This window comes from Calonectris borealis, chromosome 24, assembly GCF_964195595.1.
Source record: "Calonectris borealis chromosome 24, bCalBor7.hap1.2, whole genome shotgun sequence".
Classification (NCBI taxonomy): Eukaryota; Metazoa; Chordata; class Aves; order Procellariiformes; family Procellariidae; genus Calonectris; species Calonectris borealis.
In genome coordinates this window covers 2,148,497-2,397,809 of record NC_134335.1, presented here as the reverse complement: position 1 = coordinate 2,397,809, position 249,313 = coordinate 2,148,497, and the positions used below count along the sequence as shown (strand labels likewise).

Genomic DNA, 249,313 nt, shown 5'->3' with positions numbered 1-249,313 from the left:
CGGGGCCTGCGCGGGGCCGCCCCGTCCCGCCCCCGTCCCCATGGCAAGCAGCGACGCGTCGGGCCCGGGCCCGGGCCGGGCCTGCACTCTCCCGCCCGCGCCGGGCGCAGGTAGGGCCGCAGGGCGCGGGGCCCTGGCGGGGCGGGCCCGGCACCCCACCCCACGGGGACCCTGGTTTTCCCTGTGCTACCCCGTCCCCAGGGCCTCCTCAGCCCCCGGGACCGCCCTGCTCCTGGGGATCGCGGCCCATTCCCGATACCCCAGTCCCCCACCCCACTCCTGCCGTTCCCCATAGCCTGGTATCCCCCAGCCAGCTCTGCTCCTGGGGATCCCCATGCTCCTATGCCCCCGGGCTGACCCGCTTCCAGAGACACCTGGGGCCACACAGCCCCTCCGAGGCCTCAGATCCTTGTCCCACACATCATGGCTCACTTGCTGTCAGCCCCGCTTTGCAGAACGGGCCCCAAAATACCTCCACCCTGAGCAGATTCAGCAATCCGCCTTGGCTCTGCCTCTGTTACCCACCCTGTCCTACCCCTGACCTTTGGTCCCTAGAGATGTACCAGGATGACACAACCAAGATAATAGTGACCATCTGTTACACTCCTGCCCACCTTTAAATGATTCTTAAAAACAGTGATTCCTACTCCTGATTCCAAACTCCCCCACCTTTCCTTTCACCAGACTTCACTCCAGACTTCTAAAGGAAGACTAAGCAAAGAAAATATAGGTTACCAGAAAATTCCTAAATATAAATGTCAGTGTGTGGAATTGTTTCCTAAAATTATTTATGAATCTTTGCTGTCTGGGCTAAATGCACTGAATCAAGTAGAATCATAGAATAGTTTGGGTTGGAAGGGACCTTTCAAGGTCATCTAGTCCAACCCCCCCCTGCAATAAGCAGGGACATTTTCAACTAGTTCAGGTTGTTCAGAGCCCCGACCAACCTGACCTTGAATGTTTCCAGGGATGGGGCATCTACCACCTCTCTGGGCAACCTGTTCCAGTGTTTCACCACCACCCTCATTGTAAAAAATTTCTTCCTTATATCTAGTCTAAAGCTGCCCTCTTTTAGTTTACCATTATTCCTTGTCTGGTCGCAACAGGCCCTGCTAAAAATGAGTAACACCCTCAATATTTGACACTAGGGACCACTACACCTTTGGCTAGAGTATTTGACTTCTGTTGAATTTGGATTCCCCCTCCACAAATGGGAAGAGATAATTAGATCCTATGTGTAGGAATCTTTTTTACATGTGTATCAGGGGAATTCTGTCCACCATACATACTTTACATGTGGAAGAAAATACAAAAATATGTAAATTTTCCTAAGACTGTAGCCCTTAAATGTATTTTCTGCAGACAATGAAAGAAGGTGGCAACTTTCCTCCTTTGTTTTGGTTATATTCAAACATTTTGTTGGTAAGTCTGTTCTTCCTCTAAGAAAATCCTCTCCTTTGTATTTAATACATTTGCTTCTCCCCCTCAGGCTTCAAGAGGGAAGGAGTGCTGATACCTTCCCCTTGGCACTGAGCTGAGCTGTGGCATCCAGCATGGGAACACTGGTGGACATGGTGCCCCGACACACATCACAGCCTGCTGTATCCTCCGTGAGTTTTCAGGAGTCCTTTTGGTGTCTGACCTCTGTTTTGGATACTTGATGGGGAGGTTGGGAGGAGACACTCAGTGACACGAAGGCATTAGTTGCATTAGGCATCTCGTTTTGCTGTTACTGCAGCCATGGCCTCACAAGCCCCACAGCCTTTGTATTCCCCTAACCAAAATTTTATTAGCAAGAGCTGAACGGTGGCCATTGATCTTTCTCTCTTTCTCAAGAGCTGATAAGTGAAACAGTCTGAGAATGTTGATCGAGTGCCTTACAATCCTGGATGGAAGGCTTGAAGGAGGGCTTATGTGTTGATACTGGTGGTGCTTTGACACGACAACAGTCTTATCACAACAACATGAAATGGAGCAGTAACGGGGCTTTGTCATGCACCTTGCCCGGAATTCAACAGGGGCAAGTACAAGGCTTAGGGTTATGCTGAAACTGGCCAGGAGAGGGCAATGCCACCAACGAAACTGCCATCCTACATGTTTGTCTTGAAGGTCACTCACACCAGGAACAGTTGATGCGGAGATCCTTTTAATATCATTGCCCCGTGACCTTCATTTTGGAATCATCTTCAGGGAGAATTATAAAGCATTAGTTTTAGTGAGAGGTTGTTTTGTTTGCTTCTTGCAAAAATAACATTCAAATGCATCTATTATGATGTTATAAAACTGAAAGAAAAATGATTGCTGCTACAAGAAGCTTGAAATTTAAGTGAAACACAATTTAATTTTTTAAATTTAGTGCTTAATTTTTGAAAGGTATTTTCAGCACACACATACAGCCAAGATGCACTTGTGTTACCACAATAAGCAGAAGAATGGCTCAGCATGCTCTACCTCTCTGTCTAACCATCAGAAGTGGCCTAGTTTCTATTCTCTGACATTCATATTGTCAAAGCGAGGCAGTTCTGTTTCAAAGATAAGAAACCCCATGTAGAAGTAAATCTTTCACGACAAAATCTCTGATGGAAAACATACCACGAGAAAGCCTGTACCTGAACCTGGCATGTATAATGAGAACACTTCGCCTTTCACTGTGTTGGTGTTCTAGTAGGTAGAAGCACTGTAACAGGGATATGGGGCCGCCTGAATTTCAGACTTCAGTCCCAGCTTTTCTTGGTTGATCCAAAAAGGCAGGCAGGGTAGGGCTTCTGGCTTGAATAGTCTGTCTGATCCAAACCAACTTCTTCACAGTTCCCCCAATATGTTCAACTGAGATAGTATTTCTGCATTTCTCAGGGATGGCACTACTGTACTATGGGTGACACATCTGGCTTTAGGTCCTCTATTCGTGCAAGGAAATAGCGGTATAGGGAGTAGGGGTGAGAGAAATGCTTCTCGGTACTAGTCACTACATGGGGGTTTTTTGTCATTTGCTGTATTTGGTTGGCCTAGGAGAAATTGCCCTTCTCTAGACCACATTTGACTATTTTATCTGGTATACATATATAGATCTGTCCTGGTTCCGGCTGGGACAGAGTTAACTTTCTTCCCAGTAGCTGGGGGGTGCGCTGTGTTTTGGGTTTGGTATGAGAGGAGCGTTGATGGCCCATTGATGCTTTGGTTGTTGCTGGGTGGTGCTTGCACCGAGGACTTTTTGTTTCTCTTTTCGGCCTCCCATGCCCTGCCAAGTGCAGGGGAAGCTGTTGGGGTGGGAGGGGGTGGGGGGGAGCATAGCGGGGGTGGTTGACCCAGCTGGCCAATGGGGTTATTCTATACCATGTGACATCATGCTCAGTATAAAAACCGGGGGGGGGGGGGGAGGGTGTCACCCCCCGTTCATGACACGCGGTCAGCGGTCAGTGAGCAGTTGCATTGTGCATTGCCTGCTTTGTATATTCTGCTATTGTTGTTGTTATCGTTGTTATGATTACTATTCTACTTCGTTTTATTTCAATTATTAAACTGTTTTTATCTCAACCTGCGAGTTTTCCTACTTGTGCCCTTCCGATTCTCTCCCGCATTCCACTGGGGGGGAGGGGTGGTGAGCGAGCGGCTGCGTGGGGTTTAGCTGCTGGCTGGGGTTAAACCGTGACAAGATCCATCACTATGTTTCTGGAAGGAAGTCCAGGACACTTTCTGTGGTTTATATGTAAAGCCAGCTGCTCAATCCATGTGGCTGACAGCTCCCTCACCATCACGCTGTGTAATGTGTCCTGCTATGCAATGGCATGGGGAGCACACTGTGATTGAAGGATGTGTTATGTATCTTATATGACCGCTAAGCTGTAATTGGGGGTGGTGCCACAGAGAGCTTGTACAGGGACCTTGGAATTGGTTTGAGTTTAGATGATCAAATAGCCATGTCCCACTTCTGAACAAAGCCAGTCTGCATCCCTGACAAACTAGAGATGCCTGCCAAGACTTAACATACTGGCTCCATGGACAAATGCAGGTTGCACTGCAAGCAGTGACTTAATGGCAGTCTCTATATCCTGCTGTTACCCAAACGTGTGGTAGTTCTTAGAGGGTGGACCACAAGTGTTAAAAGTGCTTCATCGTTGCCTACCACTAATGCAATAGGACTCCTACTAAATGCCACTGAGGTGGACTGTGATAAACGTTCTCAGTGTGTCATCTTATCATTATTTAAACAGTACATTTTACATTTAAATCCTGTTTGTGCTTTGCACTTCTATGCTGTTTGAACAGGTTATCTCTTTATTCTTTTTTTTTTTCTTTTTTTAAATCCTGTACGTTTGGGTTCTGTCTCCAGTGTAAAGTCTGTGGCTAGGGACTGCCTGCCTTTGGCTTCTCTGCTCCACAAAGGACAAGGGTAAATATCTAGAGGATATTGTGGGGGTTATGAGTATAAAATATTTAATCTGCTACCAAATTCATAAAACAAATTATCAAAACAATCAGAGAACACTTAACAGCCATCTGCAACCTCGCTGTGCATTCAGAGTGCATTTGATTTTACATCAGTCATCTGGAGTTAATTTTTTTGTTCCAGAAATTGAAGTGATATAAGGAAGGGATGACCTCAGCATCCTTACCTGTTAACATTAGAAGTCTTCTATGAATGTATGTTTACTATGTAGCACTGAAAAACAGATAATAAAGATAACTTTTTATTTGAGATTATTAGTCAAGAACAGCATTGTAAAGTCCACAGAAAAGGCTCAGAGTGTGTTTTGTGGTTGTTGGTTTTTGGTTTTTGGTTTTTGGTTTTTAAATCAGGTCAGTTTCTGTCTGATGGGGAAACCACTTACTCAGTTTTTCTATGAATTTTTATTGAAATTGCAAAGGCATAAGCTACTTGATTGCATCACAAAAAATGGGGATAAATATTTATTGCTGTCTTTTTAATGGCATTTTGAGTCTCAAAAGTAAACTGGATCAAGGTACTAACCACCAGTATTGCCAGCTTACAAGACTTCATGCAAAGCCTCGCAGTAATCTGTTGTTTTGCTTAACAGATGTTACAGATATTACAATCAATGAAAACATAAAAATCTCAATTCCCACTGAATTATGAAAAGTAGGGAAGGCAAACATGAATAAGTAATTTAAAACTTATGTCACGGAGGCATGAGGTCTGACTCCTTTTTGAATTACTTGGGTTGGTTACAGAGGGAAACTACCTGTTGGTTGTCTTTCTGTATTTGAGCTGCATCTCCATATGTGACAGGGTAAAATTGGTAAAATTATGCAATTGCTTTTTCCTCCAGATGCTTCAATACTTAGGCAGAAAAGCATGATTGTTTTTAAATGTGTCTCTCACTTGGAAGTGCTTGGCCAGATATTTTGAAATCTGAAGGCACAGTCTGATATCACTGGGCAGCACTTGCAGTGTTGCTCCGTGGACTGGCAGCCAGAGCCCCTGGCAGAAGGTGTCTTCTTCCATTCTGAGAGGTTTTTCTTTTTTTTTTTCCTGGGCATTTCCTGTAAGGTGAGATGAAGTTTGAGAGATTGCCTGGAGATATTTGATACTTGTTTCTGGAATGAATGCAGTTGTTATTAATTTAGAAAATTTGCTGGGGATTGTATTTAATTCTAGTTTGAAAGTTTTCTGTCTTTTTTCTTCTTTCGACTTCATTGCCAGGGCAGCTAGAGCAGGGCCAAGTACTGTGCAAATGTTACTAGCTGTGTTGTGGCCTGGTTTGCAGCTTCCTCTCTCTACCAGGTTGCTGACAACGCTGGTGTTTCTTCAGGGCTGCAGAATGATTGCTGAGAGTTAAAGCTGGCAGCTCTTAAAATCTTTCCTTTTGCTTTTCTAGCTAAGCAAGGCATCTGCTGTTTGCTGTTCTTTGACTCCCTCCCTACCCCCACGCCATATAGGGCTTGCTGTATTTGAAAATCTCTTTTACGCAGCAGGTTTTGTGTGAGTACGACTGCTGGAAATGGGTTTCAGATGTTCCTCCAACGCAGTCCTAGGCCTGCATCTTGTAAGCTGAAGCGTTTCTATAGGAACCGTATGACATCTCTCCCGCCACTCCCCCAGCAGCTCCCTCTTGAGCATGCCCAGTGCAAGCCTTGACTTTGGCTCAACTATCTGTGTGCAGTAACGGGCTGCACATATGGGACTATGAATGCGGTTCCTGATGAGCTCCAACTCTTTGTCTTTGGGAGAAGGAGAAAGAGGTCGTGCCCAGAGCTGGAGGATCTGCCCTGTGTCCTCTGAGACCCTTGCCCGTCGGTGGGCTCATGAAGAATGCTTGCTCGTTTGGCCAGGGGGAATTTACTCGATATTCTTCAGGAGGGCTTCACGGAGGTAAATGCATGTCCCAAGTCTCACAGAGATCTTTCTGGGGCAAGGCAGCATGCTTTTGTGCAGCATCTCTCAGGAATTGTTATGTCTCCCAGTGCTTTGAGTGCTTTGAGGAACAGAGAAGGAGAAAAATGAGCAAGATTTCAGGGCGGGAGAACTGCTTACTAACAGAATGGCATACTGGGCAGCTCAGCCAAGGGTCTGCAAATCAGCAATAGTTTTTTGAAGAGTTTGTGGCTGTTTTACAGCTGGTGTTTTTAGCTCGAATTTTTATTCTCTTCCCAGTGCTCTACCTTTGTACCAGTAAATAATATAAACTGCAGCAAGGTTATGGAGCACAGTTTATTTTATAGAATTGACTCCTCTCCTGAGTATATGAAGTCTCTATGTCTGAAGGCTATTGGAAAGCCTGTAAATCTGCTTTGTGGACACATGTTTCTTGGGAGAGGCTGACAAAGAGCAGGCTGGCTGGTTTCTTTCCCCCATCTTGTTCTGTAGGTTGAATCTTTAGGGGGCTGAAATTCATCTTGGTCAGAAAAATATAATTTTGAAAGTGTTCTTTGTTTGCTTATTCTGCTGTTAGGGAGACTAATAAATCATAAAATAAGGAGTGAGAAGTACCAAGAAATTCCAGAAATGGGAATCCTGTAACTGCATGGGGAGTGCAGATTGCTGTCGGCTTCCCTCTTTAAGGTGCACAAAAAATTAGTTCCGTTGGACTCTCCGTGGACTCAGTACAAAATGCCAGGGCAGCCACTGGCTGTACGTTGTGCAGACCATGCTGGAACATGATTTCCTGTCTGTAAGCTGAAAAGGAAAGAAAATTGTGGGGGCTTGTGTTGAAACCAAACAGTGGCTGCTATTTGCTTTCTCACCTGGTGGCAGGGATAGTCTCTTGGTGTGTTTTATTCTTTCTTAGAGCGCACAGCTTATTTTTGTTTGTGTTTAGTGGTTCCTCATCCTTGCAAAGCTCAGCCCCCACCTGACTGTTCTGCCCCCATACTCCATTCTTCACAAAAAATGAACATCCCTCCTGGGCTTAACAGCACCAGTCATCACAGGGAAAACAAACTGGGTATGAAACTTGAGCCTCACAGCTTCATGCCACAGGTCTCCTTTGATTGCTCTGCGTAACTGTGTAAATACTCCATCCCCTCCTCCACAGAGTATCTCAGTCTCATTTTTAGCAAGCAAAGGTATTGCTTTAGCTCAAGCTTACGCTTCCTGTGCTCGAGGGCAGCAGATCCTTCTCTGACATAAGCTAATAGTGACCTGTATATTAATAATATGAATAATAATGGGAGCAAAGAACAGTTTTACATTCAGTGCTAGCCCCACCCTGGTTTTACCCACAGACTGCTCAGCTGTGGAAAAAAAATCCCTTTCTCACCATAAAAACAGATTCACTCTCATGTCTTCCACTTGGGATCTCTCTGCCACATCACACACTTCACATTATAACAAAAGTAAAATTAAAATCAATTTTGTAAGTAAGTGCAGAACCTATGGTACAGAGAGGTTAAGTGACTTGCCAAGAACATGCATCACATCACAGACATAGTTGGAAATGAGCGAGAAACCCTGTAATGCCATGCCTTCTGTTTTGATCCACCAACTGTACTTCTTCACTTACCTCTTTGTACTTTAGGTGCTTATTTATAGAAGTCCCTGAATATGAAAGAGTGTCCCAAGGTGTCTGATCCCAACACAGCACTCTGATGGTGGAAGGCTGGAAGTAAGCAGCTACTGAACCTAATGTTTGAGTATAAAAACAGATTCAAGATAAAAAGTCAGACTTAAGTTCACACAATCAGTGAATTGAGGTATTGCAGGAATTGCCTTGCTGATTCAGTGTTTGTTCTTTTGATAGAACATCTTTTCTGGCCAGATGGCTCTTTTGGTGACTAGATACCTTGAACTACGAGGATGTACTTTCCAAATCTGTGCATTAACACACACAAGTAAGTAAGTTGCTAGCAAGCTCCTAGGTGTATGTGCAGAGTTTAGGTGCAACCCTACATGCTTGGGATCTAGAGGCCAGGTATAGTTCCAGTTTCTCGAGGGATATTGATTGTGTGTCTCTATCTTGCACCTTTGGTCAATAATCCATGCCTGGAAAGTTCCGCAACACAGCCAAGATGCTACAGGCAAGTTTCTTTTGTTCCTTTGCATTCTTTTCCCTTTCTGTCCATCCTGCTGGCTAAGAGCCACCCCATCAGCCTCATTATCTCATAAGCAGGGATGGAGGATGCAGCATAGTTGTCCCTTCTGCAGCTAATGCCTGTTCTGCTTCACAGATCATCTGTTAAATTGATGCTTTCTCCTTGATGAACATAATCACAGATTGCTAAAGGGGCCCTGTAAATTGCAAGTTCAGGCCAGTGTATTTCCCTTCCCTTTCAGAGTTCCTGGCCAAAATACGCTGTGGACAGTGTCACCTGCAGACATCTAAAGCAGGATGACTTTTGTTTAATGTTGAAATGCAGCGAACTCCCCTGTGGGCATCACGCAGCTCCTGTCCCTCTCTCGTTAATGGACTATCCTGCCTTGAAGGTGTTTCCCTGCTGTTTATTGAGACTTACCCTGCTCTGAGGCAGCTAAATAATTCAATCCCACAGCTAGATGGTGGCATGGAAATGTATGGCTGCTAAAAGCAGTAGTTTATAATGCAAGGAGACCATAGAGGGCACGGTCTCCTCTGTGGTGACTCTGTCCATGTGGCCTCAGCTTGTTGTCTCTCTTTGAGGAAATGCAGTTTATTTGAGATATGCGCTCACACTTCTGTCAGTTCTTTAAAACAGGTGGGGCACACAGAAATATGTCAGACGTGGGCCTGACAGCTCCAAGACATTAATGTGTCTGTATTTTAACAATAATATATCTTCTCTTTTTCAAGTTGGAAGATCATTTCCTTTGGCAATCTTAATTATGTAGTTGCTTGTGTGCAATGAATCATTTGAAATAGCTATTTTTCCCCTCTGAGATTACGTTGAACAACAGGCCTGGGATTGGCTCCTCTCCAGAGAGCGAAATGGCAGTGAATTTTTAAGAGCCCAAGCAGAGGTTGTTTTGAAATCAGGGTCTCCCAACAGCACCAAAGTGAAATGCAAGGTTACCACATAAGGCTCTGTCTACATGGGGAAATACCTGTACATTTTGCTGTGTGAGAAATGCTCATCCCCAGCAGTATCCTCGCAGGAAGTGGTGCAGTGCAGGTAGGGCTCTGTGTTCTCTCCCTAGTAGGCTGCTCATTGCCTGCCCCCTCACCAAGTGCTTCCAGTATTATTTTCCCCGAGTAGTGGGTTCTTAACTGACTGGCATCTGCAGCAGGTATTTCCTGGATTTCCCACACATACAGTCTCTCTCCCTCACTTTTCAAGGTTTGCTGCATCTGTTGGTGGACTTGAGGTGATTAGATGGTATCCTATCTGTGAGATCTGAATCCTCGCTGTGGGAAATGACCTGGGTTTGATTTTGGTTTGCTTTTCTGGTTGAAGTAATTTTCTGGCAGTATAGACTTGCTACTGTCTTGTTTTGACAGCCGTTCTGTGCCCTTTATGTAACATGCATGATCTGTGATAAAAATGTCTCTGCTACTGTGATCTTAGCAGAAGAAACTTGCATTCACCCTCTCCTCGCAATGAGTGCTATTTATAGCTAATAGGATTCACTATGAAGAGAGCTGTTTTGACTCCTGTCTCCCTCGTCCAGTTCAGCCCATTAAGACCAGCCCATAACTAAATGCAACCTGTAGCACTGAATCCTTCAGAGCCTGGGTTTCGCTATGTACATTAAGCTCTTTAGAGGTGCTGCTGTTTTTCACATAGTAGGGCCAAGTGTCATTTCACATCAGCTTTGTTTTGGTATGAGACAGCTAGTATTTTACATCCGCTCTACACTGTTAAAGCCATGGGATGGTCAGGCACACTTGTTTAAGGCTTGGCCAGAGCGAGAAGGGCTGGGATCTGAAGAACCACCTGAACCTTGCCAGGTGGCCTGTCTGGTCTGCAAGAGACTAGGCAGCTGCTGCATTGTAATTCTGCTAAGCCTCAAGTCCAGACATCAGAAAACACAGCTGGGGCTTCCCACACCTGGGTTTACACGGAGATGTACTTTAGCAGACAATTGCTTGCTTTAGCAGGCATTCTCATTTATTTTTCCCAAAGCCCTTGTGCCTGGCCAGCAATAGGACTATCAGCAAAGGAAGGATGTATTTGCTGTTATATAGGATTAGGGGTTGAGCCGTTAGAATTCAATCCCTGCCTGAGGTTTACTGTATGTCTAAGCCAGATATTACTCGGTTGCATAGCAGTGGCTGTCCTTTGGCAGGGTGTATGACAGTGCATTTGCACAGTAACAGTCAAAGATTTATTGTTATCAAAGCATTTTACAAGGAACATAAAAATTAGTACAGCTGCTTTGTAGCTAGAAACCGAGGCACACAGAGGTAAAGTGAGCTGCCAAATTCATGGCAAGTCATTGGCAGAGTGAGGAACAGAGTCTGTGTCCTAAATGTGCCTTGAGTGCCCTTCATCCTGGACCAGGCAACCTCACTGGGTGTCACTTCCCCTTTTCTTCAAATGAAAGGTTCTTGCCTGCAAAAAGCACTGTTCAGTCATACTCTGTGCTCAGTCTCTTCACAAAGCTTCTTTTCCCTGTCTGTACAGGGCTAGTGATTGCATTCTGCTAAATAAGGAACAATGCTCCTTTTCTTTTCTGAAGCATCAGAGAATGTCTCAGTGCAACTTGTTTTGACAGACCTTAGACCTTGTGTGTAGTGGAACCATTTGATAATTCAGGATGAATCATGTGCTCCAAAGTACTGGCAGTTTACAATAAAAGACCTCTTGTGGCTCAGCTTTTTGCCTGTATGCTTGCATAGAAACGCTGCCTGTGTGAGAAAAGGGCCTCAAAATACCAGATGGGGGAAAAAACATCTTGCAAAAGTGCCAGAAATTATCCCTAAAGGAGCAACCTGGCTTCAAACAGCAGTGACATTTTGGGGCATGGATGTCCGACTGTTGATTCAAAGGAATACATCCTAGCAAGATTCATTTTACATGACTTTCTATCTAGTGGATTTCTGGAGTAGTTGCTGCCTGCAATGATAGTGAATTTGTTTAAGGAACGGATACTATCTTCAGATTTGTGAACATAAAAAGGGTGCACAGAACTGCCACTGTAGGTATGCAAGGTATAGTGAGTAATCCCAGGATTTTTACAAACAGGAGATTGGAGTTAAAGGAGATATAGGTAGAAAACAGATTAATTGCAGGGAGAATGCTTGCGTGGTGTTATGAAAGTGACAGGCAAAATTACTGTTTGAAGAAAACACACTTAGATGCCACTCACAAAAATACCCCTATCTGGCAGATGGGTAGCACAAGTGAAATCACTGTCTATCAGCAAGGATATGTCTTGGCAAAAGATCAACAGAAGGAAAAGGTTTCTCATATTAAAAGGAAAAATGGAATCATCAGGCTTTTGTTCTGCACAAATTAAATAACTCTTTGGTTCTACAGAGATAAAAAGCATGCATTTCTTGCCATTTGCCCACCTAGGCCCAATTTCTTGGGAAGAGACTCAAGGTTAGTTATTATTAGGTTGCAACAAACTACTGAGCATAACTGTCTTTTAGATGTGAGTGGTGCTGCTGGCTTCATGAGTTGTTTAAAGAGATCTTACATTTGCATCTACTAAGTTCTTCCAAATGGATTTTAAAATGCAACACTAAATGAATGAAATACCAGTATATATAGGCACAGGTAAGAATTATTTCATCCTGGATTGAAAGTTGTACATCTCTGGAATGGAGCATGACACCTATTGGCTGTGCAACAAGAAAATCAAAATGGTAGGAAGAATTTAGGGAATTTGAATGGAATTGGGCCTTGCTGTTTAACATTTAAACTCTTCCTGTTAATGGGTAAAGGACTGTGAAAGATGTGGAAAACTTTGCAGTCAAAAATTACGTGTCCTGCTGGATAGCTAGGCACTCTGGAAACTCTTGCTACTGTTTGCATTCAGGCAACATGTGAAATACAGCTTCAGCTCTAAATTTCATCCTTCACAGACCTTCCAGCACTTGAGCTGGCATCTGAAAGTCTGCCAGTGAGCTGCTCTCTTAGTAGACCAGACACTTGTTCTCCTCCCAGTAACAAGTGGTAGTTTAGCCAGGATGTCACAGGCAGCTGTCATTTCAACCCAGCAGCACTGCCAGGATTTGAGCAAAAACTGCTGCTCTTCTACCTCTGGAGATGAAGACAGCGTTCTCCCCATCCTGACATTCTGAATGAAGGGCAGAATCAGTTCCTGTGCGAGATCTGTGTTTAGGAAGCTGTGTACAGAGAAGATGATTTAATTCTTTATATTTGTTCTGAACACCCAGGATGACAGGAATGTCTCTAAATTCTTTCTAAAGACCTGGCCAAAGCCTTCTAAAGTTGCAGGCACTTGCTTTCTAAAATCTTTGCACAAACCTGAACAGTCGATGAATGGTAGTCAGTGGTTTCAAAAATGTTGTCTGGACGAAAAGATCACAAAGCGGAAGACTGGGCTTTATATTCTTGAATCTGGCTAGACAAACTGTAGGTGGCTACTGCTTGAGGTGAATTCACTGAACCGAATAAACAGTTTATATTAAGATGAGGAAAATCCAACGAAGTGTGACTAGAACATAGCACGGGTTAAGGGCATCGCTGGGCTGCTCCTCCCAAAGGTTTGTGCTGCTTGAGTCTTCGAAATTGACCTTAGAAGTTACAGAAAACATGTGCTGGCTAGAATTTTGAGACTTCAGGATAAACCTTTTTGGGTCTCAGCAAATCAGTGAAAAATCCTTGTCCAGACATGTTAGAGTGTTGGAAATGTCCATGTTTTCGCTCAGATATGGGTGAAGGGTTAAGGAGCTCCTGGTCTTTTGCAGCTCACACACTATTTGTGTCTCCTGGTGTGCACCACATTGCATGTGTGCCTCCTTTTCCAAAGTGTGTCGCTGTACTGAGGCATCTTCTGTGCTTGAGACAGGCTGTTTATAGAAGATTTGGAAAATACACATCAGACCAAAAGTTATTTTGAATGAAATTACACCTCCTGCTTTAAAGTAAGAGTTTTATGAAAGAGGAGTCCTGTGGGTGCATGTGGTTGTTCTGGCATCACTCTGGTCATAATTGGGTGGTTTTCACTGTTGGATGCATCAGGAGCTATCTCAATACATTAAACAGCCTGAATCACATTTAAGCAGCAATTTTGAGAAAAAAAATCTTCTGCTGGCTTTGAGAATAGAAAGAAACATTTTCTTTGCTTGTGAATTTTTATTTTCTGCTTCTACAAAGGCCTTCTCAAACAAAACAAAAAAAAAATCAAACTGGAGGAACACTGCATGGAAAATTACAGTTCCCATCTAATTAAGGTGATGTCAGAAAGCTTAGAAATCATACAAAGCCTTAAACATTACATCCTGATGCAATTAAGCTAGCCTTTGAGCTTTGCTGTTGCAGACATTTGGTTCAGTGCTCTGAACAGACAGGGCACTAAATGCCTTTCCTGCTGGGACCAATAGCATGAGGGCTATTATTATTGACCTTGTTAGACCTGGTGCTTGGGCAGTGTCCATAGGGTATAAAGGAAAAGCAGAGTAAAGATTATGAGAAACATTATTCTTGCAGGCTGATTCCCTAAATTCAACAGTAAGGATGGATTCAAATTCATCAAATGAATGCAGAAAAGTTGTCTATTCCTAGAAGCAGACAGTGTCATGGGAGTCTACTGTAACGTGATAGCAAGGAGGTCAGGCCCTCTGAAGGGATCTGCCTGCTAAAGAATGATTTTGTCCAAGAACAAAGATTTGGCCAACTTCAAAATGTGCAATACCCTAATCTCAGAGGAGGTGAAAATTAACCTTATACAGTGTAATGTAGATGGCACTGATAATAAAGGACAGAGTAGCGTATCAAGACATTTTGTTCTACCTATATTTGTTGTCAGGCAGGCTGGACTGATTGATGGTTGAGAGGGGAGAAGCATGAGCCGTAAGCAGCAAGTGGTGAATTGCACTGATTAATAGCAAGGGCACCTACAACTGGCAGGAGATTTGCAATAGAGCTGCTGCTTTTCTTCCACCTGTGGAAAATACTAGATAGTGACACTTAATTGTAATTATCAGTAAGGGATTACAGCTGCTGAGAAAAATGTGCTGACCCTGGAAGGGCGTTTTCCTCCTGTGTATCATTGGCTGTCAACTCAAAGCACAAAGATATATGCTCCTGACTTCTCTAGCTGTTTTCCTATAACCGGTAGGTTTGAGGCACTTCCTCAGGGTATGCGCTGAATAAGTAACCCAAAGTAAAATCCTGCTCTGAGATGGTTTGTGCTTAGTGAAGTGCTAACCTGTAATTTGCCAGTAGAAGTGCCTGCAAGTTGGGAAATTCCTTACAAATGCAGTTGGCCCCTAGTACCTTGCTTTAAAAATCTTCTGCTACCCTGCAAAGTCTTTTAAGGCTTCCAGGCTGACTTTGATATAAGCCCTCTGCAATGATCTGCCTAGGAGCTGAAGCAATCTGGGCTCCAACTTCCTTCAGGTAAAGGACCTACCCTTCCCATTGCAAGGTACAGGTAAACCTGGCCTTTTTTTGGAACACAAAGCTGTGTTAACATAAATAGGATTAAGCTTAACTCCAGCATAATCCTCATAACATGTGCACTGCATAGTAAATCTTAGACTACGCTGATATGTTTTTCCTCTGAAAATCCTGGTTTTGAAAGAAATATTGGTGCAGGAGTAAAGCAGTGTGAGCCCTATGAAGTCGAGGATTTGGCTGAACAGAACCTCAAACCAAAATGCAGGGAGAAGCAGAAAACTCCTGAGTGGGCAGTGGTTGAAGGAAGAATTATTCAGCTAATTATTCAATTAGTATGAAGGAAGAGGATGAGCTCGATAGAACAATAGCTGTTCCCTCTCTGATTGCTCTTGGCTATAGGTGTCAGCCGTACCAGGTTATAAACCAACAAGGGGAAGCTCTAGGGATTTGTTCAATCTTGTGGAGTTTGAAGCTTCTGTGGGAAGCTGTAGTAGCATAGCTACAGCATCACGGGAATTGGTGTAATAGGTCCCACAGGATCTTTCCGCTCAACTGGAAAGGCAAAAGTTAAACAAGAGAAGTGCTAAGAATTTGAGCAGCTGTCAGGGCAGGGGACCTAAGCAGGTTTGGGAGACTACTGGGTCCAGCCTCCTATGCACAAAGGCTCACTCTGCGTCCTTTACTCAAACTCAGGATTGTGTTCTCCGGTTTGCTCTGCCTCTTTGTGCTAGTTATTTAGAAGGCACAAAATGTAATGTCCTACTCTGTTGTCAGGGAGCAGTGTAAAAGCACAGGGGGGACAGCCTTGGAAAAGGAAAGAAGGAGTACTTTTGAGATGTGTCATCCACCTCGTTGTTTATTCCCAACCTCCTTTCTCTCCTCCTTGGAGTCTCGTTGACAAAGTGGAGCTCCAATCTATGTGAGACTGGATGGGACACATGTATTGTTGGAGCTGGGATGCCTGCAGCCACAAATGGTGATGGAGCATGTGTTCTTGGTGTGAGTATTTCTGTGGACAAGTGACAAGCACAGGCTAGGGAGTATTTTTGTGGGGTAGAATAGGCTGTGTAGAGCTGCTGTTCTCATGGCAGAATACATCCTAGCAAATCTTTGTTTCTTTGTGCTGGAAGATGATACCTGGAGTACTTTCCAGAATAAATGCCATGAATGATGTCCACCCAAGTAGCAAATCATATTGCTGTGGTAGTACTTCGGGCTGTTCTGTTGTGAACTGAGATAGCTGTCTTGGGTTTTGAAACAAATGGAATTCTGAGGGAGTGAAACAAATGTTTTACTTTTTTTATGGGTCTGATTCATTAAACTGAATCTGTGGCTGTGGATCAAGGCTTTGTGCTTGTGTTGGAGGTATAGGGCTTTAAGGCATGGCCCACAATGTCCTTGTTATTGCCCAGTTCATGCCAGCTGATGGGGAAGCCACAGAGAGTGGTGAAACAAAGCATTTTTGACTCACTAGCTTAAAAATTGCTATTGGGATTTCTGCTGAGCAGCTTGGGGGCTTTGTCCCTTCATGCATTTAACACCACTTTGCCATTTTTAGGTCACTAAACTTTTATATCTGTTATTTTCTTGGTAAGTTCAGTCACGCACTCACCTCAGCTGCCAGAAGTGACAGCTTACTCCATGGGGTTTTAGCTTTGCAGCAATCCAAGTCTCTTGCTGAAGTCATTAGATCCCCTAGTTTTTGGATACAAAATCAGGAAATGCTGACCAGTCTAACTGTCTGAACTTCTGCAGGAAAATCTTATGCTTTAGTGGGGACAAAAAAGCAAAAACGACCAACCAAACAACAAAGTAAGTCTGCTAATGAAGTCTGCAGTATTACAGCAGCTACTGGTATGAAATTACTTTGTAATGGTAACATCCATATTCCATTGCCTGAAAGTCATCCTTTTAATAATCAGTCGTCCTTTTAATAGTAATTGTTTAAAATGTAAATGCACTGGGATTTAGGAGTTACTGTTTTTTCCCTAATAATAACAATGTCAACCTTCTCATGCTTTTAAGAGAGAGAGACTAAAAGTTTGCCAACTTCTTATGAATGCATGAAGAATGTTCAGAGAAAAGAAATAGAAAACAAACTGCTTAGTGAAAAAGTCTATTTTTCCTTTGAGTGAAAAAGTCTATTTTTCCTTTGAGTGAAAAAGTCTATTTTTCCTTTCAGTGAAAAGAAAACAGAGTGCTGAGTAGAAGAACCATATAGACTCCTATTAAAAATTGCAAATTTTCTGAAGGCTGGAAGGGGCTGTGCCCTTGTGGAATTAGTACAATATAACAGTTTAGAACTTTGTAAAATGATTTGAAAAATGACAACAAAATAGTAAACACAACTGTGATAAGATTATTTCCCTAAATTGCATAGACTTCAGATGCAATTTTCATGCTGCAACCCTGTTTGGTACATCTTTACTTATGAATCTAGATATTTCTATAATGATGCTGTATTACTATAAACCTACCTCTTTTCTCTGGTACTTGTTTGAATAAATTAAAGCTTTATTGAATCTGTGTAATAGAAGGCTTGTGGTCTCCCTGGCTCTGGCATTAGACTGTTGTGAGACTGAACCTCAGTGTCCACATGATCGGTTAAAATACAATTGCAAGAGGTGCGGGTGCTTTTTGCAGCTGGGAAGAGTTACCACTGCCGTCCTGAAAAACAGCACAGGATCGTCGTGTGCAAGGGAGAGAGAAAGTCAAGGCTTGTTGATTCTCCACAGTGCCCAGTCGCATTAAGTAGAAAATAAAGAGCTCTGAAATTGGGCAGGCAAAACTGACATGCATCATTGCCATTACAGCCAAAGAAGAGCATGCAGATCCAATCCACGTGACAGGCCAAGTCTGCTCCAGCAAGCATGCGTCAGATCTGCCACTTCTGCTTCCTTTTTTCAAAAGCCATCGGGCATTCCCCCAAGCTCATCTCCTCTGTTCTGCTCTCCAGCTCTCTGCTGAGTGAGCGGAACTGATTGAATACAGGTCCAGTCACCTTTCTGAACCAGCAGACCGAACCATGGTGTGACTAAAGTTGGATTTCCTATGTCAGGATAATTAAGAGTGAAGCTGTGATCAGATTGTGACTTTGATGAGCTGTAAAAGCATAAACTGTGACTGACATTGCTGAGATAATAAAACCTGCTGCACTGGCAGAATAATGGGAAGCTTAGTGAAAAGGGAGGTAATCCCATAAATGGATCAGTTTGTTTACCCTCCATGTACCACATCAGCCTTGCCCAAAGGGATTTCAGTGTTACCAGCGCTTCTACTAGCCATGAAGTGCTACTGAGAGGGGGATGGAAAGGGAAAGATCATCTGAATCTGCTCTTTGCCTTTCAGTTGCTTACGCCAGATGGGTCCTCACACTGACCAGAAGCCTGAGTTTTAGTTTCCCTGGTCTTCCCCTTTTGGCAACATGCACAGCTATATGAAGCAGCATCCAGTATGATCTGCTGGAAAGGCAGTGCTTCTTGCTCTCAGGTCTTGCAGGTGTTGAGTGCTATGGCAAGCCAGCTTCCACATGTACAGAAATAGAAATTGGGCCATTAAAAATGCTGATGCAGCTCCAAGGAAGTGGAGGAAGGGGACTGTACAACAGGGTGTCTCTTCCCTGTTGCATGAACTGTTAGAAATGAGCCACACTGGGAGTGTTAGGGAGGGAGGCTGTTGTCTCTTCCAGGAAATCTGTCCTGGTTGTTTCTTTTGGTAGGTGGCATAGCTTAATGGGAAATAACACAGGGTTTCTTGCTTCTGCATTGTGGGTTTTCTACTTTCTTGGTATGTGGAAGAAAATAGTGTGGATGGGACACTAAATGCTGTGAGTGAACTAATTCTGGCACCAAAAATGAGGGGATGACAGCATTGGTTTGGCACCAACCTAGATTAAATGTAATGTAAAGCTCTCTTCTCAGCTGTGCTTAGATCATGAGTCCTGTCCTGCTGCCTTCTTCCTGTTGTGGTGTGGAGTGAGCTGCACCACAGTGTGCAGTGATGTCAGTTAGTGCTCAGCAGGCTTTGGGACAAGATCATTGGTGTTTATTTTCAAGGGCAAAAGACAATGAGACCTGTGAAGATGAAAGAGAAACATGAGAGCTATGCAACTTCCCCCTGAAATGGCAATGACGTGCAAATGTTTTGTTTTCTATTTTCAGCAACAACTACAGGCATATGTGGCCTGGGTGAATTCCCAGCTGAAGAAGAAGCCAACAATAAAGCCAGTACAAGACCTGAGACAAGATCTCAGAGATGGAGTCATTCTTGCTTTGCTTATTGAGATTGTAGGTCAGTAATGCCATATGACACTATTTTTCATCTTGCAGTTTTAGATCTTGTGTAGAAGAGGCTGGCCTTGGCTCTGACATCTGTCAGACATACTGGCAGATGTTAATGACTGTGTCAGAGCTTGCGGGGGGGGGGGAGGTGAAGGAGTGACTTTAAAAGAAAACAATCATAAAGCAAATCATAAATGCAATTCTACTAAAGTCCTTATGTTTTAGCAGACAGTTACAATAGATGTGCTAAAACCTGTCAGGGACCATATTAACTTCCACGAGGCTGGAATGGAATTACAAAAGGATTCACCTTCTAGAGGAATGGTATTAGTGTGTGGCATTTTTGGAAGAGTGACCTGCTTGCCAAGAATTCTCTACCTCCTCCCACCAAGCAGTGCAGGGGGACAGGGAATGGGGGTTGCGGTCAGTTCATTATGTGTTGTCTCTGCTGTTCCTTCCTCCTCACACTCTTCCCCTGCTCCACTGTGGGGTCCCATGCTCGGGACACAGTCCTCCACAAAGTTCTCCAACGTGGATCCTTCCTATGGGCTGCAGTTCTTCATGAACTGCTCCAGCATGGGCCCTTTCCATGGGGTGCATTCCTTCAGGAACAGACTGCTCCAGTGTAGGTCCCCCGTGGGGTCACAGGTCCTGCCAGAAGCCTGCTCCAGCACAGGGTCTCCATGGGGCCACAGCCTCCTGCTCTGGTGTGGGGTCCTCCACAGGCTGCAGGGTGGATATCTGTTCCACCGTGGACCTCTGTGGGCTGCAGGGGGACAGCCTGCTTTACCACAGTCTTTACACCGGGCTGCAGGGGAATCTCTGCTCTGGCGCCTGGAGCACCTTCTTCCTCTCCTTCACTGACCTTGGTGTCTGCATAGTTGTTTCTCACAGTCTCACTCCTCTCTCCTGGCTGCTGTTGTGCAGCAGTTTTTACCTTTCTTAAATATGTTATCCCAGAGGCGCTACCAATGTTGCTCATGGGCTCAGCCTTGGCCAGCAGTGGGTCTGTCTTGGAGCCAGCTGGAACTGGCTCTGTTGGACATGGGGGAAGCTTCTGGCATCTTCTCACAGAAGCCACCCCTGTAGCCCCCCCTCCCCCACTACCAAAACCTTGCCACATAAACCCAATACAGTCTCCAACCTAGTTATTGTTCAATATGTTTATCAACGATCTGGACGAGGGGATCGAGTGCTCCCTCACTAAGCTTGCAGACGACACCAAGCTGGGCGGGAGTGTTGATCTGCTGGAGGGTAGGAAGGCTCTGCAGAGGGACCTGGTTAGGCTGGATCAATGGGCTGTGCCAGGTCCTGCACTTTGGCCACAACAACCCCATGCAACGCTACAGGCTTGGGGAAGAGTGGCTGGAAAGCTGCCCAGAGGAAAAGGACCTGGGGGTGCTGGCTGACAGCCGGCTGAACATGAGCCGGCAGTGTGCCCAGGTGGTCAAGAAGGCCAAGAGCATCCTGGCCTGATTCAGAACTAGTGTGGCCAGCAGGAGCAGGGAGGCGATCGTGCCCCTGTACTCGGCACTGGTGAGGCCGCACCTCGAATCCTGTGTTCAGTTTTGGGCCCCTCACTACAAGAAGGACATGGAGGTGCTGGAGCGTGTCCAGAGAAGGGCAACGAAGCTGGTGATAGGTCTGGAGCACAAGTCTTATGAGGAGCAGCTGAGGGAACTGGGACTGTTTAGCCTGGAGAAGAGGACCTTATCGCTCTCTACAGGTACCTGGAAGGAGGTTGTAGCGAAGTGGGTGTCGGTCTCTTCTCCCAAGTAACTAGCGATAGGACAAGAGGAAATGGCCTCAAGTTACGCCAAGGGAGGTTTAGATTGGACGTTAGGAAAAATTTCTTTACTGAAAGAGTGGTCAGGCCTTGGAACAGGCTGCCCAGGGAAGTGGTTGAGTCCCCATCCCTGGAAGTATTTAAAAGACGTGTAGATGAGGCGCTTGGGGACATGGTGTAGTGGGCATGGTGGTGTTGGGTTGACGGTTGGACTTGATGATCTTAGAGGTCTTTTCCAACCTTAATGATTCTATGATTCTATTCCTGGTACTGGATACCTTATAAGCAGGACAAGAAACCATGCATGCCTCTTGCAGTACCCAGACAAGAGATAAGATCAGGCCCTACACCTATAGCAATTCCTGTGACAGCACCAAGCGGTTCAGTTCTCTAATAAATTTTTTTCACTCCTTTAGCTGGTGAGAAGTTAAACGGCATTCAGGTCAACCCCACCAGCCAGCAGGAGATGAGGGAAAATGTGGAGAAAGTCTTACAGTTCGTGGCATCAAAAAAGATCCGCATGCATCAGACATCAGCAAAAGGTATGTGCCCCTGGCGGTCGCCATGGGTGATTCTATTTGTTGAAGGTTTATTTCTTTCTTTGTTTCATATCAAACAGACAATGTATTGGTTTGTGGGGGAGGTTTTTTCCCCTTTTGTGGTTTAGTAACAGGTTTTGGGTTGAATGATACTGTGTTCTTGACTGCTTTTGGTAGCAGCACAGTGCACAGAACCGAAAGTGCCTTTTCTCCTGCTACTGATCTGTCAGAAGATCACGTAATGATGTAATGAGGAATACAGACTCAGAATCTTTCACTAAAAGGACATATAAACCTGCTACTGTGAAATGAGACATGGGAAAAATATTTCTGGTCCACTGGAAGCCTGTGATACTGTTTTGCATGGCCTGTAAATAGGGAGGAAACCCAATATGCAAAATCACATGTCTATGGCATGGTTTAGTCAGATATCACAAGGATTGCTGGTGTGTGTGTAGATCTATGGGATAGAAGACAGGCCCTGATCCATACTGTTTGCTGACTGTACTTGGAGGGGATACAGTTCTGATTGTCTGTGGCCCTTCAGATGAGAAAGAGGGGAAAAATGCTGAGATGGACTACATGGAGTGCATGACCCTTGTTAGCAGAAGAGTACAAGCTGTTGTTTTATAGGCCTTGGTGAGAGGCTTAGAATTTAAATATAGAGTAATGCATACTGTTCCCACAGTACTGCTACTGGCAGATTGGAGGCTGTACTGTTTCTTTCGGTATTGTTGCAAGTTGTCTTATGAGCTTATGACTATAGAAATGATAGCGATATTGGTAAAAATCTTACATAAGCAAAGGTATCAACCTGGATATGCAATGAAATGATGTCATGTGGTCATAGGATAGGATACAGGCACAAGACTCTGGGACACACGCTCCAGAGCTCCTGTCATAGTTCTGACGTTGACTCATTCTAGGACTTCAAATAATTCACACAAACTTTTGGCTTCATGTTCTCCATCAATGACATGGAGGTGACAGTCACTGTGACTTATTTTGGCTATTTCTAATTTTGCAGATACTAAAGCAAGTAATAACCAGCCTTCATCCCTCCAGCACTTATGATTTTTTTTTTTTAGGCTGCCTCTTATATTTGGAAACCCTATTCCTATTATTTTAATGGACTTTGAGTATCTCAGTAGACTAAATTGTTTTGAGAAATCCTAGTCTGAAAGAATGACTGATCTTTGCAGTGAACTTGAGATCAACATGTTTGAGCTGATTTGTATGCTGGGGGAAATGCCTAGTGTGATATTATTAAAACTGACTAGTTAACATTTGCAAGGTGCTACAGTTTATGGTACAGGATGCTATTGCTGAAGAAATACATTGCTGTTCTCCGGTCTTTAATATTAAAAAAAAAAAGCAAATTCCATGTGCTAATTGAAGTGACTGCTAGTACAGTGGTAGTCTTCAGTAACTGCTCTACTTTTCCAGTGAGCATTCAGTAATTATCATGTGCTGTCATGTAACCTACTGGATTGTTAGCTGGAAAAGGCCATAGAGGGAAGGCTCAGGTCTGTTCAAAGCATTTAAACTTGTGATCTGTAGGTGGCAGTCAGTTTGCTGCTCTGTACAAAACAAGCAGGGCTAAGCATCAGCACTGTAATGCAGTCCTTCTTGCATAGTCCTCATTTACTGTCATGGTCCCATTGGGTCTAATTATGTCATGCTTGTTGGTCAGATACAGCTCTGGTGGGACTTCACATTAATGGCATTGTCCTTGGCTTTATTTGCATTTTGCAGATATTGTTGATGGGAACTTGAAATCTATCATGAGGTTGATCTTGGCCTTAGCTGCTCATTTCAAACCAGGCTCCGGGAGAGCGATGAATCATAGCCCTGCTGGTGTGGTGGGGAAGAGCTTGTCAGCATCGTCCGCCGGTCACAGGCCTCGCTCCGCTGCTGCAGTGGCCCAAGGGGCGATGACTGCTCTAGCAGATGTTCGTCAAGATGTCTTGCAATCCGGCCGGGATGTTTTCCGGCACAGGCAGAGGTAATGAGTTTTCCCTGGTTAAGTGAGCTCAGGTCATGTTAGCAGATGGACACAATTTCTTTTAAAATAGATGCCTCTTTATCCTGATAATTCCTGGTGTAAGGTAGCTAACAAATAGAGACAAACCACTGCTGTCTCTCTGAAACCTAAATAAGTAAAAGGGGAGTACTGACTTAGCCTGGCTGCCTCATGATGAAGACTGTAGGTATTCCAGGTTCTTTTCAGATTTTACATCAAAATAGCTGCTGAATCTCTGTTATCTCACTGGAAAAGAACAGTTCTTTATGGCCAAGCCAGAGGGAACTTTGCTGCCTCATTTTCCCCATTTCTTGCTAGGCACAGCACCCTTTCTTCATGCTGTCTACTTGGAGACATTCTAATTTCAAGTAAAACAAAAGTAAGGTCTTAACTAGAGGTACTGGTTGTAGATCTGGGAGCAGTTACTTCCAGAATTGAGGCATTGAGCCTGTTGTACAAGTCCATTCTGTCTTCTGCGTTGCTGTTCACCCCAATGTTACACTTGCTGCTATATAGGCAGATGCAGTGTTGTGTGCTGTTAATCAACTCATGCAACCTACCATGTAAGTGTAGGAGTTCTGGTGATAATGAAGGAAGATGATCCACGTACAGAAGGAATGTGTAATTCTGAAAAGCACATTTAAGACTTGCAAAAGGTGCTATGTGGATTATAATAATAATAGTAATGACATTTAAATGGAAGCCAGATGGTGGTCTATTGAGGGTTTAACTTACACAGCTGAAGGTCATTTGCCCATATTATATTGGCTCAAGGGAGTACCCATGAAGCAGTTTGGAAATGAGGTTGAAATGGTGTATTTTGTTGAAAAAATGAATGTTAAAGGTTTCTCTTGCAAAGGCCTTGGGCCAGAAGTTCTTCAGAAAAGCCAGTCATTCTGCTATTTGCGAATTCTGTTCTTTTCCTTGCCTTCCCAGAGCATTTGTAGTTGTCTAGTCACAGAATTAGGGATGACTTTAAAAGGGGAGGGCCTGTTTGCCTGTGTTTCCCTCACACCAAGAAGATGGGATGGAGCTCCCTGATAGGAGAATTTTCTTAATTGGCAGTTTTCTAGCTGTCCCCTCCTTCTTACCTTCCTTTCATTAGCTTTCCTACACTCTTTCCTGGAGACAAGAAGAATTTCGGCTCCTATCAGGTGGGGCTTCCCTCATTCTATGATTATTATCTCCAGAAATAGCAGCATGGATGAGGAGATTGAAAACCCCTACTGGAGTGTCCGAGCACTGGTGCAGCAGTATGAAGGGCAGCAGAACATGCCATTGGAATCCCACTCTTCCAGGTAAGGAACTTTATTTTCAAGATGTGTCCCCTCGTGGTCCTTTGTCTGACATTCCCTAAAGGGCCCTTTCTTATGACTGTGATCTGGTTAGCTCCAATAGAAAAGAGGATTCCCAGCATGTAGTCTCCTGCCTGATCTGGAGAATGAAGCCTCAGGAACCAACATGAAGCAATGGTTTATTTCTCTGCCATTTCTCCCACAGATAAAATTGATCTCATTCCTGATGTGATCGCATAGATAAGAGCTAGGAACTTCTGAGTTACAATTGTCTAAAGCTCTGGAGTGTCCCTCAGTGAAACCAGGGGAATAGGATTAGGAAGGTCACAGCTAAAGATTTTACTGGGAACCTGAATGTACAGGTGGAGCCTTTTGAGGGAGTGCTGACATGAGGGATGCTGAAATGGAGTTTGTGTCCTGCTTCACAGAAAGGAAGGGGCGGAATAGCTAGGATGCAAGGGATGAATATTTCAGAGCTGATGGAAAAGATGTGGAGGAAAGGAACTTAAACCAACAAACCTCATGCCCTGCAGAGAGATGGAGATGAGGGTGCATGAGGATTTGAACAGCAGTTACAGGAACACACCAGTCTTTAATCCAGATATATGGTCCCGGGGGGATCTGCAGCTGTGTCTTCATTACCATTGTGCCCTCATCCATCACCTTTAACTGTCTCTAGATTTACAGTTATCTAATTTACCCTTCCATCTCCCAGACTTTCACCTTCAATCTAAAGTGCAGCACTTAATTATTTTACTGGACAATCTCCTGCATAGGAGCCTGAAGCCTGTGAAGCCTGAAAGACAGAGTTCAGTATGGTTTCCGTTGGAGGTGACTTTCCCCTTTGAAGTAGGACTTGGATCCTGAGAGAAGTATATGCTCTGTGTTATAAACAACCTGCAGCCTTGACTGGGTGGGGTTCTTGACTGCACAAGTTAGGCAAGATCAAGCTGGTGCAAGTGGAGGCTTTCTAAGGAAATGGAACCTGTAGAAGACAGGATTGGTTAGAATGGCAACATATAATACATTTCCAATAGGAGGTGCTGCAACTTGCGGCTGTGAACCTGAGCAGCATGTGCCAGTCACAACGCATTACACTGGTGCTTTACAAGCTCTTCTTACTACCCTTTGCTTTGGGGCAGAAGTCAAAACTCTTGCGCCAATTTACTTGAGCAATGGAGGGGAGAAGGAAGACACGTGGCTGTGTTGTTTGTTTTCATGGATATAGGAGAGACAGTGTAGCTGAAGGAGCTTTTGAAGAAAAGCTGTACTACAGTGGGGGAGCTGATCCAGCATGGATAGCTTCATAGTAAAGCACAGCCTTTTCCTTTTTCCCCAGAAAACAAGAAACTAGCTTGAAGACAAAGGACTGTGTAACTGAACATATAAGATCTCCCTCTGGATATGATGCTTTGCTCCATTTAATCTCTTCTGGAACGGACTAAGAGGACAGAGCTGCGTGGGCATAGCTGCACCTCTCTTTGATTCAGTTTCCCGTCCCCAGTGTAAGCCCCAGCTCTGCTTTGTTGTCTCCTTGTCCTGCCTGGGCTGCTCCCTGAGAGTGCCTCAACTAGCCCCCCCTGCAATTTGTGCAGAGTGAGGAGGTTCATTTTCCTAGGACAGATTGCTACTGACAGTTTCTCAGCAGGCAGGATGTCTCCACAGGATTTCTCAGGCCACTTTTGATGCTCCATAGTACAAAGAGGCCTCCATGTACCTGAGAACTAAGGTTGCTTGGCCCAACAGAGGAGAAAAAAATACAATAGTTTGTATTTATCCCCAAAATTTGCTGTGTATCATTGTGAGGTCGTGTTCATAAATACAGACATACACATTTGGAAGTGTGGGAACTCCATGTGAGCCAGTATTGGACTGCTGCCTCCACATGATGTCAGTAGAGAGTGTACTTTTGAAGCTGTCATTCCAGGGGAAATGTAAAAATTCTGGTCTTGGCAACAGGATTTCATTGCTAACGTCACAGGACTTTGGTGTTGACTCTTGAAGTGTGATCTCAGTAGGACAGCGAATGAAACACGCTGCTCCCTCCACTCATTCTTCAGTTTAAGGTAGCTGTACTATTTTGTGTACTCTTCTACCCTATAATGGATTGTCAGACAACTGCTGTTTGCTCATATGTGGCTGTATTTTGGTGGTGAGTGAAAATTTCTCTGCACATCCTAAATCACTTTGTATTGTGTTTTTTGTTTTTCCCAATAATGTCATGAGTTCTCTTACCACATGGTAATGGTGATATTATTGCTGATAGGACATAATATGGTGAGAATCTTTGCATAAGTGATCAGTGATCTACCCAAAGAAATTGGGAGCAGTCTGACCTCCAGCTCCTGGGGGTGTCTTCTGCTGACACCAGGCTTCATGATGAAAACAAGATGTTTGTTTCTCTTTCTTTCCAGAGAGAAATGTACTAGCTTAGTTATGAGAACTGGTGGGGAGAAACAAGCCACTTTTTTTATTAGTGAGAGATGTGGTTATTAACTGCAGCCACCCCCCTCCATCTAATTGTGCTGCTGTTGTCTGTCACAGGATAGCATCCCCTGCCTAGCATCAGCTCATTTCTGCATTAACTCTTCAGTATTCATAGCCTGAATAACAGAATTCCCAGAGAGATCTCTAATAAGTAAAGGCAATTGAAATGATTTATGGAAAACTTGCCAAAATCGGATGGATTCCCAGGCCACTGAGCCCCTCATCCATTCATCTCCCTTTCCCCTCCCCTTCCACCAGCCTTCCCTCCCCCACTCGGAGAAAAGGCTCTGCCTTGTACAGCCTGTGTGACAGCAGGAGAGAGGGAGCTGGAGATAGCGAGGAAGAGGAAGCCGTGCTGGGCTTGGGAAGTGCTGCATGCCATCTTCCGAGACCGCATCCAAGCCTGGAAGAGCAGGGAACCTACTGCTTGCAGGAGCACCTTCTCTTGGCTGTTCATGGGCATCTGCAACAGGTGCTTGGAGTCTAAAGAGGGCAGAATGGGATGAGAAACACCACTGGCAATCCAGATTGCAGTCCTTGTGATGAAAACAACTGGGTGTGCAGCTGACCAAAATGCAGCAGCAAGAGACAAACAACCTGAGAGGAAAACCAGCAAAAGCAAAATCCAGGCTGCGGAATTCCCTGACTCGGAAAATAAATACGTGGGGGGGGCTGCTGATCTGCCATCCGACAGTTTCTTGCAAAGACCCTGAGGGTTTTTTTGTTTCTGCTGTGAAATCTTCTAGCTAATGTGAAGTGGTCTGGCTTGCAAATATTTCTCCAGTAGTTTGCCAGGAGCTGGTGTCTTCTGTACTGAATTCTGAGCATGTGAAGAGACAAGGCATGTCTGTAGCCAGAATCCTGAGGCTCCCTGGGAAACAGATTCTGTGAGGCAAAAGGTTAAAGTGGGATCATGGGAGGGAAGCAGGTCAAATGGTGAGCAATTGTTGCCATTGTAATTTGAAACAGCAGGGATGGGGTGTTTATTAAAATTATGAGAATTCAGACTTACCACTGGGGCTGTTGCCCTAAAGCCTTGACTATGCAGGCACTGGCAACTCTGGGACTCAGTGGAGAAAGGATATGGGTTAAGAAACCACTGGTAAAAGGAATAAAGTGGGACAGTTTGCATCATAAATCTGTCTTAAATAGCTTTAATTTCCCAGCACTTATTTCTGCATGCTTTAATCACAAATTGTTATGTACTTTAAAGAACAAATTACATCAGTGGATATTTCATACTTTAACAGGTTTGGTGACTGATACAAAAACTGTAGAAACGTTTCCAGCATTAACTTGATGGCATAATGTATGAGGCAACCTGACCTGTGCTACTGCTTCATCTGAGTGCATCTCAGTGGCTCTTTCACTGTTTGGCATGGTTTTAGAGGTTGTCACTGATACCATGTGAACCCACTGGCCTTTTAAAATAGGGAAACTGCCTGGAAAGAGGACTGTGGACATAGGAATGCCTAAACAATTATCCATAAAACTGGCTATGTTGTGGAGACCTGTAGTGAACACTTAATCCCACCCCCCTGCCCCAGCTGGGATGCTTTGTATTTGCTTTGGGCTGTGGATCCAGTGCTGAGAGGAGCAGATTTTTGGAAGAGGGGAATGTTATTTCCAGGCTCTGTATCCCTGTAGTTTTTGTCCTGCTTATTCTTTCAAGTTCCCTGCTCTTGCCCATCCCTCAGTTTCACCACCTTCTCACCCAACAGTTGCTAATATTGTTCTTCTAGGACAGCTCTCATTCTTTCATCTTTTGCATGGATGAGAACCAGCAATGCACTTCTCACAAAGAGAACCAAGATGATGGCACATTCAGAGTATTAGCTGAGAATATGCAGGGGGAATATCGAGATCTGTTCCTAGAAGGAAGTAAAATCCCTCTCAGAGTTACTGGACATGTTAGATCAGCTGGGCTCCCTGTTTGTACCTGTGCTGTTTGAAAGCTTCATCCTTTCCTCTGACCCTTATTATATAATGCAAACCCAATAGTACTCTCTGGGCTCCCAAACAATTATTTTAATTTTATGCTGTGCACCCATTCAGTGACAAGCAGGAGCAGGGGGCTGGTTACAAATGTTGTATACAAAATGTGCCTAATCAGGGACTGCTGTAATGGAGTTAGCCTTCCTGAAGGTAAATCCTTGAGCAAACCCAGGTGGCCTGGACCCCTTTAACAATCATGCACACCTTGTTTGAGCAGGAAAGAACAGGTACTGGTTATTCTTTCACTTAGTAAGTTGCGTTTATCTTTTCCTTTAACATGGTGAAAGTCCATTCAGTCTGGACCATTAAAACTAGACTGCTTGAAGGTCTGTAGTATAAATGAGAAGTAGGCCAGCAATGGCTGTGGGAGTAGACCAGACAGGAGCTGCTAGCAAGTCATTTTCATCTCTATTGCAAGGCTTTTCTGATTCTGTGAGAGAGCTGTGGAATACGTAGCAGCAGTGCTGGGAAGATGTGGAAGTCGAGCTGTCGAAGCCTCTTGTTTTTCTAAACCTATTATATTATTTCCACACTGTTTTCTTTTTGTTCCCTCTCCTTTGTTTCTATGTTGGGGAGAATGAAAAATTAACTCCTGCTCACACTTGCAAGGATTAGTTCCTGCAACTTTAGAGGTACATTGAATGGGTCAGTGAGCTTCAGCCACCTTTTGATGTTGTCTGGGTGATGGATTTAGGAAGAATTTCTGAAAAAAGATTGCTTGAACCTCACAGTCAGTTGAGATGGCTCCAGTGAAAATATGTGGGTACTTTCAAGAAGTTTTAACGTAATAACATGAGTGAGTGGAATTTCAAGTTGAAGTGGTGCTTTTGGAAACCAGAGCAAGAGATGAAGCAAGCCAGGGTGTTCTTTTGTTCAGCTTGTAGTATAAACATAAGGTTCGCTCAGTAAACATACTGAGCAGACCTTCAGTAGAGTGCGGTCTTACCCCTGTGTGAATGTATGTGAATTCTGTGGTGGCAGTCTCAAACTTGCATTCTGTTAGGGAAAATAGAGACACGTTGTGCTACTTATCAGTTAGCCTGCTATGACACTGCTATGAAAACATGCACAGTTTGGTTTGTTAATGGCTTCTCTAGTATGCAGATAATTCTTAGTTTCAACAAGCCTGCCTGCATATTACTTTTATCTTAGATGAAGATGATGTTGATCAGCACTAGAAGTAACTGTTTCTCCTTTCCTCTGCAGTCTTGCATCGCCCAGTCCTATCCACAGTGTGAAGAGTGAGTCTACTGTAGCCCCATCAGAGGAGAAGGAAAGACTTGTGATCATCCACACTGAAGAAACAGAAACTAAAATAGGTACCTTGCAGATAATGCTTTACAGCTCACACTTTCATTGGGATTTGTTTGTATCATAAACTTCCTGGAAAGTTCCCCAGTGACTGAAACGAATGTAGAGAATGTGATGCTGAGTATCTGTTCACATAAAACTAAATCCCAAAACTTTTAACACTACAATAATGCCGTAATATGGCAATGTCTATGAGGCTTGCAGAATAATGCTTGGGAAATAAAAAGCTCTGGAGAAGGATTAAGGTCATATATAATTTTCACTGTAGAGTGAATACTTTCATCACAGCCTCATTAGGCCACGTTGAAAAAAACATTTAAAATTCCCTTAAAGAAAGAGTCCATGTGAGCTTGTCAAGCCCATGATGCATAACTTGACTTTGTGTAGGGATCTCTGTTTACAGCACATCTGTACATAGGTCGAGTGGCTCTTTGCAAGGAATTGAACAGTTGTAGTATTGTTGTGGTGTTTGCATTGAGAAGTCATTGCTGTATTGCCACAAATGCCCTGTGATATGGTCAGTTTACACTTAAAATTTTCATGCAGATTGAAGGAAAGGTTTTCAAAGAAGTTCCTGAAGTGATCTTCTTTGTTTGTTTCTTTTCCTTCTCAGGAATGCAGCCTAATAATAACTCTTTCTGGTTAGCATCCATCCCAAGAGCAAATGACAGAGAAGCTCTCCTAGGAAATGCTTTGCTGCTTCAGCCACTGTAGTCCTGCTTCAGTGCTCCTTCAAAAGTATTTGACAGACTATCTCAGCGGATGAAGTAGCTGGCAGGCTGTGGCTCTTCCTTAAATTCTTAGCAGTACTGTGTCTGCTTGCTGCCCATACAGTAGGATATTGCAGATGCATGTCTACAGATGCACAGCAACTTGCCAGTTTCACTTGGTCAACAAGCTAATAAGCACTGCTATGATTATTCCTCATCAAACCTCATCCCTTCTTAGGGAAGGAGGAAGAAAAAAAAAAATCTACATTCCTGGGCCAGCCAGTGGATTATAGTTAACCAGTGATACAGCTTATGCTGTGGGGATCAGAAAAGGCATGCAAAGCTATTAAACTTGCTATTAAGAGAAAAGTCTTTTTCAGAATTAGGTGTGTTGTCCACCTTGAGAAAGCTATGTTATTTGACAAGTAGAAATACTGCTTAATGTTGCCTTTGGTGGGTCCTTAGTGCACTCTCTAACACTAAGACATGCCCTTCAAATCCCACAGTTGCTTTTCTCCCCTCAGGTGTTTTCTGCCACACAATGCAGTGCATTGCCCCCTGTGATGTGCTTTGAAATCTCCAGTACTGAGAAATCAGATGCAGTGAAGTTAAAGAAGGGGAAGGATGATTATCTTTGATATATGTGTATGCAGGAAAGCTTTCTTTGCATAAAGAATGAGTCATAAATCCTTGAGATTAGACAAGATGTCACGCCTGTAGCAACTTCTGTGATACTGGCTAGAAGACATGCTGGTTTGTTAGTGATAGCTAGTGTGGACAGCAGGCAATTATTGTGTGGTGCAAGTCTTTTCCAGACTCTTCTGTCATGACCACATTCAGCTGCTCTCTCTTCCAGAAGAGACAGAATCTCATTTCCAGCCTGAGTGGCAAGCACGGAACTCTGGGTCATATTTGGAGAATTCATGGGAGGAGCAGCTTTTGGAACAACAGGACCATTTGGAAAAGGAAATGGAGGAAGCAAAGAAGATGATTTCAGGTTTGCAGGTAATAGATTTTCTTCTGAGCCAGCGTTCCCTTCCACATGCATTTCTTTTCCCACTAGCTGTAGCTGGAAGACAGCTTATCTTGCAGCTGAGACACTGGCCTGGTACTCGAGAGAGTTGAATAAGAGTCCTGGTCCACTGAGGTCTCCTGGGGTGATTGTGCAAGAAGTCAATTGGTCTCTTGGGTCACCTCGATTAAACAGGGACACTGGCTCTTCCTGTGTCTAACCCCGTGGGATGAGTCCCTTCAGGGAAGAGTTCCTTAGGAATGAGGGATTATTTCTGATAGTGTGGATAGTGTATATTGGCTGCAGCCAGCAGAGACCTTATCCAGCAACAGAATGCTACTGACTAACCACTCTGACATCTTCCTTTCTTGCAATATTTAAGCTCTCATGGCTTATGCAATTGTGATTTGGTGCTGGTCACCTTTTCCAGAATGGAGAGTGCCAAAACCATCCTTTCCAATGTCCCAGATGCAATTTAGAAGACAGCTGGATCCAGCCACAGTCTTGCTTGGGTCAGGGTATGCCCATCCCCCATCATTGTGTAGCATGCTTAACCAAGAGAGCTCAGGGGAAGGAGGAAAGATGGCTACACTTCCCCAGCCCCAGTATATTTACCAGGGTTTCAGAGAAAGGATTTTAACATTAGTCTGTGCAATTCAGACACAACCTTTTCTTTTTCTTAGCTCAGGCTTCTTCAAAAGCGTTGACATGATTTGAGGCTCTTACTCAGTAGGGAGGGAGAGAGAAGGATGTGGAGAGGGAGAAAGATTATATTGCTATGAAAACTGAAGGTCAGTGATATTCACTAATAGTAATTTAGGTGTACTGTGAGAGGGCAAAGGGCACACTGAATGCAGGTAAGAACAGAACCACTGTAGAGCATCTAAAACAAAGCCTATGTTTAGAAGGTGATTATGTCTGTGTTGTCTTTTGATTAGAGTGCAGATCCTAGCTGGATTCATTGGCTTGGTGCCCTGTCTTGTGATGCTCTGCTAACTCCTGTATGTGCTGTCACTGTGCAAAGCCTGTATGTTACTGTGCAAAATGCTAAAGATGCAGCAGTGTTTTTTCCCACGTGCTGGGGTTGGGACTCCCCTTCTTCACCAGGGCATTTAGAAGTCTGCAGGCTTTGTTAGCAGCCTGAGAGAACAGAGTAGCCTTTCTGTGATTTGTGATCAGAAGTAATGCAGAGAGACAAGGAATGTCAGGAAATCAATCAAGATTCACAGAGCTGATCAGGGGTCACACAGGCTTGCATCAGTCTTTCAGTGAGCTAGGCTGAACTATAATATTTGCACATTCTCTATGCAACTATTTATTTGCGGGACCTTATCCTTGCTGCCCTGTTGCAGTCCCTCCCTGAGCAAATGACCCTCAGCCCAATGTGTTTGACTCTGCATGGGGAGTAGGGCCCCTGATCCATATGGGAAAGACCCTGAACTGTCTCAGGAATATTCCTTTCTATTTGTGCTGGGAACCATACTGGCTTTGAATTGTAAATATTTATGTGCCAGTAAACAAAGAGATTGTGTGAGAAGCATAGGCAGCCAGGGCAGAGGGTGGGGTGTGGGCGGGTGGGCATTTTCCCTGTGGACAATGGGCAGGAAACAAAAGAGTCAAAAAAAAAAAAAAAATTGCTTGGTTCACTGGTAAAATCCGGTTGCATTATGTGCCCACGGGGAGGAGGGAGAGGTGGCGTTGGAGGGACTAGCATGTCCTGTTCCTCCAACCCTGGCCCCATGTTTCAGGAGTGAGGGTGAGCAGCTGGCATTGCTGCCCCCTCATCCCCTGGGAGTAGGAAGATGCAGCTGATGTTGCCAGCCAAGAAATTGGATTTGCTTAATTGATTTTCCCCCTCTTGCTCAATACTTAAGAGCCTCCAGTTCATGAGGGTCTGATTGAAATATCAGGGACCTGATGTACATCCCCATAAGGCACTAAAATCATGGCAGCTTTTTATATTCCTGTGCGATTCCTTGATGCTTGAGCGTCCTGCTGGGAAGACTTTGGGATGCACTCAGAAAACAGTTTTCCAAAGACCTTGTGCATTAACTGAATACAGATTGTTATTTGCTATTCGGCAGCAGCTGCAGCTCTTCGGTGGAAGATTCTGTCAGCAGGCAGAACCTGACCTGTCAGCCTGGAAGTCTTTTGGGGCTGAACTGGAGTATTACTGCAAATGGGATGTTTTGTTTTTAGCCATGGAGTTCAAACAGAAATAAACTAGAAAGCTAACTGAAAGAAAGAGACATGACTCCTTCCAATGTGTTGAGTTGTATGCAACATCCTGGCACATACCAAGTGCCCTGAGTCCTGGAAGTTAGAGACAGAAAGGTCAATGTAAAAACCATCAGCTAGAGAAAACCAGAATGGTATACCCTGCTGGAGATCTGGCCTGGTCCTGCTTCCTACAGTGCATGCTTTTCCCTCCTTCAGGCTGGATTCAGTCTACTGTGGGAATTCTGGCATCTTCCTGCAGACATCTGGGCTACCTTGGAGCTGCTGAAGGAGTTAATACTGTGCTTCTAGTAGCCTTCCCCAAGCACAGGGCATAGCTTAAGATTTTCACTGTCTGTGTGGGTAAGGGCTCTTCCCTCACTTGGACAACAGTTCTGAATGTGTCTTGGTCTTGTCTAGTGTAGAACAGAATTAGGCTTCCCTGAACATCCTGTTTCTAAAGCCTTTTGTAGATGTGTGGTTAGGAGAATGGCTTCTTTCAGCAGTGGACACTTCAGCCTCATTCCAGAAGAGAAGCCTTGCGGTGTAAACCTGGTTCAGGCTCTGCTTTAGACTTCAAATCTGTTATTGTAGTAAAGCCTACCCTGAAGGCTGAGACAGACTTCACTCCCTGAAAATCTGAGCAGTTGTCCTTTTTTGGTGTCTTTCTGTGGGGAAGAGTATTGGCTGACAGATATCTCTGGGAGAGCTTTTTCAGGGGATAAATCTTCTTGTTCATTCCTGAAAAATTCTACTTATTTTTGAGGGGAATAAGTCAACAGAAATGGAAAATGAAACTGTTTCGACACTGTTGATATGAATGACTGTTAGCCAGAGCTGCAGCTAGCCTATTTCCTTTGAAACCCCTGAAGAGGAGATTTGTTCCTTCATCTTCCCAGGCTTTGTTGCTCAATGGGTCTTTACCTGAGGATGAGCAGGAAGGGTCCTTTGAACTTTGTGAACATGGAGCCTGCCCCGAAGAGCAGCTGGTGAGCACATTGCTGTACCTACATTTCTCCAATCAAGCTGCCCTTTGCACTGTTCTGCCACAGGCATGTGTCTTGCACAATAATAACCATGGTATTTTACATTCAGATCATAATCCGAAGTCGCCTGGACCAGGCTGTGGAAGAAAATCAAGACCTAAAGGTTAGACAGGGACAGATGAAGGGGAAAGAGAGGTTTTGGGTCAAGATATCTTTGCAGACTCTGTCCTACTTGATTTTTTTGGGGGGGGATGGAGCAAGGATGGCGGGGGGGGGTGGACAACACAATGGATGACATGGGGGATATATTGTGTTAGGGCTCCAACTCTGTTCCCATAGTCTGCTGTGTGGGATCTCCATCCCTCCAGGAGCGTAGATATCTGCTTCCCTGAGACCATAATTCATTGACCTGGAGAGCACTCAAATACTTGGCTGGGAAGTGTTTATTGTATCCGTATTAGTAGTTAATAAAAGTTTGTGGGATAGCACCGGAAAAATACATGCTGTCTCCCCACTTTGCCTCAAGCCAATGCTGGTAAAGTCAGTTGCTGGTAATCTAAGTGTTACTGGAATTTAAATGAGCCCTGAAATAGATTTTTCCTGCATGCTCTTGAAGCTGGAGAGATCCAGGTTGTACTAGCTTCTCAAAACTTTATCCAGGACAGCTGTTAAGTTTCTAGCCATGTTGGAATGTAAACAATCTTTCAGGTAGGAAATAAATACAGCTAAGAAGAACCTGCCCTGACAAGTCTGCTTTAGTTCAGCTTTCTGCTGATGCTGGCTCTGGGACCAGTTCTGATGCTGGGAGAGAAGCATTTGATGTTGCCCTGAAGGACAGATTTGGGGGACTAGGCAACCATTTTCTCTCATGGCTTTAATAGCGGGGGCTTAGGGAGCTGTAACTCATTAAAATGGCTCAGGGCCTGACTTGCTCTTTGATCTGTGGGAAAAGGTGGGATGTGCTTTCCTCTGAAGCAGGTGTCTGTCTGGGGACAGAAAACACTGACTTTAGTTGATTCTGAAGGGGTGACAAGATGCCATTTAATCAAACTGTGTTGCATTTACAGAAGGAGCTATTGAAATACAAACAAGAAGCTCGAAACCTACAGGGAATAAAGGTGAGGAAAGGGGCACTTCATCAAATATAAATAGTAAAGCTTTAGAGTTGCAGCCTATGAGTGGGGCCAGCAGCAACCATACACCTCTGAGGAATCTCAGATTGTGGAGGGAGTTGTATTAGGGGACTTGGAGGTGGGGGATCCTATGGTCTGTTTCTGTCTCTGGGGAGAGACTGCAGTTAAGGCAGGCACAACGAGTTAAGTCTCCTGGGTTCTGTTTCTATCTGTAGGACTGTGGTCAAATGTCCCCTCTTTTGTCTGTTTCCTCTACACAAAATATGAGGTGTAGGATGCCTGCTTGGTTCTTGTGACTCTTCTTTTTTTGCCCCCCTCTGTCTTGGGGTACGCACAGTAGGATTGGCCCAGTGAACTCATTCTTGACAGCAGAGGAAAAAGAGCACAGGGGTATCCTTGTGCTCTTCAGCTGCAGCATTTTTCACAACTTTGGCTCCTGTTTGCTCAGTTTCTCCCTCTGGAGTTCTGAACACTAATAATCTACTCCTGAGCAGAGGTATTTTTAGAGCTGCCTGTTAGGTTCTTGTGAAGGAAGCAAACAGCAGTAGCTGTACAAAGTAGAGCTCTCGGCTTCTGGGTAACACTGAGTGAAAAGTGCAGAATTAGTCCTGACTTTGGCCCCTTCAGAGAGGATTTCATTGCATAACTGGTCACATTGAGAGCTTAAATTTCCTTGTGTCCTTGGCTGACGTTGGCCTCTTTCTGCCCTCTGGATGCTGCAGATGCATGGCTGGAGGCACTAGCTGTAGGCTACTGAAAAGACTCACCAAAGACACTGCTGTTTTCTTCTGTAAGAGCAAATTGTCAGGCCACTTCTGGAGCAGGAAGTTCAGGCAGAAGCACAGAAATCCCTCTGTCCCAGATGGTTGGAATGTTGGCAGGGAAATCACTTTTGGGTAAGAGAAAGGCAGAAGGGCTGAGAGCCCACTGGGCAGATGTCTATATACCTCCTGCTCTCTTGGGCCCTTGGCAACACTTCAGGCCCGTGAGTGGCCCCACTGTGCTATGGCCACTGGTTTAGGTCATTCACTTCCCAGGGAAGGGTCTTTGCCTCTGTCTTGCACCTTCCCACAGATAACATCTTTTCCTAGGATGCTTTACAGCAAAGGCTGATTCAACAGGATGCTTCAGTTCTTCAGCTAAAGCAGGAACTGCTGAGAGCAAACATGGACAAGGAGGAATTGCACAACCAGAATGTGAGTCACTGTGCTGCTGAGGGTTAGATGATTTTAGAAGGAGGTTGGTGGCCCTGAGGGCTCCAGCAGCCACAGGGTGGAGTTGGTGGTTGCAGCAGAGTTCTTGGGATTGTGGGATAGTGAACGACCAGTCAAAGGTCTCTGCATAGTAAAAACTGCACACGGTCTACTAGCCAGCTGTGAGACTCGTTGGAGTTTCCTGTTCTTCACTCCTAATTCCTGTCCTCCAAGACCTTCAGCTGAAACAGGAAGGGTCTTCCCATGATGATTTCAGTAGAGTTGCATTCTTCCTTCCTCATTGTGCTCCCTGGGTTAGCAAGGGGCACAGGTGGAGCTGTCATGTACAGTATCTTTCTGGAGAGAGAAGGGCAAGGAAGGAACTGTTCTGTCCAAAAAGTTGCTATTCTTAGATACCAGCTCCCTGTTCAACTCTGCAGATATTTGGTCTCAGGTCACCCTTTAGCACAAGGGGCAAAGAGGTTGTCATTAGCTCTCCAGGAATTACCTACCTTACACCTATGTGTTATTTCTGCAGGTTGACCTTCAGAGGAAGGTTGAAGAGAGAAACCGGCTACTGACAGAATACAAAGTAATGGAACATCTCTTCACTGGAAGCTTTGCTGGGGGCAGCATCTGGTTGTTCTTCAGTTTTGTGAATGTGACTGCTGTTTCCCTGGCACTCAGTCACCTCTAGGAATGGCACTGTGGATAGTGAATAAGTTGCAATAGCCATGGATGTTTGTAATGAGATGGAGGGATCAGATGTTTTTTGTGTTCTGCCCACAGCTTTTTATAGTAGATCTTTTATTGTCATGGTTTTTCTGTGATGGCTTTCTAAGTATCTAACACTTGTGCAGAAGTCTGTCAGATTAGGTTGGATCACCTGGTTGTCCACTGATCCCTCAGGAATCTGTTAAAAGCTTTGATACTCAGTTCTAACATCTAGCTAGAAGTACACACATTGTGTAAGTCAGCCCGTGGAGGAACCTGATCCTGGCAGGTGACATAACTTTTTCTGCCTTGGGAAGATGATTGTGAGCCTTACTCACTCTCCTGTTGATTCTCTTGATTACTGCGTTGCAGAAAGAACTGGGCCAGAAGGATTGGCATTTACAGCAGCATCAGACCAAACTGGATGAAATACTTAGGCAGCTTTCTGAGGCCAGCTACCAACAGGTATGGAGCAGGTGGGATGCACGGATGCCCTGAGAGCTGGCACTTACCTTGGTGGCTTAGTTTGTGCTGACTCTACTCCCCTCACAGGTGGATTTGGAGTGGGAGCTGGAGCACAAAGAGGCCCTGCTAGCTCACTGCATGAAGAGAGAAGCTGAAGAGGTATGGGAAGCCTTGGTTTACACATCAGACTGTTGGAGTGATGTTTCTGTCCAGCACCCTCTAGCTACACATCTCCAGAAATCATCCACTTCATCCCAGAGAGACCTGGCTCTGCAATCTCCAGCCCCAATATCTGTCCCTGCACAGTGCCACTTGAACACTGATTCTGCTCACTAGAGTTTGCAGAGCCCTCTGTGATGTAGCAGCAAGCCCCTTCCTGTCTCTGCCTCTTTCTCCACCTGTATGTGAGGAATCATGTTTGTGCTCTGACCTATAGGACTGCCTGCACAGTCCTTAGTGAGTGCATTTACTTGGTAGAAGATGGGACTTATATCACTGATGTGGAAAGTTTTCATGCGCTCTCATCATTTTGAAGCTTGCAAATTGGGATCTTTGGGGAGGTCCTAACACTTACATTCCTACTGGCACATGCATCTTCCCCTGAACAGGTGATGGCTTACAGCAGTCATCATGCTCAGAGCAATGGCTTTCTACAGGCAGCAGGAAAAGGAGCTGCTCCCACAGCCCACCAAGGGGTAAGTGCACCTAAGGGATATTTTCCCAGCCAGATGCAGATGAGGGCTCCAGGTATCCTGAAAGCTATTATCTTATTAAGAGGTTTCCCCTTTCTAAGATCTGTGGCTTTAGAGTTAGTCTGACTGACTTGTGGTCTCTTGGGCAGACAAATGACTTGCAGCTGGTTCGTGATGCCCTTCGCAGCCTCAGGAACAGTTTCAGTGGCCACGATCCACAGCACCACACCATTGACAGCCTGGAGCAGGGGATCTCCAGCCTGATGGAACGGCTGTACCGCAGGGAAACACAGAAGAGGCAAGAGAGAAGGGTAAAGGCTTCCTAGGGCATTTGGCTCTCAACTTCTGCCCCTTACACACAACCCAGAGCTAAGCAGCAATGAGAGCTCCAACTGGGAAGTGACACTTTGTTCTCACTCTTTTGGCTTTGCACCCTAGATCCAGGGAAAATCACCAGCAAGCAGAGCAACAAATGAATGTAGAGACTCCTGGCCTCCCAAATCCAGTAAGTGCCTTTCAGCTCCTGCCCTCCCACTGCCAAATTCATTGCTCGGGCTTCCTGGCCAGAGGCCAGGGCATGGCATCCCCTTGGGAATCTGCCATCTCCAGCTTCTCACTCCCTTTACCAGAGCTCACTTTCCTACCTTTAGTCATTTGCTGAACAGATTAGACTTCACTGCAAAGGAAAGGGGGCAGAGACGATCTATGGCTGCTTGTTTGTAAAGCACTATCACAGTGGGATTCTGTCTGTGCCACTTTGGTAGTACTGCAGTATAAATAACTATGACAAACAATTACCCCTGGGATGAATGGGAAATGTGATGTTATTTCAGCTTTCCTGCTGGTTTGCACCATCTAGTGGACACAGATAACGTACAGTTACCTCTTCCTCTGTTCCCCCCTCAAGTGTCTAGCTTCTTTCATATATGCATATCAGCACAGCCCTTTCTGACACCACGTTTTCTGGCTCCAGCTCCACGTTTGCTTTTTATCATGAAGGCTGTTTTTTCCAATGTTGGTTGTAAACGTCACCTAGAAAGTCTATGGGGTTGTAGGAGACTATAGGTACTGGGGAAAGACAGAGGCCCCCACCTTTCAGCTGCATTGTAGTGTCCAGCAGCAAGGTAGCCTGGAGGTACAACATGCAGAGGAAGGTAGGAGAGGAACTCGGAAGCCTGAAGTGGGTTGTGGGGAGGATTTGCTGGGTTCTCCTTCCTCTCCCATAAACTGCAGTTTTTAGAACACATGACTGTGGCTGCTCTCTGTGTGCAAACTGTACTTCTCCCTTTTCGCAGACTCCATCCCCTTCCACTGCAGCAGGAAAATTGAATCTTGCAGTCACAGACGTAGAATGCCTTGGGTGTAAAGAGCTCTAAGAGGTGGCTCCAAAGACTTGTTAAATTAGAAAGCCTTTGAATGGGTGTCCATAACGCTTTCTGCATGCTAGGAATCTTAAAACTGTAGAGTCACTCTGCTTCAGCTTTTGGCACAGCACATTGCAGGGAAGCAGGAAACAAGGCAGTAGCCAGAGAGAAAGAAACATATATGAGCAAAGAAAAATCCATGCACAAACACCTATCCTGGCCAACTAGAATGGGAAGCTGGGGAGGAGACATATAATCTTTTGCTTTGATGATGATCAGTCACTTCATCCTGCTCTACCTATCTGCAAGTGAAGGCAAGTGATAATGTAGGTGTACTGGATGGGGTACTGTTCAGTCATTTTCTCTTCCAGAAAGGATCTCCTGTCACTGCTGAGGTAGTGAATAGAGTGTCTGTGGAGTAGATGGTGGCAGCAAGCCCCCCCTGCGGATGGGACAGTAATCCTGGAGGACAGTGCTAGGCAAATCTTCCATGCTAACAACACAGTTGGATGGTGACCCTACCTTAAAATGCAAAACTTTCCAGTAAGCAGGAGAATAACTGGCCCTTCCCAACAGGGGTGATTAGCCACCCTCTAAGAATCTCTTCCTATCACCAGGTTCTCTGCTGTGAAAGCAATTTTGCTGAGACCACCCTTTTTGTCTCCTGTTGTGGCAGGAGACAGGCTGTTTCCCCCAATGATTGTGCTCTTTTCTTTGCAGAACTGCCTCATTCTCACAGCACATCCACGATGAGCACCAGTGCCTGCACCAAAGTGTTGTACTTCACTGACCGCTCCCTCACACCTTTCATGCTCAACATACCGAAGAGGTGAGGTCTGGCTTTGCCTTGCTGACACTGATGTAGGAGGTGCTTGTTTCCCTTAATGCATTAGTCTGATTTCTTCTGGGTATGGGTCACCACTAGCACAGGTTTGCTGTGCATTAACTTGGGCATTGGCTTTCATACCATTGTCCAGGGAAAATTGCCTAAAGCAGTCTCCTAGCTGATGCGTTTGTTCTAGAGCCCTAAGAGATTCACCTGTTTTTTTATTAACTTCCAAGAGCAAGAGAAAGCAGCCAAGCAGTTCTATTGTGGTATGTAGTACAGAACGCTCCTGTTAAAACAGCTATGGTTGTCAATGCAAAAGGGAAAGTGGAAAAAGGCTATTTTGAGGTGGTTCTTAGTATATCAGAAGGCAATTCTTCCTCTGAAGAGGACCTTGGGGTTGACAGGTGTGTTCCTGGAGGGGCATGCTCTTCACATCCTGTGGCCAGAGTGCCACATGCCTAGCTAGACTTTTGCTGTGGCTCTGCATGCCACGTAGTAACACTTAAGCTAAATCTGGTAATGGTGTACCATGGGATAGTGCCAAACTCTTTCCTTGCAGGTTGGGGGAAGTGACTCTGAAGGATTTTAAGGTAGCTATTGATCGTGAAGGAATTCACCGGTACCACTTCAAAGCCCTGGATCCAGAGTTTGGCACAGTCAAGGAGGAAGTAAGTGTGGAATTTAGCTATCAGCCACTTTGGGTTCAGTGTTACCACACAACCCTGGAGACTGTGGCCACCTCACTTCTAAATTAATGAAATCTTTGAACTTGCCCCTGAACAGACTGACTGTTTTCTCAACTGTAGATTAAGCTCTTCTTGTAAGGTGCTAAAATGGAATGTTTTCATCCCCAGCCAGAGCAATTACATGAATGTGATTGCAGTTGCCTGCAGGTTGCAGAGCGCCTTGGGCAAAGAGCTGGTTATGGGCAAAGACAGTCTGTGATTACAGCATTGCTCAGGTGACACTGGGGAAAAAACCCAGACTATACTTCTAGCCCTTCAAGTGGCTTTATAAAACCTGTTGCAATGAGAGACACTTCAGGCAAACGTGGTTTATTCAAAAAACATTCTCCTACTTTCCTTTAAAGGTTTTTCAGAGATAACTGGTTTTGTGGCATCTTTTCCTTTTGTGTACTGCATTACAGCCCTGTTTATGCTGAGGCTAGTGTTGGTGTGGATTGGATTCATTAAAGATTACTGGGATAGTTCCTGTTTCACAAATTGATTAAGAGAAGTGCACAGGGTTACCCTCTCTGGGAACAGTCAGCTGACTAGGTAGCCATTCTGCAGAAACAGCTGGAGACTGTAGTCTGGATCAGAAAAGGCCTGTTTCCTGTCTTTATTTTACCTTTCCTGTCAAAAACGTGCCAATAATAATCTTGATGGTTACTAGTTAAAAAAGGGGCCTAATCTGGTTTGGTTTTTTTTTTTGCCTAAAACCTGAAATGTTCTCTAGGCTATGTAATGAAATCTGAGCTAGGATTCTCTGACTTGATACCTGCCTCTTATGCTACTCGCACTGTAGAAGAGCGGTGTCCAGACTCCAGACATAGAATCATAGAATTCATGGACTGGACTCCCTTTTTTTGTAGGTATTCCATGATGATGACATCATTCCTGGTTGGGAGGGGAAAATTGTGGCCTGGGTGGAAGAAGACCATGGGGAGAATTAATCAAGATTTTACGTCTTGTCACTATGGAAACCTGTAACTGGCTGCTGAGCTCAAAGAATGACCAAAAAGCATGTGTGCTGGAAGGAGTCCAATTCAAGCTGCCAAAAAAAGAGGGCTTCTCTGCAAACAACGGGTAATGCATGTTGTGTGCATGGACACCTGGCATCTGACTTTCCATGGGCCAATGCAGACAGTGTTCTGAGACTAAAATGACAGGTGTGTGGGAAAGAAACACCTTGTTTTGTCCTGTCAACTAAACCCTGAAGGCCTTAATGATGTATTGCTCCATTCCCCTGCTTCTCCATTCCTGCAATATGTGCTGCAGACTATGATCTGGGCATTTCAAGTCTGGTTTCTTGTACATGGTATTACATAAATCTGCACTGATGGCAAAAATGTGAAGCTTTGCCTTCATGAGTCAGAAGAAGCTGCTAGACTGTTTTGGTCCTGAACTTGCACGTGCTGCAGGAGCAGAGTGAACTTTCTGGATATTCCAGAATGACAGTATAGAAATCTGACCTGGGGAGGGAAGACAGTCTTCTGGAAGTTTTACGCATGGTCTAAAGCAAAGATCACCAGCTTGGTGAAGCTCCCTCTCTCCCAAACTCAAGCTTCCATTTCCTAGCCCTGCTTTTCCCACTTGCTCTCCAAAGCTGTACTCACTTCCGAGGCCCTCTGGGTTTGCCATGGGGACTGTGGGATCTTGGTGCTTGCGTATTTGCTGAAGGATTTCATTTGTGGGGGAGCTGGAATCAGCTGCTAAGTACCTCCCTGAGGTACTTATAACCCCTCTCCTTGTTGAGCCTCTTTCCCTGCACTCCTGCCCTCTCCTCTTTCAGGAAGGCAGTTTGTCACGTCCTGTGCACAGGCATCACTGTGTGCTGCTGTCCACTCAGTGCCAGGGCCACCAAACACTTATCCACACCAGTAGGATAAACCCCATCAGTTACACCACCAGTTCCCTGGTATGGCTGCTCCTGGGGTGCCTGAAGGATCAGGAAATAAATGACTGCTTGTGAAAAAACAAGCCCTAAAATCCCTGAGGGTTGTTTTTTCTTTTTGGTTTTGTGGGGGTTTTTTGTTTGTTTCTGCATTGCCTGTCTCTGCCCTTCTGCTGCCAGTCAGCTGTACTCCCAGAGTGCTGGCTGTGATGTGCAGCAGGCACTGTTGACTCAGAAGGTCAAATGGCATGTCAAGGTTCTGCTCATTCTTGGTACGTGTGGCCCTTCTGTGGACTACCTGTGTGTCTGTGCTGTGCATGAGGCTGGGAGAGGGTGAACCTGGTTTTACTGTTTTATATTAACATGTCCCTTTGTAAACACGTTCCTGTTCTTGGAATTATTTTGTACCAATTTCCAGTTGTCTGAGGACTGTGGATATTTTTATACTAGTGCAAGTGCTTCCTGTATATTTCTGCATGCATTATACTGTATTTTACTCATTTTCTAGTGGATGCTGAGATGTTTTGTGTCGTCTCCTGTTAACACAAGGCTGGGCTTATAACTTTATTTTACTATGGAAATCCAACTAGTTCCTAGTTCTGGGTTTTATATTTTTGCCAGCTTTAATTTTGGCAGCAACAATACTATTTATTTTCTCACTGCTTCACTGTCCCTGAAGTAGCTCAAGGCTCTTATGTGGCTCTGTGCCACACTGGCACAACAAAACATGCCTCCTGTTCAGGACAATTTGTTATGGTGACTTTCTCCTTACACACAGCAGTAGCAAAGTTCATCAATGAACAAGTTCATCAGTTCCTCCCTACAAGGAGAGGAATACATCTCTTTTGGAAAAGAAACAAAGATTTTCTTCCTCCCTGGAAATAGTTTCTGTTGCATGATCTCTAGTGGGTTGGTAAAGAGAGCATGGGGTTGTTATACTGTAATTAATTGTATTTGAATTGCAAATTTTTCTCAAGTGTTTCTTTCTTCAGGTTTTACTTATCAATTTTATTTTAGCAAGAGCCATGCACCCAGGCTAGAATTTTATGGAGCAAATTAAGACAAATTTCAAGGTCTCTAATTGGCAGTTCCATATCCCTCTCTGCTACTCAAAGATGAGCAGTTTGGTTTTGGAGCACTGAAGACACAGGAGGCTGTTAATATGATCAGAGCTTCTACTGGATAAGGCTTCAATCCAGTCTTGCCCATAACTATCCAGTTTTCTCATGAAGAAAATAGTTGTTAGCTGATACAGGAGACAGCCTGTTCTTGTTCTTAGATTGGTTCAGATAACTAACCATGGTCACATTTAATATGTTTACTGCCACCAGAGAGCCAAGGACTGAACCCTATAAGGAATCACATGCTCTCCAGAGCAACAATGGGCTATATTTGCGAAGGAGCAAGACTGGACTTGGGGCTGGTAGTCATGTACCTTTCATCCATGCTAACATCACACGAAAGCTAGGACAAAAGACATCCCCTGAGACAGAACTGATAGCAATGCTCTGTTCTTGGGTTCCTATATGCAGCTCCCTCTGTGATAGCGAAGGTAGAATTGCTGGAATTGCTGTCACTGAAGCTGAAGGACTGCTGCTCTGATAAGCTGTATCTCATGCACAGCTTGGGTTCAGCTTTATTTCTGTATTGACACTGCAGCTTTCTGCAGACTTTTTACCTTTGCATGACTGACAAAAAGGGGTCTTGAGGACGTAAGGAATATTAGGCATGGGGATAAGAGGTATCAGGTGGAAAAGCTGTTGGCGAGATCCTTCTCTCTGATAAAAGCAAAAGATGTTGCTTTTAAATCAGTTTGGACTGCTGTAACACTGACTTTAGTGGATTTATTTGAGGGATGCACTCTTAATATCATACCCAGGACTTGTATTTTTCACTGTTTTGAATCTGTTGATTTCTGTCCAGCTTTCTTCAAAGTTACTTTCCTATTCCTATACTTGTAACTTGCTTATGTAACATACATGCTATGTGTAAAATTCTATTTTCATAGAAACTGATGTTTGCATTCATCACTTAGAAAGGGCAGTTATTCATTCTAAAGCCTGTTCTCTAGGAAAGCGAAGCTTTATTTGTACATCTAAACCAGACATACCTGACTGGATAAGCCTTGGATTAGTGGACCAAACGGTTCTCTCAATAAAATGGAGTTTGCAAACTGAGTCTGTTCGGTGCTTGTGAAGGGGAAGACGGCTTTGAAATGAGAAGGCACAGATAGGGATACAGTGCATAAATCACTTTGAGTGCTTAAGGTTAGCCTCCCATTGGTCCTGGAGAAAGCCTTTTCTGTTACTTTTCCACAATGTTTTAGGGAAGCATGTATTTTCTGAGACTTGTGAGACTAGCAGATTTGAATCACATGCCTTGAAGAGCAGGCTCAGAGTGTTAGTAAAATTTACATTTACTTTTAAAATTGGTATGAACAATACAAAATCAAAATACAGCATCTGTTCAGCTGCCTTGGCCATAGCACATTTCACTACTTCCACCCCCAAGGTTGTGTAAACTGCTGCAACTGGCTGGCTCAGTCAAGGCAAGTCAGGAGCAGCCACTCCTAAATTATTTAGCATGGCTGCAATAGCAGCAATGCATGTGATGGGATTTTATTGCATACGGTGCTAGCCAGCTAAGCCCTTTGCCCTTGTGCTTTCCAACCCCTTGACAAAACACCATTGCTTTTAAAGCTTAGGGGAAGTCTTTGATTGGGGGAACCTGTGTTGCTGAATCCTGGGCAGAAGCCCTCATCACAACCACTGCACAGAATAGCTTCTGGATTCATGTGTCCCCCATACAGAGCTGGGATCTTGCTAAAATCTAGGCTATGTGATAGTGACAAGGAGAATCCAAGAAGGCCTGTTGCAATTTTGGGGGCTATTGCACGAAGGTATGATGTACACGTTTGGCTACAGCCCATTTTTCTCACTGCTGGACAAGCTCCTGTCGCTGACGTGAACAACGAGGCTGCACCCTCCGCCAACCAGGCTTCTCTACCCGCTTCTGGTGCCGCGAGGCTGCGGAAGCGCTGGGCCGTGCCAGCGTGCAGCATTACGAGTGGGCAGGAACCCGCGTGACTCCCGAGTGCCCTAAAGAGCCTCCGGCAGCTCTGCCCTCCACGGGGGCATACCGGGCCCGGTATGCGCTGCAGCCTTGGGGCAGACAGTAGGAGCCGCCAGGGACAGCTCCTAGATAGCCTCCCCCGCCTGGGCTGGGCTCCCACGGCTGCTGCAGCCCCGGCGTAACCGCTCCCCCCTCCACACCGCGCATCCCCAGGCCATCCTGCCGCTGCGCAGTGCGGCCTCACAGCCCCGCGACGCCATTACACGGCGATCCCGCCCCGTCGTCCGTCCGCCGCGCTTTACGGCAGCGCGGCAGCGTCGCGCGGAGCTGTGCGGCGCCGTGCCCGGACGGAGGAGGTCACCGAGCGGCGGCGGCGGGGCCGCGGCTCCGGCTCCAGCATGTGGCGGGTGTTGGCGCGACGCGTAGCCCGGGGCGCGGCGGGAGCTCCTGGTCTGGTGCGGGGCTGCCGAGCGCTCAGTACCGCTGGGGCCGGCCGCGGCGCGGCGGTGGGGCTCGGGGCTGTGCCGCTGGGCCGCGGCCCAGCGTGGGCCGGCCCTGTGCACCGGCCTGGCGGGCTCCTGCTGTCTCCTGCCTGGCCCCGGCTCGCCCCGTGCCGCTGCTGCAGTCTCCCGGCACACCAGAAGGTGAGAGGCTCCCCCATTCCCCCCATCCCAGACGGTCTGGGTGCCCCCCATACCCCCTGGTGTGCGTGCCCCTATAGCCACTGGGATCCCTCAGAGAACAGACTCGTGTCCCCGCCCTGCCTCGGGGGCAGCCCCTTCACGTTCTCTCTTCGAGTCTTGCTTCCCCTCACTAGGCAGCTCAGTTTGCCCCGGGGAACTGCAGTTCTCCTCTCCCCACTCCCGCGGTTCTCACACCCTTGCCACCACCCTGCCCCAAGTCCCTGTACCGTCATCGGATACCACTCCTTCACCACTAGTCCTTTTTCCCTGTACCTCTCTTGGTCCCCTGGCATAGCTTCTCTCTTTCTTGGTCAGCCCCATCTCAGCACCCCAGTATTGGTTTGCCCTGGGGTCTTACCAGTAGGTTGGAGGCAGTCCTGACCTGCTGGGGGTTTGCAGACAAAGGCTCTCCTTTGTGCCCCCCTGTTCCAGCCTGTGCTGAGGATCCGTCTCTGCGCTATGTGTGGGGTTCCTACTGTCAGGACTGTCTGGGTTGTAACACTGCCCTATTCCTCACAGGTGGCCTTGCCAGCTCTGTCCCCCACGATGCAGATGGGCACCATTGCGCGCTGGGAAAAGAAGGAGGGTGACAAGATCGGTGAAGGGGAGCTCATAGCAGAGGTATCCTGGGGGCACAGGCTGTGCTGCATTTCTGATGAGCTGTATGTGCATCCTGGGTTCTGTCCCTGGTTGCTCTCACTTGAACAGAGATCTTGGGTTCAAGATCACAGATCCCAACAGATGCTGTTGGGAACGAGTGGCTAACAGCCTTTCAAACCTAGTTGCTGCTTTTCCTCTTTCTGAGCAGGAGCAGCACTTAACCTGTTTGAGAGCATACTTTCCTAGAGCTGGTGCCACAGGGTGATTTTTCCAGAACTGTGTGTGTTGTGACCCTACACTATCAGACTGGAAGGCTGTGAGCTCACTGGTCTTTTCCGTTGCCATAATGATACCCTGTTTTCTCTCAAAGGTGGAGACAGACAAAGCAACAGTTGGCTTTGAGAGCCTGGAGGAATGCTATTTGGCCAAGATCCTGGTGCCAGAAGGAACAAGAGATGTTCCTATTGGGGCCATAATATGTATTACAGTAGAAAAGTATGTATTTTGCTAACCCTTGAGTTGAATTTTCTCTCTTGGGGCTTCTTGGGTGCCTTGTGTGAAAGGCTTAGAGACAGTCATCTGACTGGTTTTGCGGTTCTCTGTTTTCTTCTAGGCCTGAATATGTTGATGCCTTTAAAAATTATACCCTGGATTCTGCAGCGTCTGCCCCCCCTGCAGCCTCAGTGCCTCCCCCTCAAGCTACAGCTCCCTCACCACCAACTCAGCCTTCTCCTCAGGCTCCTGGCAGCTCTTATCCTCCTCATATGCAGGTAAGAGAGCATTGCTGGTGATTTAAGGCTTGTTACACTCTTTTTCTGTCTTTGGCATTGCTAGCTCCAGGGCAGTTTGTCATAAATACTATCTGGAGTGGGAAGTTATTGGCTATAATTGCAGGAGTGTGTGCCACGTGAATTGTTGCACGCTTAAAGGAGGTGGTTGGGGAGGTCCCAGAAAGCTTTTTTCAGAAAATTATTTTAGCATCCCAGCTGCTAGTAGAGGGGAGACTTGTATCTTCAGGATTATTATGCAGTCTAGAAAAACCTGCTACATTTGCATTATCTGGACAGTTCTGGTATGAAAAGACCTTGTGCCAAGTGTGAATAAGCTCTGAAGGCCCTGCTTACATCTCAGAGCATAACTCAAGTCTGTGATACTCTGATGAACACACCAGATGTGTTTGTGGATAACTAATAATAAGTTGTATTTGTGGATAATCTTTTTACCTTGCTTAGATACTGAAGTGTACATCCACTGTTGTTGTATTTGAGCACTTAGTGGGGTATTTCTGTGACATTCCTTTGAAACAGAAAATTTGAAATACTAAACCTATTTCCACAGGTGATATATGTGGGAACTGATTTGTCTGAGATGTTATGAAAAGTAATTGAACAAAGAATTAATTAATTAAAGGCTTCTTAATCTGACTTGTGTTTTAGCTACTAAATTTGCTTACTTCCCACTGCTTGCCTTATCTGTCCAGTTTTGCTCCGAAACTGTACTCACATGTGCTCTATTTGTTGCACAGCAATATGCACATGCAAACCTACAGCATCTTTGAGTGCTTACTGGAAGACAAGTCTGTATAGCTTTTAAAGGGGCCAAACCTGTTTGTCACAGACAAAGTGACTTGCTTTAGTCTTCCTTTTAGCCTTGCAGATAGCAGTTGCAAGACACTCCCAATGTGATGGTGGTAATAATTATTTTGATACATAGATTTCTTGTTCTTTGCTTTTGCTTGCTTTCTTGCTTAGGTCTTGAGAAAAGAAGCCAAACTAGCCATATGGGACAGCACTGTGCTTTGCTGTAATGGAGCCAGATGTAGGAGTGCATTAAAGGCTGGCTACTTCTTTAGGTTGGCATCATTTAGTCAGGAGTTAAAACTGTGTTCCTGTTCCTTTTGGATTACCAGCATCTGAATCTCTTGTATTCTCTGGCTTCACAGATCACTCTCCCTGCCCTGTCACCTACCATGACAATGGGCACAGTGCAGAGATGGGAGAAGAAGGTCGGGGAGAAACTGAATGAGGGAGACTTACTGGCAGAAATTGAGACAGATAAAGCCACAATAGGTGAGTCAACTCCAAAGTCAAGAATGGATGAGGTCCCCTTAAAAGTGGAGAATCCAGAGTAGCCTCTGTGCCAACTGTTCTAGCTGCTCAGGGCGTGAAGCTGTGGGGCAACTAAGACAAGTTTTGTTAATTTCTCATTCCATTGGAGAGCAAATCATTGGAGCTCCTAAAAACACTTCTATTTCTTCATCGACCCTTCTTAGTAATGTTCAGTGCATGGAGATATTTCCCTACTAGTTGCACTGAAAAGGATTCTCTAGCCTAGATATAGGACAGAGCTTTAGCTACCAAAGTCTTTAGAAGCAGTATTTAGAGGAACTCTTCAGCTGCATCGAGCACCAAACCAGTTTTGTTTCTTTCCCTTGCAGGCTTTGAAGTTCAGGAGGAAGGCTACTTGGCAAAAATCTTGGTGCCTGAAGGAACAAGAGATGTGCCATTAGGAACAGCTCTCTGCATCATTGTGGAGAAAGAGTCTGATATTCCAGCTTTTGCTGACTACCAAGACACTGCGGTAACAGACGTGAAGGCACAAGCTGCTCCTCCTCCTCCTCCTCCACTAGTAAGGACCATTCTTAGCATATGAGAGAAGTTATGGGGACCATTAACAGGCCTGATCTGAACTGTTCTGCTGATTTGACAGTGTGAAGCCCTGGCTCCAACAATAATGTTTATGATTCTGTGAATGCGAGGCTAACACATGTGTTGGTGATAGGTGACCTAAGAAGTGATCGCTAGTTTGCTCTCCAAAAACTGGAGCAGGTAGTAATTCGTTACGATCTCTTCTCCAGCCCGTTGCTTGTGCCAGTGTTAATGCCTCATCCTTGAAAATTGGGAGCATAAGTTATTTATTTCACCCTTTTTTTTGGTGTATAGTTCAGCAGCTTAGTTGGCCTCCTTCCCAGGAAGTTTCTGATTTAATTTCTGGCACTGGGAAACTTCTCTGAATCTGAAAATTCTTTCAGATTAGTGACTATTTTTGCTCTTCTCGTGACTGGTAATTAGATGGTCCTGTTCTCTTGCTGTACCTTCAAAGCTTTTGCTGAATGATCCTGAAGCTAATGGCTTTGATTCTTCTGTTAAGGTGGTGGCAACTCCTGCTGCTGCTCCTCCTCCCCAGCCTGCTCTTCCTTCCACTCCAGCAGTCCCAATAGCTGGGTCACCTCCCCGGAAAGGAAGGATCCTGGTTAGTCCGTTGGCAAAGAAAATGGCAGCAGAAAAAGGAATTGACCTTGCCCAAGTGAAAGGTAGGTTTTCCTTCTGCTTCCTTGCTCTCACTATCAAGTGTCTGTCCCTCTAGGTACATACTTGGCTATTCTTTTCTTTCCTCCCTGTCAGGAACATCCTGACTATGCAGCTGTCCTCACCAGGAGTGTTAAGTGACTTCTCTCTGTTGAATGAAACCGGTGTCTTTAGAAGCAATGCCCTGTTGCAAACAACTGAAATCTTCTTACGTTTTTCTTTGACCCTTTTAGGTACTGGACCAGACGGCAGAATCACAAAGAAAGATGTGGAGTCATTTGTGCCAGCAAAGGTTGCCCCAGTGAGTAGGCTCGAGATCTGTAAGAATGGGTATTTCATTATAGTGATGGAAATGCTCTGTAGAAATGCAATTACTATATGGAACTGTTGTTGCTGGACTGGTTGGGTTATGACGCTGTGTGGGCTATGGTAACTGTTAGGTTGTAAAGCTTAACCTGTCAGAAACATGGACAAAGTTTTCTTCCTTTATTTGTCCCTTTGGTATTTCACCGAGGAAAAAAAAATTGTGTGCTCCCAACCCTTCATTTGGTTGCTACATTGTTACAGATTGAGGTAAGCCCAGTCCCAACTGATCTAACATTGCTGAAAAGAGGCAATTAGAATGAAAGCCAGACTTACGAACCAATAGCCTGCTGTCATTGTTGCCACAAATCTGTTCTTATACCATAACTTGTCTTTTGTATGAGATGACGGAAGTGTTGCTTTGTGTACTGCTGGAAGGGATGTGGCTGAGTGCAATTTGAGAGTGCCCTCTAGCATGCCTCTCTGCTGTATGTAAAACCATCTAGCAGGACTTACTATTCTGGGGGCTTCATAGCAGTGTATATGTGTGTTGCATTTCTAAATCATTCAAGTACTACATTTAATAATCGAATATAGGACTTATAAAGAACCTAATGGGTACTGGAGAGGTGAGGCTAGAGAGTAGAAATATCTGCTGCTCTTAAGCAAGAGGCAACTTTGCCTTAGCACTTGTCCCACATACTGAATTACTCTGTACAACTGATATTTGGATAGTACTGTGAATTATGCTGTCTTTCTCTAATTGCAGGCTCCAGCACTAGAGGCAGTTCCTGCAGCTGCTGCAGTTGCAGCATCACCAGTGGGGACTTTCACAGATATCCCTATCAGCAACATTCGGAGGGTAAGAAGATTTTATTCCTTTCCGAGATCATTATTTGCAGTCATAAATTTTCCAAACTGATTTATTTTCATCGCTCCTATTGTATACCCACAGGTCATTGCTCAGCGGTTGATGCAGTCCAAACAAACAATACCTCACTACTACCTTTCTGTTGATATAAACATGGGAGAAGTACTGGTGCTAAGGAAAGAACTCAATCAGGTAAAGCATTTGGGCATGGTGAGAGTGTGCGTGTGGAGAAAGCTGCATTCTGTCACAGAGCCCACCCTGCTTTTTGGTGATATACCATTTTGGCTTGGAAAAAATAGTCTTTTTAGTGCCTTTTCTGCCTGTTGGGGATTGGTTCTGGACTGTCTGTGACAGAATGAGATTTTTTTTACCAAGGTACTGTGACTTCCCTAAGAGGGCCGCTTTGTACTCTGCTTGGTGGTGTTCAATTCTTCCAGCTGAAAAGTAGGGCAAAAGCATAAAAAAGGTTTTTAAGAGTAAAAAGGGTAGAAAATTTAAGCAAAATAATAATTCTAAGCCAAGTTTGGGGAAAAACAGACATTAAAAAAGATTGTACCTTCGTAAATTATTAAGGAGATGTATTCACCTCCTAAATTATCTTGGCACTTCAAATATTAATGATTACAAGCAGTGTGATTGTTTTCTAACATTTTCTCTAAACAAGGCTGCATGGCTGTGACTATCCAAGTTAATTGAGGTAATGTGTAAGAGACAAACTGATGCCTCAAATCTCTTTATTTACAGGAGGTCTCGGATAACGTTAAGCTTTCTGTCAATGACTTCATAATTAAAGCTTCGGCTCTGGCATGCTTGAAGGTGCCTGAAGCAAATTCTTCATGGATGGACACAGTTATTAGGCAGTAAGTTTATGGTACGGTCGAAGCCAGAAACTTTCTTTGTTCAGTAGGGAGTTCATGGCAAAATAGCAGACCTTCTGCTGGGATTTTGAGGAGGGAGGGGAACAGGTATAATGGAAAGGTTGAGGGGCTTTTATTAAAGTGCTAAGAACCTTTTATCTAAGGCTAGTGTGCAAGGTGAAATAATTATGGCAAAATTAGTATTAGTTTAGAGTTGTCTGAACAGCTTTGAAAACTTTTTTTCTTTGTTATCTTGCTAGAGTAACTGGCATCTCCTTTGTGTCTTGCAGAAATCACGTAGTTGATGTTAGCGTTGCAGTTAGTACTCCTGCAGGGCTTATAACCCCTATTGTGTTTAATGCACATATAAAAGGCCTGGCTTCCATTAGTAAGGATGTGGTTTCTTTGGCAACTAAAGCCCGAGAAGGTAAACTTCAGCCTCATGAATTCCAGGTGAGAAACTCAGATTGCTGTTAAACATTGCTGCCCTTGACTTCTGTTCAGAATGAGCAAAGCCTATTTTGTGATGTTTCAGCCATGTTCATTAATATTCCACATGAAACAGCTTTTGTGAATTTGACTATGAATGTGTTTTTCTTGTAGGGTGGTACTTTCACAATTTCCAATTTAGGAATGTATGGGATTAAGAATTTCTCTGCCATAATCAATCCACCTCAAGCCTGCATCCTTGCAGTTGGTTCCTCAGAGAAAAGGCTAGTGCCAGCTGATAATGAGAAAGGGTAAGTATTCATCTGATTCTGCATATACCGAGCTTCTGAATTCAAACTTTGAAATAATGGCTAGTTTTCTAACACTTTCATTACATTATCTTTAAAAAAAAAAAAATTCTTGACATACTGCTTTCAGTACTTCTCAAGAAGTACAGTGAGATCTTGTATAAAAGGGTCACACAGGCATTAAAGAGAAATACAGTGACGGATGAATGATCTGCCATACATTTATTCTTGCACCTTCTTTGCAAGTTAAGGAGAGGCTGTTTCTTTCTTAGAGGGGTATGGTCAAGCTGTGGAAAAGAGTCTGGGATCCACAAGTTTAGGCACCTGTTCCTCTTTAACAACTTGCTTAAATTTGCATTTAAGGAAGACCTAAGGGATGGATTATAATTCATGTGTTCTGTATATAATATCGCCTTGCTTGGAGCTTGAATTAGCATAGACCCAGGAGAACGTTTAGGATTATTTAAACTTGTTAACAGTCCTAGGTATCTATCACTGACACATGGGGAAATTGGAGGTTTCTGGGTAAGATGGCTTTTTTTCTTTGATCATCTGGGGCTGTTCTTGTGATACAAAGAAAGATGAGCTTCCTGTCCTAAAGTGAACATACAGATGTGTTTCTTAATTGTAGAAAAGGAATGAATAGGATCTGCTCTCCAATGTAAACTTTTTTAGAAGTCCACAGGAAGAAACATCTGTTACCAAGCACCAACTGCTATTGCTGGTTCTCTGATAAAAACTTTTTTGCTTTGTTAGTGGCACTGACTTGCAGAAGATTGTGTTAAACGTTTTTTTTTCTTTTTTTTTTTTTCCTTTCAGATTTGATGTGGCCAGTGTGATGTCCGTTACACTTAGCTGTGACCATCGTGTTGTAGATGGAGCAGTTGGAGCACAGTGGCTTGCTGAATTCAAGAATTTCCTTGAAAAGCCAGTAACCATGCTGCTATAATTTAACCATGCAAGCAAAATTTTCCTGGGTCACAGTTTTGTTTTAAACAAGCTATTTAGACTTTAGTGTTCAGACTTATTAATAGAGTTCCTTTTTTATTTTAAATATGTATTATATTATCTGGTAATGTTATTACCAGTCTGTACAGAAAAAGTTTGCAGAAGTGCTTTTCAGAGCAATATTACAGCTATACTGTATTTTTATACAGTTATTTAACTTGCAAACTTTCCAAAACAGAGTGAAGCATCCCAGATTTAAAAATGATCCAGGCAGTATGCATACTGCCATTTGCTTCTAAACTAGGGTGAACAGGGGGGTGCATGTCAAGCAATTTCACGACCTCAGTGTTCTCAGAAATTTGAATTATAAACATCTCTTCACAGGAGTTCAGGTGAGATGGTAACTGAAACGCACAAGTTACTAGAAGGTGAATCCCCTTATTATCCTGTTCTCCTGCTGGGGTGGGCGAGTATGACAGATGCACTAAGGGCCTGGGAATAGTTTCTCAAAGGCCAAGTGCTAACATTCCAAATCTCTCTTGGAATTTGGCACTGGTCTGGACCTTCTCAACTATGTGATCTCTTTTCAGCACTTTAAAGTAAGGTGAAAGAGCACTGATATCTGTGGGGTCACAGCTCTCAGATACCACAGGGAATGTGCTGTCTTCTTGTGGACTTTCACTTACATGTGCTTTTTGTATGAAAACTTTAATTGCTATTCCTCTTGCTAACTTAATATCAGACTATGATGCCATGGAAGTAACTGTTTTGCAGAATGTTCAAGAGAATCTGTGTGTTGGAACCCAATATAGGCAAATCACACATGTTAATAATCCCATCAGTAGATATTAATCATGTGATGAATCGAATGTTTGGAACTTTTTTTTTTCAGGCATTCTAACATAGGAAGCTCTGCGTTAGTCATTGGTACTGCGGTTCTTCCCTGAATTGTCTATGTTGTCCCAGCCTTGATAAGCTGCAGAATGTGCTATCCATGTATATATTGTATGTAAATGCTTCAATAGTTTGTTGGGCTTGTGTCCAGTTACTCCAGTCATTGTATCCTGAAAGGGGTGCAGTGCTGAACATTCTTAAATTCCACTTTCCACATGGAAATGTTAATGTAAAAAAGACAACTGTGTAGTAATTACAAAGTGACCAGGAGAATTAAATAGGAGGGAAGTTTAAAAAGAAAGAAAGAAAAAGTTAAAGCTGATCTGTTAGTGTGTATATTGCATTAAGTACTGTCTCCTGTAAAGTTCTACAAAATTCACTAAAGATACTGAAAGAAAATACTGTGGAAATTAAATATTTTTGTGGGAACTATTTAATGTCTGGTTGCTGTGATACCTGGTTTTCATGCCTGGCTTAAGCAAAAAAGTGCATTAAGGTTTTGGTCTTTCTTTAATGACCTAAAATACCTTGGTTCCAGACTTGCTCTAGTGAACCTACATTCTATTAAATGTTTGAAATTGACAACTACTAAAACATGTTCCAGTGCTTTTCTATTCAGTCATGTGTGGCTTACTGTACTGCTATAGCACAATCAGAGCTGTTTAGCCTTTCAGTCCGATAGTGAAACTCACCCTATTAATCTTAAATTGTAATCACAAATGTTCCAAAATAATACATGCTTTATTACTGTCATGCAGCAGTGAACTTTAATCTTCCTGGCTGCCTTGCTGCAGTGTTCACCAGAACCTCAAATTCTGGCTACAGAGGCCTTTCACTTTCTTCCTGCAGTAATAACACTAAATAGTTTATCCTATGGAAACGCTCTCTGAATGAGTGTCAAACTCTGGAATACTTGCAACTCAAAAAATCCTATCCAGTGTGTGTGCTTGGAGTGCTGATAGTGACTTCTGGTACTGCTTGCATTCTGCAACAGACCAGCTCAGCTCATGCAGTGATAGAATTTCAGCTTGAACTTGCAACTATAACCACTGAGCAGTATTTCAATGCAGCCTTCTAAGTTGCTTTGAAACAAAGAAGGGGGAAAGCTAGGGGTTACTGCTCTTTTGTAAGCCTGTATTTTAAAGTTGCAGTGCAAAACCAATTTGTCTGTTTCAATTTCTGATCTGATGAATATCGGTACAGAAACGTGGTTGCAGTGCAGATGTGTCATAGAAGCTGTAAGAATGACATACTACCAAATCAATCATGAAACTAAGATCACTTGAACTTTTGTTTGTCCCTTTTCCAATTAGTTCTAGTAATACTTGGTAATCCTTGAAGTTGTTTTGTGTTGCTTTGTATTACTTTGTATTTTGTGTGTTAGTGTAAACTAATGAAGATAGTTTTCCTAGTTGAAGTGCTCCAAGATTGTTTTTGGTGGCTAGCTTCACCCTAAGCGTTCCTGAGCTTTGAACCTCTATATGCTGTTTTGAATAGTACAGAATAGGTCTGTTGTTTTATGGTCTCATTCAGAGATTACCAAGCCGGTAAGAATCAGTGACTGAAAAAATTACAAAGCCTATTCCCGTTAAGATCAGCAGGGATTGTCCTAAGGAGAACAGTGACAGCATGCAGGGCTTGGTAGAACTGTGTGACATACGTCTGCTGGTTGTTCAGCATTAAATACATGTGAGAGCTGCTCTAACCATGTAATTCCAGTAATCAGTTTATTTAGCAAAAGGACTTCACAACTGTTATTGCTGTACCTTAAGGCAAAATGAATGATGTAGTAAAGCATGTGTGCATTTATGGTTCTTTACTAGGTACTCCTTGAATATTTACAATCTTTATTTATTTTTTTCTTAAGTTTACTGGTGCTAGTATTCCTCCAGACTTCCTTTTCTACATGCATCTTCTAAAGGCATTTGAGGTATTCATCCCTGAAGATTAGAAGGTCAGTTAAAAAAAACCAAACACATCACCATGTAAAAGTTAGGATTCTCATTCTGTGCTTTTGTTTTGTTCTGTCACCTGTGAACATGAACTGGACAGAATGCAGTCTTTAAGGATCTGGCTTGGCAACTGGCACTGTGATAAACAATAGCCGTTTTCCTTTGTTAAATACTGCTGTAGTTGTTTCTTCATCCACCAATTCTGGCAGATGTAGTTGTAATTTGTATTTTTCAGGGACTTCAATGATTACGTCATCCTAAACCGAGAAAATTGAAATACTTGATTAACTATTTGACAAGAATTAGCAGTGAGCATTTCTAGGAATTAGATACTATTCAGAAAACACAAGGTTATTCTTTCTGTTATCTTACCTTTGAAATTCTCAGATCACACTCGGAAACAGAGCTAACCTTAGGCAATTCAATTTTGAGTTCAATTTTGCGTGGTTTCTTGTTTGCATCCTTCACGGTGATAATTTCATAGACAGGGGTACTTAGTTTCTCTGGCATTTCAGTACTGGTAATTTCCTCTATCAGATGCACTTCAGACTGTGTCACACTTCCTTCCTTCAGCAGCACAGGAGTATTGCTGCAGTCCTCAGCTTCTGTAGTGTGTAGCAGCTGATCAAGTGTCAGTTCTTTCAAGAAAAATAAGTTTTTCAGACATATCACTCAAATACTAAAAACTGTAATGTTATGCCACTTGACAAATATATTGAGAAACTTTTAACTGTAATTAATTATCATTAGCAATTTTGTCAGATGAAGACTGTTACTGGCAGTTTCTCCTTTGCCCATAATTTGGTTTTATTGCCAATGGGTTAAAAGTTGTTGTTTTCAGACTACTAGATACAGCAGCAACCCCTTTTACTCAGGTTAGAGCAAAAGAAACTTAGCACCTCAAAGGATCAAACCCTAGCAGAGCTCCCACGTCTAGTGGATATAGGAAAAAAGGAATTTGCTGTTCCAGTGTCACTACAGTTTCTCAATTGTAAAATACCAGAGATGAATGCAGATAGGCCAGCAGGGTTAAAGTTAAACTGATGTCTGGTATGAATACTACTGCCTTACTCTGAATTCGTAGAGAGAAGCATTTGGTTTATGCTTATGGCAAGAATTGGGGTTAGAGAGATAAGGCTTGAGTAAATTTGTTGGAGAATCTGATAGGTCCTCAAAGAAAAGTGACAGCAGATCTCTACATACCCTTCTTTGTGTTCTGACTGAGATGTGGAGTTGGCATCTGCATGCCTTTCAGACGTTGCTGCATCGCTTCCAGGCTTCCTTTCACTTTGAATGATTCAATAGTGTACAAATAAGAAAGAATAAGGTTGCATCGTTCCTCAATGAATTTAAGTGTTAAATGGATCAAGTGTTCCATTTCTTCTGGGTTTTCTTCTCCCCTCTGAAGAACATCTGGGTTATATGCAATATCTATAATGCTGTAAAGATCTATAAAAATAAGTTATGTATCAGAATTCTTGCTATGGAATCATGTGCCAGTGTTCTTTATAATCACTTGATTTAAAACCAAAGGGAATAAATTTGTGGCTTCTGGGCAGAGAGCTAATTCTATCAACCTCATCTGGAGATGACACCCATCCATGGGCTGATCCTGCAGTGTGTGTGTTCAAGGAGAAGCATGAGAACATGAGTATAGGTAGTCAAAGAGATTCCTAGTGCCTAAGCACTTTTCAGGATTTAGATGCGTGCAATTTTTGTGTTTCTTCATTTTTTTTCAAAAAGTAAGGACTCATTTAGGGTCCCTGTTGAGATATGCCTGTTGCATCCTTGCCTTGCCGTCACCACCCCGAGCTAAGAGCTGGCCACGGCACAGCACCACCCTCTGTTGCAGCGAGAATCTGCGTGTGATTGCCATGCAATGCACTACTGCAGGAAGAAATGCATTCGGGCCGAGGCGCAACTCTTTTTGGACGTACCTCCTTCGCCAGATACTTCTTCTAGCGGCCCCGCACTGACAGGTGTGGGGTCCGTGGGGGCCTTAGGCGCCGGGACCTTTTTCCAGCTGCAGACGTTGATGAACAGCGGCCCCCCAACAACGCCCTGCAAGGGACCGAGCCGCGGCTTAGCGCCCCGCCCGCGCTGTCCCCCTCCGGCCCCGCAGTCGCCCTCGTACCCGCTCCCAGTACCCGGGCAGGAAGCCGAGCCCCAAACCCCGCGCACCCACCGCAGGACGGGCCCGCAGGCATAGGTGAGGCTCCGGCGGGGCGCAGAGCCGCTCGGCCTCGGCGCGCTGCTGCCGCAGGAGCCGGCGGTAGGCCCGGGGCTCATTCTCCGCCATCTCGTCCAGCAGCGACCAGAGCTGCGCGGCCCGCGCCAGCGCCGCGCCCGCCATGGGTACCGCCGTCGCGTAGCGATGGCAACCGGAAGGGCCGCACTCTGCGGGTCCGCCCGCCTTCTCCGTTCTCCTCCCGCTTCCGCGCGTTCCGGCACCCCCATCACCCTCGCCCCGCGTCCGCGGCCCCCGTCCCCCCGCCGGCCCCGCGGCGGAGCTGGAGGCTGCCCGCCTGCCCTCGGAGCCGTCGCCGGGCCGTTCCGCCCCGTGGTGGCCGCGGCTCGAGGCCGGCGGCCGTTCAGCGGCCCCGGCGTGTGCTGCCAGGAGGAGGCACTTCGCGGGGACCACGTCCGGTGGGGAGCCGAGAGGAGGCCGGGCCTCTCTCGTCCCTTCCTGCCCGCGGCTGCGGGGGCGCCCTGGTGAGCGGCCCCCGCCCGGCCCCGGCGTGGCGGGCCCGGGAGTGCCGGTGGGGCTGGCGTCCGCGGAGCTCTGTAGGGCGAGAGGATGTCCCGGGTGCCGGTGGGGAAGGTGCTGCTGCGGAACGTCATCCGGCACACGGGCGCGCACAACAAGGTACGGCCGGGGCCCGTGGGGGCTGACGGCCTCGGCGGCCCCTTGTGCTCCCTCTCTGCGGAGGCTTTGCCCCGTACCCGCTTCTGCAGACGGCTTTTGTCCGCGGGTCCGAGTGGAGACGCCCTGGGCATCACCTGGGCGTTGCCGTGTGGCTTGTGCGAGGCCCGGGACTGCTGGTACCTCCCCGGTGGTGCGGGGCCGCCGGCGGAGCGGGGAGTGGGACGGGCGGAATGCCCGAATTGTGATCTGTGGGGAGAGCAGGTGCGTTTTTCGGGGAAGAAAGGCGCTTGTTGAGATCATCTACGTAAACATCGTTAGTCTCACTTTCAGTTTAACCCTCTTTTTCTTGAGTTCTCATCTTGGCGAGGGAATGTGTATATGTATTTACCTATGAAAAACCTATTCTCTCTGGACTTTCATGAAAGTTATGGTTTGCCTTCCTAAAAGTAGCAAACCTTTAATTTTTTTTTTCCTTGCCGTACTGTGTATGTACTTTTAATTGCATCAAAGAATTTGAACTTTGTGTTAATGTGCACAGGCAATATTTTAGTGCAAGATTAAGAAACTCCGTTAACTTTATCAAACTATTTAATTAATTTCTGACATAATTCAGCAGGTCCAACTCATTTATTTCATATGTTTATAAAATCACTCATTTACAGTCAATGTCCATAAATATAAATCTGTGCCAAACCACTCAGTATTTGCATGCTGTGTTTTTTCAGCCTGTAATGTAACTTCTCATTTTGGCTTGGTCCTTCCAGATGATATTTATATACTGAATTCTCTAATAGTACGTATGTTTGGGATGGTAATGAATGACAAGGCAAGGTAGCCAGAACAGCTGAGATAGCAAAATCAGGCAAACCCACCATTTCTGATGGTGTTATCCGTATGTGCTTTGTAAGGGTATTACCATTAAGAGATTCTCCTTTTGGTTACCTTGGTTATAGCTAGAAATAATAATCTGTTTCAGTATGGTAGAAAAGCTTGCTGTGAATTTTGTTAGCAGGAGTGTTGAGCTAGGAGCTGATGTTACCTGCTACATGTCTATAAAGTTTGCCTAATGTTACACTTGTTTCCTTTCTGTGACTTTCAGATTCAGGAAGAGACAGAAATGTGGAAAATAAGGGAATGGGAGAAGCAGACAGAAAAGGCTTACTGCAAAAGGCAAAGCAGAATGCTGTCAGATACCTCCAGGTGGGTTTTAGTTGTGTGAAGGAGATAATTGTCTTAGTTGCTGAACCCTTTTGTGTTGTAACACTTTAAGAGCATTCTGTGATGACTATATGTTTACAATATATGAAGACTACATAGACTACAGATATATTTATTTCCTCCTTAATGAGTCCCTGAAAAGAGGTCAGACCTGTGCTTAAGTCCGACCTTTTATCTCTTTGTCTAGATGTATAGTCTTCAAAATACAACATTAAGTAGACTGGGCTCTCTGAAGCAGTGGGGGCTAGGAAGTGCTTAAGTAATATGTCTAATGTATTGCCATTTAGGTTAGCAGTAAACAAAACTGTTGTGGTGTGGAGTCCTGCACTATTATAACACACCAGTATTGACCGCTACTTGTGTGGTATCCATTAAATCATTCTGAGATGCCTGAGGATCTCACAAGCTACATAAAAACAAGCTGGGTTTGGGGGGAGGGTTGGGGTTTTGCGGGGGGAGGGAGGGCGGGGCTTACTAATGTGAAGACTTTTCAGAAGTGTGAATGTTGCAGGAAGTGGTTTTAGTGTCTCAGGGAACACCTTTCAGACTTACGCTAAGTCCACGGCTGCTGCTTGGCTCAGGAAGTGCGGCATTTCAAGTGAGAAACAAAACTAGAGCCACGGGCATGTAAGGTCACTCAAAACTGTGGTGCTTTCTGTGAATTTGGGGTCTTAGTCCTGGTACCTGATCAAATTGCAATTCTAGTAAGTCAGTCCTACTTCTTCAGTTTCCCCTTTGCTGCTTTTACTAGCGTATGTCTCGCTGCATATTGTTAGTCTGCTCCTGCAGCATATTCTAGAGGAAGAGAACTGCATTTGTTGTGATAGGCAAGATAACCCCTTCCTCTAATTTTATATTGTGAGCATCTCTGTCAAGAATTTTGCTGTGCACAGAGTGCCGTAGTAAGTTTTGAAAACCAGTGTTAGCTACTGAACTGGTTTTGTGAGAGCTGTTAATGGTGACTGTTAAAATGATAGCTGGTCTTCTTGCATAGATGGACATCCAAGACTTGCTGGATTTTTGCTCCTCTCGCTGGACTAACCCCTTGCTCAGAAAGTTTCTCCATCAGAGCTGACAGCTGAAGGACAACTGTTCTCTTTCTGCAGCAGTCGGATGCGCAGTGACGGCTTTGATGAAGAGGGCCACAGGGCTGACTGGAAAACAAAGAACTCACAATTTCTTGACCCAGTCGAAGATGATCTCCTTAGGGCCCGATCCTGGAATAAAAAGCTGTATGAATGTGAAGCCAACATGCCAGACAGGTCTGTGGGGGAATTAATGGTCTGTGATTATAACTGTAATTAAAACACCTTTCTGGAGTCCTGTGCCAAAAAGTTAGTATATTTCTCTTTTCAGTACGTACCTCTATAAAATAATGCTTGATCTCATTTTGAGAATGAATAAGTAACATGCACGAACTTTTGCAGTGTCACAGAATACCTAATTTGAGTTCATCTATAGAGTTCCTATGTCACAGTAAGCAGCAAAAGCTCAGTCCTAAGCTTAGCAACTAAGATTAGTATTTATTACTTTGCTCAAGGAACTTAAAAAATCTTGAGAAATGCAAGTTAGTGCTTAGGTTTATTTTAAAGAAATTTGAGTTGTAGTTTTCCCTAATGAGAAATGGAAAAGAGACTGAGAACATAAAGTGTATTTAAATAGTACCAACCAAATCAGTCGTATTTCCTTCCTTCTTTGTTGGGAAGGTTCTGATAGCCCTTCTTCTTTGCTCTCTAAACTCATGTTTATTCTGTGGCTCTGTCTCTTCAGAATTGTATTTTTTCCTTAAACCTTGTCTGTTTCTAATAGATGGTTCTGCTTTCTTACAGATGGGGTCACAGTGGCTATAAAGAGTTGTACCCTGAAGAATTTGATACAGATAGGTAAGGCAAGCAGGCCTTACTTCTTACTTCTGTCAGATTATGCAAGGAATTTTACAAACTGAGTTTTAAGTTTTGAATATAGATCAGCCTTGAATGTAAAGCAGCACTGTTTAGTTACAGACACCCACTGAAAAAAATCTAGCCCATTAATGTGGTTCCCCCTTGTCTGAGTCTTAGGAGGGCATTGCATCTTTTATAGTAATTACACATTCAACTTTAGCCTGAGTTACTAAAATACTATGAATCTGGAAGGTCTGTTTGGGCCAACAGAGAGCCAGAGTAGTAGGCTGAATACAAATCAGCTCACACACCCTCTCAAATATCAGCTCCAGGTTCTCCTTTCCATTATAGTGTACCTGAATTTCTGTGTCTCTACTTATTTGGAGAATATAAATTCTTGCAGTATCCTGGAGAGTGGAGACTTAACTGTAAAATAAGATCTTAGACAGAATTAATTATTTTTAAAGTACACCTAACGGAATCATCAAGTACAATATTTGTCAGGCTTACAGATTTGAAGCAACCTGCTATAAATGAGTTTTCATCACTCAGTGGCTTTCAGTACACATTCTCCCTGGTTCTGGCTTAAATATCTTAAACAGGGGTATTAGCAAGGTGTGGACCCAAGCTGTTAATAAGCACTTGAAACAAAAATGCAGCTACCACATCTGTCAAAGCATCTGCTTCCCTGCTCTAGCCAAATGAATTGATGAGCTTGCTTAAAACTTTGAGACAGAAAAGGCTCAACTGCTATGTGCCTGCCTGTCTGCTTCCTTTTGGTCATCCTTTGTTCTTTTTACAGTGACCAGCAAGAAGGAAATGAACAAAATGCTATCAATGGGAAGAAGAAATCTCATCTGGGAAAGCAAACTGCCCGTGAGTCGCACAAACGGAAAAAAACAAAGAAATCACACAACAAGAAGCAAAAAAAGCGATCACACAAAAAGCGAAAGAAAAAGAAAAAGGAGCAGGGGAGAACATCTTCAGATTCCTCCTGGGAGACCGAGTGCTCAGAAGAGGAGACTTCAAGCACTCGGAAAGGGAAACACAAACGCAAGAAAAAGACCAGGAAAGTGCCTGCCAGGGAACCTACCTCTTCTTCTGGGCAGGAAAGTGACTTTTCTCATGCAAGCAGCTCAACCACCAGCAGCTCTGAGGACAGTGAATCTGAGGAGAAAAAAGAGAAACGGCCCCCGAAAAAGAGAAAGAAATGTCACAATTCGGTGTCAGAGGGGCACAGTGAAGTACCAGAGAAGAGGAGCAAGAGGAAGAACTGGAAAGTGGCCGCTGATGAAAAATCAGAGGATAGCTCAGATGAGGACTGATGAGTCTAGGCTGCAGCTCAAACAATAAGGTAGAGGACAGAGGCAGGTATTTATCTTTCAGCACTGGCCCATGGTACAACTTGTTTCAACACTGTGGTTTATATACACCCTGCCAACCCACAGTGGAGAAACTGAGTCTTGGCAGCCTGCAGTAGGTGCCCCCTTGCTTTTCATTGATTCGACATTCAGAAAACCAGGGGAGCAGTTGCCTGTCTCACAGGTTGGCTAGTCCTGCCAACTTCAGATTCTTTTTCTGTGACCAGGTTGACCTCTGATGCACGGAAATGTTATAGGCTATCTGCAGGGGGAAAACAGGCATGTTTGCACCATTTTTTTTTTTAATTAAGTTTTAACAAATGACTTTTTTGGGTTACCAAATCAATGACCAAGACTTGCATTAGGAGAAGGGAGAGACAGAAAGTCTGGTAACAGAGGAAATGTCACTGGATTTAACCCTACGGTAGCTTTGTCTTCCCATCCTCCAACAAAAGCAGACCTGTGTGGCACATGCACACGGTCAGCTGGACACAGAAAGGAGCATGAGGGAATACTCTCATTCCAGCTGAAGGTGCAGTGACTCCTTCCATAATGATGAAGAAAGGATACCAGTGCGTTTGCTTGTTTTAGACTTCTCTCCAAATCCTGGCATGGGCTGGCCATTGTGTCTACCTTTCCTTCATTCTCTCTAGGGGGATGCTGAAACCATCTTTGACAGAGAAGCCTTGGTGGGTGTTGTGTTCTGTCTCTGGTCTGCCCAATGTATTACTGGAGAAATTGGTACTGGGCCGTTCTCCCTGCAGTTGAACAGCCAAGCCTTTTAACAAAATAAATAAATCCAGACATGTTCGATGCTTTTGTCATTGTTTTGGAGTAAAGCCCAGGGACAGAGCACAGGCCTGAGAAGCCTAGGTGGTCCTTGTGTTCTCCCTGTGCCATGTGTTTCTGCCTGATCAGACAGGTGGCTGTGGAGGGCTTAGAGGAGATGAAGTAAGGGAGGCTGGAGCGGAAAGTAGCCATCGGGGAAATGTGCTGCACTGGTGTGAATGTTGTGTGTCAGTGACCGAGCACAGCTCCAGCTTTAGTCTACGCCTGAACAAGTACAAAACAGTGTCAGTGCCCCCAGATTCTCATTCCAAGTCCTGCTTACAGTCCCTCTTCACTTCAAGTGAAAAGACATTCTCTGTATGCCCTTGTCTGCTGGCTAATACAGAAGACTTGGAGAAAGCAGTGCTGCAGACTCAGCTTGCTTTCAGCTGCTCGCTTTTTTATTGCAGCCACTTCTCTGCTGGTCAGTCATGCAATAACAATGCAACTGCTTTACGTACATCATAGGAAATGTTCAAGAATGTGTTTAGTTTGTATAGCGTCCCCCGTACAAAGATTTTTCATTAGCAAACATGCAGGTGAGGAGCGCCTGGATCCGCTGTGGCCATTGTTGTGGATTTTAAGATATTGTCCTCTAAACAAGCATGTTTAGAAAGGAGATGTTGCTTTATTCTGCGCAGGGTGCAGGGTGGATATTTTCCACAAATCAACCACACCGCCACAAACACTGTGAGTGCCCCCTCTGCATTTTGAAGCAAAGTTCAGTTTTCGGGGACAGGTTTGCTGCTTTATCAGGGACAACCCTGGCAACTATTCAAGTCTTATTAAAACAGTCTTTGAAATACAGCCTTTTCTATATGTTCAGGTCATCTTGACACTGCTTATCTCAGGGACTAAGGATGATGTAACTCCAGGAAGGTTTGGGAGGAACAGAAGAGCTATATCCTTGATAAGAGAATGGCAATTAATCGTTAAGCTTGTAGCTGTCTTACATTATTTACATAATTTGCAACTGTCCAAGGCTTCAATATGACCAACCATCTCCGAAGCAGCGCTCCCGCTGTCCCGAGAAGCTTTTGCGCAGCCACTGCTGGGTTGGGGGCGGGCCCGCAGGTCGTAGGCGTGACTCGTCTCGCCGCGCTTTCCCTCCTCTCCCCCTGCCCTGCTACCTGCACCGCAGCAGCGCCGGGCGGGCCGTGCCGCTGTTACCACCGCCCCCCAGCCCGGAAGCGGAAGGCCTGCGGCCGCAGCAGCTTCCGGCTCCGGTGCGCGGTGCCCTTGGGCTGGATGGGGACGATGGCGGCACTGGTGCTGCTGCGGGCGGGACTGGCACGGCCCCGCGGCGCTCAGATGGGTGAGTGCCCGCCGGCCCCGCGCCCTGCTGCCCCGGCGCCCTGCCCTGCCCTGCCCTGCCCTGCCCTGCCCTGACACCTCGTCCCCCTTCTCTCCGCAGCTCTCCTCGGGAGGACCCTTCGCTGCCGCCCCGCGGTCCTGGCGGCCGTCGCTGATCGGAGCGCTCCGGCTCGGCAAAACCACAGCCCCCCCCAGCAGGGCCACGGTACGTCCCGCGCCCGGGGCAGCCCCCGCCGTGTGTGTGGGTGCGTGCGTGTGTGTGTGTGTGTGCGCGGGGGGTCTCGTCTTCCCCGTGGCCGGCACTGGGCACCGGGTTTGTCAGCCGGCGCTGAGCTGTTATTCCCCCGTCCTCGAAACGATTTCTCCAGTTCAGCCAAACGGCGTGTTCTTCATGTGCCCGTTACACCCACGTCTGGTCAGGGTTGCCGATTTTTTGAGCCAGGTAGGAGGTTTTAAGTGGCAGGTGTGAGTAACCAAGGGCAGAAAAAATTGACGCATGGCACAGTGGTTTTGGGCTCTTTTTGGGTGCGGTAGGGTTCCTGATCATAGAATCATTAAGGTTGGAAAAGACCTCTAAGATCATCGAGTCCAACGGTCAACCCAACACCACCATGCCCACTACACCATGTCCCCAAGCGCCTCATCTACACATCTTTTAAATACTTCCAGGGATGGGGACTCAACCACTTCCCTGGGCAGCCTGTTCCAAGGTCTGACCACTCCTTCAGTAAAGAAATTTTTCCTAATGTCCAATCTAAACCTCCCTTGGCGCAACTTGAGGCCATTTCCTCTTGTCCTATCGCCAGTTACTTGGCAGAAGAGACCAACCCCCACCTCACTACAACCTCCTTTCAGGTAGTTGTAGAGCGCGATGAGGTCTCCCCTCAGCCTCCTCTTCTCCAGGCTAAACAGTCCCAGTTCCCTCAGCCGCTCCCCATCAGACTTGTGCTCCAGGCCCTTCACCAGCCTCGTTGCCCTTCTCCGGACAAGCTCCAGCATCTCAATGTCCTTCTTGTAGTGAGGGGCCCAAAACTGAACACAGGATTCGAGGTGCGGCCTCACCAGTGCCGAGTACAGGGGCACCATCACCTCCCTGCTCCTGCTGGCCACACTATTTCTGATACAGGTCAGGATGCCATTGGCCTTCTTGGCCATCTGATATTACCACAATGTGTTACCACCACCTGTGACAGTACTATTTTCAGTTGGTAGCATGGCTGTTTATTTGCACTCCACCCGGGTGTGATTTAAAACAAGGTATATGTGACTTTACGCTGCTTGAACTTGAAACTGATATTTGCAATGTTGGTATCAAGCTTGTGAATACTGCAAGTCTTTAAATAGGAGATATTAACTGAATGTCAGAAAAGTAAATCTCTGCCTATCACAAAGGTGGTAGTTTTTTCGAGTGTGGAAAAAAGGCTGAAAGATCTAAAAAAAAAAATCAGAAGGTTTAGCATTTCTTATGGTTCAGTAGCACTGCAATTGTGACTTCTACCTTGAAGAGTAGAGCTTCTGATTCACTGAAGTTAATCTGAGAAGTCTGATCTGCAGGCAGAGACTATTTCTTAGATTGTTTTTTTCTGTCTCCATGTGGTAAGACTACACAGAGGTTTTTAAAGATAACCATGCCAAGACCAAGTTCTGGTCTGTCAGTTGTGCAATTAAATATGAGAAATGTTGTGACCAGAGATTAAAGATGTTTTGTAGCCATTACAATTCAACTTAGAAGTGGAAACGCTTGTAAAAGAAATTGGCTTAAACATAGCTAAGCCGTTTCCTTCCTTTCTATTCTGGACTTCATATTAACAACAGACTTCATGCATGTGCTGTGAAGTGTTCTTGGCCGTGGAGTCCTACAGGGACAGCTTATTAGTCCATAGCCTAGGCCCCTTTCATGTTTTACTTCAGGTCCTTTGCTTTCCTTATCTTGTCACTTTTCTAAATGTATTTCTCCGTGCAAAAACAAAGAAAAACATTTGCATTTTGGTTTAGATGGATGGATGATATCTGTGTGTTAGGTAAACACTTTGGGGGTATTGTATTATAAAGGTAATTTCACAGAGTCAATACTTGATGTTTTTAGCCTGGGCTGATGCTGACATTCTGGTTCAAAGTATTGCTTATGGTGTTAGGGTTTTGGTTCGTTCCAGAACCTACTAGATGTTTTTTGGGTTTTTTCCTCCCTAATAGTATTTGCACACTTCTAAAAAGTAAGAGTTGGTTACAGAGCTCCCTAACTAGTATTTCTATTTCTAGAGTCAGCTGTTACATGGTTCAAATTGTACCCAGCTGAGCTTCAATGGAGAACTGAAATCCTTTGGCCTTCAGGCTGCTTCTAGACCATATATCATTGTGATGGTCCCAGAAGTTTAATCTGCTGTTTACAATTAAGAATAGCAATGTTGTTTCCTGGGCAAAACCGTGCACAGAGTTATCATGATGTGCCATTCACTGGAACTTGTAGTTGTGTCCATCCAGATCTCAAAGCCATTTCTCAAAAGGTGGGAGTAGTAAATAGTATGTAGCAGTCAGGAAATTCACTAGACTAAAAGGCTTTGCCTTCGGAGACACTTCTATCCTGTGATGGTTGACTTGGATCTTAGTCTTGAACCGCAAGTTTGAAAGTAGGACTGGTGTTTGTTTTGACTTTACCTGTTGAGCTTCTGTTCTTTTGTAGTAAAAGAAGCTTCTCTTTCTTAGCAGCAGCAAAGAGAGGAGTATTTAAAATTAACCTTTTAGACATTGTAAAATAGATATTTATCCTGAAGAAGTAATTCAAAGGCATTTAGGTTTTGCTTGGCTAAAAGCTTAGTAATCAGGTCAGAGAAAACACATAATTGTGTGGTGCTGATCAGGATGAGGTATCTGTTTTTAAGGTTACAGCACTTCGAACAGGAACTTTGCACTGAAAAATACTTCTCCTTACAGGCAGTTCCAAGGCTGCGTCTTTGCACTGGACAGGTGAGAGAGCTGTCAGTGTCCTCTTGCTGGGTCTCCTTCCTGCAGCCTACCTGTATCCTGGACCAGCCATGGACTATTCACTGGCTGCAGCCCTCACTCTCCATGGCCACTGGTAAGCACAGTAGGTCCCTCAGAATTAAGAGTAAAGTCTGGTAGTCAGGATGGCTCCAAGCCTTAGGTCTTAAATCTGTTTACGGCAGTAAGTCTACTGATTTATTTCCTGATCTAGTATAAATCACCTGGAAAGAGATGCAAACAAAGTCCTTACAGTTCAAATTCTATGACAGTCGTGATCTTTGACAAGACTAGTTATACCTTGGTCTTCCTTTGTCACACTGTTCTCTCAGTCAGAAGGCAGGATATATATTACTATTAAGGAATCCATAAACATTCTCTAGTGTTGTTCTACACAGTATCTTACCGTAGGAGGACTTTCTTGCCACTGGCTGTGTAGAATCTTGGACGTTTTTATCTTGTAGAAGAATCAATGTTGTATGAACAGAGGGAACAGAAACAGGACAGGTCTCTATAAAACAAGTTGTTCTTCTAAGGTTCTGTGCTGTGGGCTGGCTCAATGGTGATGAGATTCTGCATAATAAAGAGTTCATAGCAAATATTCCACTAAAGAAGGTGAGACCTTGATCATTATTTTCTTGATTCCTGGGAAATGGATGCTTGCTCATGTTGTTGTTCTTAGGTGTACTTCTGCTGTGATCTTTAATGTGAGTAGGCTAGACGAGTCTAATTAGGAGTGGATCCAGCTGCATGGTTGGCCTAACTGACAGCATTTACATTCTTGAAGTGATACTGGTCTGTAGTTCCTTGTCACAGGGATAAAGCAGACAAGCAACTTCATGGTACTTTGGGATGCCAGGTTTTCTTAAATCTCAGTTTTGCCCTTACCAGGGATTCTTGCACTTTCCTCACTGTGACTGGGAGCTTCTTGCCAAAGTGCTCAAATCTAGTACAGAATTAATCTGAAATGTGGCTATGCTTGAACGTATTTGGCAGAGCTCTTTCAAATATAAAATACATAAAGCTAAGCTTGCCTGCCTTTGGAGCATTTCTTCACTTGTTTGGTGTGTGCGTATTGGTGCCATACTGGATGTGACCGTGTGGGGAAATTCCAGGCAATGGAACAGGTTGTTGCAGGTTGATGTGTTGAAAAGAGTTCTCTGGACGACATTTTGTGTCAATGCACACACATTTGATTCTTTAATGAATGTCTCTTGTTGACAAAGGTGTCAGGATTGTTCATACTAGAAATCCTTTTTCCATAAACAGTGTGGGGACTTTCCCCATGAGAAGAATGCCTTGCTGCTTGTTTGCAGCTCTGCTGGTAACTTTCATCAGAGTGAATTCCTCCCCCACTTGTTTGGGTTTTTTGTTCTCTTTTTAAGCTGGAAAGTTTCTCCAGTATTAAACTCTTATCTTGCAAAACATTGTCTTAAAAACCTAAAGGTGTTGCTATGTAGGAAAATTCTCCTGTACTTTCATAGGTGTTCAGTGCTAGAATATCTTTAAAAGAAAAAAGATCGTTTGCTTGCCATAAACGTTAATTTGATTGCCATAACAGATCAGATAATCCCTCTAGTAGCTGATCAGAAACTGCAGAGGAGTATTGCATATATTTTTGAGGGGTTTTCTTTCATCTTTTGCTATGTTTTTCCTTGGGAAATCTTGTCCTAAAATATGTTGGAAATAGTGCTTCAGATATTTAGGTGGTTATCAGTCCAAACACTAACCTATCAATAGACTTACTCAAGATACCTGAAGCCATGTTTATCTTGTACTGTTTTTGCTGGCATGTAATAAAGATTTCTCTGCCCAGTGAAGCTGCTGTGTTGTGAGCTAGATTGTGTGTCTACCACACATCAGCTATTTTTCACTAATTCCCTTCCTTGTTCTCAGGGCCACTGGTCTTTTCCCATGAGGACTTTGTGTGAATTAATTAGTGTGCTGTAAAGTCACACACCAGTTTTTCTGAGAAGTCTTTGCATGGCTTAGTCTTATTGTGCCATGCAAAGAAAAGATCTTATGAAAATCCCTTATCAATACTACAGTTGAAGGGCAGCCTGTGAATACCGAGTTGAGTGTGCCTTATTTATCTGCACTTTGGAAGGCTCAAAGTGTGGGTAAGTGCTGCCTGCACTCCTGACCTGATTCCACTGTCCAGTTGTAAAAAATAGTTTGAGAGTAGTTGCCTTTCAGACTGCTCCCACTTTCTGCTTCTCTTCTGTGTACCCGGGGGTTCCTTGCACCCCTTCTCTCGCTTTTGACATCTTTATGGTATTAGAACCCCATCTAAGTGAAACTGAGCTCAGTGTTCACTTGCAGTGGCATCTGCTGCAGGACTTTGAACCTTGCTAGGTCACTAGTTGTCTTAATTTGTGGGACACAGGTCCTTCAGCTTCAGGCTAGACCAAGGGAGAATCCTAGCAAGAAAACTGTTGCATTAAATACAGTTCTCTTTTTTTACCAAGTTGACATCTGTCGTTGCAGAAAGCAAATATAATTGTACTTTCGTGAAGAGAACTAACACATTAGTTTAATAGCATCTTCTGTATTCCTGGTGCTGGATAGCTGAAATCTGGACAAGAGTTCACTTCCAGTCTGACAGATGTAGAAAAAAAACGGAGTATGCTAATTTTTTGGTTGCCACTATTTTCTAATCTAAATACACGTCCTGGAGTCTTCTGTGCTGTTTGTGACAATGGCTGGTCCCAGAGCCACACCTTGCTGTGTCAAGCAAGAACAATATTTCCTTTTTTACTTTTCTTCAGTCCTTGGAAGTCAGATAAGCTGCCCACTGTTTCTTGGAGGCAGATTCTACAGATTCTGTTGTTTGAAAGAGCTGTACTCAACACCTTGTTTCCTCAGTACCATTGAGAAAACTCTGAACCAATATATATGGTTTTTTTAATAGAATATGTGGAATGTTGTGTTGTTTTGTTTTGTTTATTTGTTTGTTTTAAATAGATGCATCTTCTTTTTGAGTGGGAACTGGGCATTCTTTAGGAAAGGTTGATGATAGCAGGTGAAAAAAATGATGTGTTTGAGCCATCTTAGTAGAATGCTCACATAAACTGGGTGGATTTCAGTGAGGAATGTTCTTTCCTGATTTCAGCTTTTTTCTCCCTCTTATTCTGTAGGGGTCTTGGGCAGGTTATAACTGACTACGTCCATGGAGATATACCCATTAAACTGGCCAATACAGGTCTGTATGTACTATCGGCCGTTACCTTCGCTGGTCTCTGCTACTTCAACTATTATGATGTTGGTATCTGCAAGGCTGTTGCCATGCTGTGGAGCCTCTAAGATGCAACGGAGCCCCTGACAAACACAATTGTTCACTGCTGCCTCTGCTTCATCATATTTTTACCAACATGTTTAATGCGAAACAAATGGATAACCAAGAGTCCATAGTTTGTACATACTGCAGCGAGTTCAGAGCTAGTCTTTTAAAAATTAATATCCAACAGCAGTAAAAATGTTAGAAAAGAAAAAGTAAATTTGAAGTGGATAGTGTCCAGGTGAGAGTGAGTTGATTTAAGCTGCATTGTAAATTGGGAGGAATTAATTACATCAGTGACAGACTTATATAGCTGAAGGTAACTTTCCTTGTAATGGCAGCTCTAATGAGTGTTTTTCTAAAACAACTGTTATTTCGTTTCCCATTTTGCACAACAAACTTGACTTGTGGGAAATTGAACTGTTATTTCTGACATCACAACAACTGTATGTAAGGCACACCCTGTAACTCTTTGGACCCTGAGAGTTGATGTAGAAAAAGGAATACTTTTTTCTTAATCCATACAATAAAGAATTTACGGAAACTGTGCGTGTGTGCTTCTGAACAATTTTTACTACTTTTGGGTCACTTAAAATGTTTTCTCTGCAGATAGGTTTTTTCCCTCCCCCTAAAATCAAGTTCAAATATTAATTCATACTGTTATGTTACTGTTCATACTGTTCCTCTGCATTACTCTGCATTACTATTTAGATGTTATGAAACAAAAGATAATTTTATTAATAGGTATTGTCCTTAATACTTAAAGAGGTGGCTTAGGCTTGACTTATACACGAGTAATGTCCATTAGAAAATATAGCAAAATTGACTTAGAAAAAAAAGACTTTTGCAGATTAATTTTAAGAGCCATAAATAGCATATGGTTTTCATAGTTTCCCTGGAACCTGTATGTTCATCTGCAACATTTTTGGGGGGTTGTTTTCTAAGTAAACACTGGTACACATTTTCCTGTGTGACTGAAAAGACAACAAACGTACCCTTTCTGTCATAGCTTGACGTGAGACTGAGGCAGTGTTCTTTTCTATGTTTTCAGGTTTTAAAGTATTTTAGGGGGGGAAATGAGATTCTGTTTTTTAACGTTCTTCTCTCCTTTATCTTTTCTGACTTTCATAGTAGTAAGGAGTGGTTAACTGTTTCCACATACTAATGGTACTTCTGTGGTACTATTAATAGTAAGAGGAAAAGAATTGTGTGTTACCATCAGACTGATTATGCAATAAACAGAATGAATAAGTTGCTGTTTGAATTCTACAAGACATTCTGATTTGATTTCATTTTTTTTAAACCTGGATTGGAATTTTTATTTATTCATTTATTTATTCATGTAACCATGGGAAATACCATGTAGCTGGCCACTTTTGTTTTTTGCATCTTGTGATCAGAATTGAGATGGTTACTTCTGTCTGATGTGGTCTGATTTAGATATCAATGTAACATTCATTCTTTTGTCATAGTGAGGAAGATGCATATGTATGAGTCATTGGTAAGTATCTCTCTACAATCTCAGCATGTATCATAGAAAGTGTTTGACGTTTCCTCTTTTGAGACCAAACACAAGATGGATCATAGAATCATTGAATAATTTGGGTTGGAAGGGATCTTTAAAGGTCATCTAGTCCAACCCCCCTGCCATGGGCAGGGACATCTTCAACTAGATCAGGTTGCTCAGAACTCCATCCAATCTGATCTTGAATGTTTACAGGGATGGGGCATCTGCCACCTCTCTGGGCAAACTGCCAGTGTTTCACCACCCTCCTTGTAAAAAGTTTCTTCCTTATATCTAGTCTAAATCTACCCTCTTTTAGTTTAAAACCATTCCCCCTTGTCCTGTCTCAATAGGCCCTGCTGAAAAGTTTGTCCCCATCTTTCCCATAGGCCCTCTTTAAGTACTGAAAGGCTGCAATAAGGTCTCCCCGAAGCCGCCTCTTCTCCAGGCTGAATAACCCCAACTCTCTCAGCCTTTCTTCATCGGAGAGGTGTTCCATCCCCCTGATCATTTTTGTGGCCCTCCTCTGGACCCGCTCCAACAGGTCCATGCCTTTCTTGTGCTGAGGGCTCCAGAGCTGGATGCAGCACTGCAGGTGGGGTCTCACCAGAGCAGAGTAGAGGGGCTGAATCACCTCCCTCGCCTACTGGCCACGCTTCTTTTGATGCAGCCCAGGATACGGTTGGCCTTCTGAGCTGCGAGCGCACATTGTCGGCTCATGTCCAGCTTTTCATCCACCAGTACCCCCAAGTCCTTCTCGGCAGGGCTGCTCTCACTCCCTTCATCCCCCAGCCTGTATTGATACCGGGGATTGCCCTGACCCAGGTGCAGGGCCCTGCACTTGGCCTTGTTGAACCTCATGAGGTTCACACGGGCCCACTTCTCGAGCTTGTCCAGGTCCCTCTGGATGGCATCCCGTCCCTCAGGCGTGTCGACCGCACCACTCAGCTTGGTGTCGTCTGCAAACTTGCTGAGGGTGCACTCGATCCCATTGTCTATGTCATTGATGAAGATATTAAACAGTACCTGTCCCAATACGGACCCCTGCGGGACACCACTCGTCACCAATGTCCATCTGGACATTGAGCCGTTGACCACTACCCTCTGGATGCAACCATCCAACCAATTCCTCATCCGCTGTAGGGTCCACCCATCAAATCCATACTCTCCAGTTTGGAGAGAAGGATGTGGAGGGGGACCATGTCAAAGGTCATCTGTATGTGGTATTTAAGATACCCTGTGTGAGAAATGAGTTATGTAAGAGCACAGGGAATGTAGTAGTCCAGACCTACAACGTTAGGGACTAGCAACTCTGAGACCAGTTCATCATGTTTTTGAGGCACAAATTAAAAGGTAATGGCCACAGCTTTATGAATTGCCTGTGTTCCTCAGTCCTGTTGAAATTGAATCAGTTCCTTGTAATTACCGTTTAACTTTTGTTCTTAATTATTGTGATGGCTGTAACCATTTGGTCTAATCCCATTTTTGAACATTCATCAGGCATATAAAACTGGGACTCAGTCCTATTGGGTATCCAGATGTGTTAAATGCATTCTTGAGTTTAAGCCCCTCCAGTGAATTCTTCCCTAGCGATAGTGCACTCAGTGGTGGCTGTACCGGATTCTAAATAATCGGTTTCTTACTGCCTCTAGGTGCTCCTGTAGCAGCTATATAGGTGAAATGGCAGGGGCAGCATAACATGAAATGCTGAGACAGTCAGGACTATCACAGAAATTTTGTGTCTCTGTGCTTTTTTAAAGCCCCCAACATTATAGTTTTGGTTTGGTTTGTTTTTTACCAAAACAAGTCTTGAGACTTGTCTTATCTCTTTTGCAAGTTTGAGGATTTTCCTCCATTTCATGACAGATAGAGGCCTTCCTGTTTTCTCTGATTACTTCTGCCTGTATGGGGTATGACAATTGTACCAGTTCTTCTGCATGGCAAGCTGAAGACCTGGGACCCCAGCTGCAACCAATTTTCATGTTATCACTACCTAGAGTTGGAACAGAAGAGGAAGACCAACACTTGTATGTTGAAGAAAAGAATAATATATGCCATATCAATTTCCTCAATATTAAATACTCAGAATGCATTACATTAGTTTCAGTTTTGGTGAAATCTAGTGCTTGCTCAGCTCCGAATGTGAAATAGAGTTCACAGCTTGACCCTAATGTATGCTGCACTGTCACATACACAGAATAAGATAGGGTCCTTATAGGAGCCAGCCATATCTGCATTTATTCCAAATTGTTAGAAGGACAAATGTCTGTTTCATTTAATCACTAACCTACAATTTACTGTTAACTTTTAAAAACGTTGACATAAAAGCATAATTCTTTTTTCTTGGGCCCTCTGAGGACAAACAGCTTTATTAGAACTTTAATTGTTCAGGTAAGTTAGCAGTTTTCTAAGCAAAGATTCCCAGTAAGTTAAAAATTGTCTGTTGTTTCTACTTCAGTGGAAGGTAAGAATATCATTGTCTAACTGAGATTGATGAAGACACTCAGGAAATAATTTTGATGCAAAAAAGTAATCTCACAGTGTTTATTGGCCAAGTGCATGGTCTGCTTATGAAATCTGTTATTTTAAGCTGTTTTCTCTCCCTCCCCAAAATAGGTCTACTTCATCTATGAGACACCTAATTCAAAAGCCGTTTGATCAATAGGCAGTAAAGATTTTGGGGATCAAACTATACAGGACTATATAGGCATGCACATTCTTGTTTCTTCATTGTGTAATTCTCTCTCCTTCTATGTGACTGGAAAACATTCTTCTGCTTCTTTTTGCCAAGAATTTGAATTTATTTTCTTTTGTAAGATGTTCATTTTTGTACTGACTTATGGTAGTTAAAAACATAAAACTGGCTTGCCTTGGATGAAGAAAGAGCAAGATTTATTTTACAAAAAGCCAAAATATATTTTAAGGCTGTTGAAGTATATCATAGATTGTGACTTTCATTCTGACTGAAGTTAGAAACTTATCTTAGTGGTTTCATCCACTTCATCTTCTCTTGACAGTTTCTTTAGAATTAATTTTCTTAGGCCGCCTTCTTCCTCAAAGGCTAAGAACATTCCTTGTTCTAGTGAGTATTCAAACTTAAATGCTCTGGAGCTACAAGATGTAAATGTCTTTTTGAAAAAGATTACATTACTTTCACCAGGAATTTCTTTGGGAACTTCTCCTTCCTGAGGAAGAAAAAGGGAATGGGTTAGTCCCAGCACAAGACCTGAGCAGTTGTGTTTCAGCTCACACATTTGAATTCTTAATTTTGCCTACTCCTTATATATACATAAGGTATGGAAAGCAGATACTTACCCTAAATCGAACTATCATTTTTCCACATTCTTTCTCACAACACATGTAATAACTTCTATCTTCTACCTGGACACTGAATGCAACAGGCATCCCTGCTGAAGGTGTGGTAGTTTTGTAATAGTGAATGTTGAAGTGCATTCCACTGCCTAAATATAAATTGTTTGTTATTAATAGTCTGCTCAGGAGAGAGCTGCAACAACTTAACTGTATTATGTCTTACCATTCCACTGGCAACTGCTGTCTTCCCAGGATTCTTTTCCTGACAGGAGAGCCAGGACTCAAATTTTTACGACTGCTGGTGCATATATTTGACTTTCTGCAATCATTCAATAACCAAGATTTTGAATTTGCAAGAAAGCATGTGAAGTTACCAGTTAGTATGGCTAGGATGTTCAAATCCTTTTACGTGCATGCATAAAGTGAGAATTGGATTTGTAAATAGTCATCTGTAAATCAGATTATATCTGTATATATGTGATCTGTAAATAAATATGTTCAACAAATACAGTTTTGAATGAATTGCTGAGGCCCCCCCAAAAAAAATCAAAGCCAAAACCGTAAGTACATTGTTAACTACTGCTGTTAGAAGAAAGTAAGAGCTTTTAGTGCTAAATACACTGTTTAAACCTAAAAATGATTTTTTGTAATCAAAAAAAAAAACCAAACAAAAAAGAGATTAAGACTTCATTTGTGATCAGAGCTAACCAAAAATCTTAGCAGCCCTTTCCTACATGGGTCGTCCTGCAGGCCTCAGTCTAATCCATTACCAATGCACAAGACACAAAATTTCAGCTCTCTTAGTTTAGTTTATTCTTCTTTATTCTTAAAGAAGTTTATTTATTCTTTATTTTATTTATTCTTTAGTTTATTCTTACAAATGAAGTTTTAAGTCTTTACTCATCATTTAGAGTCAGTGATTACAAAGAACAAAAGCACATCTAGAATAAAGAAACCGTGTAATGGTTATAGTATATATTGAAAAAATGGTGTACCGGATTTTATCTCCTGATCTGTCACATCTTCAAAAGCTGCCATGTTTAAATCTGGTCGAACCACAAGCAACTGGCTATTTACATTGCGAAGGACTCGGTGGAGAATTTTTTCCTTACAAAAGGCATCGCATTCCAGTCCTGTGGACATATTAAGCAAAGAGGGTCAAATATTTTAGCTGTAATCTCCTCAGATCTTAACAGTTCGCTACAGGCTTAATCTTGTCATTAAGGATACCAGGTGAAATAAGTTCTTAGAATGGCAGTCTCAAACAAAATGGAGGCCATGTCATTCTTTCCATCTGTGGCTTGTAGCAACCCAGGCAAGACAGAAGGATTTCCCAGAATACAGCAGTCTGTATATATAAGCAAGAGAAGCTACTGTATCTGTTAATGAGAGTTCAGAAGCAACAGTTCTCTCTTTTGCCCAACAATTAGAATTGCATTAAAAGGTCCTTCTGTTAAGGAAGCCACTACCCTGCACCTTAGGAGGAAATAAAGCAACATCAGCTTCAGAAGGAGAAGGTGAGCTGTAGCTCTCTTCTTTACAGTAGCCATTATCAGTTTGAAAACTTGTTCTCTAAGGCACACAAAACATTTGGGGGTTAGTAAGTGTGAGCAGGTTAGTTCAGGTAAAATTGATAATGAAGTTAATAAACGATGAGCTTTCAGCTTACCATCATCATCTTGGTTCCAAGTGAACAATGAAAAAAAAAGAAAGAAAAAACAACATTAAGCTCTGCTCCCACAAAAGAAACCACTTTCTACCCAGTTTTGTTCTTTAAGGTTGGAAGCCAGCCAGCTACCTACGCATTTCCAGTTGTACTCCCCAGTATCACTGATTCACCAAGCTGAGTTATTCTAACTACAGAGTGTGTTTTGTGAGCATAACAAACTTAACAGAATGATGAAACCACCAGTCATTTGAGAACCAGAGTTATCACCAAACCAAGAGGCATGCAAGATGTTTTAGGGTTACTTAAGGGTGAGCAGCTCACATCAATTTAAGCCTATAACCAAGGAATAAACAGCATGCAAATTTTTGTTTTCATCAGCACCTTTATTCTAAGTGAGCAAAAGGACAAGAAACAGTCATTACAAATGGCTTCTAAAGAAGAGACTGTTTTCTAACTAACTTTATCCTATAAGATTGGAAATTACAAGTCCACCCCACAGCATTCCAACCCTTCTGACTCTCCTTTACAGGAACGTATTGTATGAAGCAACAAATATTCCACTGGCTCGGATACTTGGCTAACAATACTTCAAACTGAAGCTTATGGGAAAATGAGGTGGAATCAGACTGATAAAGGAATTGTTTTTAATCAGTATTCAAAACAGAAAAAGTTATTAAATGCTTAAGGTGTTCAGCAATAATATGGTACTGACCTGTTAACACACTGGGACAGCTGTCTCAAAATGAGGTTCTTTTTGCAGTGAACAGCCTGGCTCCAAAATCTAAGAACTATCTTTCTTCTAAGTGGGTGCGGATTGTAACTGCTTTGAGGATTGCCCAGGTAACATGGGGGGAAAAAACAGGATTCCACAAAACCAGGGATGCCAGCCCAAGGAAAGGATTGAATTGTATATCAACTTTTGATTTTCTATGCAGAAAGAAGACACAGTGTGTCTTTTTCAGCAGTGGGTAGTAATTACCTGCAAAATAGAGGCAGAAATTTTCTCCAAGTTGTACTGCGCATACAAGAATTTCTTCACCACTCATCTTCACGCTGCCAAAAACACACGGAGAGGATGCAGAGTTAAGAACAATGCTTCTTACTCTATAAGGCAAGGCAGTTCTCGGGCTAGTTCTCTTCTAGTGCACAATACTGTAATAGGGCTGGCATGTTTCATTACCTGTTGAAAAATTGCTTTTTTCAATAATTGGTCTCCTCCTCTGTTGCCTTTTATGATTATTTAGAATAACATAGAGCATCGTTCAAGTTCTGTTATTTTACAAAACTTTTCATTGACTTACGCAATGTTACACAGGAATAAATAATAACTCATTACCATTTTCTCTTTCTATGAGAATACTAATAAGTAACTCCATGAACATACCTCATCAAATTAGTTCTCTTCTCTTGGGCCTGCAAAAATTATCTTACTGTCACATGGTCATTTCATTTTCTGTTTCAAATTTTGGAATAGGAAAGTGACTAAGACTGGATTAAGCACCCTGTTACTGGCCATTAAGCCATAAAAGTTATATTAAGTCTACACAGACTGATCTTTCCAGGTTCCCTCTATAAAAGACAGAGCTTCCAAAACACCCAAAACTTAGTCCACCTTTGACTGCCCCCTGGAAAGGCCTGTATCTTTTGCATCTTGAGCTGGAATTGTGTAGGTTCCTAGAGAAGTTGGGATGTAGTTTATTTTGCAGTAGCAGTGATTTGTTTATGGTGTTTTAACTTTATTTTAACTCAGGTTGAATTATGAGCTTGATTTCAAAGCTATTCTCTTTCAAGAGTGACACAGAGAAAAGTGAAGAAGAAAAGATGTATTTCCCTTGGGAATAACAACAGTCATTTTATCAAAAAAAACCCTGAACTAATCATTAAAGACCAGCCAGCTTCTGCACCTGAGAGGTTCCAGCCCCTGTTCTACACACTTCAGGGTTAATTTAGCACTAGCGCAGGGCTGCACTCTGCCTCTAATGTCAATACACAACCTCCTCCAAGAACTCCAGAAGAATAATTGGTTTTAGCTTTGTTCATATCCTCAACCTCATACAGTTAACAGCCAGACAGGTAGACTTTATATTCTTTAGCTTTCTGACATAGTAACTGAGAGTATGTCACACTCTTGGACTGTTTAATGGATAAAACAATGTATATGTTTAACATATAAAACAAAAGAACAGTGATGGTCATAAATTTGCTATACCCATTCCCTTTACCTATAAGTGCACCCATCCCTTCTATTGTAAAGTTTCTGTTTATGCTGGCAGAAAAGAGATACATCTGAATGGATTGTATTGCTTTGCAGGCCACAAATGTCTCCGTATCTTCAGTTCTAGCAGTGCACCAGGGGAAAAAATTACAAAATAAAACAGAAGTTATGCGGAGTCACCTGTATTGACTAGGACTTAAACTGTAAAGTCTAGTATTTCAATAATTCTACTGCTGTTGGGATGGTTGCCATTGGAAGGAATAATTCTAAGAAATAAGCACTAAAATATTTTTATTTTAAAACTGATGATGATATCCTCTTCAAAACTAAAATAGCATCTCCTACCTTTAAAGAAAAGTGAGAATAAGAATAAAGGGAATTATAATATGACAGAGGAAGATGTGGCAAAGAATTTCATTCTTTCTCTTCTCTGGCAGTAAACGGTTTTAAAACGTCCTCTTCTATGCCACTAATTTTGTGAAATGCAGGTTGTCACTTTCCTTCCTGTTTCATTTTGGTCTGTATCTTAGCAAATTTTTTGTTCATTTTCCTAAAATGCTTTCTGTGTATGAATGTGCTTACCTGTTTTATCTACATTTTTAGAAATAAAGGCGTTTTACTTTCCGAAAATAACAACTAGCTACTTTACTATCTGAATGATCTGATTTACTTGGCTTTGTGACTGGTGTAAAATTTTTGGCCAGATGCACAAAGTAACATGCACACTGACATTCACCATCACTGCATCTAACCTTTAGGAGCCCAGCATCTGTATGAAGCCTTCAGCCTGGAGCTATGTGCTTAGCCTCTGTATACAATACACGTGAGGAGAGAGTCACAGCAGAATGCTCAAAAACTTGTCCATCAGACAGCATCAAATAAACAAAGCCAACAACAGTGATTGTAAAAACACTGAAGTCACTTTTTCTAAGTAGCCTAGTACATGAAGGTTTTCATTCAAACCTACCAACTTCTGTCAAGGCATTCTTTCCCCTTGCATTAGCCACAGACATAATAAATCTAATAAATGTGTTAAAGCTAGGTAAACAATGGGAAGAACTGGCTCTTGCACTGGGATTTTATTGTGCAGTCAAAGCATTTGGCTTATTTCCAAGGCTCTTTTTCACCACTTGGAAAAGACTTACTATACAAAACAACTGAGCAATGCCAATTTAAGTAAATAAGCACAGACATCAACCTTAGGGATTAGAGTGGGGGAATCACAGTGACTTCCTTGTCCCTCTACTAAAGCACTTTGAGGAATGTATTTGAGAGTGGTTTTTTTGTCCTCCTATTTTTTATATGGTCTATAGTTGCAGCTGGTCTGTGCAGAAGAGACACCCAGGTTCATAGCAGAGGACTGAATCTTTGTTAAAACACATGCATACCCAAGCTTTTGAAATGAAATACGACACCACCAAACAGTGCATGCCTCATATATAGTGAAGTAAACCAAGTCGTCCAGGACTACTCTGTTATTCTAAAGCAGAGGGGAAGGCATAGGCTGGACTTATTGATAAAGGATTAAAGGAAAAGGTGGCCCTTGGTTTAATGGGTAAAACGCATAAAACAACTACAGTTCTTCCCCTGACGCGTAGTACAAGAGTTAGATCTTTTACCAAGCACGTTTGAAAGGAACGGTAGAAGCTAAAAGGAGTTTTTAGCCGACCGTTCGAGGTAGCGTGTAGTGATCTGCCTCGCGGAGAAACAGGGATGCAGGGAAGGAGAAGGGCGGGGCCGCTCCCCGGCGGGTCGTGCCCCACTCGGCGCCTATGCTAGAGCGGAGCCCGGGGCAGCGGGGGTACCACGAGGGCGCGGCGCGGAGCTGCCAGCGGACGGGCCACTGCCCACAAGCTGCCTGCAGTGCGGCTCAGGGATGCCCTTCGTCGCCAACCCCGCCGGAGGGCAAGGCTCTGCCGCTTGCTGCAACCGCGAGAAAGGGATAGCTCCCGGTCCCACAGCGGGATGTCCCGCCCGCGTCGCAAACGCGCTAAGAGCGAGCATCTCCGCCCCTGGCGGGGAACGGCGTACCCCCGTGCCGACTGGGCTCCTCTGCTCTGCCCCAGCCCCTCCCGCGCGCCGGGAGGCAGCGGTGCAAGGCCCTCCGCCTAATGCAGTCAATCCCGGGTGCAGCGTGCTCCCCCGGCCGGGCTGCTCTCGGAGTTTCGAGCTGAGTGGTTGGGGCGGGCGGGCAGCCGGCTCCCGGCCAGGGCCGCCCTGCCGCTGCTGCCCCGGGGCGAGGGCAGCGCGGCGGCGGTGACTCCACCTCGCTCCTCGGCGAGCTGCAGCGGAACAATGCGAGACGGAAGGGCGAGCGCAGCCGGCGGAGGGGCGGGGACCGGCGACGCCTGCTCCCGCAGCCGGAGCCCACCCGTTCGGCCCCCCGGGACGCGACCCCGGCCCGCTGCGCACGTGTACCTCTGGCGAGGGAGCCGAAAGCCGTGCGGCTGCAGAGTCCCGTCTGGCAGGGGTGCTACGACTTTCCCGGGGCGTCACTGCCGTGTCACCTTCGTGCGTTCCTCTGAACTGGGAGGAGAGCGGTCTCTGTGCCGTGGGTGGCGGCTGCTAGAGCGATCTGGGGAGAGGGATTTTACAGCGGCGCTATACGACAAAATAAGCCGGCTGACAAACTGTAGAAGAAATTAGGACTCTTTCCCAAGATATCTGTCGACGTCTGCATTTATTCTGCGGCACTTCCCCTCCTCGGTGGAGTAAGTCAGTCATGCAAATCAGAGGTTACAAAGGAGGCTTTTTGCGACTCCCTTTACCTCACGCAGATGTCGTCAGAGGACGCGTCTTTTTTCTACACCAGCGTGTTGCAGTCCGTTTGCTTGGTCCATAAAGTCTCAAGTAGTAGTTTTGAAACAGGTACTAGCCGTCAGCACGTAGACTTCCCCTTTTCTACACACTTGCAAGTTGCCCGTAAACATTGCGTCTGCCTTGGGGGAAGCCAGTTTAGGATTGGAAATACATTGCATGTGTCTAGTTCTTTATAACACCACCACCAAGGAATATATCGCTGGTGTCTGGTGGGAAATCTTCAAATTATCTTCCATCCCTTTGTACACAAATAGCTTCAGGGGAGGAATTTAGGCTCCTCTCAGGGAAACTGTGGCTAGTAGTCGAAGTCAGATTAATAGATAGCTCCTAGTTTACCAGCTGTAAGTTGTTTCCCAGGTATGTATTAATTGCAAATAAATAAAAGGGCGATAACCATTACTCATACCTAACTGCTGCAGCTCCCAAGCATGATGCTTTTCAGAATGTAAGTGCTGCTTTTGGTGGTTGTGGAGTGCTTAATCCGACAAATGTTGCTGTAACAGCAATGGCAAACACTGTGTAGTGATGGGACAACTAAGGCCATAAAAAACAGAAAAGCAAACTTGGGAATGAATAATGAACCAATATTTTGTATAGTTTGTAGAACTTGGCAGTGTTAACTGGAATCTCCATGCCTTGATTTTCTGTTTGTAATGCTGATTAGCAAGACATTAGGGCATTCAGCTGTGTAGCTCAGTGGGTAAATTGAAGAGGCTCAAGTTTTACCACTGGAGTGGGGGAGAAACCCACACCAAAATGCCAAAAAAACCCAATCCTCCAAAAAACCCCAACCAAACCAAACCTAAGACGTTCTGTCGCCTGTCTGCATGCCTGTTACTGCTCTTGGAGGAAAACAAAACCAAAAGCGCAATACATGTCTGTAGGGAATGCTTTAATGTCTCTATCATACAACCAGGGAGATTAATCTGAGGTCAAAGGCGCATCTTTCAACCTCATCTGAAATAATAATCCTAAAAATGAAAATATTGTCCATTTTACTAATAACCATGGATTTCAACTGTTCTACCCACAGGGAGCAGTGTATTTCACTGACATGTTAAGACAAACAAAAACGATGTGTGCTACAGAAATTTATGTTCTTTCCTTAAAGTTGTTGAAAGAAAGTAATGAAATTGATTCAGAAGAATTTAAAAAAGCGGAAGAATTCAGCAACAGAGTAAAACCTCCTGTTTCCAACAGACAAACAAAGAAAAATACATTTTTGGCAGCTACTGCTTTCAGATAAGAAGTGTATATCCCTATTTGCAGACACTGAATCACACTGACTGAGTTCCAACCAGACAGTAATATTGTATCATCCCTTTTCAACTTCCTGTTTTGTTACATGGCATTCAGTACGCGTGTGGAGTTGTGTTTACCTAAACCTGTATACCAGAGAGTTATCCAAATTTTATTTAAACACCTAGATCTAGCTGATTTCCATATACACCAACTGTAATTCTCCCATTCCTCTTGGTACTTTATTTGAATGGTTGGTTCTTACAGGGAAAAAAAAATCTTTCTAAATTTAATTGGCTTCTGGTTCTGGTCACCCATTTCTGTACATTTTCCTGATAGCCATTTTGTAACAAATAGTTCCTTCGTGTGAAGTATGATCAAATTGCTTCTTGGTCTTTTTCAACTAAAGTAAACAGCTTCATCCCTTTAAGTTTCTACCTCTGAATAATTTTCTTCAGCTTCAGAATAATATTCATGTCTCTTTTCTTCACTCCAATTGACTTTTAACATTTTTTGAAAATTTGGGCACCTGAGTTTTATTCAGGAGAGTTCCCCATTTGGGCGCTACTGCTTGTATTTCTTGTTCCCTGATACCTAATTTTTCATTTCACTGCCAAAAAAAAAAATTCTTTTAAAAAAAATTAATGCTGTAATAATTATTTATCATTTAGCCATTTTTTCTCATTAAGTTTAAATTTACATGCAGATCACTAGTGAAACATTAAATAATACTGTATTTGGTACCAAAATTTGTGCGAAAGCACCAAAACCAATACCAATCAGCCAACATCGTTAATTTTGTATTAGCTGCTGGCACTAATATTTTTGGCCTATTGACATTGTATAGAAATATCAAGAAGGAGGACTTTGTCTTTCTTGTCAACCTTTGAGATCCTAAAAATTCAGTTAGGTCATTTAGCACATTGAATAAAGGGAGCGTTCTTCTCTTAGTCTGTACATATTTGCATTTATAAGGACCAGGGTCTAACTCATACCAATAACTTCTATTTTAAGTTTTAAACTTTCATTTTTCCTGACATTTTAATATCTCCAATCTTAAAGCAATTGGAACTACTTTTAGTGTAATGGTTTAGATAATTTTTTTTTTTTTTTTAGTCTGAGCTTTCTCCGTAGACTATCACATCTATAAGGTACTGAAAGTGGTAAAACAATTCAGATGTTTCATTTATTTTAATTCAGGTGGTCTGTTAATAAAAATGTCTTAACATAGCAATGGTAACTAATTAGGTAAACACTTTAAGAATATTTTCCTAGCATATTCTTTCATATCTGTTTCTTAATGTTTAGATAGTATTGCTAATAACATAAAAATCTCTAATATTTTTTGAGAATTTAATGAAGTGGGCCATGGCAGCATATTGAATATTGTTTCTACTTTGGGGAAGTATTTTGTTCTTGTTCTTTCAGCGGTTTCATTTCTTGTCCTGAGTTTTGAGTTTCAGAGCCTATTTGGATAACATATGTAAGGTTAAGATCCTTTCTTCTCTTAAAAACAGAAATTAAAGATGCAAAAAAAAACCCCAGAGGAAAAATTCCCTTTACTCCAGCATAACTTCAAATCTTGCAATGATTTTCTTCACTGTAGCTAATGAAGCCAGGATTTAGGAAAGTAGTAACTTGATACAGCATTTAATATTTTTGGCTAACAACATGAAGTGTAATACTGAAAGAGCTCTCCTGAATCATTGTGTCCAGTTTCTTTCTGTTTTAAGCACGCCACCTCGTCATGTAATCTGACTCAGTCATTTCTTGATAAAACCAAATATAGCGTACCTACAGAAGTGAAGCACAACATAAGAAAAACGCAATCTTATTTTCCATTGTTTAGGAAAAAAAGTTGGTCTCTGCAGTTGTCTAATTTTAGTGGCGTTACTCGTTTTAATGACACTAATCTCTCAGATTTTACTAATTCACGGCTTGTCTTTCGGAATGGATCCATCTAGCCTCATCTGGCATTTCACTGTTATCCCAAAACGTTCCAGTGATTCAAACCGTGACTAGACCCATCACAGATGATGAAATGTGACCGGAATTGAGTGGACAGCGCAACACTGTAAATAGCTACAGGTAGTCTCATCATGCTTTGACTTAAACATGTAATTGGGATGAAACGCTTCTGCCTAGGGTCGCTGAAAGAGGAGAGGGTTTAGCGGTAAGCCTGGCAGACGTTCTCCTTAGCTAGCCTTCCAGAGGTGGGCCCGGCTGTCAAAGCCTCTGCAGGAGCGGGCTGGGCGGCCCACCTCCCACCCTTCCCAGGAGCCGGCCCTCTTACAGCCGCCGCGCGCCGGCAACGCGAGGGCCGCAAGCGGCCGGGGCAGGGCTCCAGGGCGGGCTCCAGCCGGCCTTAGCTGCCGGCCGGGGCGGCGCTGCCGGGCGTGAGGAGCGGGGATCGCCCCTCTCCCCGGCAGCTCCCCCGCCGCGGCCGCCCTCTCGCGCGCCGGCCGTTAACGGCTGCCAACGGCCGTGAGAACCGTTAAACGTCCTGGGCCAGCGCTGCCTGAGGAGAGAGATCCGGGCAGGGGGGACCTCCTGGGCGGAGGGGGTGCCCCGATGTCCTTAAAGGTGAGGGGTACTGGGGAAGCATAGGTAGAGCTGGGGAGGGACAGATCCCTTTTGGACAAGGCAGAATCGGCCTCAGCAGCCCGAGGCCGACCTTACGGGCCCTTCGGCACCTCTGGAAGCGCCTGGGCTGTAAGCTCTAGCCCTGCCCAGGCTGGCTCGGGACGGCCCGGGACTTGGACCTGCTGTCTCCAGCCCCGATCTGTGCCCTCGCCGTGCTCTCTCCAGTGAGGAGGAGAGCTCCTTTGCAGAGGAGCTTACAGAGGTACTGGTTACAGATATTACACATTTTTATATAGTTATATTTTCCAGTCGCGCAGGATAACCACTTACCATATATGACGTTGTACTTTTTATCAGGCAACGATGACAAGCAACACACAAAAATCTGATGAAAATAGAAGTAAACGTAAAAAAGAGATGGAGGTGAGCAGTACTGTATGAGGAAGGGAGGGAGGACCTAGACCCTTCTTCTGGCCTCAGGGGAACGACGCAATCCCCAATCCCCATGTCCTTCTCTGGCATTGCTATGGGTTCCTGTCATGGAGAAAAGGCAGAGAGCTCCATGTCGGTTTATGTAGGTTAGGGGAAACATGTATGACTTTTTTGCATGAGGAGACTAAAATTTCTCTTAGTGTTTGAAGTCCAGCAAAATTGGGTATGCACTGCAACACCGTTATGCAGGACTTCTTGAGAGTGAGCTTCTGAAGTACACCAGCTTTTACTGATATAAGCAAAGATCTCAAACTGGTACTTCTCACCCACTCCCCTAGTACTGAGATGCTGTGCCTGTTCCCGATGGATGGTGTTGATGCTGTGAAGCCAACAACACTTGCACTTCCTCTGAAAAGAGTCTCTCAAGATCTTTTTAAAACTCTTCTTTTTTTCAGTTAAACTCTATCTGTGCTAAGCTTGTTTTAAGTCCTAGAACCTGTATTTTTTTATGTACTCTGTTATTAGAACGAAGCTTCAGAAAATCCTCAGTTGTCGTCCCTTGACAAAACAGATTTGGCTTTTTCTGAGGGCTCGCAGTCCCTTTACAAACCTGAACCACTGGAAGAAGTTTTAAATGGTGATGTATTAAATATACTGAAAGTAACTATCTAATTACCCAATTGGATGTTGAGATGAAAATTCATTCAAATGTTTAAATAAAATTACTTTTTTCTTTTAACAGAGATGAACAAAGAAATTAAGAACTTGTTATCAAAATACGCCCACATTTTAAGGCAAGTTAACATTGTCCTATTTGTACAGCACTTTTCTAGCTTCTCTAGATAAGATGGATTACTGTGGGAAAGTTTAGAGAAATTAGTGCTGAAAACTATCGAACACAGATCTTGAAATATAAATACTGTTTTCTGTTACAAGAGAGAACTAATTTGGTCAGAAACTGAGTATTGATAGACAACATGTTTTTCAGTAAAGCATAAAAGCAGTTCTAAGTAGTGAGAAAGTTAATGGCGCTAGTATTGATTTTAACTACAGATTTTTTCAATTAAGTGAGAGAGCAGCGATGGATGCTTCTTATGTCCAAGAACTTGATGGAATCTTAAAAGAAGCGAGGACCATAGAAAACCACTTAAAACAGAAAAGGGAGAGTCTGAAACAGAGATTCACTGTGATCGCAAATACTCTACAAAGCTAAATGGAGTTTGTTAGGTTGCAGAAATGCAGAGCAAAACTTGTGCTATATTTTATGTATTAAAATATAAACTATGATGAGTGCTATGATGAATGTTTCATAAATATGTAAGTATTTCTAGCAGTTCAGGAAGCTTTAAAAAACTTACGCAGCAACTTATTTTTTAAATAATTAGATACAATATATAGGGTAGTGGTAGTTAGTAAAAAACTATTAAATATCCATTTTAAATCCTATGACTCCAAGGGATTCTACACATCAAAACATCTTTTTTACTTGTTGACCCATTGCTTAGGCTGTCCCTGTGCTTCCATCCCTAGAAAATATTGGAAGCATTTGAAAAAGAAAGTAGAATGAATTTTGCATTGCTTGGCTTTAAGGCTATAGAAGTTCAACACAACTGAATTCAGAAGCAGCCATGGTATTTCTAATGTCACTGCTAAGGATGTTTTTTTCTTTTATTGTCACAACCAATCTTTCGCTCTAGAACATAGTATAGAAACATTTCTATGAAACATAGAATTTTGCAATGTAAGTGGAAAAGGACCTCAGATTATTTAATCTTAGCCATTTTCTGTTTTTTTCTTTCTACTTTAGAAAATATTTTGGTGCTAAAATCTCAGTAGAATGTACTTGCAATCTTATTTCCATTTTGTCTCAGAATAATAGATAAAAACGATCAGCTTAGAAATAGGAAATGTATAAAGAGGTATAAAGTCTTAATTTGAAAATATACTTTAATGCTTCTACAGCTTTTCAAATTAAACCAAGGCCATTTTGATATAAACATAAAAGCACATTATCAAAACTTTGCCAGTAATGTCAATAAATAACTAGATAATGTTAACATAATCTATAATTACACTGCTCTCTTATTTTGTTATTTAGATACATCAGTATTGTTTGCTGTATATCCAGTTTATTTAAGGATGCTTATGGAGTTTTTTGAGCACTTTTTCTTTCTTGTCATTTGACTCTGTTAAAAAAGATGAAACATAAAATATACAAAGCATCATTTGTACAAATTGTGAGGCTAATGTAATAAAGAAAAGTGCTAGATAGTCCTGTTGGTAGCATAAAATGCATTTATATCTTTACCCTGGTACTGTGCATTAATTTTCTCTTTAAATCCTTTCAGACTTAATCAATCCTCCTTTCCCCCTTTTATTAGATAAAAGTAACAAGCAAATGAGCTACCTGTCAAACTGATACTATTTAAAACAAATAATAAGAGAAACTGGACATCTAGGGTGACATTTTTCAAGGTATTTAGATACCTAAAGATGTAGATATGTACTTAGTAGGATTTTCAAAGTGCCTAAGCATGTAAGCGCCTTACATGCTTAGGAATTTTTTAAAATCCCATAAGGTGCCTATCTGCATCTTTAGCATCTAAAGACTTTCAAAAATCTCACTAGTCTGCATCATATTTTACCAGTCTCTTACTTTTTCCTAGCAATCGCATCTTGTTTTGTAATCAGTCTTGGTAATGCTGTTTAAACAGAAGAAAGTGGGAGAAAAAGAGAAGATGATTTTGGAAGTTAAATTTTCTAGAATATTGTGCTAAGTGTTTCTAAAATCTACGATCATCTATAATGATGACAAAAAGCAGAGTTTTAAATTGTCATCTATGAAGTGTCTGAATTTAGAAATTTACCTATAGTTATTTATGTAAGCCTTTAAAGAAAAATTACACAACTTTCGTTACTGTTAAATATCTGCCTGTTATCAAAGTCAGAAGCTTGCTGCGTTTTATCTGTTTGCGCTTAGGAAAATTATGCAACCTTTTTAGATCACCTGGATTTAGATCATCCTGATTTAGTTTATGTGGCTAATATATCCATGTTGCAAACCTTTGGCTCTAGTATTAAGTATTTTTAAGAAGCAGAACTTAGAAGACTATTGGATAATCTAAGTTTCTTCCCTTAGGGGATCAAGAGGGCACAGACCCATAGTGTTCCTGTTGCAGCAGTTTGCTCCATTTAAAAAGTTCATAAAATCCAATAAAAATTAGTAAAACTATACTTCTTAGAAGAATGAGGAACTGCTTAGTCTGGCATTCAAGTGCAGTTAAATTCAAGACATACCTCTCTAAATGATGACTCTTGTTTTTCTACAGTGATTTCTTATGCACTTGGTTGTCATTGCATGTTATAATTTAGAGTGGGATCTCTGTATTTTAGAATGTGAAGAGACATTGAAAGTAAAGTCAGTAAGTATGGCCGTAGTAACCTAGCTGAGATCATGAACAGTGTGGTTATGCTTATTAAAGGGAAGTAATTCAAAGCTTTGTCAGATTTTGAAATAGGCGTTTTAAAAAATTGTTTTTAAATTGCTAAGAGCCACAAAGCTTCTGTTTTTGCTGCACAAATCTATGTGAGGATAACTATAAAAATAAACACTGACCAAGTAAAACGAATAAAATATGTAGTTTTATAAAGTTCCAGCTTGAAATGATAAGTTCAGAAAGTTGAAAATATCCATTGAAAATAAACCAGTCTCTTCTCTTTTGAAGTTAAAAAATCCTTCAGCAATGGAAATACCCACTTACTGGTTGCTTTCATACATAAATTTCTTCCTGTTTAACAGGGAGACCTCCATAATTGCTTTGCTGTCTAAAAATATAGAGCGTTCTTCTGTTGGCTGCCCTTCAGTGTTCCACTCAATATCTATATATATGGGAATACTCATTACACACTGTTTTTCTTCTAAACCATTAGAAAATAAAATTTTACTGTGTTCCTATTTGTCTACTATTTGTCTATCCTTCTAATGATGTTTCCGCACTGATTGCCTCTCTCATGTATTTCGGTATTTATTGGGAAAAACAAACCAAATTTTTTACTCTCTTCTTCAGATGTGAAACTAAAAGCTCATTCATTCCGTCTCTGAGGAATGAGCTACACGTGAAATCCAACTGGCACCCATCCCATCACTATCCGCTTTCCAGTTTTACTGAAGGAGGTTTGAACAGAAAATTAATTGGCTTTAAAGCTGCCAAATCTGATCAGCAAAGCTCAGCTGGTAACTACATTTTCTTTAAGCTTCTCCTCCTGTTGTTTAAGCTGCAGTGCCTTAGTAAATTAACAAGAACATCTAAGATGACAGATCAGTAACAATATAAATGGATTTTTTTAAAAAATGTGGAAACATCTTAGACAAAGTTCCAACCCTCTTGAAGTCAAGGGGATTTTTGACAGTAAGTCTTTTGCATTTCTGAGCTTGCTCTGAGTACCTCCACAGTCTGGAAAGCGTAAGCGATGAAAAACTCAGTTCCTCTCAGTTCCTCTCATTGCTCTTCTATTATCTAAAAGCTGAAAATGAAAAATAACAGATAATGCAGGGACAGCTTAGGTATTCAGTGAAGAGAATTCTTCCCCGAGAAAAGGCTAATTGTGACTCTTTACTTAAAATGAAACTGCCTTTTAGCATAGATGTAAGAATGTAGATGATAATAGAAAAAGACCAAATCGAGTAGGTAATAGATGTGTTCAAGGCTTATGACGTTCTGTCTAGGACCATCAGAATTCAATTTTGCTAATCATAGAATCTTTATGTTTTGTCTTTGAATTGTCTTTGTAAACCTGATGATGAAGGCAGCATTGGAAAAGAGCAGAGTGGGTGTTCTACATCATCAAGGTGAATAGCCAGAAAAAAGGACGGCAAAGAATCATAGATCAATCAGCCTATCTCACATCCTGTAGAGAGTCTGAAGTAAATTTCTTAACAATGACTTTATAAGCACCTGGGGAACAATAAATTAAAAAAAAAAAAAGAAATTCCTTTATCAGAGTAGCTGACTTAATACGGAAAAATGATAGATGGGGTATAGCTTGATGTAAGATAATTGACACTGTCCTGTATGATATTATATAAAAATGAGAGCAATCAGGAAGTAGATGCTACATGAATGAGTTAAAAAGTCAATGAAAGGAATACTCGTTTTTTCTGGAAGGTCAGCCTAGATGGCATCCTATAGTGATCTGCTTCAAGCCTCACTTATTCCATATTATTCTGAATGATTTAAAAGACGGACATTAGAGAATACAGTTCATTTTTTCAAATGGCAGCAAGCTAGGAGGGGTCGCAAATGCTATCAATTACATACATTGAAAATTCACTATAATCTTGATAAGATGAAGGGCTGATCTGAAATCAAGATAAAATTCAAAGAAGACAAGGGAAAAGCACTATGCTTAGCAAGGGAAATCTGTTACTCACAAACCAGAACAATAGCTAGCATCGGTATGTTGTTACTGGGTGGTGAAAAAAACCAGACCTGAGATGTGCTAGCTATAGGATAGCAGAGAAGACATGGAAACATAGTTGTTCTCCTTTACTCTGTGCTACTTTGGTCTTAGCTGGAGAATGGGTCTGCTTATTAAAAACAAAGTGAGCAGAGTGGGAAACAGGAGTAATAAAGGGCGAAGAAAACATGATCTGTGAGGAAAGGCTGAAGCTCTTGAGTTTGTTTAATTTAGAGAAAGCACAAATCAAGGGAAGGCATGATAACAGATAAGTTATAGAAAAGACAGTAGTCAGGTGTTCACTGTGTCTTGTAGAAAGGACAGGAAGAAATCAGCTTAATTTGCAGCAGAAGACTTAGGATGTCCCATCTTAAGCACAGTGGAATGGGCTACCTAGAGTACTGTGTATGCTGCCTTGCTCTCTTTCAAGGGATAGGGCAGCTTTTAAGAGCTGCTTAATAACATGAAACAAACATAGCCATCACAGTGCATTTGCAAAGTGCTAGCAGCTTCCTCTTGGCATCCTGAAGGAAAGGGTCCATCGAAGGTCCATCTTAGTTTGAAACAGCAGAGCATGGCCTGTCACTGGTCCTTCCCTGTCTGATTTGATGTTCTAATCTGGTGTGGCAACCAATATCCCTAAAGCCTTGAGATTCTTTGAGGTGCAAAATGGTTACTCAGGTTTTGAAACAAAACAAAGTATTTTTGACAGGTGAAAAAGACAAGACAAGGTGACAAGAATTTTTAAAAGAATTGCCTTGAAGCCTGGGTACCTCAGTACATGGATACATCTCCTTTTCTCTCCTTTCTTCCAGTTTCTCCAGCTACAACTGCCAAATAGTGATAAAGCACTTTTTCCACCAGTGATAATGTATGCTTTAACTGCCTTGGCACTTCAGCAACTCACCTGGCCCAGCTGCCGAGAGGGTCTAAGGGCTGCTGAGCTGCTCGGGCTGGAGGCAGGGCCCCCCCACGCCCCGCGACTGCCTGGCCCGGCTGTAGCAGTGGAGTGCAATGCAGTGCAGTGCAGTGCAGGCAGGCAGGCTGGCTCGTTCATCCTGCCCTGCTAGGGCAGACATTCCTGGCTTTTATTCTGAAATGATGATGTCAGGCAGCTCTCTCCAACCATCCATCAGTGCTGGCTGCACACTATCATCCTGGCACCGGTACTTTTGCCTGACCATCTCCGATCTGATGCCTTCTTCCGAGCGGAATATGTTTTCCAAAAACCTTTTGTCTGCCATCAGCTTCCTGCTTGCTAATTTGCGGCATTTCTTCTGCTCTTTGATGCAATTCATTCCAGGTAAAATGCTTCTATCCCATCATCTTGGAAAGCGGTTTTCTGTTGCTGTTAAGAGCTGCTGCTGACACAGGTCGGTAGAGCAATTTTATTTCTATTGATCAGAAATTAGGAACTAAGCAATTTCAAGTGTTTGTTAGAAGCCAGAAATTCTCTGTTCTTTATTGAAAAGATCAACAGGAGAGGTAAGTATATTGCACAGATTCCCTCGGATTACTAGCAGATACTGATGGTTTAGAGCTAGAAAACCCGTAGGCAGCAGATTCTCTCTGCAAGGGAGCCTGCTGTGAGTCGTGTAAGCGGGCTGTGAAAGGGAGAGGATTGTTTAGAGCAGTGACATTACTGAAGCTTTGATCTGAACATACAAGCGGGAAATACCCCAAGGGATTTTGTATCAGCACCGAACTCGGCAATTTGTGCCATCATTGCACAACTTGAGCTATCTTTTTTTTTTTTTCTAAGAGAGTGAGATCTGTTATCACAAAATAGGAACCAATAAAGATCATGACTTAATTCACCAGAATCTCTGCTTTTTGATGGTGGTGGTGGTGGTGGTGGTTTCCTCCCCTTTACAATCAAAGGATTGCTTCTGGGGTATCCAAAGATCTGAAAGGTTCTCAAACCTGCCTTATTGTGCCACCAGAACACATCCATGGGTACAATTTTAGGAACAGTCCAGAAGGTTTCTTTTTCACTGCACATGTTACTAAGTTGGTGTAAGGCATGTGTCATCAACTACATCTGTGAGATGGAAGACACAAAATTCCGAGGCACAGTAATTAATGCAAACTAAATGACCAAATATTAAGCCTAGCATTAGGAATGTCATATAAAACAACCTATGATATTAGCATTTCAGAGTGTGGTAAAGTACTTACCTGCTGGGAAAAAATCCTATATGCATAAATTTATGATGTTCTTTTGATCTGCCAGCAGATTGCAACAACTCTTAACCTTGTTTAAACTAGGGCTCTCTGCTAGATTTAAATTCTCTTGCACTCTACCTCTATCATTATGCTTTGAAGCTGAACTGCATAGGAACATAAAGAGCTGTGTTTGTTGTCTTGATTACCCGAGTGACATGGAAAGCCTGCAAATTTCCTTGCCTCATTTTCTGTATGTTTGAAAACTACAAATTTTCCCTGACTTTCAAGGTCGTCTTGAAAAAGCTTGCTGATATAGAATTGGCTCAATTTAGCTAAAAGGTGAGAATGTTGAATCATGAAAAAGAAACCCCTCTATTGTTTGTTCAGGCATTTGAGTGAAACAGTGATAATAAAAGAAAACAGCGTGAATAAAATTTATTCCATCTGATATGTTTCCTGTGACACCGGCAAAATTTTCCTAGCTCACCAGTTGTTCATAGTGCCTTTCTAGGATAAGTGTTCCAAGGACTTGGTGTGTAAAACAATATGTAACAAAGAAATTACACTTTCTTCATGTCAGCAAAAAAATACCCCCAAAGTGTAGAATCTATTTCTACAGGTGTCTTTGGGAAATCAACAGATATTTCATATGCAAGAATATGCACAGTTCACAGTTGCTTTTCTCTCTTACCTCCCTTTGACAAGCCTTTCTCCACTTTTTTCCTCCATTTCTTTTTCCCTGTGTTTTCTGTCACTTCTTTTATGTTCTTCTTTGCCTGTTAGCAAGGAAGTGGGTGGCTGACCCCCTGACAATGGGAAATCAACAAGCTAGATGGAACAAGGAGTCAAGTACGGGGACTTCCCAGCAGACACAAGGCAAGTGCAACAACTTCAGTTTAGGAGTCAGTGTGAGACACTCAGGTGAGCTAAGGGGTTCAACCCTGTGAAGGCAGAGGGTGAAGGCTAGAGTCTGGATGGCAGAAATCGATAGCTACAGCAACTTCAGTTCGGGGTGGGGGGATGGGGAAAGCTGGTTTGCTTGCCTTGTGTTCAGTCTGTGATTTACAGGGACCATAATGCGGCCTGTATCTTGTGCCAGAGGATTTCCAAATTAGCTGTATGGTTATTCTGAATTTGCATGTATCCTCAGGGAAAATGGAATTCTTGCTTCACTCTCCCTGCTTGAAGAGTACCAAATGTGAGCATTCTATTTACTAAAGTCTGCCTTTAAGTCTGGTCCTGGATGTCCTTCTGAGTCAAGCAATTAGATTAGACTGTGCAGTTGCATGTGGAGACAAATGGTGGTGGTCCCTGTGCCTTGGACTTGAATATGTAGGTTAAAATCAAAGTGGATTTGCTATATCCAATGTGATTTCAATTTCAAGGCTAGCAAATGACTTCTGTGTTTCCTCCATCCACTGTTAAGATTTTCTGTCCCACCCATTGCTGTTTACGTACAATTTAATGTCTGACTCATTGCTACACCACCCAAAGTAGGTGGGATAGCTTCTTTGGTACAGAAACTTTTTGAAGATCCTTGTCCTTGGTTCCACTGTTTCTGGATATAAATAATCAATGCTAGGATGTCAGTTTGTGACAGGCAGAGAAATCATGGCACACTGCTCTTTGAATGGAAACCAAACCAAACCAAAACTATAATGTTGGGGGCTTTAAAAAAGCACAGAGACACAAAATTTCTGTGATAGTCCTGACTGTCTCAGCATTTCATGTTATGCTGCCCCTGCCATTTCACCTATATAGCTGCTACAGGAGCACCTAGAGGCAGTAAGAAACCGATTATTTAGAATCCGGTACAGCCACCACTGAGTGCACTATCGCTAGGGAAGAATTCACTGGAGGGGCTTAAACTCAAGAATGCATTTAACACATCTGGATACCCAATAGGACTGAGTCCCAGTTTTATATGCCTGATGAATGTTCAAAAATGGGATTAGACCAAATGGTTACAGCCATCACAATAATTAAGAACAAAAGTTAAACGGTAATTACAAGGAACTGATTCAATTTCAACAGGACTGAGGAACACAGGCAATTCATAAAGCTGTGGCCATTACCTTTTAATTTGTGCCTCAAAAACATGATGAACTGGTCTCAGAGTTGCTAGTCCCTAACGTTGTAGGTCTGGACTACTACATTCCCTGTGCTCTTACATAACTCATTTCTCACACAGGGTATCTTAAATACCACATACAGATGACCTTTGACATGGTCCCCCTCCACATCCTTCTCTCCAAACTGGAGAGTATGGATTTGATGGGTGGACCCTACAGCGGATGAGGAATTGGTTGGATGGTTGCATCCAGAGGGTAGTGGTCAACGGCTCAATGTCCAGATGGACATTGGTGACGAGTGGTGTCCCGCAGGGGTCCGTATTGGGACAGGTACTGTTTAATATCTTCATCAATGACATAGACAATGGGATCGAGTGCACCCTCAGCAAGTTTGCAGACGACACCAAGCTGAGTGGTGCGGTCGACACGCCTGAGGGACGGGATGCCATCCAGAGGGACCTGGACAAGCTCGAGAAGTGGGCCCGTGTGAACCTCATGAGGTTCAACAAGGCCAAGTGCAGGGCCCTGCACCTGGGTCAGGGCAATCCCCGGTATCAATACAGGCTGGGGGATGAAGGGAGTGAGAGCAGCCCTGCCGAGAAGGACTTGGGGGTACTGGTGGATGAAAAGCTGGACATGAGCCGACAATGTGCGCTCGCAGCTCAGAAGGCCAACCGTATCCTGGGCTGCATCAAAAGAAGCGTGGCCAGTAGGCGAGGGAGGTGATTCAGCCCCTCTACTCTGCTCTGGTGAGACCCCACCTGCAGTGCTGCATCCAGCTCTGGAGCCCTCAGCACAAGAAAGGCATGGACCTGTTGGAGCGGGTCCAGAGGAGGGCCACAAAAATGATCAGGGGGATGGAACACCTCTCCGATGAAGAAAGGCTGAGAGAGTTGGGGTTATTCAGCCTGGAGAAGAGGCGGCTTCGGGGAGACCTTATCGCAGCCTTTCAGTACTTAAAGAGGGCCTATGGGAAAGATGGGGACAAACTTTTCAGCAGGGCCTATTGAGACAGGACAAGGGGGAATGGTTTTAAACTAAAAGAGGGTAGATTTAGACTAGATATAAGGAAGAAATTTTTTACAAGGAGGGTGGTGAAACACTGGAACAGGTTGCCCAGAGAGGTGGTAGATGCCCCATCCCTGTAAACATTCAAGGTCAGATTGGATGGAGTTCTGAGCAACCTGATCTAGTTGAAGATGTCCCTGCCCATGGCAGGGGGGTTGGACTAGATGACTTTGAAAGGTCCCTTCCAACCCAAACTATTCTGTGATTCTATGATTCTATAAACCTGCTTTTTTTTTTTTTTCCTTGCACCCCTCCCCTCCTCCTGACTTTTCAAAATTGTCCTAGATTGACTTGTCATGTTTCTGAAAACTGCTGTTTTGACTCATCTGGGTATCATGATTTGATTACATTTTGCATGCATTACTATCAGGATCTTCAGCTCATTTGAATGGTTCCCAGAAGGAAAGATAGTACATTACCTTGCTATGCTTGTTTCTTTCTCTCTGGTTGGATAGGATAGGGTATTAACTTACACATTCTTGTTGATTATAGCCTGTTCTCAGACACTATCTAGACTATGTCTTGAAATGAATTCTAACTAGGTCAGATTTCAGGGAGGATTACTAAGATGATCATGTGAATGGCAAGGTTATCACAGGAGAAGGAAAATGAAAAGAACTTGGCTTGCTTAGCTTAGGAAGTGATATGATTGCTCACTCTAAATACAATGCGTGATAAACACAAGAGAGAGAGAACTACAAAAGCCACATAACAGTGCTGACAGAAGAACAAGGGGGACAAACGGTCCTATGAACAAAGTCCTTATGTAAATTCAAATGATTTTTCTAATCATCTGGGCAATGAGCAGTCTTCCAAAGAAGGGATAAGTGCCAGGAAACACAGTAACTTTTAAGATAGAGTTAATATATATGACTTTCTGGGACAGCAGTTGGGAGGAGATGACCCATGAGGTCTTTTCCAGTCCTGTTCAGGTTCTTTTGTGAAGTTTATCTTTCAAAATTCCTGTATGTAATTACGCTGCCCTCCAGGAAGTTTCTATGTAGTGCCATCCTTGGTCATGCCATCTTTGTTTCTGCTTGCATGCAAAAATGTCTCATTAGGGACACGTTGCTCTCACTTTTTCTGCATATTTTACATCTTCACAATTTTTAGCTTGGCCTACTAAAGCTGCATTTCTGCAAATACTGATGGCAGTCAATAAACCTGCCTGGTGGTGGTTAATATGAAAAGCCTCTACTTCCTTATGTCTAAGGAAATACTCTGAAGCACTAGTGTTGGAATCAGATTGAGTGCTTCATATAGGATTTAATCAGAACTTAATTGAATTTTAAGAGGATGTTGGTGGTTTGAGGTTAATTGCTTTAGCCCTGCAGCCTGAATTCTTTAGCTAGCTGACTTACCATATTAGAGATCTAAAGAAGGATTTGAGGATTGGCAAGCCAGAGAACTACATTGAAGGGATCTTGCAATTTTCCTTCCTGCATGCCTAACGCCCATTCTGTCTGTGGCTGTTCTAAACAAGCCAGCTTAGAAAAATGCTGTCTGACAACTCAGTTCTTTTGCAGACACTCTCCTGTCTGAAATAACAAATTTATTCTGTAGGTATGAACACATGGTTTCAGAGGCTCACAGGTAAATTGTGCAGCAGCTTCACTTAATCACCTGGATTAAAGAACGTAGGCTAGAAGAAGCAGTGGTGAAAGTGACTAGTATAACCAGAACAAATTGCTACATCAACAAATCAGAATGAAGTTCAGTATCAGTCTGGACTCTGTTTAGTGTGTGGTCTTGTCTGTACTAGACCTGGTTCAGGAATAGATTTCTGTATACCACGCTGTCCTTTTTTATCAGTGTTCCACTTACACCTAAATCTTCATCAGTTCCAGTTTAGTTCAGGGCTCAATGGTCTGACGGTGAGGATGGAGCTGTGTAGCAAAGCAACTCCACTGACCTGTGGTCATGAAGCCTGTGATAGATGATGAGGTGATAGCATTGGGAGGGAAGGCAATAGCCTGTGTAGTTTCTAGGTAAATCCACCTCTGCAGCTAAATGGGTTGCTAAAACAATCCTTGTGTTGATGAGGCTTTGCCAGCCAGGCTACTGGAGCCAATAACTAACTGTGTGCTGTTAGCACACAGCATTCCAATCAATTCATGCTTTCTTGATGCTTTTGTCCTATAACTATGCCTAATAAGGGGGATATTGCATTCAAACAAGAAGCTCCATCAGAAATGATCCTTTTCTGCTATTGCTTATTTACTTACCAGGTAAATCTATTGTGTCCTGTCCTGTAAATGTATTTCAGCTCAGTTTCATTTGTGTTCTTCCTGACTTCCTTTTGGGGGGGGGGAAGGGTGCGGTTATTTTGGGCTTGTGTTGTGGGGTTTTTTTGTGCAAGCGGAAAAGCCAGAGATTGCCTTTTTGAGCTTCTGAAATCAGATAGTACTGGTGAGTTTGAGAACTGACCTGTACACCTTTCAATAGCCTATGAGCTTCTGGTCTCCTGCATTTCAAATAACGCAATTATCGGAGTCCTCCATGTGCAGTGTAGAGAAAAAACCACAACCTATATTCCAAGACTTTGGGTTCTTTAACATCATGTTCGTAACATTTGTAGTGTAACAAGATATGGCTTGCCTGGATTCAGAGTAGTCCACTCCTCTGGGTTGTTCTGTGGGTTGTTCTTCTTAGTGAGCTGCTTTTTTTTTTGTTTTTCTAGAAGAGGCTGTGTACTATGGGCAGAAAATTTTTTTTTTTTTTTTAAATTCAGTAGAGGAGGATGTACAGTTCTGTTAAAAATAGCACATTGTTCTGAAGGAACCTAATGCCACAATACAGCCCCTCCCCTAAACTCCCAAACTGGGAGATCTTGAATTTTGGCTGACTATTCAAGTTGAAAGGAATACTGGTAGCATAAAATTGCTTCACTGTGAAATGATCAGCATTAGCAAAACCATGCATTAGCTTTAGCTGCAAAAAGTGCTGCTTCTTACTGTGAGCAACCTTATGGCACAATTTTTCAACTGTTTCAAAAACTCTTGGTTAAACCCAGCTCAGATTGATTCCTAGCCAGAGGTGTCTGAGGCAGCACTGACCGTGATTTGACCTGGATACCACTTCTTGTTAAATTGTATGTTGCTGCATTGGTGACTTCATCCATAAGCAGCAGAGAGCGTAAGCACAGTGAGGGTTGTGATAGCATAATGCAGGCTAGAGGCTATACACAGCAATCCTTGCATCCAATCTGATAGTATGGAGTTGCAATGAACCATATCTCTAATTGCAATGCTCCAAACTTCAAAGCAATGGACAGTGCTTGTCCCTGTCCTCTGTGTTCAGCTTGCTCTATGCTGTATTCATAGAATCATAGAATCATAGAATCATACAGGTTGGAAAAGACCTCTAAGATCATCGTGTCCAACCGTCAACCCAACACACCATGTCCACTAAACCATGTCCCTAAGCGCCTCATCTACACATCTTTTAAATACTTCCAGGGATGGGGACTCCACCACTTCCCTGGGCAGCCTGTTCCAAGGCCTGATCACTCTTTCAGTAAAGAAATTTCTCCTCATGTCCAATCTAAACCTCCCCTGGCGCAACTTGAGGCCATTTCCTCTCGTCCTATCGCTGTTACTTGGGAGAAGAGACCAACCCCCAGCTCACTACAACCTCCTTTCAGGTAGTTGTAGAGCGCGATGAGGTCTCCCCTCAGCCTCCTCTTCTCCAGACTAAACAACCCCAGTTCCCTCAGCCGCTCCTCATCAGACTTGTGCTCCAGGCCCTTCACCAGCTTCGTTGCCCTCCTCTGGACACGCTCCAGCACCTCCATGTCCTTCTTGTAGTGAGGGGCCCAAAACTGAACACAGGATTCGAGGTGCGGCCTCACCAGTGCCGAGTACAGGGGCACGATCACATCCCTACTCCTGCTGGCCACACTATTCCTAATACAGGCCAGGATGCCGTTGGCCTTCTTGGCCACCTGGGCACACTGCCGGCTCATGTTCAGCCGGCTGTCCACCAGCACCCCCAGGTCCTTTTCCTCCGGGCAGCTTGCCAGCCACTCTTCCCCAAGCCTGTAGCGTTGCCTGGGGTTGTTGTGGCCCAAGTGCAGGACCCGGCACTTGGCCTTGTTGAACCTCATACAGTTGGCCTCGGCCCATCGATCCAGCCTGTCCAGGTCCCTCTGCAGAGCCTTCCTACCCTCCAGCAGATCAAAACTCCCGCCCAACTTGGTGTCGTCTGCAAACTGACTGAGGGAGCACTCGATCCCCTCGTCCAGATCATTGATAAAGATATTGAACAGGACCGGCCCCAGTACTGAGCCCTGGGGAACACCGCTCGTGACCGGCTGCCAACTGGATTTAACTCCCTTCACCACAACTCTCTGGGCTCGGCCGTCCAGCCAGTTTTTTACCCAGCGAAGAGTGTACCTGTCTAAGCCGTGAGCCGCCAGCTTCTCTAGGAGAATGCTGTGGGAGACAGTGTCAAAGGCTTTACTGAAGTCCAGGTAGACCACATCCACAGCCTTTCCCTCATCCACTAGCGGGTCACCTGGTCATAGAAGGAGATCAGGTTGGTCAAGCAGGACCTTGCCTTCCATGAACCCGTGCTGGCTGGGCCTGATCCCCTGGTTGTCCCGGACATGGCTCGTGAGCACCCTCAAAACCAACCGCTCCATGATCTTCCCTGGCACCGAGGTCAGGCTGACTGGCCTGTAGTTCCCCAGATCCTCCTTCTGGCCCTTCTTATAGATCGGCGTCACATTGGCGAGCCTCCAGTCGTCCGGGACTTCCCCAGTTAACCAGGACTGCTGGTAAATGATGGAGAGCGGCTCGGCAAGTTCCTCCGCCAGCTCCCTCAGTACCCTTGGGTGGATCCCATCCGGCCCCATAGACTTGTGAGCATCCAGGTGGCGTAGCAGGTCATTAACTTCATCCTCTTGAATTATGGAGGGTTTATCCTGCTCGTCGTCCTTGTCTTCCAATTGATTTTTCTTTCCTGTGTATGCTTTACTGCAAAAGCTTTTGCAGTCAAGGACTTCACAAAAACTTTTCTTACTTTGCAAACAAAAAGGGAGAAAATCTGGGTCTACAGAAGAATCAATAATGAATATGACTATAAAGATTAAAGACCAAACACTAGGGACTGAACAGTAGAAAGACCTTAGGAAGATTTCAAATGCAGCAAAAGTAAAAAAGCCAGCAGCATATCCTGCTTACATATCATGATCTCTTTCTGATGTGTTCTATGTTGTTCTTCTGCACTCTGCTTTATGTTTGTAAACACCTTGGGTGATGGCTGATTAGATTACAAGTCCTGGGAAAATGTCCCAGTATGTACAGTCTCTTCTGTCTCTTTAACTCACCCATGATTGTGATACCAAGGTGGAGTTAGAAGGTGTTTTAGAATGCAGTTTTTCTATCTGGAAAAGGCCCAGCTCTGCCTTGCTTTTGGCAACATTGACCTATAAAGGCAACATGCCCTACTTTACAAGGTGTCTAATTACATCTTTCTGCTTCGGTCTGCAACAGTCAGACTAGCTCCTTTCTGTCACTTTCTTCAGCAGACTGCTTGTCAGAAATCACTGGGAGATTATTTTTAGGGCTCCCCCTCAACATTACTCTGTGTATCATCCCAACTTGGAACATACTTCTTTTTGCAACCTTATAGGTTCTTATAATAAATATCCATATGTTACTTGGTCTCAGTTACTTATTGAAATAAATTCCAAATATAAGCTTCCTTAATTAAAAGTTCTCTTCTTTCCTATCATCACGTATTTTATTACCTCCTTTGGACTGCAGAACAGGTGTCTCTAATGGATTAACTACAGTAGAGTTAAATCCACTGGATTTTCAGCTCCCTGTGGATGTGTGAGGTATTATGGGAATACAGCTTTAATTTGAATATCCACTACAGCTTGGCTGCTTGCAGAATGCTAAACGCTATTCTCCTAGACATCCAAACTCAAGCTCTAGCAATTGTCTGTCTATTCAAGTGAAAATCTTAGTTACTTGCTTTTTGTTCTCACTGCTTTCTTTGCAGGTTTAAAGAATTTCCTGCCCAGCTCATCAAAAGAGCAAATCACCTTCCACAGCCCCAAGGGTTTGCAATGCATCTCGCCCTTAATGCAGACGGTAGAGGAGACCCCTCAGCCCATCCCAGTGAAGATCAAAGGACATATTCCCAAATGGATTAACGGCAGTCTTCTGAGGAATGGTCCTGGGAAGTTTGAGTTTGGCGAGGAGAAGTAAGTCCAGGTTTGGTGAGTTTGTCAAATGACTCTGGCCTGAGTTCTGCCTAAACCTAAAGGGGACCCCCACAAATGTCTCATCACTGTTTGGAGCACCTTGTAGTTTCTTTTTAAGTAAGGCAAGGAAGAAATGCTTATGTTATCATTCTTTTAAGAACAGTTTCTCCCTCATCTGGAAACTCCCAGTGGGCTCTCTGGGCGTTGGAGAAGCTGAGTCACAGAGAGGCTGTGACCTACTCAGAATGATGTCATGCGGGAACAGAGCCGGGGATTAAAACATCCACACTCCTAGTCCTTTGTCATTAACAAAAGTCCGTCCCACGAGCACTCTGAAATCTGGGGCAGGATTCGTAAAGTTGATTGCACTAAATTGAGTGAGTTCCTTTAGAAGCAAATCCATCTCATTCTGAAAATAATATATTAAAATATTTCAAGAAGTCAACTACTGCCTTTGGCTTGGAATCTGCCATTCTAGCTAATTGACAAACCTAGCTCTTCCTCCAACAAAGCTGATGGCAGCAACTGGCCAAAGGTGATCATCTTATATTTCCAGAGATAGACATAAGGATTTCTCAAAGTCTCAGAGACTTCTCATTTTGGAGATAACAGCATCCTGCAAACAGCTGAGAGCTAAAGGCTCCTTCTTGTGCAGTTGGGCTTTCAGTAATAATTTCTATTCTTGTTGTGCAGTAAAGCACAATTTATATTCCCTATGCAGAAGTCTGCAGAGTGATTGGTTTACCAGTAAAGATTATTTCCCCCAAAAGCGTATACATAGCATTTTCAGAAGTCCCTGAGGTCCACTTTCAAAAGTAATATAGGGAGCCCAAATCTCACTGAAAGTCAGCATCTAACTTCAGGTCCCACAGCTGCAAATACACTTGATTTGCTTCACTCAATAAAAATATTTTCCCAGACTCATCACAAGGCTATGCATGTTTAAGTGTTCATGGGATCTGGGCATTAGCTTTTTGCAAACAATAATAAACCCAAAGGCAAGAGGGAACAGTATAGGAGAACATCATACAGTGCCCAACTTTTGTTCTCTTATTTATCTCTTCCTGAAGATTTAACCATTGGTTTGATGGCATGGCCCTGTTGCATCAATTCCGGTTGGAGAATGGCACAGTGACATACCGGAGCAAGTTTCTGCAAAGCAGTTCCTACCTGACTAACAGCCAGCACAACCGCATCGTGGTCTCAGAATTTGGGACGCTGGCAATGCCAGACCCATGCAAGAGTGTCTTTGGGCGCTTCATGTCACGCTTTGAGATGCCACGTAAGAGGGTTTCTAAGAAACAAGAAATGTTCTGAGATTTTCTTGGGGAACTTGTGGTTAGGTTTAACGGGAGATGTGAGGAAGTCTGGTAGGCCTATTCCAAGCCCATGTTTTTCTTAGAAGATGACCCCTTGGAACAACAACAACAACAAAAAATGCAAGTTGGTGTCAGACTTAGCTGGGAGAGGCACATTCAGTTCAATGTTTTAGTGCCACTTCAGCTCACTCGATTCCAGAGTTTGTTGCAAATTTCCAACAGAAATCTTTCCCCAAAGAACACCCTGTGCAGTCCCGATAATGAGCATTACAATCTGCCAGTCTACCTGAGACACAGCTTTGCCCTTAAAACACCTTGCTTTGATAAGCTTGTAGGGTAAGTGGGCTAATCCTTCCCTTCCTGTACTAAGGTGCAGGAGATGATATGAGTAGGGTGAGAGATGGTGTTGCACAGAAACCTATAGGATTCTATGTGTGTCAGGAAAGAAATTGGCTTAAATGCAAGCAAAGTACTTTCCACTAAAACAAGAACAGACCTAAAGTTTGCAACTTGTTGCTCATGTGTGTGACCATCTTCTGCTTCTTATCTTCCCTGAGGAGAGGGATCCTGTCCTGCTATGTCATCTGTTCTCTTCAAAGGTGCTCGTACCTTCACCCATTGGTCTGCCTAGCTCCCCAACTCCCCACCTCACCCCAGCGCTCTCAATAAATCTCAGAACTATTTACATCCCCGATCTTTTCCAAGCTCCAGCAGGTTGTTCCTGCACACCCTTGCCTATTTGACTCTTTACATACCTGTAGGCTATTCCTTACTACAAGAAGGCCTGTCCTCTGGGCTTTTCCTGTACCAACTTCAGGGTCTGTGTTCACCACACACACAATGTTCAATTGGGGGAATCACTTTTTCCTCAGCTCTTCTCAGCCACCTGGCTAGTGAGTCTCAGCTCTCAGTGAGGAGTAGCAAGAACAGCTCTGGCTGTTGTACACGTGTAGCTCTCAAAAGGCATCTCCCTGACTCAGTTTTAAAGTGAAAGAGAATAAGGAAGAAGAAGCATTCCCTGTCCAAGCCCTGTCACACAAGTAGTGTCCCTGCCCACCCCTCAGCCCAAGTTGTAGCTTCAAGTCTTGCCTCTCTTGTTTCCAATGCTGTAAATCAAACATGGCACTCTTCATATGGCTGTCAGAGGACAGGACTTTGGCTAGGGAGGAAAGGGAGAAGGATATGAAGAAATAAAAGGTCAGAAACAAAGGGCATATGAAGTATGATGATTATCTTGACTTCACTGCAGTGATTTCTACAAGAACCCGTCCCTGTCCTTTTATCCTGAACTCACCTGTGCAGACAGTTTCCTGAGTGCCTTTGTAGATTAGTGAGATATTTCTAATCAATCACAGAGGGATTAGTGTCATTGCAAATGGGTTTACTTGTTTAAACATGTCTAACTTGCTATAATGTGACGTGAGCTTAAACATGTCTAACTTGCTATAATGTGACGTGAGCTTAAACAGATCTGTGTACAACTCCGTGATTTCGTTTCAGAACCAAGTGACAATGCCAGCGTGAACTACGTTGTGTATAAAGGAGACTATTATGTCAGCAATGAGAACATCTTCATGTACAAAGTGGACCCGGAAACGCTTGAAACGAAGGAAAAGGTGAGGGCCGATGGGATAAGGGGGTTAACTTATGGTACAGGAGAATCAATCCTTGCTGTTTCTAAGAGCAATAAGGGGGAACCCAGATTCCAAAAGAAATGATCAGTGCAGCTCTGGGCCATAGCCATAAGCAGCTTCATGGTGTGCTGAAGTCCCTGAAAAATCTACTTAGCAATAAGGCAGCTCTCATGAGTGAAGATTCAGTCACTGCCCACTGTAGCAAGCAAGGGGAGAGACAGATACAGACTCGTTTCCGTTTGGGTACAGCTGGCATTCTTCCAGTGCACTCACTACTTGTCTGGACTTGTCTGAACCTACCAGTATGTGAAGAATAAAAGCGCATACAGGAAGAAGTTAACATCACTGATCTCAGATCTGTATTCTTACCCATCTCTTCATTCTTCCTATCTGTTCCCTTTATCTCCTTTTTACACCAGGAATCCCTCCCTCCCTACAGGATCAGTTGTAAGTCATGAAGAAACTGTTTATGAACTATAGCGTGCTACTTGCATATTGAAATGGAGAGTTTGATGATTTGCTGTTTTATCTGTTTTGTAAACCATAATGCAGTGATGAAAAGATGCATGGGTGTTTTTAGTTTGAACGTTCAGCTCTGTTGAGCCATCTTGTCATTAAAAAAAAAATCCCCTTAAGCTGCTTTGTAGATGCAGACTGGTATTTTTTGGCTAAGTGAAGAAATGGAAGGGATGATTTCACATTTAAACTCTCCAATTTGAAATGCCTTAAAAGGATATGGTTTTCTAAGCTTCCAGCGGTATGGCGCTCTTTTCTACTGGGGCCTTCCAAAGGGTCTCAGGTTGGATACCTGAAAGCCATTTTTTTAAACTTTTGGAAACGAAGCATATCTTCCATGCTTTAATGTTTCAATGCATGGTTTGATCTTCCTCCAACTTTTTTCTTCAGACTTTCTTCCCAACACCTCCCCTCCACTGTCTGAGCCCAAACCACTCCTTAACCCAGGAATAGGAATACATGTTAACAGTGCTCACAACTGTACCTTTGCCCTTACTGTTCCTTCTAGCTGTAGACAGTGAAGCTAAACTGTTTTCTCTGTGGGGAGAGTAAACACGGACTGTCAATTAGCTATGGGTGCTTTCAAAAAACTTTGTGATTTTTGGGGAGTGACTGTCTCTTCACGCATGTCTGTCTGTGGATATTACATGGGGTCCTAGCTAAAATGCTCATATGGGCAACATTCCCACTGTGTCAGCACTTCCTGCCATTAGTAATATTCATGTCTCCCAGAGAAATGGCTAGTGCTATTAGTCCCATTTTACTGGTAGGACTAACACAGAGAGAAACATTGTTAATTTTTCAAGGATTTCGGGCAGATTGCCGGCAAAATGAAGGCTTAAGTCCAGATCCCATGTTAGGGCCCTAATCATCAAGCTATTCTTCCTCAGACTTTCACAAAATCAACATTTAGAAAGACTGTGGCTTGCTACAGAGCAACAGGAAACTTCTACACTGACTGAAAATCTTTGGCACTTGCAGGTAGACTGGAGCAAATTTGTTGCAGTGAATGGGGCCACTGCTCATCCTCATTATGAGTCTGATGGGACAACATACAACATGGGCAATTCCTATGGGAGACATGGTAAGACTGGGTATAACTAGGCCTGGCTTGTGGGCAGGGTGTACAGGCTGCTTCTTGCTGCTGCTTCAAGGAGCAGTTATTGAAAAAACTTCAGTGAGACCTTGAAAATGCTGTTTCTCTTTGTATCAAAATGATGGCAAACCAGATTAGTTCTTAATTCAGGGTGTCAGTCTGTCCCATAAAAATGGTTTCTCTCAGCATTTAGTTTCAGATGCTTTTGACTTTGTCCTGTGAATATCCAACAGATTCCCCTCTTCCTCTCCCAACCTTTGATGGAAAACAGGAGAATGATTTTTAAAGTCCCATCCAGCATTGAAGCCTCATCTGAAGAATTTTGACAATTAGCCGCACATTTTCCACTTACAATAATTGGCTTTTGTTAAGGACCATAAGGGTTTATACAGGAGAGAAGGTGGAATTTATTATAGTGACCTGGCTATCTTACAGCAAAGCTGAATTTTCTGGGATATTTTTCTTCTTCCCAAAACTATGAGCGTTACATCTAGTTGGGATCTAGTTACATCGACATGGCTGCTCAGAGCTAGCATTCACCATTAGTTACATGAAGGCCGCCTTCTTCAAGTGCCCAAGGCCCGTGAAAACAGCCACTGCCCTTTATTATGATACCTCAGGCTGGTTCCAGTTCACTGAACAGTTGCCCAGTTTTGATCATTTTTCATTCTTGCTGTTTTCATTTCCTTTTGGCTTTAGCAATATCTAGCTTTGCAGCACATGCTGTTTTCAGCTGGAGAGATCAAACTGTAGATTATTATTCAAATGTGCCATTCTTTCCTGCCTGTGTGCTCAGATTTATGAAATAAGCATCAGTCATCACCAAGGCTCAAAGTTTTCATTTCCTTTGATACACAAGCTATGAACTTGTTTTTCTTCCTGATCCTGTTATTATAGGATACCCTAAGTTAACATAAGGAATGCATTGCAGACAGTAAAATTAGATGGCAGTCCACCAGACTGAGAAGATCCTTCTTCTTCCTTTCAAGCTTCTTTTTTTGCTATGTAATCCTCTGTTGATTGTTTTATTGACTTGATAACTGCCTTTTTGTTTTCTGCTCAGTTTAGCTATGACTGTGGTTCTTCCTAGTATTCTAGGAAAACAGAAAGGAACAGAGCCTGACTTTGGTTTTATGAATATGGACAGTCTCACATCTCAGTGGCGTTGAACACCCTTTCTCTTTTCCAGGGTCTAGGTATAATATCATTCAGGTCCCTCCACAAAAGTCAAATTGTAATGACACGTTAGAGGGAGCAAAAGTGCTGTGCTCCATTGCTCCAATGGATAAGATGAAACCCTCCTACTATCACAGCTTTGGTAAGAATGCTCTCTATTTCAAACTCTGTGGATTTAGCCTACTGTGAGGCAGAAAGGGCTGTTCACTGCCCTCTGCCCCTGAGATTTTTTATCATCTCATTTGCCTAATACTCGGATGATATCTCTTTCCTTCTCTTTTCAGGAATGAGTGAAAACTACATAATTTTCATTGAGCAACCCATCAAGCTGAATCTGTTGCAAATTATCACTTCCAAACTCCGTGGGAAAGCCATTTCTGAAGGGATAAGCTGGGAGCCTCAGTACAATACTTGCTTCCATGTGGTGAATAAGCACACTGGGGAGGTAGGTGGATCTTTGGCCTTTCCAGCAGCTGTGCAGCTGCAGCTGGCATCTTAGATCCCAAGAGAAGAGTGCTGGGTAGCAGCCACAGATAGCTGTATGAATCAATCCAGAAATTACTGCAATATAGGCTTTATAAGCATGGCTATAAGTTTATTAGAAATGGGATTACTTCATGTATTTTCCTCTCTATTTATTCATTTATTTGCCAGCCCTAAAAGAACAGGCATAAATAAGCAGTTTGGGGTTCCTGGGACTGCAGCACAGGGACTGAAATGCAGTTCCCAAGTACTACGGAATATAAAAAGGTCAGTCATAGCCTGGGAATGATGGTGTAGGGATGGAGTCACGACAGCAAGGGGCCTATCCTGGGCTGCTTTACATTTTGGCTTTTCTTTATCTGGTTTTGCCTACTTACTGGCTTAAAGCAGCCATTCTGTAGTAACACAAGGGCACAAGACAAATACCAAGGAATGAGTGGGGAATGAAATGGGGGAGAGAAGAGAAAACTCTTTGAGGTGTGGCTAGGATCTTTAAAGAGGAAATTTAGCCTCTCTTATGGTCACCATAGGTGCTGCCAGGGCAGTGGTACAGTAAGCCCTTTGCTACTTTCCATCAAATCAATGCGTTTGAAGATCATGGCTGTGTGGTCCTTGATCTGTGCTGCCAGGATGATGGAACAACTCTGGCTACTTACAAACTTCAGAATCTGCGGAGGAGTGGGGAAGGTCTAGATCAGGTAAGATCTGTGCATTTGTGTTGCATAGGATCTGATGGGGCCCCATGCTGGTTGAGTTACTTTTCTGAAGCAATGTTCAGGTTAATAGAATGGAGAACACTATGGGGGACCACAAGGCGGAGGATGTGAACTGGGGAAAGGAACCATGACTATATTGAAAAACTAAAATTATGATCTATTGATATGTTGGTATTTGTCTTTCCTTTTAAATCTCTTAGCAGATAATCTCCATGGAGCCTTTCCTTGAAACTTTTAAAACTGGTGTGTGACACAGATCTCCATCAGCCTGGCAGAATGTACTTCTGTTTTAAAATGTCATTTTTAATGAGACTCATTTTCCATATCCCTGTGTAATAAAATTTTCCCCTAAGAAAGTGTGCAAAATAAGTTTTTGCATGACTTTTAAAAGGCAAAAGAAAAAGAAACCCTGTTGTTTAAAGGCATTGCTTCAGAAATCCAGCCTTTATTATGTAAATCACAGAAACACAAACATCACAGAAACCCCTACATTGTTTCTCACATTCACCTCACAACAGCATGTACTCATAAATCACTTACTATGTCCAACTCTGTCAAAAGCACCATTTAAAGCTATTTAAAAGGCATTATTTTGCATGGGTCATACACTGGAAAAGTGGGGCTGCTTTCAGTTTCTTGTACTGCAGATGTGTTTATTGGAAACCCACCATACTGTGGGTGAAGGGCAAGCATTTCTACAACATGTTCAGACAAATCTGAACTTCCTCTGTCTATGTTCTGATCTGTCTAGAAGCAAGTCAGTTCTGATCTGAAAAGTGTATAGTTGTGTCCCTGTAGGGTCATTTTGTTCTGCTTTCCTTTGTTGTTTTTTTGCAAAGATGTGGTGAACATTAATTCAAGTACAGCATAGTGTTAATTTGCAAACTGGTTCCAGCTTTTGTTCAGTCTTCTCTGAGCACAAAAGAGATATAATTTGATCTGTCTGAAGGTGTCCTTATGTCAACATTAGGCCTGTGTTTCCAACACCTGCATTCTTTAACTGACAAGTAGCATAGCCATTAAACTGTATACACACACGAGTGCAAGTCATTTCAGAACAGAATCTTAAATTTACGCTGCACCGAAAGAGTAAGGCATGCCTGAGCATGATTTGTCTGTTTTCCCTGAATCGTGCTTAGTGCTTTTGCTTGCTAACTAAACCGTATTTTGCCTGGCAGAGTTCCTCAACCAATCAGTTTACTGTGGTTACATAAAATATAAAAGCTTTGAAAATAGGGTTTCAAGATTAACACATATGATTGAAGTGAAGTTTCACATTGAACTGGTGAGTTACAGATTGAAGTAACTGAAAAACACCAGAACAGGGTCCTTGCCACCTATTTTATTTAGAAGGCTTGATATTTGGAAGTATTATGGGTTCTAAACTTGGCTTGAACAGAACTTTAGTGGCAATGGTGGAATTATTCCTCTCATGCAACTCGCTGAATGTGTGCCACACTGGGGGCTGCTAGTTTGCTCTCCCCTTTGCTCCCCAAATAAATCCACCACTTCCCAAACTTCCCACACTTCCCAAACATGAAGTCCATGTGTACCTGAGAACGGAAGAGGAAAATCATGCAGGCTAACTTCAGGCATCGAACTGAGGTACAGTAGTCTCCTTCTGCTTGCCTTATCATCCAGGGGAGAAGGAGGCTCCTTCAGAGGCTGACGTAGAGCATTTAGGCAGATATTTCCAGGCATCCTCTAGACAAGCCCCTCCTTCCATTAATGTCACAGAGAGCTGACATTTACACTCCAAGATCAACAGCAAGCAGTATGGTCGGTGTCCGTATCGTGCTGTCATCCCACAAAGATCTGAGACAGTCTACAATCAAGCAGTTTTTCTTCTGAATCTTTGTAACCGCATGCAGCTTATATACTTACAAAGTTCTTCTTCCATGCATGGTTCATATTATTTAAAATAACGTGGAAGTTTCTCAGCGCTTTGTTCAGCCTCAGGCTTCCAAAGTGGGACTGCCACTAATCACCAATAGGGCTGTAGAGGGTGGGTTTCCAGCAGGGGTATCCCCTCTGCTTGCTCAGTGCTACGGAGGTCCGATTTTCTGTAATCCCCCAATTAGCTCATGATCTTGGTTGGGCAAGAAGGACCTAAGTCACACAGTCAGTGGGTCATATGTGGACAGGCTGTAAAAAGGATCAAAAAGTGAGTCTGTTCTAACTGAATAAAATATAGTGCAGCATATGTCCCAATGCTGGATTTGGAGGATAACGGAGTGATTTGCATACCCAACTCAGCATTGAAAGCAATGCTGACCCATTTAACTGATTGTCATTTTGTTTTCTACTGTAAAGAACTGGAACAAGAAGAGCCCTTACCAGAACTTGGTAAAACAAATAATAGAAAGAAGAAGATTTCAGGGGTAGGAGGAATGTCTAAAACTTCAGAATTGTTCCCGAAAAAGGCACTTAGCCCGAAACGCCACTCTCCTTTCTCCATCAGCATAACTTTCTGTCTCTGCAATAGATCTATGACTCAATATCCCGAGCCTTCCCTCGTCGCTTTGTTCTCCCATTGAATGTGAATTCAGATACACCTGTGGGGAAGAATCTGAACCCACTGTCTTATACATTGGCAAGGGCTGTGAAAGATGCAGATGGCAAGGTATGTATTAAAGACTTACATAACTGCATTTATGGCTGTGGTGAGATTGCCTGCAACAGTTATCATCCTGTGCTATTATCTTCTCAGATCTTGTCCATCAAGCAAGCAAGCAAGGTTTGGTGATTACTAAGATGGGACTTAGTGTTTTAGTACAAAGACTACCACATTGCCTTAAACGAGAGAGCAAAGACAGATTGTGACTTACCAAAAATGCCCAAGTGGATTATGAGCCTTTACAATAATTGGCCAAACTTCAGCTTCTTCATTGACAAAATCCTCCATGCTTTCACCTGGATAGAGAACTGTTCTTTGTTTCCAGCTCTGAACAATCCTACAGAGTGGCATTCGGTGGTATAGAACACGTGTTGTCCACTGTGAGTGGAGTCATCTCTGTGTGTGCTTTGTACATCAGATTGCTAAGTGCTGGACCTGGGATTTTCTGAGCTAGGAGTGCAGGAATACATGGGCTTGCTCCTGTTTTTCACATTAGACTGATCCTTGAAGTTTCCAAGGTCTGCGATGATGAGTCAGTTCTTTGGGTGAAACAGATAAGGGAGATGGAATTGGTGCTTCCAATTCCTGCCTCAGTGCAACGTCAGGCTCATCTTTAAACATTTCTTCTCCACAATGCTTGTGCAGTGGGTTGTTGGGACCATTCAGGTCTTCTGCCCAGTCGAAGCTAAACTGACACTTCTGTAATGCATACCTCTTCTAGGTCTGGTGCACACATGAAAATCTCCACCCTGAAGGCTTTGAAAAGGTTGGGGGCTTGGAGTTCCCCCAGATTAACTACTCTCAGTACAATGGTAGGAGGTACCGCTACTTCTATGGATGTGGTTTTCGGCATTTGGTTGGAGATTCCTTGATCAAGGTTGATGTGGAGACCAAGAATTTCAAGGTGAGGTGAAGTGAGATTATATTTTTTCAGCAATGGGAGTCATTCCACTGAACTGGCCTTGAAGATATGTCATTTTCTAGGCACTTCACTCTTTTGGGGTCTTTGTTCAAATGGGTCTGAGATGAGATTCCTAATTTCATCTCTCACCTAGCACCTATGAATGCTTACCAAACAGGAGAGGATATCCAGGTTCCTAGATAGATGATGGAACAGAAAGGGTTGGATAAAGTATGCATGTGTCTTCCAGGCCAAAGAAGAGTCATCTCTTACCAGACAGTACAGAAAATACCCAAGTAGCATAGGCAGTTGGAGATAAACTGCCGAAGTATTTATGACTGGGGCAAGAAACAAGGTTTAGGATATTTCCAACTGCAAACACAAGGGCTGCATCAAAAGAAGTGTGGCCAGTAGGCAAGGGAGGTGATTCTGCCCTCTACTCTGCTCTGCTGAGACCCCACCTGCAGTACTGCGTCCAGCTCTGGAGCCCTCAGCACAAGAAAAACAGACCTGTTGGAGCGGGTCCAGAGGAGGGCCACGAAAATGATCAGGGGGATGGAACTCCTCTCCTTGAAGAAAGGCTGCGAGAGTTGGGGTTATTCAGCCTGGAGAAGAGAAGGCTTCGGGGAGACCTTATTGCAGCCTTTCAGTACTTAAAGGGGGCTTATGGGAAAGATGGGGACAGACATTTTAGCAGGACCTGTTGCAACAGGACAAGGGGGAATGGTTTTAAACTAAAAGAGGGTAGATTTAGACTAGATATAAGGAAGAAATTTTTTACCAGGAGGCTGGTGAAACACTGGCACAGGTTGCTCAGAGAGGTGGTAGATGCCCCGTCTCTGGAAACATTCAAGGTCAGGTTGAGCAACCTGATCTAGTTGAAGATGTCCCTGCCCACGGCAGGGAGGCTGGACTAGATGACCTTTAAAGGTCCCTTCCAACCCAAACTATTCTATGATTCTATTCTATGAAACACAAGCTGGGATTTTCCCTGTGTCTCCCTTAAGCAGGGAATAATGATCTCCAAAGCCTTAAATTCTTATTAATCAGAGACTTTCCTGGAGGGTAGATAGAGTTAGGAATCCTCAGAAAAAGATACCCATTTTAATTGTTCTGCTCCGGATACTCATTTTGCAGTAAGAGTGCCCTCCTTCAGCACAGCTTTGGGTTGCTATGGCTCTGCCTGCAGTAGGAGCAGCAGCTATGCCCTCAGGTGGTGATGGTGATAGATCTCCTCTCTGCTGGCATGGCACCTCTCTCTCCACACTGCCTGGGCACAACATGATCTGCACTAGAATGGTGTGAAGGTGGCTTTGCCGGCTAGGACGGTGGTGTTTTCTGAGCTTGTAGCTTATACCTGTGCCAGTGCAAACTATTGGATGAAATAAGTAACAGGAATCCTTTTCACTGCCTGTTTTCATGATGCCTGGCACAATGGGCATGCTGTCACAACATCGTACTACTAGAATCAAAAGAATTAATTAAAAGGTTGAACTATAGGTTTCTTGGAGCACAGAGCATGCCTGGTATCTTTGTGGAGAGCACTCCAACTTGCTAACTGTAGTAGACAAGTATTAATGAAATGAAACACATCCATATGTTACTGTGCTTGCTAGATTTGGCAGGAGGATGGATCCTACCCATCAGAGCCTGTGTTTGTGCCAGTGCCTAATGCCACGGCAGAAGACAGTGGAGTCATCTTGTCTGTTGTGGTCTCCCCCACTGAGGTAACTTATTGCTACTAGTTTGTCAAAGTCATATAGTATTAGGTATACTTTCTAAACCACAAAACTGAATTTGAGGCTCTCTGGCAGATAGTTCTAGCACCATGCTCCCCACAGTGTGTGCCTCTGCAACCGCCAAGCACAGCCAGGTAAACTTCAAACTTGGAATGTCAGTGTTTCTTGAGTGGCATCTGTGACTATCAGTGCTCCTGGCCAACTGTCTTACAGGTTTAGTCTGTATGGTCTGGTTGTGCCTGACCGTATGGCCTGGTTGTACATTTGGACTCCCTTGTGGGTGACAGATGTAGTGGGTTGAACAGTGGAATGAAGTTCAGCCTGGGCATTCATTCTGGCTTCTTTTCATCCTGCAGAACCAAAGTGCTTTCCTGCTTGTCTTGGATGCAGAGACCTTCAGAGAATTGGGGCGAGCAGAAGTCGCAGTGCAAATGCCTTATGGATTCCACGGCATTTTTACTTCCCACTGACGGAAGACTTTGTCACCTCCTGTAACTCAGGGCCAGGTCAGGCTCAGAAAAAAACCTCTGCTTTCTTTTACCTCCCATCTTTGCATTATGCCCTGGATGAAGGAACTGCTTTTTCTCTATCATAACCACTGTAACTGCTGTATTGCTAACAATATACAGCAAAGGGTCTGAGGAAGGCAGAAGCCCCTTCACTCAAACAGCCCACTGCTTTATCTTAATTTTCTGACTATCTTGATAGACCAGTTAGCAGCAGTTCACAAAGACTGCCATGCATAAGGCTTGCAAGGGAGAAAATGGAAACTAAGATGACCATTACCTTCCCTTGGTAGCAATGTGCTCTGAAGGGAAGAGAGTATCGGTGCTTAGGGCAGTGACTTTGGCTGAAATGTGTTAAGCGGAAGAGGGGAGTAAAACCAACTAGTAACATGTAGGCCCAATGACGGGACGTAATTCCACTCCCATTGCATAAAGATTGCCTTCAGTGAACCCCAGAAAGTAGATGCAAACACTCACAGAGGCTGTACTTGTAGTGCTTTTCTCTGTACACTAATGGTGCCCTCAAATAAAACCTTGTGAAGTTTCGTCCTTTGTTTCCCTGCCCTCACCAGACCCATGGCCAACTTTGTGCTGTGCCACAAGAGGCAACAGCTGCAACCCTGACACACACCTTGTTATGTTACATGGTCTTGTAGACATGCATGACATATCTCCACCATGAACCTGCTTAAACAGCATAGCTGGATACAGCTCTGATGGCTAACATTTCCTGCCTTCCTCCTAATTCAATTGGTATGAAACATGTAGAACTCCACTGTGGCCTTGATATCCCTTTGCTCTTAAGTTGAGCAGATCAGACTCAAACACTTTCTCATAGGCTTGCTTTCTCATCCAGACTCCTACAGTTCTTGAACTCTGAGGTGTAGGTGAATAGGCATGTTGAGGGAAGCCCTCTATAGCAGTTCACTTGCAGGCTCTGCCTTTCAGGACTCTGTGAAAAGTGAAGGCTTCCAGAAGAATGGATTCCCCTCCTGGCTTAAGGACTTTTTATATTGCTTCATTATGAGATGCCTGCAGAATGTTTTGAACCACTTCCTTGAGCAAAAATGAGCCCTTGTGCCCTAGGGTTTGAAGGAAAGCCCTTGCTTCCTATTTGCAAACTTGCTTTGCTTTTTTTTTTTGACTCCTGATGTTCTGGAGGCCAGCCCAGACAGAACAGAACCAAATCAGAGCTGACTCACTCTACCCAAATAACCCAGCTTTATCACTGCTCTGACCTTTCTTCACCTTCCTTACAGGTCTTGGGAAAAGACAAGGGAGAGAAACAAGGATTGTACGGCTGGGCTGCAGCACTGTGAGAAGGCAGAGGGAGAGGCTTATGCCAGAGCTGATCTCACAAAGCCACTAGATGGCAAACACGTCCCGTTGCTGGTGCTCCAGCCCTGCCAACCGGCTGCCTCCTCCTCTACTGCAGCCGCCCCCTCTCTGTAACTTGCCGTGTCAGCCAGTGGAATTGCCCTCCTGTAGCCTGCCACCCACAAGGGGAGGGAACAACCCCCAGCGAGGTCACATCCCCAGAACTGGAAGCTCAATGATGATAAGGAAGTGCTTAATGACGGCGGGTAGAGTTCTGTCACCATTGCTGCACTTTTTTAAACCTTTTTTTCTTGGTGTGGTGCGAAGGGGAAAGGCAGTGTCAGCGGTTCATGTGCAACCCTGTGTTAATTGCAACCAGCCAGAGTATCCAAGGCAGGGCTGCAGATCAATAGTGCAGGGGAAGAAAGATGTCCTGCAGTGCAAAGTCCGTGCTGTGTTTATAAAGCTGTACTTCAACAGCATGCAACCCTAGCACCTGCCTGTGTTGTGTGCACACAGGCAGTACGTCACTACCTTAAGAGCTGTTTTTTCTCCTGTTCCTGTTATACAGAACTCGGAGATCCTGCCCTGAGGCTTGGAGTTTTCCCACTCTGACAAAATGGCAGATACACTGTTATCCCTGGGGGACCAAGACTTTCCAGGAATTAAGGGAATATGCTGATGCAGTTACCTCCATTCAAACCTTTGCAGCACTGAGAAACCCAGGTTCCACCGCCTCTCCCAAAGCTTTCTGAAAATCGCCACACTTTATGATTCCTCTGCTTGAACTCCATGAATGTTATTACCAGAGTGCACTCCTTCAAGTCTGTCAGGTTCAAAACCATCCCAGAGGTCAAACTAGTTTGCCAGGATAGAAAGGGAATCAACAGGCCTAGCAGCCCCTTCCTGTGACTGGTACAATGAGGGACTGCTGTGTACCCTTACTTTATCTAAACCATCTCAAATCAGGCACATTGATCAGGGAGCAGGGCATTCTCAAAGGTTTAACAATAGGTCCTCAGATACCACAGTGCTGTGGAGTGGACAGAGCTCAGTTATTTTAGGTGGGTAGGAATTAGATCCACGAAATTTTCTCAGTCCCTTTGGGTAAGTATTGCTTTGTGAACTGTTTCTCTTTGGATTGCTGCGTAAACACCTTACAAATGTATTCAGAGCCTGCCAGCTTTCCTATGGCAGACCCACCCTTGTGCACTGATGCATTCATAAACACACTTCTTGCCATTGTCATAATATAAAAAACAAAACGTCAATGAAAAGACAAAAGGCAGGATGCACAAATTTCAGGTCTCTGATCTGGTTCTGCACAAACCCCAGTCCCATCCTGTAGAAAGCTCCTCTGCTGTTTGAGCTTGTGTTGTTTCACTGATGCACTTTTTTCGATGCACATCTCAACTCATTCTGTTCCTGGGCCTCACATCCACCAGCCCAGCAGCCTAGATAATGCAAATGAGGAACTTTGATGTAGTCCAAGATAGTTTTTGTGTATGTTCTCTACAGCAGAATTTGAACTAAGCTGAAAGGTTAGCTCATTGCTACTCAACAGCATCACTTCTCCCTGTACCGTCGTACCAAGTCCACTTGGACGCAGATGAACAACAGCAATTTGAACTGGAAAATGCAATGCATGTTTTTCAGTCTCACATTCCATCCTTCAGAGCTGATCCCTCTCTCTCCTGGAAGCCCATGTAAAAATGTTTTAACAGCTGCTTCTTATCCTCATGGTGATTCCCATGATTTTGATCGCTGTTCTCAGAGAGCTTCCAGTTTTCTGCATCACTCAGTGATTTAGTGAAAAGTGAGATAGTAAACAGCTGGTGTAGGAAAGCATTTGCTACAGCAGATCACACCAATTGGAGCTGTTGTCATACCTCTGCATTTGGTAGGGCTGGCACAGTGGCTTTAACAGCCTTTTTTATTTTCTCTCTGTATCACTGGCTCATACAAGATCACAGTATGCGTGCAGGAGTTCAAGAAGGCCAAGTGCAAGGTCCTGCACATGGGTCAGGGCAATCCCACGCGCAAATACAGGCTGGGTGGAGAATGGATTGCAGCCCTGTGAAGAAGGGCTTGGGGGTGTTGGTCGATAAGAAGCTCAACATGACCTGGCAATGTGAGCTTGCAGCTCAAAAGGCTAACCATATCCTGGGCTGCATAAAAGAAGTGTGACCAACAGGTCGAGGGAGGTGATTCTCCCCCTCTACTCCGCTCTCGTGAGACCCCACCTGGAGTACTGCGTCCAGCTCTGGGGCCCCCAACGTAAGAAGGACATGGACCTGTTGGAGTGAGTCCAGAGGAGGGCCACAAAGATGATCAGAGGGCTGGAGCACCTCTCCTATGAAGACAGGCTGAGAGAGTTGGGGCTGTTCAGCCTGGAGAAGGTTCTGAGGAGACCTTCTAGCAGCCTTCCAGTACCTGAACGGGGCCTCCAAGAAAGGTGGAGAGGGACTTTTGACAAGTGGTAGGATAAGGGGTAATGGCTTTAAACTGAAAGAGGGTAGATTTAGATTAGAGAGAAGGAAGAAATTCTTCACTATGAGGGTTGTGAGGCACTGGAGCAGGTTGCCCGGAGAAGCTGTGGATGCCCCATCCCTGGAAGTGTTCAAGGCCACGTTGGATGGGGCTTTGAGCAGCCTGGTCGAGTGGAAGGTGTCCCTGCCCGTGGCAGGGGGGTTGGAACTAGATGGTCTTTAAGGTCCCTTCCAACCCAAACCACTCTATGAGTCTAGGATTCTATGAGACGTTAGCTGGGGACAAGGAGAGGCAGCCGAGCTGTGGCAATGAACGAAGCAGGCATTCTGCCCACTTGCGCGCCAGGGCAAGGCAAGGACAGGCTCCTGCGCCCACTGCCGCAGCGGGCCGAAAGGAGACCCCCCGGTAGTGTCCAAGGGGAACTGTCTGAGGAGCTAAGCCCGGCGCCCGAGGGAACAGGCTGGCGCCTCGGCTGGCACAGCGCGGACAGGGCACCCGCTGAGGCTCAGGCACCGCCGCGGCGGGCTGGCGCGCACCGCCGGCGCCTCGGCGTGCGGCTTCCGCGGGCGGCGCTGCCGAGCCGCCGCTCTGCCCTGGGGCCCGGATGGAGAAGGCCACGCCAGCGCGCAAGCACCGCCCGCCGCGGCCTTGCTATGGCACCGCCCGCAGCCCGGCTGGCGCGGCTCTCCCGCGCCGTCTCTTTCAGCGCCTGCCACCGGCTGCACAGGTGAGCGGCCCCGGCACGCCCGGCCCCGCCGCCCCGGGACACGCGCACACCCGCGGGGCGGCCGCGGCAGCCCGGCTTCCCCGCCGCCTGGCGCTGGGAGCCGTCCTCGGTGGAAAGGCACAAAGGCCTCGCCGGGCTGCGGGGCGTTTGCGTTAGCGCATTGCAGGTGACCTCTCCGGAGCCGGGCGCCCGGCGGCGGGGGCCCACCTCAGCCGGTGTGCGTGTATGCGTGCCTGCTGTCGAGTGCTTCCCGGTTCTCTTTGTTTTAGTCCATTTTGTGTAGCCTGTAGTAGCCAATCCTGATTTTAGACATTAGTGCTTAACTAGGTTTAACGAGAACTGAAGTTTTGTTTTTAAACGGGACGAATTATGCTTGCAGTTTGTAAGCAACTCACTGTGCCCCTAATCTGTTGCCTTTTCCTCAAAACTTACATATTCCTAAAGAGTGCCTTGACCTGAAATATTCCTCTGCTTGAATTTCTTCAAAGGAGAGCTTCAGAGAGGGAAATCGTCCTTTATACTTATTGGAGAAGCTCCCTAAGCTTTGTTAGTTAATAATAAATAATAATATGCATAGTTTGCTCCGGGCACTTCCTCCTAAGAGCCCAAGTGATTTTGCCATATTCATATGTGAATAGCTGTTAGTGTTTATACAGCAGTGGTATTAGGCAGTTGTTATGAAACCTGCATATATAAATACAAAACCACAGCAAAAAAAGCCTGTTGTCAACAACATCTTTTCATGGGCCAAATACTCCTGTTCTGTTTGTGCCTTCTGAGTAGGAAAAGCTAGTGGGTTGAATTTGGGAGAGTGAATAGATGGAAGAGCTAGAAAGCAATCACAGTTGAAGTGAAGCCATGAACACCTGTAATGGATCCTGAAATGCCATGTCTGTATTTCTCACAGTAAATCACTGAGTGATGAAGAAAACCTGAAGCTGTTTGGGAAATGCAACAATCCAAATGGACATGGACACAACTATAAAGGTAAGGAGCTGACTTCCATGGTTACACATGTAGTCGTGGGCAGAGGCTGCTCTCAGGCAGGCTGGTTTGAATGCAGAATAACCCATGGGAGAGCTGGGCCAGTCATGTGTCTCAGCAGTCTGGTATGGCTTTTAGTGGCTGGTTTTGGGAGTTTTTAGAATTAGAAGGAATCCTCAGCAGCAGGGGGGTTGTACCATTGCATGGATTTGCAAGCCATTAAGTGAAATAGATAATAAAAATTTATCTCAAAATGTCACTTCATGAATCAAATCTACTTGTTTATCATCTGCAAAATCATTGTTTTGAATGAAGATTTTTCTAAGCAAAAGACATGCAATTTAAACAGTCCATAAACTTTATTTGAATGTTGTTTTCACAAGTTCTTCGACCATCTATACCTTATGCATGTAGAATCAGATCTCTCCAGTTATTAGCTGGCTCCCTGTTTAGCACTGTGTGTTGTAGGTACCCTGAAACCTTGATACAGAGCTATTAGCTTTACCAGGGAAGACAGATTGACAGATTGCTGGACTGAAGATCTGTCCCTCATTTTAAAGCTGACTTACAGGCACAACAGTTCTTGCTTTCTTATATAAGAAGGGTGTTCCCACTGTAAAAAAAAATGCTGGAAAACTAGGGAGATGCCTCTAAAACTGTTCCTTGGGGGGTGTGTGGGAAGAGAGAGAGTGAGAAAAAGAGCATGAAGGGGCTTTTCCACCCCAGAGGAAATCACTGACTCAAATCACCCCAGGCTCAAATCACTGTTTTTCTATTTTTGTGAGTTCCCCAGTAAGCTCTGATTCTGTTCTCAGCTCCTGGGGTTAATGGGAAGGAATGCTGAGCTTCTAAGGATGATGTTTCCGAGTATTTGTCTCTTGTTGAAAGGACTTCTGGGTTGAAATGACACCTTGCAGTAATTCTAGTTCTTGGAGAGCTGGCGGCCACTTCATCCCTTACTTTCCTTCTCTGGTATTCCGTGATGTCAGAAGACATATAAGCTGACCCACATCTTATGATCTCGGGCATCTGGTGATTTTATGAACACCTAGGGTGTCTGCGTTGTCCAGAAGACTTTGCTGATCAAGAGACTCTGATCTTGAGTGTGCAGGACGCAGGCTGTCATAGGGAGTAGGTACTTGAGAAGTCATCTGGTCTTATCTCTGCCTGCAAGGGGCACTTCAGTGGTGTGTCTCTGGGCATCAGACCTTGGAGAATGACTTCTTCGACGAGCTGGATGACTCTGAGTCATTATTCCTTACGGAATGGATACCCATTTTATAAAAACAGACCCACTTTTAAGTGCTGGGAAGCCTGCACCAGTCCTTGTGGATTAGCGATGAATGGGTTGTCTGTCCCAATCAGTAGTGTACTTTGTTGTTGGGTTCATGGTGCCATCGTGACCTGATGTTTTCTTTTTTTCAGTTATAGTCACTGTGCGTGGAGAGGTAAGTGTGATCAACATTTTTTTTCCATTCCTTAGGTTGACAGGGTAGATGGGTCCCCGACTTCCACAGTACTGAAGTTCTGGCTCATTTGCTAGGTTTCTCAGGGTGTGTGTGGAAACTCTGTACACATCACTATAGAAGAAGGTTTTCCATAATCACTGTCCTATTCACCTTGCCTCTAACAAGGATTTGCTGGTGACCATATTTAACCCAAGGTTTGTAATCATCCTCTGGGCACATAACTTAGTCTGCCAGAGCCTTACTGCAGAATGTATAGGCTCGGGTCAGATCTGTGGTGCACCTTTGGATGATTACTGAGCCACAGGGACGCTTAGCGCTTCCAGTAACTGATTGTCTCTGCTGTTTTATCAGCAGGTATTTTGCAGCACATGCTGCTTTTGCAGTTGTTTTGCACCCTTCATCCTGTCATTGTTCTGTGTATTCTGCAAAGTGAGTTGTTTAGATAGCACTTTGTTTTTGATGTTTTCCAAACAACTTCGAAGATTTCCAGTTCACAGGAAAGGGAGTTTCTATTCAGATCTGAAACTAAACTTAAAGCCTTTTCCTTCTACATTCCCCAAATATGCTGTGAACTACACAACCTGATTTTGTTCCTGGAGCTGTGCCTTCTTTAGATGGGAGGATGCCCTGAGCTCACGCTGGTCTCTGTTTTGTCCCTGGTTGTTCAACCCAGCAGTTTAATGCCTGTTTTCATGCTTATAGTCATGCTAGATTGTTGCTTGAAGACTGAATGTTTCAGTGAGTTTTTCCTCCCTGGAGTCAGCTTTTATGAGAGAGTGGGTCCACTGTAGTGGTTTGTATGCTGTATCTAGCCTTTGGGAACATCACAGGAGTAGAGTTGGAACTCAGTGTGTGAAGGTGGAAAGATATTTTTCTTGTGGCTCAGGTGTCCTGAGTGCACAGATACTCACAGTTTGATTTGTACAGGCTCACGGCAACCTTGGTAATAACGACGTGTAGCTAGGCTACTAATCTCCCTTTTGTTTTCCCTGCAGATTGACCCAGTCTCAGGAATGGTTATAAACCTGACAGACCTGAAAGAATATATGCAGGTAATAGCACTATTTTCCTACACATACCCTGGGAGAATTGGTTAGAGCTTAGCAATTTGTCTAGTACTAGGGTGGAGACATGGCGAGTTGATGATGGTACGAAATAGAGAACTTAAGGAATGATTTAAGACTAAAATGTTTTAGCACTCTGATGTGAGGCAGTACCGTGTCTCTAGCTAGGAAGTTAACAGGTGGATGTAGGACTCTTGCCCTTTTTTTACATACTGTTGCCTTGCTCCAGTCCATTTGCATGGTAATTTGCACCCCAACTCCACTGACCAACCAGGAGAAGATTGTCACTGTTTTCTTTCTGCAGGAGGCAATCATGGAACCGCTTGACCACAAAAACCTGGATAAGGATGTGCCATACTTTGCTGAGGTTGTGAGGTGGGTGATGGGGACTCCTTGTGGCATTGGTTGTAGGGTCAAGGAACAGTCTTTAAGGCTTAGTCCTAACATCTGAAAGAGCAGCCTTGATACCTGTGACACGCACTTGTGCATGTCAGGAGCTGGGTGCCCTGCCTGCCTTCTAGCCCTGCTGCCATGCAGCCTGCCTCACTGTGCCAGGCTGGGTGCAGGCCTGCTGGGGCAGCTACCGTCCCACATAGCCAGGAAGGGACCACTTGCTCACACCTGAGGAGCCCTTTGCAGACTGGCACTTGTCACATGAGCCTGCTCTGTGGACAGCTTGGGGAGACAGATACAACCTGTTAATTAGACCTCGTTTCATCCATGTTTGCTGGCAATGGTTCAAGCCCTACTTACATTCAGGGTGTCATCATGTGAAAGCTGCCTGCATGGTTCCCTGTGGCCTTTAGCATTCCCCTGGCCCATTCTGCATACAGTTTCAAATACAATTGCTGTTGGTTCTGAATCTGCTCGTGTTTCACTCCTAGCACCACAGAGAATGTTGCAGTATTCATCTGGGAAAACCTCAAGAAGCTCCTGCCTATGGGAATGCTTTATAAAGTCAAAGTGTATGAAACGGACCAGAACATTGTTGTTTATAAAGGAGAAGAAACAATCTCTGAGAAGTGAAATGAGCTTAAGCTCAATTGGTCAGAAACTCTGCTGCAGAATCAGATCAGTGGATTACTTCAACCCTGCTCACTGTGTTCCCCACACCTAGACATTGGTTATGTATTAGGTAAGGACAAATACAGATGTTTCACAAGAATTCTTGCAGCGATCTAGCGATTCAGGTTCTCAGAATTTGTTGATTTGTCTGCTTTTTCTCAAGACATTCCTGTTTTGCAAACCCAAACCACCAAGCTGATGTGAAATTTACAATTGTGCCATGTTAAATAAAGTAGCTTTCTAGGGAGGAGAGGGCCTGACAAAATGTATGTCCTGTCCGGTCACAAAAGGCTTTGATTTTTCTCTAATTAAACATTGGATTGATTTATGATTTTTAATAACCTGCGCTTTGGTGTTGTTTTGGTTCTTGATCAAGTAGAGAAACATTCTTGAGAATGAGAACTACATGAATCTGTTTTTTCATTTTTCTTCTTTTTTTTTTTTTTCCTGTGCTGCAGACTCATTTCTTCTTGTGGCTAGCAGGTCTTTCTCTGTATAAAGAACTGGTATAGTGAGCAATATAGTTGTTTACAAAGCAATTCCCAATCCAAACTGCAGAGCTAAAGAGAACAGTATGTTGTTGAGAATCAGCATGGGAAGCTGAGGAAACTGCGAAGTTGGAACATTGCAGACCCAGTGGTGTCAGAGTGCCCTGATGCACGGGTGAAAGTAGGCAAGAACAAACCTTTAAATACTGGTTATCCAGCTGGTGTCCGAAAGATGCCACTCTTGTGAAGTCTTGCTGAGAGAATGCTTCTCACCTTAGAAAATTCTGGCTGATTTTGTCTCATTGTAATGCAAGTACTCACTTCTTAGATACCCTGTGGTGCTATGTCAGCTAGGGCCAGTACAGACATATAGACATAATTCTCACCTTGCTGAGGAGTCATCCCTGCTACAGGAGACTTTCCATTCTGTATCTGATCAGGGACAGCTGAAATAGTAGGGGAGGATCTGTGATACCTTGAGTCCATACCCACTGAAGCCCCCTGAAAGCTTCTTGGCACAAGCAGCCAGATCAAGCATGTTTTTCTTAGGGAAGTTTTTATGAGTTCTGTAGGTACAGGATCAAACTCTCTCCTTTCCTCTTTCTGGAGAAAGCAGTCAGCTCGTGTTCCTGCTGCGATGATCAACAATTACTTGGTATTTTCATTATCAGAATCCCATGTCAGGAAGGCCTTGTAGACGAAAGAAGCACTTGGTATGCATCAGTCATCAGGGCTGCAGGTTCCTGTGGTCACTTGTAGATCAGGAGATGCAACACTATTCAGCATAGGTTGTTACAAAAGGATGAGGCTGAGAGATGAGTTTAAATGAACACTAACCAAATTATTCTGAAGATTCCTGAAATTGTAGGCATACTGTGAAAGCTAAGTGCTGGAGGAGGAATGCATGTAAAACCAGTTAGGGAACAGTTATTGTACAATTCCTGTGGTTAAGAGCCATGTCTGTCCAGAAGCAGAAGTGATAGTACTGTACGTGATTCTCTTTATCACATGAGCAATGTCCTGAAGAGTTATTAGGTACGGCCATGAAGAATAACTTAATGCATATAATTAAAAAAGTGATATCCAGGGTAATAATTCCCTTGCTTTACAAGGAAATTATGCATCGGAATAATGGTAGCAAACAGCACCATTTAGAAAGGTTTAATGAAGCTTGCCTAATAGTTAACCTTGGCTGCACTCTACTACAGGCTGAAGGTAAAGAATCCTTCTGTAGCAACCAGTTCTGCTAGAAAGTAGTTCTTACAGTTCCAAAAAATACTTTGACTGCTTTCTTTTGAACTGTGACTGCTTTAGATGAGGACAATTCTGTGCTGTTTCCTGCCTTGATCCATCTTTGCTCAAACTTTCTGGATGAGCTTCTAAAAGGGAATAGTAAGCAAAGGCTGGAGATGAGGGATATTCCAACCTTCCCACTTTGGCAGAGCAAAACCTCTGCCATGGGACCTCCAATGTTGGGGTTTTTTTCCCTCTTGAAGGTAGTGCTTTGGCAAATAATTGGCTGAAGGTTCATTCCATATGTCACTCAAGTAGAGAGTGCTCAGTGCATCAGATGAAGGGAATGCGCTGTTGTCACACTGTTGCCCCTTCTCCTCCTTTTTTTCCCCCAGATGTGAAACCAGTCAGCTTTTTTCAGTGTGGGCTCTGGCCAGGGAGGTTTTGCGGCTTACCCGAATGCTCCTGCTGGTCTGTAGTTCACTAGTGTGATAGGTCATTCTGGTTTGCTAAAATGATGTAAATCATACTGGATGATAGCTGCCGATGATGATTCACAAAGCATTTGGTGTCTTCAGTGACTCATGGAGACCAAAACATGTCATGTGGTGTCTTTATTGGAAGAGTAATTTAGCTGTTGACATTGTTGACAAAAAACAAGCAAACAAATGATTACATCTATATAGCACAGCCCATTGCTATTATTAGAACGAAGTCAGGTGCTAGGCCAGAAAAACCTAGCCCAAATTCCTGATCTTTTACTGCAACGCAACATAGCCCTGACAAAGTCCCACAATAGCTTGGGCATTTATATTTATTGCTGTGTTGCATGTTGGACATGTATTCATATCCTTTATTCTGATTTCTCCAGTTTAAATGGCAGCAGATGTGGGGAGATGGAAATAAATTGGTTGACTGGGTAGTGGCTTGGGTGAAGGGGGTTGGCAACATCAGAGCTGGAATTGTAATTGCCTATGTCCCAAGAAATTACAGTGTATTCTGTCCCTTCTCCTGCTTAGAGGGGTCTTGATCTTTGCAGGTGCGTGTGAGCTCCATGTAGGGAAGTGTCTGTAGGAATCAGCCTCCACATTCACAGGGTAGGGAGAGAGGGTTATATAAGGAGAGAATTAACTCACATAATTAAACATTAAGATCTCTGTGCTGTAACGTAGTTACTGAGTGATGAAATTGTTTGAAGGAGAACTGTTCAGGTGATGGTGGGGTCCAAGACAGCAATTAAAAGGTCAAAGCTGATCCCAGGAGAGCTACTGTAGGAGCAGGACTTCCAGCTTTAGTGCACGTAAATGTAAATAGCAGTATAATGACACCAAGACCAGAAAAGTGCTGTGTTGTGTTTAGTAGGGACTGAGGGGGAAGACCCAGTTCTGCCTTCCTGTCACATGGAAAGATAAATCATCAGGTTATATAGAAGAGGAGTAGTGCCAGGGCAGGGACTGAGTGAATGGGGAGCCTGTGCAAGAAGCTGGCGATGTTGGTTGCTTGCGCTGCACTTATGCTCACGTTGTGCTTCATCTACCATGACCATTTGGTTCTGCTAATGAGAAGCAAAGCAAAGTTTGAGGCTGCCCAGTTTCCAAGGAAAGCTGTTTAGCAGCAGTTCTTTTTTATTGTTTCTAGGGAACATTTTCCCATTCTGCCTCACTGCAAGGAGAAAAAGTCTTTTTCTCTTTTCTATGTTTGAAATACAGTGGCCATAGGAGGACTGTGTGTTCAGCCCCAGCTTTTGTGGTGTGGGGAGTGGGAATTGATCATTTGAAATGAAATAGCGCAGAGCAAAAGGGACACCATTACAAAAGGATCCTCAAAGCAAAAAACAGCAGCTAGGACTGAGCCAAGTTCTGCTACTGAGTCTTACGTGCCACTCCCTAGGCTGTTATTTATAGTTCATTGTAGCCCCAACAATGACTGAGTTAATAAATAATCCAGGCATCGCTTCTGATGAGGGACTGTGTGTGGGACATGGAGCCCCCAACAGGAGCTGTTCCTCCGAGTTAAGACGACTGGCAGTATCTTACGATTCCTGAATTGAAGTTTGCCCCCGTAACATGGCTTCTTTGTATATGTGTACAGTGCCTGGGAAGGCAATGAAGGCTGCGGGGGAGTTCACAGGACCTCTGCCTGCTTCGGTGCCCAAGACTGGCAGTGCCTTGGGAGGGAACGAGAGGTTGAATGAAGCAACACGGAGCCTCCAGCTTTGTTCTGCTAAATAGTTGGGAAGGTCACTGTGAACAGAGCCGTGGCCTGTCAGGAGAGAAGGAGCTGCTGTTGGTAAGAGCTGCTGAGCCGCCAAGAGAGAGGGCCCATCCTGTCTCTGCCCCAGAGTTCCCAGCTGAGAGCCGGAGGGCTGACTTGCTGGCTAACATTTTCCTAGCTGCTCACTGCACGTTCCTCATTTTCCAGGGGCCGTGCCTGGGGTGGGCGTCTGCAGAGACACAGGCCAGAGATGGGAGGAAGCCTAGGGGCCCTCAAACGCAGTTCCCTCCTCCTGCAGGCGGTCATTATTTAGGATGTCCAGTAATGTATCAAACTCTACTTTAAAGCTCATTAGGATGTTTGCTCCATCCCTGGCTCTAATTACCAGCAGTATCCATGTGTGTAATGGGGAGGCCAATTGGAAGTAGGGCATAAGGCCACAGGGAAAGTGGTGCTAGTGAAAAGAACACGTGAGGGGGTTAAGGGGCATTTTGTGGCTCTCCCCCTGCGATGAACATTATTTGTCCTGTGTACTCAGTGAGGCCAGGGCCTGGGGAAAGAGGGTGTGGTCTTCCCGCATATGTACAAGGGGACCTGTTTTATGGCAAAGCCATGGTTTGGGCATTTTCAGATGTTTGCGTGCTTTGCTCACTCCAATGTTCTTTTTATTGGTGTGGGCGTGGGTATCTGTAAATACAATAGAGTTATTAGGATGGGAGGGAAAGCAGGCTTTTACTGTACCAGGGGTAGGATTTATTTATTCAGACACTGCTGAAGCACTGATCTGGAAAACTCAATGGCTGCTCTAAAAGTTACGTGGAAGTGTCTGTGGATGTGGCAAAGGACTAAACAATGCTGTCCCAAAACAAGGCACCTCTGAGCCAAATGTTTCTGCTTCAGATTTGTAGTATCACCTGACTCTCTCCTGTTATTCCTGTCCCTCCCCAGTGGGCAGCTGAGAGAGTGAGCGTTGCATATTTCCACCAGAAAGGGATGGGTGCAGCCAACAAGAGACCCAAGGCTAAAACTACATCTTGTTCTGCAGCAGTGGGATTTTGGAGTACTGTAAGTTAAGAAAATAATGTTTAATCCTGATTGTTGGGTTACTCCCAGAATGAGTGATGCACTTCCTCCTGCTATATCTATGATAAGACTTATTAATGAGAAGTGAAATCTGTAGTCCAAGAAGTTGGGGTTGTTCTGCTGATTTTTTTGAGGCAGTATGTATTACCTGGGATAGCACAACGGCTATTGAAAGTTCAGGAACTATAGGAAGTCAGTCAAAGGGTGGGAAAATTTTTAACGGAGCTTTATCCATTTGCTGTAATCACTCTGTTAATTATTAATTAATGTTTTAAAGCTAAATCCTTCCAGTAGCAGATTCCTACTCATGGTTAACTCAAGATTTCATAGATGCGTCCTGAAGAATTGGGCTCAGGGCTCATCTGATACACCCTCAGAGCCACTTCTCTGCCCCTGTAAACAATCAAGTCCCTGTCAGCTGCCATGTCGTTGACTTTGTACCACCCTCCATCTGGCAGGCACTCCCAGAGGTTGTTCCAACTGCGCAGAGCAAGACTCTATGCTGTGCTGCAAACAGAACCGAGTGGTTTACAACACAAAAGAAAAGAAGAAATGTATTTGTCCTAGGCTTGTTTCAGGCCATGGATCAGACTGTCAGTTAATATTTGCTGCCAGCTATGGAGTCTTTCAAACAAGGACCCAAAGTTTCCCCAGCGTGCGATCCAGAGACTGTCACAGGAGCAAAGGTTGAACTAAGTCACCAGATTTTGGGTCCTAGATGAATTAGAGCCAGCAGAAGGGAGCCCAGGACTGAGACAGATCCAGCAGATCTGGCTGACTGCACCAATGAGTCCTGACCTCCCAGCACCACAGCAGTGCGCTTTAACACTGGGTGCTCTTTATGGGCAGCTCTCTGGTGAGTGTTGGAAATGGGCCAGGGAGACAAACTGTCTCATTTCCATGGACTTTCTTCCTATCAGCCTACCTGGCCATGCATGAAAGCATTGTGGCTTTCTCAGAAGTGAAGACAGGCTAGAGAGCTGGAGACAGAGCTGCCAAGGGGGCATTTTCTAGGAGAAAGGGTTGTCTTGTGTGTGATGACTCATTTGTCCTCTACATGCATCCACACAGCTGTAGGACCTCCTTGGTCTCTGCCATATGTTTCTGCTGCAGAACTCGCAAGTTCAGCAAAATACTTGACATCCTGATCCAGATTCTGTGGTGGAGTGGCTCCATGATTGCCTTTGGGGCAAAAAAGGAAGACACGGGCAGCTGTCCTGGTGGCAGGGCCAGATAATGTGGCATGTTCTTATCTCTTGGGACATTTAACTCTGAATCAAAGGAGGGTCTTGTTTTGCTTGCACTTCAGGGTTGGTAACTGAGGTGATGCTAGTTCTTTTCTCAGTGTTATTGACAGCTACTATGTTTGGCTTTTTTTTATTATTTTTATCTACAGCAGTTTCACATGTTTTAGTCTCAGCAATGTCTTTTACGCACTGATGTGAGCTTCTTGGGTGTTGCAGGCCTTGCCCTTATTTCCCTTCTTGTTAAAACAAGGGAATTTCCATATGTTGGGTTCAATGTTCAGTTACAATGCAGTACCCTTTGCACTCCTTTTCCTGGTTATGTTTGTGACATAAGTTTTATCAGGGAAATTAGACAGGCATGTAAAAGGAAATGCTAGTTTTTGCTGCTGAATAGTGTAGAAGTTAATGAGAATGCCACTGATGGGGCTTATCAATGGGACAAAGCCAGCAGGATTTCACCTCTCTGGAGGTGAACTGCATTGCTTTGAATGCCCAGCACTCATAGATAATATGGTAAATGGGAGTTGCCACAAGGATATTTAAAAGGAATTTCATATGTATTATCCAAGGCAAAGAGCTGTAATCTTACGAGATAGATGTTATCAACAGTGAGATTAAAATTGAACAGTAGTTTACAGCACTAATTAGAATTTTATTGTGTGTTGTGCATTGCAATAGCAGAAGATACAACATACTCAGATCTCTACTAATTAGCCTGCCTGCAAAACAGATGCCAATTTTAATAGCTGGACCCTAAAAATTTATTTCTACTAAATTCTGCGGAAACATTCCATTAGTGCATCACTTCAGGCACTAGGTGGTTAAAATTTCATCTGAAATTGTGCTTGGTACTTCTGACTTCACTCTACAACCCACCAGGAAACAGGAAAATCAGTGGAGATCAGTATGAAACAAGTGAAAGTTTACACTTGCATTGACAAGCCTATAGGTATGAGAGGGAGGAATATCTTTTCTTTGATGCAAACCATGGCTTTTTGAGATAGATAAAATTTGAACAAGCAACAGAGTTGCATAAGGTGCTCCCATTTTAAAGCAAAACCAGCCTTAGCAGGGAGAAAAAGGGCATGGCTCAGGGGGAGAAGGGGATTGATCTCTGGAGTCAGCAGTCACAGACCACTGTCGAGTCCCCTTGTGTTGGGTCCAAGGATAGGTGTAGGCAAATTCACCACTGCATACTTCTCCCTTCTTGAAACTGAGCTGAGCACAGCTATTGCAGATTGCGCCTGTCTTGGTTTGCACCCGTGCCTCTGAGTTGCCAAACTGGCAAGTGCCAACCAACTCGGGCTGATGGATAGCATCAGCTCTGAACAGCTGCAGAAACCAAAACGGTCTAGAGAAGATGACTGGAGTGAAGACAGGGCTATCTGATACCATGCCTGCCTTTTGGGAGAGCAGACCTCTGAAGAGAGGAGGCCCAGAGGGCAGACCAGGGCACCCACTGCCTCCACGTAGGGCTGAGTACAGGCAGCCAGTCCCTGTCCCGGCAGCTGCCCTGGCAGCTGCAAAGCACTGGGAAAATGGGACAGCGCTGAAGAAAGGATCAGATGCCCAAACCAGGTGGAGAAATTAGGTAATGCAGTGGTTGTATTTAGTATTTCCAAATAAACTGCACCTCTCAGTTTATTATTTTCCTTCCTGGCTGAGAGGGTGCAGAGGTTCAGGAATAGAGAGCAAGAGAGAGGCCGTGTGTATGTGTATCTGTGTCTGTGTGTCTGATGCTGGGACCAGAGTCTGGAGGGGCAGCCTGACCCTGAAGCTGTGCAGTGGAGCTGCACCTCAGATGTTGTTCTGAGTTGGCCTTACACCAATACCTAATGGGAAGGACAGAGCCCGTTCCAGTGTCTGAAGGAATTAATGACTCTTCTTATAAGCACGAAAGGTAACAGAGCTTTGAGTCCTTTCTCCTTCCTACCCTTTGAATTGTATGTGGGCAAATGCTCTTTGGAGGAGAAGGACTCTGAATGCAAACCCTGCAAGCTTGTTTATATGCTGGGTTGGTCCCTGACATCCTTGCTGGGTACATATGCTTAACTGGGCCCAGAGAGTCTGGACATGGTGATAAAGCAGGAGCTTTCCTTTTAAAGCTTCCTGTCATTCCCATAAACTTTAAAGGGTAGATAATCCCTTGGCATGGAGCTGAGACCCCGGAAAGGCTTTGGCAGGACCACCACTGGCCTTCTTTTGCCCTTATTACTGTCTGCTATGGTCAAGGGCTGCCCAGCCAAAGCACAGCCCAGAGCAGGGCATACAGGCACGTAGCACCTGCTCACCCTGTGGCCCTGGAGCACCAAGGGTGAGGTCAAAGTCAGCAGCCATCCTGCATGTTTAACTTGCCCACTTAAACAGCAGAGAGTTTCACTTAAACCTGTGATATTATCAGAGAAAGGCAGGAGTGAGAGGAGAGATCCTTTTATCCAAATCTCCAGCACTATTTGGAGAGGACGGGATGCCAAAAGAGCAGAGAAATGAAAAGGGCAAAGGATTGACACAGGGGAGCCACCCTTGCGCTGGTGGCCCTGGGCGGGTCTGATGCTGGCAGGGGAGGAAAATGGAGCATCTGTTGAAAAATTTGGGCAACAACAGCAGATCTGTGAAGCAAGACAGGCTTATTGGCATTATTTGTAACAAATAAGAGCCAGATGTTAATCACAACTGTCCAGTTTTAGCTATTAATTTCTCAGACAATTCTGTAGCAAGAAAAAAAATATCTCTTAAACCACACCTGATATCTAAAGGCCTGAGAAATACAGATGGTCAGGGACAATTTCTTCCTGTTGTGCCCAGCTCCTGTGCTAAGTTCTCAGGAATACGAAGGCTCCTCTACTGTCAGGTTCTTAGCGCTCTGGAGTGAACCTTTCATCACTTGGTAGTTAGAATTTATTCAACAGAAATAAGGGCTAATTGTAGGGACATCACAAACTCCGGGCTAGTAAGGCCAGCTTAAAGCTAGATCTCATCCATGACCATCGAAATACTGTTACGATCTGGAGCTCAGTCTTCTGAAGAGGAAATAGCAAGAGGATTAGTGGGGCAGGGATGCCTTTCTGACTCTACCCTCCAAAAAGCCTTCTGGCTCACCCTGTACAGGATTGCAGTGTACAGGCCTCACTTTTATTTGTGTCTTTATGTGCTCATCTGTGGGGTCAAAGCCAAATATTTCACAGTATTCAGAATCGTTTCAACCCCCCCGCCACATCACAGTGAAGCCAGGAAATAATGTTATGTGCAAGAGCCAACTTTCATTCCTTAATTTATTTAGATTAGTTTAAGAAAAAATGTCTTTCAAGAAGTTTGAAAATTCCTAAATAAACACTATCCATATAAAAATACAAACAATAGTAATAAAATCAAGAAATTCAGTGGCCCATACAATCTTGCCCTGCAGCAAAATCAGCTGTTGATTAAAAACCGAGAATAAAAAATACCCACCCTGCCATTCCAGAAAGCCAGAAGAAAACCAGAGAAACTTTATAAGGCATCTACTGAAATAACAAAATTTAGGGGATGCTGCACCAAATAAAACAATATGGAGCGTAAATTCCCAAGGCCTGGGCCTTTATGGAGGATACCCTGCCAGCAGGATCTCTTGTCCTGGTGAAGGGGTCTCCTCCCCAGGTGGAGGGTTGGTGGGCACACTTATTTTCTCTGTGCTTGCACTGGAGGTTTTAAACTGGCTGAGGCATGTGAATCCTAAACCCGTAATTTCCTCTCCCAGTCTCAATTCTGCTTCCAACAGTTTTGGTGAATATACTGGGGGGGACTGTGCCAGACTGTCACTGAGGCACATATGTACACACGCACACATGTAAATGCATCCTGTGAATGCAGGTCCCAGGCTACACAGCCAAAAGCAGACCTTTCCTTGAGCTACCCAGCAGATCCTGGTACCCTGATGAGAAGAGGGCCTTTTCCCTCTCAAGCATTTTCATGCTTTTCTGTGCTTCACAGAATCCCAGGTGATGAGTAAGGAATTAATTCATGCAGTGTTCCTTTGTTAAAAGGGATCTGCTTTTCACCATGTTATGCTTTTCTAGCTGAAAAGCTAAAACAGTGATCTCTGACTTACTATGAAACATTTCATCTTGCTGAGATTGCTGGCCCTGGGCGAGGGGAGTAAGGGGAGGATCAGCCCTGTGGTCGAATAGACCTTTATTATTTAATATAAGTGCAGTTACCATCCTAATACACAGAAGAAGTGAGTAGTTTTCCTGAGTAGATCAGCTGCCTGCCCTCCCATGCATACTGCAAGCAAGGAGGTAAGTGCAGCACAGCTGGGTCATCTTCTCTTCCTGACTCTTAGGAGAGCAGTTTGCTTGTGACAATGAGCAGCAGCAACTGAATGACAGCTATGAAGAAGGAGCTGCTCTGAACCATGGAGACGGAGTTGTGGGTGGTGGTTGGTGGTGCTGTGGTTTTTTCTGATTCTGAAATGGAAGAAAAGCCCCAGGGTTGATTAGAAGTTCAGAGGACGAGCTGAGCTGCAACCTACTCCAAGAGGCTACATTTAACTTATTTCTCAGAAATGAGGGGTCAAACCCACGGTAGGGGAATGGGATGTCTGAATATATCCACTGACATCAGTGGAGCATCATTAGTATAGGCTCGAGGCTCCTGTGTGGTAGGGGATTCTCTGGAATTCCAGAAACATTATCTGTGATGGCAAAGCCACAATTTCCACTTCGTATCTGCATGACAGAGTGAATAGGGGGATGAAGCCTGTGCCAATACCTGCAGAAATAAATAAGCCTGTCCACTTGTTTGTAGCTGTTTAATGTCCCTTAAAGCAAAAATGAAGCTTGAAAAGGTTTTAAGTTCAACATTATAACCTGAAAAACCTCTAGCTAGCTCTAGCACTCTAGTGTCTTTGCCTTGTCTCCTGGCTATTGGAGAGAAGACATATTTTTCGGCTGGAGGTACACTGAGTCCATCTTTCCCCTTTCCCAAAACACCAGAGTGCAAATGAAACCCTTGCTTGGTGTGTCATTCACCCTGCTGTTTGGACTGCCCAACTGAAGCTTATTTACCTTTGTTCAGAGTCACAGTCTTGAACTCAGGGGATTCATCAGCGAAGATGATATATGCCCTGTGGAAGGGTGGGAGAGAGAGGATATAAAGGGGACATTAAGAGCAGATGAAGAGACAGGAACTATGAAGTTATCCTGAGCTCACTTATATTGCCCTCCAGGCATATTGCGCAGCTTTTTTTTTTTTTTAACATCTGAAACACTGTTTCTTCATTATACTTTGGCTGCTTTACAGCCCTACTCTGGACATAGGGATAGGAATGCCTTGTAACAGGGTGGCAATTTACTGTCACGATCTGCTCCTTGTAATTAGAATCACTATTGTCATGAACTATTGCATTCTTCCTTCCCGCAGATAAGGCCAATCAGGCTAATGGCTATGGTTTCCTTTGACAAATATTTCCCACTGATGCAATTCCATTAGCGTTAATGGAAACAAGGGGGGTGTTTAATCCATTCATTTCTGTAGAACCTACACCCCTACTAATGTGAGCAAGTCTTTAAACTACAAGACCGTCTCTGGGGTGACCTCTAGATATGGCTTTTTAGAAGGTGTTTCCTTGGTATTTTCAAGGAAAATCTGGACAAGGCTCAAGAGGTTTGTTTCAACCCCTGCTCTAGAGGTGGGCTCTTGATTCTGGGCATCGTCAAGAGTTTACATAGACAAATACTGTCCCAACTATATACTCCCACCCAATACTTAAAGGTGGAGTATAGTTTTACCTTATTTCCACGGAAGATATGTTACTGTCTGGAGATGTCCAGTTTGCCACTTTCTGAGTGGCATTTAATATTGCTGTGTCAGAACTGCAGTTGTCCCTGTCTACCGTCTTCCATTCTCCAATGGAGACATTTTGTGGGGATAAGGCTTGCAGTACATACTTGATCACATTCCTGTGGTCAGTGAGGTTTCTGTTGTCACTTATTGTAACTGGAAAAAGAGCAAGTTAGACAAAGTAAGTTGGCTATTTTGTGAGACAGCCATGTCCAGACTCCATGCCTTTGGGGTTTTCAGCCAAGGAAGTATTTGCTTGCATGGTGCTGTCTATGTGACACGAGTGCACCAGAAGCCTGCAAAGAGAGGGGTTGTACTGTAGTCCTCCCCCAACCACAGGAAGAAGAACCCCCTTATCTGCCCCCTCCCCAGCTAGGGAATAGACTAGGAGGAACTCCTCAGTCACCAAATTCAGCCTCTGCTATTGTGGGTACCATATCTGTAAGCCAAACCAGAGCTCCTTGCGAGTAAATCTCTTCTGGACCCCATGCAAATGGCAGGGGTGGAAAAGCTAAAAGGGACAAGCTTTTGGGCAGTCAGTTCCTCCCTTCAGCCCATAGCTGAATGTGCCAGACCCCACCCTTCCTTCTTCACGTCTCTGCTCCGGGTTGCTCTTTCACAGCTGTGACTAGTCTGCACAGCGTTGCTGTGTATCATGCTTTTGTTGCAAGCAGAAATTGGACAATAAGCAAATGACACAAGAAGATCTGCGTGCCAGGAACAAGCGACTCTCCAGCTGTGCCTGCCAGCCCAGGTTGCTGTGCATGCTGTACTGCCGTGGCCCTTAGCACCCTTCAGGTCAGGACTGTTTCAAATGAAAGCTGCCGAGACTGTCAGAAGCTAGAGGAGCTGATGTGAGACAGTAGCTAGCATCAAACTTGAATTCTGTGCTCAAAAAATGAAATAACAGCAGTGAACGAAACACCCCTCTATTAAAAAAACAACCAGCTGCAGTGGATGCTCCTTGGGTGAGATCTGAAGGAATCTATGCCAATTTACACCAGCAGACTACCTCCTCTCTTGCAGGAAGGGATCAGGATGTCTCTCCTCCACTACTTTCTCAGCATTTAGGTTTTGCTGAACCTCAAGGCAAAGGGAAATTTGTTGTCAGGTCTGGGAAACAGGGTCAGGCTGACATTTACTCTGTGGCTACGTTCTTTGTAGTATAAAAGCCATTTTCTATGATTGATGCTGAATACCTGTCAGCATCAAAGTAAGCTCTTCACCTTTGTCTTTACAGCCATTACCATTGAGAAGGGCAAATTCTCAGGAAGAAGGAAAGAGAACAAAACCACAAAACAATTTCCCCCCAAATTCCGTGTTTTCAAGAGCTTTCAAATCCTTCTATGCAAGTTTAGGCAAAAAGATTAAGGGAGAAAAGAGCACCCTAAGGAAGGAAGGAGAATTTGGGACTGACCCTGTAGACATGAACATGAAACAGGAACAAAGGGGTAACAACTAGAGCCATTTACCTATCTCCTGCCTGAAATTAAAAAAAAAGAAAAAGAGTGTTAGACCTCGCATGTTTTAAACACATCTAAGAACACCAGAGGACTTAAGAAAACAGCTGGGTTAAGGGCAGAGGAGACGCATTTCTGTGCAGTGTGAAAACTCTGAGATCTAGACAGAGATGGCTTACCTAGGTAGATTGTGTTTGCCTTGTATGCCTCAGGTGCCACGATTACAGTGAAATTGCCTGCAGTTGCATTCAGGAGCAAATTACATCTTTGTGTATATGCTGGGATGATTAGTGTCCCAATGAAGAGGAGTTGCACCAAGAAGAGGAAAATTGCCATGATCCACTTTGATGTCTCTGCTTCATGCACCTGCACCTGGGAACTGAGAAAGCCTCACACTTTCCAACCTATTTATACTCCATTTTTGATGAGGTAAATGCAAATACTTCCTCCTCCCCATCCAGCTCACATGTACACACCCCTGATGGGAGGTTTCACTCACGCTTTTAGAGATTACTTCCTTCTACCTGCTTAGCCTCTGAGTGAACTGATTAAAATAAAGGGGTGACCAGCTGAGAGGGATTAAAATGGACAGTGTGCATGTCACTCAGGAACCCACAGGCTGGAAATCAAGTCTTTGCATGCCTATATCCCTTGAGCTGCCTTTGCGTGGTGAACACTGTGTTGTGTGTCTGTAACCTCTTGCAGAAGCCTGCGTTCTGGAAATGTGGAGGAGCATCTGCAGTCCTGTTTCCAGCCCTGGTGCAGGCTTTTCTTAAAGGCCAAACAATTCCAGAAAGTGTGGAAAAGCCAGCAGGGGTACATCCTTGTAGACATGTTCAAATATAGCCTCTACTCCTGCTTGGAGAAAGCTGGGTAGTGAAGGGCCAAGAGCCTGTGGAAGGATGGTCTCTCTGACCCTGGACCATAACCCCTTTCACAACACTTCACTGATGAACACAGCATGTATTTGTTAGGGGACAGATCACCTATGTGATTCTTCTCGACCAGTACCATGACAAGTCATTTTAACTGTACCCCTCAAATAATACTATATGAAAAAAAGATCGAGTTTCTCTTTTCACTCCTTCCTCTTGCCTGAATTTCCCCATTCTGCCTTACAGGCCATTGGCTGGGGATCTCAGAAGTTGATTTTGCAAGTGCTCTTTGAGCCATTGGGGTGGTGCTGATGCAGGGTGAGTTATATCAGCACTGCTGAGAAAGGGAGCACTGCCCCATTTCTGCGAGCAGGAAGGGTTCCTCCTGCACGCCTTCCACCTTGTTGATAAAGGAGCAGCGGGTACCATCCAGAATGAAACCCAGAGTGTGTGACACCAGTAATTAGAGATGGTGATGATCCTGAATCAGTTCCCCTGAAATAGAGATCACTCCAGAACCTGTTCCCAGTGCTAATTCCACTGAGGGCAGTTATTCCCAGCAGTCAAAATGAGCAATACGCTGAATGCATAGGTACTCCAGATGAGCTGAATCCTCAAAAAGGAGAAGAGTATGCCCTTTCTTTCCCCCCATCTGCCTTACACTTGCAGGCATATCATTGGCAGCCCACAGGAAGCTCCTGAAGGCATTTTTGATGCCCTCATGCTGTAGTTTTGTCAAGCCCACCTCCTCCGCTTCGTCCCAGGCTCTGCTGAGTCACCCGTGTGGGTGGGTGAGTGGGAGGTCTGGATTTCCCTCCCTGTGCTCAGCTTCCCTTTTTCCAGCCCCAAAGCACTTTGCCCAGGCAGGCCTTACCACCCTGCCAGTGGCCCACAGGTTTAGAAAGAAGCTGTTGTGTTAAATGTTTCAAACAAAAGTTGAACAGAAGTGGGAGAAAAAGGGCAAGTGCAAGAAAAAGAATAGGTGAGTTCAGGACAAGCAGAGTAAAAGGAGAGCAGCAGAAAACAGGCCAGAGAAAGAGAGGATGTGTTGGAAGAGCTGACACATGTTCAGTGATGCTAACGTTGGTCAGAGGTAAACTTGACCCTAATGCAGAGAGTGTGGAGAAAATGAGAAACTGAGCTTTTCTGGCTTGTTAAGTTCACAGAATCAAATCCTCCTGCAGGGCCTCATTCCCTTGTGGTTTTCTTCCTTGCCCTCTGCCCTACTGGGAGATTCTCTGGGCAGTGTCTGCCGCTCCACTGATGCCCAGCGTCAGTGGGCAGCACAGTGCTGCATTCAGAAACGCTCTGCATGTTCCCCCCAATGCAGAGAAGCAGGAGAGAATGCTCCAAAGGGAACATAGGGCTGCAAGTCCCCTGGAAACAGGAACTGTTCTCCCCCACTTGTTGCACAACCTTTTCTGCAAGCACCTTGAGGAACACGGAAAGTAAGTCAGCACAATGAGAGCAAATGGAATGGGGAAAAAGCAAATAAAAACAGAAGCAGAGGGCTTTGCAAACACTACCTCACTTCTGACACTATTTGCCCTTGGCAGTTTCATCTGAAGTCTCCTTGCAAAATCTCAGTGGCATCTTTTAGTCGGTGAGGATGACTCAATATCACGTCACTGGAACAAAGAGAGTTGAAAATAAATATGTTTGCCTCTCAGAGAGAATTCATTTTGGAAAAGAAAAGGCAGGATGGGATCGTGTCACATATATAACAAGGAAGACTCTGCTACAGAAATTTCAGGGCAAAAGAGTTCTTTGTAAGTGATGGAAGTGACAATGTTTATTACGCTCAGTGATGTATGCTCAATGGGGCTTTTCAGTTTTGTTCCTCATCGGTTCTTGAAGAGGCTGAACTGGCCATGGGAAAGCAGGAGCTGAGGCCTGCCTTTGGGAGGGGCTATTGCCAGAAAGCTCTGTCAGGAGATGATCTCTGGGAAGCAATGGAATTAATATTTTTTAGCCCAAAAGGTGACTTCATAGGCATTAATTTAGCCAGGGATAAGCCCATGTAATGAAGCAAATCAAAAGTGTGTGAAGTCCAGTGGAGGAAGGGCGAGGAGTAGAAATTACTCTGGGAGACTCACATCTGTGTTACAAAGAGGCATTTGAATCACAGGACGCATAAGGAGTCTGAGCGTCCAAAGTACCCAAAATATTTGGACCGAGCAGTAGGGTGGATGGAGCAGTAGCTGGCAGGGCCTAGACTGCTCAGCTGTGCTCAGAGCAGCATCAAAAAATGCCCCCAAGGAGCTGCAGGAGCCTAGCACGCCCCATGGCTCCCCTGGCTGTGACAGGAACAGACCCAGGGCAGGGAAAGCAGCAGCTGGCCACTTCCGGGCTGGCAGATCAAAAGTCTGGTTTTCAGATGCCAAGATAAATACAGCCTCTGGGTAACAAGCAACCACTGGGCTCCCCAGCCACAGTTCTAATCCGCGATTCCTGAGTAAACACAAGAATGGTATGGAGATGATTTAGGGGTGTTTCCCTGTCTCCCATCCACACTACAGGTGTTACGCCGTATGGAATGACTTGGGGTTTATTCCCTCTTCGCAAGCACACGGAAGTTACTCTCTTGTCTGTCTTTCTCTTTGCTAGCACAAGTGTGTGGTTCCTTCCCTATCCTGTCTTTTTGTGTATTTGTGGGCAAAACTTAAGCTAGAGCTATAATTTCCATAAGCTTCTTTCAAGGTCAAGTCATGGCCATTTCCGAGAAAACTTGTGCCGTTCTCTGCTTCCTTGCAAGAGGTGGTTTCTGCCTCCCAGTACTGGCAGGGACAGCCATTTGGAGCAGGCCCTTTGCCTTGTTTCTGTGGGGAGGCTCCACTCTGCCCTGCATGTTCCTGTTGATGACATGCAGGGGGAGGTGGAGGTGGACAGCAGCAGCAAGGAGAGCTAGGGCTACAGTACTCCCCACCACCACTCATGTGCTGAGGGAGCAAGTATGAGCACACGAGACTCAGACTCCGGATTGCATTTCTCGGTATTCCCCAGGGGCGTGACCCAGGGAGTAACTCAGAAGCTGCAGCCCCCATGGCTCATGTCTTCCAGGGGCTTCCTGAAAGCCTGAGATGGCAATCTGGCTCCTAGGAGTTGGAAGGGAGGTGTCTCAGCAGCTCTCTTGCTGTGTACAACCAGACTTCTGGGTCTGCTGGTCCCTGGGGGATGTCCACACAGCTCTTTGAGCTTCTCAAGGCTCCATCTCTACAGACCAGGAGCTCCTGGAAGCCTGATGCTATCTCATTCAAACAGTGGGGCCTCATGTCGCAGAGCATCACTGGGCATAGGAGTGGAGGCACTGCAGCTTGGCTCAGCTCAGAGCCTTCTGTATTGGCTGGTGCAGAGGGCGTCTGGTCTCTGCTCCTTTTCCCTGCAGCAAATCCACTCCTTTTTGTCTTCCCCAGAGTTAAGTGAATCATCCTTTTTGTGGGTAGAAGACTGGAGGCCCCAGGCAAACAGCAGTGCTTTGAATTCAGGGCTCTGCTTCAGGAATGAAGGTGAAACCCTTCAGTGTATTGGCTGAGAGTTAACGGTCTGGGGAAGACCAGAAGCCAGGAAAGTGAAACCTTCACCTCGCCGTGCAACCCAGTAGGAGGAGAGGGCAAGTGAGAGGGTGTCTTTTTGGCAAAACTGCAGCAGTCTTGCAGAGAATAAACAATTGCATGCAACCACCTGCTTTGGAGCATGGAATCGTGAGTCACAGCTAAACTGGATCAGGCTGTCTCTCTGGCACTGGGGTTGCCACAGTGGAGTCACACTGGGATTGCCACACTTTGGGTCAAGCAGAGGCTAAGCTAGGGCCAGGGCAGGATGCTGAGGAAAGAAAGGAACAGAGGCAGCAAACACAGAGAGTCCTGTATATTCCCTGTCCTAGTGCTGGATGGGACAGTCAGGTCTGTGCTGCAATTATCTGTACAACAGGGCGGCACAGCCTTGTCCCCAGCACAACACTCCCTCCCATGACTCAGGCATCCTCTCCACCTGGCTGCTGGCCCAGCATGGCAGAAGGGGACTGCCCAGCTCAGGGCAAGGAGAGGTATGTTTGCTCTGAGCTCCTCTACATGGGTTTATTGGACTATTTGCTCTGGGCAAAGGAGTCAAGGCAGTTGGGATTTACTGGCCTGTTTTGCAAACAGTGTGTTTTGTAAATGTAGGACATTTTTTACTGCTTGGGCTGCTGAGCTGGCTTTAAAAGATTCCTTGTCCTGCTTGTGGTGTGGGGTGACTTACCACTGCTGCGATGGACTCTGCACCTCTGGTCTGTCCAGGGGCTTTGGAGCCATCAGTGTCACAGCAGTTCTCTGCAGCTTCCAGGAAGCAGACGGAGGGCCCTGCCACACACCACCTCCTGCCTCCATACAGGGGAGGAGAGAAAAACAGAGAGGGAGGGAGTAAGGCAGGCAAGGCCTTGTGACTTGCTGGAGTTGCAGATTGGATGAGGAATGCACTTTGCATCAGGAGTGAGCTGGGAGGCTGCCAGTTCCCTCCCCCCCCCCCCCCCCAGGTTTGCTGCAGGGAAACACCTAGGTCCTGATCCTCTGCCAGCTAGGCTCTCAGGGTGTCCCTGGCATGGAATTTCCCACAGACAAACAGCAGAAGGAACCTTCAGTTTTAAGGCACTTTATCCTAGTCTGTTAGCCCTGCAGGGGCTTTATCCAGGCTTGAATAAGAAAAGATGGATTGTTCTCTGCATTTGCCTCTGAGGGATAAGGTCCTAAAAGCCTCCTTGTTATCTACATCAGAAGGGCAGTTGGCTGCACAGAGAGGGAGGGCAGGTTTGCTCTGGCAGTTTGCAAGGGAGAAATCTGGTTTGAAGGACAAACATTTTGCAAAAGGGCACTTCCCTAAAGTGAGCAGTTTAACAAGGGAGTTTTCCTGCTTGGCCTCCATTGCTTCTTTGTACTTCCTCATGTAAACTTCTAGCCATTTATCCCCTCCTCCAGTGGGTTTTACAGGTACAGCTTCCCACCATGTTGACCTTCTGTCAGCCTGGCCACCTTCTCAGACAGCTCCCCCTGCTCCTGCCCTGAACCCGCACGATGCTTCCTTTGAAAGGCTGGGAGGTGATGCAAGGTGGGATTGCCTGGGGAGGCAGGGAAAGGTAGGCAGACCTTAGTATGCCTTGACCTATGAGACAAAACATGCATGAAGTTACATCCCATTGTGCTGGAAGGCAGGGCCTGTTGCTGAAGGGTATGTATTGCACTTGGGTAAATGGAGCCTGGTCATTCTGGAGCAATAGGCTTGTCACAGGCTTATGCAAATGGGCACTGTTTGCTCATGCAAACCTGCCTAAGGCAGAAAGGTGAGACAGCCCAGGTGCAGGAGCTTTCCTGGTAGGTATGCAGAGGTCATTGCAAATCTCTTGTTTTGCACTGTGGACAACCCAAGAAGATTGGTCCCCAAACGGTCCTTGATCACAAGAGATAGGAGAAATAGCAGCCAGGAGTTTGCATTCTCTGGGAATTGAAGGTCTACAGAACAGTGACTGGGTTTACTTGCCTCCTCTACCTCCTCTCTCCCCAAAATGGAGACAAGGTCTCTGCTGTTGCCTGCAGCCCCCCCCGGCCATAGTCATTCCTGTCCTCTTTTTATGTCTGCTGAGCCTTTCTGGAAAGAAAGCCTTGTTGGCTGTCCCGGTGCCAGTACTGCAGTCCTTCCTGTTTCAGCATTTGGATGGTTTCCTGGGCTTTCCACTACAGTCCCTTCCGCCCCCAAACCTGGCCATGGGAAAGGGAGTGAAATCTGTCCAGAGCAGTGCAGGTATTTCACTGCCATCTCTAGCAGGTCTGGTGCGAGGACAGACATCAGCACTGGGGTGCAAGTACTTGTGACACCTTCTTGTGGAACGGAGTTTGCCTTGGTGGGATCTGAGCTCTGCACATCCATACAGTGCATAGCAGGAGCTCAGCTGGCACCCTGTCACCGTGTCACATGGTTTATTTGCCTTTGGAAGGAAGTGTGTTTGTACAGAAGCGTTAGTTATCATGCAATGCAGAGGGTACACCCCTGTTTGCAGGAGTGATGGCTTCTGCCTCGGTGCCAGAGGCACAGGCAGCTGTCAGAGGCTCCCGTGCTGCGGGCGGGGCTGCAGGAGAAGGCAGGTAGCCCCAGGAGAAGGGATTTGGGACAGGAGGAAGCAATAGCCCTTGGGAAAAGCAGCTGATGGGAAAAGGGTGCCAGACGGAGACAGGCTGCCCCGGAGATGGCAGCAGCTTTCCAACAGCTGTGCCTGGGTTTGCTGTCCTGGTTCTGGTGTGTGCTGGCACAGGGCCAAGAAGAGGGGCCAGTAAAAACCTGCCTTCTCTCTGCCTGCCCCACTGCAGAGGAGCTCAGCCACCCCAGCTAGGCCCAGCACACCTGGGAATGTGACTGTCTTGTGGGGAATCATGTGGGTGCTGTCCCTAGAAACTATCTTCCTTTCCTTGGTGGCTGTGTGGGAACCCACGCAATTTGTTAAGTCAAATGCTAACCCCAACAGTGAGTCTCTGATGCAGCTCAGTGAGAGGAGGTGTGGGGAAACCCTACCAGCCCCCAGGTTTCCCCATACACACTGGCTGCTCTCTTTCTGTCCTGTGGCAGGGGGAGTTGGGGTGCTGGCAGGGAGTGGGGAGCAGGGCAAGCTGCAGGGAACCTGGATGCCAGGTTGCACCATGGCTTTGATCCAGCCCCACTGCCTCCCACCTCCTGGAAAGCCATTTTGATCTGTGGCCTGATTTACATTTTACATACACCCTGTCACGCAGTGGCAGGAGCAGGCAGCATTGGGCTGGAGGAGGCAGGGATTCTGACGAGCCATGACTGCACACAAACAACCCTCAGGAAGGAGCAAAGGAGAAAGAGAGGATGTCTCTTCAGCCAGCTCTGCTTCTCGTGCACTCTCCTCCTCAAGTGCGCAGTCCACAGCCCTCATGTCATCCATATCCACATTTCCAACAATGGCCAAATGCCTGGGGTGCTGAGTGACGTGCAGGGTGTAGTTGGGAAGGGAGATTTCTATTTCATATTCATTGCAGACTCTGAAGGGTGCTGTGGTTGGGTGAGGGGCTGAAAGGGTTAAGAGGGCTGAGGCTGAACTTCTCAGGTGTGAATGCTGCTGAGAGTATAAGTGGGGCTGGGGCGGAGCTGTGCTGTTTCTACCCCTGTGGCAGTGGGAGAGCTAGAAGTACTGTTTCCTGCGTTGTTCATGATAAAGGTATGAGGGAAATCTGGTCTCAAGGGGGGCTTTAAATGAGAAGATGGGGCTGTGGTGGTCTGGGGACTGCAGTCTTGGGCTGGATTTTGCCTGGCTTGCTCCCCCATTCCTGCCATAATCAGCTTTGCCTTTAAGGGCTGGGAAGGAGAGTATCTCTGCTAGTCACTGTCGTCCCCTCCTGCCTCCCAAGGCTGCATCCCCAAGTTTATTAGCTTCCCTGATACTCGAATGTCAGGGAGACATCCCTGTCAGAATGTAGGGAGAAAAGAAGGGTATGCACAGGGAGGCAGGATGGTGTGGGATGCTGTGTTCATCTGGCATTTTTCTGTTGAAAGAGGCTATTTCTGGAGGTGGTAAGGAAGTGTGAGAATGTACTAGAGATGGCTTAGGTCACAGTGGCCAGTTGTGGAGATGTTATAGGTCCCAGGAGTTGGCAGGACCGAAGATTGGTCCAAGGGCTTGCAAGCTCTGCCTGGGAGGCTGCTTTGAGTCTTGGGCTTAGCAGCACGGTTGCACTGACGACTTTAACTCGACAGCAGCGACCTCTTGTGAGAGCTGTGAGGATTATAAACCACCCTGGCAGCTTCCTAGACTTGCTTTTTCTAGCCTGGGAGACGGTGGCTGGATGGAGAGCCTTCCTCCAGTGGCTGGTGCTCCTTGGCTGCCAGCTGGCAAAGGCTTTGCCAGGCTGGGCAGCAGGCTGCAGCCTGTGGAAATGCCACGATTGCTAGCACGGGGAGATGGGGAGGACTGCAGGAGTCTGGGGGGAGTGTCTGGACCTGAGGAAGCTCTACTGCAGAGAGCATTGCTCAACCTTGTGTATTTGGGTATAAAACACATGCTGAGGTCCTGAATATCTACTTAGGAAGGGAGCAAGTTAAATAACTCCAGTACAAACCACTGATCCTTCTTGTATCTGCCTTTAGGAAGAGCTGTGTGAGAAAGCACAAGTCCCTGACTTCGTTGTGCTTCTGCCTTCCCCTCTAACAGTGAGCTCTCAGGGCAGGAATTGTCCTCCCAAACATGAGCCTTAACTCTGAGCCTGTTCACAGCTCCAGATTTGCCCTCTGTGGGCACAGATGTTTTAAGAACCTGTGAGGTTTTTCTGCTGTGTTACCTTTCCTGGCAGCACTTGATAGGGCAGATGGGACATATCAAAAGCTGATATCTGAGATGGGAGACAGCACCTGGAAGAATGCCTGATGCTACTGATACAGCTGCCAAATTGAACATGGGCAATGAGCAATTTCCTGGCTTCAGATCAACTCCAGCTGGTATGTGGGGTCCTGGATAAGGTATCAGCAACTTTATCCCAGGAAGGTGGTCTCTAGCTCTCTGGTGAGACTATATTTATTTACCGCTGCTGCCTCCTATTATACATTTGTCCTTCTGAATTTTATCAACAGGAAGGTGACTTACAGTGAGACTGGAAGGAAGAGAGGATGTGTCCAATCAGTGGTACATGTTTAATCATCACTTTCTAATGGTATTTGGGGATTTCCTATTTAATCAGTAATTAATGTGCCTGGCAATTAATTCTGCAGGACTCTTGGTGCCCTGAGCACTGCGGAGTGGGTTCCGAGCAGACCTTTCTTTCTTTGGGGAAATTTTGAGGAGTAATAAAGTTGCGGTAATGAATCGCAGAAGATACCAATTTCTTTTCTGGTTCCCTCTGACAGGTATGAATCTTCATTTTTTTTAAACCAGGACATGTGCATTTCACCTTTTTGGTGGGCAAGCTGTAAAAGGCCAGGCACTGCAAAGGAAGGAAAGGAAAGAGAAAGCTCTTGCATTAAGAAAAGCTGCTATGAGTAGATTTTGCCTTGCGTCTCTCAGCCATGACATTCCCACATCCCTGAGGCACTTCAGAAGGAGATCTTTCCCCTGTTTTCCCACCCTAAGCCCTTGTAAGTAATGCGTTGTGTGGCCTGTGCCTGGCTACATGAGGTTCGTCACCTGGGCCATGCTCTGACCTTGCAAGTGCTGAGGTGAGCATGTTCCTGGATAGTGACTAATGAGCAATCTGATCTGCAGTTTTAGCTGCTAGGAACCTTTAATAGTAAGTAAGTAGGTTAACAGGCACTGAGGAAAGGGCTTGTGGAAGAGAGAGGGGGCTGTGTAATGTCTACTGAGAAAAGTGCACATGTGCAAAAAAGCACACTGCAAAACTTGGCTGTTTTATTCATGCTTCCCTCTGTCTCAGAGCACCTTGACCTGAGTCATTTGTGTTTGTGGCTGGTAACTTTGCACTGATTGGGGAGAAGAAAAAATAGAGGAGGAAAAATATTAAAAATGCTTCACTTGAGTTGGAGATTCAACACTGTCTTGGCTTACTGCCGGCTTCAAACACAACAGCAGAACCTCTTGTGTTTAGCCCCAAAGGAGTCCCTAATTAGTGGAGAAACTGCAAAGCTCTGAACATGTTTGGGAATGCTTTAGTGCAGTGGCCCCCTGAGGTTCGTTAAACAAATGAATTCAAAGCAGTCAAATAGCTAGGATCTTCAAAGTGACAAGGACCTCAGTCCCAGAAAAGGCAGCACAGCTGTGAAAGCAAGCTGGCATTGCAAATAAAACATTTTCTAAACTGGGTGGAATAAAGGCACCCAGATCTCTGCAGCACACCAGGGGCTCCTGGACTCCCAGGCTTACCATGCTGCTCAACATGAGAATATACATCAAAAGCCCACTTAAGATCATTATTCAATTTTTGCTTCTCTTTCTCCTCCAACCCTCCTCCTCACAGTCCTGCAGACTGCTGTTTGTGTTTAGGTACAAATATGCTCCAGCAACAGAGCTGATCCAGAGGTGGGTGAGGGCATATTTGGATGCATATTATGCTTATACCTGTGTATTGATACACAGATCTGCCCAGACACTGAAGAACTGCAAGGTCAGGGCTGGCTGTAAGGGGAAGCACAATCAATCTATTTTAGCATGAGTGGCAAAACACTTATGTCAGCAGGAGCCGCGGTCTGTGCAGACTGGCACAAGCAGCCTGATTCTCCCGGTGTGGAGTGGGATGGGCTTTGGTGGGTCTCAAGGACCCTCCCTTGTTTGAGAAATCACCTATCCCCCAGGGGTGCCCTGATCTTGAGACTCCCAAAGATGATGAGGAGCTGGGGCTCAGTGAGGTGGATGTCTCAGCTGACCCCAGGATGGGCAATCAAGCTGAAGGAACAGAAATGTGGGGATGCTGCTTCAGTTGCAAAGGATGCAGCACTCACCTCAGTGCTGGTCTTTGTTAGGAACACTTAAATAAGCTTAATCCTAATTTAATTTGCTTAATTGGTGTAATAATATTGTCGAGCACTGCAGTGATACTTTTAATCTGTAGAGCTTGAGGTGCTTTACAAAGCAGTGAGCATGAGTCTTCCCTTTTTACAGCTGGTGAAGCAGAGGCAGAGACACGCAGCACGTGAGACAGCAGAAATTCCTACGAGGCATGTGTTGTTCACTGGTCCACATGATCATATAGACATTGGTGATTTATTCCAATGTAACCAGATGGATTTTTAAATGACTGAGACTCATCAATTCATAGACAGGCCTGGGCTCAGAGTCTTGCCTGTGTTTATATTCAAAAAGATGTAAGAAGAAAAGAGGCCACGATGAGGATTTACAGATGCATAGATACAGAAGTCCAAGACGAGACCTGAGGTCTGTGCAAGTCTGGGTCTAGTAACACCTGACAGGTATTAATGAAAATGTCACTAAACCTAAAGTCAAACCAGATAAGGAATTGCTCACACTGACATACAAATAGAAAACAGGAATGATGAAGCTATAGACAAAACAGATTTCCTGGGGTACTCTTTTGCTCACAGGGAAGGGGCATCATCATTTACAGACCTACCTACTTCCTATGCCAGGTGCTTTGAATGTCCCTGAGGCCAGCTGAGGCAGTGGGAGACAAGGAACAGCCAAGTCAGGGAAATGAAGGGTTACAGGCAATTTGCTAGCGTGACCCCGGTGGCATTGGTGTAGGCTGAACTGGACAGATGCGTGGGAAGCAGGAGCCTCGTAGGAAAAGGGCAGTGCTCTGGGACTAGTCAGAAGGCTGCTCAAAGATCAAAGACTTTGTGGGAAACCTTACACCCTGCTCTCTTCAATAGTTCTGAACAAACACCTTGCACGTGACCTAATTATTTAGAAAATGGAGCCTGTTTCATAGCAAGTGCCCATTCACAAATGGTCTCATGAAGATGAGGCTTGAACAGCCAGTGGCAGTGACATTTCTAAGGCAAGGTTGCAGCATTATGTTTGCATGGTGCAATATGAAGTGTTAGCCAAATACCTCCAGTGCCTCAAAGGCACAATTACTCTTTCAGTCCCTAGCCCCTACATGAGCTGGGGCTTCCATCAGTTGTGATTAAGTATCATTCAGATGGAGTTTAAACTGTGTTAGGATGGAGAAGAGTGGCGGGAGAAAAAAAGAAAGCAGAGAACAAGGAACTGATCTTACTAGATCAAACTTGAGTCAAGAGGGTGCTAGATTATTTGCCTTGTGCCAGGTTTGGATGCAGGACTTCTCATCCACTCTGCTACCTGCAGAGTTTAAAGGGTATTTTCACGGTCTGTGGGGATGGAAAAACACGAATACGGGGATTGGAGTGCGGTCCCTATCCGTCAATGACTGCCTTGTCCAACAATAGCATGGAAAAATTCAGAAGGCTGCAGGAGCTGCAGTGAGATGTAGCACAGGGCATTTCACAGGGGTGCTGTGCTTATGGCTGTATCTGCAAGAAGGCTGAGGTGGGTTGACCGCATGCAGCCTGGTCAGCCTTTCCTATCTCAGCCTGTCTGATCGCACTAAGGTCTGGGGTAGGCTCTCCCTCACCAGGGTCCAAGTGCCTGGAGCGTGCACAAATGACGTGGATGACTGTGGAATGGGCTAACGGTATGGGCAGGTCTGCTGACCTGTTAGTGATGGATGCAGGCCTAGAGTGGGAGAGACACCATGGGAAGAAATCCCTTAGCAGGGGGAAATCAGTGAGCTGCTCTTGTCTTCAGTAAATCTCTGTCGATCAACACCGGGCTGTTCAATATGAGACGTCTCCCCCCAAGGATGTGTCTGTTCCCACAGCTGCTGTCCGAGTAATCTTTTGGGCCCTGATTTAAAGAGATGTTTACTGTCTTCAGAAAAAATGCAGCAAGTTCATATCCTTGCTTGCTTCCGCCCCCACTCTTTGACACAGGATTTCCCAGCATCTCTGACTGTGTGAAAACACATTCCTTCAGATTAAAAAAAAGGCAATTTTCTACTAGGGCAGCAGGAAGCAAAGTGCAGATTACAATACCTGATGGTGTTTTGGAGGAATGCTAGCATGTTCCTCTCACCATGTGACAAGGCCATTATTGGTGCAGGGAAAGGATGAGTAATTGGATTTCTGCAGGGAGTAGGCACATGGGCAAGCTTGACCCTCCAGGGCTGCCTATCTGCTGCCGGGCAACCTGGAGAGGTGCTGGCACTGGGGGGAGCTGGCTCATCACAAAAATATCCTCGGTGGTACCACAGAGGAAAAACCTCTGCTGCCAGCACCAGGAGCTCTGAGGTGCGCAGAGGGTTGAGAGGAGCCACGGGTCAGATTTGGGGCCAGGGAGGAAAGGCAGGACATAGTCCATGCAGCATTTACCTTTGCTCAGTTGGCGATCTACTCCATCTCTGCTCCTGTTTGGCCTCCTAAGGTGGCTCTGGTACAGGGCTAGAGCGTCCTAAATCAACCATAGTAATTACTCAAAATATATTAAAAGAGCACCCAAATTATAAAGATGGATGGGGTTCACTTTTTCATAGTATACAACAGCATAAACCCCTCAGGATACACAAGAGCTAGCTTTAACCTGATTAGCCCAATCCCTGGCAGTGTTAGCAAGGCCTAGTTTACCTTCCTGAAAAGCCATTGCCTGTCTGTGGGTTGAATGCAGTGCAAGAGGGAATGTGAGTTGCAACGATGTATCTTCTTTTCTGGTTTGGCTAAACACATTTCAGCTGATGAAAGCACAGTCCTTTCTTTAAATTGTAGTTTAACCATGAGTAGCAAATCAATCTTCAATAATGGAAAGTCCAGTGTGCGGGACCATATCACTGCAGTATTTCTCAACTCTCCTGTCTTCCGCAAGTCTCTTCTGTTTTCTGCTCGGGCACTGCAGCACCTTTGACGATATTGATTGAGTAAATTGTTGGAGCAGAACGCGTGCTCCCTTTTCCAACCAGAGAACACCTCTGCTCGTTGTTGATAAATTACATGTAAATTACCTGCTATTTCTTAAGTGCTAACATTAAAGAAGATACAAAAGTACTTTACCACCCTGTGAATATCAATAAGATGCTCTGTTTTCACTGGCTTTAAACAATGATGTTTGATGAAGGCTCATTTGAGAGAGATGCTGTGTTCCAGTGATACTTTAAGTTACACAAACGCAGTGAGGGCAGACTAAAACACTTTCTGTCCCTCTCCTATTATTTCACTTGCTGTGTTTACTTAAATTAGGGGTGAGGAGCAGTTTTGTTGGCTATTAGTACAGTACAAAGCTCCTGTCAGTACTAATCCCTGTGCTCTGTGTCTGGGCCAGCTGCATTCATTTATTCATTTTCATTTATTCATTCTCTCTCCTCTTTCCCTCTCTTCATCTATCTGTCTGATGCTGTTGAAAAGAAGCGGCATGGGAAACGGAGAATTAATCCAAAAGCCTTTCTTGATACTCAATTATGAGCAGCGAGAGGCAGATGATGTGCTACAGCAGGCAAACCCCTGGTCTCAGAGCTCCCTCAGAGCCAGCATGTACAGCAGGTATAGAGGAGGTTTAGATCCACAGAGCAGTAATTATGCCCACTGTTTTGCTATCTTCAGAGAGGAAGCCAGGGCTCTTGAGAAGCATGAAGCCTGTCAAGCCTCCGATGGAGGACAACTCCAGGCACAAAAGACTGAGCTGGACAAATCCAGGCATAAATTGTAGTGATGAGATTTACTGGAGTGGAGGATGTAAAGAGGGGGGAGGCATAGAGCTTCCTTTTCACCACATGACAGGAGAGCAAAGTGGACATCTTGCTCAATTCACATTTCAGCTTCCTACCATGAACAAGAATTTTATCTGCGTATTTCTTTTGGGGTTGACCTGATTAACAGTGAGGACAGGATCCTAGACCTTTGTGGAGATCAGAACTCCTAAAATTTCCTGGCTCTGTTAGCAACCAATGCACAGCAGGAAACTGACCCTTATTAGGCAAACCACTCGTGAGACATTTTGCAGTGTTGTACTTCAAGAGTACAGCGCTTCAGAAGAGCCTAACATGTGATTTAGGTTTAACTCCTAAATTTAATGTTCCTTAAAATGGCATGTACTCTGATAAGCAGGCTTTGTGGATTCTGTCATGGAGAAACTTTTTCTTTAATGTTTTTATTCAAGAACCCCCACCAGATCAATGTATTCTGCTCCGTGAGCTCTGCAAATGCCTGGAGTTGTGCCAGTGCCAGCATACAAATTGAGGAAATAATCAGATCATAGCTGCATTTTCCCGATGAAGTTACTTGGTTTGCCCTTACTTGGTTTGCCCCTACTTATATTATTATGGTAAACATGAAAAGTCTCTTTTGAAGTCATTTTGTTAGTGGCTGTCCTGAGAGAAATAAGGCTTGTCTTTTCCTTTAAGTGCTTCCATCTGTATATGAGAGATATAAAGGAGGAGAAAATTCCTATTCTCACCTTCTTTTGTAGAGGTGGAAGCATGGGGCAGATGGATTAAGTGATGTGCCATGGCTATAAAAAGTGTCTGTAGCAGAGCCAAAAATTGCTTCCAGATTTCCAGTCCTGTACTTTAACTGCACAGCCAACTTTCAGCTAAGCTCTGAGCAAATTTAAGGACACCAAAGGCAGCTGGCTGTTAACCTCAATGCTAACAATCATGAATAAAAGGGAGATCTGGCTCGGGAATAACAACAGGGAGCATAAAGCTAATAAACAAATCCCTCCACATTTTGCACAAGAGGAGGACCTGAGCTGACCTCACATGAGAAAGACACTTTTGACACTTTGAAACCTGGTGAATAATTAGGGGAGGGACTCCTGCCTTTCACTGATTTTGGGGGGCTGTCAGATTCCCCAGCTTAGAGACTTCACCTGGTTTCTCTCTTGCTGTTTGCCTGGCACAGTGTGATCAGTTTTTTTGCTCCAGTTCAGCAGCTTTGGCCAGTCGGAGCTGGCTGTGGCTGATCCTTCTGCCTGTGGGTAAGATTTAGCATCTCCTCTGAAACAGCAGCATCCAAGAATGACAAACTAATGAATGGTGCTATTCCGAGAGCACATGTTGGCACCAGTGCTCAATTTATCAAAGGTGAGGAGGGACCAGAGTTAATTATATACCAAGAATTATATTAATATAACATGAAGGGTTTTAGTTAAGACTCTCACAGCCAGGTTGTTCAGTGCACAGGCGCTGGATCCTGTTAGTTCCCTGGGATGCAAATCTTTCTGACTTGCTGTCACGTCCTAGAGGAAAGTAAAGAGCTTGCCTTGTCCCAGGTTTTCTTTCCTGTTTGCTTTGGCCCAGGGATTTGCAGGTAAATCAGTTCTTTCTTACTAGACATGCTTATTTAAACTTTAGCTTTTGCTATTTCTTCATGTTTCAGTGATCATTACTAAGCTGCTGCTAGATGCAAGCCTGTTTCTTGGAAGTTTTAAGTGCAACTTCTGTGCTGAATGCCCTGTGACTTTGTTTTCTCTGTCCTTACAGGCAACTTGCCTCTACCTCCTGGCCTGGCCTACCATGGCACTTGCACTGACTCTTTTCTGAGGATAGTGAGTTTGTCTGAGCATCGAGACTTTTCAGTGCTGTCTGCTGGAGCTTATCACCCCATGGGCTGACAGTGAAGTCACACCCTAGGGTTAGCTCTCTGACAAAATACTAATTTACTGTGCCTGGCTGTTTCTGTACAGCTCTAATAAGGGCTACTGTAAGATTTCTGCTGGAGGATTTAGGGAGGAAGGTTTTGTTTCCTTCAGAGGGCAATGATTTCCCCAGATGAGAATCCTTCAGAGGCAAGGCTAGGGGACAGAGCCAGAGCTGTCCAGCTGAGTGAGTGGAAACCAAGGTGGCATCCTGAATAAATCACTCTCATATTCTTACTCTAAATATACACAGTACTTAAATATTGCAAATCCCTGACAATCTTTCAATTTTATAAACTCTGTGGATTGATTTTTCCAATGAAATCCTCCCACTGCAAGATCCAGGTTCATTTATATAAATTATACAATGATTTATTTAATGACCTACTTTGAGTGCTATAAATTCCACGATGTCCATGCAATTTATTATTTAAATGCCATATAAATCATGCAGGACAGAGAAAGTGGAGAATGTGTGTGGAAGGGAATAGCTGATGTGATGTCTGACCGGGAGGAAAACAAGGCATGGAGTCAAAGTGGCACGTGTGTGGTGAAGTGCTCTGGGATTTGTACAAACATGGCTAGTCCCACTCAAAGATTTATCAGTTGGCCATCTGGGCTGAAATGGAGATGATACTCATCACACGTAACCCAACTCTAGGTGACTTGCTCCTCCTTCTGTAGGGGTTTTCGGTTTAGTCTCTGTGTTGTATTTGTGTGCCTTTCTCTTTCTAGAAAAAACTCTTAATTTTCAAGCCACTCAATTTGCTCATCACTCTCATTTCTCCTGCCACGCTCCCTCATCTATTGTCCATATAGCTCTCCTTACTATGCAGATGATTTCTTTTATACTATATACTATACTTTTTTCCTATATACTGTCCCAGACTATCTGCTAAGCTATACAGGCATAGCTCCTGTTATTTGCAATGGTTGGAAGACTTATCCTATTGCTGTTTGGCAAGAACGGATGCTAAATTTGCCTGGATTATATCTAAAGTTTCTAAGGCAAACTTCTTCCTCTCAAGTCCTTGGCAAATCCAGTGACTCCTTCCTCCTCTCTTTTTGCACATCCAGGGAAGCTGAAAACAGAGGTAGGCTCCTGCCAGGTGCTCTGGCTATGAGATGCCACTGCAGATTCAATGCCAAGCTGGGTATTCTCAGGAGCTACCAGAGGAGAGAAGTGTGGCTTTTCCCATGTGCAGAAGGCCATGAGGAAAGCATAAAACTGTTGATAGCCTCTTTGTGGTAAGTGTAGAAGAGGAGGAGTATGAGGACAGCTTGTGCGTGGAGGGCTTGTACACAGAGGAAGATGCCGCTTGAATGTAAACACTTTTTTTGATTGGCTCAAGACTCTTTCCTAATGCAGGAAAGGGCTGAAATCAGCATGTTTCTGCACTTGTACTGAGATGTGAGTCAACCCCCGTTCCCATAAAACAGCCTGGCTTAGCTCCTGTTTCTTGGAACAGCTTCAAGAGGAATTGTTTGGGAGATTTCTTCAGCTAAATATGTTGCAAAGGCATTGATTTACTCTAAAAGAACCTTAATGGTTAGTCAGTGAGCGTGGAGCACTGAGAGGAGCCCACAGAAAAACATTCAAAGGTAGTGTATGGTCTCATCTTAGCTGTATCTCAACCTGTTTGCCACCTTTCTTCTTTCTCTCTCTTCCAAAATGAGAAGAAGCTGGGAATACATGCACATGCATATAGATCAAACGAAAGACCTGCTTTCAGAGACATCTCATGTTAGCAGTTATGTGCTGGAGCAATGATCTCCATCTAAAGATGCTCTAAATTAAAGAAAGGTTTCAACGGTGTTAATTAGTTAATGGTTGCAAAGAGCTCTGAAAATGCAAAGACCCCTATAAATGATAATTATTATTGTTGTTATTATCAGGTCTACAGCAGTGAAGCACATATAATTGGTGGTTAAGCTCCCCAGACACAGACTAATCCTACCACTAAGTGGTATAATCAGGATCAGTTCAGCTCAGCTTGTGGGAACAGTGGGAAGGTTGAAGCATGGGGATGTCAAAACACTGATCGCCATTAGGTCCCTTTGGTCCCTGGGGCCAGACCTCATGCTCCTGCGTGGCACCACCTTCTTTCTTCAGGAACATTAACTTTACTGTTATTAGTTGATATACCTCCTTTTATGTACCAGGTCAAGAAAGGCATCAGCTTGATTTTTTTAATTCATGCATAAACTCATCATAGGAGCAATTTTATGCCCTGGAGACCTTGCAGTCTCAGTGGAAAAGATGAGTGGAAAAGGACTCAAATCCAATAATGAACAGCCTAAACATAGCCCCCACATGACAAAACCAGGAGCAAACATCCTCTGTGAGTCCAGTGGACACGTTTGGACTGTCCAAAAACTCCATCTTGAGTTAGCTGTCCATGCGTCTATTAACAAGCCTATCTGCCTTTTTTGCCTGGGCTGCTGTGATGAATGCCAGTTGACTGCTAGTGCCCCAGTGCAGGGGTGCTTGGCTGCTTCTGTTGTGGGGGATGGTGCAACGTGCTTCAGCTGCTGGAAATTATCAGGCATTTGTCTTGGAAATAAATTAGATCATTTAAAAATGAGTACATTGCTGGTAACCACTGTCCCTTCAAGCTGTGCAGCCCCATTCATCTGCCCAGATGCAGCTTGAAGCAGTGTATATCTGAATGAGAACCTGAGGGAGTGGGTGTTGGCAAAAGCCCATTTCATTAGAGACCTCATATTTGGTCCTGTCTCAACAAGCTTTTGTGTTGCTCCTTGGCATGCATTTCTTTCTTATCAGCTCACAGAGGACTTAATGGCATGGGGAACAATCTTTGGCTGTGCTGACTAATTGTGTGCCTTGTAATCCTGCCAAACAAGGCACAGTCTGCATGTTCACATATTACTGTGATGTGAAGAAACATTTACCCTGTTCTCAGGTAAGTAGGTTGCTGATAAATGTTTTCATCACACCTGTCAAACGTACCTTTTTTGTTCTAAAGACAAACAAACATCTCCTCTTCAACCAAGTCTTCTCTGTGGTAACTTTATATGGTAACTTCATCATGAGATTAGGGAGGCAGGAAAACCTGTGCTTAAAAATACCAGAGAGGAGCCAGAAGTGTTTGGGGATTTTTCAGCCCTAATTGGCTTTTTTTTGGTAAATATCAATTTGATGTGCTAGAAGATTTTCCTGGAAATATGTCTATTGTAATAACTTCCATCAAGAGGGTTTCTCAAGTCCCCTAAGGAAAATGAGCAAATGGTTGTGTATACGCACTCAAATTCAGGATTTGGGCTGTGTCGTGCTCCATTCATGTTGGGCCAGTGGCTTACTCTCGAGTATATGCATTGCAGTGCCTTCTACCCTGGACCAGCAGCTTTATGAGTGATTGCATCTTGTGGGACGCTGCTCTTCACTGACAGGGTATTGTCCCTGCCACGTTCCCAAAACCTAGCTAAATGTACAAAGATAAGATATCCTTAGCCTGGGCGTGCTGTGGGAATGTGAAAGGGGATCTGTGTGCTGCTGAAACCTGGAGGTTAATTCCCTGCCTGAAAGAGAGGCCAATAAATACAAGAGGGTGCTCACAGCTGTGCTACTGGTAATCTGTGAGCATAACCTGAGGGATGGGCATGAGCCTCCTTTCCTTGGGCCTTTACTTAGGAGAAGTAATCATTGATTTCTATCAGCGAGTTCTTCAAATATGAAACTAAGCTCTGAAGTGTTCCCCTGCAGCCATTCAGTTTGGGGAATGGACTGGTGGGGTGATGTGAAGGAAAGGTTTGTTTTCTTAATGCCAGCATGGCCCAAAGGCAGACTGATGCTTTTCCATCAGCAATGTGGCCCTCTATGCAACAGGTGCTGCCTCCCCCAGTCACCTTCCTCCTGCCTTGGCATGAGAGGTCTTTAAGCAATTACTGAACTTTAACCTCTTCCACCTTGCTATGAGCAAAAACACCTGCACAAAATGGGCAGCAGGAGGTAATTTCACAGTTGGACAGCCATGACTCAGAAGACCCCCTACCTCCTCCAGCTGAAGTCAGGATGATAACAGCCTTCCTTTCGCTGAGGGAAGTGAGAAAGCCTCAGTGCTCTCTTTATTTTAAAATTTGCTCTTTTTTCCTTTCTCCATTTTAAAAAGAACTGCTGTGTGGAATCAGATTATTCTTCATAGCTTTTCCCTAAAGCAGGCTGATGTCTGTATCAGAAGCAGCAGAGGTCTGTATCTTCCTCTCTGCCCCCTCCACTCCTGCTTGCGCCCGTGTCTGATTTTGACATAAGAGAGAGTAAAGGTTCACTCTAGGCAAGAGCATGTTCAGACCTGGAAGACTAAATCGGGGTATTTTTCTCCTTAGTAGCACATAATGGAGCTAGCTGGTTTCTTGCAGCATTTAGCCTAGCTTTACAGGAGATAAAGCCCTTAAATTAACATCTATATCATTTTACACCTTAGCTAGTTCCATTCTGTCTATCCAGACCTTTTCAGGCAACATAACACAGAGTCTGTTTCCCCTTCTTTGTAGATAGAGTAGTGTTGTTGGGTGGTGTATGATAGCTTGGCACAGACTGGGAATCGGAGCACATGAAGCTGAAATGACAAGCCAGCAAAGCTGAGGCTGGCATGCCAGTTAGTGTATTGCAGCAGAGACCCAGGATGTTGATGTCACCTCTTTGGTAGCTAATAATTTAGGTCTGTGCTGGGGGAAAGCCAGTGGAGATGCACACTTGGAAGCTGCTTGCACCAGTTGAAGTGCTGGCCCAGCTCATCACCGATGTTATGAGTTTCACTAACCACTTTGATTCTTAAAGCTGGAATAAATTGTCTGAAAATGTGATAGTGAATGGTAAGGATTTTTGGTCTGGCATGAAGCACAGAAGGTTGCATTTCTACCAGGGTAAATATATATTTAAGCCCACCCACTAATGTCTCTTTCAGACAGCACAGACAGTTGGTGCCAGAAGGGACCACTCTGCTGCTGAAGATGACCTGCTACAGAAACAGATGGGAGAATCCCTGCTGTGGGGTCTGCCTGCCACTTGCCAGGTGAGTTCTCCAGCTTTTGCATCAGCCTGATTTAACAATCATAGCTTTGCTTGTTCCTAATTATGGTATGTCATGTAACAGTCGGCTTGCCTGCATTTAATCACAATACACCTAACTGCCTTGCTCCTTCTGCAAAGGGGAAAGAAAATACAAAACAAGTACAAGTGAGCAAATGTCCAATTACGTTGTCAGAGGGTCAGGGGTGAAGGGATGCAGGTTTTCTGCCTCCATAATAATTTGCATTGTGTGGAGCTGACCTCCTGCTGCAGAGCTGGATGCAGTGTCAGAGCCAAGACGGGGAGAAGGTGCTGAGGAGACTGCCTGGCTTCTGCAGTGAGTGGCTGTAAGCACAAACCAGCTCAGCAAAAGGACCGTTACCCCACAAAGGTGATTTCCCATTGCTAGGTTGCCTATTTTGTACACGAGTTCCTTGTCACTATCTGTGGCTAAGCAGATAATTCTGCAGATAAGAGTCTGTCTTTTCAGCCCTTTATCCACTTGCATATATTTAATTACATAATAAAATGGTGCCTCTTTATTTGAGGTACCTTTCCCAGAGAGGAAGGGGTAACCCTGCTTTGCTGGCTGTCGTCATTCCAGCTAGTTGCAGTGGCAGAGGCTGCTGATATACTTCAGCCAGGCACTGGGAACGAGCCACTGCATGGCTTCTGGGTTGCTCCTCTGGGCAGTATGAAGCCCTGAGCAAGACAAGAGACATTTCTGTTCCCCTGCAGGGTTACCGGTGTCGGTAATCTCCTGGGATAGGTGTTATCTGCCTGCCTTAGTGGTGTCTGATCCCCCAATTCTCAATGAGGAGAAAAGAAATGCAAAATCATTTGGCCATTTTCAGTAAAATCCCAGATAATAATTTGGAAAAGTCTTAGGTTACTGTCTGGTGGAGAGATGTCCCTTTCTTTTTCAAACGTGGGAAAGGTGTACACATGGATCTTCGCTGTTGTCAGAGCTGTTTCAGTATTCTACACACAGGCAGATAGCTTACCAACACCTCATGATTTTCTTTCAGGCCTTACAATATTTGTGTGTTGTATCTCTTGCTTCCCAAGTAAAATCATTACTGAAAATACAGGTTTCTAACCCTTATGACAATAGAGAAGAGCAGAGAATGAATTTTGAATGCAACTTACAGGATCGGAAACCAAACCACAAATACAATTAACTTAAACTCATCAAGTTTGTTTGTTTTTTAAATCTCCTGATGTGACTGATGATGTTTGAACTCCTAGGATTAGTGATGTTTCCAAGAACAAACAGAAATTTTCAGGCCGATGATGTTTACCTTTGGTTAAGGGAATACCACAGTAAGGAAGGAAAAAAAAAGGTACAGAAAACATGTAAGACAGGCTGTCTTTCTCCTTCCTGGTTGATGGCAGCTCTGAGAACAAAACACCTGGTGAAATTAAGAGGTGAACTTAGTGCTTCAAAGGAATAATGTTGAGATCCCCTGATTATATGGAGCACAAGTTTGGCTATTCAGCAGTTGTTTCAGACAAAGTATGTATTGGAGATATGCAAAATCCTAGTGTGATAATGAAGTCTATCACATTTCAGTAGTAAAAATATAACCTGGCTTTACCGTGATTGTTAAACACTCTTATTTGGCCATTTGTTGTTTGCCTAAGGCTGTTACTGAGGTTAAAGGCATGCTGTATTAGTTGCTGTCCCAACAGTGTGCACACATGATGTACAGGAATAGAGCGTGGTTGCTGCTGTTTTACTCTGAAGGAACAACAGAAAGGCTTTGAGCTCCTCTAGTCATCAAAGGGTTTAACAAACAGCTCAGGCTCCTACCTAGGCACTAAAATCCTTGTGCAGCTTTAAGAAAAATCTGGGCATGTCTGAATATCTGGCTCTAAGGAAGCTCTGGGCACTGGACCATTTCTGAAGCCTGACTTGAAAAAGGACAGGTAAATTGCAGAGGACATGGGCAGCAGTGCCGTAACCAGTCTCTTCTTCCCTGTGCCTGTTTGGTGTGTGAACATTGGCAACTTTCATTCATCTTTTATGGGTGCTCCACCAGGATTAGGAGATTTCTGACCTCCCTTCATGTCTTCACCAATGACCTTTTACAGATTTTTCTCACAGCTCAGAAAGGTACTTCCCCCCCATCCCCCTCCGCATACTCCCCTCAGGCAGTTCAGCCCTGCTCAAAACTTCCTTGCAGTGAGGTTTGTCCTGTTTATGTATTCAGCTGGAGGAATATTGTTCTTCTGTACAACACCGCAAATGCATCATTGAGTTTAACACCTTAAGGATTGTGGTTACTTCAGTATCTCTGTCCTTTGTTCCTTATCTTGTTAATTTGTCTCTTAGCTCCCTCTTCTGCTTCCCTGTTTACCCCTGAATCCAGCAATGGTCTTAGGCTAATGATTGTGGTCACAAGTTGCCTTAGAAGTTGGGGCCTGGAAACAAAGATGGTGCTGAAGGAACATGCTAAATCAAAACCTGGAAAGGAGATGTTTTTATCTTCATTTTACAAAGAGGAAACTGAGGCCCTTCTCATCCCTCTTCACTCCCCTAAAGAGCACTGTTGTTTTGTACTCCATATTTAATCAATGGAGAGAGATGATTTTTTGGATCTTCAGTGAAGTTGGTTACCTCCATGGAAACATATATTTCTAGCATTGACCAGGCTTACCCTGTTTGCCTGAGTTAAGAGTCTAAAGTTAGCAAGAGAAACAGGAATATAAAGGATTGGGTAACATGACCAAGGTAATCCCTGAGAGCCTTTAGCAGAAATGAAACAGGTCCCTCCCGTCCCTCTTAATGGTCTATCCTCAAAGGTCACAAGGATTTTTTTTTTTTTCCCTCTGCTGGTGTCATATTTTTCAGTTGTATTTCTGCACTTCTGAAGACTGTTAATTATCTCCTTTTAAAGCTTTGCTCATCACACATGGATTTCCCCATTTTAGCACACTGATTATTATTTCAGGCTGGAATAATGAGCAGAGGGAAGAAGATGTCATTCTAATGTAGGCTAAGTATTACAATGTCAATAGTGTGGTGTTTTTTTTGTAATTACAGAATATAAAGAGGACAAATGGCTAATTGCAGAACATTAAGAGGACAAATGAGTCAAAATAGCTGAAGTTTCCGATGATGACCTATGTGAACCTTAATTTATTTTTTTTAATAGAATGTTACTTTCCTGAGGAAGCTTTTGGCACAAAGAATGTTCTGTGACTACTGTACCAGTGGGCAGAGTCAGTGCAGCAGCCACAGATTTGGTTACTCCACATCTGTTTTTCTCCTGCAATGAATGGAGGAATTAAGCCCCAATGAGCAGGAAACTACAGTCTGGAGTGAGTGAGGTGAAGGATACAGGTAATATGCTGACCATACTGAAGAAAAAACAATAGATGAGATCAAATTAAAACTGGAGGAAGGATTCAATGCAAATGTAGACCCCAGTTCCAAAGACTTTACACATCACCACGAAAAACCTGCAATCAACTGACCCGGATTTCAAGCATCACAAAACTCCTGGGGGATGGGAATAGATACATACTTAGTGAAATCAAGGAAATAAAGGAAGAAAAAACCCAGAGCTTTTTCTACAGCAAGGGTTTGTGGTTTTTTGGTGGTGTTTTGTTTTGGTTTTTTTACCTTAAAGCAATTAAAGTCTTGCCAGAGATAATTGTATTTTCGGGAAAATGGTTAATGAACTGGATAAACAACAACAGCGGGAAGTGCAAAGCCAATATCTGTCCAACTGTGATATACAGCTCTGTGTCTAATAGTAAACCCAAGGACTTTTATGAGGTCATATTGTGTTGCAGTCCGCAGGATGCTAGAGGGTCTTCACCTGCAGCTGATTGACCTGAGAGACTGACACTGAGACACATGTCCTGGCCTGTACCAACTGGGATGAATTAGATTTTTAAGACACCGGGCAGGGTTTCCTTAAGGGCAGCTTCATGTCCACCTCATGAAAAGCATGTTTGCTGCAGAGACAGGGAAAGGGGAAATATAAGGAGAAGACCATACAAATGAGAGGATACATCTGCACCGGCTTCCCTGTACAGATGCAGAAAAGCATGTGCTTCAGAAATGATTGATGGGTAAGCGTCACATATGAACTTGTCTTTCAAGCCCTCTCTGTGCAAGAGGTGGCAGGCACCGTGCGTGGCTTGGATGGCAGGCAATTATTTTTGATAATGGAGGGGAAATCGCTTTCCTAAATGGAGCATGGTAAGAAGTTCTTCTGTGATTCTCTTTTCCATCTGCATAGTCTCATAATGGAGCAGCAAAGTCTACTGCAGCTCGGGGTCAGTTCTTGCTGAACAAAATGCCTCTGGATGCCTGTTTGCTGTGATGAGGAGCCATGTGGGCAGACAGCAGAGATATGACTGATGTAGACAGATGAGATGATATTGCATGGAACTTTCCCTCAGGATCTTCCAGCCAAAGGGAGTTTTCTTTTACTTCTCTTAAGCTGTGGAGGAGAAGGAATTGTGGTGTGGAGATTGACAGACTTCAGGGATTGTCTGTGGGGGGAGCTACCAGCAAAACTGTGACCTGCAGAGTCCCAAGCTGATGGAAAGCTGCTGGGCTGATCTCTTCTCCAGACCCACTGAGTGTCCACTCTGAACATCCCAATTAGTTCTTCCCACTGTGCTCTCCTTGGCTTCATGGCCAGAAGGAGGAGAGGACAAAGCTCCTTACTCTTCCCTGCCTGAGTATGTCAACTTTTATCGTTAAAGGAAATGACCAACACAAAATCCAGGCTGTTTGAAAAAAGGGAGGTAATTTTTAAGCAGAGGTCTTAAAGGAATTTTTCTTCCCTGTATTTATCTGGTATGTCTGTGATGGATGGATGAGAGTGGGTCTGGTCTGTCTTGTGCTCCAGTCACAGGTTGGCAGGCTCAACTCCTCTGCTGCACCTGGCTCAGCTTTTTTTTTTTTTCTTCTTTTTAGCTCTGGAAGTGCCTGGCTCAGCCTGAGGTTTGTTTTCTGGGAGGTCAGCCATCACAGTGGCAGTCTTTTCCTGACGTCACCCATGCTGATGCACCTTCCTCTTGGTTCAAGCTGTTTTCTGATGGAAATTATACAACACAGAGAAAGCTTTTGACAAAGTTAGGTTTCCTCAGAACTGTGTGGTAAACACCCTGATGGTTTTATTGGTGTTCATTCCTGGAGACAGGACCTGGATTGTCAGCTCCGGTCTGATGTAAATTTTCAAGAGAGCCCTCAACTACAGGAGTCAGGGTTTCATCTTGGAAAAGGAGAGAGATGTTTTTAACTCTGTGGCTGCTCCTGCCTGCAATCTGGAAGAGACAGACAGCCTTACATAAACCCTATGTGATTAAACCTTCCATCTCCTGACTCCCCAACTCTTTCCAGAGTGACTGAGAGAGATCACTGAGGGATGGACATGGCCACATGTATTTTCTCTTTTTCTTGCTGCTCATCTCTTGCACAAAACACATTAAGTTGCAGGCTCTAGGTGTAATAAATGATCCAGAAGTTTTGGAAGCTAAACTGTCAGACTATCTATCACTAGGGCAGTGCTCTGAAGTTTCGCTTCACTATACTCAATAAACAGGCTTAACTTTAAGCAATCATTTCAACTCTGAGATTAGAAGCTGCTCAGAATCAGTATTCTGTGTGTAGCTGGTATTACCTTTCCATAGACACAGTAACAAATAGAGTCGCTGTGTCTCCTGGCATGGCCCACATCTAGATTAATAGGATTATAAACAGTCTTGCCAATGACAATGGGAACAAGCCACCTGATAAATCCAGGGTAGGGGCTGCCTGCAATCTGGGCCTCAGTCGAGACTCTGAAAGAAGGGGGTATTTCGGTAGAGGTGGAGGAAGGGGTAAGGAATGGTTTTAAGAAAATAAAAGCAAAGCAGACATTAGCTTCCCGCCCCCCCTCTCCCCCAACTAACTGTATGCCTCTTGCCAGAAGAATTTTATTTTTGTGACTTATCTTTCTGCTGTAAAGAAAGGGGAGATTCTGGTTTTCAGAAATAACACCCAAATCTCAGGATATTTCTTTCTACTTCCCAATGGATGTTTTCACCCCTCAAGTTCCCCTGAGAAACTGCCCTCCCCTTTTTTGGTAGAACTAATTTAGAATTTTTCCATCTGCTTCATTTGGGACAAGACAGCCACTGCCAACAGGCTTCTGGTGCCCTGTGACTTATGGCTCGCTCATATGATACCAATCAATCGGAAACATAGCTCCTTGGCCTCTTGCTAGTCTCAAGGTGTTTCATCTCCATTAACCACATTAGCACAGCCCTGCTTTACATCCTGCAGTGAATGCTGCTACTGAAATATTATTTGGCTGTTGGAGACAGGCACAGGCAACGCCAGTCCTCATTTTTTCATGCTTTTCACTAATTTAATCTTCTCCTCACAGCTCCCTCCACAGCTATCTCCGTTTTTGGTAATGTCTTTGGAGTGAGGAGAAGGAACTAGTCCTGCTTTAAATGGAAGAAAACTCCACCCCCTCTGGTAAAGCCGCACCTATCTTCCTTCAGGAGAAAATATTGACCAAACGGAAGTGTGCAGCTATGAATCCCAAGGGAGGTGCATCACTAGCATCTCATTTTTTTAAAAGCACTTGACAGTCAATGCAGGACTAGGACTAGTTCATGCCTCTGTAATGCTATGGGCTGATCAAACATCACAGAAAAAATAGTATCTGCCTCAAATATACGGGAAAGCTGAATGCTGGAACCTGAAAGCTGGCTAGAAATTGCTGCCTTCTTCCTGTACAGCTATGCCTAGATATTTCTAGTTATTTATACCAGCCCTCTGAAAGGCCAGCCTCTGAAGCCTATATTCATTATGGATAGTGCTCCACAAAGGCTGTACTGAGATCAACAGAACTGGTTTTGGACAGAGCTATATATGCTGCAGGACAAGGTTATGGGAACTAGGCTGAAATTCTGGCTCATTGGAGTCGATGGGACTTTTGCCATTGATTTAATTGGAGCCAGAATTTCCTGTCACTAACAGTGTTAAAAGCAGGCACTAATCCAAGGGCATGAATGCAGGGGTTTGCTAAAGCATTTATTTTAGCAGCATGGCCCAGGTTTGCTGCTGCAGGAGTGCGCTTGGTGTTGGTGTAACTTCCCAGGGATTGATGGGATGGCAGTGGCACGAGCCAGTGTTCCCTGCCCACAGAGGACAATTGGCAGCTCTGTTTGTGAAGTTCTCTTTGGACTTGGATTTTCAGCTAGAGGCTCTGTTTGTTTGTGGTGGAGCTTTCTGCCATGTCTGGGGAGAGAAACAGCAGCATGCATAGTGTGCTCCTGACACCCTTTACAGAGAAATCATAACATATTAGCTACAAATCTGCCCGCACTATGTTTGTTCAAGTTAATAAATTATGCTGGAGAATAAATAGATGCTAAATTACATCCTGGCCTCACCAGAACTTTCATCTTGCCTGCCAGGACTGTTCCAATATTAATTATAGCCTGCCTCAGATGCCCTCAGGGAGAGCTGGCAAATGGCTGCAGCAGTCATCTGTGACTCTCCTAGCTCCTATTTGATTTTTCATTCAATGAATGCCCAATACATTTGTAATCTCCTGAATCTGGACATCTGTGTTTATTGTATCCAGGGTGTGACCTAATTAAATTCCAGTTTACACCATCCCATGATGGGACTGGACACTTGGATTTCTGCTTTTGCGGCATCATAGTAGTGGGGAAATATCCCCATGCTTGTCAGTGACGGTTGTGAAACCCAGGGAGGCCCGAAGAAGAGGATTTGGGGAATAAAGCAGGACAAATCTTTTCAAAAGTATTGCAGAGGTTGTTTCCTGCCTGCTGTACACTCAAGGCCCTTTGCTTGCTAAGCACAGCTGCAAAAACATGTCCACTGGAAAGTGCTCCAAAGATGAGCTGCTATTCAGCTAAGCACATCCTATACTGCAGTGTAAAGTACAGCCCTTTCCTGCAAAATGTCTATCCCTCTGGCTCGTCAGGGGCTGTTGATTTTATAGCCGCCCCATTTGTGTAGTGCAATGAAGATGAGCCATTCCAGCTCTGGTTTTGGGTTGGAGTGTTGTGTTGGGTTTGATTGTCATGTAATGATCCCTGCAGAGCACGTCTGCCTGCTGGACCTTCTCTTTGCACAGATCAATAGCATGTTTAAGCAGGAGCCATTCCAAGTGCTTGCAGCGTGAGGAGGCTGTTAATCTCTTCGAGGTGACCCACTAAAAGTGAGCATTACACACACTTCATTATCACAGCTTGTGCAAAGAAATGATGCTGTTAAACCCAGCATAAAGACAGGGAGATGGATAGCTGATGCTTAGAGTTACTGTACTGCGTCTCACATCCTGGTTTTGGCAATAGCAGTAGTGAATATTTAGAGATGGATGCAAAAGCATAGAGTATATGTAGTGCTGCTGTCAGACTGTTAGTGTCTTAAGGACTTCCTGTGCTGGAGGGCACCTCTAGACCATCGCCTTTAATAGTAACTGATAGAATGACAGATAGATTTCCTGCTCTTCAGTGATGCTTTATCGATCTGACCACAGTGATCTTTGTTTATGGCCATGAACCAAGGCATTTTATCTGCAACTAACTTACTCCTCTCAACCTCTTAATCTTCAGAAATGCTTGTTCTGGATGGAATGGATTAACAGGCCATAGTTTTCATTTCAGAGGAACAGGCGAAAAATTGTTATGCTGAGGAATGGGAATTGTTGTTTTTATATGGTTGGTAATACAGTTTAACCTTCCTGTGGACTATTTTCTCCACTGAGCATTATCTGCATTAGAAAGAACATATTTCATTATTTTATGGGTTAAGAATCTGATTTGTTTGCTTTGTGCTTCTTTCAATAAACTTCGTTTAATAAACGCTAATTGTTCTTAATGCCTTAAATTAATTACAGTCATTTTCACTGCCCCTCTGTATCTATGCCGCATTGCCAAAGGATCACCATGGCAACTTGCTCACCAGGGTGAACATGCACATTCAGTGTTTCCTTGGGCCTGATGGTTCACAGACAGCTCTGGGCCTGGAGACAGCACAGGCTGTTCCCTGCCCTCTTGGCTGATGGTTTGCAGGGTGAGGAGCCCAGAGAGGGTCAGAGCAGTTGGGGATGACGGAGTCTTGGTGTTACGATATGAGCTGGGAGCAGTCCCGAGGTCCACCCCGACGGCCAGCTGAGCAATGTGCCTCACTCGGGGCCTCAGCTTCCCCTTTTGTAAAATAGAGATGAACCCAGCTCCCTCAGACATCTCAAATGCTTTGGGATCCACTGATGGAAAGGAAAATTGGTTTACATCTCTCCCTCTACTTTTGTGGATGGGATTGATTCTGTACGAGCTCAGGGCCCTCCAATTTCTCCTAATGAAGGAAGCACAGACATCCCAGGTCCTAAGAGTTTGCTTATATCAGCAAAGACTCTCATGCGCAGAGGCCTTGGGCTTCTGGTTGGCACTGTGTGGCCATGAAAGTGCAGCAATATTGCTGGAGGGAGGAAAGCAAGAGGAAGTTGCTAAAGCAAAGGAGAGAGAAGTTTGTGTGCCTGGACTCTCTTGAAGCTTGAGGGAGGAGTGGGGAGCTGCAATGTGCGGGCTGGGGACAAAGCCTCTCGAGGGGAAGGAGCTGCACAGATCTCAGTTGAAGACAAAGCATCCCACCTGACCCAGGGGAAAGTGATGAACAGCTACAGCATTTACATTTCTTAGGCACACTGCATCAAAGAAACCACAGAAACCTAAACCTGGACTGTGGCTGAAAGGCTTTGCAGTGCACGTTTCCTCCTTGACTTGCAATCTGCTCTGTTTCCGCTTAAATCACAGCTGCACTTGGTCAGCTCTTTGATCTTTCTTCTTCGGAGTGTGCATTATAATTACTGCCTGCACCAATTGTCCAAGGGAGACCTGGCAAATGGCCAGCATCAGGTAAATAAAAAAATAATAGCAACAGGCCAGGTGCCAGGATGCGAGGGGAGGCTTGCTGCGGGCACCCGGTGGGGTGCCTGGGAGTGCTGCCTGAGGGCTGGTGGAGCCTGGAGAGCTGGAGCTCACTCTGCCATCCCAGCACTTTGCTGAGGCCTCCTCCGCCTTTGGAGGTTGGACTGGATGATCTTTGAAAGCCATTTCCAACTCAAACCATTCGATGATTCTATGATCTCTCCCTGTCCACAGCTCTGCTTCCAGGGCAGGGTGTCTTCTCCTGCCGGCACAAGCAGAGGGCCGTGGCAGGGTTACAGGCTTTCCCCTCAGTGCCAGCAGAGGGCAATCCTTGACCAAGCAGTGCGTGGCCACGCTCGGAGCGGGGGGAGGAAGCTTGGCCCCGAGGCTGCCTGCGCCGCCGGGCGGCAGCCCCTCCAGACCGGGCCCCGGGGCCGTGCACCGTGTGCTTGCGGAGGGGCAGAGAGCCAGCAGCTCCCCGGCGTGCGGGGAAGGTGGAGGGAGTGCGGCTTCGTGGCAGCCAAAATCGGGACACTGCTCAGACTTGCTGGATCTAGATCAGCGCAGGAAACGGCGCGTTTTGCTAGCTGCTGGGCCGGGAGTTCGGGCATCCTCACAGTCACAGCAGGAGCAAACCCCGTTCTTGCTCCATTTCGGGTATTGGTCAGAGGAAAGCCTCCACCTCACTTTCTTAACTCTGTCAAGGGGAACGCAGCCCTTCTTCTCCCTTCAACCCTCTCCCCTGTCTACACAGCTGTGGAGCTCATGAGGATGAGAGGTGTTCCTCGCAGTGCATCTGTAAATCCGTTCCCGCCCCACACCCCCAACACCCCGCATGTGACAACCCAGATCCAACAGCTGGAGCTTCTAGTGGCTCCTAAGCAACGGATTTGGTGGGTCCCAAGTAGTGAGAAGGAAATTGGAAAGAGGGGGCCCTGAGAGAGGCAGGGGATAGTTTTTTGTGTGACTGTACCTTGCAGGAGCAAGCCTGCAGGCAGGACTACTGAATAGCAGTGGCAAAGCCATACTCCCCCACCTCCTCCTGCTCTGATCAGGGTGGGCTGCAAGGGTTGTCTGTCATGCATAATTTACAGCTTTGCTGCAGTGATTCTGAGTTAGTTGGCTTTGAACCATTAATATGAAGAGAAGAAATGCTGTTGTTTTTTGCTCTTCTCATATGCTTTGGGCAGGAGTCTTAAAGGGACAGAGTTGAGATTAATAAATTGGAAAGAAGGAAAATAAAGTGACAGGTCATCTGCAGATGTTTGAGCAAACTTTCAGCGTATAATTCACCATGGGGGAAAGGAACAGCCTCGGTATAGGCAGTCAAGAAAGAGGGGATGGCTAGTATGACGGGGAATGTGCTAATTTGGGACCATTACTTCAGTTCCTTGCTCTGACAGAGACTTCCTGAACTTGGTCGAATCCCTTAGCCTTTGCCTGCCTCCATTTTCTGACTGCAGGGCAGAGGCACAGCCCCTGCTCGCTTGGAGGGCACTGTGCTAAGGAGTGATGTCTGAGCCTGCTGTGGGTTCCATATGAACAGCAACTGTGGTCAAAAGCAGGAGTGCTTTTGAAATGGGCATTTTAGGTGGAATACGAAGAGACAAGGATGGGGCTGCTCAGTGACGTTAATGATTAGACCATATCCGTTGTTACACTGTTCCTCATTTACCTTCCACAGCATGGGTTCCTCAGTTCAGTAGCTCCACTAGCTGGGGGAATATATTCTGCTTCTCTTCCTTACTATTTGGTATTTCTTCATGGGCCAGTGACTCTGATATTCAGTGCTGCCATTGTTGGGAAAACTAAATGAAAACATAGGGCAACAAATCAAGGAGCAATTGCTTTAGTGGCTTTTGATGAATTTTTCCAATGACTAGAGTGCACATGCATTTTCCCATGACATTTGTTGCAAGAGGTACAAAGTCCTATGTCTTGCAATTATTTTGTCTCTGAAAATCTTACTTGAAGCAGAGTGGGTCTTCCTTCTCCTGACAGCCACTCTTGGGCCTGGGAGCCCAACTATCCACACGTACAGCTTTGGTATTTCAGGGCTATACAGAAAATGGCCAGGGCATTGCCTCCGCCATTGCTCCTCATGAATGTATCAGCAAAGGCAGACTCTGCAGCTTTTCTGCCAGGGAAACTCACTCACCAAAAGCCCTGATGCTCTTTCAGGGGTACACAGGAGACTCCAGTTTCTTAAAAAAATTTTGTATTGGTGGTGTGTTCTTGTGCACTCAGCAGGAGTTTGAGATCACTGGAGGTTACCCTTCAGGTACAAGAGAAGCAGCACTAACTGCTTTTTTAAGCAGCATTTGTATGGATGGGAACATGGCCTAGAAATCTAATTGAGTGTTTTGTGTCTTCTTTGCTTCAGAAGAGGGATGAATTGTGCCCTTTTCTTATATGAGCGTTTTCAGTTCTGGCTTATCTGGGTTTCTACAGTCCTGTTTAAAATGACCTCCATCAGAGTGAGTCTTCGCTGCAGATTCCATGCCAGGAACTCTTTTCTTGCTATGAAAAGCAGTATATTTTTAAATTGACTGAAAAGCCATTGGACTCTTTTATTTTTGCTCAGCCTGTGCCTCAAAAATACTCATGAATTTTATACTAACATCTTGAAACATTTCTTGTCTCGTTACATTAAAAACATTTTCCGGAGAATGTACAGGATGTAGATCAATGATTTCTGGTACCATTATAATTTAAAAGCAAGGAGATATTGTATAATTGCAGATGTCTTGGATAACTTCCTTCGGACAAGAATCCTCTAAAGGCTTGTCTGTCCAGGTTTGGACTAGTGGGATGGGATTTTTCTTTTGCCAAATTTCTCTTACAGAACATTTTCAGTAGCATTTTGCATCTTGGTCCTCCTGGTTTTAGTACTGTGGATAAAATCTCCTGGGGTATTATTATGACTTGTGTGCCAGACATTTGAGTCAGACTTTGATCACTCTGCACGGAAGAGTTGAAGAAGTGGGATCTTTTTAAACAGGTGGCAAAAGAATAGCAAAGGCACTAAGCTCTCATTCAAGTACTCTAGAAGACGACGGTGCAGGCACGTGTCTGCAGAAGGTACCAGTAGTAGCAAAAAGGGAAAAGTAGGATATCTACAGTGCTGTCAGTGATTCTGCAACAAATATGACTTTAGATCCTTAGGAGTAAACACACATCTCAGCAGTTGGGAGGAAAGTCAACTCTAGCAAGTCACCTGCTCCCAGCATTGGATGTGCATTTCTCCAGCTCAGTAGCATGCAAAGCTCTCTTGTCAATACATCCACATTTCAAAATACGTGTATAGCTTGGCCTCCTGAGAGCTCACTTAGCATGACGTCTAAAAACACCCCAAACCTTCCTTTATTTTCTTCCTGGTGAAACAAGCATGGGAAGGTTTTGCTTTTTTTTTTTTTCTTCCTTTTAAAGTAGTGTCTAAGACTGACCTCAAAACAGCTGAAATCCTTCATCATCAAAAGCAACCCTTGCCTCAGCTGAAAGTGATTAGCATCTGTATTTATTGCTAGGGAGCTACTACCCTGGCTTTGCTTGGGAAACCTGACTGTTGGATTTAGGAGTGTCTGGGTCATCCCTTGTATGCAGCATAGACATGGGTGGTGAGTGGATGGTTTCGGGTTTTTATGCTATCTGTAAGGCTTCACTCATCAGTCAGGACATCAAATAGGTTAGTACTATTTATCAGCATATAATTCTATCTAAAGAATAGGCAAACAAATAAAATCACAGAATCAAAAAGCTCAAAAATGGGGACATCTAAGGGATAAAAAGTATTTGATTGCATCCCTGTAAAGCTACTTCTGCCTTGCTGTTTCAGGCATGTTTGACAGAGCTTTTCAGAGCTACGTGTCCTTTAAATCAGCTCAGGAAGAAACTGATGCCAAGACTGACCTGTGCTTTGGGGAGACTTCACTGTCAGTCCCACAGACCCCATCTCCGTACCTTTTCTTCTCTGTCAATAGTTGAGATGGACTTCTGCCATTAATGCATGTGCCCTGGTGATGTTGGTCATCCTTCATTAAAATTTGCCTACAATAACAGCCCGTGAGTTTGATTATGTAAATTTCTTGTAAGTAACCAGTGCAATTAAAACAGCAAAGTGCATCAGAATTTGCATTAAAAATATCCTAGTCATTAAAGTTGCTTGCAATTTCCTCCATGATCCACAGCTTTAGAAAGCTTTTTTTACCCCCTCAGTCCTACCAGTTAAAAGACAGCATTTTCTGTCTTAGCGCCTGAGAAATGATCAGCAGAAGGAAATCCTTACTCTTAAGAGCCTTATTGCTTATTAATGGAGGTAATTAAATGGATCTAACTAAGCTGAGGATAGCATGAAGCCTGAGAGTGCATGTATACATATTCACTGGTCTGAATACTACACTCAAATTAATAAAAGAATTAATGTAGTCAATGGCTAATGTCTGGGAATTGCTCTTGAGACTGTAATGAAGACAGTTGCCTCCTTTAAGCTTTCTTTCACTATAGTATAGCTAAAAATAGCCCAGGTTGACACTTGCAATAGAGCAGCTGTTGTGCAACAGCATTAGATGCCACAGAAACACCCAAAATAGATTAAGAGGTGGAAGACCCAGGCTGTTATCCTGCTCCAAACTTAGCCAAAGGAAAGTGGAAGGAAAGAAAATAGCCAGAGCAGAGCAAGGACATGAACTCTGCAATGGTGCAAAAGAAAAGTTAACTGCATGGGGGAGTTAGCACTGTAGGACATTGTATCCATAGCACCTTGGATGGTGAGCTGCTCTGGGATGCTGCAGTCTCCAAGTGGGGTTTTGGGAATTCTGGAATGAAATATCTCCCTTGCCATCCTGTCTGTCTAATGTGGGTGCTTGTTGGGCTTGGGAATGTGAGGCTGGGAACATAAGACAGGACCAAATCAAGCAAACAGTGAGTGGTGTTTTCTCTCGTCCCTGTTAAACCTGGATGAAGCTCAGCTCCCCTAGGTCTCAGGAGCAGGAAAGGATTTGAAACAGAAATATGAGAGAGTTTGCTTGAGTGATATCTCTGTGTAAATAACAAGAATATGAAGCATAAATGTCATATTAGTGCCATTTCTAATGAAAGTTTCCAGGGTTTCCAACTTGTTATAGAACAAAAGGTCTTGGTGTTTGCACAGCAGTCCCAGGATGCAGCCCAGGCCTGCCTCCCTCCTGCAGTGTGCGCAGCAGAGCCATGCCCCTTCTGCAGCAGCTGCATCTTGGAAAATGGACCAATCTGGCCTGGCTCCCCAAGATGATCTCCAGAGGTAGGTGTGGAGGGGTAACAGAGGTATGGCAGATTAACACTCAGTCAGTAAAAGCTAAGCTGGCCCAAAAACCTGATTTCTTTCTGCATTGCTGAACTTCTGTAAGGGGAAGATGGGGACCATCTTAATAGTGTGGTGAATTACAAATTCATTTGAGTCAATCAGTACTGAATAAAAAACCTGAAAGAACTAGGCCCTTATTATAGCTGCTTGTTCTTAAAAGCCCAGTTCACTGAAGTCACCAACTTGATTGTTAGTGGCATTGCAGGTATACCCTAAGCCATGTCTGAGATGATCAGGAGTTCATTTGTGGAGTTATTGTATGGACATCTAATGAAGAGCAATCCCTGTTCAGTGGAGGGTATATACTAAATGCACTAGATGTGCAAAGACTGGGAGAAGGGAATAGTGTTATGATCTCTGAGAAACTGTGTAGAGAGAAATTAAGAAAGCCTGTAGCAAAAGCTAGAAATTAAGCAAGATCTCTTGAGTACCACTGTGTTATTTTTGTGGATTAATCACAAGACAATCATTTCTCCTTTAAAGTGTACCCTGTGTTAGCCTAGTGTCAGGCTGAAGTAGAAAATGCAGCCACTGCTGCATTGTAAGGTGTTTAACAGCTACACAGCAATGCTTCTTTATTGGCACTCTACAGTGGCAAGTGAAGGGTGAAAGAAAATGAAACGGGTTTTACACCGCACATTCTTTATGCTGAGAAGCTGCTGTGCTGCTTAATGCTATGTGCTGATGTATTAATATTTAACTCTTATACAATCACAGGAGAGAAAGGCCTGCTTGAAATGTAACCTGCAAAATACAACTGTGAATCAGAGTTGCAATGTTTTGTGCCTGTGCTAATCTCATCAAAGTTGCAACAGTCCTAAGACTAACTAGGGTAGAAGAAAACCAGAACCAAATGAACAATTGCTTTTCTGAATAGCATGCGCTCTGCTCTGGGATACAGTGCTAGGTCTTTAAGCTTACTGAGCTGTTGGAACACTTCACTTAAAATGAGATAAGACATAAGCAGGAACTTAGTAGTAAAAAGTGGATAGATACATACAGAATATTTTGGCTTTCTGCTGTTAGTGGAATATAAATTTTGTATTCTGTATATGTGCATTGAATATGCTCCAAATTTTGCTGTACCTCAATAGTACAAGTATTTGTTATGTTGACTTGAGTCTGCTGACTAGTAATGCTCATAGCAATGAGAAATCAATGATCTACTGAGCTTGCACAGCTTTACCTTCTGGGGTTTTGTGCCTACTAGACACAAAGAAGAGTTAACAAAATCCATTGATGTTGATGGAGGACGAGTAAGTACATGGGAAAGGCATGCAATGAGATGGAGTATTAAAGAGTGTTTCCATGAGGCTAAACCCCTCTAAGAGCTTTTGAAGGGAAGAGAAACTGCTGTTGATAAAAATGAAAGAATTAGCCAAGTAATCTCTAATATATTTTTGTAGCAATAATTTGTCTTACTCCGATAACCTGATTAATCAGTTTTCTCATGTTGTAATGTTGCCCGGTGGTGGAACTTGTCACTGGATATACTTTATTGCTTTGCTATTCACCACCAGTAATCAACAATGGAAATTAACCAACCAAAAACTTGCACAATGTCCTAATAATGTGACAAAGTAAGGAGCTGTAAGAATTAAAATGTTTTTGGCAGTGTTAAACAGCATTCAGTGACAGCTTGTTACTAGAAGGTACTACACGCAGGCTAAGAAATAAGGCCAAGCTTTTCTTTGTCAGCAATTATGTAGCTTCCCTGAAGAAGTCCTGCTTTGCTCCAGAATAAGGTTCATTACAAAGTGTAAAGGTTTTTCCAGTCAGGCACATACTGGCTGGCAAAAAATAGAACCTCTGCTCTTAGCTGATCCTTCCTTGTAGCTGCATTAGATCTTGCTGCCTTAGGTTGAAGATGGTAATAGAAAAGTTTCTCTTTAAAAGCCTGAATGCAGCAACATTTGAGCTAAAGGAGCCAACCCTATTTTAACCAGAGGCTCCCAGGATTGTTTGTAATCTTGTCCTGCTTTGCTGAAATCAAGGAGACCTTTGCAGGTGATTAATAATAGGAACAAGGCCAAAGCATGCTAGAGCTGTGCATTATAAAGCTCCTTCATTTGGAAATACTTCTTAGTAAATATATATGAATGTTTACAATAAATGTTTTATCATTCACTCTTTGTGCAAAGACTGGATGGGAGGGAGATCAGAACAATAATCCTATTTATTGCTGGATTTATTGCTGCTTTCCAATAATTTATGAAAGGCAAATGCTCGGTCCTGCTGCTTGGATGTATGCTTTAAGGCACATGCTAAGTAATGCACTGAGGTCAGGAACAGTGCCAGATAAAACACCTTGCGGTAACAGCCAACAGGTCAATGGACAATCTTCTGAGTAAAGTTTCTGATTTCCAAAAGAGGGAGAGGTGAGAGTTGCAGGAAACAGAGCTTTTATCGCTACTTAGTGTGAAATGGCCTTATATGTCCTGTCTTGAAGGATGCTGTACCTGCAAGCAGACCAGTATGAGCTGCAGAGGAAGTTGTGTGCTGCCACTGGTCCTACCTGCCATCACGAAAACTGGAGCAAATCATCCCAACTGAAAGGCAATGTGCTAGTGTGGTACCGGAGACCTGGGATTCTGCCCTACATATCTGATGGGGAGGTAGTGGAGAGATGACTGTAGGCATGTGTCACATCTCAATCTAATTTCATCTTTTTCTGCAGAGCAGTGTAAGTATATGTGTCAGAGCTGGGTGCTCTCTCTGATAGGAGGAGGCTGAGAAAAGCTGTCTTTAATTTACCCCAGAGGAAGAAGGAAGAGAGACTAAAAATAGAAAAGAGAAACCAACCAGGACAATGATGGTAGGGGGGGAGAGGAATCCCTGGGTATGAGCACGCGTCACTGGTGTGTGCATTTGTTCAGTTCATCGCAGAAATGAATTAATTATCTGAATTCAAGTAACGACAGACCCTTTTCTCTCCCAGAGGACCCACTGGCTCATCAGACCTAGGAGGACCATTATCCAGGCTTATTTGGCTTGTGTTTTGATGTCACGTTCTCCATTTGTTGATATGGTGATGCAGGAGAAAGACACCGCTGAGGCAGGCTGCTGATACCCAGACATGCAGTTACACTCTATCAGATGTGCCTCTTGGTGGGTAGCCTTACGTTTATTAAAATGCTGATCTCCACTATGTGGAAGGAAGTGGAAAATCCAGCCATAATGACTATTTTGTAGCACTGAGCATGAAGTAGTGATTAAGGGTCTGACTTTTGTTTTGTTTTGTTTCTCCATTGCTTAATCCAGAGACAGTAGTGCCAGGCCAGGTAAGCTGATCTGAAACCTGTTCTGGGTACTCCTGGCATGAACGGGGGAGTGGCTGGCTCAGAGGGACAAGGTACAAAATATCTCATCCCTTGGGGCTCAGCTTGGACACACACAGGTACATATGCGTACCTTAAAGGTAGATATATGAGCCTGCTCAGGAGTTAATTTTGTCAGCTAGGGGCTGTCCTGCATTTTGCATTTTAGGCAAGGTGGATATGAGGAAGAGGAGCAGGGAGACAGATTCCTGGGAAAGAAAGGTGTTCAAAACCAGCCTTCCACAGAGGTGTGGGTAGGATGGTGGTATGGAAAAAGTTTTGCAAAAGGCATTAGGGGCTGGATACACGGAAACATGGAGATCAGGGCAAGGAAACTTGCTCTGGTTTGACTATGTGTTCTGTATTGATAAAAAAGAAGAAATTTAAGAAAATTAAGAAATCTGACCTTTCTGTCAATTCCTTCTCCTCCCTGGAATACCATGAGAGACTCCAAATTTAGGCTAGTCACTTGGGTGACTTAAATTTGAATTTAATTGGTATCAGTACACAATGGTGATATTCTCCTCTTCCCTTCTAGATTTTTCTGACCTTGAAGAATGTCAGAAGGTGCCTTGTGCTCCCTCTGCCTTCTCCTTTGGACTCTCAGGAAATTGGAGATAAAATTCAAGTTGAATTTGATAAAAAAAATTTTCATTTAAAAAACCCAAACAAACAAAAAACCTTAAACACCCCAAGCAGTTTCTCTGCAAAAGTCTATCCTGATTGAAGTAAACTCCCTCAGTAAGTTTGTAGATGACACCAAGTTGGGCAGGAGTGTTGATCTGCTCGAGGGTAGGAAGGCTCTGCAGAGGGACCTGGACAGGCTGGATCGATGGGCTGAGGCCAAACTGCATGAGGTTCAACAAGGCCAAGTGCCGGGTCCTGCACTTTGGCCACAACAACCCCAGGCAACGCTACAGGCTTGGGGAAGAGTGGCTGGCAAGCTGCCCAGAGGCAAAGGACCTGGGGGTGCTGGTGAACAGCCGGCTGAACATGAGCCGGCAGTGTGCCCAGGTGGCCAAGAAGGCCAACGGCATCCTGGCCTGTATCAGAAATAGTGTGGCCAGCAGGAGCAGGGAGGTGATGGTGCCCCTGTACTCGGCACTGGTGAGGCCGCACCTCGAATCCTGTGTTCAGTTTTGGGCCCCTCACTACAAGAAGGACATGGAGGTGCTGGAGCATGTCCAGAGAAGGGCAGCGAAGCTGGTGAAGGGCCTGGAGCACAAGTCTGATGGGGAGCGGCTGAGGGAACTGGGGTTGTTTAGCCTGGAGACGAGGAGGCTGAGGGGAGACCTCATCGCGCTCTACAACTACCTGAAAGGAGGTTGTAGTGAGGTGGGGGTCGGTCTCTTCTCCCAAGTAACTAGCGATAGGACAAGAAGAAATGGCCTCAAGTTGCGCCAAGGGAGGTTTAGATTGGACATTAGGAGAAATTTCTTTACTGAAAGAGTGGTCAGGCCTTGGAACAGGCTGCCCAGGGAAGTGGTTGAGTCACCATCCCTGGAAGTATTTAAAAGACGTGTAGATGAGGCACTTAGGGACATGGTGTAGTGGGCATGGTGGTGTTGGGTTGACGGTTGGACTTAATGTTCTTAGAGGTCTTTTCCAACCTTAATGACTCTATGATTCTATAAATAACCAAGAATTATGTGGGGAATGAAAGACAGTTCCTGGCTCCTTTATATGTTTCTGATTTAACTGGATATTAGACTCCTGATATTTTCCACCCCCCCCTCCAAAGCCCCTAATGCTCCTGAAGCTGTGAGGTGGGGATACATCTTAATACCAGAGCCACATGTGTGCCAGAAATTGGACAGATCAAACTACTTCCTTGCCCTGGCCCCTAGAGACGATTGCTGCCCATATGCTCTGCTATTGGGAGAAGGCTGCTGTGAATTCATTTTTTTTAAACCAGGACAGTATTGCTCAGAAACCATGGCTGAGATGTGCGTCATCCCTGTGTGAGGCAATGTAAATATGCATATGAACGTGTGAACTCAGTGGAGTAAGTGCTGGCTGAGCCCACTAGAGCAGGGCTGGAAGGGGCAGTGGGCTGGGGGTGTTAGGATGTACATGGCTTTCTTTAGGTCACGTGGGAGGCCCAGGGCAGAGGTAGGAAGTGAATCCAATGCTCTTCACTTGGGCATCAGGTCTCTGTGTGGTGGGCATAAGTGTTTGGCCCCACTTGAGCATTGTTGCACCTACTGTAGTCTGAGTGCTTGTGTGAAGCTGCCCTCACCCTCGCTCCAAGAGCAGAGGCAGAGGAAAGAAGCTGAATTTCAGTCTGCAGGAAGAGAAGAGAAGCTGAGATGTAGGAGTAGCTGAAACGGGGGAAGTCTGGGTTCGTCTGCGGGGCGGTGGTACTGGTTGGAACTGCCAAGTACACTCCTGGGAAGGTCTGCAAGACAGGAGTCCTCCAGGACTCCCCACGGAGATGGGGAAATCATAAAGCAAAAGACACTCCAGTTTATGAGAAAATTGTTTAGGGAGGATTTACTAATAGCTCACTCTCATGTATCAGTTATTGTTAGTTTGTTCTAGTGTGTTAATTAAAGATATACTTTGTGTGCGGCTGTGGTACATTATTAAGGAGCTGGAGCATGTGAATTTGCAAGAAAATGTCAATGCATCTTGGCTCTCGGCTCCTAAGTGAATGCTTTGTCACTTGCTACCTGTATCAGTCCCTCCTTGTGGCACAGTGGGAGCCGAGTGATGATGTGAACAAGGCCAGGAGAGCATGGTCTCCAGCATGTTTGCTGAAGACAAACACCTCTCTCCTTTCTCTGAGCCCTGGGGCTGGTTCTCTGAGCTCTAACTTAGCCAAGCCTTTGTCTAAAGTGTTTATAGTCCAATACACAAGGCTGTGAAGACTGTGCCAATCCCTTTCTGGATAAGCACTGTCTATTAACATGTGGAACAGAACAGAAACATTGCTCTTATTGAGATGGAACACTCGCATCTCTCTCTTCTCATAATTTTGTACCGTAATCCAGGAATGATTTTTGAGCCTCTCAGAATGCTGTAGTCTCTGGCACAGTAACTGATGAGACATCTGCTCTATGACATGTTCTATAACAAACAATTCATTACTGCAAAATGGACTTGCAATCATTGGCCCAGGAGCTTTGAGTTTAATGTGGCATTCTGCAGTCTCACAAATCCCGCTCGGCTCTGGGGATTATGCATCATGTTTTATATCAGTTGTGAAACCTGAACTTAAAAAGACAATGGATATTTAACATGTTTAGCCATTTAGTTGACATATTTACTTTTCCTGAATTAGTCCATTTTGGAGACAAACACCAAAGCACACAGGCTTATTTATTAGAGATCAATGTAGAGAGCTGCACTGCCCAAAGAAATAGTCTTCATGGATGCCTCTGCCCTCACATTCTTATTTGAAATGTCAACACCACTATGTGGGGCTTGGAGAGGGGATATGTTTGACCTCTTGGCACCAGGTCTGCCACCTTTGATCGGACCATAGATCTTATCAAAAGAGAAGGTTGCCAGTATTTGGAGGGAAAGTGGTTGTCTCTGGACAGGACTCACTGGGGAGGAGGTGAGTAGATAAGGATGATTCTTGCTTTCTCCTCCCTCTCCCTCCTTCCCCAGCCCCTTCTTTTCAGGAAGGTGACATGACAGCTCCCAAACTGAGACTCATTTCCACCACTTCCCTAGGGAAGGCTCACTCTGCGAGTGGCATATCTCACACTTCAAGCTAGAGATGTGCTCCCCTGCTGTAAGCATCCAAGCCAGTCCCTTAAAAATTAACTCTCTGAACTCTCCCCAAAGTCCCACTAATTGTGACTTAAGCAATGATTGTGCTGGGCTACTCAGACTGGAGTTTTACCACAGCCCTCAGAAAAAGACAGCTTGGTTTTTGCTCTTTTTTGCTTGCCCTTTGCTGCTCCTTGTGCAATCTCCTATAACTGAATTGCATGGTGGTTTTTTTGCTTTGCTTAAGTGGCTCTGCTTGGCTGGAGCTTCATGATAGCCCACTGAATCCAAGCACATCCAAGGGTTCTACTATAATCACAGAGCTTTGTGCATTGCTCAAAATCTCAACCACTCTGTGTCATCGTGAGAGATAGGCACTACTGATTTCTAGAGGCTGTGATTTAAAGTGAAGATGGGGGACTGGAAGCACTAAATAATAGCTGTAGTTCAGTCTTAATGCAGCTCACTCCCTGTAAGGATAGAAAATTACAGATAAACTTCTCGTATTGGCAAGAATAGCCCTAATCCCAGGAGATTTATTAGTTACAAATAAGTATTTAACGCAAGCTGTTTCCTTGCCACCTGTTTGTTGGATTGTAACAATTTGTCTTGTTGGTTTTTTTTAAATATGGAAAATGATCTGTCAGAGGAAGCACAATGAAAACACTGTTGTCTCAGGTGCTAATTTATGGCTTGAAGTTCAGGGTGGTTCTATCTGCAATGGAGGTGCCATTGGCATAGCAAAGAGGTTGGTGCTTTGGGTGATTCTTGCACAGAGCCCCAGGGCTGCCAGAAGCAACTGAATTCCCTCACTAAGAAGGCAATTTAGGTTATCAAAGACTCGCCTGCCAGGGGGAGGGTCAGCTCTAAGTACTTTTGTCCATGTTGTTTTGAACATGTTAGAATTGCTATCACTGGTCTGTCTTTGCTATTGTTTAAATGAACCTCCAAGCAAGACCACTGCTCACTAAATGTTCAGGTGTTTTCCTTCCACCCTTGATTAGTTCCTACATCCTTTCACTGCTTAAAAATGAAAAGCATAATTCAAAACCTGGTAACACCTCCACTGCGAGGAGATGAGGCACTGACACAGCTGGGGGCTCACATGCTGGAGCAAGGCTTTCTTTGTGAAATTCTCCTGAGCCTTGTTTTTCTGGTTTGGACCTGTCCCTGTACTTCATCAGGTATATAGTTGAGATCAGATTTTTGGAGATGATACAGATGAGCCTGCTTTGTCCAGGTGTGTGTCCCAGTTATCCACCAAGGTTTCTGACCCAGTCTACTCTTAACAGAAATAGGCCAGTCTGAGAGATTTTGTGATCACTTGTAATGGGGCTTCATCCTGGCTTGGTGTAAGAACAGGTCCCCTTCTGAGAGGTGCCTGTTCTTAGCCTGTGCGCCAAAACGCAGTGGTACTTGAGGTACCATGCGGCCTGCTCTCTGAAATGAGCTCTGGGCTTGGGATGGGGCAGTTGGGAGTCACATAGCCCAGTCCTTGCTCAAACAGATTTGTGTTGCCAAAACAGAGGCTCTTTGGAAATTCTCAGCTCCAGCAATAGGAAACACACTAGTTTTTAGCCTCAGTGGTCACAGCTTCTCAGCTAGTATAATAGGGGATTTCCTGGAGTCTTCATCCAGCTTCAGCAATGAAAAAGTCAAGGAAAGGAGTATGCAAGGGGATGGTATGACACAGGTATGACACGCTTCTCTGCCCATCTCATGGCAAAGAGCCTGATCCTGTGCCAGCCATCCAGCCATCAGGGCCACAAAAAATCCATTGGGTTTCTCAAGTCCTAGGGGCTAGCAGGTAGCTGGCCTTACTTTCGAGAGGCAAGTTAAGTGACAACTCTATTACAACAGCTCCCAGGTGGTGACAAAAAGATCTCCAAGCCTCTGATGGTGGAACAACTTGCGTGGCAGCTGCAGACATGGGAAGTGCACAGATATAGCTGACATTGATGCATCCCTATGCTATTAAACTCCCCTGACATGCTCCTTTTCTCTATGGAAAGCATTCAAACATGCTAGTGACACTGCACTAAAACAGAGGGGGGAGCACATGCTGCGACTGGCGCTGACTCACCACCTAACAGAGTCAAACCCCAGTGAGTGGATTCATTAAGCTGTTCTTCCTGCCAACTTCCAGCGAGATGCGATTCCTTTCCTGTCTGCTAGGTCAGTGCAACAAAAACCAGATCTGTCAGGAGCTGTCACACAACAAAGGCAAGCATGGTGAATACATATTAAAAATAACATCAGAAGCAATGAATGTTGGGTCCAATACAGCCATGTCTGCTGCATTAGCACAGCTCATATTGTAATAATTGTATCCACTGCTCAGACAGCAGGTTATGCTGCCAAGTATTCCCTTAGGCTTTGCAAAGAAAATCAGGCTGGATTTTCCAAATTGCCTATTCTCCCATTGCAAAAAAGCTAGTGAAATACATACACAGGCTTGCAGTCACAGCTTATTCTGCTGTTTGTAATTGCTTTAGTGTCACCTCGGATGCCCTTACTCTGCTTATCCCTTCCACAGGGATTGTTGTTTGGCTGTGGGTTTGTACAGCATCTCGCACAGAGATTCAGATCTCTGAGGCACACTGTAGTCGCAGCAGCGGAGTAATAATGAGAAATAACCCAACTCATTTGAGTATTTGAATAATTCTGGTGACAGAGAAACTGATGATAGCAGCTGTCACTGGCGTTTGAGGGCTTATGAGCAGCCTGCCTGGGTTTGCAGTAGTGGATGGAGTGGTGCTTGGTGTGTTATCCTACGTTTGGTTGTGAAGTTGGGGTGTCCTGCCTGAGGGTGAGTGAAAGACCTGATCTCACACAAGACCCAAATCTTTCACTTCTAAAGCCATGAGTGCTTATCAAAAACAAACATCTAAATTTCACCCACTCTCAGTGGGATCCCTCAGAGGCTCCAGCCTCTTTTACCATATTCCCTTTTGATGCTTTCCCTCTCTCAAAACCTCATTTGTCATTTTCAATCAACTGAACCCAAGGTCTTATGCAGCAGCCTTTCTGGTGTTTGTCTTTGCAGCACGGACCAGGAGTCTTGGCCCAGTGTGCTGAGTGCCCTGAGAACTCAAGTCTTAATATACGAACTTCCTTTGGAGATCCAAAAAGGAGTGTGAGCTATCCAAAGTTCACAAGCTCCTTTAGGGACTTCTAGCCAGGCTGTTTTCTGCCTTAGTTCTGTGTTTGATAAGAAAGTGGAAAAAAAGTTTCTGCTCCGCAGCTGAAGGTAAATCTGCAAGGGGACTTTTCCTTCTTGAATGACTTTGTGGTTTTTTTTTTTTGTTGGTCTTTTTCGCATGCCTGGCGGTTCAGGGACCTTGTAAGGTCAGGCAGATTTGTGTTGACAGTCTTTCAGTATGCACAGCCAGTATGCCTGAACAGATGCCTGCCGCCATGTGCCTCCCTGGGAGGGTGTAGTTAACTATCTGGACATGAATCATGTAAAGAACAGGAGCACAGAACTTCATCCCCTACATGGCCCCTTCACACCAACAGCACATGAAGAAAAACAGCTGATTCTCCATGTCAGGCTTTCAGAAGAAAGCCTTATCCTCCTTTTTTTTGCAGAGAACAGAAAACAGAAGGAAAGAGTCAATACAGTAAACAGACAATATGGGGAAACTGCAGCATAATGCTAGCTGAGGGTAGAGGGCTGGAGGTTAACGGAGGTGAGTTCTTGGATGGGAAAGGAAATAATCTCTGTAAATGCTAGGCTCTGCATTATTCTTGAGTTATATCTGATTAGACAGCCCCTCACAGAAGCAGTAATAACGGGAGAATGGAATAAAGATCCCTCCCGCAGTAGCTTCTTGACTAAGGTAACAAGTAGCTGAGCTGGGATGTGCCTCTATAGCATGCTTCCAAAGCATTTATGTCATCCTGGGAATGGCAGGGAGCTGTAGTTGACAGCAGCCTTGCAGTGAAAGGCTACTGGTGGTATGTACACAGATGAATAAATGCAGGCAGGAATGCATGTGCTTGTGTGTATGATTGCAGGAGTGCAAATGTGCATACCGTTACACCGATGGATGTATCGGGAGTGTTTGAGGACACATGAAGTAGCAAGAAGCATGGGACTGGGTAGCACATAGGTAGCAGGGGTTTTGAACATGTGTAGCTAGCTGTGTGGATGTGTACGGGTGTCAGAGCAAGCAATAGTGTGGGCACAAGCCTTAGTGAGAAAACACATTTCTCCCCTGGCACAGTGAAGTCTGAACCTGAACGTAACTTGCCAGTTACCTCCTGGACCAGAAGGAGAATGGATGTTCCCTTTGCCAGAAATAGTAATGCTGAAAAGCTCTGCAGCCTGAAAGGCAAAAGGAAAAATTTTCTGGGTGTGAAGGAAAGTGCTTTGAAGGTGTTGGATGCCTTTTTGTGCTGGGGCTATTAGCATTGCCTCCCTGGCTCTGCACAGGGTGCCCCCTCCACGGCCCCTGGTGTCAGCGGACTGCTGAAGTTCAGCAAGCCCCAGAGCCCTGCCTCAGGGAGTGCAGCAAGAACTGACTCCTAAATATTTGCTTGGAGGTGTAAATGTGGTTCTTCAGCTGGGACCTGGCTCTGTTACAGCCCAGTGTTGCACGCAGGATCTCCAATCTGTATTTGCGTGGCCATCCCCATGAAATTACCCTGAGGCTGTGCCAGCTTCTCCCACCTGCCCGTGTGTCCGTACCTAGGCAGAGGCAGGGGGGCAGCCCCAGTGCTTTTCCTGGCGCCTGGAGCACGCACCTCATTCTGTCACACTACTCACAGAGATGGTCTTACTACAAAATCAATAGGTAGTTTTTCCCTGCTGTGTGTTTATGCTGGGGCTGGAGATAAATCTAACTCATTTGGATGAATACACAAGGGGAAGGAATTTAGAAAGGAAAAATGCCTTGGTGATGTTCAGCTTAGCTTGTTGCTATGCAACATCGTGCTGTAACCATAGCAACTCCCAGAGAAGCACCTTGTACAGACCTTTTCTTCTGATACGGACTGGAAAGAAAATGCAATAGAAATGCTGGGTGCTTCTCCACACTGGGGCAAGTATGGGCTCAGTAGCCCAAATCTGTTCCAGTATCCTGTGAGTTCACTTTTGCAGCTTGTGTTCCTAAGACTGGTTATTTTCTGCAGTTATTGCTTCACAAATGGGTTGGGTTTCACTGCTTTTCAGACTGGAAGCCTTTGCATTAAGGGACGCTGGACAGAACAGCAATAAACTGCTGGGAACCCAATCTGGCAGTAGCTACATGGAGCTATGTTGTCCTGTAAGCAAAATAGCAAATTTGTTCTGTGTTACTATTCCTGGTAAAGGAAAGAGAAGCATGTCCTTGCCTGAGGCTGTAGCTGTTCCTGCAGGGTCAGAGCAATTGAAACTGTCAGAAATAAATACCCCCTAGTCTTACCAATATCAGATTCTTATCGCTTCTCCTGGGGAAATGGCCCCAAAGGCAAACTCCAAATGAAAGCAAATAAAATAGTGGAAAATCAGAGATGGGAATGAGGTCAAAATGAGGTCTTCCTGAACCAGCACAAAATGTGAAGCCCTGGGTGGCTGTCCCAGCAGATCTTCCTTTTCCTGGTCTCCAGTCTGCAGACTTGGCTGGGGTGGAAGGTGGGTTGCTAAGTCAGCGCTTTACATGATTCCTTACATACTTGGAATAGAGAAGTTTCCTTTGCATCTTTTGAAACGTAGTACCTGCCAGAATTCAGCTTGAGGCACATTGTGTTTTAAAGGATGTCATAATTATCCTTTCTCACTGCACCAGGAAGGGGAGAGTTCTTGCTCCAGAGGTCTAATGCTTTTACTTGGAGGAATGCACAATCCACGGGATAACATAGCAGAAGGTATCAGCTGGAGACACTACTGCAGAAGAGATAATTAAAGAGATTTGGAAGAAAAAGCAGCTTTCAGGAAGAATGAACATGCACAGAAGTAGGAGACTTGGAGTAGAATATGATAAATGTTTGGGATTCAGCATTAAACGCAGAAGGGGAGAGTAATCTGGATCATTCCTGAGGAGTAGGAGTGAGTGACTATCCATCTGGAGTGTTTCATGGGTATGTGGGTGAAGTGAGCATGTTTCTGTCGGTAGGGCAGATGTGCTGACAGCATGCTGAAATAAGGATGCGCATCCTCCAGCCATAGCCTCTAAGGGGATCCCGAAACCTGTTGAAAGATAGGACAGTGGTTGACAGGGCTAGTTTAACCTGCCAGATTTGCTGGCTAGGTTTATAGTAGCTCATAGATTTTATTCTGCTTTGCTTTAAAAGTCATTGTGGGAAGATAGGTCTGTAGCTGAGAGCAGTAATTGCCCTCCAGGGAAAAGAAAAAGCCTGAAGCGGTTCTCCAGATGTGGAGCTGAACTGGAGGCAGTGGCAAACAGCCTTGGCTGCTGTCTAGTCGTAAGGGCATGGTGCTTTGCTTCTGCGTAAGCCCAGATTTGGGCAGTGGAGCTGTATGCTGGTCCCTGTGCTGCTTCACCTCTGACTGTGGAGTCTGAAGCTGATGGGGTAGAGCTGGTGCCTGAGCAGGACCACTGTATGGTCTCTCCCTGCCGGTAGAAGCCCTTTCAAGCTCAGCCTCATCAGAGGCTCAGATACATCCTAATTAAATGAACTGCAGGTGCAGAGGTTGCTAAGCAACACCATTATCATGCAGCAGCCATCCCATGCTCTCACCTGCTGGAGTTGCCTTCCCTCTCTCCCCAGGCAAAGTCGCTCCCGTGCCTTGGTTGGCACAGGGAGATTTGCAGGGGCAGGTTTGAAGCAGGAGCTGTTGCTTGCTGAACCCTGTTAGCTTCTGTCTCCTTGAGAAACCCCAAGCAGGGAAACTGCTCTGGGGCTGGGGTAGTTTGTAGGTGCTTAAGAACTAAGCAGGCAAGCACAGTGTTGGGCTGGGAAATAAGCAAAAGCTGCTGAGGTAGAACAGGGCAGTCGCTGTGAATGTGAGCTTGGGTGCAAGATGCTGGCCAGAGGTGAGCCTGGGAAATGCACCCGTTGATTTTCCTGGGCAAAGGCTAGAACAAATTCAGACAGCATCTGGAAAGCAGTCCCCTTTGTCTTTCTCAATGAACTGCACTCATAGTTCATTAAATGTCTTCTAATCCATAAAACCTGTTGGTAGGACACTTGCAGTTCATCACTAGGCATTACAGGGCAGCCCTGGCTGAGAAGCAGGCTCCCTGAGGGGCCACCAGGGTGGGGCCAACAGTGAGGTGTGTGCCCCAACTGCACTGCGCGGCAGCATCAGCCAGGTATCATCCTCCTATGGCATCCTTCATTTTATCACCTGGAACGGTTGAGTCAGCAGCAAATTACTTCCATTCAGTAGCTTTCTGTTCAGTGAAAGCCACAGTACTGACAGTCCTGGGAATAAAGCTTCCCAACCCCTGAGCAGGAACAGTTAGATGCATTGCTGTTGTGAGCACTCATGCAGTTCCCACTAAGCCGGCCCTGAAGGTGGAGGTGGGGGAGGCATTATCCTCTGCCCACCATGCCCCAAAGTTGTAAAGGATGGACTTCAGCAAAAAATCCAACTCCTTGTATGTCACAAGAATGGAGTTCAAGAGAAAAGGCAGCTTAGGACAGCTGTGAAGTTATGTGGCAGGACTGAGAGACAGAGTACCGCTGTTCCTCCTGGTTCTGCTACCTGCCTGCAAGCAAATTCTTTCCCTCTTCTCCGCCCCTCCCTCCCCCCCTTTTCTGCCAGCTTATTTGCTCAGGAGTGGCTCCAAATAGGAGGGTTATTCACAGTTAACCCCATATTCTCTCAAAGTTGAGGAATTTAAGCAGCTAAAGTCTCAGCATTTGCCTCAGACTGTCCGCTGAAGTCCTAGGCCATGGATTGATTCTGACCAAAGATTGTACTTTAGGTCAAACTTGTAACAGGGAGGGCTAATATTTATCTGCTGTTGAGGCTAAGTAGGGGACAGGCTCCCACTCTCCTTTCTTCCGCAAAAATGGTGAGGTTCATGTCCTGTGCCCCACGTGTGAGGAGAAGCTGTGCTGCTGAGCAGGTAGGTCCTGCAAATGTGGATGCTTTCACCCCCACCCAGGCCCTATGTTTCACCTGTTAAGCAACCTCTGATAAGATGCTTAGTCTTTCCATGCCTTATTCCTCCATCTGAAGACTCAGGGTAGAAATGCCAACCAAAACAAAAAAGTGCTTGGGGACACCCAGGTTCAAGAACTCAGTGTGCTGCTGATACATGACAAAATGTTCTCTCTCCTTTGAAGTGCTGTTGTGGTAGATGTGAGTTTTGAGTTTCCTTCCCCAAACCAGAGTTTCCCACCACTACTTCTGCCATTTTTTATGGCAAATTATATTTAGTCATTAACTTTTATTACAATAATAATTTTTTTATTAACTTTGAGGGAAAACTGTTTCCCAGGTGATCATTCTTCCATAGAGTTCCAGACCAGCAGCCCACAGACTCACTCACTAAATTGAACTTCCTTCTGCCAGTAAATCCATCCACGCTGCCTTGCCCTGCTTTTAAAAAGCCATGAAATTCCCATGCATTGTCAGTGAAATAACCACAGTAAAGAGACGTATTAAACAGAGATTGAAATTCAGTCTAAGACATTTGTGTTGCTTGGATCAAGATCATCAGTTATTGATACCAGAGGAATAAGAGATTTGCAACATTCAGTGAACAGCTGCTAGCTTAACTCTACAGAGAACAAGTTAGAAAAGAAGCAGGGTTTTTTCCTTTGGTATTTGCCCGCTACCTATAACATTCCTGAGTTTCTTCCAAGCTCAGGGAGAGTGGCAGAAGATAATCTCTTCTTCACCAGTGCTCCAGACTTAGCCGTGGAGGATAGCAGCACCCAGGGACTTTGCTTGTGGCCTAATCTGCTGAATGTTGCAAACTGCCGCACTGACCGGCAGGCTCTACCGCATCTAAGGCTCTACTTGAGACCTACTAGCAGAATATCTGAATGCCCACCAGCACAGTGGTGTTCTGCATTGAACAACAGAATAATTGTCCCTTCCTCCTATCTTCTGTTCCCACAGGGGAGAAGACTGCAGCATGTTTGCTCAACTGTTCCATTCACTGTTGCTTATTAGTAAAGCTGAGGTCAGGAGCTGTATCCTTTCTGCTCTTGCTGAAGGTTGTTGGTGTGTCTTGGGCGTTATAATTGGTTAGCGATGAGAAACAGTGCATGTCCTCCAAATACAGGTGAGTTTAGGTTTTTGTGTGGCAGGGTGATATCCTTAAAAGAAAATTCTCAAAGGAAAGCAGACACAGAAATTATTCTATGCAGTCAGAAACCCATTTTCTCAGTTTAAGCACAACAATAATAAAAGCGAGTTAATAATAAAGTAGTTTAGCTGCCCTTGTTATTTGCATTATGGAATTATTTGTATTAGTGGAGAGTGCCATGCTGCGGAGTGATGCATGTTAGCATGAAAAGATCCAGTCAGTGCACCCAAGATTCTACAGTCCCAACAGGCAGAGGAGGGGAGGGAAAACAGTGTTGCAGACAGATACCAGTCTCTCCACCAGGCCAACAGCAGAGCTGAGCACTGATTCTAGCTTTACCACTGTTTGAGGCTGGCAGCAGCTCTCAACATCCATGTTTTTTCTCTGTTTTGTTTTGAATGCAAATTTGTGAAGAGATTTGTGGGCTCTCGTTCATTGCCAGGTTATAATTGGGTCCTTCCCTATATGTTTGTGCCTTACCACAACTCCCTGTTAATTTGGGGTTTTGTGCTTAATTAATAGTGCCTAGGTATTTGATTCTGGTTTGTTTTTTTTTTTCTTTTAAACACATTTGTGATGACAATAAATTAAATTGCTTTGTGATGTTTGACAAATGCAATTTTTCAGGTTTTTTTTTTACACACAGAGAAAGATGGCAAACTAAAAAAAAAAAAAACAAACCAGCCATCAACTCCAGAATGCAAGAAAGTACTTGACAAAGTGCATTTTATCAACAGAATGAAATTAGATACCTGTCAAAATACATTTGTCCTCAAAATAACTATTCATACATTTCATTTTCCTGCATAAATAGATATTCATCTGCTCTCTTCTGTCTGTCATTTGCTACTCACAATCCAACACTGACTGTGGAAGGGAAATATTTAAAGACATTTCCAAAGCAATAGGCAGGCTGGGTTTATATCATTTCCTCTGGTTTTCTTAGCACCATTCACTTTATTACAAATGAGAAGGGAAACATCTATTTAAAATCAATCCAATAATACTGTGTTCCAAAACATTAATTCCAAACTGCAAAACCCTGTTTGGATTCAAGCAAGCTCTCTGTCAAATGAACAGCTCTTGTGATTTTTGCTTTCCCAGGCAGGGCAGAGCTCCTTTGGTGGTTAGGGAGGCAGGGAGACCCAGGGATGTTTTAGCTACGGCCTCAGGGGAAAAGACTGTTGAATGGGAGCAAGAGAACGTTTGAAGACCCTTTTCCAAAGGCTGGGTGCTGCCAGGTCTGTTACACTTGATTTGTTTGGAGGGCTGAGTGCCTTTTGGTGAAAGACAGACCGGGAGTGCTGGTAACACGCACAGAGCTGGAAAATTAATTGGCCCCAGGGAGGAAGGCAGTCCTTGCTGTTCCATGGCTGAGTGTAGACCTGAGCAACCCCTGTGTGCTGGGAACTCGGCAATCTTATCTTTGCACAGGCTGAGGGGAGGCACAGTTGCTCAGCAGCAAGAGGCATGCTCAGAGCTTGTCCCTTGTATCAGTGCCAAACGGGGAATTGAGTCTCAGGGTGCAGCCTCTTAATGGATCATCCATCCTCCCTCTGTGAGTATCGTACTTCCTTAAAACACTTGAGCAGTTTATAGGTTAAAATTTCCACTGGAAACAATTTGGAAGGTATCTGCACCAGTGCAGCTGGATATTGTGAGCTCTTTGATGAGATGGTAGGAAAATATCAAAAGCAAAGCTTCTGGCTTCTAGTGGTGTTTCTAGCTAGATCAAAACTATAAAGATCCTGGATATCACATGAAAAAACACGTTGCAGCACAATCTTAGGGCCAGTGGGATTTTGAATTCAATGATGTGTTTTGGATCCAGCCTTTATAAAGCAATGTTTTAGATAAAAAATGGTTAAACTTCCATACTCTGCTTCTGAGATTTGGTAGCTTTGCCCTCTCCCCTACTTTGTATGACATAGGCAGCTACTCTCAGGCAATCCTTAGAGGGAAAGGAGCAGATCACTTACAAGTTTTTCTGAAGTATACTGACTGCTTTTTAATTTGGCAGTTGCAGCCCATTGTGAGGGGCTGCTAATAAAATTTCATATCTTGTTAAATCTTCCAGTATAAGTAAAGTGCATCTGAAAATCTTGCAGATAAAAGAACCTTTAGACCAAAAGGAAAAGCATGTATTTGAAATGCTGCAGAACCAACAACACTCATTAGCATATGCTTTTCTTCTATAATGGTTCTCAAGAGTAATGCAAACAGATTCAACACTGTGAATATCAAAGAAAATCACTAGCAGTTCAAGAAAAACATCACTCGTGACAAAATCATGGTGTCACAAAACACCTTTCCTGGAAAGGTGTTAAGAGCATGTGTGTATGTGAGGCACAGCTACAGTGCTGTCAATCCAGACCTTGCTTTGTTACATTTGGCTAGACAGGAGTACAAGTGAGGCTGCAAAGCAGGTCTGGGGAGCTGGACCCTTGGAGCACCCAAATTACTGTGGTTTTTTTTCACCTCCTAATAGGTAGGTCTAGGAGGCAAATCAGCTTGGTGTAGCTGCTTCTCTGCTGCTTGGCACCACATGCGAGTGTATGTCCACATGGGCAGAGTGTAAAATTGCTACAGGACTTCGGATGCCTGTGCTGGAGGGGTCTCAGGCTAGAGAAGGAAAGCACCAACATGACACAGATGCCAAAACGGTGCAGCTCTCAGCAGCAGGGAGCTGAGCTCTGTTCTCTGGTAAAACCCTCCAAACTCTGCCCTGGGCTCCTTGCCTAAGAGAGGGGCTCTATGCCAGATGGCCCTCTGCACTGACAAACAAGGAACAATCCATCATTTTTAACAACTTCTATCCTTAGAAATATTTAGTTCAGGACCTTTAAAGGGTAAATTCTTTTCTTAAGGTCCGCAGAGGCCTTAATGAGTTTAGAAATTGAGGAATTAATGAACTAATGTGGATAATGATTGCTGCCGATTAAAAAACCTCACGTTCCCAGGCATTTCATGTCCAAACTGAGGAATATACCGAGCAATAGACTTTAACCTGGAATTTTTAAAAAACAGTTTACCTGGGTTTGGGGTTTTTCCTGTGTTTTTCGTTAGGGGGGCCTCCAGGCCTGACAGTCTTGCAGTCTCTGGTGCAGCTTTTCTGGCACTTGAGAAATTTGCTCTTCAAGACAGAGACAGTCAGCAACAAGGCAACATTTACTAAACTCACTCCGGACTTCACCTTTGACAATGGCTGTTCATATGCAAACAAAAACCTGTCTGAAGATGACAGGGAAATGTGGCAACTTTGTTTTCATAGGGAGGCTGCTCTGCTGCCCCATGCAGCACAGACTAATTAAAAATTAAAGTACAAGAAGCATGGATCTGAATCAAACCCACATGCTTCTAATTCTGAAAGTAAAAGAATTTGTATCAAGGCACTTGGGCAACTCTGAAGATGAAAAACCCTGGATCGATTTGTTCATAGACTTTCCTTTGTTCCTCACTACTGCAATATCTGAGCGTATAGGTAATGATTATTATGGTTATTTTATTTTTATCTATTTTTATTAGAAGCTTGACTACAAGCTTTGATTCCCATGTTCCACTGCTACAAAATGCAAGACAGGTAATGATGGTGACGAGTAAAAAGAAAACCAGCCTGTTAAATCACTTGGGACACTCTCCAGTGCATATAGCCAGCCTTTTTAAAGATGGTCAGGCAATAACGATGATGTAGTAGTGGTGGAGGCAGTATACTCTGGAAAATCTAGGTATTTCATTTCCATACCTAAGTATCAACTGTTGGAAAATCAAAAGCCAGCTGTAGATGCTGAGCTATTTGGCAGGTTTAATCATTGGGAGAACATGGTCAATGAATTTAAAGGCTGTTCTACATACAGGGGTTGCAGCTGTTTAAGCTGTTCTTGACCTGCATAGCATAGACACAGTTATAGCAGTAGAAATTCAATTGTCTAAAGATAGCTACACCTTTATGAAAGGATACATAAGATATACTATACCTATGCTTATATATATAGATGCCTATATGTAGGACATCTTCATATTATTGTAGTGGTGACCACATGGTGGCATGTTCTGCTAAAGGTAAAATATTTTATGCCTAAACTACACAGTGGCAGGCTTACAAACCTGGGAAAGGTTGAAACCTGGTTTAGAGCCTACCAAATCACCCTTGCACAGAGTGCCTTTGCCTGTCTTCTGGACTACAATTCAATGCCATCCCAGAAAGCCTGGTCTATCTCTGCAGCCTTGGCCAGCAGCCAGCTCAGCGTTACCTGCCAGTGCCCAGAGAGCCTGCAGTGTGGGCATGGAGCATCTCGGATGCATGCACATTCCTAATAATTCAAGTAGTGATAAAGAAGGCCATCTATCACTTTCACATTACATTATTTTGGGAGGCCAGGAGGGGAGAGTAAAACAGATAGCAGAGCCCATCCTGTGGCTTGTGTACATACTTGCAAATGGGTTCTGTATCTGATGGAGGCAGACGAGCAATGCAGAAAGCTGAGGAGGGCAAGAAAAGGGGCCCTGCAAACTCAGGCTCCAGGAGTTCTTTGGTTCTCTGAGAGTAAATCCTCCTAAACTCAGTGGGTTCGCACCTTCCTGTAAAGACTCAAATGGACTAGAGACTCATCCAAGTGAAACCCAAGGGGGTGGCTGAGGTCTCAAGCTTTGGAGCAGGATTTGATTTGGGGAAGCATCAAACATGACAAACTGTATTTATTATCTGTGTGATGATAGCCTGAGCTGAATGTGGCCTAGCATTAGGCAGAGGATCTGTCTCAAGAAGCTGACAGTCTCAACTGACTTGGAGGGGCAAGGAGAAAATGGCAAAAGGAAAAGGTGGTTTTGCCTGCAAAGGTATTTAGGGTCTTGTCTTCCCATGGGAACGAATGAGGAATGTAGATAGCAAGATGGGAATTTGGTACTTGCTTTTTTTGATTTCCCCAAGCTCACAGAGCAGCTCCACAGCAGAGCCAAGGCTGAAGCATCTGTGACAGGTAGGTGCCTTTACCACGGCCAGGAGCTCCTGGCCATAATCGTTGCCAGCCCAGGGCCAAGCACATGGGATTTCTGTGGAGAGTGCCAGTGTTTCCTTTCTGGGCTGAAACAACTGGATGTTTTTAGCATTGTTTGTTTTTGAACGTTCCTTGGGGAACGTGGGCAACTGACATGTGGTGAAAATGAAGTAAAAATAAAAAGAAAGCATACATGCAAAGAGTCCTGCAGGAGACAAGTTATGAGACTATCGTTTCTCTTGAACCAGGTTTCCATTCTTTAAGTTGAGGGCTCTGCCCATTGAAAGCAAATGTCCGCTGTGATCAGAAGACCACATCTATCTCTCCTGACCTGGCAGCTGCCAAAGTGCTTAAAGGGTGATTATGTATTGCCATTGTTTGTCAGTCACTCCAGAAGTGAATGACTGGTGGGTAGCAGAAGGCAAAGGGAATAACCTGACATGGGACAAAAGCATTTCTTCCCAGTGACTGCACTAGATTTAAAGTCAGACCCCTGAGGACTTCTGTAAGGCCACAGAAAGATCCTTTCAACACCCACACGTAAGTACTTTTTGCACTGTGGTACCATCTATGGGCCCTGAGCTGAGATCAGGGTGATTGGGGGTTGAGGGCTTGAGTTCCCAGCAGGCAGCTGTGCCCTGAAGATCTCACAAACCAGATAAAATAGGTGAGAAATGAAGGTGGCCAAGGATAAACAGCAGATCTGTAGCAGAGCGGGGAAGACTCCTAGTACCTGGGCCATTCCTGTCCCACACTGGACCACATGGTGCCAAGTCAGGCCAGGCCTGACAAAGGGAATGAGCCTAATTCAATTCCAAATGTGTAATATCCATTTATTCTCATTGAAGTTAACATTAGAAGGAATTACTATCTAGAAAACTTTGCTATCCTGATATCTGTCAGTGTTACTTATTTATTAATTGTGGGGACTGTCATTTTACATGTCTATTAAATGTTACCTCCACCCACAGTGCTACATAGAATAATAAACAGGCAATTGGAGGGAAATTCAGCCTTTTTCCTCAGTCGTCTTATAGCAAAAACTGCTGGTTTGGCCCTGGTTGCAGATTACCTCCTACTTTTACTGCTGCAGGCACTTTGAAGTTTCAGTCCTACCTAGCACTACTTCTGTATTTAATGGGCTGTCAGGTTTTCTCTTGTTATCTTTAGGTCCAGCCTGAATAACTTGGCCATAAACATTATCCCTGGGCTAAGGCTGTGTCCAGCAGCAAACAGAATCACAGAATCACAGAATCATTTAGGTTGGAAAAGACCTTTAAGATCATGGAGTCCAACCGTTAACTTAGCACTGCCAAGTCCACCACTACACCATGTCCCTAAGCGCCTCATCTACACGTCTTTTAAATACTTCCAGGGATGGTGACTCAACCACTTCCCTGGGCAGCCTGTTCCAAGGCCTGACCACTCTTTCAGTAAAGAAATTTCTCCTAATGTCCAATCTAAACCTCCCTTGGTGCAACTTGAGGCCGTTTCCTCTCGTCCTATCGCTAGTTACTTGGGAGAAGAGACCAACACCCACCTCGCTACAACCTCCTTTCAGGTAGTTGTAGAGCGCGATGAGGTCTCCCCTCAGCCTCCTCTTCTCCAGGCTAAACACCCCCAGTTCCCTCAGCCGCTCCCCATCAGACTTGTGCTCCAGGCCCTTCACCAGCTTCGTTGCCCTCCTCTGGACATGCTCCAGCACCTCCATGTCCTTCTTGTAGTGAGGGGCCCAAAACTGAACACAGGATTCGAGGTGCGGCCTCACCAGTGCCGAGTACAGGGGCACCATCACCTCCCTGCTCCTGCTGGCCACACTATTTCTGATACAGGCCAGGATGCCGTTGGCCTTCTTGGCCACCTGGGCACACTGCCGGCTCATGTTCAGCCGGCTGTCCACCAGCACCCCCAGGTCCTTTGCCTCTGGGCAGCTTGCCAGCCACTCTTCCCCAAGCCTGTAGCGTTGCCTGGGGTTGTTGTGGCCAAAGTGCAGGACCCGGCACTTGGCCTTGTTGAACCTCATACAGTTGGCCTCAGCCCATCGATCCAGCCTGTCCAGGTCCCTCTGCAGAGCCTTCTTACCCTCCAGCAGATCAACACTCCCGCCCAACTTGATGTCATCTGCAAACTTACTGAGGGAGCACTCGATCCCCTCATCCAGATCATTGATAAAGATATGGAACAGAACTGTTCCATATTGAGCTGTTCCAATATTGAGCCCTGGGGAACACCGCTCGTGACCGGCCGCCAACTGGATTTAACTCCATTCACCACAACTCTTTGGGCCCGGCCATCCAGCCTGTTTTACCCAGTGAAGAGTAGTTGTTTTTCTCAGATTTCCCATGAGCATGTGAGCACTGCCTGAGTTTTCAAGCTAAAAGATGCTGAACAGCGGAACAGTTGTATTGCATTAGTCAGGGAAATATTGCGAAGCAAAGGGTGAGAAGCTTCTGTAGCGGCAGCAGCCTTTCTGAACTAACACTAATGCAATATTGTCAAAACAATTTTTACCTTTCCCAGTGCCACGTCAGACTTAGGGGTTACTTACTCCTGTGTGGGCTGTACAGAAATAGTCAGGTCAGGGTCCCCAGGTGGGCCCTCAGAACAGGGATGCTGGGGAAACAGAGGAGAAGGGATGGATCAAATCTGGATTTTGCCTTCACTGTGTTATTAGTAAGCCAAATCCATTTCTGTCATTGCCCCTGCTGCCATGGAAATTATTAATGCATCAGCAATCTGCAAAACTCACTTTCAGAAGATGGCCAGCGAATGGGTTCTTGGAGGCTAATATTTTTTCAAGAAAGTGCCCATGCTGGCTGTCATGCTGAGGGGCTGACTTGCTTAGATTGTAGTTTAGATCAGGTATCCCAGCCAAGGCACAGTGTATAGTAAGGAATGGTTTAAATCAGGCACCAGGATCAGCATCCTGCTGAACAGTGATAGGGATTTAAGCAAAGGACTTCAGCAGTCTTTTGCATCCCCCTCCATCTGGGGTTGCAGCAGAGAGCAGCAGATTGAATGTTAGTAAGTGTGTGTGGTTACAACAAAGAAACCCAGTCCTCCAGACTAAAGTCAAGTCTTTTGAAGAAGAGTGCATCTCACTTGAACTAGCTGCAGCTGGCGGTTTGTGGTTTGGGGAACAGGAGCTCGATGGCCGACAGAGAGGGGTGGGAAGAGGAAGTGGCTGATTAGTGCAGGAAAACAAATGCCCTTGGCCCCACTCCAGTGCTGGGGCCAAGCTCCCTCCTCTGTGCTCGGCACTCTCCCTGCTGCAGACAAAAGCGCTGCTTGTAAAACCAAAATGGGAAGGGTCTGTACCTGGCCCAGCCTGAAAGGACATTGTCCATGGCAGACAAAGGTGCTAATGGAAAACTCCTCTGAATGCAAACCCAACAGAGGGTTTGCATGCAGAGGGGATGTTTTGTGCCCTTAGAGAATTGCTTCTGTTCCAGGCAGGTGAGGCCAGTGGCAGCCTGCAAGATGCTGCAGGGAATCTGCTTGGGAATCTTCACAGCATGAATTTGAGGCTGTTTCTGCTGCTGGGAGCAAACTCACATCCCAAAGACACAAAGGGTGTACTGCTGTTGCCTTGCCCCTGTTTTGCCTGAGAAGCACACAGCTCAGGGCTCCATTCTTCCGAACAGCACCATGTTTATTACTTCTCCCTTTCCCACCATCTTCCTTTGAGCTGAACAGGGAATTCAGGCAAAGATTGTTAATTCCTTGTATGTTGCTTCTGACCATGTTCCAGTTTTATTTCTCTATAGCATTTAATAGAGCTTTTGCATAAAGGAAAAAAGGGATGGATCAGGAGCTGGGGAGAGGCGTGATCACATCAATCAGTTGTGCTGCCTACATCACTGATACTTATCTTGCTTTGAAAGCTTCCCTAGCTCTCTGCTTGCCAAAGTGCCCTGTATTTATTTGGTCCCCTTGTGTTCTCATTTGCTAGGCATAGGCACCAGCAAGGACTTTTTTTCTGTCTGTCTCTCTCTCCCTCCCCCTCCCTTCTCCTCATGATGTTCCATTTCTGAATTTGCATTTAAATTAAGTGGGAAAGTGCAGGTGGGAACTGAACCTGTGCCTAGTACGGAAGCAGCCCATGCATTCTGTCTCCTAAGGTCACAGGCCAGACGCAGCCTAGACACTGCTCCGGTGCAAGATGCACACGCTGCACAGCTGTCACTGCTGTGCTTCCTGGGGAACAGCCCCGTTCATCAGCATTTCAGCTCGCCTAAGCAGTTTGCAAATGTGAGTCTGGGTTAGTTCTTGGTACCAAGCACCTCGCAGTTCAAATCAACAGGGCAGAGCCAGCACGGGGCAGGTGAGGAACAGATACTGCAGGAATGGTGAGTGAGCCCTGTACAGCTCTAGCAGAGTGCTGAGGCTCCCCAGCACCTTGCTGCAATGCAGAGAGGGACAGTGGAGGTGCAGGGTGGTTAACATGGCATGGTCCAGGCCAGAGTCCAACTGATTTAGCCCTGCTGAGAATCTGGCCTTGCTATATAGAGGTGGAGAAGCACTGCAGCAAAAGCATTGTTAAATATGCAATTTGGAGTTGAAATATCCTTTATCAGAAATTTATAACCCATTTTAAATGAATCCATTCAGGGCCCAGTGAGGGTCCTGGCTGAGGGAGGAGATAATTCCCCTGGTTTATTTACACAGTTTGATAGCTTTTATGCCAGGTTAGTAAAAAAGAGTCTGTGCCAATAAAATACTTTCTCTGCTTGTAAAACTTGAGAGTGTTTTATTGTGATGCTGAAATTGTGCTACCTTTTTAGCTTTATATGGGAACCGGTGGAGGCAGGCACCGGAGTGGAGGGGAAGCCTGGCCCAGTGGGTCTGCGTTGCTTGCAGGTGCCTATTGTTCAGCCTCTCTCCCCAGGATCCCAAACCATCCCTTAGCATGTGCTTTTCTGATATCTGAACGACCCTTGTTGTCCTCCTTGAGGCTGCTTATGCGGGTGTAAAGAGTGCCTAGACAAATTAATGGAAGGAAAACCTATCAAGGTCTAATCATTTTCTGACTCATCAAAAATCTCTTCACCTGTCCGACACAAATATATCACCTGGAAGGCAGGAAGTAAAGGAGGTGAGATGCTGGGCCCTGGGCAAAGTCTCACTCTGTATTTGCCCTAGTCTGAGACCCTTTCTACAGAGGCAGGTATTCAGCTACATGGACTGTTGGTCTCTACTGATATGGCCTAGTTTATATTCTTACATTCATCCACTCGACTGCACAGCTTGATGACGCTCTGCAAGGTTTTGATACCCGCTAAGAGGTGACAAGCAGCAACAGTGATTTCTTTCTGCTTGTTAACAAAAAGAAGAAAAACAAGTGCGAGAGAAAGAACCTGAAATTCCAATCCCCACAGGGCATATTTAGTCTTGGCTTCTTATGCTAAGCTCTCCCCAGACCAAGTTTACTGCTTGTGTAATGAGCACAGCTTTATCATGGTAGTGATCGTGGGATAATAACAGCTCTAATGACAGTGATTCTATTGTAATACAATTTCTGCTGCAAAAATATTGTTATTATGAAATTTACTGTGACTGGATTGTAGCTGGAGAAACATTGAATAATCCTCCGCAAAGTGAAGCAGCAGGATAAGACAACAGAGCTGTCTGCTGCTGCTCAGTTTTGTGACCACCCCATTGTGGGGGAAGCAGAGACCCACACCTGACAGATGCTGCTGTGGCATTCTTGCTTCAACAAGGGCAAGTCCTGCCTGACCAACCTGGTGGCCTTCTATGTTGGAGTGACTACATCAGTGGACATGGGAAGAGCTACAGATGTCGTCTATCTGGACCTCTGTAAGGCCTTTGACATGGTCCCCCACAACATCCTTCTGTCTAAATTGAAGAGATATGGATTTGTCCAGTGGATAAGGAACTGGTTGGATGGACGCATCCAGAGGGTAGTGGTCAACGGCTCAATGTCCAGATGGAGATCGGTGACAAGTGGTGTCCCGCAGGGGTCCGTACTGGGACCGGTGCTGTTTAATATCTTCATCAATGACATAGTGGGATCAAGTACACCCTCAGCAAGTTTGCAGACGACACCAAGCTGAGTGGTGCGGTCGACACGCCTGAGGGACGGGATGCCATCCAGAGGGACCTGGACAAGCTCGAGAAGTGGGCCTGTGTGAACCTCATGAGGTTCAACAAGGCCAAGTGCAGGGTCCTGCAGCTGGTCCTGCAGCCAGTATCAATACAGGCTGAGGGATGGATGGACTGAGAGCAGCCCTGTCAAGAAGGACTTGGGCGTACTGGTGGATGAAAAGCTGGACATGAGGCGGCAATGTGCGCTCGCAGCCCAGAAGGCCAACCGTATCCTGGGCTGCATCAAAAGAAGCGTGGCCAGTAGGCGAGGGAGGTGATTCAGCCCCTCTACTCTAATCTGCTGAGACCCCACCTGCAGTGCTGCGTCCAGCTCTGGAGCCCTCAGCACAGAAAGGCATGGACCTGTTGGAGCGTGTCCAGAGGAGGGCCACAAAAATGATCAGGGGGATGGAACACCTCTCCGATGAAGAAAGGCTGAGAGAGTTGGGGTTATTCAGCCTGGAGAAGAGGCGGCTTCGGGGAGACCTTATTGCAGCCTTTCAGTACTTAAAGGGGCCTTATGAGAAAGATGGGGACAAACTTTTTAGCAGGATCTGTTGTGACAGGACAAGGGGGAATGGTTTTAAACTAAAAGAGGGTAGATTTAGACTAGATATAAGGAAGAAATTTTTTACAAGGATGGTGGTGAAACACTGGCACAGGTTGCCCAGAGAGGTGGTAGATGCCCCATCCCTGGAAACATTCAAGGTCGGGTTGGATGGGGCTCTGAGCAACCTGATGTAGTTGAAGATGTCCCTGCTTCTTGCAGGGGGGGGTTGGACTAGATGACCTTGAAAAGTCCCTTCCAGTCCAAACTATTCTATGATTCTATTTTATGATTCTATGATTCAGGAATAAGGTCCTTCCCCTGTTGTCGCACTGTCTTCACCTGTGCTGAAAACGCACGTTCTCAGAAAGCATTAGGAAAATTTTCCTCCTGACTTCAAAGGAGGTTTTCACCTAGGAGACAATGGCCTGCTCAGCAGCTGCTTCTACATTTTCTGCTCCTGCTTCCAGCTTATGGACCTGCTCTGGAAGAGGTCTCAACAGCTTAGCATCAGAATTAGTTTAAGTAGATAAAGGAAGTAGGTGTGTTAACAGTGACAGTATTTAAGAGAATGGGTTATAGGGAAATTTGTAATTTGACATGCTGTTATGTAAGAAGTTTTATTCATGCTTCACCCAGATATACCACTGAAAACAGACGGATTAATGGAAGCATTTATCATTTATACAGAGAAAAATAAGGTGATCAAATCAGAATGAATTTTGCCTTCCTTAGAGATAGGAGAGCAATTTCAGGACAATGTAGTCTGTGGAGAACTGAGAGGGGCTATTGTATCCACACAATAGAGAGCAGAAAGAAAACTCTGAAGAAAAAGAAGAGCCAGAGGGGGAGACAGTGACAGAGAAAGAAACAGAAGAAACTATATTATCTGTGACAAGGACACAACGTAAACTTGCAACATCAAAGTGACAACAGAGGCTTCGCAGAGAAGGAATTTAAGCTGCAATACCTGGTGATAAGAGAGAACAGCGCGTGTGCTGTGGGGTTGCAGGAGCCCACACAGCACATGGTCCATCCTTGCAAAGGCAGGCGCCAGGAAGGAATTTATGCTGGCAAAGCGTTTGATCAGGTCCTGTGAGAGACTTGCAAAGGATGTTGGATGTTCATGAGGAATGGTGAGGGGGCTGCCGCAGGGAGGAAGAGTAATGGGAAGCCTCTGGACCCTGGCAATACCAGCTTTCTGTGCATCCCCAAATCTCCTTGGGATCTTGGAGTACCCTTGACTGCTTGTATCTTAAGGGTGACATTTTCCTTGCAGAGAAAGGCAGCATGAGGCCAAAGCTAAAACTGTATTGCGGAACCAAAAGGAGTAAATCGCCACTGGCCGGTTGTTTTAGCTACACTGTTAGAGTTTCCTACCTTTCATACATTGCTTTTACACCCTAATTAAAATAATTTCACACCTGGCAAAGTCTGATGTAATCAAAGGCAAAACTGAGACATTCATGGCATTGGTTATCTGGCCACTGCTAAGGAGGACAGAATCTAGGGATACATGTTGCCTTTGCAAGAATTTCTAACTTCTCACCTTTTCCCATTCCAGGCACCCAGTTTTCTTCTAAATCCTAGAAATGTAGTCTAGATGATTAAACAAAAGAAACTCGTAGGAAATACAAGCATTTTCCAATGGGAGTGAAAGTTAAAACATAATGTGGTCCAACCCTGCTTTTTTTTTCTGCAAGCCATTTCTTGCCATCCATAAACCCCATGAAAGAATCCAGGAAAGTACAGTTAATGTAATGAGCTACAATTTCTAACTATGGAAAGCAGTCAACCACAAAGCAAAACCCAGTGAAACTCTCTATTACTGCTATTTTGGTCAATGCTTGAACTCTTGAGTTCTGTGCACAGCAATCTGTGCTTCAGGCTAATAGCTAGATGCAAATGCCCCAATCATTTCACCTTCAATGCTCCCTAATTGTATTTACACCTGTTTCTACAGACTTCAGTTACATTTAGAGAGAACAATGCAGGGTTTGCTATTTCACAGTGAATATACTGCTGGGATGGGTTATCTGCTTGGTGCTGCTCATGTGGTTTAACAAAGCAATGAGTCTGGCATTACTTTTCTTGCTTTTACTAACAATGCAAGTTATTTTCATCACCTCAGATAGAGATCTGAGTAATAAAAGCATGAGGGTAGTGCAAATATTCTGTTGACTTAAAAGAAAGCAAGAAGTAGTCCCAAAAGGGAAGCAGGGAGAGGTTGTTGGTGCTGGTGACATGTATTTTACTATAAAACAAATCTGGATTAGGGTTGACATTAATCAGGCTTGTCAGCAGGGATCAGAAGATGCATCTCCATGAGGATGTGCCTTGCCCTTCCAGAGGAGGAATGTGGTGCCTGTGCCAGCTGAGCCTGCCATGTAACAGGCAGCTTGTTTTAGAATTGTCCCAAGCAAAAATTCTACTTGGATATTGAGGAATAGCTGATGTGAACAAAGAGGAAAATGAGCATGAAGCGATCTGCAGTCCCTACACAATGGCTTCCAGGATGGCAACTTTGCAGACACTAATAATAAGAAGGGGAAAATGCAATATACAGATAAAGCAGTCACCCCCACAAAGGTATTTAGGAAAGCAGTGACATTTAACAGACTCAGTGGTGCCAGCAAAGCCATTAAAAGTTGTTTATCATGCAAGCTCATCCAATGTTCTGGAGATTTTGGGTCAGCCATTTCATTTCCATGAGAATTTGATTTCAGGGTGGTGAGTTCACCTTGCAATGAGATTTGGCTGCGTTGGTTGTGTGTTTTCTAATGGTGCTGAAAAAAAAACCTTGAAAAAGCTATCACTAAATGATCATCTGCCCATTCTGAGTTCAGCGGGAAAGGCTGACCAGCTCTTCTATTATTGATGAGAGAAAAAGGGAGCAATGCAGCAGAGCCCTCAGGAAGGGTGTTAAACACTTTATTTCTGCAGACTCCAGTAGAACTGGTATGAGTGCAGTACACAAATATTTAACTGGCTCATTTTCAGTGTCCCAATCTGCAAAGCCCCTTCATAGACAGCAATAACAACCTCTATATACCCTAGACACTTGTCCATACCTTGTGCTGTGTGAAGTTCCATCTCAGCTCTGACTTGTTTCTTGTAACACAGAAAAAGAACCTCACAGTCTTCTGAAACCGGCAGAAACAGGGGAATATTTTTCATTATGAACCATGGCCAAATTAATAAATTAGTGTGCTTCTCTACTGAATAGCTGGCTGAATCTTTAGTGTTGTATGTTTCCTATCTATCTATATATGCATAAAACAAGCGGTTTCTTAAGGAGGAGTGACAGTGCAAGAAGGGGATGATTCATCAAAAATTCATCCCGGATATTCTCCTCCTCTAGTACTGATGTAGAAGACAGTGCTGGCTTTCTTACTTTGTTTCTTACTAGTCCATTATTCCTCTGCAAGGAATCTGGCAGGGTGGCACTTCCTTGGGTAGAGCAGTCTCTCTAACACTGCCCTTTGTCTGTAAGAGTAGTGATTTCTGTAAAATGTGGGGAAGTAATCTGTAGTCTTACGATCTTAACTGTTGCCCAGCATTGTGGTTTTGAAGTCACTTTTCCATAAGATGAGTAACTAGGCTTGCGGTTGACTTTTCAGAGTTTCCAGCCCTTCTTCTTAAATGGCATTAAATTGCTTTATGGTAGTCTTTCACTCCAGACAAATCACAGTTCTCCGCTAGCATAGGAGTTGCCTTGGGTGGCACGCAGAGCTTGGGCCTCAAAGATATTAGTGACCCCAACGGTGGCTCAGTAATAAAAATAACCTCTTGTCAGCGACGCTACTGAAGTATTCTGGTCCTCAAGGGCAGGTAGAGAATAAAGCATGCCGATGGGCCTATATTTCCAGCGGTTGACTGGAGGATATGGTAGAAAGGAGAAAAAGGATTTGTCTTCCCACAAGCCCCAGTCTAAGCATAGGCACTAGCAAAGCCACAGCAATTCTCTTGCCCTGCTGCCTGGCTATTGTGGAGAAAACAATTAATCATCCTCATCTGATTCTGTTTGGGGAGAAAAAAATGAAAAAACTAGTGCAATCCCAAGGCAACTCTTGGTAATGAACATTTTAAATATGTTACCAAGCTGTTTGTGTTTTATAATGAGCTTTCTAGAAAATATGATATTGTGTTTCTAATAATCCCCTTATTGAAGTGTTATTGATTTGGAGAAAAGAATACTAACATGTATTCTTCTCAGGCCTCTGGATAAGGATGGAGACTTGTATTAGCTATTTCCTCATAAGAGGTTTACCTGAGCATGGGGTTGCTGTTCAGAAAGCTTTAATTTCTTATTCAGGATATTAGTGACCTTAGCATTTGTGCTGCCGACTCTGCACATGAATAGCACTCTTCTATTATTTCTAGCCAAATAGCCACAGCGATAATTGTTTAGGATGAAAAATTTCTTCTTTTTGGTGGTATCACAGAATGGACAAAGAGTGGTCCTTCTTGTTTTAGCTGCTGTGTACACCTCTATCCAGAGATGACCCCTCCCTGAAGTGTTTGTGCAAACTATGGTGACAAGGCACAGAAAGCAAGAATGAGTGACATAGTTTGCAGATGAGCCATCAGAGGCCTGCAAAACTGAGCTGGTGGCAGAACAGCAAGCAGGGTAGCTTTGTAATTGCACAATTAATAACTCAAGAGGTAAATCCTATCCATGCATCACTCCAGAGAAGATGGGGCTGCACTCATTCCAAACGCAAATTACACTCTGGCTGTTGTTCTGGATGACTGGGCAAGTGCAGTCTCTTGGGTGTCTCAGCATGTGCCCAACATCATTGTGAGCACGGGGATGCAGCTCCATTGCTCCAACCACGGATGGAAAATAGTCCAGTTCCTGCTCTGAAAGGGCTCAGCAAGTCTCCTTTTTACATAACCTCTGGCAAACCAGCAATACCACAGAGACCCACATATCCCCCTTGCTGATAGATGGATCCAGTTAGATCAGCCCCATTGCCAGGTCCAATATTCCAGTGGAGCATTAGCCAATGCTGCTTTTTGAAACCTACTGTCTGCCAGCAGTGCTGTTGGTAATTAATGGCGTAGCAGGGTGGTGTTTTGGATAAACAAGGTATTCACAGCTCATATTACTCTGTGGTAAACCTCCAGGTTTGTTTTTTCTGCATGCCTTGAAGCCAGACAGTGGAACACACTGAGCCTTTCTCCCACTGACCTCTAATTACAGTCTCATTATTAGTGGCTGTTATTATTCAGCCTCTTCCCATTATACAGCTCCTCAATTACAGAGGCTTCCTCTTAGCTTCTATGTCCCTTGCATTTGCTTACTGCCATTTACCAAGTATTTTCAGGTGTGAAAAATACACAGAGCCCAAGATGGCTAGATATTTTGTTCCCTAATTAAAGCCACATGCAATTCCATTATTTTTCAGACCAAAATTGCAGGCAGGTCTGGAGAACAATGACTGTAAGAAAGGAGCACCAGGACTCAACTAAAAAGCTTGGAAGATCATTTCTGTTAATAGCACGCCAACATAGAAATCCCACTGCAGACAAGGTGGCAGGAGTTCACTCAGGGGTGATAATGGAATTTTAGAGAATTCCCCACTAAATCAGAAAAAAAAAAGTGGAATGCGTCAGCCTTACCCATCTATACACCTATATTATAAGGCAGGTGCCCTTGAAATCTCTGTCAAACAGATGTTATTTGTTATTGTATTAACATATTACAATTATGCTTAGTAGTCCTGAGCTCTGGGAAGACATCTCCCTCCTTCATGGGCAAAATGCAGAGACAGTCCCAGCCCTGAAAACTTTAAAACCCATGTAGACAAGATAGAGAGAAGAAAAAAAATACCCATATTTTACAAACATAGAATTGAGACACAAAGAGACAAAACATGAGCTGGTGGAAAATTTTGATCAAATGTTTTCTTGGCTGAAGACTGCTGTTTTGATTTATTGAAGTGTTTTGGAAATGTATGTAAATTTCATCTATTTATTTCATAATCCAGCATAAAAATAAAAGTACTTTGTTTCATCTTTTTAAAAAATTAATCACTGCATTTTAAATTTTGAAATGATGTTTCATTTTGAAGTTAATTTCAGTTGTATTAAAAAAAAACAACCCTGAGAAATGAAACATTTGTTTCCAGATTGAACATATTTTATTTGACCCAGTTTTCTGTCTGTTTTTCCTTTGCTGGTGATGAATGGAAGAATCTGGTATTAGAATTAGCCTATAAAAGATTTGTCTTCACTGGGGTGGGGGCTATGGCAGAACAGAGAATCAGGCTTTGATGCCCTCAGACTCTTCACCATTAATTATGCTATGTCTTCTCTCACTTCATGGGCATGGGATGAAGTCCACCAGAGGTGCAATCTGGTGCAAACGTTGCAATCAAACCAAAGGTAGAAGGGTAGTTGAGACTTGGGCTTCCCGAACATGCTGTTGGGTGCAGCGCTTATGGTAAGTAAGCTATTTCAAAGCAGTAACTGAAAGCTGCCTGACTTGCAAGCGGCTTTGCTTTCATGATCCTGAGCGCAGAGACAGGAGATCCTCTAGGCAATTTCTGATATTATCTGAGCAAATGGACTGGCATCTCTTTCCTGCCCTTTTCTCTTTCTCTACTGCAGGGTTACTGACAATGTGTGGTGAATGGAGGCAACAGGTAAACTCTAGCAATTTAGAGAACACAATGTGTTCTTTAACACGCCTTTTGGAGCTAAATAGTTCCACCATTAAATGCACAGTTCTGTCTAATGACTAATGTGAGTGAATGCACATGGCAAGTCAGCATGGACCACCAACATGCTGTTTGTTATAAAATTCATTTTTCTAACTATTAAAGTAATAACTATAATCAATCTACTCATTGCCGAAGCACAAGGATCCCTGTAAAACCAATTCCCAGCAAGTAGGTGCAAAATAACTTATGTCAATAGGATAAATATTGCTTTAAATGGCACAGAATGACGATGACAAATGACACATTATATACATATTAAAAGACTGTTTGTATTTACATCTATCATGACAGTGAAGTGTGCAAGCCTCTGAACCTTCACCAAACCAGCCGAATGAGCTCTGGATACTGCTGAGAGAGCTGCATGGCTCACAATCTCTGGTAATACATCCATGGGCAGCTTCGCCACCACAGAGACATAGAGGCAAAAGGGCCAGTCTCTTTTTTTGCAAAATGGCATGTTTCTAGTTATAGTTTAACAGCCGTTGGGAGAAAAAAATGTTTTATCTCCTCTTCTATCCCTAGAATGCAAGATCATTTCAAAGTGGACTCCTTGGGCTGTGCATATAACTTAAGATCACACGTATGTATTAAACACGCATATTCATACAGCCATCCCCAGCAAACTCAGTCTGTTTCTTCCAGCACAGAGCAGTGGTGTGCAGAGCCCATGTGAGCAGACATATCTGCAAGGCCTACTATGCAGACTACCTGTCGATGTGTTGTGTAACACCTCACTCGGCAGACATGGGATGCATGAACACAGTGTACCTTGAGGACCACAGTGGAGGTTGTTACGCTCCTCCTCTCCCTTGGTGAAGGAGCATAGCTGATGCAGTATAGGTAGCTTAGACAAGTTGTTAACAGTCTTCCCTGCCTTGAAAGTAAATAGAAGTCTTTACTCCTTGAAATTTGGCATGGACTGTGAAGCACATTCAGTTGCCACTGAATGAGCAACATTCAGTGAGGTCCTGACATTAATCAGGCCTTGCTACCTTGTTGGAGATTGTACTCCTTTTAATGTCAAAACAGATGTGTTTTTCAGGAAGCTTGCATCCTTTCTCCAAACAGACTGCTATTGTAGGCAAAAAAAAATTTCTGTTGCTGTCACCCACATTAGCTTCAATGAGCTTATAATTGGACACTGGGATGCTAATTGGACTTTGTAATAAGTATTTCCTGATTGTAGTTTGCCCAATTCTCTCCACCGCTTTCTAATTGTGAGCATAGTACTCACAAACTTGCATGTGTTTTAATTGCTTTGTGTTCCTTCCATTGCTATCTGCCCTGGAACTGAATACCCTTGTCAAAGGCGTTATTGATGTGAATGACTCTTCTCTTCTATGTATTTAACCTTACTGTGAGAAATTAGGAGACGGTCTTATAAAACTAGTTCAGTATTGAACACATTATAGCAATGCCAAACATATATGCTTAAAACATTGTTTTATGTAGAATAAGGTAATAGGGTTGATGGGAGTTCTTGGGAAGGAAATTTGGTCCAGAGGTTAGCACATGAAATGAGGATTTTGAAAGATGGGTTTCACTCCTAATTCTGCCACTGATCTAGAATATGAGTTCATCTCCAGCAAAACCTTCTGTGCCTCTCTTTCCTCCCGAACCCATCATATGATCCAGCTATTTAAGTTACTGGCTCTTCAGGGAAGTTTCCTGGTATGTTGCTGTTAGCAGCCTGAGTGAGACACACCTCCTTCCCCAGGCTTTTACCTCTGATATTTGTTAACCCATTAAGAGATAAGGGCTTGTCATAGCCATATGCTCATCACAGCCATCTCATTAATTACCACCAAAGCACCACATTGCAACTTCTCTAGCACAAATATCAGCTGTAGCCCCCTGTTTTACTGCTGCTCTATTTTGTGAAATTGGGCAAGCCATTTGACCTCTCTGTCTCACCCCCTAAAACTTGGCATAGCAATTCCATTGCAAAATTGGAAGCAATTTCTCTGCTTCATGAAGAATTCATTAGCTAATGTTTGTAAAGTACATCAAATAAATAAGTATAACTCCACTTGCACTAGTTCATCACACGGGCTTCTTTCATCAACACAATTAGTTCCTGCATGGTTAATGGCACATTCCCTGAATGAACTTTCAGAGTTTACTGATCTATGTTCTTATGCCCAGAGTAGTCCACGAGCTTTCCCTTAAGTAATTTCATATGCTTGCTTTGCAAATGATTTGATTTTCTGACAGGTTCTCAGCTGATCCTGTTTGAGTTACCTTCCAAAATGCGTTAGGGAGAAGATGGGAGAGAGAATCTGACAGCGGTTTGTTGCAGCCAGAAGAGTTTTGACTCAGGAAAATTTCACTTAATTTGATTTATTGCCAATTAACACAAACTTCTAATAACTGATTTGGGTATTAAGAAAAAAGAAAACAATTAAACAAATACTTAAGTAAACACCTCTCCTTCACCTTTTTCAGGGTCAACTTAACCCATGTAACTCGCCTCTCCATTCCTTAGTACCAAGTTTTCACCACAGGTTACACTCAGCCCATCCCAATTTCTCCTGTGAGGCAGTGCGTAGCACAGGAGGTTGGGGACATGTGAGTCATCATTTCTGTCTGCTGCTCCTCTGTGCTTATTACTTTGTGTTTATTATTACACAGGGTAATGCATGGGTGCTGAGAGCAAAGCAAAATGAGAACAGACTTTCTGGGCTGAGGACACTTCCCCTTACAAGATTTTCTGCTGTAAAAAAATTTCCCAAACCTACAGAACTTCAAAGCAAATTTTCCACTCCAGGCTGTTGTGCACAGATTCTCCATTTGGTGCCGGTTGGCAAGCAGCTTTTTGGCATGCCTCGGCACTTGCTTCTTACAATGCCTTGAACTGGCAGCACAACACTTTCTGCAAGCAGAGTTCAGTTCCAGTCTGTAATGAAACGGAGCTAAAGAACACAAGAAATCTCTCTGTTTTGTCAATAGTGGTTTCTTAGGATTTGTGACTTGTCTATTGGCTTCCCTACTTGGAAATACTTACTCAAGTAGATCCATAGATGAATTTATATATGCTGATTGGACATAGCAATAGCTCCCACAATGCCTGCCACAAAAGCCACTTGAATCCAGGTCTGTGCTGGAGCACATCAGCTCACCTCCTTTGGAGTCACCAGAGTGCCCTGATTTACGACAGCAAAACAGCTTGGGACTGCACTTGATGGGCCAACACTAGGTGATGCTGGCTTAGGCTCTGGCCCCTGAGGCTCCATCCTGAACCTCAGAACGGGGGCTGGGTGGCTCTAAAATTATCTCTTTTTCCTCAATTTGTGCTGGTTTTGCTTTGATTCCTGGACTCTTCTAGCTGGGTGATCTTTACTGTTGTGGATGTGCCATTCGCATCAGGCCCACTTGTGCCTGCAGAAGTTAAAACCAAAAGATACAGGTGAACAGATGCATCTATCCAGTGCATACAGAAACTCAAAGTTTACTTATTGCTGGGAGTGAGCTGGCACTTCATTTTCTTCAGCCAGCTGGATTTTCTGCTGAGATTCATTTCTTGTCTGAACTAATAGAAGCAGAAGAGAGACAATCAATACTTTGTAAATAGCCTATTTCTTCATGTGCTGTTTGAATATTAGTGAGATTTCTGACCCCTTCCCAATTCAGAGTCTGTAGCATAGCATGTATACGCTCCGTACTGTGATGGTGGATGCAAGCAATCACTTGCAGATGAAGGTATAGGCTACCCTGTGTTTCTCAAAGTCAAGTGTGTTTGCACTTGGCTCAGGTGAGGCTCACATGGTTAATGGCACAAAGCATCTCATTGGGAATGAGGTCTGGACTGTATTTCCAAAAAAAAGCTGTAATTACAATTGGCATTTCTGAGTCTCCTGCTGGCAGCAGCCAGCCACTTCACTGACAAAATGCTGTTATTTGTGACACTGGCTGTGTGTGGGATCCATGGAAGTGGTGCTTAACCAGGTGCACCTGTTTACACAACATTCAACCAGCTATCAGCAAGAATTCCTGCTCTCATTCCCGTGCATTTCCAGCATGATGAGGAAGGGAAAGAACGAACCCCATACTTGCCCGTTTGCCCTCCTTTAAAGCCTGTAGTGTGGACCATGACATCAGCAGACAGTGCTAGGGTGCTGCTGCAGCCCGGGGATGGATTTGGTGCGGTGTAGCCTAGAGTAGGATCCAGATGTAACCTGAATTTTCCAGGGCTGAGAAGTAGACCAAGATGCAAGCTTAAATGAGGCCCACCTCCCCATGCCTCTGTCACCCAGAAGCACCTGGATGCATGATGCAACATGCATTGCCAGCTTTATTAGGATGGGGATGGATCTTCTGTTTCAAGGCTCCAGAGACATGAAACTGGGTGTTGAAGTGCTGCCAGTTCTTGTAGCCATCTGTTCCCAAGGGCAGCCCTCTGCCCCCTCCTCTATCGCACAGCTAGTTGCAGCAGGCTTTCCTGAAGGCAAGCGCTCTCACCCCCTGCTCCAACCAAGACAGTGATTGATGATTGGCACACACAGGGAAAGGCAGTGGAGGAAGTACTCCAGTTGGTGAAGCCACGGGAAATATGTAGAGTAATCCTGAATTCCTCTGCTCTGCCTTGTTGATATCTGGCTGATATTTATGGCGCACTGTGGAAGCAGACAGTTTACCCTTTAGTATCCTTTAAAGGCTTTATGTAACTGCCTTTGTGGGTTTCAAATGCACTTCTGCTCACTCTTCTGCTTTACCTCTGGGCTTTCTTTGTTGTGACAATCAGATATTGGTACCATAGATGCCTATATGGCCAAGATCAGGTCTGCCGTTTCTCCTTGCTCTTCTCCCATAGAGGCCAGCAAGCCTTATTCCTGAGTACATAACTGCATCTCACGCAGCTGCTACTTATGCAAAGATGACCATCACGTGCTGTGATTCGTCAGACCAGGGCTAGGGGCAGACCAGAGCCATATTGGTGCAACAGCTCAGAGAGCACTACACGCATTATTGTGGTCGATCATTATTTTCCCTCACCTGTGGAAGCTTGGAAAGCACATTTAAAACAGCTTCAGATGTATCAAAGCAACACCCAGTAGAACAAAAAACATATTAGTAATTAGCATTTGCATAGACCTTTCCAGCTGTGGAGATCATCATGTTTTGCAGAGGTGGAGCCATTTTATTAGTACATGGGCAGAGAGGTTAACACAAATGGCTTTATACACGAACCCCTTGGTGGGAGGTAGGAAACAGAATTCACTTCTCTTGACTCCCATTTCCATGCATTATCATTTCCTCTCAGTAATAATCATACTAATTCAAACTATGCTTCTTGCATGGCTAAAGCAACTTGTATCTCTTCTATGCTGCAAACCTTTTTGCCTTCAGTGAGAAAAGGTAAGAATCTGTGTTGAACTGTGAACACACAGTCCATTTTGGGGAGCTTTGCTTTTTATTGCAATTTTTGTTTTGAGAGTCACCTTCACACCCCATAGCAACCTGTGTGAAGGAGGGGAGCATCCATTTCCAAGAGGGGCTGTGACACAGCAATCTTGAGCCATTATGTCTGATTGTCTCCTAGTAACTAACCAACCCCTGGAAAAAACAATCTCCTGAGAAGCCTGGCTAAGGAGTTGGTTAGAGATTTTCAGTCTGAATGTAAGGAAAAAGGAGCATGAGGCTACGTAAGTAGAAATACTCTCTGATAAAATGAGAGGTCACATTTGCAAGCTATGAACCTGGCTGAGGGTGAGTGTGTTTCAGAGGGGAACCCTGCCTAGCCTTAGCCAAAGAAAACCCCTCAAATGAGTGAGGATCAACTGCAAGGACGATAAAGCTCAGATGTCTTGCTTTTCAAGGATGCTGTGGCAATGGGAGTTGCTGTAGATTTGCAGTCATGTAAAACAGATGGGAGTTTTGTGCTCTGAGGAAGGAGGATGGCCATGGGGCAGACGGATCACTCTGATGTCCTGAAAAGGTATGGATTCTGATGGGATGGCATTTGGGGAACAGTTAATCAGATGGATTCCACAGCAGATTTTATAAGAAACAATCTGATCAATAAATTAACTTCATCACTTGCTCAGCTCCAGTAAGAAGCAAACACATAAAATCTGTGAATGCTGCAGGACAAATGGAAGGCAGGAGGGAGACATTTCAACGTAGTGTGATGCTGGGGAAGCTTTTATGAATGGGAGATTTAACAAACACATCAGGACAGTTCCTTCGAGCACACCCTGGGTAATAACACTGCCTGGGTTCCTGCTCACAAATGGATCATTCCTTTCTGTCTCTGATGTTTCTTTTAATTGCTTGCCTGCTACTTCTTGCTGATGCTCTCCAGGCAAGGCAGCCATTTGGGGCACCTCCTCCTTTGTGCACTTCTTGTGGGTTAGTCAATTAGTCACTAGTGTGTGCCCAGCTAGACGTTGTGCAATTGCCAATGATCTGCCAAATATCTTGCCTGGGTGCAAAGATGGAGGAGAAAGGGACAGCTGGGCTGAGAGTGAACATCTCCACGCTGCACACACAGCAGTCCTTTGCAAAGCTCTGCTTCCCTGGCATCCTTGCAGGCAGCGGAGCACACGTGCACACCTAGAGATACCAGTACCTCGATTCCTCTTCAGTTCCTCCCCCTGTGCAGACCAATTTTCTGATAGAGACTAAACCTAACAATCCCCCATAGCATTGCACTCACTGTGAGTGTGCTCAGATTCCCACGAGGGACATCCCCACTGCAAGGACAGCAATCTTAAAGCTGTAGGGCTAGGGTGGCCCAAATGCCATTTGCAGCGGCAGAGGAAAAGCAGTAAACACCGACCCAGCAGGGTCCCTTCAAACTGATCTCCAGCTAACCTCCAACATGGCTGTGCTGCAAGGCTGGTGGCAGGAGGAGGCACATGGTAGTAGGTACAACCCCCGCTCAGAGAAGCAGCTCTGCCAGCAGTGCTGCTTGCAGGTGGAGGCAACAGGATGAGCTTGACTTGCCAGCTTGTTTACATCTAAAATTAGAATTGAAATGAGAGAATATTATGCTTACAATTTCCAGACAATTAAATTTAAATATAGTCATTTGCTGTGGTGTTCTGCAAGTGCAGTTCAGCGGAGCTCCGTTAAACAAGCAGGGGCGTTCTTGTCCTGCTCCAGGGGAAGGTATAGTGTGTGACCAAGAAGCTGTCTGGCCCTGGGGATTAATGTCCCTATGTAGTCTGAAAGCCAAATTGGGAGGAGAGAGAAAAAACACTGAATTTTTTTTCCCCCTTCTTTTATTAGACTCAAAATAATTAACAGGCGAATCCTGCTCTGTGGCTTAATGCTGTTTTGCAACCCAAGTGGGCCTTGAAGCAAATGAAATCCATGACTTGCCATTCTCAGTTCCCTAGCAACGAGCCAAAGCACGGAAATGTACTTGGCCTTATCACAACAAGATGTTAAAGCAATTAATATTCATCACCAATGTCTTCCTGCATTGGAAGTGAAGCCCCCTGCTCAGAAAGAGCAGCCCTGGTGTAGGGACAGACTTGAAGAGAGACAAAATCATGTTAGTCTGAAAACAAGTTTGCACACTCCTGCATAGAGAGGCATGTCTGAATGTGAGAGCAATCACACACTTGCCTGTGTGCACATGTGGAGGCTGCATCCTTGAAAATAAGGGCTTTCTCTAGCACAACAAGTGGGTGAGAGGTGCTGTTGTGCCTGAGAAAACAGACACATTTGAGGGTTAAATCTTGTGGTTCCATGTGATTCTGCCAAGCACAGCACGTGCTAAATTACTTTGGCAGTTTAAACCAAGCTCAGAGAACAGATTTCTTAAGCTTGCTTAAGAAACTGCCACTCTTTTAAAATCTCCCACATACCTGATGACCTGGTCTGGCAATTGAGTTGTTCCATGCTGTGGCAGCAAATGATCTTTCGGGAACAACCAACCAGGGGTAGATGGGAAAAACGGAGTGCTTTGGCTGCCGGGGACAATGAAAAACACCGCAGCAGCTAATTACTTCTGAGGGCTGGGCTGGTGGGAGGATGGTGAGGCAGGAGAGAACCAACCTCTTGGTTAAGACAATAACATTCAGAGAAATAAAGTCAAGTCACCTGTGTCGTATAGAGGTATCCTTTTCAGGGCTGAACTGATTGTGACAGCAGCAAGCAGCAGGAGTTAGCAGAGAGGAGGCAAGTGAGTGGCCAAGTCTGCCTAGCATGTGATGCCGGCATGAACACTAGAGAAGGAAGGGATGTGTGTTGCATGGTGCAGCGTCCCCAAAATTTTACATGTGCTCAGGCAAATTTTCTTTGGACACACCTGTGTTACAGTGGGTGTAGGTAGGTGATTCTGTGAGACAACGTGTTAATTCTTGGCTGCTGCAGTGAAAGCTCATTCCTTATCCTGCCCTGAGATGTGCAGGCAGCTCTGTAGGGAGATGCATAACCTGATTGGGAAATGCATCTTACTTTCCTACAAGAGCTCAGAGCAAACAATGGTATATTTTTTCATCAGAATTCCAGGAGAAAATTGGGGCATGAGAATGTTATTAAAACAAACAAACAAATCCCACAGGCCACCTGATCCATCTTCTCTCTCTCTCGTTGCTCTAACTCTGGGTTTGCCTAGTGCAGTGCTGGCCTATATGCCACCCTCATGACTGTGGTGAGTGGTGTTTCTAACGGCACAATGAGAGCCCTCAGCAGCAGATCTGCTGTTTATAGCCCCAGGCTTTGACAGTGTTTCCACTTGGATAACCACTGAAGACCTGAAGAAAAGAGTGGGGAGAGTCACAGAAAGGGAGACATGTCCCTCTCTCACATATTTTGACAGTGCAAATTCCCAGATCCATTTTCAACCAAGACTGTAGAAGCACCCTGAGGCTCGCTAACAAGTCCTTAGCTTTTCCATGCAGCTGGTGTGGGAATAGGCTCTGTCATCAACCTGAAGCCAAACAGGGCCTTTGTAACATGGCAGCGTGCTGCAAATCTCTGCTTAGCCTCAGCTGTCTGATCCTGCCCCCTTTTCCAGCACCAAGTGCCATCAGCAATGGCACAGCAGCTGTACTGACTCTTAAAACAGGCTGGGACACCCAAGAGTCCCTTCCTGTTACTGACTTGCTTGCTTGATTACTACAAATACAGTGAGTTTGGGCCTGTATGCTACAGGCAATTAAGGGAAGGATGGTCAGCTACTACTAGTCAAAAATGTGCTCATTGCACTTTTGTTGCCTGCATCTTTTTGAGGATGAGAAGCAACTTCACATTTCCTTGTGATATAATAAAGGTCTCTGCCTTGCCATGCCAGCAGACTAGGATGCAGGTTAACACACATTTAATTGACCCCTGGCTCATTAATTGCTTACAGGGGGAAATAGCAACAGATTTAGAATATTTAATTAAATGCTAAAATTTGGTAGCAAGTTAATTAACATGTAACGTTTCCCTCCCTTACAAACAGTTCTTAAGAGAGGGTAGGCAAGGCAACTTTAATTGTAACAATTAATTAGGAATTAAACAGATAATGGTACAGCTGCTAACAATTAACAGCTAATTATGTCAAGCACTTTAACCATTTCAAAAAAGAACTGAAGGCTGGTGGGAGGTGCAGGTGGGAGAGGTATAGATAATTGGCTTTAGCCTTCCTGAGACCTTTATAAAGAACCTCTCCCAAAGGTACTTGTTACACTGCTTCATTCTGTTTGTAAGTAGGCTGCCTGTTTGGGCCTTGGTGTCCTCACTGCCTCGAGAGAAGATCTGCACAAGGTAAGGTTAAAGTGCTTGTTTCATGTTTGTGTTACCTATAATGTCTTTGGTATCTGTGCTGTTCAAGCATGTTTGTGGTGCACAGCTATGCTCCAAAATGTGAGAGTATGGGTCTTAAACTTCAGGAAGTATTGTAAATCTGAAGTGTTCCAGGCTGTGGGTAATCAGGTTGCAAAGCTCTTCTTATATTGTATATTGTGTATGTGCTTGTGTGGTGTTTGCGTGGGTGTGTCTAGAATGCCTGGAATGTGTCCCAGTGTTTTGTGTTATAATAAGTTGAGATTCTTAAGAGTTCTCCATAATGAAATGTGTCCCTGTTACTAGGAGAGGGACTCTCATGCTCTTGTTTCAGTCTCCTGATATGTTGCCATGGCCTCCTTCAGTCTTGATCGGATAGCTGCAGTAGTGTTGTTGCTGTATTACAAGGATTTGCTACCCACTAGATTAGGGCTAGGAGGTACGTTATTGGTTTGTAAACAAACGTTTTCTGAGCTGTAAAGCTAAAATCACTCAGTAGAGAAATTGCCCTCTTCTAGTGCTTTTTTGACTGGCCTTGGTGTAGCCACAATTAGCTGAGCAAGGTTGTAGCAGGGCAACCCAATGTCTCGGGGTCAGTCTAGGCTATTGTGAAGGAAACGAGTTTGCTTCTTGTGGCTCACTGTTACCTTTTTCCATGTGGACTTAACCACATGTGAGTGGACGTTATTTGTCTCAGATGAACAGATAACTCATTAGAACTGACTTCAGAGAAAGGAGTAGACAAATTCCCTCTGATCCTAGGACCTCTGCCTTAGCACCTGACTAGAACAGTCCTGCTCTCCCCTCCTCACTCTTGGAGGAGAGTGTTCATGGATGGTGTTGTGGTGTCAGAGTTGGAGAAAAAATAACGGCCTCCTGTAGAGAGGAAATGGATGAGGGTGGGAAGAATAGAGCACTGGATAATGTGATGTTTGGAAGCAACTTATTGATTGGGATTGTGGGGAACGGATTGGATCTTGTATGTTGCTATGTTGCAAGGAAAATTGGCACACGGGAATCTCTTTGGGTTTCAGATGTTTGCTAGTGGAGTGTAGGAACAATTGCTATTCCTATTATGGCAGAGCTGTGCTGAACATATTTAAACCCTCTCATTTGCCTTTGCATGCTTATATTGGGCTCTCCGAGTTGAGGATCAGGACCACAGCAGTATGCTTTTTCCTGTAGGAGGATGGAGCCTAAGACATGTGGAAAGAAATTCTAAACAGTTTCCAACAAAAAAAAAAATCCAATGGGGGTGTATGGGGAAAATAAAGGGTTGTGTTTGTAGCTGCAAATCAAGTGCTGGTAATGTGGAGGTACCTGTGACTTCTTCTGTGGAATGTTTAACAAATATTGTTTTAAATGGAGGTAAGTGGGCCAGGAATACACTCAGTCTATAAACTAGAAGGCAGTTTATAACCATCAGAAGTTCTGAGACACTGATACTATGGGGATTTTTTGGAATCATGAAATTCAGTTGGGTTCCAGGTAAGGCTGGAAGTTATGTGATGACTGAATTAGCAAGGACTGTGGAGAGATCCCTTACAAAGAAAAGAATGTGTTTATCAAAGGACTTTGATAAGGGAAATATGTAATCTTCTTGATCCATGCTTGGAAGGCTTTCAAGCCCTCAGGTTTTAGAGGGACATCAGCATTTTTTATTTTACTTTAATGGGAACAAATGTTTCCAAGAGGCTTCATTCAATGAAAAAGCTGCCGTTTCTCAATACTTTGCTTCTTCTTGGTTTGGAAAAATAATATCAATTTTATGTTTTAAATGCTTCAGGACTGTGCTTCTAAATCCTAAAGTCAGTGGTGTATCCAATGCTGAAAATGCAGGAAGACGTGACACTTAAAGACAATAAAAGATGCTGTTGCTACTGAGACTGTAATGTCACCCCCATGGAGGGCCTGCCCACTGCCTGTGCCTTTAACTTCATTTACAAGGGGGAGAAATTAATCTACTTCTGGTCCTTTAGCCATTACAGAGCAGGAATTCTTCCACTGCAGAGCACCAGTGCTTTTAACTGTCAGGAGAGTGAATGCTCCAGGCTAGATATATCAGGGATGCTCCAAAGCTGTGGCTAAATTTGCTGCTCATGCTCTTGAAAAGCACAATGGCAAAGAAAATAACAGCACAAGGCATTAATGTGTTATTAAGGCCTGGTATAAATTACAGAGTATCACTGAGACAAAACATTAAATAATAGATATAATACAGTGGCAGTTTTAGGAAGACAGATTGTTGCAGAAGCTATAAATAAAAGGAGTATGTGAAGTGCTGGCACTGTCCCAAAGAATGCCTCTGCTGTTCAAGCACAGAACAGCAATATTTATGTCTGTTAGTTCATAGACTGGGAGCCTGTCTGTTGGAGGAAGCCTGCTCACTGCCAAACATGCTGATGGTATTGTGGGGAGGGAGGGGTAAACAGCAGCTCCCTGGTGCTGGCACTTGGTTGTGTACTGGAGATGCCCCTGTCCCTCTGGGAGCAGGTGGGACAGAGGGGACCAGAGAGGGCTGGAGAAGTTGCTTGCAGGCTGTTTCTACCCTGGCTGTCAAAACTTTGGTGCTCCATGATGTGGAAAACCGGCTAGGGTCAGGACATAGGCTTCTCATAGCTTGTGCTGGAGATACTACAAGCCAGTTGTTTTTACATTCCTCTCAGCCCTTCTCTGTTTTGGGAGCCTTTTGTTAATTTTTGCCTGAAAGTACCATAAAAATGGGTCTGTTTGATATTGTGAGAGCTTTGAGTCCCTCCTGCTGGTCTAGACAGCTTTTCCCCAGGTCACCCTTGAAGTGTTTCTCTAACTTTCCTGGAAGTCTGACAGTCACCCCAGGCAGCTAGTCCAGCACAGAAAATGGTTATTGCATTGGTTCCAGGCTTATCCACCTAGGTTCTCCTGTGCAGGGCAGATGCAGGAGCAGAAAGGTGAGGCACCCTCTGCTCTGAAGAACAAAGGGTGAATAAACAAGAACGAGGCTGGGGGCATATTCTGAAATGGTTTGGAACTTGTAAAACACAAAAGATAGGTTCCAAGTTCTCCAAAACCATACATGGAAGAATTGAAATGGGAGTAAGCTGCTAACATGTGATAGAGCTACTACCTGAAGTCGAAACAAAAGTGACACAATGCTTTCTCTTCAGAACTCTGATTGGTTTTTTATCATTTTTTTTCCTGTGGGAAATGTTAAGTTTTTCATTGAAAACATCTCTCGTGGGCAAAATACAACAGTTTGACTAGTCTGGGCCCCGGGCTGACCTTAGAGCATTATCCTCTGGGTTGAACAGAATGCCTCACATTGTGGTTGCCCACTTGCTTTTCTCTTGCAAAATAACAACCTGTGAGCAACCCACGGTTGTTTGTGTCACAAAGAAGCTCGAGCTTTGCCAGCACAAGACAATGAACTGCAATAATTCAAGCTGTAAAATCCATCTGTTTGAGCACACTGAGTTTTTCCATTATGTGGAATTGCTTGTGCTTTCCATTTATATTTAAATTCATGCCTGTGGAGATACCTTCTTTTGTCAAAGCAGCAGAGCTTCTAGTTGCTGGAATGAGGAAATAGCTGTGTACAAGCACTTTTCAGAGCTGAGATCAGTGGTACAGACTGTGCATCAAGCTTGTTCTGCACCTTGAGAAATGCAGATAACTTAGTTGCTGCTGTCACTTCTAAGGTTTGCTATGAACCTTGGAAATGTCTTGTAGGATTGTGGGGAATTCCAGAGCCAAACTCTCACTGGTGTAGGTGGTCCACACTTGTTGGTGTTTACTGAAGTTGCCATGAGTTGACCTGGGAGTGATGTGCAGGTCCTGCTTTTTTTCTATCCTTGCTCTGTTACATGTCTGGGGGTTTACCACAGACAGTAAAAGCAGTTGTGGAAGTGAAAATTGAAGAGATGTTAAAACTACAGGGATATTCCTCTTCCTCAGATGCACAGTTTCTCATTTAAATCAGCTATTGTGTTAAATAACTGTAGGTTTTGCCATCCCAGCCAAATTTATCCACAGCCACTGTATAGTGTGTATGGATGACCAGGTAACCTTTGCCTGAGACCTTCAACAGGTATCTGTTATATGCATTGATGTTAGAGGATTGAGCCAAACTGGCTGTAGGACTTTGCCAGGAAGGACCCAGTGATATGTTCAGTGAAGAATTACAGGATAAGTGGTATGGACTTGTCAGGAAACATGTGGCATGCAGGGTCTTGAACCACAGTTCGTATAAAATTCCATGCTCTAGCCTGTTCGGTGACAATAACCCTGTTCCCTGCCCATACTGATATTTGTTTAAACAATGGTTTGCTGCTTTGGCTGCGTATTTACCTATTTGAGGAGAACAGATTGAAAAATTATCCTTAATACTACTTATTCTGAAGTCTTCTGCAATAAGCATGACTGCATCTTAGGGAAACTTGTGTCTACAGTTTGCAGTGGTGCAGGTTGGTATTTGACTCAACATAGGTGGCTGGTTAAATTCAGCGCGCTCCTTTTTTGTTAAGAAAACCACAAATGGCTTTTTCTATTGTGCAGGAGAGACGGATCCATCAACAGACAGACAAGTAGGAAAGGAAAATGTGTAGATGTTTTCACATGTGCAGCGGCAATCGGCAAGAAGATATTCTAAGATCTGTAATGTACTTAAAGGAGCAAACTCAGGAGGAATAGAAACCAAAAATCCCTGTGTGGCCATCAGATTGGCCTGGGGGGGAGGGGAGGGGGACATTAAACCACATCACTTTTTTGAGCAGTGTGTTTTGTGAGCTAGAAAGGCGGTAAGAGAAAGCAGGAAAACACTGACGCTGGTTCAAGCTGCTTTAACATTAGTGATACTGTGTTGGTTACTGTGAAATTACTCATGGCTTATGCATAGGTGTACGAATGAAGAGGTAGGCACAACTCTGGCCTTGAAGTAAAACCTTCCTTTGGCTTGGTAGGCAATGGGGGATCAGCTTGCCAGTGCAGGGTACATGGCTTAATTCCACCCCAGCATGGTGCAGCTGAACTCCTTGCTGCACTCCTTAAACTGAGGCTTCTGTGGCTCTCCCCTCTCTGATGATGTTGCAATAGGATGTCAAATCTACACTGAGGCATCATCAGTGACCAGGAGATTGAGTCTGCAAGGTGGCTAGTTGTGATTCCAGGAGATCTGAGTTCTGGAGCATTAAAAAGTAAATATATTCAGCTGCTTTAATACAGCAAAACACAAGTTGCTCTCCCTGAAGCAGGAAGGTGGCATCATGTGGAGACTTCTCTCCTTAGCAATTACTTGGTTTTGATGATCTGTAAGGATACAAAGCAAAACCCTGAACACATCACTTTTCCCTCCCTGTAATACTCCTTGCTTGTAATTATCTCTTTTGCAAGCACTTGAATTGCTGGAGAAGCACTTAGCACAGAACAAGGAGAATAGCTTTCAGTCACTCTTTTGATGTTTTAGTCAGAGATGGACTAGCTGCCAGGTAGGAAGGGGACAAAACCAGCTTGTAATTGTCTTTATGAAGTTGGGGATAGACCTCAAAATAAAGATGAGCAGCTTCCATGTTTCTCAATGTGCTAAACGATCAAGATTAGAATAACAAATAAAAACAAGCTTAACACTCAATGTCAGGTTAAAGGGAATGTAGGTTTTGTCTTCAGTGTTCAAATGGAGGCATGGTTAAAGCAGTGATAAACAGAACAGGCCAGAAGAGTTATGAGGCTCGCCAGTCACAGGTCTGTCTTAGGTGTGTGAGAGAGGGATGAGGTTGCTTCATGTAATGTAATGGAAATGTTTCCTTGCCACATTCTGTCCCATCTGATGTTCCCAAGACATGTGCATGGAGCAATATACACAGGTGACTTGGTTTATCCATCAGTGCTACAAGTAACCAACTGCATTTAAATGTCTGGGGCCACATTGCCTTGGTGCAGTGTGCTCTTACGCCAGGTTGGGATAGGACACTTCAAGCAGTGGTTCCTCAGACTCTTGCCAAGGCAGGAAATTCTTGTCTCCTCAGCTCCTCTCAAACTGAAGTAACCACAAAAATTAAAATTGAACCAGAAAAAAGCATTTCTAAACTCTTCATTTTGCTAGGATAGCACAAGACAGATTTGTCTGGATGCATCCTGGTTCCTGTTACTGTTTTCCATTTTAAATGGTTTGCAGTGAGGGTATTTAAAAGAAACCTATCCCCCTTGTGCTGCCAGCGCAACGGATTCGCATTCCTAATTAACCTTCCTGCTGCCAGAGCTGTGTTGCAGAGAGTCCATTACTGCATGAGCAATTTCTCCTCATACTGAGACTCTCCATTAAGATCCAGTTTACATAATAATTTTAGAGGCATGGTGAGCCAGTGAATGTTATGTGTTAGCCCTCTTCAAAGCAAGGCAGACATCAGCTTCTCAGTTATGTCTCCTCAGATGATATGTATCTTCTGTGTGTGTGTATAAGGTTTCCCTTCTCATTCTCTGTTACCTCAGTTCTGTTGGTAAAGACAACATCTGTGCCTTGGACTGTTGGTCTGAGGCCTTTGTATGGGTAGACAGGGACTTTCTCTGCAGTAAAAAACTTGAACAGAGCCATGAAATGGGTATGGCTTCTTGGCTCCAGCCATAGAAGATACTTTCATGGCTTGAACTGCACATGTTTAAACAGTAAAATATATAACTCGGGTGAATGTGCGGTAAAAAAAGCAAGCTGTATGAGCTCACTTAAAATAAACTTGGGTTTTCTCTACCTCTGAAGTTGTCAGTGTATTTAAGGATGCTTTGTGGCCTTGTGCTTAATATTGTGCTCCATTTCATCAATATAATTTAGGGCAGAGATGGGATCACTGTGGATATGTTAGTGCAGAAGAAAAAAATATTTGTAAAACATGAGCTTAATGGAGCCAGCATAGGTAATACTGGCAGTGCAGATGCAACAGCACAGGACTAGATGTGGGTGAGCAGTGAGACTGTGCAAGTGGGATCCCTGAACAGGTTGTACTTGGATTGCTAACACAGTGTGTGACACCCTGTCTTTGTTGCTGTTAGTCACGTTGACTAGGCTGAAAGTAGCACGGGTATGCCAAATTATGCCATAGCTGTAGTTTTACATTAACTGCAACTATGACTGTGACTGACTTCTCTGAAATGAGAGACTTCTGCTAAGGAGGCAAGTTTCTTCTCTGCTGGGGGAAAAGCATCCAGCTCAAGCAATGGATTTTGGTAGCCAGAAGTCTTTAAATGGAGTTTGACTTCCCTGCTCATGCCTCAAAGTACTTAAGTCTGTGGTGTGTGAAGTCATCTTCAGTACAAGGTCTAGTTTCTCCTGTGACATTATGCAATAATAACTAATTTTTTGAGAAGGAACTGTCTCTTTCTCTATCTCTGTATGGTACCCAACATAATGTAGGCTGCCTTGGTGGTGCTGCAGTATTAAAGTGAAATAATGCTGTTAATAACATCCTGTTTACTCATCCCACTTAAATTTAGCCCTATTTAGTTTAATGAGTTTGACCTAATGGTGAATGTCATGTTTCCTTTTGTGGGTAACATATCCTATAGGACAGAGGAGATTTGCTCTTTTAGCATTGGCTTTTTGGGAGCCAGAGTGCAAAATGATTCATGGCACCTGCTGAGTACAGAAATTATGCAACTGGCTTATGAGACTAACCAGGTGCTTCACAAGAGCTGCTGGCAAAAGTTGATGTGGTTGTGGATACTTATGAATAAGTCAGCACTGATAACTGCTTTGAAACAGATGCAATCAGTAAAGGAGAATAAATTTAACTGCTGTTTAATTTGGTGTTCAAGGCTTAAAGTAGCACTTGCAGAAGAGCATGGAGAACGTTGCCCTCTGGGTTGCAAAAGCAGCACCAAACCGCTCCCAGTGGCAGCAGTCAGATGCAAAATAGCAGCACAGATGTCTTGGATGGCTGGGGCTGCTTTCATTACACAAATGGCAGAGGCGTCTGGGACCGCCACGGACGCCGGAGCAGCCCGAGGAGCACCAGCAGCGGCGGGACACAGGAGGGATCCACCGGGACAAGGAGAGGCTTGGCTGAACAGGGGGCGTTCCCCGAGCAACCGACCCCGGACCCGCTGATTGGACGAGACAGCAAGGGGCGGAGCCTGCACCCGGCAGCGCGGGAGATTTACGCAGGCGAAAACAATCGCCCAGCTGATTGCAATGAGGAGCGTATATATTCCCAGCGGCCAGGCGCAGAGCAGCTTGGGGACCGTCCTTCAAAGGGCAGTGTCCTCTGCTTCCCCTGAGCTTCTAGCACCTGGTAGAACCAATGCAGCCACACAGACAGAGCTCCTGTTCGAGCACGTGACCACCCAGGTTTCCTGCTGTGGGATGTGTGAAGGGACATTCCTAGAGGTGGAAAGTGATTGCAAGGAAACCTGTGGGAGGTGTGACCAGATTGACGAACTGCTCTGCTTGGTGGGCAGACTGAGGAGTATTCGAGAGTCTGAGAGGGAGATACATGGTAGAGTATGGCTCCATTGATCAATGATTCATGGAAGCCAACTCAGCATGGCTACTATGGAGGCAGGTCCAGGATCTGCTTTGTGCCAGGAGGAAGGCATCATCACAAAGGGACAAGGAGAGGTGGAAGAAGGTTACAGCACATAGTGGTAAGAGAAAACCCCTCCTTACCCACTAAGTTACCCTTACAGAATAGGTATGAGACCCTGGGTATGGTAGATGAAGCACATAATGAGATAGAGGAGGAACCTGTGCAAGCAGTCTTGCCAAAGTCAGAGAGACCAACCCCTCACAATAAAACCTGCGTTAAGACCAGTACTGAGAAATAAAAATGGCGAGTTATGGTCATTGATGGTTCCCTCCTGTGCAGAACAGAAGCACCCATTTGTAGACTGGACGCTCTTTTCAGGGAAGTTTGCTGCCTCCCTGGGGCCCAAATTAGGGATGTCAGCACAAGACTGAAGAGCCTAGTACAACCTTCAGACTACTATCCATTCCTGCTCTTTCATGTGGGTACTAATGATGTCCCAACAAAAAGTCTGAGGTCAATCCAAAGAGATTGCAGAGCCCTGGGAAGAATGCTAAAAAATCTGGGAGCACAGGCAGTGCTTTCCTCAATCCTCCCAGTAACGGGGGGAGACTTTGAAGAAACAGATGAGCCCAGGATATCAACATCTGGCGTGAGTATTGGTGCCTCTGCCAAACCTTTGGGTTTTTAAACCATGGAAGACCCTTCAAGAGACAAGCTATGCTGGGGCCTGATGGGATCTACCTGTCCTAATGAGGAAAATGTGTCTTTGGGCGTAAGCTGGTGGGACTGATTGAGAGCGCTTTAAACTAGAATTGATGAGGAAAGGGGATACCAACAGGATTGCAGTAGGTAAGGCAGGGGTTGGCATGGCATTGCCTGAGGATGGCATTAGTATTAGTGAGACTTAATGGAATGAGTCCCATGATTGGAGTGCTGGGATGGAGGGTTACAGGTTATTCAGAAGGGATAGGCAAGGCAGGTGAGGTGGAGGTGTCGCACTATATGTAAGGGAGAGGTTTGATTGTACAGCCCTTAGACTTAGTGATGATGTGGTTGAGAGCCTCTGGTTGAGGATTAGGGGAATGGAACACAAAGGAGATGTTGTAGTGGGTGTCTACTACCGACTGCCCAGCCAGGATGATAGTACTGGTGAGTTATTCTATAGGCAATTAGGAGAAATGTCTGGATTGGTAGCCCTTACCGTTATGGGAGATTTCAACTTCCAGATGCCAGCTGGGAATATCATACTCCTGTGATGAACAGGTCTTGGAAATTCTTGAAGTTTGTAGGAGAACTTTCTGTCACAAGTACTCAGTGAGCCAGCTAGGAAAGATGCCCTCCTAGACCTGTTATTTGTGAATAAAGGAGGACTCGTGGAGGATGTGATGGTAGGTGGCTGTCTTGGCCACAGTGATCATGAAATGGTTGAGTTTAAAATTTGCAGTGTAATGAGGAAAAAAAGGAGAGCAGTGTTGCTACCCTGGACTTCAGGAGAGCAAACTTTAAGCTATTCAGGGAGCTATTTAGCAGAGTATCCTGGGAATCTGCTTTTGAGGGCTTAGGAGTCCATGAGTGCTCGTCAGTCTTTAAGAACCACCTTTTAGAAGTACAGGAGCAGTCAATTCCACTGTGTTGTAGAGACTTGCTTGCTTGACTTAGCTTCCTGAGGAGGGTAAGGGGAGAGAGAGGTGCTGATCTTTTCTCCCTGGTATCCAGTGATAGGACGCATGGGAATGGTTCAAAGCTGTGCCAGGGAGGTTTAGACTGGACACTAGGAAGCATTTCTTTACTGAGAGGGTGGTCACACACTGGAACAGGCTTCCTAGAGAGGTGGTCGATGCCCCAAGCCTGTCAGTGTTTGAGGCATTTGGACAATGCCCTTAATAACATGCTTTAACTTGGTTAACCCTAAATTAGTCAGGCAGTTGGACTAGATGATAGTCGTAAGTCCCTTCAAACTGAAATATTCCATCCTATGCTTATTCTAATTAGGGGTTTGTCCTGGTTTTGGCTGGGATAGGGTTAAATTTCTTCCTAGTGCTGTGTTTTGGATTTAGTATGAGGAGAATGTTGATAACACACTGATGTTTTCAGTTGTTGCTAAGTGCCCTCCTAGTCCAAGGACAGCTTCTGTGCCTGCTGACTGAGCTAGGTACACAAGATGGGAGGGAACATAATCAGGACAGCCAGCCCAGTTGGCTAATGGGGTATTCCATACCATGTGACGTCATGCTCAGTATATGAATGGTAGGCATGCTCCAGGAAGTACCGATTGCTACTTGGTTATCGGTCAGCGCGGGTGGTGAGCAATTGCATTGTGCATCACTCATTTTGTATATTTTATCATTATTATTTTCCCTTTTTCTGTTCTATTAAACTGTCTTTATCTCAACCCACGAGTTTCGCTCACTCTTACCCTTCCGATTCTCTCCCTGTCCTGTTGGGGGTGGGGGGTGGGGAGTGAGTGAGCGGCTGCATGGTATTTGGCTGCCTGCCAGGTTAAACCACGATAGGGTTATATGCCAGTTAAGCTTAATCATCTGCCCAAGAAGCAGGTCTGAGATAGCAATTGTTCCGATTTCTGGCTCTGATCTCTGGAGGACAAAAAGAATTGCCCTGGCAAAGTTGCAAATGCTCACACAATGATGTTACTTCAATAAACGTATTGCAGGCTTAATGAAGTTGAGTGAAAACTGGGTTGCAAACATTGATGCGATTTTGAGAAAGCTTTCTATCTCTAAAAGGTTCCTTGTAAAAGCTTCTCCATTAAGTGATCTCCAGAAATAGTGTGGCCAGCAGGAGTAGGGCGGTGATGGTGCCCCTGTACTCGGCACTGGTGAGGCCGCACCTCGAATCCTGTGTTCAGTTTTGGGCCCCTCACTACAAGAAGGACGTTGAGGTGCTGGAGCGTGTCCAGAGGAGGGCAGCGAAGCTGGTGAAGGGCCTCGAGAACAAGTCTGATGAGGAGCGGCTGAGGGAACTGGGACTGTTTGAGCCTCCTCTTCTCCAGGCTAGAGGAGACCTTATCGCTCTCTACAGGTACCTGAAAGGAGGTTGTAGTGAGGTGAGGGTTGGTCTCTTCTCCCAAGTAACTAGCGATAGGACAAGAGGAAATGGCCTCAAGTTGCGCCAAGGGAGGTTTAGATTGGACATGAGGAGAAATTTCTTTACTGAAAGAGTGGTCAGGCCTTGGAACAGGCTGCCCAGGGAAGTGGTAGAGTCGCCATCCCTGGAAGTATTTAGAAGACGTGTAGATGAGGCGCTTAGGGACATGGTTTAGTGGGCATGGTGTTGGGTTGATGGTTGGACTCAATGATCTTAGAGGTCTTTTCCAACCTTAATGATTCTACGATTCTAAGTTTATCTGTCACGTGGCAACCTCTGCTACAGTTACTTGAATGTGAAGTAAACAGCCAAGTGTGTTGGCAAAACAGTGCAACTCATACTTGCTTTGGGTATATCATATTCACTCTTACTCACCTGATGACAACCTCCTATCATTACCTGCTGACATGCTTTCTCTTGTGGCTCAAAGTGCTGAAGATCCTAGAATCAGACCAAACAGGGGATCTACAAAGAACTTTCTCAAGGGGTGGGGTGGAGGAGAATCTTGTTACAAACTCCATGTTCTCTTTTCATATTGCCTCCTTCAGTCATCAGTGCCAAGTCAGCTTTCTGCAGGAGTTAAAACCTATGATTAAAGGGGCTTTCCGAAATCTGAAGGAGAAATATCGCATTCAGGTGACAGATCAGAGAGTAGTGCCTCTGCATTGACTGTGCTACATGGCGCCCAGCTCTCTTTGCATCTTATCTTCTGTTCTATTTAATTTGGGGAAAAGAAACTTGGAATGTGAAGGCTGAGAAAGCAAAAGGAGTGGAACAAAACCTAAGATGAAATTCTAACCTCACTATGCTTACAGAGAGCAGAGGCAGGTGAGATATAAGCCCCACAGACAAAAAAGAAAAGTAATCATTATGTTAAATCAGCTGCTTCCTGGTATTTTTCCCTCAGTCTTGTTGTAGGCAGTTCTAGCAGGGATAATCCTGAACTCTGAGTTCTCTGGGACACTGCTCAGCTGAGGGAGTCAGTAACAACTTTTTTCTTATGAGATGCATATTTCATACTGAAATACTTCCAGACTTAAAGTTAATGTATTTTTTTTAGTCAGAATTTGTGTGGATCCCTAAATAAAGCACAATGGTTATTTTCAATATTCTATTATTGAAATGTTTAACTTTGCATTTTCAAATGACTTTGTCTCAAAATTCTGTGTAACTTCATTTCTGCAAGGTAACAAAAAGCTTAATGATCAAAAGGAACATGCCTTACCAAAAGGACACACAGCCAAGTGATTTTTCATTAACTTCTGATTCTTTGGATGCCTTTAAAATTGATCTTATATGTCCAGATCAGGATATGTTCAATTTTTCTTTTATTTCAAAATTGCTAACAAACCCTGGAATAATAATCCATGCTTTTGGCCAACTAATTCTCACATATATCACAGAGACCCTTTGCAAATGCCTGCAGAGTCTACAGAGGAAAACAGATGGGGGTAGACAAGGATGAAGAGTAGGGTATATGAATGATTTGGGAAGAGTGGTGCTGCATGCCATGTTTTGAACATGTAGTGATTTCTTTCTCTTTAGAACTGACAGTCTAATAATTTCAGACCTGATCTAACACTCCCTTTATAGCAGCCATAGAGGATTAACCCTAGTTTCAGGTAAGCAGTGTCTTGAAAAAGGTTATGCAGTGCTTGTGTTTCTAGGATATGGGGATGTATACGTACAGGGGTTTTAAGACTCTCTAAGGGCTTAGTGCAGTGAGAGCTGAATGTGCGAGTGTGACAGCCAGACACTGAACAATGCGTAGTTCTGCTTTTTACCAGGTGGTGTCAAAATGGGGGACAGTATCCTCTATAGTTTCCACTTCAGAGTAGTGCCCATGCTTACAGGAAGCAATTTCTCCCTTTAAGAGGATTGCTTCCCCACCGCCCCCACTTGGTGCTCAGTTTGGGCCCCTCTTGCTGCCTTTAACAGCATCCTTGTAGGGTTGCTCAAACTGGAGCTGCTTGCAGGCGTGGATTCAGAGCTCATGCTGATGCACAAGTGTTTATTTTTAAAGTCTTGGATGTTTGCAATTATCTTAAGTGTGAACACATGCTTTCTCCTTGTGGAAAGGAAGCACTAGCCCTTAATGAGATTTATTCTTCCAAGCCTGAAATAAATTAAACATGGCAGCATGAGCTTTTTCTGCAGCAATGCAGTGAAACTGTAAATATTTCTAAAATGATCTAATTCTTTTATACTTTCCAGGCAGTAGCACTTCCAAATATTTCCCTTTTAAGGCTCCTTCTCTACCCAAATTCCTCTTCCATGTGGTCATTGGTGTGTTTCTGGTCCTCTCTGTTGGCAAAACCCAGGGTGTTTTCCCACAGTGCACTCAGCACTTTGACAAAAAGGGGTTAAGAGGGAAGCTTGAGGCCAGAGCCAAGAGAGGAGTTGCATGATGGCTTTAGGGACATGTTGGTTGATTCCAGCCTGAAACTTCTCTCATACGTACAAGGTCCCTGGTTCCTGTAAGCTGTAACGTATTCTGGACAGGATGCAGAGTTGCTGGTTTTTTGCATGCTTTCCCTTTGTTTCTCATTATGAGGAATAAATATGGCTGAGCTGCAGACAGAATTTCAGGTTGTGGAGAATCAAGTTCTCGGATGATGCTCTCCCCTAAGGCCATGGCTCCTGAAGGTGGCATATCTTCAGGCTGTGGTGCAAGGCTTAGCCTCTTGTGCTCAGGAGAGGATGTGGTGAAGAAGCTATGGCAAGGCCTGACCTTGTACATTCAAGCCTGGGCAAATGACTTAAATCAATCTGTGCCTCAGTTTCTGGTCAGTAAACTGTGGTTAAAAGCTTTCCTTTCATCCCTGTTTCAGACTACTCTAGCTGTAAACCCTTCAGGGAAGAAATTTGTACCACAAACCAGTGACTTGCTGGGAAGATGACAGGCAAGATGAATGTAAGCCAGCTAAGGAGCTTAGAAGTTTGGCTTGTATTTCTCCTCCAAGTTGGGAAGGCTCCCAGCTGTTTGCACATTTGGGGTCTGTGTATGTGGTTAGATATGATTTTCATTCTTGTACATGAGATGGCTGGAAAAAAATTGCTCTAGTGCTCTCTCCCTCCTGCTGAAAGGTCCAGCATGCTAGTAATTGCCTCAAGTGTCAGCTCTTGGCAATAAAAGTTTAGGTTGTCTAAAGGGTGATCCTATCACAGGGCTTGAGTTCCCACTGTGGCTCGGAGTAGCAGAGATGCTCCTTGTGAACAGTGAGAAACAACAGAAGTTTGGCTTATCCCTACTTGCATATAACCCATTTCTCTTGGCTGACTTATTGTCTACCCAGCTCAGGGGCTGACCTCATCTCTGAATTGGCTTCTTCCTCCAGAGTTTATCCTCCATGCCCAGGTGAAATCTCCTGGGGACACTACTCATGCAGAGATGTTCAGTTTGTTGGAGAGCAGTCCTTCTGTTGACTGGGACTGACCTTCAGTCAGGTCTAGCCTGTTGACATGCAGTAACTGGAACACTTGCAGAGAACTGAACTGTACTGACAAAGATTCTTTATAATTTGTTGGGGATTTTTTGCAAGCAGGTGCTAATTATTTGGCACTCAATTTCCATTTAAATGGAGGCATTAACCTCAGGAGTCCCATGGAGGACAGCTGGAGTGTGAAGTTAAATACAGTCCTTATTGCTGCACTGGTTTATGCTGCTAGAGGAGAGGTAAATAAATCCTGATACTTCTTAATGAATTATTTTCCTTTGTGACACCTTTGCCCCTTTCCTAGCTTCCCTCCCCACCCCCCCAGCAGGAGGAAAGGGGCTTAGTGTATACTCGCTACCCTTATTTCCTTGTACTTTCTCTTTGCTCTGGGCCCAAACGTTTCAACAAATGTCTCTCCAGATGTCTGAATCTTGCAGAAAGACCATCAGTGTCAAAGCTGAAAGACAGTATCTGTGACAGTTATGCACCATTCTCCTGTGGATGCTACCAGGGCTCCTGGGAAACCAGTTGTCATTGCTAGCAGCAGAGGTGCAGGCTCTGGCTGAGAAGCAGGATGGGCAGGTAGGTAAAACAGATATGGCTGCCAGATCAGGAAGCCTGGGCTTAATTCCCAGCTCCAATTGGCAAAGTCATTGAGGGGACTTCCTCACTCAGTGTATCAGTTTCCTTACCTATACGGGAAGGATAACAGCATTCACCTCCTTCATAAAGCCTAGAGGGTAGGCTATCCTTTGCTTTTAGGTTGCACTTTGTTCTCCAGCATGGGTAACCTGGGAAGCTGCACATCTGGATCTTCATGCCAGGTTAATCAGGGTGCTACTGTCACCTGCCAGTCTCAGAGCACTATTGCTGCTGCTTGTGCTTTCTGGAGCTTCCAGACTCCACCAGCCATGCTCCATTCACACCAGTCTTTATGTTCCTATCACAAAGCTGCTGAGATGAGCAGTCAGCAGTGCCATGTGCAGCCATGCTGCAATGGTGGCATCCCAGGGCAGGAGAGTCTGCCAGGTTAGAGGAGTGGCAAGTGTGTGTTCCCCCTCTCCAGCATCCCAGGATATTCAGTGCTTAGGCCCAGTGAAACCAAGGCAAGCACAGATGGTATCAAAAGGAACTGCAGGAACTTCTAGTCCTTGTGCCTTTTTTCATTCTTATCTCGGATGCTCTTTCTCTTTAGTCTGGGGGCATGATGGTGGTCTGGTTGACCTCGGTAATCCCTTCCAGCCCTGTCTCCCGGGGATCTGAGATCCTGCCAGCCCAGTACCCCTCTCCCATGAGGGGTTTGTCCCACAGAGGCATCTGATATGGCACGCTCTGCCTGCAGCATCTGCAAGGGGCAAACTGTATTCTGCATGTGCTGACATGTGGGCAAATCCCACATCTCTAAATAATATAAACTAGCATCTCTTCTTAGGCTATCTGTGCTCAAGAGGGCTTGCCATTCTCCTTTGAATCCCTTGGCAGATGTTTTCTAAAAAGGCCCTAACTGAAGCCAGCTGCTTGTCCTTTCCAATGGTTTTCTCATTCCGATCAAATTTGTTTTGCTCTGGCACAAGTTCCCATCCCATAACTACTGGCTTTCCTGACACAGATGCCATGTAAGGAACTAACAGACCTCTGAGGAAAAAAAAAAAACTAACTCCGAACTTGATGGTTGCTTCAAACTGTAAAGTTAGCTTGAGTGCGTTAGAGGCATGAGTATTTGTCTTTTCCTTTGCTGTTTTCTTGCACTAGACATGTAACAGTCTATTTTACATGGCTGACTGTGCTCAAGAGTTCAGTAGTGCAGGCTCTCAAATGAGTGTCTTGCACTTGTCTGAATAACCTGACCCAGAGCCCCACCTCTTGCTTGTGCTCTGTACAAAGTCTGGGTTTGAGAGGGACTGCTGCCAAACAATTCGGTTAGAAATGACTGTTCTATGGGGAGGAGGAGGCTGTCAATCCTCTTAGGTGTTGGCCCCATGGTTTACTCTACCTGAGTAAGGTAAGATAGCAGTGTAGAGAGAGGGTGGAAGGAGTAGGCTCTGTTTCTGAGGAGAAGAGGACTCGAGTGATCGATCCCTGCCTTGGCCCAAATGGGAGCAGTATCTCAAAGGGGGAAATGGAGCCTTCAGGCTGGCAAGGTTGGAGAGTAAACCTTCTTTCCATCCCTGTAGCCTTGATAGAAGCTGCCTCCAGTCTGTTCCTTTAGGGGAATGAAGCCACTCCACCAGTTTCACTGCTTGCATTCTTGGCATGGCCGTGCTTCCTGCAGAGGTTTGAGACAGGCCCTTCCAAAACCTTTGCTGTTAAAAACAAGAGACAGCTGGAGCCAGGGCCATGGGACTGTGCCAGGCCGTTGTTGGGTTTTCCTTCTGGTTGCCTGCTTTATTCCTGGCTGTAGGCTGCCTGTAATGGATGGCATGTCAACATAAACTTCAGGGTGTTGGCAGGCAGGAAAAATGCACTCTCTTCTGGTACTGCTAAGGAAGGAATGTGGTTCTGAGTTTGCAGCAGAGAAGGCAGTGCAGAAAAGTGCCTTTTGAGTTCCTGTGAGATCTGATGTCTGTGTCTGAATAAAGGCTTTGAGGAATCACAGAATGTTCTTGCTGTGAGGAGCTAAGCTGTCCATCACTTTGATGCAAAGAGATTAGAAATGGAGCCGAGGGAGCCATTGCCATAATTGCTGCATCTCTTGAATTGGTAAGATGTGGTGATCTGCTTATGGAAAATGATGATGGCTATTATTTTTGGTGCAGGAGCATTCCAAGGCCCTAATGCACGAAGTGTTACACTGAGCCAAAAGACAATCGCGGTCTCCAGGAACTTGTGGTCAATCCTCACAAATATTCTGTCAGGTCCCTCTGCTTGCTGTGTCGTGGCTCTTGCATGTTTGTGTTCCAGGCTAGAGAGCAAGGAACAGGTACTGACAATGCATTAACTATTGTCTGTTATGCCCTTGCTTCCTCTGTTTGCATTTTCAAGACATAAGCTGCAAGCTGATTAGGTGTTTCCTAGGCTTCTGCTTCATTTGCAAGCAGGCTGGCTCATAAAGGAGGACTGGTAACTGAACTCTGTGGAGCTTCATTTAGCAGTGGACAGACAGCTTATTCAGTTTTGAGATGTAGCAGAGAATGGTGCAGCTCCTTGCAGCTATCTGTTCAGTTTTGTACTTGGGGCCTCTCTGGGAACTGGGGTGGTCTCCCATGGGTTGTGTGTGAACATGCTGAGGCTGGAATAGCTCTATGAGCTACTTGCATTATCAGTGATGGCTGAGCTACCCCAGGGCACCATTGTTTCTGTGGCATCTGAGCCTCCCATGGTTGGACTGGTGGCTTAATGCTCTTCCATCTTCAAGTCCAGAAGGGACCACGAACTCAGGCTAACTGAGTAAAGTGCAGGCCGAAGTTTCACGTTGCTGCCTAGATCTTGAGCTTGTGAAGGCTGCAGAGAGTGAAGGGGGGTGTGTGTGTGTGAAACCCCAACTGTTTTGAAACACCAGTGGTAAAGGAAGCCCCAGGTTAGTTTCCATTTGGTCTTTGGATGACTGTTCAAGTTGTATCATCTCAATCTGAACTGGCTCACATGCTTCTGTCTGCACCCAGCAAGGCTTTCTTGCTTCATTAACACAAATGATCAGCTATTGGCACAGTGCCCTTTTGGACTTTAATGTAAATTTTTATTGGGATTATTGATTGTTAATTAGTAGTATTGTTACTAAGAAGAAAATCTTTTGTTTGGCACCAGTCTTTGTTGACTCAGCTTTTCTTTGAAATCAGTATGAATCAGCTTAGCAATGGGTTGCCATTTGATATTAACAGCACCCCCTTGTCAGCCATTTTGCAAACTATCAGCAATGGGTGGTCCAGGGGTTAGCCTGGACAGCATGCGAGTACCCCTTGCGGACTTCACATTCACATGGCACTGCTACACATATTTGCATAGCATAAAGAGGTAAATAAGAGTGGAACTGGGACTTCAGTCCTTTCTCTTGAAGGAAAATTTCTCCCCAAAACAAATTCTTAAGCCTTCAAGAGAGCATCTGTTTGTAGCCTATGGGAAACAATGTCTAGGACTAGATTGTGTTTAAAGAGCCAAGCCGCAAAGTGGGCAAGATATAGAAGCTTTCTCACCCTTGGGTGATGGTGGTAAAAGGCATTTTACTAAGATACTTTGGGGATGAAAACTGACTTCTGGATGAAAATGAAATATTTGGTAGGATTTTTTTTCACATAACTTATTAAAATTATTATCAGAGAACTTCTATCTTGGAGAATGTCATTATGACTAAGTTTCAGTTTTTTCACTTCCTAGTTTTTGAAAGTGGAAACATTTCAGCCCCTTTTCTAGATATGCTCAGCATATAGTCTGGGCTGTATAAGCCTCCAGGTCTCCACCTTGGCAGCAGTCATTCCCTGAGTAGAAGGGTTGGAAGGACTCATTTCATGTTGTTCCTCAGGAGTCAGAAATGACTTCATCCTGTCTCCTGTCATCCATGATCATTTCTATTCAACCCTAGAAATCCTGGTGAATGAGCAGATAGCTAATAGAAGCTTCCCCCCTGCATCAAGAAAGTGCTGTTGTCTAAATAGAAAAGAATCTTTTGGGCTACAAAGGACTGTGGAGGAAGTCAGACAGAAGAGGGAATCTCCTGCAGAGAGATGCATATCCTGCATGGATATGCTGACATCCACTGAACTGATTTTTATAAGTGGGGCACTTTAATGTCTTTAAACATATATTCAGTGGTTCATAGATAAAGCCTTGGGAGCTCGGTATGCAGCATCATCTGTGACGTTGTAAAAACCATTAGGTAGAAGGATTTTGTCAGGAAACCTTTCAAAAAAGCAGCTCCTATTGAATTGAATTTCTCAGACTTAGGGTTTTTTCCTCCTCCTCCCCAGAGCAAAAGGGAGCTTTGCCAGAGCTGAGGACAAAACAAACAGGAATGTGTGAAGAACTAAATATCTTGACAGTGCCACTGACAAGTCTCTCCCAGCTGCAGAATTCAGTGCACTTCTCAGTCTTTTAAACCTTTGCAACCCCTGCAGGTGGGGACAAATGAAATTCATGTCAATCTGAGGCCAATAGTGACAGGAACTGGATTGTACCACATGCTTGTCTTGGGACATTCCTTCTTGCTGGTTCTTGCCCTGACTATTTCGGAGAAGAAAACTGAGATGACAAACACTCAGGAGGGACATGATGTTGGGACAGCTTCCACAGCTCTGGAGGAAGCTCAAGTCTGTGTATTTCTGCCTACTACCTGATCCTCAGTGCTAGCGTTCCTGCTAGTTGTTCCTCTGAGCAGGGCTGCAGCCTGGGAGTCTTCCTACATTGCTTTTCATATGCTTATCAGCACTAGGCATGCCTGCATACAAGGCTCAGCTCTACTGGTGAGTTTTAACTAGTTTCCAAATGCTATGATAGCAGGTAGATGGGAGTTCAAGTCTACAAATTGTTGAGCTCACTCTGGTTTCAAGATAAATCTGAGTCTCGGGGACCCTCATGTGAAGTTGTGATTGCCTTACTATTACAAATGCTTGCTCAGTGGCTAGTTCAAAAACAATGTTGTATGAGCAAACAAAATATTTTCCACTAACAATCCCTGAGACAAACTACTTGCTATCAGCCTCAGGCCTACATGATGCAATTAAATGGGACCATGGCAATCTATACCTTGTATATAACTCACAGTGGCCTTCTGGGAACAGGAAAATCTGATTTTATTAATCCATTATCTTTTTCTCAAGAATTAATAGCTTCTGAGACTCTTGGCCTTATGTGGCTGATTTTTATATTGTAATTGAACAGCATCAGGAAAATTGCTGTCTTGATCAAAACAATCCACAAACCCTCCTCACCTGTTAGTGAGGGTGCTGTCTGTGTGCATGAGAGTGAGTTGACTTTTTACCCACTTTGGAGGGCGGCTGCTGCTGCCCAGATTCAGCATAGCGCGCTCTATGGAGTAGGATGCTTAACTATTTCTTCATTTTTAAAGCCTTATGGGACAACATGCTTTGCAACTAAAGAAATTGGGGCAGTTGAAATTGCATGCAGAGCATAAGACAGCAGTATGTGAGAGAAGCAGTTTTCTTACGAATTTCCAAGCAATTGCGTAATGCTAAGATATCTGTGGTGACTGATAAGATTTGAACAGATTTCAGCATGTGTGGGAGCTTCTACTGACTGAAACTGCGTAAGCTTCAACTTTTGGAGCTGCTTCTTCACATACTGAAAAGCTGTGGAGAAGGGCATGTGTTACCTAACTGGGTATTTGAGGCAGGCAGATGATGCTGTAGTAGGTGCTGTAAATACATCTCTTAAAGTTTGCTCTCCTTTGAAAGAGAAATAGAGAGGAGGGGGTTTATTATCAATTGAGGTATCTTGCTTCTAAGAGGCATTAAAGAGAAATTTTTTTGTAGTCTTTGCAATTGTCTTCCAGACAACACAGCCTCAATGCCACTAGAGACTGGAACAGGGTGGAGGTGATAGCTGTTATGTGGGAAACCAAATAGGAAAGAGGCTAAAAAGCCAAGGCTGGTATGCAGCAAGAGGGGTGAAAGGATGTCCAGGGCTCTGTTATAATTCTCCATAGGCCCTTCATTGTGTTCAGCTAGAGGCAAAAGAAAAGCCAGGGACAAGGGCATCTTCATCAGAAGGGAGGACAGATGAAAACTCTTAGGTGATAATATGCAAACTGAGCACTAGGAAATAAATGTCATTGTATGTGGCAGGAAGACTCTTTGGGCTTGATTTCTTCCAGGGGAAAGGGTGCTCTGGGTCTTTAGTGCTGTTGTTGCAAACACACAACCTCCTTGCTTATGGCTGGGATGAGCTCTTTGTCCAAACTTGCAGAAAGGTAACTGATGCTTATCTTTTGTGCATTTGTCTCTTGCTGACCTCCACTTTCCATTCATTTCACAGCCACTTTATTAAAAATACAGCTTTCAGCTAGTGATATGAATTTAAACTGAAAGACACTTTTCAGGGATGACTGCATCCCAGCCTAGATATTAAGAGAGCTGTCCACCGAGTGCACATCCTCGCTGCAGGGAGGAGGGAGAGAAACCTTCTCCATGGAGCAGCATCAGCACCTGTGAGGAGCAGACTTCCTTGATGAAAGGAGACATCAAGGGTTTCAGTGTTAATTTAGGCTGATTTTCAGCATGCTCTATTGCTATTTTAGAGGAGCAGCACCTGAAAGCCTGACACTTGTGGACAAAGACCCTGTTGTGCTAAGAACAAAGAGGCAGCTCTGCCCCAACAAATGTGGCATTCATGCTAGGGGATGACAAGTGAGTCCAGGCCAGAGATAGCAGTTCACAGCTGGCTTTTAGCTAAATGCCCACAGCAGCACATCTGTGTTGTGTGGCATGGGCTTTGCCAAACACTCTTCCCTGTGTTTCCCTGTGTTCCTTTAATGTCTCCCTGCAGAGCAGTAAGTGTGAGGGGAGGTCTCGCCTGTGCCCAGTGTCTATGGTGGTCTCTGCCTGGTCCAGCTTCATCAGCCATGAACTGGAGACCCTGTGAGTTTGCTGGTTGGTGTAAGACTAGGCTTTGTGATGATTGCCTGAGATGACTAAGAAGGGGAGAGGAAAGGAGGGAGTTCTTTGGAAATCACTACAAACTGAAGCTACAGAGGAACACCTACCTCTGCTGCCAGCCATTACTGATATATGCAGGAATGGGCATTACACACCTGTTGGAAAATCTTGCCTTTTTTGCTGTTGTGCTGGCCACTTGGAATTGGCTAGATTGTTGCAAGCTGTGGGAAAGCCAGCTTTGCTCTCCAGGGCCCAGCTTCTCTGACTCTCCTAGTTCTTGATAGCAAGATGCTTGGGAAGAGATTAAAATAAGAAGGGTGAACTGGAGGTAGTGAGGGGAAAATACAATGAAGCAAGCCTTTCCTTGTGCCTCCGGGCTTCACCCACCAGGAACATTTGCATCATCCTAAGGCAAAGAAGTTTGTCAAGTCTGAGACAAGCCAAGAATCTGTTCCTAAGAGTTTCACTACACAAAACATCACAAGCTGCAATTGGATATCTAAAATCAGATTAGAGTGAAACCAGGCTTTGTACATCCTTTGGGTAGAACCCTCTGAACTGTTTGTTAGCTCTAGCCCATTTCGGAAGAACTACTTTGGAGTTTAGAGTCCCTCTGTATAGATTACATGGGGTTGAGATAAGTTGCTGTTGCTGATCATATGCTGTAAAGAAGTCCTTGGCTTTTGCAGCTCTGAGCCTTTGAGCCAAATCTTAGCAGCATTCTATAGTAAAGAAATAAGCCGAGCCTGAAAAGTCGAAGTGTGTACTGCGAGAGTATCTCATTGTGACTGACTTCTGAATTTCAAGGGCTTTTGCCTGAATATCTGGGTAGAAAAAGAACAGGAATATTTGCAGAAGTGCCAGGAATAGAAGATTCTACTGACACTGGAAAAGTGAAGACACTAATGAGGGAGAAGAGCTGTGCCTGATGAGTCACAGGCCAGGGGAGCAAGGTTTTGAAGAGGAATAATGGAACAAAGTGATTAAAAGGAAACAGCAAAAATAACTATCAGCTAAGATGAATCAATTTTAATGTCTGAAATGACTGTTATATTGTCTAGACTATCCTGTCTCACACAGGCTATAATGTTAGATCTGCTGAGCCCTACTCTGATCTCAGTGTATGTGTCTTCCAAAAAGGCACCCAGGACCCTGACTGCAGGATCTCAGCAGCAACAGAACCCTCCACTCACTACTTTGGGCAGCCTGTTCCACTGGCTGTCTGCCCTCGTTGTAAAAATGGGTCCCTCATTCTCTTGTAAGCTTGTGTAATTTTGTTGTCCAGCTACTGCTTCATGCTCTGACTGATCTAGGAGCAACCTGATATCCTGCGCCAAATAACTGAATGTCTTCGGGTCTGATTTTTCCCTAAATAGCTCCAAGGCCTACCACCATTGCTTTTTAAGATCTGTCTCCTGTGTGACCAATAACCCGGCTGAGTAACATAAAATTCTCATGTAATATCCTAGACTTCATCTGGTTAATCCAGCATGAAACAATCAGTTTTTCTTCAGATCTGGTATAAAATGATGACAGCACTTTCTCCATTTGAAGCTATAAATACTGCCATGATTGATGCTCTCTAAAATATAACCAAAATTCTGGTTGGCCCTATGTAAAATTAAGATGGCATTTCTGTGAGCCCAATGCAGAGGAAGGCAGTACCTCAGGGTTTGGCAGTCTTTAGAAATCCTGGAAAGAATGAGAAGGAAGTGGTTACTTCCTTTAAGGTTAAGCATCCTTTAGGTGTAGACTTAAAAGGCTGCAACCTGATTGCCATTGAGACCCTGGATAAACAGGTAACTCTTTGATTCTGTAAAAACAAAGCTTTGCGATTCACTGATGTTAGCAGCAGAGCTAATAAAACAGTAAGAGATCACAGGGCCAATTTCACAAATTCCTACCTTGGGAACCAAAGAATTCAGATCTAAAACTGGGGAAAAGGTGGTTCAGCAAACAATTAAAATCAAAAGATAAGCCACACTATGCCACAGCAGGAGTCTGAAGATCTGTACAGAAGCTGTGGAGACCTTTGCTACTGCAGGAGAGCTGTGCAGGGGATGGGCTGCCCATGAACTGCTGCAATGAGCATGTCAAAGGCAAGGGGAAGGTCAAGCTGGCAAAAGGGCTAATTGCCTGTGACACTTAGCAAGTGCAATCTGGATGGCTGAAACATGCATTTGCAAAATTAGCCCTTGCCATGCTACTATGTATGGTGAGAGATCCCTTTGCATTGTTGCTTTGTAATGCTTCCCCAAATTCAATTATGTAACTTCAGGGACACTGAGCAGGTAATAAAAGTAAGCACTGATGGAGAACACAATGTTATTGCAATAGCAGCTGTCTGTGCTAACGCCCTACTACTCGTACACTCAGCCCTGCGGCAATGGACAGCCATTGTGATTCCTACTCCATTCCTGACTTGGAGTAGATGGAAACCAGAGCTGATCCGCCCCAGAGGCGCGGGCGGGGGGGCCCTTGGGCAGCCGCTGGGTGGCACTGTTGCCTTGCACAAATATTGACGG

General features: G+C 44.5%; 8 protein-coding genes across 21 annotated transcripts; 6 read left to right on the top strand and 2 right to left on the bottom strand.

The window, feature by feature from the left end:
• The first annotated feature begins 6,083 nt into the window (after positions 1 to 6,083).
• Positions 6,084 to 46,724, top strand: DIXDC1 (DIX domain containing 1). The gene is made up of 20 exons (XM_075172879.1): positions 6,084 to 6,331; positions 19,065 to 19,194; positions 21,387 to 21,512; positions 23,265 to 23,514; positions 24,723 to 24,830; positions 30,516 to 30,628; positions 32,187 to 32,335; positions 35,459 to 35,548; positions 35,655 to 35,708; positions 36,613 to 36,663; positions 37,770 to 37,874; positions 38,410 to 38,463; positions 38,958 to 39,050; positions 39,138 to 39,209; positions 39,659 to 39,745; positions 39,892 to 40,053; positions 40,181 to 40,247; positions 41,827 to 41,935; positions 42,495 to 42,603; positions 43,530 to 46,724. Exons 1-20 carry the CDS (start codon positions 6,272 to 6,274, stop codon positions 43,608 to 43,610), a joined length of 2,070 nt encoding a protein of 689 aa, XP_075028980.1. The 5' UTR covers positions 6,084 to 6,271; the 3' UTR covers positions 43,611 to 46,724.
• A 1,230-nt stretch (positions 46,725 to 47,954) lies between these two features.
• Positions 47,955 to 57,256, top strand: DLAT (dihydrolipoamide S-acetyltransferase). The gene is made up of 14 exons (XM_075172880.1): positions 47,955 to 48,267; positions 48,826 to 48,927; positions 49,277 to 49,401; positions 49,520 to 49,676; positions 50,849 to 50,975; positions 51,344 to 51,534; positions 52,057 to 52,219; positions 52,448 to 52,515; positions 53,287 to 53,379; positions 53,473 to 53,580; positions 54,133 to 54,248; positions 54,536 to 54,698; positions 54,849 to 54,985; positions 55,802 to 57,256. Exons 1-14 carry the CDS (start codon positions 48,022 to 48,024, stop codon positions 55,929 to 55,931), a joined length of 1,926 nt encoding a protein of 641 aa, XP_075028981.1. The 5' UTR covers positions 47,955 to 48,021; the 3' UTR covers positions 55,932 to 57,256.
• Positions 57,257 to 58,534: 1,278 nt separating this feature from the next.
• Positions 58,535 to 61,162, bottom strand: PIH1D2 (PIH1 domain containing 2). 2 transcript variants are annotated; one of them, XM_075172886.1, is made up of 5 exons: positions 60,962 to 61,162; positions 60,714 to 60,837; positions 59,980 to 60,225; positions 59,149 to 59,414; positions 58,535 to 59,033 (listed from the first exon to the last, which is right to left on the bottom strand). In XM_075172886.1, the coding sequence occupies exons 1-5, from the start codon at positions 61,127 to 61,129 to the stop codon at positions 58,887 to 58,889; spliced, it is 951 nt and encodes a 316-aa protein (XP_075028987.1). In that variant the 5' UTR covers positions 61,130 to 61,162; the 3' UTR covers positions 58,535 to 58,886. The 2 variants fall into 2 exon arrangements, with proteins under 2 accessions (XP_075028987.1, XP_075028986.1); XM_075172885.1 differs by having other exon boundaries at positions 60,714 to 61,161.
• Positions 61,163 to 61,232: 70 nt separating this feature from the next.
• Positions 61,233 to 66,915, top strand: NKAPD1 (NKAP domain containing 1). Of its 4 annotated transcripts, none has more exons than XM_075172881.1 (5): positions 61,233 to 61,903; positions 62,742 to 62,842; positions 63,967 to 64,122; positions 64,690 to 64,743; positions 65,546 to 66,915. In XM_075172881.1, exons 1-5 carry the CDS (start codon positions 61,574 to 61,576, stop codon positions 66,066 to 66,068), a joined length of 1,164 nt encoding a protein of 387 aa, XP_075028982.1. In that variant the 5' UTR covers positions 61,233 to 61,573; the 3' UTR covers positions 66,069 to 66,915. The 4 variants fall into 4 exon arrangements, with proteins under 4 accessions (XP_075028982.1, XP_075028983.1, XP_075028985.1 ...); XM_075172882.1 differs by having other exon boundaries at positions 61,240 to 61,642; XM_075172884.1 differs by lacking the exon at positions 61,233 to 61,903 and adding an exon at positions 63,372 to 63,564 and having other exon boundaries at positions 62,761 to 62,842.
• Positions 66,916 to 67,136: 221 nt separating this feature from the next.
• LOC142092638 (succinate dehydrogenase [ubiquinone] cytochrome b small subunit, mitochondrial-like) lies at positions 67,137 to 123,445 on the top strand. Of its 10 annotated transcripts, none has more exons than XM_075172869.1 (14): positions 67,137 to 68,247; positions 68,347 to 68,451; positions 107,049 to 107,253; positions 108,324 to 108,535; positions 110,073 to 110,188; positions 111,704 to 111,806; positions 113,008 to 113,136; positions 113,279 to 113,439; positions 114,008 to 114,175; positions 116,679 to 116,816; positions 117,532 to 117,714; positions 119,328 to 119,438; positions 119,807 to 119,956; positions 121,216 to 123,445. In XM_075172869.1, the coding sequence occupies exons 1-13, from the start codon at positions 67,923 to 67,925 to the stop codon at positions 119,918 to 119,920; spliced, it is 2,070 nt and encodes a 689-aa protein (XP_075028970.1). In that variant the 5' UTR covers positions 67,137 to 67,922; the 3' UTR covers positions 119,921 to 119,956; positions 121,216 to 123,445. The 10 variants fall into 10 exon arrangements, with proteins under 10 accessions (XP_075028970.1, XP_075028969.1, XP_075028972.1 ...); XM_075172874.1 differs by lacking the exon at positions 121,216 to 123,445 and adding an exon at positions 71,178 to 71,322 and having other exon boundaries at positions 68,106 to 68,247; positions 119,807 to 120,502; XM_075172868.1 differs by lacking the exon at positions 121,216 to 123,445 and having other exon boundaries at positions 119,807 to 120,502.
• IL18 (interleukin 18) lies at positions 78,784 to 85,505 on the bottom strand. Its single transcript, XM_075172888.1, has 5 exons — positions 85,469 to 85,505; positions 81,967 to 82,040; positions 80,314 to 80,451; positions 79,322 to 79,467; positions 78,784 to 79,191 (listed from the first exon to the last, which is right to left on the bottom strand). The coding sequence occupies exons 2-5, from the start codon at positions 82,031 to 82,033 to the stop codon at positions 78,976 to 78,978; spliced, it is 567 nt and encodes a 188-aa protein (XP_075028989.1). The 5' UTR covers positions 82,034 to 82,040; positions 85,469 to 85,505; the 3' UTR covers positions 78,784 to 78,975.
• Positions 90,044 to 91,973, top strand: TEX12 (testis expressed 12). The gene is made up of 4 exons (XM_075172889.1): positions 90,044 to 90,267; positions 90,802 to 90,913; positions 91,019 to 91,070; positions 91,345 to 91,973. Exons 1-4 carry the CDS (start codon positions 90,208 to 90,210, stop codon positions 91,487 to 91,489), a joined length of 369 nt encoding a protein of 122 aa, XP_075028990.1. The 5' UTR covers positions 90,044 to 90,207; the 3' UTR covers positions 91,490 to 91,973.
• A 919-nt stretch (positions 123,446 to 124,364) lies between the features above and the next one.
• PTS (6-pyruvoyltetrahydropterin synthase) lies at positions 124,365 to 129,413 on the top strand. The gene is made up of 6 exons (XM_075172867.1): positions 124,365 to 124,490; positions 125,398 to 125,477; positions 126,900 to 126,922; positions 127,939 to 127,995; positions 128,312 to 128,382; positions 128,892 to 129,413. The coding sequence occupies exons 1-6, from the start codon at positions 124,417 to 124,419 to the stop codon at positions 129,031 to 129,033; spliced, it is 447 nt and encodes a 148-aa protein (XP_075028968.1). The 5' UTR covers positions 124,365 to 124,416; the 3' UTR covers positions 129,034 to 129,413.
• Positions 129,414 to 249,313: the final 119,900 nt, after the last annotated feature.

Bases quoted from the DNA above. Each gene is read 5' to 3' on its own strand.
- DIXDC1 (XM_075172879.1), top strand. From the start codon at position 6,272: ATGCTTGCTCGTTTGGCCAGGGGGAATTTACTCGATATTCTTCAGGAG. The intron at 36,664-37,769 runs GTGAGGAAAGGG...ATCTTTTCCTAG, and splicing joins GAAACCTACAGGGAATAAAG to GATGCTTTACAGCAAAGGCT. The intron at 40,054-40,180 runs GTAAAGGCTTCC...TTTGCACCCTAG, and splicing joins AGAAGAGGCAAGAGAGAAGG to ATCCAGGGAAAATCACCAGC.
- DLAT (XM_075172880.1), top strand. From the start codon at position 48,022: ATGTGGCGGGTGTTGGCGCGACGCGTAGCCCGGGGCGCGGCGGGAGCT. The intron at 49,677-50,848 runs GTAAGAGAGCAT...CTGGCTTCACAG, and splicing joins CTTATCCTCCTCATATGCAG to ATCACTCTCCCTGCCCTGTC. The intron at 50,976-51,343 runs GTGAGTCAACTC...TTTCCCTTGCAG, and splicing joins GACAGATAAAGCCACAATAG to GCTTTGAAGTTCAGGAGGAA.
- PIH1D2 (XM_075172885.1), bottom strand. From the start codon at position 61,065: ATGAGCCCCGGGCCTACCGCCGGCTCCTGCGGCAGCAGCGCGCCGAGG. The intron at 59,415-59,979 runs GTATGTAGAGAT...TTTTCTTGAAAG, and splicing joins CAGTCAGAACACAAAGAAGG to AACTGACACTTGATCAGCTG. The intron at 59,034-59,148 runs GTAAGATAACAG...TTCTCGGTTTAG, and splicing joins GTGATCTGAGAATTTCAAAG to GATGACGTAATCATTGAAGT.
- NKAPD1 (XM_075172881.1), top strand. From the start codon at position 61,574: ATGTCCCGGGTGCCGGTGGGGAAGGTGCTGCTGCGGAACGTCATCCGG. The intron at 62,843-63,966 runs GTGGGTTTTAGT...CTCTTTCTGCAG, and splicing joins ATGCTGTCAGATACCTCCAG to CAGTCGGATGCGCAGTGACG. The intron at 64,744-65,545 runs GTAAGGCAAGCA...TTCTTTTTACAG, and splicing joins GAAGAATTTGATACAGATAG to TGACCAGCAAGAAGGAAATG.
- LOC142092638 (XM_075172869.1), top strand. From the start codon at position 67,923: ATGACCAACCATCTCCGAAGCAGCGCTCCCGCTGTCCCGAGAAGCTTT. The intron at 114,176-116,678 runs GTAAGATCTGTG...TCTCTGCAATAG, and splicing joins GTGGGGAAGGTCTAGATCAG to ATCTATGACTCAATATCCCG. The intron at 117,715-119,327 runs GTGAGGTGAAGT...TGTGCTTGCTAG, and splicing joins TGGAGACCAAGAATTTCAAG to ATTTGGCAGGAGGATGGATC.
- IL18 (XM_075172888.1), bottom strand. From the start codon at position 82,033: ATGAGTGGTGAAGAAATTCTTGTATGCGCAGTACAACTTGGAGAAAAT. The intron at 80,452-81,966 runs GTAATTACTACC...ATATGTCCACAG, and splicing joins TTTCTGCCTCTATTTTGCAG to GACTGGAATGCGATGCCTTT. The intron at 79,468-80,313 runs GTACACCATTTT...ATTTATATTTAG, and splicing joins AGATCAGGAGATAAAATCCG to GCAGTGGAATGCACTTCAAC.
- TEX12 (XM_075172889.1), top strand. From the start codon at position 90,208: ATGACAAGCAACACACAAAAATCTGATGAAAATAGAAGTAAACGTAAA. The intron at 90,268-90,801 runs GTGAGCAGTACT...CTCTGTTATTAG, and splicing joins AACGTAAAAAAGAGATGGAG to AACGAAGCTTCAGAAAATCC. The intron at 90,914-91,018 runs GTGATGTATTAA...TTCTTTTAACAG, and splicing joins ACTGGAAGAAGTTTTAAATG to AGATGAACAAAGAAATTAAG.
- PTS (XM_075172867.1), top strand. From the start codon at position 124,417: ATGGCACCGCCCGCAGCCCGGCTGGCGCGGCTCTCCCGCGCCGTCTCT. The intron at 124,491-125,397 runs GTGAGCGGCCCC...TATTTCTCACAG, and splicing joins GCCTGCCACCGGCTGCACAG to TAAATCACTGAGTGATGAAG. The intron at 128,383-128,891 runs GTGGGTGATGGG...TTTCACTCCTAG, and splicing joins TACTTTGCTGAGGTTGTGAG to CACCACAGAGAATGTTGCAG.